The following is a 288,358-nucleotide window of genomic DNA, read 5'->3' as shown; positions in this document are numbered from 1 at the left end:
TTCAAATGTCCTGCAGTGTACTTTTTATAATCAATGAAAGAATTCTAGAAATCTCTCTGCATGATCAGAATATAATTTCCAATTCTCTATTTTGAATAGGATTTCTGTGCACATAATTTTAACTTCCTTTTCATGAAGATTTTGAGATCCCTTTAATTCTGACTACTCATTTTACTATTACCTCTATAGAGGAGTCACAAGTACAGAGATTTTTCTCAGATCACCAACGTCACTCCTCTTTTCTACACCCATAGATAGTGGACCCGGTGCCTCCTGATGCAGTCAGGTGCAGCCCCTAAATTCCAAGAATTCAATCTGGGAATCTCCTGGTCAATCTCCCGGACGATGTTTTATTTTATGAGGCCACCCCTTACCAACACCAAAGCAAATAAAGTCTATTCTCTGAGCAACTTGTAGTTCTCAGGTATGTTAATAAAAGGAAACCATGAGACATTACCTGTCCTAATGACTAAAAATAGATTCTCATAGATGGAACCTATTTCCTACCTTTGCTCCTTTCATTTGTATCTCTGACCTAAGAAGAAAAACATTATCTAATAGCTGATGCTACTTTTTATAACAGTAACTTATTTATTTTCAATAATTCAAGGTTTTACTAATATAAAGCTATTTTTTACAATGCTATTAATGAAAAAACATGTTTTTCAAATCTCAGCTAGTCAATTTCTACTCAAAACTTTATCATTATCAGTAAAGTATCCTTATGGTCTTCAGTTTTGTAATTATCAGAAGCCCCAGAAACCATGCCCATTTATGTCTCAAAATAGAGGCAAGTTGGGGCCTGGAGAGATAGCACAGCGGCATTTGCCTTGCAAGCAGCCGACCCAGGACCTAAGGTGGTTGGTTCGAATCCCGGTGTCCCATATGGTCCCCCGTGCCTGCCAGGAGCTATTTCTGAGCAGACAGCCAGGAGTAACCCCTGAGCACTGCCGGGTGTGGCCCAAAAACCAAAAAAAAAAAAAAAAAAAAAAAAAATAGAGGCAAGTCAAGCTGAGAAAACTCATGGATCTACGGGTCTCCCAGATGACTGCACTGAGGCACCTTAGGGGGTGCAAGGTAAAACACTCCTCACCCCAAGGCCTCAGCAGCTACACAACCCATAACTGCTCCACGTCAATGACCCAACCTCACCACTTGTCAACTGATTTCTGCTGATACCTAACCACCAAAAATTCCAGTATGCCGGTTTGAAAGCTGAAATCACTGAGAAGACCATCATTGGGAAGATGGAGCAGGCTGCCTTCTTCATATTTCCAGAATCTCTGGCAACCGAACCCATGATCCACGGCCTCCATCATGCCAGCTCACTGGCCCAGCTCAAAGTCATGGAGTATGACGTGTGAGACACCTCCGTATTTTTCAATACTAACATCCCAGTAAGAATGTATCAAATCATCGTAAAAGCCACCAAAACTCAAAAAACAAAGACCATAATGCTCAACTAGCAGTAAACAGCTTAGCAAACCTTCAGCAATGACATAATGACCCCGTTGAGAAATATGACCATTTTCACATATTTTCTGATAATGAATTTTTTCTTCAATAATTTCATTACCATTTAGTTGTAACAAGCAATATTGAATTAGTCATACCTACCAAGGGGCAGGCTTGGGGGAGGGTGGGAAACTGGGACGATGGTGGAGAAAAAGTTATACTCGGTGGTGGCACTGGTATCAGAGCATTGGATGCCAGAGTAAACTGTGTTATGAGAAACTTTGTAAATCAGGGCTTAAATAGAACGTTTTTAATTATAAAAAACATGTCAGTGTGTTCACACACGTCTAGACCAACACAATAGTGCTTTCACTTATTACTCGATGTATTATCACTTAAAACACTTCGGTGTTTTCTTATTTTTTTCCTATTGAAAGAAAAGAAAATCATTTCTGGATGTCCACTCCAGTGCCTGGAAGTCATTGTATTGTATTCAGTTTGTGAAAAAGGAAACCATTGAAGATCATTCAGATCTTAAGTCTAAATAAATACTTACAGTGGGTAGACAGCTTCATGAGTGCAGTGTACTGTGGTGATGTAATCGGGACTTGGGTTGTAGAGCATCGTGTACCAATCAGAAAGCATCAGTACGCGACATGAGCGGATATAAAGAACACCAACTGGATCACTCACGAGCAAGGTGATGACAGCAGCCAAACTGCACTCAAAGAGAGCAGTGATGTGTTGGAAAAGTGCGCTGGAACTAGTGAAACAAAGAATTCCATTACCACAGTTTCAAGATTTAAACTATATTGAATCTGGATAGAATTTTTCACTGAAAAAAAACCCCTAAAACCAACCTAAGCAGGATATAAAAGCCAAATACATGGAAACAAATTGCAAGTAGTTCAACCTTTCATTAAAAAAGAAAATTACTGGGGCCGGAGAGATAGCATGGAGGTAAGGCGTTTGCCCTTCATGCAGGAGGTCATCGGTTCGAATCCCGGCACCCCATATGGTCCCCCGTGCCTGGCAGGAGCAATTTCTGAGCATGGAGCCAGGAATAACCCCTGAGCACTGCCAGGTGTGACCCAAAAACCACAAAAAAAAAAAAAAAAAAAAAAGAAAAGAAAAATACTAATCCCAGAAAACTGTCAGTATTACATAAAAAGTACAAATGAATAGAAATTTTATTTACTCAGCAGCTTAGTATCTTGCCAAATTATTATTTTAAATTTCCTATAGTTACCTATGTACCATTTAAAATAGGCAGTACATAAATGATGTCACATATTAGTTATAAAGCATAATAAATTGTAAGCTTTGATCTAACGAGGTAGCTAGAATATTGACAACTATTTACTTCTGGTCCTCTCCATTACACACTGGTCTCTTATCTAGGGGTAATAAACACTAGTAACTATGAAACAGTGAAAAGTTTTTAATCATCTTTTCAACATTTAATTCATTTATATTTCAAAATCAATTTTGTTTTAATTTTGAACACTTTAAAGTGACAATACAGTAATATAACTCGTTTTGGTTTGGGGCCGGCAGTGCTCGGCTCAATGCACAGGAATCACCCCTGGCAGATGTGGGGGACACTATGGGGTGCCAAGGATCAAACCAAGATGAGTCACATGCAATTTAAGAGCTTTAAGCACTGTGCCAGCATCTCTGGATGTAGTCCTAGAAACCTCTGCGACTGCCGGGGTGGCCCTGGTAATCTGGGCACTGCAGGACTCTCTCAACTCCGCATCCTTGAAGGACTGGCACCATGGAAAGAAAATAGCTAGGAGGGGCCTCCTTAAGCACCATCTGGGAGGTCCTCCATTGAAAAAAATTCTATTAAAGACAGAAGGGCAAAAAAAAAAAATGGAAAAAAAGGGGCCGGGAAGGTGGCGCTAGAGGTAAGGTGTCTGCCTTGCAAGCGCTAGCATAGGACGGACTGTGGTTCGATCCCCCGGTGTCCCATATGGTCCCCCCAAGCCAGGGGCGATTTCTGAGTGCATAGCCAGGAGTAACCCCTGAGCGTCAAACGGGTGTGGCCCAAAAACCAAAAAAAAAAAAAAAAAAAAAAAAGAAAAAGAAAAAAAAAAGACAGAGGGGCACAGATCTCTTACAACTGGATTAAGGAAAAGCCTACCTGAGTAGATCTAAGGTAAACACACCTACCTGAAGGGACAGAGACAACTAAGGAAAAAGTTTTAGTCTTAGGAAGAAGAGACTAAGACTGAAAGAGATTGCAAAAAGGGAAAGGACTTAAAGCAAGAAAGATCCCAAAATGTTCAATAAACTAAGAGTCAGTGATGTATTAAGGTAGCTCTGAATTCCTTCCTCCCAGCAGACAGATGTTAGCAGCTTCTCAGAAACCTTCATTTCTAAACTCATATGGGAGAGAAGAGACAATGGGACTAGGTAGAGGGTTATTGACTCCAGTGGTGGGGTCAAGTATAAAACAAATATATGGGAACTGTTATAAACCACATTTACTTCAATACAGATAGGGGAAAAAAGATTTCTTCTGCTAGAGTTTATATTTGAAAACTAAAAAGTTTTTGCTCTTTATTTCATGAGAACATACAGATGTTGCCCTTTATTTGGGGGGGGGGGTTGGGTCACACCCAGTGATGCTCAAGGGTTACTCCTGGCTATGCGCTCAGAAATCGGCCCTTGTTGGGGACCATATGGGATGCTGGGGGATCAAACCATGGTCCGTCCTAGGTTAGCACGTGTTAGGCAAATGCCCTACCGCCTGCACAACCACTCTGGCCCCCAGATGTTGTTTTATAAGTACATGAAACATATAATATTGAAATGCACCGTTAATGCAACTAAAATTTTTTAATTAAAAAAGAGCCTTCAGGTCCAGCTTCAGCATCCCTTTTCTATCATTCTTTATACTATCTTTATTTCATATGCAATCCCAACTCTGACTGTTCCTTACCTGCCCTAAATTATATTTCCATATCACTGTTCAGGTTTCCTCTACCAGAAACATTCTATATTTGAAGCATTTTAAAAAGATTACACCCAGAAATAATTGATTTTTTTCCCTTCTTTGTGATTAGAGAGCACCTTTGTTATAATATTTTTTTATACTTTTAAGACTGATTTCTACTAAATTATACATACATGTTTTTCTACAAAATGATTACTCAACACTATAAATGAGATTTTTTGCATCCCCTTCCTTGATCATCTAAACATAAAACACAACTCTCAACAATTGGTTTAATGTATTAGTATGCATTTTCATAATTAGGTTGCAATTATATAATTTTTAGTAGCTATTTTCTTTTAACTATACTAAATACTGGTACTTAATGTTCTTGTTCTAGAGCAACCATCATCTTGTAATCATAGCCAATTCTTTGTAGAAGACCCATAAAGATTATAGCAAATATTTAAAAAATGCTTAAGGTCATTTACAATAAAACAAAAAAATGATACATCTCTAAGTAATTACTGAGTTAAGCCCTTTCATTACAGCTGCTTTTACAGTCAAGGCAATAAAAGTAGTTTGCCACATTTAAACTAGCAAAGGTAGGGGCCAGAGAGAAAGTACAATGGGCAGGGTGCTTGCTTTGCATGTAGCCAATCTGGGCTCGACCTCTGATACCCTGATACTGTTTATTCCCTTGAGCTCCTCGAGGAATGTTCTCTGAGACCAGAGGCAGGTGTAAGCACTGAGCCAGCTGGGTGTGATCCCCCCAAAAATGAAATAAAATTAAATTATAAAATTGAAAGTAAATTATTTGATAAGGTCTTCTAAATATTATTCTAACATTAGTCCATCCAGATATATTTGAAAATCTAACCTCTTTTTCCCAGAGTACCATTCGATGAAGAACCAATGTAATATAAGAGGAAGCATAGCCATAAATCCCAGGTAGAGCCAATCATAAAGTTCTGGAGATTCTGTGCAAGGCTGACAATATTTCTGTGCATTTGTTCTCTGTCCTCTTGGGCATACCTAAAATATAGAAAAACAGTATTTTATAGACAATAATATACCTCGCAAAACTGTTCTACAAGAGTTTATTTCAACTGAAAAATCTATTGTATTTTTCGCTCTATAAGACACACATAGTTGTTAGATGCTGTTCTCCCCAGCTCCAGGAAAAAGTGTTTTGGGGAGGAAAAAGTGTGTCTTATGGTACAAAAAATACAGTATTTACAATTGCGTCTTTTAGAAATAAAAATGTTAAAAGAAAACCAAGAAACCTACATTGCATAGTCTCCAGTCGTCTTCTGCCTCCAGTCTGCTGGAGGGGCCACCAGTGCTTTACTTCAGCTCAGTCCACAAGTCATGGCCGAGCTGAAGAGGTAAGCGCTGAACTGAACTGGATGTCACTGAACTATTGAACCCACAATATTCTGCGCTCTGTATGAGACCAACAGCAGTGATGATGAGATCTGTGAACTCAGTGTTGATGACAATGTCTATGTTGATACCCTCACATCAGATACAGCTGAAGCTCTATTTGGACGTACAAATGAGAAGGAGGAGGAATCTAGTTTTGAAGGATTTTAACCTTTGTGATTTAGCTTGATTACCTGCTAAGCTAAGGTTTCTGCACTTTATATAAAGTTTTAAAGTTATTGCTGTTAGTTTACAGTTTTTCTTTAGGAATAAACATTGAAAAACATTTAACCTGATTCCTCAATTATTGTAATTGTTTTGGGTATATCTTTTTATTTTTGAAATTTACCAATGGCTGCTGTATTTCCCACCTTGGCTTATACTTGAGTCACTAAGTTTTCCAGTTTTTAGGGTAAAATTAGTGGGGGGTCGGCTTATATTCAAATTATACAGTACTTACTAAGTTGACTAACATCACATGGAAAACCCAGCTATTAACATTATATAAAAAACTGCAGAAATATTATAGTTGGTTAGCTTCTTGGATATCTAGTCATAGCATCATGTCACTAATAAAAAAATTAATTAAAATTACTATGAAATTATGGAGCTGAAATTATGGAGTCAAGGTGCATGCCCTTTCTTGCACGGTGCCTGTTCACATGGTCTCCAAGCACTGTCGAGTCAACCCTGGACTTTCCCAAAGACTGCCAGAGTGGCCTGGAATCCCCTGGCATCACAGTGCTAAAGCAGAACCACATCCTCAGACCTGGACATGGAATCCTTGACACAACTGGCTGAGAATAAGAAGGAGACCACCAACTGTGAGCCCCACACACAAAAGAACTATAAAATGCTTGGGAGCTAGACAGAAAGTAGAGGGGTAAGGTGCTTGCCTTGTACTCAGCTGAGCTGAATTCAAACCCTGGCACTACCTACGGTCCTCCTAGCAATGCTGCCAGTGATCCATGAGCATAGAGCCAAGAATAAGACCTGAACAAAGCTGAGTGTGACTCAAAACTCCACATGCCTCACTCCAACAAAGATACTTTTCAATGAACATATAAGACCAGTGGTTTTCAACTACCTGTTCACAGATATAAAAATTAAAAACCAATAAGGATCTTAGTTATGCATTTATACTGTTACAAATTAATGAATAAAAGGCATTTTATATGTGAAATTATTTCAATGATCTACTTCAACAACTGACTGATATGCACAGGAAACACAATTAAAAGTGTGCATATAAACATTCATAGGCAGGAGATCTGGGTTTGGTTGAATCTGTGGCTTCTATGGACCCTCTCCAAAAAAGAACCTTCCTTGAGCAGGGTATGGGGTTCCATGGTAAAGGGCATGCCTTGCATACAGGAAATCTGGTACCATTCCTGACATCATATGTACAAACACACACACACACACACACACACACACACACACTCACACACACACACTCACACAAACCCCACATTATTTCAAGAAGTGTGAGATTTTGGTGTGAGTACAGGAACTACAACACCAGGCAAGGTGAAGTCTGACACCCAATGAGTTCATGTGAGCACCCCAACGATCCCCTAAAAACACTCCAGCCAAATCATGCTAGGGCACCATCACTAAATGAGAGCAGCTCGCTGTGATGTATGCAAATCCCATAACCAAAATGTGATCCGTGATCCACTGTCATCCAGAGAACAACAGAAAAGGGGTGGGAAGGAGAAAACAGTCTACAAATAAGACAACACACAAAACAAACTTACCCCACAGTCTCCATAGACTTTTTCGGTGCCATTTGTAAATAGCAGAGTCTTCCCACAATAGAGTCCAAGGCACGCTGATTGAATATCAACATCTTTTGTGATAACGACAAAATAATAATGCAATTAACAACACTTGGTAGAAATATCTCAATATACTTCAATTAAAAGTGAGAGAGATGAATTAGATACAAGTCTTTGTTTGTTTGTTTGTTTTTTGTTTTTTGTTTTTTGTTTTTTGGGCCACACCCGGTGACGCTTAGGGGTTACTCCTGGCTATGCACTCAGAAGTCGCTCCTGGCTTGGGGGACCATATGGGACACCGGGGGATCGAACCGCGGTCCTTCCAAGGCTAGCACAGGCAAGGCAGGCACCTTACCTCTAGCGCCACCGCCCGGCCCCTACAAGTCTTTTTAAGTTCACTTTTAAATTTAAATTTCTTCTTTTATACTGTGGGACACTGAAGGTATACATTTGATGAGATGATACTGTTCTTTTAAGGTCCCCCACTAGCAGATGGATTTATCCCCAGAACTCAATGCCCATTCCAATATATCTCCAAAGGCTTGAACCAGCCACTGCCCCGCTGGATTAAGATGGTTTTTGTTTTATTTTGGAGCCACACCTGGTGGTGCTCAGGATTTATTTACTCCTGGTGGGCTCCAGGGACTGTAAGTGGTGCCAGAGATTAGAACCTGGTCAGCTGAGTACTTCATATTTAATAAATGAAAAATGAATTAGAAGATGGGAGTTTTTGTTTTTGAGGAGGCAGAATGTAGAGAACTGGAAGCTTCTTACCGTGTTGGCTTTGCATCTTATGAATGATGATGTCTCGAGATTCCGAAAACCTAAGAAAACTTGTAAACTGGAGTGACCAAGCGAACGCAGCATCAACTCATCATCGATCAAACAAAATCTTACTTCCCAAGGTCCGTTGACTCGCTTTTTCCCATTGCCTTTAATTCATGATGACTAAAAAACAAATAGATCACTTTTATTTTTCCTGTCATGTTCTTGCCTCTTTAGGTAAAGGAGGGCCCTATAAACTTTGTCTTTTTTCCTAACACTATCTTTCTTTAAGCACCACGGTCCCAAACATGTTTGTAGTTGTGTCTTCGAGTTCTATTTCTATATTTCACATTCCATTTTTATTTTCAGTGTTTCTTGTAGTAGCAGCACACACATGGCCTACCAGAAACTTCCAACGATGGGGCGGGGGGTGGGGGGGGACTGGAGAAACAGAGTCCAGTGGGTAAGACTGCTACTTTCCACCATGCTAATCCCAATTCAATCCCTGACACCACAAATAACAGTCCACCACTCCCTGAGCACTGGGGAATGATCCTGAGCACAGAAACAGGAGTCCTCTGTGAAGACCACCAGGGGTGGCCCCAAATCAAATAGTAATAAAAGAAGAATATGATATTAATAAATCAACCAAAACAGCGACAAATGCATAAAAAATATGAATGAATCCGTAAAATAGGAATCGACAAAATAGTAAGGAATTGATAAAGATATTGATAGATCAGTAAGATGTCAATGAATGGATAAAGATGCTGGTACATCCATAAAATAGCAATAAATTAATCAGAGTGCTGGTGCATGAATCGAAGCCATGAATACACTAATAGAAGTGTTAATCGATCAGTGAGAATGTTGATAGATTATTGACACCTAAAGCTGAACCTTCTGTGCCTTCCACTCACCAGGCGCGGCCCAAACAGCTTCCGGGAGAAGCGGCGGCGGATCAGCTGACCGGGACCCAGGCACCCGGATTTCCGGGCCCGAGCGCGTGACGGCTCCGCCCCCTGGTAACCAGGGAGACCGCTGGAGCCCCGCCCCTCGTGCTCTTCCGGGTCTGAGCCACGCAAGCGCGCCTCTCGCCTCGGCCCCAGGCAGCTCGCCCCCTTGCCTCTTTCGGGGCTGAGGCGCGGAGCCCCGCCCCTTCCCCTTTCCGGGTCGGCTCGCGTAGCTCCGCCCCTTCTTTCACTCGGAGCCTCCACGGAGCCCCGCCTTGCCCCGCCCGTACTTCCGGCCTAGGCCGCTTGGCCCCGCCCCTTCCGCTTTCTACTCCCAGCACGCAGCCCGCCCTGCCTCGTCTTTCGGGTCTGAGCCGCGTAGCTCCGCCCCGCGCCACCCCCTTTGCCACGTCTCCGTCACGTAGTCCCGCCCCTCCCGCCCCCTTTTCGGGTCAGAGCGACGTAGCTCCGCCCACCCGGTCCCTCTTCCGGGTCTGAACCGCGTAGCTCCGCCCCGCCGTGCCCCCTTTTCTGGGTCTTGCACCACGTAGCTCCGCCCACCCAGTCCGTCTTTTTCCGGGTCTGAACCGTGTAGCTCCGCCCCTTCACGCCCTTATTCCCAGTTTGAGCCACTTGGCCCCGCCCCTCCCCAGGTCTGTACCGCGTAGCTCCGCCCCGCCCCGCCCCTCTTCCGGGTTTGAACCGCGTAGCCCCGCCCCTCCGTGCCCTCTTTTCTGGGTCTTGCACCACGTAGCCCCGCCCACCCAGTCCGTTTTCCGGCTCTGAACCGCGTAGCCCCGCCCCTCGCGCCCTTATCCCGAGCTTGAGCCTCTTGGCCCCGCTCCTTTTCCGGGTCTAAACCGCGTAGCCCCGCCCCGCCCAGCCCCTCATCCGGGTCTAAACCGCGTAGCTCCGCCCCTTCGCGCCCCTATTCCGAGCTGGAGCCTCTTGGCCCCGCCCCTCCTCCGGTCCGAGCGCTCTGCCGGAAGCGCGCGCGGAGGCGTCGCTGCCCGGCGCGATGGCGCTCCCGCTGCCCGACGCCTCGTGGCGGCCCCCGCACGACCCCGCGACGCCCGCGCTGGCGGCGGTGGACATGCAGGCGGGCGGGGAGCCGCTGCGCGTCGTGCTGGCGGGCTGGCCCGAGCCGCCGGGCGCCACGCTGCTGGCCAAGCGGCGCTCGCTGCTGCGGCTGCACGACGGCCTGCGGCGCCGCCTGCTGCTGGAGCCGCGCGGCCACCGCGACATGTACGGCGCCCTGCCGCTGCCCAGCGAGCTGCCCGGCGCGCACCTGGCCGCGCTCTTCCTGCACAACCAGGGCAGCAGCGCCATGTGCGGCCACGCCGTGCTCGCGCTCGCCCGCTTCGCGCTCGACGCCGGCCTGGCGCCCCCGCCGCCCCCCGGCGCCCGCGAGGCCCCAGTGCGCATCCACTGCCCCTGCGGGCTCGTGGCCGCCTTCGTGGCCTGCCGCGGCGGCCGCAGCCTCGGGCCCGTGCGCTTCCACAGCGTGCCCGCCTTCGCGCTGGCCACAGGTAACGCGGGCGCCCGGCCCTGGACGGAAAGGGGCCGCGGCGGGTCCCTGCCAGGGGGCCTGCGTCTCACGGGGGACGGGCCCTCCAGGCCCTGGACGCCGCTAACCAGCTTCTGCTGCAAACCAGGCCATGCCACTAACCCAACCGCCCGCATGCTGTGCCCATTGATAAGAAAGAGTGGTCACTTGATGCCGCTGCCGCTGTGCCTGCATCCCAGGAAGGGACAGGCCCTTCTGGCTGTGGGCAGTCGCAGCCTGACCCCGTAGAGGCCTCTAGTGCCTTTAAACCATCTCTCCCGCCGGAACCCAGGCCAGGCCACTAATCTCACCCACCTGCATGCTTTGGCCATGAATGAAAAAGGGCCACTGGACGTCATTGCCTATGTGTATCTGCATCTCAGGAAGGGACAGGCCCTCCAGTCACAGCTCGACCCCCTGGATACCTCTAACCATCTCTCCCGCCGGAACCCAGGCCAGGCCACTAACCCAACCTACTAGACACATGCTTTGGCCACGAACAAAAAAAAGGGTCACTGAATGTCACTCCCAATATCATTGCCGATGTGCCTTCATCTCAGGAAGGGGCAGTTGCAGCCCAGCCCCCTGGACACCTCTAAGGCCTCTAGCCATCTCTCCTGCTGGAACCCAGGCCAGGTCACTAATCCAACCTACACGCATGCTTTGGCCATCAGTTAAAAAAAAGGGTCACTGGATGTCACTGCCTATGTATCTGCATCCCAGGAAGGGACAGGCCCACCCGGCCCTACGCAGTTGCAGCCTGACCCCCTGGATGCCTCTAACACCTCTAACTGTCTCCTGCTGGAACCCAGTCAATGCCACCAACCCAACCCACCCGCATGCTTTAGCTGTGAATGAAAAAGGGCCACTGGATGTCACTGCCTATGTATCTGCATCCCAGGAAGGACAGGCCCTCCAGGCCCTGGGCAGTCGCAGCCCGAACCCCTGGATGCCTCTAACACCTCTGACCGTCTCTCCCGCCAGAACCCAGGCCAGGCCACTAATCCAACCTACACGCGTGCTTTGGCCATGAACAAAAGAGTCACTGGATGCCACTGCTCATGTCACTGCCAATGTGCCTGCATCTCAGGAAGGGACAGGCCCTCTGGTCCTGGGCAGTCACAGCCCAGTCCTCTGGATGCCTCTAACCATCTTTCCCGCTGAAACCCCGACCATGCTACTAATCCAACCTACATGTATGCTTTGGCCATAAACAAAAAAAAAAGGTCACTGGAAGGGACCCCCAACCCCCTGGAGGCCTCCAAGGCCTCTGACCACCTCTTCTTCTGGAACCTAGGCCAGGCCACTAACCCAACCCACCCACCTGCTTTGGCCATGAATAGAAGAGCGGTCACTGGATGTCACTTCTTATGTGCCTGCATCTCAGGAAGGGACAGTCTCTCCTGGCTCTGGGAAGTCACAGCCCGACCCCTTGGATGCCTCTAGTCATCTTTCCCGCTGGAACCTAGGCCATGCCACTAACCCAATCCACCCACCATGCTTCGGCCATTAATAGAAAAGAAAGTCACTGGATGTCACTGCCTATGTGTGTCTGCATCTCAGGAAGGGATAGGTCCTGGGCAGTTGCAGTCGCAGCCTGACCCCCTGGATGCCTCTAACGCCTCTAACCACCTCCTGCTGGAAACCAGGCAATGCCACTAACCCAACCAACCTACACGCTTTGGCTATGAATAAAACAAGGGTCACTTGATGTCACTGCTGATGCCACTGCTGATGTGCCTCCCTCTCAGCATCCAGACAGTGCGTGCCATTCCATTGTAGAGCAGATCTCAACGATTCTAGAACTCTCAGGTACAGAACTTTAGCCTTTCCTTGACCCACGCCACCCACCCGATTCTGCAAACTGAGCAGTTTGCTAGGTGTTGCTCAAGATTTCACAGCCGGACAGAGCAAAGGTCCCATCCAGTCAAGGAAAGCACAGAAACAGTTTCCATTCCCAAGTTCCAGGCCAGCTCAAATATGCTTTCTAAATAGTTGTTTCCTGAAATGAAAGTCCCTAAACTTGACCTACAATTCTCCTTCATCTGTAGATGAGGGAGAATCCTTTCCCCTTTTTGAAGAAAAGGATCAGATAAGCTGCATTTATAAGTGGTGAATATAAAAGTATGTCTACTCTTTTAGGAAAGAGCAGGGGGCTGAAGAGAGGAGGTTTGCCTCCCGGAATCCCATATGGCTCCCTGAGCCTGCCAAGGGTGATTTCTGAGCACTGAGCCAGGAAGAATATAACATTGAGGAGTACATAAAGAAATATTTAATACTATACCCTGGGTGACAGTAACTTTAATCACGTTATTTTGATCACTGACATGCAAATATTGTTCTAGCAGATAGCAGAATTTTATTTGTGTCACTTCTTGGCCTTTTGGCTAGGACCAAGTGCAGAATGTTGCTTTATTATTTTCTGGACCATTGTCTTCTTCCTGCACGTTATATCATGGCTGAATTTTTGAGAGGATTGACTAATAGTATACACAGTAGCTAGATTGTTTGTTTTGGGACCACACCGAGCTGTGCTCAGGGTTTATTTCTGGCTCTGTGCTCATGAATCACTCCTAGGGATCCTATGGGGTACAAGGAACCAAACCAGATGGTCCGCATGAAAGGCAAGCAACCTACCTGCTATATACTCCAGCCCCAAGAATGTTTAAAATCAGAAGACTGCAGAATAGCCAGTGTTTCTAGCTGAAATACTTCCAGTGTTCAAAGGCTTTCAAAGGTTTTGGGGGGTGTTTCTTAGTTTCAAGTGTAAACCATATCAAACAGGTTGCTTTGATTTATGATCTTTACAAGATGAGCCCTTGTCTGATGTATTCCTGAGGAGGCTTTCCTAGATCTGGCAGGAAGTGAGCTGAAGTTAGTCTGCAGGTGGTTATCAGTTCTTCTCTTCATCTTCAAACCACGCACATCACTGCCCACTTGATCTTAATCCTCACTGAGGACTTGGACTCCAGATTTGACTTCTTATGAGCAATATATGATATGAATATATGATATATGAATAAGTAGGGAAACTACATGTAGATGAAACACCCTGAGAAACTGACTCTAGAATACCCCTTTTCTCCTACTGAAGAGTGAGGTCCCATCTGGATAGCAAGGACACTTGACAGAAACCAAATTTGTGTCTAGGACTGCAGCTGAAAAACTTTGCCTGGTTTAATGTTACAGCTCTTTTAGAATTTGACTAGCAGGCGTTACAAAAAGTGCCCCCCGACCAAAAAAAAAAAAAAAAAAACTCACTGGTTTAACAGGCATGGGCTGCTCAATTTTCTCATTTCCATGTAGAGTGGGGAAGCACTCTACATAGCTGGACCAGGACAGTTGGCAGCTGGATCATAACTCTGTTGTTGGGGGCTGGTTAAGGGAGGGGCTGCCAATGGTGCGAGCACAGTGGTCGCTTCCCAGAGCATCTTAGTGTGGCTGGCTGTACACTAATCAGGTGCATTAATGTCCCGAGTCAGTAAGAAAACAAGCATTCTTTACTTAGGAAAAGAGGCATGAAATATCGGCTTCACCCCGTCCCCATTGAAAGGGATACAAACACCCTTAGTATCAGCACCTGTCAAGTGAAGGTGACAACTCTACCCACTGCTAAGTATATACTGCTAAGTATATCTCAATTACGTCCTGCAAAAGCGAAAACTTGGTGGCAGCATTCAAGTCCTAGGACAGTAGGTGGTAGTCAGTGACTAACGAATGAAGTTGAGAAGCAATCATATTTGTGGCAGTAGTATTGGCAAATGTGAACATTTTATCCTCGTAAGAATTTATCTCACTAAAAAGGAAACACTTGGCTTTAATGTAAATAGTCATTGCAGTCCTCCAACATTATCAGATGGAAATCTTTTTTTGTTGTTGTTGTTGTTTTTTGTTTGTTTGTTTTTTTGGGTCACACCCGGCAGTGCTCAGGGGTTACTCCTGGCTGTCTGCTCAGAAATAGCTCCTGGCAGGCACGGGGGACCATATGGGACACCGGGATTCGAACCAACCACCTTTGGTCCTGGATCGGCTGCTTGCAAGGCAAACGCCACTGTGCTATCTCTCCGGGCCCATCAGATGGAAATCTTAAAAGAATCCTTTTTGAGGGCAGACAAGGGGCAATTCATTCAACTCCTGGAGATACTCGAGCCACACTACGCTTCCTACAATCCCACTCTCAGTTCCTCATTTTCCTTTTTCCACTATCATGTTACACCAGCAAGATACACTCAATTTCAATTTTCTTTTATCTCTAAGTTCCACAAGCATTTTCCTTTTGGGGAGGGAAAGAGGAATTCAGGGTGCATCAGCAGTGCTCTGGGCTTACCCGGGGCTTTATGCTCAGGGATCACTTCTTCTTCCTCAGGGGACGATATGGAGTGTAGGGATTACACCTGAATCAGCTCTGTGCAAGGCAAGCACCTTACCCCTTGGACTATCTCTTTGGCCCCAGTGGTTTTGCTACTATAAATGTTCTATTCTGACATATGGTGTAAAATCACCCCACACTCCATATCTCCATCCCCAGGTGAGCCACTCTGAATCAGGGTTGCACATGAAATAATCCAAACCAGACTGAGGGTGAAACATGTATAGTTTGGCAGTCTTCTACTTTGGTAGTCTTCTACCTCATATCTCTCGCAAGCTGCCTGCCAGAACTGTTTTTATTGAGTACAGAGGTCACCTCCTCCCCAGGTGGGGCAGTAAGGACATAGTAAGGATAGATAGCTCTTGCTATCCTGAGCCTGTCCTGCCCAGGTTTACACATAAGATGATCTTTGTTTTGGGTGAAACCAAGTTGTAAACAAACAGATACAAAGACATCAGGGATGATCTTTGTTTTTGGTAAAACAAGGTGTAATCTAACAAAATGGTATGTTAAAAAGCTTGTAGGATGCCTGTGTAGCTTTGCAAATCCATGTCAAGGCAGGAATACCCTTTATTTTTGCGCAATTTCTGAATTTGTAACTCTGTTGTGTGATGTAGTTCTTATTTTGGGAGCCAGACCTGGTCATACAGGGCTTACTCTGGCTCTGTGCTCAGTCAGGGATCACTCTTAGTGGTGCTTTGGGGCTTTGAGGGGACCAATCAGGAGCAGCTGCATACAGGCACCTTACCTTCTATATTATCTCTCCAATCCCCAGTTCTCTCTCTCATTTTTTTTGGTGGGGGAGGGTGAGTTTTTGGGCCACACCAGTAATGCTCAGGAGCTACTTCTGTCTCTATGAATAACTCTTGTGGTTCTTGGGGGGACCATATGGGACAACAGGGTTCAAACTCAGAGAGGCCACATGCAGAGCAAACACCTTGCTCATAGTACACTCTAGCACCCTGCCCCAGTTCTCTTGATGCATTTGTGGGAAAAGATTCGAAGTACCAGAGCTTGATGAAAGAGCCTCTGGCGCTCAGCTTGCACAAGTAACAGCATAACATCATCTATTCAGTCTGTAAGGCCCTGGATCTAGCCTCACTTTCTCATTATTGACTTTGTCACCATCAGAGCTATGGGGCTAAGTGTACATGACAGGGCCCACACAGTCATGAATTTCAGCCTCCTCTCTTAGTCCAGAAGAAATTTCTCTAATGAGGGGCCGGAGAGATAGCAAGGAGGTATGGCATTTGCCTTGCATGCAAAAGGACGGTGGTTTGAATCCCGGCATCCCATATTTACCCCCAAGCCTGCCAGGAGCAATTTCTGAGCGTAGAGCCAGGAGTAACCCCTGAGTGCTGCTGGATGTGACCCAAAAACAAAACAAAACAAAAAAGAAAAAAAGACATTTCTTTAATGAGTAGGAAAAACTCACAAACTTCAGGATACTCCTTTGTCAACAATTTTTTTTTCTTTGAAAGCTTAGATGTCTAGAAGACAAATGTTTCTGAGATGTCTCTCACAAATTTAAATTGGAGAAGAGAGTAAGACAAAAATATAATCAGACAGTGAAAATTATCACCCTCCCCACCATTGCTTTGTAAATCAAGATTTCAAACAACTGACCTGCAGGTGGAATATGGGGAATGTTGAGAACTGATATTTTTGTTTTTGTTTGTTTTTGGGTCACACCCGGCAGCACTCGGGGGTTACTCCTGGCTCTACGCTCAGAAATTGCTCCTGGCAGGCTTGGGGGACCATATGGGATGCCAGGATTCAAACCACCAACCTTCTGCATGCAAGGCAAACGCCTTACCTCCATACTATCTCTCCAGCCCCAAGAACTGATATTTTTTTTAAAGTTCTGGTGTTGAATAATCCTACAAAGGATGGTAATTTTTAAATTCAGAGTATTAACATGATACTTTTATTTAATGAAAATATATAATGAGCTTTGTATGTAATTTATATGCAAAGATATTTGAAGATTTTTCTATATCACAGTTAAAGAAATCTTCACAATTTTAAAGAGCATGTCAGAGAAACTACATTTTTACTTCGGTTTTCACACATTTTTCACTCAATATATTTGTTTCCTAAAAAACCCTGCAGATTAAAATATGTATTTGTGATTAAAGAAAAGATGGTATTAAGGTGTATAATTTATACAAATATCAATTAAAATTAGATATACACTTAAAAGTTTGTTACTTGCTTGACTTTTAATCATTTAAAAAAATAGACTGTTGCTTCACTCCTTTTCAGGACAGAAAAAAAGTCAATCAAACACTCAGCACCACCAAGACATGAAAATTCTGTGAATTGTATTGTTTACATGCAAAAAAAAATTTCTTTTCAAACATATCTCTTTTAGATCTCCTGGTGGATGTTCCTGGCCATGGGAAGGTGGAAGTGGACATTGCTTACGGGGGTACATTTTATGCATTTGTTAGTGCTGAGAAGTTAGGACTCAACGTTTGTTCTGCAAGAACAAGGGACCTTGTGGATGCAGCCAGCTTAGTGACAGAAGCAGTGAAAGCACAGGTTGGTATAGCAGCGGCTGTGCTGATGCAGTAGTGCCCTCCACTGTGGCCTGGAGGGAATGCAAGTTACAGGTCTTTACAGAACATGTAACACATATTATTTTGTTTTGTGGCCGTGCTAAGGGATCACTCTTGGCAGGGCTCAGGGGAACAGATAGGGTGCTGTGGTTCAAACCCAGGTTGACTATGTGTAAAACTATAGCCCTGCCTGCTGTATTATCTTTCTAGCCCCTACCTATACTACTTATGGGTCTTAATATGTCTTAAACTTTAGCATAATTTATTATTAAACAACAAAATTAAAATATGTATTCTTTTCTAAATTACACTCTCAGAGTTGTCAATATCAATATGAAAAAATAAATTATTGTAGTAACTTCTGAATAAATGAATTTACATACATTTTTCTCCATTTAGAAGACTAATAGCCTGAGTTACTGTACTATCATAAAATAATTTTACCATATGTATACATATATAAGTTTGGGGCTATACCTGGCAGTGCCCAGGGGTTACTCCTGGCTCTGCACTCAAGAAACACTCCTGAAGGCCTGAGATGCCAGGAATAGAGATGCTGGGAATCGAACTTGGATCATCCTTAATAAAGCAAGCACCCTACCTACTGTAATCTTTCCAGCTCCAATTTTACCTTATTTGAATGCTTGGGACTGGCCATGCTCTACATTGACCCAATTTATCAGGCCAGAATTTTCTTTCCTTTTTGTGTATTTGCTATTTTCAGGATACCAACCAACTTTATCCCCTATAATAACCCTTATTTATTATCTAATTGTTTCTTTTTTTTTGCCAAAGAACTTTTATTTGCATCCGAGTTTTTCAAAATCTACCATTATTAATCAAATTATCCCCCTGCCCCAATTACATCCAAGGTATCTAATTGTTTCTTATCCAATTGTTTTTACTTTTACAACTTATCATGGTCAACCCTCTTTTAAATTCCTATCTTTCAGTAACATAAAACCATAATCTCACAATGTGTTGCCTTCATTTCCACCTAATACTTCTGAAGCTCCTTAGTGCCTCTGTTTGAGCAATACAGCCAACTTGTGGATCTGCCATTCTGGTTACAGTGCTTCATAGAGAATGTGTTAGGGGTAGTTCTGCATGTAAAATGACTCTTTTTGTTTAGTTAAGGCCATGTGAAGGGAAACCTCAGAAAGAAAAAATGAGAGGTAAAGTGATAGTCCTGAGAATAGTGTATTTTCTTGCACGCAGCCGACCTTGGTTCAATTCCCAGCATCCAATATGGTCCCCCCAAGTTCCATTAGAATTAATTCCTTAGCACAAAGACCAGAGTACTCCTGAACAGTGCCCAGTGTGGCCAAAAAAAAAAAAAAAAAAAGGTAATAAGAATCATAATGTTCAATGAAACTGTTACTCATCTAGTCAAAGACATCAACTTTAGCATTTAGTGCCTTAACCAAAAGTATTGTGTGTGTGTGTTGTACTCTACAATATGTTTGAGCCAAATAGATTCTTATTTATTTATTTGGCCACACCCAATGGTGCTCAAGGGTTACTCCTGGCTCTGCATTCAGAAATCAGTCCTGGCGGGTTCAGGGGACCATATGGGGTGCTGGGATCAAACCCAGGCCAGTCCCATAGGCAGCATGTTAGACAACCTTCCTACCCACTGTGCTATTGCTCCAGCCCTGAACCAAGATTATTTTAACAATGAAAATGGCAGAAAAATTGTGACTAAAAGAACTTAATTTACCCCTCTCATGAGGATAAATTTGGGGGGTAGAATGATAGTACAGTGGGCAGAGCAATTGCCGTGCATATGGCCAACCTGCTGGTTCAATCCCTCTCAAATTATATGGCCAGGAGTAATTCTTGAGCGCAGAGCCAGGAGTAACCTCTGAGCACCACTCAGTGTGGCTCTGAAACATAACAAAAGAAAAAGGTAAATTTGAAGCAAAATACTTAACTTTACGTGTGATTTCTGTAATTTATAGTGTAAAATCCATCATCCTGATAGTGAAGATCTTGCTTTTTTATATGGAACAATACTGACAGATGGAAAAGATGCATACAGTGAGGAGCCAACCACCAATATCTGTGTGTTTGCTGACGAACAGGTATTACAACTAGAATTCTTAATGCATAGCTCTGGGTGTATGGAGCTAGATCTCTGACTCCTCTGAACTTCACTGGTCCTGAAACAGGTCGACAGAAGTCCCACCGGCTCCGGAGTAACAGCCAGAATTGCTTTGCAGTATCACAAAGGACTTATAGCCCTGAACCAGACTCGAAGCTTTAAAAGCAGCACAACTGGTTCTGAATTCACCGGGAAGGCCGTGAGGGTAAGTGAGTCAGTCCCTCCGTTTCTTATTTCTAAAGGTTACTTTTGATGTTCAAGTGGTTTAAGTTGTGTTTTAGGTAAGTTTCTTCACTTAACTCTCAACAGAGAGTGAAAAAAAAATTTTTAAACCAGGATCCTGGGTGTTAAAAGTCTGCTTTGAGACTTCTGGCATCTCCATCCAAGTTACATCTACAAAATCAAAAATAAATTTATGGGGCCGGGAAGGTGGCGCTAGAGGTAAGGTGTCTGCCTTACAAGCGCTAGCCAAGGAACGGACCGCGGTTCGATCCCCAGGCGTCCCATATGGTCCCCCCAAGCCAGGGGCGATTTCTGAGCACATAGCCAGGAGTAACCCCTGAGCGTCAAACGGGTGTGGCCCAAAAACCAAAAAAAAATAAAAAAATAAATTTATAATACTACTGGTATTCTTTGTTTCCACATAAAGGCTGCCGTGAGTGTATATGAAGCTTTCATATACGTGAATATGATTGCATTGTAGCCCCATTGATATGAGAATCTAGTTATCTTCCGTAAAGCCAGACTTTAAGAAATGTACAAAAATATTTAGTTGAAAACTGTATTTTTTATTTACCTCAATAATCTTGGTCTCTAGCCATGGCATATGAAGGCCTTCCTCCCTACCTCCCTTCTTCTCTTTTACCTTAATTTCTTCTCCCTTCCTCCCTCACTCCTTTCCTTTCTTCTAACTTCCCTTCTTTCCCTCACTCCTTTCTTTCCTTACTTTTTCTTTCTTTTTTGTTTCTTTTTGAGCCACGCCCAGTGACCTTCAGGGGTTACTCTTGGCTATGCACTCAGAAATTGCTCCTGGCTTAGGAGACCATATGGGATGCCAGGGAATCAAACCACACTTTGTCCTAGGCTAGTGAGGGCAAGGCAGACACTTTATCGCTTGCGCCACTGCTTCAGCCCCTTTCCTTACTTTTTCTATCCCTTCTTTCTTCTCTTAATTCCTTCTTTCCACCTTTTCTTTCCCCTTTTCTTCCTCCCTCTTCTTTCCTTCCTCCCTCACTTCTTTCGTTCCCTTTTTACCTACCTACCCCTCTTCCTCCCTCCCTCCCTCCTTCCTTCCCTCCCTCCATGTCTTCATTCCTTCTTTTATTCTTCCTTACTTTTTTGGGGGGTCACATTCAGCAATGCTCAGGAGTTACTCCTGGATCTGCACTCAGAAATCACTCCTGGCAGGCTTGAGGGACCATATGGGATGCTGGGAATCAAACCCATGTCATCTGGGGTTGGACGCATGCAAGGCAAACACCCTACTGCTGAGCTATCACTCTGTCCCTTCATTTCCCTTAATGTTAATTATAACTTCAGTTTTAATTCCAGGCAAAAAAACTATAGTCATGCCTAACATATTCCAATTTCTTGCCCTCCACATGAACAATCCAAAAGTTTACCTTTCTGTTCCAAATCATTCTGCTCTATAAAGATTCATCACCATTCTGACTAAAAGTCACCCTAATGACTTTAGATTCAGTTCATGAAAATGACTTCCTAGTGGGTTTCTGAGTTCTAGTCTCTTCTCTCCAAATGTATCCCTCACCTCACAATAACAGTTTTAAAACAGCTGTGTGGGTCCATGCTTCATTCCCTTGAGCCAGAGAGATAATACAGTGAGTAGAGTTCTTGCCTTGCACATGGCCAACCCAGGTTCAGTACCTAGCATCCCGTATCAGTAACCCAAGTACTCCCGGGGATAATTCCTGAGTTGCAGCGCCAGAAGTAACCCATTGAGCATTACCAAGTGTGACCCCCAAACAAGCAAACAAAAGGTTGTTTTTGTTTGTTTGTTTGTTTGTTTTGGTTTTCGGGTCACACCCGGCAGTGCTCAGGGTTTCTCCTGACTCCATGCTCAGAAATCGCTCCTGGCAGGCTTGGGGGACCATATGGGATGTCCGGATTTGAACCACCATCCTTCTGCGTCTAAGGCAAACACCTTACCGCTGTGCTATCTCTCAGGCCCCACAAACAAAAGTTTTAAAACACAAATGTGATTAAGTTGCTCACCTTAAAATTAACCTTTCAATGTTTTTTTTAGAACTAACTCAAGTTCTCTTAAATGATTAGAATGAAGAATATGACTTTTAGTCAGATACCATATGAATGCAGAGACTGATATTATATGTCTCCCCTTTTTTCCAGGAGGCCAAATGCGGTGATTTTAAAGCTGTTATAGTTGAAGTATCAGGACAAGCTTATTATACAGGCACAGCAACTTTTACAGTGGAAGCCGCGGACCCACTGAAGGATGGATTCCTTCTCAAGTGATTGACACAACTATCAAGAACTTTATTTTTAAAGCAATTAGTACCTTCTAAGTATGTGAAAGTATTTTTTCTAGAGCATGTAAAAATCATATGTACTTTAAAAATATTACCCACTGTGGGATGGATTCCTCCTCAAGTGAGTTACACATCGTTTTAGAACTTTCTTTTTAAAAATTATTACCAACAAAGTATGTGAAAATATTTTCTCTGGAGCATGTGAAGAATTATATATACTTAAAAAAAAAAACACTAAAGGGGCCAAAGTGATAGCATAGTGGTAGGGCATTTGCCTTGCAGGCGGCCAACCCAGGATAGACCCGGGTTCAATCCTCGGCATACCATAGGGTTCCTCGAGCCTGCCAGGAGTGATTTCTGGGCACAGAGCCAGGCGTAATCCCTGAACACTGCCAGTGTGGCCAAAAAAAACAAACAAAAAAAATCAACAAAATAAAAATAACACTAAAACTGTGCCTTGCACACTGCTGACCCAGGATGGACCACAGTTCGATCCCCTGGCATCCCATATAGTCCCCCAAACCAGAAGCAATTTCTGAGCACAGAGCCAGGAGTAACCTCTGACCGTCACTCAGTGTGCCCCCCAAGCCCTCCCCAAATTGAAGTAAGATTAAAATAAAGTCATCTCATATGTATTGGTATAACTATCACTTTGGCATACAGAATGCCAAATTTTCTGTTTATTAAACATCAGATTAGAGATTTGCTACACTACTCTCTACAAACTTCACAAATATTAATTTAGTAAATGCTGAAGTTAAAAAGTTAATTTTATAGTATTTGTAAAATTCCTCACTTTTCCCCTCTATTTCAATGAAGTATAATGTGAAATATATGAGTTTCCATGGCAATAAAGAGGGATGAGTGTTTCATCACTGGCATTGTTTAGAATTGTCAGCATAATAAAAGTGCAGTTGATTTCTTTATTATTTTTAAAATATTTTATGGATAATGTACCCCCTGACAACTGTAACTGGAAGGGCCACACCCTCTTCCCTACTGTGGCATTGTAGTGCAGTATCATCACTGTTTTATCCATATATATATACACACACATATATACATATATATTATCAAGAAAGTGCAATGTATTAAATAAAGCATTCCTAAAATTACATTGGAGCCTTCAAGTCTATGACATTTTACTCTCAAGTTCAGCATTCTCTTACTCTGTGTTCTCAATGTCTACAATAGGATAGCCCAAAACCTGTTTTAGAATATAGTACCTTAAAATTGTTAATTCCTCAAACTGCCTAAATCTTCCTAAATTATAATACAAAGCAGAGTATCCATTCATGCAGTGGTATTCATCCTTTCCATTCATCTTCTTGGGCATCAGAAATTTTATTGACATTAATTCCTGCTCCTCTTGCCTCCTTGCAGCTAATAGACACAGCTCTGTTGACTTTCCGTCCTAAAATTTACATCTTTTGTTTCCCATTCTTGCCAAAGTCATGCCTCATCAATGATCCATATTCAAGCAACCAACCTTTGCTCATTGGTAGTTAAATGTACTCATCTGCAACAAAATCAAACAAACACCTCTTGCTGTCTGCCTTCTTTCTTTAGCTTGCAATCACCCCTATTTTTCTTCCTTTAGGGCTACTCCTATCTCAGTGCTTGAGGGATTTTCCTGGTAGTGCTCAGGAGACTATGTGGTTTTGGGAAAGACCTAGGCCTTCTGCATGAATCAGCTCCTTGATTATCTCTTTGGGTTTTTGTTGGCTTTTTTGGTGCCAGGGATCGAACCCAGAGCCTAACATATAGAAGGCAAGTACTCTCCCACTGAGTAGCAAACCCTCTTGACCCACTTATTTAATTACCCAGGTGGGTCTGGGCTTTAAGGTCCCCTATCTGGAAGTTTCTCCTTCTAACTCTTAATTATATAAGGAACCACCCAGCTCCCCAACTAGCGATAAAGGATAGCAATGAGCTCAACATCAATGCAGCTTCCCCGGGAACTAGCTGGAGGAACGAGCTTCTTCTCTGTGAAGTACAACAAAAGAAGACCTTGAACACAGATAGCTGCTACCCTGGTTGGTCAATGTGCCTCATGGAAAAGACTCCTTTGCCCTGCTTTCCCCCATTACCTACTGAACATTTGACAAATCCCACTAGCCACCATGGTTCTTTTAATCTTTGCTCAAAACACTGTCTTCACACATACACTCATGGTTCTCTCACTTGTAGAGAGATTGACAAAACTCAACACTGGAAATTCTGAAATTCAGAGCCATGCAAGAGTCACTATTTAGAAGATGAACCAAACTTTCTTCTACTAGAATGTGCCCCTCCTTCTTTAACCCTAACTTGATTAGTGGTCACACCTTCCCTCAGCTACTAAAATGGATTTACTTAACTGTCACCTAGTTTCCAGATTCTCCAATGTCACTCAAAAGCACTTTGTGTATCTAGAGTGTATCCAGTCGTAAGAGCAAAGAGAAAATGTCTGTATTGAGTTTGAGGCATGTTCACAGCAAGGGAAATTGTCACATAGAAAGATGGGATGGGATCAGAACTATAACTTGGAGTTATGACTATAGAGTTCTTGAAGCCTACTTGTGAGCTACTTGAAGGCAAGTGGATTCCAGAACATGGTGTGTGTGTGTTGTGTGTGTATGTGTGAGTAGGGATGTATGCAAGTGGTCGAATACAACCCTTGTCTATGGGTAGCTCTGGGTTCTATCACCAGCATCATGTGGCTCCAGAGCACTCACACTATCACACCAATAACAAAATCAAAAATAAAGCCAGGTTGAAGAACTGGCAGAGGACAACAAGGCAAACAAGGAATAGAGGAGGAGGAAATCCAGGGGCGTATGAAGTTACTTTAGTCTGTGTGGGATATGCCAGAAACCCTCACAAACTAGCTTCTTCAACAGGGGGTAAAACTGGGTTTTGGGAAGATCATAAAAATGTGTTTTATGATAAATCTAGAATTTATTCAGTAAATGTTTGACTTCTATGTCTATTTTATATACCCCTGGTTGAATACAAAATTTTCAGATGGAATCACAAGTGAAAAAATTTTAGGCAGCCCCTCTCTAAGCTAAGTGTTGCAAATTCCGAGATCCTGGACCAACAACACTTGTTAGAAATGCATGCTCTCAGACCCCCCCAAATCTACTGATTATGAAACTTATATTCATGTGGCCAGCTCCATGTACTCCAGACAATTCTGAAGCACAGTCAAGCTTGAGAAATAGAGAATTTCTAGTGAATCTAAGACTATGACGTCATAAATGAATTCCTGATCAAACCTGATCATGGCATTCTTGGTTTAACCTCCATCCATTTACCCTGATGATTTCACCCTTCTTATCCCCCAACAAAGCTCATTTCACACAGAATGGCATTCCAGATTTTTTATAAAGCTCAAATCAATTGAATCATGTATTCTAAGAAACAGTTCTCAGCAGTACCCAAGTCAGAAACTTAAGCAGAACCTTCAGACTCTGCTCATGAGTCAAATGTCCCCCTTTCTTCCTTTCCTAGAGAATCCAGTGTCCTATTGAGTGTTTTCCACCTTCTACCCTAGGAACATCTACCCTATGCCACAGAATTTCACTCTGATATCAATAATATTGAATATCAACAATACAGATGCCATACTGATTGTTAGCTGGAATTGTCCTCCAACCCAAAGGCTGCCTGCTGGTGTCTGGTGAAGAGCTTCAGTACTGGTATCTGACCTGTGGCTAGAGGCTATGGCTCTCCAAATGGAGAATTCTCCAAATGGGAGAATTATCTGACACCAAATGTGAATAATTGTGAAGCTGAGAAATGAAGTTTATATTTATCACCAAAAGTGAACTTCTAGGTAAAGCTGTAAATTTCTACTCACTAAAATTAGCACCCGAACCACTAATTATTATTCGTTTATGACCTCTTCGTCTTAGATTCACTAGAATATTCTCTATTTCTCAACCTTGACTGTGGTTCATAATTGTCTGGAGTGCATGGAGCTGTCCCATGTGAATGAGTTTCATATTCAGTAGATTTGGGAAGAGGTCTGAGAGAATGCATTTCTAACAAGTGCCTTTGGCCCAAGATCCCAAATTTTGCAACACACAGCTTAGAGCAGGGCTGCCTAAACTTTTTTCAGTCATAATCCCTTCTTAAAATGTTTTATTTAACTTGGAGTATATGAAATAAATATAGAAACCAAAAATTTACTGAAAATAAATGATAGGTTTATTATAAAACACATTTTTTTTTTTTTTTGGTTTTTGGTGGTACTCAGGGGTTATCACTCCTAGCATGCTCAGGGGACCATATGGGATGCTAGGATTCGAACACTGTCTATCCTGGATTGGCTGTGTGCAAGACAAACACCCTACCACTGTGCTATCTCTCCAGCCCCATTATAAAACACATTTTTATGATCCCCCAACATCCAGCTTTACCCCCAGTTCAAGAATTAAGCATTCGAGAATGTGAGGGCTTCTGGCACATCCCACAGCCTCCCCTACCTTAAAGGTAATCCCAGAAATATAAATTGCAGCTTTCATGGGTTTCCAGAACTTTCCTCCTTCTGGTTGATAGCACGAAGACCCAAATACATACATTCTGAGAGTGGTGAGAAGTGCACTTCCCTTGCACTTGGGTGAACACCAGACAGTCCAAATCCACCTGGAATGAACGCTGAGCAGAGTCAAGAGTTAGACTGAGCACTGCTATGTACGATCCCCCAAACCAAACCAAATCAAACCCCCCAACACACACACACACACACACACACACACACACACACACACACACACATTCTGTACACCGGGATTGTGACCATCAGAACGAGAAGTCAGTCCTTCCCACAAATACACACGGGAACTTTTATGGCTCTGTCTTCTAGGCCTTTGAACAGAGGGTACCATAATTCCTCCACGGCCTGAACTCTGGCTTCACAGATCACTGCTTATAGACTTTTCATCCTAGAGACAGTTTGACCCTTCTACTAGCACCCCTGGCATCACCTGCAAACACATCAGGCTGTATTGCTCCTTCAGGCCTCCTACCCTCCAACTCTGGGGTCACTCTAGTCATGTGAGGTCTTAAAACCCCAAGATTCAGGGCCAGAGAGATAGCACAGCGGTAGGGCATTTTTGCCTTGCGCACAGCCGACCCAAGACAGAGTATGGTTCGAATCCCATATGGTCCCACTGCCTACCAGAGCAATTTCTGAGCACAGAGCCAGAAGTAACCTCTGAGCACCGCCGGGTGTGACCCAACCCGCCCCCCAAAAAACACCCTAAGATTCAAATTGTAAGCTCAATGATGGTTTCAATGCTGGTACCCGTGAATTTATGTTCTTGGCTTGCTTTTCACCTTTCTAAATCCCATTCCTACCCTCACACATCAGAACATCCCAAGGAAGCAATCTTTTCCCCCTTTCCTCCACTCCTACACCCCAAAACCCTCCCAGTATCCAACCCTAGAGATGGTAATGGACCCAGGATGAAAAGGCTCATCGCTAAGAGCCACTTGTGCTCATCATGGGTGCAGGGGATCCCATCTGGCACCGTGAGGTCCAGCTCCAGGGGGAGCGCAGGGCGGGGATAGCTGCCTTTTCGGGGGGGCCCCCAACCCTCCTCCCACCCTGCCCTGCCCTTTGCGTCAACACGCGTTTCCATGGGCAACGCCTGAACCCCCAAACGTCAAAGGCCACGCGGGGCTCCGGCCCCCTGGACAGCCGCGGTGGGCGGCCGGCGAGCCAGGTTCCAGCAGCGGGTGCGGGATGGACAGACCCGCAGCGGCCGTCGGGCCCCAGGGAGAAGCCGCCGCCGCCTCCGCCTCCGGGGCGCCCATCCGCGCACACAGCCTGACCCGGCGCCCCCTTCGCGGCCGCCCGTCCTGGCGGGGCTTCGTCCTTCTCCGAGGGGGCAGCGGCCGCGTGGTCCTTTCGCCCCGGGGCCAGCGCGAAGGGCGCGGGGCTGGGGAGCCCGAGCGCGCGCCCCGCCGGGGACGGCGACCCTGGCGCTTCTCCAGGCGGCAAGCCCGGGACCGCGGCGGCGGCGGGGGCGAGGCGGCCGCCCGGCTTCGGGGCCCCGGAGGCGGTGGCCGGGGCGGCCGCCCGGGCGCGGGGCCTCCTGCGCATCTCCCCACCGCGTAGCCTGGATGACGGACTCGGTGCCGGCGGTGAAGACGCTCCAGCGAGGCGGGTCCGCACCGTCGCCAACGCCTCCTGCGCCCGTCCCCGTCGCTGGCCCTGTCCCTGTCCCCGTTGGACCTGCTCCCGGCTCCGATCCACCTGCCCGCCGCCCTCCTGGACCTCTTGGCGCAGCCTCCGGAGAGGCCCCGGAGAGGCTCGCGCGCGCGCCTCCTGTCGCTCCTGCACCTCCAGCTTTGGCACCGGGTCCTCGCTGCGCCGTCGTGGGGCACCCGCGGCTGGACCGGTTCGGTCGCTGCTGCTGCTGCTGGAGGAGCTGCTGCTGCGCGCAAGCAAGCCCGTGCGCCCAACCCCGTGCACCCTGGAGAGGCGCACTCGACCCAAAGCGTTTGGGTGCAACCTGGGCGCTGCTGGTGGCCGGCTGCCTGAAGTCTTTCCTGTTCCTGGGCTTTTCTGCCAATGCCACCCCGCCAGGACCGTGCGCCAAGGTCTCGGGGCGAAGCGCGCGCCGCCACCACCGAGCTGCTCCTGAGTCTGTGCGTCATCGGCTGCTGGGGACCCTCCTGCATCCCAGTGATGCCATGCTGGCTGCGACACGCTGGTGGGCTCCTAGCTTCCCAACGCGGTGGGTGGCTGGTTGGCTGACCAAACTGGACCAACCTAGGCCATCGATCCCGTCCTCGAGGTCACCCCAATTCCTCATCTCTCTGCTGTGGCTACCAGACTCCAAATGAGGACGCTTTCCTGCTCACCCAGGGCACCAGGACACAGGCCAGAAGCCTTAGGAAAAACTATGCCCACTGGCTGTGGGGTTTGCAGCAGGGTGCCCACTTCCATCCAGGGTAGCAGGGCGGGATGGGGACGTGATCCAGTGGGCTAGCAAAAGCCCAGTGGTTCTTGCGACCTGTGACAGCCGCCGGTGACCGCGGTGGCCACCCTGCCTAACTCAGAAACCGGGGATAGCAGCCTCTAAGAAGGGTTTTGTGATGCACACCTTGTGGAAGGCAATCATCTCATGTGTGTTGTTTACTGAATGAGCCAGGAGTCTCACCACCACCCCCACCCCCAGGGAGACCCGTGCGCGCTTTTCATAAAGCCAAGGCTATTAAGAAAGGACGGATGGACGGACGGACAGAGGAGAAGACTGACCACTTCCCACAAAGAGCAGACATACAAGACAAAGATTCCCTTCTTCAGAAATGCCCAAAGGAATGTAAAAATGCAAAGATTAAAGCGATCTTAAACCACACGAGCGTTGTGAACTGCATGTATCCCCAAAATGACAAAAATGAAATTCATGATTACTGAAAATCTCCTATCACAAATTCACCTTCTAGACAACAAACAAAATCAGACATTGAATGCTGCCAATATTTGTTTAAGAGCATAGAGTTTTAGGAAAGAATTGTGGCTTTAGAATTGCTTAGGGACTCGGGGGGAAATCACCAATAGTCAACAAAACATAGCATAGCAGTTTTAGAATTTAGAATTTACCTTTCTGACACATGCTTTCCGTGTTCAGGTTGAGAGCAGAAAATTCTTACCCCTCTTCCCTCTAATAATACTACTTGGGAAAATTTAAAATTCACTTCTCATTTTAGTTTTTGACAGTTTGAAAGGAGAACTTATTACTAGGTGAAATTCAATTCTCTGAAGGACAGGCATAAATAATATAAACCTAAATAGATATGATTATATGTATGAATAATATAAATATAAAAGTGGTTTAAAAATGAATTCAAATCTCACTCATCTATAGTGAAAGACATTATTGAATGTATTCCCAGAGATAAGGACTGGAAGGACCGACTCACGATACAAAGATCACTCACTACAAAGAAGGGGTGAGTGCAGTTAGAGAAATAACCACCCTGAAAACTAACAGGAAAGTAGAAAACCTGTCTCTAATGCAGGGGTGGGTGGGGAAGGAAGGAGATGGGGGCATTGGTGATGGGAAGGTTGCACTGGTGAAGGGGGAGTGTTCTTCTTGTCTGAAATTTAACTACAATCATGGTTATGATCATGGTGTTTAAATAAAGATATTATTTAAAAAATAAAAAGGAATTCAAAAGCTGGAGAGATAGTATAGAGGGTAGGGACCTCGCCTTGTACATGTTGGACCCAGGCTCATTCCCAAGCTCCACCATGAGTAGACACTGAGCAATGCCTAGTGGAGACCCTCGCGGAGCCCCCAAACAAAACAAAAATAATAACAAATAAAATAAAAAAGAATTCCCAAAGTATTTGAAAAATTAATGCTACCCATCCTATTACTCAAATTCTGGAACTAAACTTTGCCCAGTGTCACCTGACTGTGGAAATTTGGAGACTTTATCCTTCAACATATTTACCACTTTTGTTTCTAATAATTTGAGGAGGATGCTTTCAAAATACATTCACATTAAAAATATTTTGATGGTAGAACTTTTTAAATTTTAGCTAAATCTGATTTTTTGATGCAGCCAAAATAGAATTTGAAGTTAAGTAGATTGAATCAGGTGTGTATTGTCACACACACACACACACACACACACACACACACACACGCACGCACGCACGCACACACGCACGCATGCACTTACATATGTAGATGTATACAATGAGAGTTCATTGGATAGCCTTTGTGACTTAAAGGAAAGTGATTCTAAAGAAGCATTCTTAGTTTGTTGTTTGTTTTGGGGCTACACCTGGTGGCACTCAGGAGTTACTTCTGGCTCTGTACTCAGAAATTTCTCCAGATAAGCCTGGGGACCATAGGAGATGCCGGAATGAGATGTCCTGGGTCAGCCGCATGCAAGGCAAACCTACCGCAGTGCTATCACTCTGGTCTCTAAGAAGCATTCTTAAAATAGCTTTGAGAAGTGACTGCATTCTTAGAATAGGAATAGAGCTTTCAAAGAAGATCATATTCTTTTATGATTAGAAGTTAGGTGCATTTGTTTTTAAAATGAGGAACGGGAGGGATGGGACAGGGGGTAAGGCACTTGTCTAGATATGTCTGTGGGGGGAGCAGCAGAGTGACCTGGTTTAGAGACATGACTTATTTAAAATGTCTTTATTAGAGAAATGGAATGCGTATGAATTATTCTCTAAAAAGATCTTAATTTAGGCATAAAATCAGAGGTACTTTATTCAGAAATTTCTTCAGATATGTGCAAAATAAAAATGCTTTTCAAACTTCAAAGCACAGCTTAGGATTTGTGTGTAAAATTTCTCAGTGTCTCACTTCACGAAATCATTAACTCGGAATTTTAAAAGAAAGTTTTGTATTTTTCTACTTTATCTTCCTTCCATCCTGTATGTCTTTTATTCAATATTTTATAGCCCCAACTGAATGTTTCTTTAAACTAGATATCAGCTCCATATTTAAATTTCAATGTGAAATTTTTTGTATTTTTGTAGGAATGAGTACATCATTATTTTGTAATCAAAGATGGAAATATATCGTTAATTGCAGAGCTAAAAATATTTTTTCCATTCTCAAGGTATCATCATAATCAAAGTTTATAAATTATTTATAATAATCAGTCTTACTCAATGTAGTAAAAATAGATGATATAATGTCTACTTTCCGCATTATAAAAAGCTACAGAATTGCAACTGAACTAATATTTTGTAGAATTTCTATAGTATTTGCTTGTCATCGGCAAGAGAATTATGTGTTTTAGGCATTATGAGAAATGGAACTCATGTCTGAATTGAGATCCAAGAAAGGGTTATTTGACTACAAAGTCAGCAGAATATGAACAAATGACAGAAAGAGTTCAAGATACTGGGGGGAGGAGACAACGTGTTGTGAAATAGGTTATTTCCTGGGAAAAAAAGATAAAAGAAAAATATTTTAAAAAAGCATATACTAATAAGCATGTAAGCATAATAAGCTCACACACATATACCAGGCAAATAAACATACCTGGTTAATGAAAGGAAAGTAAGAGGGACTGGAAGTATCTAGGAGACGGCATGAATGATTTTAGGTAGAAATGGAATTCTACCCCTGATTCCTCAGTGGGGGAAACTTTTAAGAAAAGATGGCTTAGAAAACAGACCATTCGGGCCCGGAGAGATAGCACAGCGGCGTTTGCCTTGCAAGCAGCCGATCCAGGACCAAAGGTGGTTGGTTCGAATCCCGGTGTCCCATATGGTCCCCCGTGCCTGCCAGGAGCTATTTCTGAGCAGACAGCCAGGAGTAACCCCTGAGCAGCGCCGGGTGTGGCCCAAAAACCAAAAAAAAAAAAAAAAAAAAAAAAGAAAAAGAAAAAGAAAGAAAACAGACCATTCATTTTGTTTTGGACTCAGGATTAGCAGGAGTGGAGGGAGAGGCAAGTGGCTAATAAGCACTGGAGACTGTGTAGCCTGGTGCCTGTTTGTTTTTAATTCAAAGTCATACAACTGGTCAGCAGAACTAATGTTTTAAATGTCTTCTAGCTGCAGAGACCCCCACCTTTCTCTTTCTGCCACTATATTATACCCTGTATATTATATATCACCTATGTGTTATAAAAATTAAATATAGTCAGGGCTCGAATTTATCTAGGAAGACAAGGTAAAAAATTTTCAAAAGTGGATATTAAAAGAGATGGTTTCAGGTAAAAATGCATGTAGATCTAGGACAGTAATCAAGCTGATTTATATGTAAATACTTAGAGACAAAACAGAAAGGCTTTAATTAAAAGATAAAGAGGGAAAAAAATCTCACAAGTTTAATATTTAGGCCTCGACTTAAATACACAATGATAGTGACTGTGGGGAAATGAAAACAAGTTGGAAATATTGGGGTGTATCTAAAATTGCATAAGAAAAGCCAGAATGTTATCCTTTGCATATCATTTTTTCTCACAACTTGAGTATTTAATCTGAATTAAAATAATAGTAATAAGCCATAATCAGCATAATACAGCTGTTTTCCTATACACACACAATACACAGTTCCTCTCATTTCTCCTCTTTCCCTTCTTGTCTCCTCCTCTTCCTCATTCTTCACGGACAGCACCTATAACCTATAGACTTTGAGGATCACCCTTCCCATACCCTTTCCTATTATTAGCAATGTGAGCTCATGGCAGTTCAAACCTGCCACTGCTAGATCTCTCCTCCTCTCTTTTCCATGTGAAGAGCTTGATTTATAGAAACGACCTTTCAGGAATAGACAACATTGGGAGAAGCAGCTGGCAAATTCCAGACTCTGGTTGTAGATCTAACCTCACTCATTCCAGACACTAGTGGCCCCTTAAAAGCAAGGGTTCAAGGTAGCCTGCAATAGCGCCCTTTGCACTTCCTGTCCTCCATTTCCACCCCACCTGGATAGAGACTTTCAATCTAAAGAAGCATGGAAATGTTGGTGCTGCAGAAAGGGAGAGCTGAGTGTGTCTTTACTGAAAGTGGTCCTGACTTCTAGCCAAAAAAATTGATTCTTTAAATGCTTTTTTGTTATTGTTTTTGCGCACAAAACGGTTATTAGGATTTACTCCTGGCTCTGTGCTCAGAGATCATTCCTGGCTGGTTCTGAAAACAATATATGGTGCCAGAGATTGAGCTGAGGTCAGTGATATGGAAGGATAGGATCTTATCAACTGCTACAGCCCTGCTATTTGTTGTCCATTGTGGACCATACCTGGCTGTACTCAGGGTTTATTTCTGGGTCTAAGCTCAAGGATTACTCTGGGAGTTTTCAGGGGAGAAGGACCAAACGCAATAAGCAGTATCAAACCTGCATTGTTTGCATTTAAGGCAAGCACCCTGCTCTCTGTACTACATCTCTGGATGGGAAATTAACTTCTGGATGTGAGATTTGAAGTTTTAAAGAAGCCAAAGTTGATTTAGAATAGATACAGGAAAGATCCTATTAACATTGTTTCTGTTGACCCATTGTGTTGGTTTCTATGTTCTCTCTATAAAAGTGCTAATTTGCTCTACCACACTATAGTTAATGATTCTGTTTTCCCCTAGATTCCCAATCTCAGCATAAGATAAGATTTTGAGAAATAAGTCTGACATTTCATTAGTGCACAGAGCAACTAAGAGCATTTTTGAGGAGGGTGCACACCTGGCTCTGCCTCCTGGAAGGCTTGGGAGACCATGTAGGATGCCAGGGATAAAACCAATTCAGCTGCATGCTAGGCAAATGCCCTACCATTCATTGTGCTATCACTCTGGCCCCAGGTGATGTTTTGTTTTAACTCCTACTTGAGCCATTTGGAAGCTGCAGGTTCTGCAAGTTGATCAGAGATTTGGGGGTTGTTGAGACATTGTTTGCCTACAAGGATCGTTTAAGTTTCTTGGCAGAGGAAGATTGTTGATTCTTTTCCTGCCTTGGCCTATGAAGAATTGTAAACAATATCAGTGACTCTGTTTAAAAAATGAATTTGCACAGGCTCTAGATTTTAAGATAGCACAATGATGGCGTTTTTAAAGGGGGCTAAAATGGAATGTCTTCTCTCTTTAAGACTGTGATGAAAGTCAAATCAAAATGCATTAAAGATTTTGATACCAGACATGAAACCATAAGTACATAGAGGAAAATGTAGTCAGAACTCTCCATGATGAGGCCGGAGTGATAGCACAGAGGTAAGGTGTTTGCCTTGCATGTGGCTAACACAGGTTGGACCCTGGTTCGAATTCTGACATCCCATGTGCTCCCCTGAGCTTACCAGGAGGGACTTCTGAGCACAGAACCAGGAGTAACCCCTGAGCACCGCTGGGTGTGACCCCAAAACAAACAAAACCAAACCAAAAAAAGAACTCTCCATGATGTGGAAGCCGATCCACAAGGAAGAAAACCCACTGACCAACCAAGTGAAAGCAAATATAAACAAATGAGAATACATAATTTTTTTTTTTTTGGCTTTTGGGCCACACCCGGCATTGCTCAGGGGTTACTCCTGGCTGTCTGCTCAGAAATAGCTCCTGGCAGGCACGGGGGACCATATGGGACACCGGGATTCGAACCAACCACCTTTGGTCCTGGATCAGCTGCTTGCAAGCCAAACGCCGCTGTGCTATCTCTCCGGGCCCATGAGAATACATAAAATTAAGAAGCTTTTTACACCTCAAAGGACTAGGATACAAATACAGTCATGAAATGGGAGAAACTATTCACCCAACATCAATCTGAGAAGGGATTAACATCTAAGATATATAAGGCATCAGTAGAGCTTAATAAGAAAAAAAAATCTAACCCCATCCAAAAATAGAAAGAAGAGATGAACAGAAACTTCCTCAAAGATAAAACACAGATGGCCAAAAGGCATATGAAAAAAAAATTCCACATCATTACTCATCAGGAAGAAGCAAATCAAAACAACAATGAGATACCATCTCACACCACAGAGACTAGCACACATCAAACAGAACAAGAATTACCAGTGTTGGCATGGATGCATGTTGAAAGGGACTCTGCTGGTGAGAATGTCAACTGGTTCAGCTTTTATGAAAAAACAATAGGGATATTCCTAAGAAAATTAGAGATTGTGCTCCCTTATAACCCAGCAAAAGCAATCCTAGATATATTCCTAGAGGCCAAAAATCACAGTGCAGAAAAGGAATCTGCCCTCTTATGTTCATTGCAGCACTATTCACAATAGCTAGAATCTGGAAATAACTCAAGTGCCCCAAAAATATGAGTGGATAAAGCAAATTTGGTACATCTACATAATGGAATATTATGTAACTGTTAGAAAAATAAATTTGGTACATCTACATAATGGAATATTATGTAACTGTTAGAAAAATAAAGTCATGAAATTTATTTAAACATGGATGGATATGGAGACTATTATGCTGAGTGAAATGAGTCAGAGACATAGAAAGATTGCACTCATTATGGAATATAAAAATATATATATAACCGTGCTTTGCTTTAGACATGAAAACTGCCATGACAGGCCTCAGATATGTGGCAAAAAGGACTAGGCCAGAATAGCCAGTTCCAGGAACTTTAAGGGCATGTACCGGGACAGTTAGATAAACTAGCAACACCTGGGTCCTGTGAGTGATAAGCCTCATGTAACTGTAATAAATGAATTTATTTCGGTTTATTTAAAAAAATAAGATGGATGTCCTAACAACTGACAAGAAAAATGGTTGTGTCCTCTTTCATTCGTATCTGAAGCAATAAACATCAAAGTATTGCAAAGGTATCCTATGCTTATTGCCTAGAGCTTATAATACACATATTATACCTATCCAGTCTAGGATTATTATTAAGCTTAAGACAGAATTTCAAATACTATATTAAACAGTGTGGAGACAGAAATTTACCATAAATTATGAAGCTAAAAGAAAACCTGGAGAAACTTTAACAGTTTAACTTTAACAGTGCCTGAAAAGTTTAAAGCAATTATTATAACAGAATAGAAAATATTTAAAAAACTAAATAAAAAGATAAACTTAAAAATTTAATAACCAAACTAAAGAACATACAGGGGTTTTAGTAGTAACAAGAAACAAAATAGAGTTGATGTTGAAAAATCTGATAGCAGAAAACATCCAAAACAAACTATCAAAAAGAGAAGAAAATTAGAAAATATGAAGACACTGCTGAGGTTGCTTCAGAAAAAGCAGCATTTATATTTACAGAAATTCTAGAAAAAGAAGAGTAAGAGTCGGGGATCAGTAGTGGTTGCGTGAGTGCATTGAAAGAGCTATTTGGAAGCATACATGCTAAATACTTCCTAATCTGAAAAAGGAAATAAACATTTAAATGAAAAGAGACTTAAAGGGGACCAGAGAGGTGCCTGCCTTGCAAGTGCTAGCCAAGGAAGGACAGCGGTTCAATCTCCCAGCGTCCCATATGGTCCCCCCAAGCCAGGGGCAATTTCTGAGCGCTTAGCCAGGAGTAATCCCTGAGCATCAAATGGGTGTGGCCCAAAAAAACAAAAAAAGAGAGAGACTCAAAATAAACCCAAACAGACTTATCCCAAGACATATTATAATTAAAAGTTTAAAATAATCAATATATATTATTTATATTATATTATATGTATAATATATATTATTATATAGAGAGAGGTTGAAGTGATAGCATAGTGTGTAAAATATCTGTTTTGCACACAGTGACCTAGATTTGACTCTCAGTACCTCATATGGTTCCTGAGCCTACCAGGAGTAATTCCTGAATGCAGAGCCAGAAGTAAATCCTGAGTCCACAGGGTGTGGCAAAAAAAAAAAAAAAAATAGAGGTCTAAGCAATAGAACAGCAGTTAGGGCATTTGCCTTGCACACAGTCAACCAGGGTTCTATCCTCAGCATCTCTTATGGTTCCCCAATCTTCCAGGAGTAATTTCTGAGTGAGCCACAGGGTGTGCTACACCCGCCCAAGGAATGGAATAATATATCCACATAAATAAAATTACTTATAAGAACTATGTCACTGATATATGGTATTTAGAATAACAGGATGAGGAAATGCAATGGTTTAAAGGGAGGATGCCTAGATCATCCTTGGCCCTAAGTATAAGGAGGACGAGGGATAGACATAGAATAATCTCACTCATCTGTGGGATATAAGAAAATAAGAGACTATATGGTTATAATATTCAGAGACAATAGAGATGAGCATCTGGATGACCAGTCCATGGTAGGAAGTTTGTCACAAAGCAAGGAGTGCAGTTAGAGTAGAGAAGAGTTCACTATGACAATAATTGGAGCTGATCACTCTGGACAAAAACTGGGTGCTGGAAGAGGATAAAGTGACATGCATGGCATCTCTTCATTAACAATAGTGCAAACCACAAGGTCAAAAAAGAAGACAGGTGGATATATAGATAGATGGATGGATGGATGGATGGATGGATGGATGGATGGATGGATGGATGAATGGATGGATGGATGGAAGGATGGATGGTGGATGGATGGATGGATGGATGGATGGATAAAGAGAGAAGTAAAATTCCTGCCTCTGAAGGGTGGTTGGGAGGGAAACTGAAGACATTGGGGGAAGGAAATGTGCATGACAGTGTAAATCAAAGTGTCTAAAAGGAAAAAAAAAAGAAGAGTAAAATAGAGATAGAGAAGAAAAATGTATGCCCCAGAAACAGGAAGGGGAGAGGGCATCAGGGAGGGTGAGAAGAAAATGAGGGACATAGATGGTGGGAAATGTGCACTAGTGAAGATTGTATGACTATAACTCAATCATGAACAACTTTATCTATGGAAAAAAATACATGAATAACCTTGTAACTATGGCGATTACATTTTAAAAATAATTAAAAAAAGAAATTGGTTGATGGGAAAAGAAGATAAATGGACAGGAAGAAACAAAGGGCAAGAGTCAAGGAGACTTAAATACATTAGTGGTGTTAAGGGATAATAAAGGTAAATGTCTAAACCATAGTCAACAACACTGAAATCTTGAGATAGGAGGGGTTAGGAAAAGAAACCTGAAAACACTGATGGTTGGATTTAGACCTGGAACATTGTATGTCTAAAGCCTAACTGTGATAACTTTGTCAATCATTGTATTTTAATAAAAAAAATTTGGTGGGGGGTCTTTGGGTCACACCTGGCAGCGCACAGGGGTTACTCCTGGCTTTACACTCAGAAATCGCTCCTGGCCGGCTCAGGGGACCTTAATAAAATATTTTTAACTTAAAAAAATAACTCCTGAGGACCAGAGTGATAGCACAATGGGTAGGATATTTGCCTTGCATTTAGCCAAACAGGGGTTAATCCCAGCATCCCATGTGGTCCCCGAGCTTGCCAGGAGTGATCCCTGTGTGTAGAGAGCCAGGAATAATCCCTGAGCACTGCCAGGGTGTGGCCCCCCCCCCCAAAAAAAAAAAACTCCTAAGGAGTGTTGCACTGATTTTTTTTAAGAGACACATTCAAAATAAAGGAGGAGGACACATGATATTTAAACTCCTACAAGAAAAGCATTTTCAACTGAGAATATTCTGCCTTACTAAATTATCTTTTAGAATGCAATGGCTTTACAGATAAACAGGAGCAATTCATCAACACCAAAGCAGTCTTGCAATAGATAGGAAAGGAACATATATAAAATGAAAAGTATTCTCACCTAGAAATAACTAGACACCAAAATTATACAAGTTAGGGGTTTGGAAGAAATGGAGAAGAGTGAACATGTAGTCCATTAAGATAAATGTAAGAGCAATCTCTCACTAGGCTATAATTACAGGGTTCTGTATCATTAATAATAATTACTATAATATTATTACATATAATAATGCAATTATAGGTTAACATAATTACATAATTACACCTTAGGATGATCTTAAACAACATCTATAAAAAATATAAGAAACTGGTGGTCGGAGCAATAGCACAGCTGTAGGGATGGACCTGGGTTCAATCCCGGCATCCCATATGGTCCCCCTAGCCAGGAGCGATTTCTGAGTCATAGACAGGAGGGACCCCAGACATCACTGGGAGTGGCCCAAAAAACAAACAAACAAATAACAACAACAAAAGAAACTGGTAAAGGAATTCAAACGTAACACAAGATGATAAAATAAGAATATATGAGAAAATGCCAATGATAAATAAAACCTGAAAAACGATGATGAAAATGCATACTCATATTTCATTAGTTACTCAAAATGTTAACGGTTTGATTTTACCAAGTAAAAGAAAGTGACTGAAAGGATCAAAGCAAAACACAATGTTTTGTGATCTATAGGAAACCTCTTTTAGCTTCTATGGCAAAGGCTCATTGTAAAAGAAAATGTAAAGCAATTCTGCAAGCAAATGGTAACTTAAAAGAAGGCAGTATAGCTATATTTATAGCAAATAACAAAGTTTCTAACTAAAATGGATAAAAAATATAGGAATGTAAATTACATAATGATTAAGGAAGGGGTTAATTAAAAGAGTACTTTTAAATACTATCAAATGATAGAGCACCAAAAATTAGGAGTGGTGATTGGCAGTAATAAAATAGTAGAAATTATAATGCTACACAAAATTATAGGCAAATAAATTAATGTTTAGATTATGAATAGAAACAATCTCATGAAACAATAAGTTAAAACAGAAGGTCTTTTGTTTGGGGGTCCTACTTGACAGTGTGGGACCTGGTTTTATTTCTTTCTCCTGGCCCTGCACTCAGGTATCGCTCCTGACAGGCTTGGGAACAGCATGCTGTTTTGAGGATCAAACTAACATATTGTTCTGGATATGCTGTATGACTTACCCACTGCATTACCTTTCTGGCTCTGAGCAGAAGGTCTTAATAGAGGTTTATTGAAGTATCACCCCCAAACTGCTGAATTTATGCTTTTTAAAAATTTCATATGAAACTTTTCAATAGACCATATGTGGGACATACAAGTATTAATGAACTTCTAAAGATTAAAATCCTACTGAGTAGTTTTTCCTAATAACAGTGCTATAAAGTTAAAAACTGCAAAAACAAAATCAGAAAATTTCAAATATAAATGTTGTTATGTATAGATGCAGACATGTACTATATATACATATGTGTGTATATACACAGAAAAATTAAAAGTCACACAGACAAATGAAGTTATCAGAACCCGCAGAATGTAGCAATGCAGTAGTAGGAGGCAAATGTTTTGTGATCGAGACCTTTATGAAGAACCAAGAGGCCCAGAGAATAGTATAATACACTCTGGTTTCGTCATGAGCAACGTTTAAGGAGCTGGAGGCCACCCTCTGCAACACTCCACTGGACACGTCAGTGGGAGGTTACCAGATCAGCTGGGCCACTCTGGTGATGATTGGGCCTCATGGATGTTAGGAAAAGATTTTACAATCATCCATCTCATTCAGCACAAGAGCTTAACTAGCTGCATGCTGACACGCAACCTATGTCTGGGCTTTGCAACCTTCAGGAAGCTCTTTGTCTCAGGATGTTTTCTGGTCTAACAAAGATAAATAGTTCTGCTATATTAATACAAAACATGCATCTGCTAGTTTAAAAGTAAATAATGGTCAATAAAGTTGCAAAGTATAACCAGTCTGGACAACTCGATGCTGGACTCCAGCAGTGTTCGGGTGCGACCAGAGTCACACCTTGCAGAGCTGGTGTCAATGGTATTGAATTTGAGCCCTATGCATATGCTCCAATCTTTTGAGCATCCCATAAGCCTAAATTTAAAACACTCTGATTTATTTAACTTTAGCTACCAGGACTCCAGACAAAGCAGAGATAACACAAAATTTACCAATTCTTGTCAATAATAACTGCCTGTTTATTCCTGATTATTAGGGGTCCACTGGCGAGCACTTATTTTCTTGGTAGCACTTCTATATATGCTTCCCTTGTTTTTTTTTAATAAATATAATTTTTATTTTAATCATAGTGGCTTACATATCATTGACAATAATATTTTAGCTACATATTAACATAAAATCAGGGGATTTCCCATCACCATATTGCCCTCCCTCCATCTCCGTTCCCGTCCTACCTCCCATATCCTCCTCCCTCACCCCCGGGGCTGCCAGAATAAGTGGTCCCCTCTCTGCCTAGCTTACTACTTAGTGGTCCTACACCAGTTTGGTCTTGGTACTTCCCTTATTTCCTGCTCTAGTTGGGAGGCGGGACTAGATAGTTCAAGTTATGTGGTTTTGTTTGAAGAAGAGAAAGTAATAAACTGGGGGAAAAATCAAATACGCCAAAAATGGGCGGAGTCCTTCTGGAGGCTCTCATCCTAGGTTGGAGAGACAAAAGGGAAAAAGAAGGTGAAAGACCCCAACAGTACAAAAAGAAGTGTCAAATAAAATGTCCAGTGAGCACTCCAACAGTAAAGATAAGCACCACATAAAAGCCATGGTCTTGAGATAAAAAAACATGGCAGAGCACAGCACATAAAGGAAGAAAAGAAAAGAAGAAAAAAAAATATAAATGGAGACAACAACTTCAATATCCACACGAAAACAAAGAAATCGACAAAGACTAGATAAATAAGAAAAATTGTTTTGTATATGCTCCCCTTGTAGAGGTGGATATTAAAATAGTATTTACTTGCCCTTTGAAACCAGAAATATCACTAATTTCCACAAGGGGGCTCTATTATCAAGCACAATAATTTTTAAAAGGGGAAAAGTACAAGTCTATAGAAGTGCACTGGGGTTCACAGAACTTTAATAATTTTTAAATGCTCTTGCATTTTTATTGATCACGATTTGATTCTTATTAAAATGTAACTGTATTTATATATAATATTTTACATATTATATATTCATAAATATTTATTATAAAATATAATGTGAATATAAGATATATTACTATATAATTTAAATATAAGTTTATAATATACGTAATAGATTTATATTTATGATTATATAAAATATTATAAAATATAATTATATTTATAATTAAAATAATTTATAAAGTAGCATATTGTCTTAATGTTTTGCAAACGGGTGATCTTTTTGTTGTGGGGAAAGAGGAAAAGAGGTGAAAAGTTGCAATAAAATTTTTTCCTATTTTTCAGACATTTCTTCATGCTCCAAGACTTGGAGCATAGGACTTAGGTTCAGCGTTGCTTTTCCAAGTCACATAAGATTAGCCTTGGGCTAAAATTCTTTACTTTTATAAGGCAAAATATTATTACCTGTTTAATAGTTCTTTGTATATAACACACATGACCTTGACGTTATATTCATCATTATTTTAAATTAATGCCTTAACTATTTTTATTGAATAATGCACTCTTTTTAAATTATTGATGATAATTTTTCTAAAGGTCCATAAATTAATTTAATATCCATAAAATAAATCTAGACTCAACACACACAAATCTTGCTAAATTATGATCTTTTTAAGACCTCAATGATACTAAAACAATATATGATGTAAAAATAACTTATTTTCCTTTTGCCTCATTATTAGTAAAATCATTTTCATTAATAGGGTTAATTCTATAAGTGTTCGGTTAACTTTGCCTTTAAATAACTTATTCCATAACATAATTTGTGTATAAAATGTGTTCAAGAAACTGAAAAATAAAAAAAAAGTTTTCCATAATGTGGTCTATAGACTTGGGCTTGTAATTTGGAGTTGTTATTCTTCTAAGATTATTCTTTAGAGAGTGGGACTTTGCAGTGTAGGGAAAGTTGACTTAATGCCTCTATTATTCAGGTCTTTTGTTTGTATTATTTTATAACTGTGGGCCAAATATTTCCTATTTCATAGATTTAAAAAAATGGAGACTGAGAAATGGCTCGTTCAGGAGCTAACAAGAACTAGTATTAGAAGATAAGTATGGAGCCCATGGCCACGGTGGTTAGAGGCCAAAGTAGGCAGATGCACAGGCCAGTGACTGTGGAGGTTTGAAACCTGAGAGTAAGGAGGTGACATGAATGTGAGGGAGTCTTATTGAGGAGCTCATAAAAGTGGATGATATCTGTGAATACACTTCATTGGTTTCTGTTAGCTCCTCTGCTGCTAGATGGAGCTTGATTTTTCCAGTAAGTTTGAATTTAAACATCAATAGTATCATGCTTGAAATGTCAGAGTGAAATGGTTTTCTCGTGCTAACTTTTTCAAATAATTACTAGGTACTCCGGCAACCAGTTCCTGACTATCTAATGACTTTGGATAAAGGCCTGGACTGGTGAGTCTGTTCATAGAGTAGTTCTGAGGACCATGCCTCAGGTCAAAGGAATCCAGCAATCAAGAACTCACTGAGATTCGTTCCCCAGCCCCAACCAGGGATACCCAGGTTGCTCCAATGGCTGTATTCCTTTTTCCAGACTGCATCCTGCCTATTGTTTATAGTGCTGGAAGCCTGAACGTTTCTCTATTCTTCTTCATGACTGGGAGCTGCTCCCAGTCATCTTTCCCCAAGTAAAGCAGGGAAAGTGAAGTAAGGCTTCTGTTGATCGCTCTTAACTTGTCCATAGACTCACTCTCTTAGAGGCTAGATTCTCTAGTTATTTCATTGGAAATAGGAAATGAGTCCACTATTCAAGCCAACAAGATGAACTCTGGACTTGCTACCACAAGATTGTCTCCAGGCACCAGGAATGGTGAGATTCTATTAGTAATTGTACACAAGAGAAGGGAAAGAACATTTTTATTTCCCGTTGTGGATTCCTTGGTTCAGTTATTTAAGATACCCACAGGACAACAACCCCTTTAAAGATTACATCCCCTTTAAAGTCATGCAAATGCAGGGTTTCAGAATTTAGTAAAAATGCAAGTCAGAGGATGAGAAATAGAAAACCTAATCTACATAAACTTATTGCACTTCCATCCTACTAAACATTCTTTAATGGTTATCTCTGAACTTCTTTCTGTGATCTACTTTGCAGGAGAAGGGAAGAGAGGGAGGGGAAGAAATCCCTTCCTATGAGAGACAAAGAGAGAAGAATGATGGTTTTAATGAGGGATAAAAGGCTATAAAGAAAAAAAAACTTCAAGAAGGAAAGAGATGGCTTCAGTTGTGAGGTATTCAATGAGCAAGAAAAATATTGTACATTTAATTGTTGGCATGTGTTTATTAAGCACCTAGTATGGCATTCAGGCTTTCATTAAGCCCTAGAGTAGGGGTCCTCAAACTGTTTCAACAGTTCACTGTCCGTCAGACCATTGGAGGACCGGACTATGGTTTATTAAAAAACAAACTAGGAACAAATTCTTTTGCACACTCTACACATCTTATTTTGAAATGAAAAACCAAAATGCGAACAAATACAATAATTAAAATGAAGAACAAGTAAAGTGAAATCCACAAACTTACCAGAATTCCAATGGAAATTCTGGGTTTGCTTTTGGAGGGCCGTAGTTGGAGGACCCCCGCCTGAGACTGAGAGGAGATGGCGAGAGACAGAGAGGAGGAGGGAGTCAGAGAGCGCAGCGCATATCCCACACATGAGCACTGAAGGCCAGGAAGAGTCTGCTGCTAAGCAGGACAGGCAAGGGTAGCAAAAACACCTGAGGGCCAGATAAGTGTCATGTGGCCCACAGGCCATAGTTTGGGGATCCCTGTCTTAGAGGAAAGCCGAGAGAGAGATTGAGAGCAGAAAATTCATTAAATAAAATATGTGAAGCTGCGGATACATTCTTAGATCATTCTATTTTTACATGATTCTTCTCGTCTGTAGGTTAGTCATAAACTCAGTAAAGAGAGATGAATTATTCTGAAATTTAAAAATATAACAAATCGAACAAGGAACTAACATAAAAATAAATGGATAATTCATGCAATTCAACAACAACAAAGCTACCAACAATCCAACCAAAAATGTGCATAAAATTTCTTGAAAGAAGGGCCCGGAGAGATAGCACAGCGGCGTTTGCCTCGCAAGCAGCCGATCCAGGGCCAAAGGTGGTTGGTTCGAATCCCTGTGTCCCATAGGGTCCCCCGTGCCTGCCAGGAGCTATTTCTGAGCAGACAGCCAGGAGGAACCCCTGAGCACTGCCGGGTGTGGCCCAAAAACCAAAAACCAAACAAACAAACAAACAAAATTTCTTGAATGAAGACTTATAGAGGCCAATAGGCATGTGGAAAAAAAATGTCCAACATGATTTGTTAATAGGGAATGTCAAATAAAAACCACAACGAGATACCAACTCGTATCTATGAGTAATGGTAAATATTAAAAGACAAGAAACAAGTGTTGTTGAGGGTGGGAAAGGAAATGAACCCTTCGAGCAACGCTAGGAATGTAATTAGTGAAGCCCCACTGGAAAATAGAATGAAGGTACCTAAAAAATTTAAAATATTGTTCCCCCATTTCCACTGTTAGGTAGCAGAAAAATATAAAAACACCAATTTGAAAATACGTATGCAGGGGCCGGGCGGTGGCGCTGGAGGTAAGGTGCCTGCCTTGCCTGCGCTAGCCTAGGACGGACCGCGGTTCGATCCCCCGGCGTCCCATATGGTCCCCCAAGAAGCCAGGAGCGACTTCTGAGCGCATAGCCAGGAGTAACCCCTGAGCGTCACAGGGTGTGGCCCAAAAACCAAAAAAAAAAAAAAAAAAAAGAAAATACGTATGCATCCCTATGTCTATTGCAGCTCTTTTATACATGCTACGACATAAAAACACCTTAAGCACACACGAACAGATATGAACAGGTAAGCCTCGTAGACTCACTGAAGTTCCAGGGTGAGGCACATTAAGACTGGGCAATAGAAGAGGGACATCCCAAATATTAGCTACAACCCTGAGAGCTACTAAAATCGTGGTAATCGTGAGGTAAATGGCTTACCTCAATTAATCGTGCATCACCCCAACACGTCTCTCCTGTAAGTTCTGAAAACAAAAGACCAACCAGAATCTCAAGGCAGCTGTACTTTTAATTCTTTTTTTTTTTTTTTTTTTTTTTTTTTTTTTTGGTTTTTGGGTCACACCTGGCAGTGCTCAGGGGTTATTCCTGGCTCCAGGCTCAGAAATTGCTCCTGGCAGGCACAGGGGACCATATGGGGCGCCGGGATTCGAACCGATGACCTCCTGCATGAAAGGCAAACGCCTTACCTCCATGCTATCTCTCCGGCCCCTGTACTTTTAATTCTTAAGGTATGTACCTACCTACCTTATGTGAGGTCACAAAAAATGGACAACTGTAAAATGTTTCAGAACAAATGACCAAGTGCAATGACCAAAAATCAATTTGAAATCAAGTGCTTAATGAGTCACAGCTGTTTTGGGTGGCACTTGCCCTTGTTGCCTTTCTTGGGCAAAACAAAGGGGTCATGAGTGGGAGGAGTTTTTTTATAACTGGATTTATAAAAAGTCAACAAATCCGGCTGATGCAAGCAATGTCATAGGTGGGTAGTGGGGGAATACTGTGACTTCCTGTTCAGATGCCCCTTCAGGACCAATCCAGGCACTCTTTCCTGCTGGGGGCTCAGAACTAATTCCTCGCCAGGAACCGGCCTCAGCTGAAAGGAGGCTATGTTGGCGATTCTGCCCACACCCCACACACTCCCGGCGAAGCTCCTCTCCAGTAGCTGAATGAACAATACAGAGACCAGAAATCCAGCTCCCTGGACTCCAGTTTGAAGGGTATTAACTATAATTTTAAACCAGTTAAGCCTCATTGGCCCTATTTCCCTCAATGCTTCCCAATTTTTATGCCACAGACCCCGCTACGCTTAACTTTCCATAGATAGATTTCTGATTTTGCTTCTCTTTCCTAGGAAATATGGTGTATGAGTTTCCTATTATTTTAATCATCTGTAGAAAAAAATATGTATTGGTGACATACTTTATTAAAAATGTGCTAGCAATGTGCTATGCTTGAGTTTATGTTGACTCATTTAATAAACCCCAGTAAAATAAATATATATATTTAGCATCAGAATAGTATGTGGTAATTGGTTCCAAATTACTGGACATTCTAAACATGCCATTTTTTGAGGCTGTGCTTTCTTTTTAATAAATTAATATATGGTCAGCACGAACTGCTTTCATTTTTTTCATGACATTTGAGATTAATAAAATAAATCACAGTGACACATGTTCTCACTTTTTCATGTTTTTAATTTATAAAAATTTTTTAAGTAGGATTAGTATGCATCAAACACATTTCCTAAGCCTAAGGTTTGTTATTTTTCAACTTCATGCTTTTGATAGTGTGGCTTAATTATTCTAATATGACAAGTTTTAGAATTCATTAATTTCTTTGTTCCTACTAAATTGGATACTCTACAGTGGCTGTCTTGAAAGATTTGTTTTATAGCTACATTGATGATAATGAAATCCAAGAGATACTGAATGTTAAAAAAAATTGTAAAAGCTGTTTAAACATCTTCATTTTCTCTAACAGTTTTATTGAAAAATTATTCACATCCCATCCTTTGTTGCATTATTTTGTTGCAACTGAGGCAATATGATTCAATGGCACTAATGTTTATGTTTTGTTCTACAAAGTTGCTTATTTTCATTTTTGCATTTAAACAAACAACTCAGCATTAGTGTACCACTCTTACCGAAATTTAGAGTTTTTCCATCATCCTAAAAAGAAACCCAGACCCACAAATAGCCTCTACCCACTTTCTCCTACCCCATTTCTCTGGCAAGTAATATCAACTTTATGCTCTATGGTGAACATTCTCTAGAAATGGAACTTAAGGTATGCGTTATTTTGTGATTGGCTTCTTTTACCTGCCATCTCACCTAACCAGTTATGGTCTATATCAATACTTTCTTATTTGTGTGGGGGGTTTGGGGGGAAAGATCTGGTGGTGCTCAGGATTCACTCCTGGCTCTGTACTCAGGAATCACTTTTGATGGGGCTCAGGAGAGCAAATATAGTTCTGGGGATCTAAGTGGGGTGAGCCACATGCAAGACAAATGCCCCACCCCTTAGACTATCTCATTGGGCCCAGTAGCCAGTACTTCATTCCTTTTATTGTTTTTCTCTTCCCCTTTCTGTGGCTTTGTAAGATCATACTGTAGCTATAGTGCATATTTTGTTTATTTTTTCAGCTGAGGATGAATAAGGTACTTCCACATTTTAGCTAATTATAAAGAGTACTGTGATAACATCCTGTATGAGCTCTGTGAAGATATAGAGTTTAATTTCACTTGTGTAGGTACAATGGAACAGAATATTTGGTCTTGGAGTAACTTAACATTTTGAGGAACTTCCAAATTTCCAAAATTGTTGCACTATCATATATTTTCACTAGAAATGCTAATGATAACTCCATATTTTCCACATCCTCATCTGCCCTTGTTATAAAAGATGAATTGGTTTGATTTTGAGGGTTGACAGCCCTAATAGTTTTGAGTTGGTATCACAATGGTATTGCTTTGCATTTCCCTAATAGCTAATAATTCTCTTGTAAGAATAGCGACTGGAGCAAAGATATGGAGAGGGAGGACACTTAATTTTATTGTTTTAAATAAGGGCGTGAGGTGGGGATTTTGGCAGGAGAGCCTGAGAGCTGACTTCAGGTGTTAGAAAGAGGATCAGCAGAGTATTCGTTATTTACAAATGAACAGAGTTGATGTTAAGAATGTTGGGGCCTGGAGAGATAGCACAGTGGCATTTGCCTTGCAAGCAGCTGATCCAGGACCAAAGGTGGTTGGTTCGAATCCCGGTGTCCCATAGGGTCCCCCGTGCCTGATAGGAGCTATTTCTGAGCAGACAGCCAGGAGTAACCCCTGAGCACCACTGGGTGTGGCCCAACCCCCCCCCCCCAAAGAATCAGAATGTTTTTCTGTGTAAATGAACTGTTCAACTGGGGGCGAAAGAGAGAGAGAGAGAGAGAGAGAGAGAGAGAGAGAGAGAGAGAGAGACAGAGACAGAGACAGAGACAGAGACAGAGAGACAGAGAGACAGAGAGACAGAGAGGGAAACAGAGACAGAGACAGAGAGAGAGTCCCCAGGGAGGCTCAAGTAGATCTATCTATGGAAAAACTCTACAGAGCCACTTAGATACAGTTTGTAAACCTGTGTGGCTTAGTAAAAACATAACAGTATTTCCATCCCTCACCCTCCATGTAGATTGTTACATATATATGATGTGTTTGTATATTTATGTATTCTTAAGTAGGTTTATCTAAAATACACATAGTTATGTTTTATGAATATATATACAAGTAAGCATGACACCAGACATGGTTGCCTCTAAAATATGAAATCAGGGCTAGAGTGATGGTACAAAATGTAAGAGGCTTGCTTTGCATATAGTGTTCTGGGTTCAGTCCTCGGCATCACATATGGTCCCCCCACTCCCTCTATGAGTGATAGAGCCAGGAGTAGACCCTGAGCACTGCTGAGTATGCCCCCCTCCAAAAAAACCCCCAAAACCAAACAAAAACACCAACCAAAAAAGAGAAATACACAAGTACCTTTAGGTAATTTATATGCCCATTTTCACCCAATGGTAATATTTTTTTTTAAACTAGAGTAGCTGGAGAGAAAACTTAAAAGAATGGAGCTCATGTTTTGCAAACTGCAGGTTTCGGTTCAATCTCTGGCATTACAGGGTCACCCAAATACTTCTGGGGGCAATTCCTAAATAGAATGTCAGGTGTAGGGCTTGAGTGCCCCTAGAAGTGGACCCCCCAATGCAATTAACCAAACAGATTACAGAACAATGTCAACCAGTTTATTGGTGCTGATAGGGAAAAGACAAGACATTTTATCACCATAATGTTATTTTGTTGTGATCACATCCATCCCCACCCATGTATTCCTCCAAGTCTAGAGTTTTGTCATTTTAATAATGTTATTTACATATAAGCATCCAGTATAAAAACTTGGAGTATTGTTCTTACATGCACAATATAATTCATAGGAGACTAATTTGCTTTGCTGTTTGTAACAATTTATTATTATGGTGCCAGTGAGGTGGCGCTAGAGGTAAGGTGCCTGCCTTGCAAGTGCTAGCCAAGGAAGGACCCATATGGTCCCCCCACGCCAGGGGTAATTTCTGAGCACTTAGCCAGGAGTAACCCCTGAGCATCAAACAGGTGTGGCCCGAAAAACCAAAAAAAATAAGATCTCACCATGGCTTTTTTTTTTGCTGGAGAAAAGTACTATCAACTTCATCTCACCAAAATCACTTTGCAAATCATTTTGTACCAAATGTCTTCATACAATCCTAGATAAAAGCTAAATTCTGAATTAGAACTAGATACAAATAAATGTATAGTTTCTCTAATTTATATATATAGCAAGAAAGAGATAGTTTGAATACATCTATAATCTAATTAAAATTTTTAATTCCTTAACACAAAGAACTTTTATGAATAAATGATAGAAAAGTGTATCTTTCACCAATTTAAAAATGGCTAAAACATCAATGGTCAGGAACCCATTTTCCTTTTGGACTCTGTTTGTCTATAATGTCAGGCTCTAGGATATTCATATGGAAGAATAAAGAGGAAGTCACAGAACTCAGAGTCTCAGAACTCAAGTTTCAGAACTTGGTTGTATTATCCAAGATATAACATAAAGTACTTGTCTTATCTCACAGTATTGATGGCGAATGCATGCAAAATGCTGTCTGTTTTGAGATTTGAAAGATGAGTAACTAGAAAACAATTCTCAGGGAGCAGGAGGCAAGTTAGAACCTTTTGTTCCTCTCTAGAGAAGTTCCCCTAGAGACGTTTGAACTTTAATCTTTTTGTCCCATGTGCTGGCCTTTTTGCCTTTCTATTAAGGACACATGATTTTGAGCAGAGTGCCTACACTTCTCTCTTTTAAAAAAAAAGGCCTATCTCTGCTCTTCTCTGTTACTCTCTCCCCACCCAACAGTGGTGGGGAAATCAGGGTCAATGCTTCTGGATGTTAAGCCGCCAACTGGGTCTAAACCTGCCAGAACCTCAGTGAGGCCATCTAAGGTGACAGACAGCCTGAGGCAGGATATGAGCCACTTTGAGCCACATCCTCCCAGAGGACCAAAAGACAGAGGTCAGTCCAACCCTTAGGGATCAGCCTGACCTCCTTGACGACTGTGTCATCCATCTAGGCTCCAGCTGCCTTTCCACGTACATACAAAGGCTCTGCAGCATCACAGGGGAACATTCTTTCCGTGTCATTATCAGTCCCAATAATTCTGCTGGGAAATCTGTGGAAAGCCAAAGATATGCTTCACGAAAAGAAGATGGAAACAAACATGTCCACATGTCTTCGTTATGTACAAGTATCTTTCCCAGGCATTCTCATCCCTGAGGTGGTATTTGAGAGTCAAAACATCATGGTCAAAGGACTTACTGAGAAGTTTCATGCTATTGACTTGTGTGTGGTTTTCTTTTTCTCTGTGTGTGGTAGAAAGAATTAGCCAGGGGTTCATCTCTTTTGGAATATTTTTTATGTTCTCACTGGACATTGGGTTGAAAGCACAAGTCACTGTTTAGGCAGATATTTGCATCAAGATAAAACAGAAGGCTGCTAGCAGCCTTCATGGTTCTTTGGCCCTCCTGCTTCAGGCCCAATCAGGATCCTGACTAAACCATAGGATAGACACAGAATTGTCAGCCAATTCCATCTTTCCCGTGAAAAAGTCAAATGCATTCCGAATGTATTGCCATCTACAGGGTCTGCAGCTGGCAAAGCATTTGTTTTTTTAATTTTCTCTAGGAAGTGCAAGGCCCTAGTGTTTGAGAAAATGAGATATTTGAGCCTATCCCCAAATAATTATGAGCTCAAGGCAATTGTGACATACATCAGGTTCTGGTTTCTGCCCAAACAAATGTGACTATAAATTTTATCAGAAGAACAGTGTAATCTTAAGTAGTATACTATCAAATTGTGGCCTGGTTTCAAAATAATCTACATTTTCCAATAATAAGAGAAGTAATTTAGACACTTTGAAAGTTGTGGGATTGGGTCTATTTTTGGTAATTATTATCTCATTTAATCTTTATAACCACCCTATGAGTAAGTTATTACTATTTTATTATGAGCCTTGTTTTACATGTATGGACCTGAAAGACAGTCCTGGTAAATGTTTTTTATAAATTCACACAGATAGCAAAATAAATTACTGGGAATGGATCAGAGTTTGACCTCAAAGTACTCAGACTTAACCACCCAGCCAACTCTCCAAGATGTCTTTTTACAAAGTATTGTCAGGGCTCATGAGAGTAATGCTAAGAGACTGTTGGGAATGGAGAGAGAAAGAATTCTTGATGGCATCAAAACTTATCAGGGAAGAGAAGGAGGTGGGAGATGGGAAGATCAGCCAAAAAAGGGAAACAGGGGGCCTGAACAATGACACAGTGGTGGGGCATGGCCAATCCGGGATGGACCAGGGTTTGATTCCTGGTATTTCATATGATCCCCCAAGCCTGCCAGGAGCCATTTCTGAGTGAAGAGCCAGGACTAACTCCTGAGCGCCACCGGATGTGGCCCCAAAGCTAAAAACCAAAAATAAATAAATAAAGGGGAAACAGGATGTGCAAACATAAGAGGTCAAAGAAGAAGACAAGATTAAAGAAGCTTCGTGAGACAATGGGTTCAAGAGAACTGAGTCGAATTAAGCAAGGCGGTGGGAAGTTCGGAATGGAGGTAAGAATTACGACTAAGAGCTGAGTCGTGCCAAAAAGAATTGATTTTTTTTTTTTTAATGTGAAGGGTAGTTAGTAAAAGATTTTAGAGTATAGATCAGTGTTTGCATTTCTGAAAGACTGCTGTTTGCTCAAGGAAGATCTGCTGGCAGGTAATTAGGGACCAGGATGTTGGCAGCAGAGTCAAATGCAAGTCTCCCAGACAAGGCTTTAAATCAATAACAAGTGAAGAGGGGATGGACTAGGAAAGGTGGAAATGGAGTCGGAGAGGATGCAGGTGACTTGAGATAGACAACAGGAAATATAATATGAGTTTCTTCAACTAAAATATTGATGTGTTTTTGTCTTTTGAATGGACCCTATGTGATGGGATGACTTTATGGGTTGTTGAAGGGTAATGACAAGAAGTGTGAGTTGAAAAGCTCTTTTTTGGGCCTGGAGAGATAGCACAGCGGTGTTTGCCTCGCAAGCAGCCGATCCAGGACCAAAGGTAGTTGGTTCGAATCCCGGTGTCCCATATGTTCCCCCGTGCCTGCCAGGAGCTATTTCTGAGCAGCCAGCCAGGAGTAACCCCTGAGCATTGCTGGGTGTGGCCAAAAACAAAAAAAAAACAAAAAAAAAAAAAAAAAAGAAAAGCTCTTTTTCAAGATAAGTCAAATTTGAATATCACTCAGCTCAAGTTCTAGACTGGGGAAGTTCTGGGGGATCCAGAAACATCTGTCTGCTAAGGAGAGAATCATCCAATAAGGAGAATGTTCAGACCAGAGACAATTCTTGATGAAGTAGGGTTTTCTAGAAGATGCAGGAAGAAGACTGGTTCTTGGATGAAAGTAAGGAAGGTTGGGGAGAAGAGAATAAATTTTCCAGAGCGAAATCAGCTTCTTGGAGGATGTGGGGAGATGAAGAGGGTCTGAGGGGTCTGAGGGGTCAGAAGTTTGTCCTTGGTCCTGAAGAGGAGAAGGCAGTTGAGGGGGACAGAGATGAGGGTAGTAGGGAAGGAGAGAATCACAATAGGAATTGAAACATGCCTGATTTTGCATGTGCATTTGTGTTGGGGATGGAGGCGGGAGAGCCAAGAATGGATCCTAGGGCCTCACAAGCTCTCAAGCCCCACAAACACTCCACCACTGAGCAGTAGCTTCAGTCCTTTTTTTTCCTTTTTTCATACAATCATAACTTAGCAGGCTTTTGTGGGTCAATGAAAAAGCAGACAAGGGGGCTGGCTAATAGAGGAAGGGCTTTGCCAAATATCCAGTAGAACTGTGAGTGTGGGCAAGAGAGGACTTAGCATGGAAGAAATTAGACTGCAGTTGGCCTGAATATCTCTTGGGAGATGATGTACAGAAACACAGTTTCGTGTGAGCTCATGAAGGCTGCGTGCGGGTGGGGTTGAAGTCTTCTCTTTAACAAATGCCTTAAAAGGAAAAAGTTTTCCATGTGCACTGGCCAAAGAGAAGAAACAGTGGCTTGATCCTCGTTTGAATCTTAATAAAACCACGTGGGCTCATCTTTCCCAACCCAATTTACAAGTCACTTTGTCAAATACCTTACAAATCTGGATATTTCAATGCTTTTTTTTTTTATTGTAGGCGAGAAACTGTTTTTGAGAGGCAATGTGATACATTCCTTAGCAAACTTTAGAACTTAAATATGAAGCATCAGGATACTACTGTAAAGAGGCTGGTCTGGACTGAACTGCTTTAGAGTTATAAATTTTTTTAGGGTCAAAAATCAAGTCTGGTAAGTACCTTAACCCAGGCCAATAATGATGGCCATAAAATCTTATGGTACTGCAAAATATACTAAGTGGCCAGGCTTCTGAACTTTTCCATTTATTTTCCTGTAAAGGCAGTTGTATGTAGTTTCCCTCAGGATAGATCATAATTTAAAAAACTTGTATCCACTATAGGCCTATAAATTGCTGTTTCTCCTTAATGTTGTCAACTTGTGATTTATTTCCAAAAAATAAAGCACTTCTCTAGAAGTGCTTTACTCTGAAATTCCCTAAGATGAGAAAGATGTTTTAGCTATTGTTTGGAAGAAGCATAAAGAACTATTCATTACATTGATGTATAATTTTCTGAATTTATGCTTATTTGCCATATATTCAGTATAAAACTACTATTCTCTTTTTGATATACACAAGCTTTTAAAGCATACACTTACTAGTAATTTTAGATTTGGGGGAATAATTTTTTTTATTTTTGTTGTTGTTTGGGGCCACTCCAGTTGTGCTCATGGCTTATTTCTGGATCTGCACTCAGGGATCACTCCTAGTAGGCTTAGGGGACTTTATGGAATGCCAGGGATTGAATTCAGGCCAGCTCTGTGCAAGGCAAGCACCCTGCCTGCTGTATTATTGCTCTGGCTCCATATTTTTTGTTGCCTTTTCTCAAATTTGTATTTTTTCTTTTAAAAGTATGAAATACAGGGCCCGGAGAGATAGCACAGCGGCGGTTGCCTTGCAAGCAGCCGATCCAGGACCAAAGGTGGTTGGTTCGAATCCCGGTGTCCCATATGGTCCCCCGTGCCTGCCAGGAGCTATTTCTGAGCAGACAGCCAGGAGTAACCCCTGAGCACCACCGGGTGTGGCTCCCCCCCCCAAAAAAAAAGTATGAAATACACTTAGATAAGACTTGCCATTTCATGGACATAGAAAGAAAAGCATAGGGGAAAAAGTTAAGATGAGTAGGTATAGTTTTCTTTAGTTCAATCATAAAGATGTTTAAAAATAAAACACAAAACATATCCAGAAAAATATGTAATGATAAGTGCCTCACAAAATGGTAAAATGCTAAATTCTTTAAGGGATGGAAGTGACTGATTCCATAAATTGAAACTTGTCTCTCACTTTCAGAGAAAGTAGGTCAGGGGCAGGCTAATAATGTGAATACTTCACACATCTGAAAAGAGATTGACGAGCAGCAAAAATACTTGAGCCAGACAAAGATGAGTTCTACTTCTAGTTCAACCATTTGCTTAGCTTTTGATTTCGGTCAACTTTAATTTTTTCTTAGCCACGTTTCCTTGTCTAAGAACTTGGGCATAAAATAATTATTTTTGATGTATTTTGAGAAACCATTTTGATTACAGGGGTTAAAACTGGCATTTAGGAAACGTGGGGGCCTTCTTCCTCTTTGGTCCTGACTTTTTCCAGATTCTGCTCTGATCTCCCAAGTGATCGCTGGGGATATGAGATTTGCTAGAACTTAAAGGGAAGTTGTGATCAACATAAAGGGAAGTTGTGTTCAACAGATCATTATCCTTTGGATGATTGCAATTTAAAAAATTTGAAAGACCTGATACAAAACTTGTGATGCAAAACAAAGATATTTGTTCCAGAAACTATCTCCATCCAAGAAGGGGAACTAAAGGCCCCATGATTCTCATTCCAATGTCTAACATCTTTTCTTAATCTGGAAATATAGTTGAAGGTGCAGACTCAAAAACTTTTGCAATAATTAAGAAAATTGGGGTGATAAAAACAAAATAATGGAATTCCTCCATAAAGAAAAGGAAAATCAATGTGATTGAGGCAGTTCTTTGAAGCATTTGGAGCAAATTCTCTTGTTAGAAAAGCTTATTAGCGCGACTCCCTTCTTACATCCTCTCAGAGGTATAGCAAAGCAATTTTTCTGTTTGACTGCTTGTCACCATGATCAAAAATGAAAACCATGGTTGTGCCATTGGTTCAGGACTTCCTATGTTCTGCCCTTCCTTGTGTCTCACCTAGTTGAATCTATGCAGTTCTTGGCAGTTTTTGAACAATTTTCCTGTTGGTGATCTTTTTAGGCACTCATGGCTATTTGGTGGCCCTCACCTCAGTTCCTATCTTTCTTTTTCTTTATGATAACCATGCCTCTGCTGGGAATCTGCTACTCTCAGCCATTCCCCCAGTATAGGTTTACTAGGAGCCTTGACTTTTCTCCATTCAGGGGTCCTCAAACTTTTTAAAGAGGGGGCCAGTTCACTGTCCTTCAGACTGTTGGAGGGCCAGATTATAGTAAAAACAAAAATTATGAACAAATTTCTATGCACACTGCATATATCTTATTTAGAAGTGAAGAAACAAAATGGGAATAAATACAATATGTGGCCTGCGGGCTGTAGTTTGAGGACCATTGCATCTAGATCCTTCCATTTGCCTACTAGGCCCTTTCACACTAATGCCTCATGGGTACCTCAGACTCCTCAAAACTAAAACTTAACTCATTGCCCGCTGTCTCTCTCTTTCTCTCCCCATCTCTCTCATATTTTTATTTCTGGGCCACAACCAGCAGTGGTCTGGGTATACTTCTGACTTTGAGCTCAGGGATCACTCCTGGCAGGCTTGAAGGACAATATGAGGTACCAGGGATCAAACCCAGGCTGTGGGGATAGAACCAAGGTCAGGCTTATTTAAAGCAAAAGCGTTAGCTCAATGCTACCTCCTTGGTGCCAAGAGTAGCCAACTTTTTTGTTTCTTTTTTCTCCTTTCCTTTCCTCTTCCTTCTTTGCTTTCTTTTCTTTCTTTCTTCCTTCCTTTCTTCTTTTTTCTTTCTTTCTCTCTTTTCTTTCTTTGTTTCTCTTTCTCCTCTTTATCCCCTTTTCCTTCCTTCCTTCGTTCCTCCCTCCTTCCCTCCCTCTTCCTTCGTTCCTCCCTCCTTCCCTCCCTCTCTTTCTTCCTTCCTTCCTTTTTCCTTCCTTTCTTCCTTCCTTCCTTCCTTCCTTCCTTCCTTCCTTCCTTCCTTCCTTCCTTCCTTCCTTCCTTCCTTCCTTCCTTCCTTGGCCACACCTGCAGTTACTCAGGAGCTACTCCTGGCTCTGTGGAGAAAGAAAGAAAGAAAGAAAGAAAGAAAGAAAGAAAGAAAGAAAGAAAGAAAGAAAGAAAGAAAGAAAGAAAGAAAGAAAGAAAGAAGGAAGGAAGGAAGGAAGGAAGGAAGGAAGGAAGGAAGGAAGGAAGGAAGGAAAGAAAGAAAGAAAGAAAGAAAGAAAGAAAGAAAGAAAGAAAGAAAGAAAGAAAGAAAGAAAGAAAGAAAGAAAGAAAAGGGAGGGAGGAAGGAAGGAAGGAAGAAAGAAAAGGGAGGGAGGAAGGAAGGAAGGAAGAAAAGAAGAAAGAGGGAGGTAAGGAAAAGAAAGAAAGAAAAGAAGAAGAAGAGAGGGAGGGAGGAAGGAAGGAAGAAAAGAAGAAAGAGGGAGATAAGGAAAAGAAAGAAAAAAGGAAGGAAGGAAGGGAGGAAGGAAGGAAGGAAGAGGGAGTTAAGGAAAAGAAACAAACAGAAACAAGAAACAAAGAAAAAGAGAAGAGAGAAAGAAAAAGGAAGGAAAGAAAGGAAGGAAGAAAAGAGAAGAAAGGAAGAAAGAAAAAGAAAAGAAAAAGGAAAAGAAAGAAAGGAAGAAGAATGATGACGTATCTTTGGGGACGACTTGAAATGAGGTGATGTACTAAATAAAATCAGTTTAAAGTAATGCGTAACCACTGGATGGTTTTACTCTATGTGGCATATGAGTAAGGCCAATGTGATGAAGAAGCAGTAATTAAAGAAATCATTGTTAAAAATTTCCCAGTTTTAAGGAATACAAACAGAGGCCTGAAGAGTCCCAGTGAAAATAAACTCAACTAGGAAAACATTAAGAAATACTGTAGTCAAAATGGTAAAATCCCAAATCCAAAGACTGAAAGCAGCAACATACATACAAAGGAAAGCCAACAAGACTTTCTGCAGACCTCGCAAACAAAACACTTCCAGTCAGAAGTGTGTGGAGGGAAATAGTAAAAGAGCTCAAAACAACACCTCACCAGGAATACTGTAGCCAGCTTGATTACCATTCCGATTTGAAGGGACATACAGAACTTCTCGCTTCTCTACTAGACTAAAAAAGGAATATTTACTCCTAGCTTGCTAAGGGATTTTATACACTTTCAATAATGAATTAATATCTCAATATTTACATTGTTTGTTCTATGTCCAATTAATTTTTATTCCCAGATTATTATCACAGTATTTTACTTATTAATGCAAACATTTAATCAGTATTTTAAGAATATACGATTTGTCCTATAAAATCTATATTTCTTTTCTTAATATAAAACACAAAATAAAATTTAATGCAATATATTTTAGATGGTCGGGTTGAAAATTTGTTTATATAAGTAAGAATAGGCTGGAGCAGTGGCGTAAGTGATAGGGCATTTGCCTTGCATGCACTAACCTAGGACGACCGTGGTTTGATCCCCCAGCGTACCATATGGTCCCCCAACCCAGGAGTGATTTCTGAGCTCATAGCCAGGAGTAACACCTGAGCATCATTGGGTGTGGCCCAAAAAGTAAGAATAAGCAGTCTATGTGATTTGAATTTCATTTGTTAGACAGTTTAAAATAGCAATAATCACAAATTGACTTTTATTGATTTGTTTTCTTGATCATTCCATTCGTTATTCTTTTTTAATTATATCAGGGCATGTCATATGAAATAGATTTGGGTAGGCTAGGGGGTGGGTGGGGGGATCTTGGGGACATTGGTGGTAGGATTGGTTGTTGGAACATTGTAGGCCTGAAACAACTGTATTATGAATGACTTTGAAAGTTATGTCATTATAAAAATAAAAATTTAAAAATTCACCTCCCCCCAAAATAAATGAACAGGTGCCTGCCAAACTTTTCCATATAAATTGATAAGGGGGAAAAGAGTTGAAAGAAAACAAGTGTTATTTAAAAAAATCACCTCCTCGTTGCATTATATTTCCATCCAAAATTATGCTTTTGTTTAGATCAATATTAAAAAATCTTTTCAAAAAATTTTTATTTGTTTTTGTTTAGGTGCCGCCCTTGGCAGATTTCAGGAGTTACTCCTGGCTCTTCACTCCTGGCAGTACTCTGGGGACCACATGGGATGCCTGAGATAGAACCTGGGTCGGCTACATGCAAGGCAAGCCTGTATCCAATTATTATATCTCTAGTCCCCCCAAAATTTTGTTAACTCTTCAGTATGTATTGAAAAGACAAAACAAATATACTGTTTGGACTATGGATACATTTATTTTTAACTTTGATATTACTTTCAAAAAGCACTCCCAGAAATTAGCATTTTAACCCAACTAGAGATAGGTGCTTTTAAGACAAATATTTTTCAACTTTGCTAAGGCCATTTAACGAGGCTAAACCTAAATACTACAAGAGTAAAAAGCAGTTTTAGTGTTAATGACTATTATGTACTTGCAGCCAGCTGGGACTTGACAGATTATTGGACCACAAAAGTCCTCGGAGGGAATAACTTGGGAAACAAACTATAAATAGGAGAAATATCAGTTACTCGCCAAAACACACAGATGCTGGAGTGACCACACAGAAAGGAGTAGGAACGCCATCAGGATTTCTCACAAGCTGAGTGAACCTTGGACAGACAAAGACCACAATAAAGATATTTTATTCTCCTGAGCCGACATCAGAGACTAGCTTAGATTTTTGTCTCCAACTTTGGTTTTCTTCCAGGCTCTCCAGAAAGACAAATGTGGCCTAGGGGATGTATTTATAGCGTGAGAGCTAGTGGGTGCTCCCATGTGGGCCCTGAAAAACCAAGGCCTAGGCCCAGGCTTGGAGCAAAGGCAATATGGTGGCTGGGATCAGTCACTTGCTTTTGAAAGGTCAGGGATCCAGAGAGCCCCAGGACTCCCCTGAACTATGTGCAGAAAGATTTTTGCCTTGAGATGCGCAGGCTTATGAGTTTCTCCCAATCCCCTTCTCCTCAAGTTCATTAGCAGACATATTTGGATCAGTACTTCGTATAGGGCACATACTACTCCTTTCAGTCAGAATTTCCTTCTTTCTCATGTGAAAATCTCCTGCTTCTCCCTTTAAACTCACATCTTTTGAGGTAGGAAAACAGATCCCTGAGGCAGAAATAGTCTCACTTCAGACCTACTAAAATGTCTCCTTCAGTTGCCTGAGGTGAACAGGGGTTTTCCCAGACTGGGAGGATCTTAGATACAAGTATCACAACTTCGATTTTAAATCTCTCACTCAGCAGATCTGGCAGTAAGTACTTAATATTTGTCAAACTAGAATGCATCAAGATTTTGTTATGTGATTTGAGCTCACAAAAAAAAGGAGTGAAACAGCTTCTTGGCCCAGAAAGATCAACACCAGGGTTTGTGCATGTGTGTGTGTGTGTGTGTGTGTGTGTGTGTGTGTGTGTGTGTGTGTGTGTGTGAGAGAGAGAGAGAGAGAGAGAGAAAGAGAGAGAGTGAGAGAGAGAGAGAGAAAGAGAGAGAGATTAATCAAGACCAGTCTGTCTCTAATGGAAGTATTAAGGCACCAGGAGGAGAGAGATTTCTTTAAACCATAGTTCAGTGAAGATCAGGTTTACTCAGGCTACCATAACAAAGTACTTAAGACTAAATGGATCAAATGACAGAAAGTCGTGATTGTCTTACGATTTGAGGAGGCAACTCTCTGAAACCCAGGTGTCAACAGGACTGTTTTCATTATCAAGACTTCTTTCTTGGCTCCTTTCAGGAACTCTCTCCTGCTGCTTTCTGTGTTCACACAGTATTTCCTCTGTGAGACTGTATCTCTCAGAGGGATAGATAGACTTTAGTAGTGAGGTCCCAGCTTAGTGACCATATTTAACCATAATTCTCTCTTTAGGGATCTCATTCCACAAATATCCTTATATTCGAAGGCACTGAGGTTTAAACTTCAACCCAGTTTTTTTGTTTTTTTTGTTTGTTTGTTTGTTTTTGTTCTTTTTGCTTTTGGACCATACCCAGTGATGCTCAGGTGTTACTCCTGGCTCTGAACTCAGAAATCGCTCCTGGCTTGGGAGACCATCTGGGACACCAGGTGAACAAATTGCTGTCCATTTTAGGTTAGTTACGTGCAAGGCAAATGCCCTACCACTGCGCCACCGGCCCAGCACCATCAGCCCAACAAGTCTTGAGGAGGTGCAATGCAGCATTTCACAGTGGATGACTGTACACTTTGCCTCAAGGTAAGAGTTGAATATCAGTTCTGAAAACTCCTTTTATCTTCCTTGAACTTGCTCTTCAGCTCTCAGAAATACTGACAAACCCCTTGAAGCAAACATTCAAAGATAATCAGATGTGGCAAAGGTGCAGTCAGGATGCTAACTCAGTTTCTCTTCTTCTCCTCTGCACCCCGCTCAGTGATGGGAAGGCCAAGCCCAGAGGCTCTTTCACAGACGTCAGAAGATGCATTGTCCCTGATATTGTGCGCTGCAGCCTGTATTCCTCGGGGTGTCCATACACCACCAATAATGTCATCAAATGCCTATGCCAGCTTTTGCTTTCACTACTTTCTTGTGGGTGACACCCAGCACCAACCCCAGGACAGAACTGAGCCTGAGGCCAGAGAGAGGAATGGGTCTCTATTGCTTCCTCACAAATGGGAATTGTGTACAGCTGCTGCAATCCAGTCCAGTTCTGGCCTGAAGTTTTGGCTTGTGGTAACAGTACATCATTCAAAGAGTCCTGCCTCCCAAAGAGATGTCCATTTCAAAATGGAACAGAGGAATCATTATTACATGTGTGAAACTGTTCCGAGTGGATTCCTCTTGGAAATAGCAATTGTGGAGCAATTTCCTGAGAAGTTTGAGTTTATGAGGTTGGCACACAGAGAAACTCTTTCCTTCCTTTCATTTAATATTTCTCCCATGTGAAGGCTGAGGCCACCTATGTAGGATTTGCATGGGGCTCTTAAACCGAGAAGGCCCCATGCCCTCATTCCCGCCAACGGCTTCTGGAACACTGGCTTGAACCATGAATTTGAGGTCTTGGATAATTCTTACTCAAAGCAACATGGGAGAAAATCCTGATTAAGTAACAGCTCCCACGAAGTAGGTGAGGTCCTGCCAGGTGTCTGGTTCTGCCTGGACTATGGCTTCATGGTCTGCTTGGCCTTCCTGTAAGTATAGTCACTTGAATCAACAAGGGAAATTCTACTGAAGTCCTGATTCACTCTCTTCAGGGCTCTGCCCATTACACTTCATGATCGGTTTTCTCTTGTCTTTTGTACTTTAAAGCCACACCTTGGAATATATGCCTTTGCTCTGAAGAGCCTGGAGGTGTTCTAATCTACATGTTAGTTATTTGGTGTTGATGAAGATGTAGTTAGTCAAAGAAAACTGTCACAACACTTGACCGGGAGTGTTAGTGGGTACCATCTTTTCCTGATGGCATTCTGGCAATGTGTAGTAGGAAACTGGGAATTTTGCTTCCAGAAATGAGCCTTTGGGGGAAATGAAAGATCCTGTCAAGCATCTAATATTCAAGAATATGCATCATTTAAAATAGTTCAAAAACTTGTCAAATTCATGAGATTTAATTATCAGGTAGTAAGGGGCTGGAGAATAGTATAGTGGATAAAATGCTTACCTTGCTCACATCCAACCAAGGCTCATTCCCCAGCACCCTGATATGTTCACCAAGTTCTACCAGAAGTGATTTCTGAGCACAGAGCAGGAGTAAGTCTTGAGCACAGCTGAGTGTGTCCCCAATACTAAATCAAATATATATATATATATATATATATATATATATCAGATAGTCATTTACATTCTTTGTTATAAAATATTCAAGTAAATTTATTTTAAATATATATATATTTTAAATATATACTGTGTTTTTTATGAGTAGTGAGAGATTGGGGGGATAGCTCAAGTAGTAGATTACATGCTAGACACCGCATCCCCTTCCCCCCAGGTGGCTACTGAACATCATTAGCCCAAGAATCATTGACCTGCTTACCAAGAGTGGCCCTTAGAAGGAAAAAGGCAGAAATACATGTAATAATTTCATGCCCCCTTCCACTTCTCTATCTCTATATGCAAGAAAATATACCTGCTTGCTAAAAATAATGATCTTTGGCTCAGAGATTCTCAGGGTACTTTAGGACACACCTCTGATTTTTGGTAAATCTATTATCTTCATCTTCAAAAGAACTAAACTTAGTTTATTTGTACAAATTGAAATTTAGTTTGGGGCTGAAGGTAGAAATAGACAATTAGAAGCCAGATTCTATTGCAAAGGTTTTCAATCCTTGCAGTAGACTCTGGTGAAAGCTGGTAAAAATGCAATATAGATTCCTTATCTCAACCCTAGATTTTTTCACGTTGATTTTTGTTCACGTATCAAAGTAGAGAAAAAGGTAAATCCATTTAAAAAGGAATAGGTAATCATTCTTGTAAATAAGATTACATTCATTCTCAAGTCTAACAGATTTGTGCACCTTCCTTTATTCTCCCTAAAGAACTTCAAATTTTTGCTTTTATGGAGATGAATGGGAAATAGGAAATGTAACTGAGAGGTTCTGATGAACTTCTTTAGATTAGTCCAGAGTTTGTCAATATCCTTCAAATGTTTGTAAATTTCAAAATCAATAATAATCCTAAAGAACAAATTATTGCACAAATCTCTCTGGAATGGCATGGAATTGGAAAGAATAAAAACAGGCAAATGTTCACTATGTATCCAAAAATGTATTGTTCTACAATTATAATTTGATTATAATAAAATGTGTTTAAAAGGAAGGTTGGATGTAATTGGATCTAGTCTGAAAAAGTTGTAAATAGGTAGTAGATAGATTTCCACGTCTAGAATGAAAACAAAGAAACTTGAGAATAAGGGGTCACACTTCCCTTGGGTTGCCATTCGTTTGCAAAGTAAATGACCATAAAAGCCAGAACTAAAAGTCCCAATGGTTGAGCTAGATGACCACAGTCTGAGCTATCAAGAACTTGAGGCTTGGATTTTTTTTTCCAACTTTAGTAACATCCCCTTGATTTAAGCAGAATTCTTTCGCAAAAGAGCTAACTTTCCCGGCTCCTTACTTTGAAGACCCAAAATTGGACATTTGCATCAATTGGGATTCCTCCGTTGTTTTCAAGCAATAAAATCTGACTGTGGCCAGTTTTCCAGAATTACTGTTGGAAAGCTGGGAAGAGGAAGGTTGGGGGGAACTTCCAAAAGGACTGAACCCAGGGGAGCTCTTGCTCTCAGGATAGCAAAACTTAATGGTAGTCTCTTCAAGGAACAGCATTAGAATCAGACATGAGGTTCCTCGGCTCTGATGCTTAGGTTGCAAGTTTATTCCTTGAGCTGAAGGGTGGGAGGTAGGAGGTTAGGAACAGTTTGATCTTTTGGTGGTAGAGGACAGTTAGCAGCAGAGGTTTAGAAGGAAAAAAGCATGTACTTAGTACAACACTGTGTGGTCTCTTCCATTCCCATGATCGGAATTCTACTGTTCCATTATTTGAAAATTCCGACTTGTAGAGAGCTGTAGGCTCTCTTCTAATTTCAAGGCTTAGTCCCCCAAAACTAGTAATTAGTCTGTCAGGGTACTTCTCCTTTCGTCCCTTTGCTATACAGTTCCCCACCTGGACGGACTGGGTGACCCGATTCTTTCCACAATCCAGATTGTCTAGGGGTGCTGGACAAGAGAGCATGGTGCTGCTTCCAAGATGTCACAGATGACCATGTCAGAAACTAAGTTTTTTCTGTTTAAATGTTTGCTTATTGTAAATGCAGAAATTGGCCAGTCTTGCTTGCTTCATCAGTTTATTAAAATAAATTTAGAGGTCACTTAAATCATATAACGAGTGTGGACTTTGGCTCAAAGATAGTGACTGTAGTGGCAAATATATAAAGTTGAAGATATGGGATAAAGCAGCCAAGAACAATTCAGTTCAATTTCTGCCTAGCCCTCGTACAGTGAGGTCTCCAGCCCACACATACAGAATTTCCTTTGAACATTTTGCTTTTTTGTTTTTGGATATAAGTGATGAACCAAGAATCATTAGACATTAAAAGTTCTTAATATTTAAAAAATACATAGAAATAGAAACTTTCAGGGAATAAGTAAAAAAAAACACTAAAATTATATAACATTCAGAAATAAAAGTAGTGGTCTTGTTCAGGCAAGAATAAGAATAAAGTTTGTTTTTTTTTTTCAAAGCACAAGTAGAAAGATATAGAGAGATATAACAAGTATGGCACTTTGGCACTTGCATTACACATGGTTGACCTAGGTTGATTCTCAGCATCCCTGTAGTCCTCTGAGCCCCACCAGAGGTGGTCAAGAGTAAGCCCTAAGCACAACTGGGTGTGATGGCCAAATAAAACAAAATGAAATGAAAAATTGTTAAATAATAATAGTTCAGAAAGTTAAACAAGAAACTTGAGGTGGAAGTGAGCATAGACATAATTACACAAAATTAATCCAGAGGCCTAACACCTGATTACTAGAAGTTCCAGAAGAGAGAGGAGCAAGAAAACAACCAAACTATCAAAGAAAATTTGCCACTGAAGGAATAAGATGCCTGATGATTTACCCTACCTTATATGAGATTCAAATGAATGGTGTTAGGGAGTTAACAGGCACCTAGTCATATTAATAGGGACAACTGGAAAAGAGGCAGTTTTGCTTGGAGTAGTATATAAAGGGGATTGGGTCATTTAATCATCTCAAGGGACAGCAAATAATAATCTTAATATCCTGCTCTTCCCAGCCCATGATTAACCACCCTGAACACGGACACACACAGGGGAGTTCAGGGCTTACTCCTAGCTCTGTGCTCAGGGGAACATATGTGGCATTCAAGGTCTTAATCCTTGTTCTATCTCTTTGACCCGCTTTCCCTTCCTAAAAGAGAAGGGCTTTAGCCCCTCAATAGAAGCCTGCTTGGGAGACCCCTCTTATGTTGCAGAAACTTTTCTTATCATTTCCCTCTTTCTATTCTCTTAAAAAATATTTTTTAATAACATCTTGATTTAAGTACTTTAATTACAGACATGATTGTAGTTGGAGCCACAATTGGGTTTCAGTCATAAAAAGAATACCCCCCTTCACCAGTGCAACATTCCCACCACCAATTTCCCTCCCCATTGCCTGTTTTCAAGACAGGCATTCTACTTCTCTCACTCATTGACATTGTCACCATAGTTGTCAGTGTAGTTATTTCTCTAACTGAACTCACTGTTCATTTTGGTGAGCTTTATATCATGAATCAGTCCTTCCAGCCCTCATCTCTATCGTCTCTGACATTATTACAATAAGGTATTTTTATTTTTCTTAAAACCTATAGATAAGTGAGACGATTCTGTGTCTATCTCTCACCCTCTGACTTATTTCACTCAGTATAATAGATTCCATGCACATCCATGTATAGGAAAATTTCATGACTTGATCTGTCCTGATGGCTGCATAATATTCCATTGTGTATATGTACCACAGTTTCTTTAGCCATTCATCTGTTGAAGGGCATCTTTGTTGTTTCCAGAGTCTGGCTTTTGTAAACAATGCTGCAATGAAGATAGGTGTGAGGTAGGGATTTTTGTATTGTATTTTTGGTTCCTAGGATATATCTCTAGGAGTGGTATAGCTGGATCACACGGGAGCTCAATTTCCAGTTTTTTGAGGAATCGCCATATTGTTTTCCATAAAGGCTGGACTATACAGCATTCCCACCAGCAGTGAATGAGAGTTCCTTTCTCTCCACATCTCTGCCAGCACTGCTTGCTTTCATTCTTTGTGATGTGTGCCAATCTCTGTGGTGTGAGATGGTACCTCATTGTTGTTTTGATTTGTCTCTCCCTGATGATTAGTGATGTGGAACATTTTTTCATGTGCCTTTTGGCCATTTTTTTCCTTCTTTGACAAAGTGTTCATTACTTCTCCCCATTTTTGATGGGATTAGATGAAAAAAAATCTTTCAAGTTTGACTGTTTTGTGTTGTCTCCGTATTAAGTCCTAGTTCTTTGGAGAAAAGAACCCGAGTACTCTATAACAATATCAAGGAACTTAGAACTCTGGGGACAAAGAAATATTCAAAGATGAAAAAAAAAATCAGAAAGGATCTCTCCTTCCTGGGAGCCGGGAGTCTAGCAGGAGGAGGTTTGGCAGGCCCCCGCCATGCCAGAGGCCTGCTTGGCCAGGCCTAGGGGGAGTGCGGGACTTGGGTAACCCCAGCACCCCTCTGCCGCCTTGCTCCAGATCTCCAGGGCTTCCCCGGGCCACACGCCTGGGCAAGCCGGTGGGTTGGGTCCCTTGGTGGAGCTTGAAGGTACCCTAGGCCTTCCCCCACTATCCATGCGGCTCCTTGGGGAGGGCCTGGGTGGGGCTCTGAGCTTCTGGTCTCCCAGCTTCTTGAAGGATCTCTCCTTCCTGGGAGCCGGGAGTCTAGCAGGAGGAGGTTTGGCAGGCCCCCGCCATGCCGGAGGCCTGCTTGGCCAGGCCTAGGGGGGGTGCGGGACTTGGGTAACCCCAGCACCCCTCTGCCGCCTTGCTCCAGATCTCCAGGGCTTCCCCAGGCCACACGCCTGGGCAAGCCGGTGGGTTGGGTCCCTTGGTGGAGCTTGAAGGTACCCTAGGCCTTCCCCCACTATCCATGCGGCTCCTTGGGGAGGGTCTGGGTGGGGCTCTGAACTTCTGGTCTCCCAGCTTCTTGAAGGATCTCTCCTTCCTGGAAGCTGGGAGTCTAGCAGGAGGAGGTTTGGCAGGCCCCCGCCATGCCGGAGGCCTGCTTGGCCAGGCCTAGGGGGAGTGCGGGACTTGGGTAACCCCAGCACCCCTCTGCCACCTTGCTCCAGATCTCCAGGGCTTCCCCAGGCCACACGCCTGGGCAAGCCGGTGAGTTGGGTCCCTTGGTGGAGCTTGAAGGCACCCTAGGCCTTCCCCCACTATCCATGCGGCTCCTTAGGGAGGGTCTGGGTGGGGCTCTGAGCTTCTGGTCTCCCAGCTTCTTGAAGGATCTCTCCTTCCTGGGAGCTGGGAGTCTAGCAGGAGGAGTTTTGGCTGGCACTGGTAATCTCTGTCCAGTCTACATTTTCAGAATCGCGCGGGGGCTATCGCCCCCGCACACACAAGAAACATTAATAGTACTCTCACAAGAAACATTAATAGTACTCTCACAAGAAACATTAATAGTACTCTCACAAGAAACTGTAATAGTACTCTCAGAAGAAAGTTTAATAGTACTCTCACAAGAAACTTTAATAGTACTCACTATCATTGAATTATGTTTTTATGTATGCAGAATGTCCATTTTGTACTCTGCCCTTTTGCATACCCCTTCATAAGTTCATATTTCTCTTTAACTTCTTTAACTCCAATCATCATTACTCCTTTTTTACCCTTTCTAACTTAAGTACTGTTGAGTCCTAAGTCACAGACCGAAGTGGTGCCCTGGAGTTAACACCCACCCAACTATTTTAAAAGGCATAAAAAGGACACATATCTTTTCAACATTTTATGGGTGTTTTCTTTGACGGCTATAACTTTTGCTAAATACTTTCTTATACAGTGATGATCCCCCCCCCATGTTTTTTATCTTCTCTTTGTGAACTGCTCAATATGGAATTTGGTGTGAAAGAATCCCTCAGTTTAATACTTATGTTTGAACCAAGTCATGGGTCTTGTTGGAAATGTTCTTATGCCCCCATATATCTGATAGCACCACGTGGCTTTATATCTTGTTTGCGTAGGCACACTAACATGGAAAAATACTATACATACCAATAAGTTCTTATCTAATAAAAACGGGAACACACAAATCTTGTAGTGCAATGAGACCTTACACCCTGAACATTGACATAAAGACCTGGCACAGGCCTCAGAAGAATGGGCATTCTCCCTTCACCCCTTGATCTAGAGAAGACATTTACAAAACATCCAAGGTTGTATATAACATCACCTGGTGGCATTCCTGTACCAGGAAAGACCCTACAGCTGCTCTGACATCTACTCAAAAGAAACACCCCTTAACACTGAGAAGACAACAAGAACAAAGACCTGCTTACTGGACAGGGCTTGCTGTATTGCCCCTTAATTGTGAGGTTTGTCTATAACATCACCTGGAAGCAATCCTCTACCACGGAAGACCCTACCACTGCTCAGACATCATCCTGCTCAAAAGAGACTTCCCTTAACACTGAGAAGACTTAACAACAACAACCTGCTTACAGGAAAGGGCTTCCTGCATTGCCCTTTCATGGTGAGGTGAAACGAGAAGGCACTCCACATCATGACTTCAATGTAGGACATGCAGATTCCAGAATCTTTAATACAGAAACATGAGACCAACAACAGAGACTGTGTGAAAAGTGTGTTGGCACTACAGACAATGTCTTGGATCGAACGATAACTTTCCTGAGGCCTAGAGCTGGTCTTATGCCAGGAAACTTCAGGGGTAGGATCTCTTTGTATTTAGGCCAAGGTTATTCCTTTCCATGCCTCTCATATTTTGGTGGGCCTATGCAAACAACAATTGCCACTCTAACACCGTTTTTACTGTGCTCCTTTGACTCTAATCCTTAAAACGCACCCACTTAAAATTTGAGGTTAACTTAAGCTAATATGCATGTACATGGAAATGTAAAAAATACTATGCCTCTAATGTTTAAGGAGTTACGTAAGTTTGATGGCTTTAGATTGCCTTGTGTGCTGTTAAGAAATATTATAATGTGCTACAATCTGGGGACTTGAGGGACAAAGTAATTGCACATGGATTCTGTTTTATTTATCTTAACTTTCTTTGGTGAAAGTTCAAAGTTAAGATATCAGCAAGGGGACTTCTTCTGATAATTATGTTATGGGTGATTGTCCTTCCACTGTAACTTTACCTTATCCTCTTTCTTTGCATCTTTTGTTCTCGTAATTCAAAATAAAAAAATTATAAAAAAAAAAAAGATATGAAGCTCACCATAAAGAGTCGTTAGTGTAATTAGAGAAATAACTAAGCTGAGAACTATCATAACAATGTCAGTGAGTGAGGGATAAAAAAAAGAAAAAAAATCAGTGACATATAAAGACAAATGAGATCAAACCTTTTAGCATGAGAAAATTTTCTTAACTTCTTTAATTTTTTAATTTAATTTTAATTTAATTAAATTTTAATTTAATTTTTTGACTTCTTTAATTCTGACCTTAGCCAGAATACCTACTAGGTGTGTTGAGAGTAAAACCTGAACAATTTAAGTTGTGCAAGAGGTGGGTGGTGGTAATGGCCACCTCTTACCTTAGGCTAAAATGACTGAGTTCCTTAGAACTTTCTGGAGGTTATACTTCCCCAAAAGGAGAGAATCCAAAAGGAAGTTATACTTCACCAAAAGGAGAGAATCTAGGAGTAGGAAGAAGTTGCTGGAAGAAATCCAGCCTGGAGAAAAGGGCAGTTAGTAGACAAAGGTGCTGCCTAACTGGGGTCAAGGTAGGGGCAGGAGCTGTCAGGTCTCTGTGCATGCCAGGCATATGCCCCTCGCCACCGAGTCATTTCCCTGGTAAGGGTTAGGCTAGAGGCGTTGTTAGTTTACTTTTAATCTTTAATAACATTTTACATTAAAAAATGGGTACATAAAAAAAAAAGAAAATAATAAAGCTATTAATAAACTGTGAAAAAAAAATGGGTACATAAATTTGGTTTAAATTACTTTGGGAACAAAGCCTGGATAACATCCCTAGATTCTTACACTTGTTATATTTGAATAATTTATGAAACATGCCATATATAAAATAAAGTATTAAAAATAAATCAACAGAGAAGTAAAAAATAAAGGAGATAATGGTAGTATCTTTTACAATTTTATTGTATAAAATAAATTGTATTTATTTATTAAGCTTTTATTATGTATATTTGTTAAGTGCAGACTGGTCAGATGTGGTGGAATTTTGTGTAACCTAGGGATAAAATTTTTTTGCTTTCAAACTTAACTCAGTTTGCACATCTGTAAAAAAAATGAGTCATTGAGATTTTATTGGATTATTTTTATAGAAAATGCTCATTATATTGCCTGACTTTTTTTTATAAGTGCTAGTTATTATTCTAGAAGGAAATTTCCTCTCCGATATTAATTATGGAAATTTATACGACCATAATTTAATGAGGTTCTTTTCATATATTCATCAAGAGCTGAATGACTTGGTAAATAGACTGTTATCCTTGGGTTCTCAACAGCCATGCCTAAAGGCCTATTCAAAGCAATAATGAGAAATCGCTAACCACAGATGTGTGTATATGTATACATGTTTACACATATCTCCTCCATAGGAGAATATGTACCAGGGTCTTGTGCAGGTATGTGGCTGACCTATATGTATTTTAGCAACTAGAACAACACTCTAGAAAGTATCTTACCAATGTTTTCTTTGAAGATTTATCCTGGCTTTTCCTGTGGAAGTTTCTTTCCAAAACGATTTCCACTTAATAGAGTGGACACTCTGGATAATTTTATTCTATATTAAAAAAGTCTGGACATCCTCAGTCCTTTGGCAGACTCTTTTGGTTGCTATGACTCTTTGGTACATCATCATTATGACAACAACACAAACGAGCTTTAGGCCAACATCATGTCCGGAGAATTACGAAATTACATGCTTTCAGAAGTAATTCACTGAAGCAGGATTCTAAAACAAAAGAGTCACTGATGTCTGGAGAGAGAGTTCCACTCACTTAGTTCATCACAGACACCTTATTAGGAGTCGGAAATGAGACTTAGAAATTATCCTGGTGTGAGGAGAATTATGTCTGAGAGAGAAACATCATCCTGCCTCTCTGTTGAGCAAACTTCCTTCCTCCGGGTGTTGTGAATTGGAAAGTTTACCCTTTCCTCTTCAAAACAAACACCAGCTTTCAACATTTCAGTGGCAACCTTTGAGAATTTTCCTCATCTTCCTCCTTAAAGTCCGTGAACCCCAAGAATTGTTGACCTCTAACCTACCACCTAGTCCTTCACCTTGCTCTCCAATTAAGCGCTGGAAGAAACTGTGATTTTCAATTGGATTCTGCTTGGGGAAACAGGTAAAAAAAAATATAAAGTACCAATACCAAGTGGAAATCAGTATGAAGTGAAAACTTACGTCTGAAGCTCTGGTCCACTGAGGCTGGACAAGCGTCGTGAGCTTTATTGCCCGTTTGAAAAAGTCCTGGCTCAGTTGGAGGAGGTTTCCATCAACAGGCCTACTGGCGCCTGACCAATGGTGTCCAGATTTGTCCCCAGGTCATGTCTAAAGGAACAGGCGATTTGTTGAAGTCATTTCGGATGTAGGAAATCCTGTGTTTACTACCTAGGAAACACTACATAAAGATTTGGATTTCCCCTCCAGTTCTCACCCCCCTTGTCATGCTCTTTGGGATTGAAATTTGGAGACAGAACCACTGTTGATAAGAAGACGGCTGCTCAGGAAATGACAGGACAGAGACAGCCCATGATGCACAATAGGCCTGGCTTTGTTTTCATCTGCTTCTCAGAGTGAGTTGCTAAACCCTGGGTGTGCCTGACATGTCCAGTGCGTAGGTCTGGGATGCTAATAATTTTAGTGAGGCGATGCTACCTGTTTGAGAATGTGTGAAAGGATGTATGAAGGCGACATCTTGAAAATACTAGGTTCATTTGTAAAGATGCTGGAAAAAGGACAGTGTGATGCTCTAAGTCTCAAATAATCAATTATATCAATTAAGTGGGCATAATGTTAGCCCTCTCTAACATTATTGACTTGAGGGGCTGGAGTGATAGCACAGTGGTAGGGCATTTTCCTTGCACATGGCAAGGTTCAATCCTCGGCATCCCATATGGTTCCCCAAGCCTGCCAGGAGCGATTTCTAAGCACAGAGCCAGGAGTAACCCCTGAGCACAGCTGGGTATGGCTCCAAAACCAAAAATTAAAAAAAAGTTATTGACTTGAACCGTTCTCTCTACTTACAAAGTACTTCTATTCCAACACTAAAACAAAAACAAAAACACCCAAACAACTACATATGTCTAGTCATCAATACAAGATATAGCTAGAACACATAGAAGGAAGAGCAGATATAGACAATAATAATATATAAACTGCTCAAGATCAAAGGCTTCCTGAAGCACCATATCAGATGGACTACTGTAGCACCATTGGCAAGATGATAGCTAACGTGGACCAGGCTCCCAATTTCAAGTGAATTTGACTATAAGACATTTCTTTAGATTACTTATTTTGCTTTCTTTTGTTGCTCCTCATTTTTTTAATTTAAATGATGTATTTAAAGAAAATGTATCACATTGTGGACATAGTTGATCATAATACATTTGTTTTGGGATGACAGAGAGCAAAGTTATTAAGAAATAAAAAGGAACAGAGAATTAAAAAATGGAAGAAAGGGAGAGAATTCATTAGCAGTTATATTTGTGAAATTTCTTGTATCAGCTAGAAAGTCATTAATGCATTAATGCATTGGTATGCTCCCATTTTTTTCTTCAGAGATGGGAAATACATTAAAAAAAGTGTGTGTGTGGCAGTTGTCATTTGCATAGGCACAGCAAAATTGTTGCTTCTCATTTTAAGTGAAAAATTTAGCTCATTTTTATTCACTCTACTTTTTAAAATAAATGTAAAGACTTAAAAATATTTTTGGTTGTTTATTTTGGGTCACACCTGACTGTGCATAAGTATCATTCTTATCCTGGGGTAATAGGCTTTGTGAAAGTCAAGTGCTTCACCTGCTGTACAATCTCTTTATCCCCAATTATGTTTTTTATTTTTTTTTGGAGAGAAAGGAACCCTTATCCACTGCTGGTGGGAATGCCGTCTAGTTCAACCTTTATGGAAAGCAATATGGAGATTCCTCCAAAAACTGGAAATCGAGCTCCCATACGATCCAGCTATACCACTCCTAGGAATATACCCTAAGAACACAAAAATACAATACAAAAATCCCTTCCTTACACCTATATTCATTGCAGCACTATTTACCATAGCAAGACTCTGGAAACAACCAAGATGCCCTTCAACAGATGAATGGCTAAAGAAACTGTGGTACATATACACAATGGAATATTATGCAGCTGTCAGGAGGGATGAAGTCATGAAATTTTCCTATACATGGATGTACACGGAATCTATTATGCTGAGTGAAATAAGTCAGAGAGAGAGAGAGAAAAACGCAGAATGGTCTCACTCATCTATGGGTTTTAAGAAAAATGAAAGACATTCTTGCAATAATAAATTTCAGACACAAAAGAGAAAAGAGCTGGAAGTTCCAGCTCACCTCAGGAAGCTCACCACAAAGAGTGATGAGTTTAGTTAGAGAAATAACTACATTTTGAACTGTCCTAATATCGAGAATGTATGAGGGAAATGTAGAGCCTGTTTAGGGTACAGGCGGGGGTTGGGTGGGGAGGAGGGAGATTTGGGACTTGGGTGATGGGAATGTTGCACTGGTGATGGGTGGTGTTCCTTTTATGACTGAAACCCAAACACAATCATGTATGTAATCAAGGTGTTTAAATAAAAAAAATATATAAAATAAAATAAAAAAAGAAATAAAAGACCAACAAATATACCATTGTATTTGAGTATAGTTTTGGTTATTTCCTGTGTGTGAGTAGTTCAATTTATATATTTTTTTATTTTTTTATTTTTTGGTTTTTGGGTCACACCAGCAATGCTCAGGGGTTACTCCTGGCTCTGTGCTCAGAAATAACTCCTGGCAGACTTAGGGGACCATATTGGATGCAGGAATTCGAACCACCGACCTTCTGCATGCAAGGCAAACGCCTTACCTCCATGCTATCTCTCTGGCCCTATTTTTATTATTTTTAAGTAGGAAATTTCAGATACATATAAAATATCTATCAGTTGAAAATTTAAACTGTCAAAAAATATAAAATTTTAGCATATGCCCAAATATTGCATAGGATCTATTATGCAAAAAATTCTAATTTGATTACTTTTTTTTGGTTTTGAGCCATACTTGGTAGTGTACAGAACTTATTTCTCACTCAGGGATCAACTTGAGCAGTACTGGAAGCAAACTGGAGTCTTCAGGGTACAAGGTAAAAAACCTCGTATTATCTCTCCAATTACATGTATATATTCACATATTATACATTTTATATATAATTCAATAATTTTTTTGTATTTTAGCTGAACCTCTCAATTTTGATTATGTTTTGATTCAATATTTCTTTCTCCATTTAATTATTGTGACTCTTTGGTTAATTTTCATTGTCTCTTCCTTTTTAGTATGTATAGTTCAACTTTAGGAATATAACTAGAGTTGAGCAACTCTCAACCATGGAATTTTATTTCTCAGGGAACATTGACAATATCTGAAGATATTTTTATCAGTCACACCTTAGGGAAGTGCTCTAAGAGGTAAACAACAAGATAGCTGCTCAGTCCTCAACAGTGTCCATTGTTAGCATCCAAACCACTCAACACAAGTGGAATAGAGACAGTGTCATAACATTTGAAAAGAGAGATTGCATTTTTTTTTTTTTTTTGGTTTTTGGGCCACACCCGGTGACGCTCAGGGGTTACTCCTGGCTATGCGCTCAGAAGTCGCTCCTGGCTTGGGGGACCATATGGGACGCCGGGGGATCGAACCGCGGTCCGTCTCCTAGGCTAGCGCAGGTAAGGCAGGCACCTTACCTCGAGTGCCACCGCCCGGCCCCGAGATTGCATTTTTTTTAAAAAAGTCTATCAATAAGCCAGAAAAAGAGGGACAAATATAAAATAATCTTTCTCATATGTGTGATATAAAGAAACAAAATAAAGGAATAACAAGTGGTCAAAGGCAACAGAGTCTGAGAACTAGTCTATAGAACTATGTTTACTATGGTGGGATGGGGGATTTAGTTAAGGAGGGGGCCCTCTGGCACAGGGTGTGGTATTAGAATATTGTATATATGAAACTGTCAGTAATAGTACTGTAAATCACAATGCCTAAAATTTAAAGCCTTCCTACTCGACTTTATCATTTGTATTATTCATATACCTCTTAGGCTTGCATATTTAATTAAAGAGGATGATTTCTTAGGATTATTTATTCAATATAGCAAACATCTATTAAGATTCTTCTAGTAAGGTGTTCTTGTTCCAAGTACTGGGAATCCTCAGAGGAGAAACATTTCCAACTTCATGGAGCTGTTAGTTTAATGGATGACATCAGGAAACATAATAAATAAATAAATAAATGCAAAATGTAATCAATGTTTTGAAGAAATACAGAGCAGAGAATAGTGAAACAAATTTGGGTAGTTGAGGTGTTTAATACGACATTATGTTTTCTTGTAAAAGAGTCAAGACGCAAGTTTAATCTCAGCCTCTAATACCATTTCCTACTAAGGAGGTATCATACAAGTGGAAAGGAAATCATTAACGAGAAACGTCCATTTTAGGAAAGACCTGGATGAGATGACAAGGAAAGTGGTGTGATGGGAAGAGAAAGAGTCTTTTAGGCAAAGGCAACAGGCCTGAAGGCTCTGATACAGCTCAGTGCTTGGACTATTTAAGAGAGGAAGCAGGCCTGACTGGAGCAAAGGGAGGGTGAGAGAAACTAATGGGATGAGGTCAGAGGGTTGTGGTGCTGGTTGGTGTCCAGATCCTTTGGGGCAGTGGAGGCCACTGAAAGGAAGTCAGATTTATCTCGAACAGACATATGAAGCCTTTGGAGAGCCTAAGAGGAGGGACTGGATTTTCCATATAGCTGAATACCATTATTTCAACTATTGTCTTCAGAATGGGGCAGGAAGGGGAAAGAAAGACTGCCATCGTCTAGAAAAGAGATCATGGGCTTTGTCAGGTACAGTGGCTAACTGTGAAAATGAACTGGCTGAAGTTATCAAGCACAATTACAAACTGTAGGTGGGAATGCTAACTGAGGGAGTTTAGCAATCTTTAACAAAATGACCTAAGTATCTATTTTTTTTGTTTGTTTTTCAGGCTACATTCGTTTGATGCTCAGGGGTTACTCCTGGCTTAGTGCTCAGAAATTGCCCCTGGCTTGGGGGGACCATATGGGACACAGGGGGATCGAACCGAGGTTATGATCTTTCCTTGGCTAGCGCTTGCAAGGCAGACACCTTACCTCTAGCGCCACCTCGCCGGCCCCATTATCTACTCTTTTGACCAACCACCTCTACTTTAGGAATTTCATAGTGGAAATGTTTGAATGGAGATGCTTTGGTTATTCATTGCAGTATTATATGCAATTGGAAGATATTGGTGGTTGGTTGAGAAAAACGTTAACTATATAAAAGGACTACTGTGTACTTATAAAAATATGGACTGGTGATCTGCATGAATTAACTGGAGGTGATTTCTAACTTTTAAAGGCTTTCTGAAGAGGTACGGACTGTAGCATTTTCCTTTGTGTAAATGAAAGAAAAAAATAAGTAAACATATTCATTTTATATATCTTTTTATCATTACTAAAGAAAGACAAGAAAACATACATGATAGGTTGGGGTTTGGGGATTAGGATGCATGACTGTGTTATTTCTCTGAATACACCATTATGTAGTTTTTTTTATATCTTACCAAGAAAATATGTTAGTAGCATACATATTCAAAAAATAAAACAAAATTAATAATGCAGTGGATCTGACATTTGCCTTGCATGTGGCCATTAGAGATTCGATGCTAAACACCCATATGGTCCTCCAGGGCCCAACTAGAGTAATTTCTGTGTGCATAGAGTATAGCCAGGAGTATCACTGAATGTGGCTGAAGTCCCCCACCCCCCAAATAATACAAATACCCTAAATCAATAAAAATTAGAAGGGACAAATTTAACTTAAATGGAAAGAAAATAGAAACAAATAGATCTAAGTGTAGTTCAAATATTACTATATTTCATATTAAAAGGAGGAGAAAAAGAAACAATCCAAGTGATTTTTATGAAAAATTTTAATTCATTTGAAGCAGATTGAGATTTAGTATAGAGAAGTTGGTGAAAAAAGAAATGCAAATTCTGCACTTCCAAGTATGTCAGCTTTCATAGAGTTATGGAAGAAGCAATTTTTAAAATCTTAGACTAAAATAGGATTGAGTAAGTGAATAAACGTGATGTGCTTGGAACTTAGGGTTCAAACTGGGGAAAGGGGACATGCACATATAAAAAGCAGAAGTAAAGCAGGACCCCGTGGCTTTGGCTGAGAACTTGAGGTATGACATGAAGTCATATTTCTAAATCATATATGTATAAAAGCATATTTCTATACATGTGTATTTTTGTATTTAGTATATGTATATGTGAACACATAAACATTTCTCATTTTGTGGAAACATTAAGAAGCAAAATGAAGCTTGGTCTCTAATACCATTAGAAAATATAACAGCTCTTATGAGAAATAACTAATTCCAAGACTGGCTAGCAGTTTTGGAGAGAAAAACCAACAAACAAACCAGAAACTTCTGTCACACCAGAAAGCTTAAAAAAAAATGGGGCACTTTACAAGAACACAGGAACAAACATAAATGGGGACTCCACCTGGTCAAATATGAAACAATATGAATATAAAAGTAATCGAAGTCTTGAATTATAAGCTACGGGAAAAAATAGGAATTTGCAGGTCCAACCGGTTCTAGATACACATATAATGAAAGAGGTGTTAGGCTTACTTACTTAGACTGGGAGGCCAATCAGTAAACATGGGGGGGGGGAGTACTAGGGACAGGCACTCCTCATTTTGTAATCTTTGAAGCATGAAAATTAGTCCAGCCACGCATCATCAAGGGCTGCTAAATCTATGGAAAAATTTTGATGAGCTTATCATTAACCACTTAGTTCTATGGAGAAGAAATTAGGTGACACTTGGCTGAGTGGTCAAGATGCAGATCTTGTAGGAGAGACATGGGCATCCAGCTGTGATACCTGAGTATAAACAACATCTCTCTAATATAAAGAAACATCAAATGAAGACAAAAAAGGAAATGCCATACTTTTTAAAATGGTGATTTGGGGAATGTGTATTCCATGACTCACATTCCTTTAATTTCATGTGAAATCCAGACCACACATCTCAATCTGACCTTTCTCCTTCTCCGAGATTCCACCAGTGCTTATCTGGATCCAGAATAATCTTCCTATCTCAAGGCCCTTGCCTTTATCACATTGCCAAAGGCCACTTTGTGATGTAAAGTCACATGGTTCTGGGGCCATGATTCACAGATTCTGAGGACTAGAACTGGGATATGAAAACTGGTACTAAGTTAAAATAATGGCAGTAATGAAAAACAAAGAATGGCTAAAAGATAAGACGCTAAAGAAATATGACACTTGATACAGTAATTGATCTTGGATGGAATCATTCTGGAGTAAGGAAATAAACAGGATTTTCCTTTTGATATAACTTGACAAAATTGGAACATGGAGGGTGATGAGATAAACATATTGGAACAATTATATGATGTTGCTAAATCATTAAACTGATATAAGTAAATATACAGTCTAAATGTTAGGAAATATATATTGGAATATTTAGGAATTTAAGGACTTATTTTCAGATCGCTTGAACAATAATTCTGTGGAGCCAGAGTGATAGCATTTGCCTTGCTCACAGCTGAGTCAGGTTCAATCCCCAGCATCCCATAAGGTCCTCTGAACCTGCCAGGAATAATTTCTGAGTACAGAGCCAGGAGTAACCCCTGAGTGCCACAGGGTGTGCCTTCCAAAAGGAAATAATTCTGTGTGCACAAATGGAGAAAGAGTGACTGTGTAAATGGGGGCAACATGTAAATAACAAGTGAATAGGGAAAAGAACATTCCAAGGACTTTGCGGTATTTTGAATTTTTCAACTTTTTTGTATGTTCAAAATTATTTCCAAATAAGGCTTTAACAATTTATCTATCCACCCTGTCACTTAGCCCAAAACTTCTGTCTCCAGGCCTGTTGTAATGCTCCATCGTCCAATCTCTGCACTTCGTGCTGGAGGTTCACCTACTTCTGAGGATGGACCTATGGAGTAGCTTCATGGGCAGCCTGTCTAGCCACTGCTCAGTTGAAGGAGAATTAAGATTCTCAGAAGAAAAATGCAGTTTGGAGCTAGAGCAATAATACGGCAGAGAGGGCATTTGCCTTGAACATGGCTAACCTGGGTTCAATTTCTGGCATCCCACATGGTCCCCTGAGCACTGCTAGGAGTAATTCCTCAGTTCTGAGCATGGCTGGGTATGGCCATACTCAAAAAAAGAGAAAACTTCTTTGTGACTTTTTGTTTTGGTTTTTGGGCCACAACCTGGTGATGCTTAGGGGTTACTCCTGGCTCTGCACTCAGAAATTGCTCCTGGCTTGAGGGACCATATGGGACGCTGGGGGATTGAACCATCATTTGTCCTAGGCTAGCACAGGCCTTACCGCTTGAGCCACCACTTTGGTCCCTCTTTGTGACTTTTAATCTTGGTTGTAGCGCTGTTTACAACACCATTCATTTAAATTCATTAAAATAATTTTGTTTTTAATCACTTACCTTAATTGATTAATGACTGATTAACACCTAATGGTGCTTAAAAACATTGTTCCTGATATGGATCAAGGTACCATATAGGGTGCCAGGGATCAAATTCAGGTTCAATGTACAATATATGAAAGACTAGCTGTACTGTCCCTCTGGCCCCAACATTTCCCCATTTAAAAGTGTAAGAGCAAGGGGCCGGCGAGGTGGCGCTACAGGTAAGGTGTCTGCCTTGTAAGCGCTAGCCAAGGAAAGGACCGCGGTTTGATCCCCTGGCGTCCCATATGGTCCCCCGAAGCCAAGGGCAATTTCTGAGCGCATAGCCAGGAGTAACCCCTGAGCATCTAATGGGTGTGGCCCGAAAAACCAAAAAAAAAAAAAAAAAAGTGTAAGAGCAGCTGTCATATCTCCTTCATCATCTGCTTTGCAGAATAAATGTATCTTATTAACAGATGCCTCTCAGTTCATTTTAAAATTTCACTAGGAAGTAATTTTTCCAGGGTGCTGTGAAATCGTAGTCTGGAACAAACCCGTTGTGACACATCCAGCAAAGATTTGTGGACTCAATCACTTAGTTCTACAAGCTTCTTGCTCCTCTTACAATTTCAGTTTAACCAGGCTGTCAGAATCTCTACAGAAAGATGTAGTGAGACAGACATTGATTTTATGACACAAACAGTGCACGTCATCTCTTGAGAATCCATGACCACCATTAATTTTGCAAAAGAAAACCTTGGAATGAGCCTCTTTATGGTTGAAATGGAACCTGTTCAAAACCTGTTCACTTTTCTTTCACTGTTCCTTTTTCCAAATAACCAGGGTGGAAGCTTGGATATCATGACTGGGCTGATCCTCAGTGCAGGCAGGAGACACGGCTTCGTTCTATTTGGTGGTAAGTGGGTTTAAGTGAATTCTCAGCTTTTAAGAACTGAAAGATTCAGAGTCAGGACTATCAAATCCTGCAATGGGAAGTTTTAGAGCTTTGATTAATCTCTAAAGTGAAGTGGAATCATCAGAAGCATTGTGGGTTATCTTTTGGGGGAGCACATCCCACAGTGCTCAGCACTTCACCCCTGCCTGTGCTAAGGGATCATTCCTGATAGGACTGAAGGGTATATATCAGTTGATGGTCCCTGGTCAACTACACAAAACCAGTGTCTGACCCACTGTCCTATTGCTTTGATTCCCGTGACTCAGAATATAATGACAACAATGGTCGAGAGTCCATTAAATGTTGCTTAGAAACGGGCACATGGAAGCTCAATTTCTAGGAAATTTTATAAGGAATATTCATATTGTTTTCCAAAACGAATGAATCAGACAACATTCCTGAAAACAGTGCAGAAAAGCCCTCTGCATTCCTATGTCCATTGCAGCACTATTTATAATAGCCAGATTTTGGAAACAACCCAAGTGCCCAAGAACAGAAGAGTGGATAAAAAACAGTGGTACAACTACACAATGAAATATTATGCAGATGTTAGGAAAAATGAAGTCATGAAATTTGCTTATTCCTGTATGAAGATGGGAGAGTATTATGCTGAGCGAAATGAGTTAGAGGCATAGGGATAAAAATTCATTTGTAGGGATATAAAGAAAGGTAGTATGATAATAATGATTATTATAATAATAATATCTAGAGACAATAGAGACAAAGCCGGGGCCGGAGAGATAGCATGGAGGGTAAGGCATTTGCCTTTCATGCAGAAGGTCATAGGTTCGAATCCCGGCGTCCCATATGGTCCCCCGAGCCTGCCAGGAGCGATTTCTGAGCATGAAGCCAGGAGTAACCCCTGGGCGCTGCCGGGTGTGACCCAAAAAACCAAAAAAAAAAAAAAAATAGAGACAAAGCCCAGGAAGACCAGTTCATGGTAGAAAGCTTGCCAGATATAGTGGTAGAATGCAATTAGGGCAGAGAAGGGATCGCCATGACAATGATAGTTGGGAAGAATTACTCTGGTCAAGAACTGAGTGTTACAAGGAGATAAAGTGATATGCATGATACCTCTTCAGTATCAATGTAAATGGCAGTGTCTAAAAGGAAGAGAAAGAGATAGAAACAGAACAAGAGAAAGAGAAAAGAAAATGTCTGAAATAGAGGTAAGCAAGGGAGAGGGCAAGAGCAAAATTGGGAACATCGGTGATGAGAACTATGGCTGTATTCCTTTCAGGAGCAATGCTTTCTATCAGACAAAGAAAGATGGCAAAATGCCTACTCCTTGAAAGCCATAAGGTATATCCTGCAGGGCCCAACTACAGGGCCAGTACCAGGAAGAGATGATGAAAACATTGGCACTAATGTCAATCATTCCTTTAAATTCTTTGTTTATAAACTTTATTATTTTTGGGCCACATCCAACGGTGCTCAGTGGTCACTCCTGGCTCATACTCAGAAATCACCCTAGCAAGCTGGGGACCATATGGTATGCCGGGTATCAAACAGGGTCCCTTTCTGGGTCAGTGGCATGCAAGGCAAATGCCCTACCACTGCACTATCTCCCCAGCTCCAATTCTTTTAACTTCTTTTCCATGTATCTCTAGAGTTATTATTGGGCACATGCTTTTTGTAAGATTATAGGTAAATACCAGTAGGGGACCTGTAGAGGCTGCTAGGGTGTTAGTGCTACCAACACCTCCAGTTCTTGGGTGACTGGAGTAGCCAGATATAACAAATGTAAACAAGAGTTGGGCAATGTACTTTTCATCTTTAAATATCCAAACTGTTGAAACTGTGATAACAATTCTCTCTCCCATGTAATCAGAATTGAGTATTCCCACATGCACATTGATTCCTTTAATAGTTAGACTGCTTCTTCCTAAGAGTAGGCCTACAGTGCCTGGCAGTATTGGTCTCTTTATCCAGATTTCAACTTGTAGGGGCATTGAGCTGGAGTTATTGTGATGATGTCTGGGAAGGATATATCTAAAGCAGCACTTCCTGTGGTGGAGGGCTGTAGAGAACTTATTGGCTTTAGGTCTGCATGAATTGGGACCCTTCATTTTATGGGGCCAAGTTGGCCCCCTGTTTAGTTTCCTGATACTTGTTTGATGTTGGGGCAATCTTTTGCCCAATGATTTCCTCCAATAAATTGTGACCAAGGTCCAGGTGGTGGTCTCCAGATGGCTGTGCCACTGAGGGTCTTGTAATCCCTGTAATAGTGGCCAAATTTTTCACAATTATAGTATCTACTCCCAATTTGTGAGGTCTGGGGTTGTCCTCTTCTCCATTTTTTCCAAACCCCGATGGAGAGTCAATCTCTTGCCCAGTGGATTTACCACATTTCAGACAAGATCCAGGTGGTGGCCTTGAAAATACACGGTTGGGTGGGGCTCTAGATTCTCTGTGCGGAGAGCCTGGTCCTTTAGCCTGTTTCTATACTGTATAGACCTCAAAGACATTTACATGTCCCTGATGTGAGATGAAACCTATGTTCAGTCATGATTTCAGGTAACCCATAATGTTTTTTCTAGCAACCAGGCATTGTCCATCCATTGGGTGCAGTTCAGCAGGTTTGGAGGCAGCAAAGACTCCTTGATCCCTCAGGACTTCAACAGGGGCTTTATATAGCCCCAGCCAACTGTCATCCTGCAGCAGTTACAAGGGATGGGGGGTCTTCTGACAACAGATTTTAACCCTAAAAGGAAGAGTAACACTCTTATGGTGACCAGGGGCCATAGTGTTTCTGTTTCCTTATATTCAGCAAAGTGTCTATTCATCTTTTTCTGTTTGTTTTTGGGCCACACCCAGTGATGCTCAGGCAGGGTTTACTCCTGGTTATGGGCTCAGAAATCGCTCCTGGCTTGGGGGGTGGATATGGAATGCTGGGTGATTGAACCACTATGTGTCCTAGGATAGCGTTTGCAAGGTAGATGCCTTACCTCTAGTGCTACTGCTCTGGCCCCATCTATTCATCTTTTACCATTTTTCTCAAGTTGTCTATCTGTCTATCTATCTGTCTATCTATCTATCATCTATCTATCTATCTATCTATCTATCTATCTATCTATCTATCTATCTATCTATCTATCTATCTATCTATCTATCTATCTCTGTCAATGGAGTCAATCACTGAAGACACTTATGACTTTCATATCCTGGAGAATTCGGCCTATGTCTTCTTTTTTTTTTTGTTTTGTTTTGTTTTTGGGCCACACCCGGCGTTGCTCAGGGGTTACTCCTGGCTGTCTGCTCAGAAATAGCTCCTGGCAGGCACAGGGGACCATATGGGACACCGGGATTCGAACCAACCACCTTTGGTCCTGGATCGGCCGCTTGCAAGGCAAATGCCGCTGTGCTATCTCTCCGGGCCCGGCCTATGTCTTCTATATGATCTAATGCTTTCACTTCTTGACACCTACCCACCAAACACTAAAACATTAATACTAAAAGATATATTCATACTTCTATATTCATTCAATGCAGCATTTAGTAGATATCCAGATATGGATATATCCCAAACATTCAATGAAATCTTGAGAAGATAGTTGTGGTATATGTACACAATTGAGTACTCTGCAGCTATAAAATAGAACCTTGCAGTTTTCCAGCACTTGGATGGAATGGAAGGGTATTATGTTAAGCAAAATGCATTCACAGGGAGGACAAAGACCAGATGATCTCAGTCATCTGTAATGCAGAAACTAATTATGGAAATAGTATGGAACAAAGGCAAAGACTTGGTTTTGGATTACAATACAAATGACCAAGTAGTAGGAAAAAGTGAGAAAATGATCAGAGGTGACATAAAGATGGTGGTGGAGGGCTGAAGTGGTGGCGCAGCAGTAGGGCATTAGCCTTGCATGTGGCTGACCTAGAACGGACCTAGTTTCTATCCCCCCAGCATCCCATGTGGTCCTGCAAGCCAGGAACAATTTCTGAGCGCATGGCCAGGAGTAACCCTGAGTGTAACTGGGTGTGGCTCAAACAAACAAAACCAAAACAACAACAAAAGAAAGTGGTGGAGTATCCGATGCTCTTTGGTGGTAGTGATGTGTTGTAACTTTGGATATCAAAACCATGTTAATACTATTATTTTTTAGTGTTAGACCCCATGTGGCAGTGTTCAGAGGATCGTATGAGGGTGCCAGATACGGGACCAGAGTCAGCATCAAGCAAGGCAAGCAACTTCACCCCTGTACTAGCTTTCTGTTCTGTGCTAATACTATTACAACCATGTCACCTAAACTATCATTACTTAGTTACAGAAAATCTAAAACATAAAATTTCTGTCATGTGGATGGGTCTCTAGATGAATGCCAGCTTTAAGAACAAAGGAGCCTTTAGATACACCACTCAGTATCGAGTGACTAGGCACTAGACAAAAGTCAAACTAGTTATAAGAACATCAGACATACACTCCAAAGATAAGAATAAAAGCAAAACGTTTGGGTATTGCATTGAACACCAAAAAAAAAAAAAAAAAAAAAAAAAAAAAAAAAAAAAAAAAAACACCAAAAAACTCCCAAGTTTTTTCTAGCTTGAATTCAAATTGAGTTGAAGGCAAGATTTCCAAGAGAAAGAAATCTTTAGAAAATATTTATAATATACCATTCCTGTTCAAGTACAAGTGATACTTTCCAAATTTACAGTATTAAAACTTAATGGCTCCAAAATTTAAGGGTTTGATCCTGAAAACTAGAGATTATTTTCAAGTTACAAATAATTGAACAGTTTATAGTTTGAAGTTGAATAATTTTACCTATAGTTCCAGAGTGAACCTATACACTGCACATAGAATTATACAAGGAGGTTACAGAAAGAAGTAGAACATGGTAAGCCCTGCAGATACTGAATGCTGTCAGAACAAATAATGATACCTTTCTTAGTCCTGTATGTATGTTTGTATATATGTATGACGTATGTATTTATGTATATGTATCTAGCTAATAAACAACTTGCAACATTTCAACTTAACAGCAGAAAGAACAAATAATTAAAAATGCTGTTTTAATAACTTGGGAAAGCATATACAACCAATGAATTCACCTCTTTATTGCATATTGCTATTAAAAAATGTACAGTCTTATAACACAACATTTTTTACTTTGTATTCTAACAACAGTCTTGCACCTAAAGACTAAGTGGTTCCAACTACTAAGCTAATAAAATACAAGACATAAAATTAAGTTTACAAATTATATTGTTTTTTCTTTTTGGCATTAATTTAAAAACAAAACCAAATAAAACCTCGAAAATACACATCCAAGAGAGATAAGTGGCTACTTACACCAGCACCAATCTAAAAAAAGTATATATTTTTTTCTTCAACAATGGCACATGGAATTACCTGCACACAGTTTTTGGAGAAAGAAATCAAGAATGGAAATGGGAAGGGAGGTCTACCAGGATGACCAAATGAAAAATGAGGAAGTTTCCCAAAGTCACAGGGACATGCTACCTGCCTGCTTCTTTGAGGGACCCTCTGTTTATTCCTTACACTGTAAATAGCCATGTTCTAAATAGTTTCAAAATTGAGCCAGACCGAAAGTTCTCCTGCCATAAATAGAAAAGAATATACATAGAGGCACTTTAGTTAAGTAAGGACTAGCCCAACCATCAGCATCTCCCACTCCTCCTCTCCATGTGACATGCTACCCATGGATATTTGCAGACCTTGGTACCTAGGGGTGGGGGAAGTACAGTCTCTGCAGCATGTTTGTGACTGTTCTTGGCTTCTGTCATTTTCTTTCGTACACCTTGCAGAGAGTCACTAAGTTTGCAATGAAGGGGGGGGGGGAAGGAAAACCATAGCTCTTGACAACTCTTAGAGAACTATTTCACAGCTTTCACATAGCACAGAGACGGCGCCATCTGTGCTAAGCATTAGAATCTATACGGATGAGTTTTAAGTAGCACAGTTCCTGTGCAGTACACACACACTGGTATTCTGTTCCCCATATGGTTCCCCTTAGGACTTAAGCTCCTTTGGGGCAGGGACTGTCTTGCTTACTTACCACTGTAAGCCTACTATGCCTGGTACACAGTAGGTAGTTAATAAATATTTTTTAATTGACTGAAAAATTCGATTTTGTGAGTAAATCATGGTCTAGTGCAACAGGACAAACTACTGTCTCCACAGGAAACCCAACCACAACAGGATGATGGAAAGAAAAAAAGTGAACCTTAGTCTTCCTACCCAAGGACAAATAAATAAAAAAACATAAACAAATAACTCCCTACATACAAAGAAAAGAGAAAGTAATAGTCAACAGTCCTTTTTATATACCATATAATTTAAGGATATTGAGTTGGTAAGTTAATGGTAAGCATCTATATTTTATTTTCTAATGTTCATTGTTTTTATTCATTTCTCCCTGAGAGCTTTATCTTTTGGACTGAAATTTTACAGGTAGCTTTATTGACATACAATTTAAAATGACAACATATAAACAGCAAATTGCTTCAAACAGACTTAAGAGATAAATAGATCTTGGCATTTCTGTGATGTTGTCAACATTTTGTGCAGCCACTAAATGTCTTTTAATTCAAACCTATATTTACAGAAGATGCAGCTTGTCCTACAAAACAAAAATACAAAAAAAGGCACCCCATTAAAAAATGTTTTAAAAATGTTTATCTCTTCAGAGAATTCCTTCCTTTAGGTCTCGGGTGGAAATTTAAAATTTTACATGTTTCTACAGCTATTTTGTGAGAACAACAAACACATTCTGACAATCTCTGTTCTTTGGTAAGAAGAGGGATTGCGTTTAGATAAAGTGTTCTTCCCAAAAGTAATGTAAAGAAATCAAGAGCGCTTGGCAGAAAAACTCAAAAAAAGAGGAAAAAAGTGTATGTCCAAGTTTTAAATACATCAAAGAATTCGGATTGACATTCTACGTAATTCAGATTGTGTGCAAGAGTTCTCAATACACATTTACACACTACAGCCCCACACCAATGTCAGACTTTCTCAGCTGGTCCTCTCAACCAACGACAAGGTGCCAGAGTCCCACACTGTCAGCTCTCCAGACTCATTTCTCTCCTGTACGTTTTCACACCAGCTCCACCAAAGAAAAGAATTTAGAAGCATACCGAGCTTGGAAACCAGGAACTATTTCTCAGAATTTTTTTCTTTTTCTTTTACTCTAGGGAATGTCTGTCATCTCTTTCAGGAGATAGTTTTGTGCTTCTGAACAGACATGGTGTTCAGGGACAGAATACGAACCACACTCAATATGAATGCATACATGAAAGGCTTTTGAGCACATACATTAACATAGACTCTAGACTTTTTTTTTAAACCATACATATAGGTCTCCAGACAAAAATTCAGACTTCTATGTACATTTTAATATATATACATATACACATTTACATTTACATACATTCACGCATTCACTCACAAATAGAAGAAATTTGCCACTGTGCGAAATTACAAGGCAGTGTAAATGAAACGTTCTAGTCACGTCAGAGGGGCTGCTAATGAGTTTTCTATAAAAGGTTGGAGGAAAAATTAGAAATTCAGCTTGGTGACTGGTCTCTCTCGGCTGCTGTCTGTCATCTGGTTGGTGATCCGTTTGCGGTTCCGTTTCAGTTTAGAGAGATCTTTGTCGAACACCTCTCCCGAGCGTAAAGCTGAGACTAGATCGTCGAACTCGCCACTTTCTTCACTGTTCTCTTTTGCTTTCCTCAGTTTGCGTTCCCTTTCACGCTGCTCTTTGAGCTGAAAATAGAAAGGCGCCTCTTAGAGAAGGGTCCAAGGCCGAGTTTGCTTTTCTAGGGGAGAATGTGAAGGTGGAGGGCTCTGCTCCCATTCTAGGAGCGACATCATACCTCCACTGCTCCTCCCTGCCTTCAATATCAGGAGAGGGATAATTGGGACCTGAGGTCTCACTGGAGAATAAATGGAAATAGAGGAAAGACCATGGTTTGCAACTGGAAGCCATACTAACTCACCCCATTTAGAGAGTCTAGGTAAACTTCTAGTTGAAAAAAAAGGGGGCGCTATGAGGGAACCCACATTTTCATTATGGAAATAAGAAAGCTGTCAGGATTAAATGGACCTCCAGTGGCGGTTTCTTTTACAGAGCAGAGAAACTAAATCATCAGAACATATGCCTTTCATCAAAGGCTGAGCCTTAGCTTAGCTACTGGAGATCTAGTTCCTGGCACAAGAGTTTTATATCAGGGATGTGGCTCAGTGGTTGAGCACCTGCCCTGAACGCACAAATACCTGAGTTCAATCCCCAACACTGCAAAAAGGAGTTTTGTTATAAAAGCAAGTTAATACACACTATGCAAAATTTAGATAATATGAAGATAAGGTGTTTTAGCTTATTTTTACTATGAGATGATGTGAGAACCTTTCGAGGGTGTATCTACCATTAATATTTTCTGTTAATGGCACAAAAACAAAGGATTATTTTTAGAAAATAACTTTAGCATTTTATAAAATAAAAAAAATCATTGGTAAGATTTCTCGAATTCTTAAATCTTTTGGAAGGCACAACTTTGGGTCAGACTTAGTACAGTGGGTCGGTCACTTGCCTTGCATACATTCAACACAGGTTTAGTCCCTAAAACTACATATTATCCTGAATCTACTAGGAATCATCTCTGAGTTCAGAGCTAGAAGCCCTGAACACTACCAGGTGTGGCCCAAAATAAAATAAAACAAAAACAAACCACCACCACCATCAAACAACAACAACAAACAGAAAGAAGAAACTCAACTTTCAACTTTTTAGGACTACAAAAAATATTCCACTACGTAGCTATGACATCATTTAGAACAACTTCCACTTGGTCAACATTTAGGTTGTTCCAAGTTAGGGCTTTTATAAAGATCTCTCTCTGCTTTCTTTGTACCAATTTCTGATTGTTTCTCTAGAATAATTTCTAAGAAACAAAATATCAGATCAAAGAGTGTGGGTTTCTTTTTAAGGCTTTGGATATACACTGCCAAATTGTCCAAGGGAAACTTTATACCCGTTGAAGTGCCCAGCAGCATCCTAGAGTCCTTTGATGTCCTTGCTTGCCTGCAAACTGGACAGAATATGGTCAAAAGACTAAGCTCAGCAATAGGCAATACTCTGTGCATCTAAGAGTTTGACGTGGCTGACAAATTGTCTTCCCCTTACCTGAGCTTCCATGCGGGCTCTGCGTTCTTCCTCTTCCTTCTTCTTTCTCATGTTTTCATTCTCTTGTTTGGCTTCTGACACAGCTTGAAGAAACTGATCAAAAATGCCGAAGAACTCATCGGGCTGGATTTTGTTAGCCTCTTCCCCGAAGTGTTTTACAGCTTTAGTAAACTGGAAAAAGGAAAACGTTGAGTTTAGTTAAAACCTATAAGATAGAAATCTCTCAAGAAGGATGAAGGCTCACATTAAATCAAATACAACTTGCTGGATTTTGGTGAGCACCTATTTGTCTTTGCTACTGAGTATGTCTATTAATCCTTTTCAAAGCAAAATGTTTGACTTTTGACAACATTCTTATAAACTTCATTTAAAATTCTTATAGACTTGACTTAAAAGTCATGATTAGCTTCCATGATTTGTATTAACTAAAGAGGACTTAACAAGAAAGTAAAAAAATATTGTAGGGCAGAGCATTCAAGACTTAAAAACTAACAGCAAACCCAGCAGGGAGAATGATGTTTGTACTTTGAACTTTTCTCTGACGTAGCGTAGCTTATTGTTATTTATTGGTGACATCTGGTCAATATCAAAAGCAAATGGGATTCAGTGCTTCTGAGTTGTTTTTTTCCTCATCATAAATAATGCTGGCACATTGTTATAAATTAGGAAACAATAGCTGATAATGGACTAGCCAATGAAATGCAAAAGCTTTATTTTAAAATTAAAACATTTGGGGGGGGGGGCCACAGCCAGTGGTGGTCAGGCATTACTCCTGGCTGCACTCAGGAATTACTCCTCGAAGTGCTTGTGGGACTACATGGAGTGCTAGGGATGGAACCTGGGTTGGTTGCATGCAAGGCAAGTGCCCCATCTTCTGTACTATATCACTCTAGCTCCTAAAAAACTTTTCAAAAACAAAATGCAAGATGCAATTTAAATAAAATATTTCTATACAAATACCGTATTTGCCGGCATATAAGATGACCCTTCAACCCATGAAAAACTTCCTAAAAGTCAGGAGTCATATTATATGCTGGTATATGGCATGCTGAAACTTGTTCCAGCTTCAGGGATGAGTGATCCGCACCCCTCTTACTTTTAAGAAGTAACTTACTTTTAAGACTTTTAGGAAGTTTTTCACGGGTTGAAGGGTCATCTTATATGCCGGCAAATACGGTATTTTATTTATAATGCATTTTATTGAAACTTTTAAAAACAGCTAAATACAAAGCATAAAGATAATTTTAAATGTTTAAAATAAAGTACTATACTTAATAGTCTTAGTATTATACATCTGCTTTATATATAATGTTTTATATATAGATATATAAAATAGTATCTCCAGATTTTCTCATTTTATTCATTCCTATATTCTGTTTTGCTGGTGGTTATCTTCATAACTCAAGAAAGTACAATTTCAGGATTCTCAAAATTATTATAATATCCAAATAAAGGTTTAATGCTAGGCAAACTATTAGAATGCTTCCTTCTTTAAGGATCTAAATCCATAGTCATGGATTATGAAGGATGGTGGTTTCTAGGTTCAAAGCCAAATGATTTTTCATTCCCTATGCCCAATTATTTAACATTTTCTCTCTTTAACTTTCTTCATATTTAACTATAGTGTTTGTGTACAGTTTCTACTCCCATGTTTCTAACTACTTTCATTTTCCTTGCATTTTTGTCTCTACTACATTGTTTTTATGGTATTTTGATAGTATTTAGGTAGATATTCTTTGATATTTAGGTAAATATTTATTGTTCAATAATTTTGAGTTCCATGCATCTTATAACATCTCCTAATTATTTCGTATTCTTAAATTTGTAACAAAAATGTTCCTCCCCTACCTTTCCCTTCCCCTCCTTCCCTTTCCTGTTAATGGGCCACAGTGGTGCTCAGTGGCTAGTCCTGGTTCTGTGCTCAGGAGACACCTCTGGTGATGTTCAGAGGATGATCATGTGGTAGAAGGGATTTGATCTGAGACCATGCAAAACAAGCAAATAAAGCATGCAAAGCAGTGCCTTATCCCTGAACTATCTCTCTCTCCAGCCCTGTTCTTTTATATATTTATTTATTTTTATCTTGACTGCAAAGCAGCTAATGTTTTACTTATTTGGAAATATTCTGTTAGAAACCAGAGCTCTTTGGGGGGGGGGGGGAACCCAGCATTCTTTGCATGCTACCCAGCGTTCCCACTTGCTAAATGGTTTTATAAGCTAATTTCTAAAGTTCTGGCATGAACAGAACAGCGATAGATAGTTCTTAACGGAGTTTCTCAAACATCCAAGTTCATGCACTTCAAGCTATTCTCAATGATCTTTTTATCTAGGAATTCTAGTGAGGATGAAGTCATGTATATTTTAGTCTTAGAAATATGAAGTAAACTAGTCCCAGACTAAAGTTCCCACACGAAGGGGGAAAAAAGAGGGAGAAGAAAAAAAATGTAGGTTTGGTGTGAGTGTGCATTCAACCCCAAATTACCAATTGAACCGACTTTTATACCCTGTTCCAGGCTGCGATGAGTAGACGATCATGATGCCTGGCTTGGGATTTAGGTAAGGTTGTTTCTTTTACAAAATGTAGACTGCAAACCACAGTGAGAGCTAATACACTGACACCAATGGGTCTCTCGCTGCTGAGGCTGCTAAGTCACTTGGCTGATGGCAATTACAGGCTCAAAGAGGGCAGCTCTTTCCCAGCAGTCAACTGAGCACGTCCTGGCTTCCAACCTCCTTCATGAAGCTGGAGATGGGCCTGATGCTGAGATTAGCCAATGTACCTCTATCTATTCCCTCTTTTCTTTTTGCTAATGTCATACCTGCCTCACTGAAGTGTTTGCACACTTGGCTATGGGGCTCGTGTGAGTTATAGACTGTGTTTCTGAGAGTTCCTGACAGCTGAGCTGTCATAACTATACTCAGGGCATGTGAGCAGCACTGGGTCAAACTCAGACTCAAGCTGGCCAGGCAGGTGCTAGTCATGGATTAGTAGCTTAAAACATTAGTGCTCGACAAATCTTACTGCTGTATGTATTTGCTTACACAAGCAATCATTCATATCTCTAATAAACAGATGACAAGAGGAAAACGACAGCCCCTACTCAAGTGTTTAGGGCAAGAGGGCATTGTGGTAGCTGAGAGATGGACAGTATGGAAGACTGTAATTGGGTGTGCAGGTAGTTACTATTTGTAAATGAGAAAAAAAAATGGGAAAAAATTCATACATGCACATGGTTACGTCCATACTTGAGAAAAGGAAAAAATAAAAAAGAGGGAAAGAGAAAAAAAATCTTTTCCTCTACAGGGGAAAAAAAAAGTTGAAACAGCAAAAAATCATAAAAGGAAATACCTTATTAGAAAATAAATCTCTTGCAGTGAGTCTATGGATTCTAATTAATCTCATTTGATAAACTCTCCTGGACACTTCGAGAGGGAATATCCTCTCACCCTAAGGCCCTATCCCAAGTGAGTAGGCTATTTACAGACATGTGGCTTTGGTCATCCCTGAGTTTGCCTTTTAAATTCTGCCTCTGGGTTTCATAATATTCTCTTCTCGGTTCCCAGAGAAGACTTTGATTTAATATCAACCAGGAAAAACCGATCAAAGCATTTATGGCTTTGCACTTTGCACTACTCAGATACTTCAAGGTATTGGTTACTTAAAAGTCAAAAGGGGGCAATCCCAATTCTATAAACAAAAACGCTCTTAGAATCTGCTATCTGAAAGTAGCAGTCCTGTGAACAATAACCAAAGCACAGGGTAGACATTTACCAGGTCTTTAGCTTCTGCTAGAAGATCTTCAACCTCAGAGAAGCTGAAGCTGGCCACTGTGATGAACTGGCTGACAACAGACACAAACTTATCTCCGGGCTGTGGAGTTTGAGACTTCTGATATTCCAGCTCCTTAAATACAAGGAATGAATAATGTCAACATGAATGTCACATAGACATACCTCATAGTCTCATTTTCCTATGAATAAGTCAGCACGCAAACACATCAAAACCGGCCCTAAAACATTTTGTGACAGTCTAGCTGTCTTGCCCTTTCACCCAAGATGCCTGATTCATGCCCATATCTGCAAGACTGGCAATTGAACCAACCACCAGAGAAATTTTTCTTGTACTATCTTTATAAAGTAAGCAGGTTAGAATTTTGATAAAATAGAATGGAAATGAAAATGGGAGGCAAATTGATTTCAAAGGATGTGTGGCTGAAAGCATGAAAATTTGACATGATTCTGTGCTGAGAATTCCGGTGTCTCAATTTTTCCTTCTTTTCCTTTATGCCAAGACTAATTACTTCCTCTACAATGATATCTGGGTCAGCAGAATTCCAGCTATAGCTTCTGGCACCATTAACAGCTACATTTTTTTCTTTTTCTCTATTCTCTTTTGTTTTTGCGAGGAGGTAAGTAGGAGTATTTGTCTCTATTAGATGAAGAACACACAGATGACTCAAGTGTAATTCCATTAATTAATCTCAGCCTTTGCCAGATATAAGTTCTTATTTAATCCCATGAGACCTTCATGAATGAGGTACTATTAGCATCACTGTACAGACAAATAAATTGCTATGCAGAGGGTGTTAATTCTTTGCTCAAAGTAGCTGGTGATAGAGCCAGAATCTGAGCTGAGGTTTGTCCAATTCCAGAGTCTTAGCACCAGCCATGTGATGTACCACTGACCTAATCAAGATCTGTTTTCCCTCTCTCCCTCACTCTGTTACTCTGTTCCTCCTTCATTCTTCTCTCTCTCTCTCTCTCTCTCTCTCTCTCTCTCTCTCTCTCCCCCTCCCTCCCTCCCTCCTTCCCTCCCTCCCTCCCTCTACCCCGACCCCTCTTGTTTCTTGGACCACATCTGGCAGTACTCAGAGCTTATTCTTAGCTCTGTAACTAGGGATCTCTGCTGCTGAATTTTGAGGAACTACGTGTGGCACCAGGGATTCAAATTGGAGTTTGGTTGCACACAAGGCAAGCGCCTGACCTGCTACACTGTCACCTTATCGATCGGGTACTATGGATGCTTTCTTTTGCACCTTCTTTGTAAGAGTACTTACGGGAGGAAACGAAGAGGTCAAAGACTAAGGGCTCTGATTCAGACTCAACTTTACTAGAGGTTTGATTCTCTTTTTCTTTTGTTAGTTGCTATTGTCACAGCAACACCCAGCAAGCAGTGCAGGAAGGTTTTGTGGAGAAAGCACATGGTGCTATGATTAAAAGCAGGTTCTTGAGTAGACCAGGCATGAGCCTCATCCTCAGACCCAGGGTTTAATTTCTGTGTGTCAAGTTTCTTCACTGATTGGAGAAGACAATTATCTATATCATGATGAAAATCAATTGAACTAAAGGAAGTTGACACATATATTGTGGGGCTTACTCTGATTGGAATAAGTCAACAGCATTCAGTTCTGGTCTCAAAATGAACATGTGAGGGTCTAGGGCACGAGTAGCTGGGGTAGGTTGGGGAAGTACAGCAGGTAGGGTGTTTACCTTGCACTATGGTTGACTCGGGTTCGATCCCCAGCACCCTATATGGGTATGATCCCACCCTCCAAAAAATTATGAAAGCAACTTTACAGTGTTTCATTGATATAGAAATCCAAGAGAATTTCATCTCTGATACTTTCAAACAATGAAAGTAATAACTGCAAAGCACTGAAGATGCTTAAATATTTGAGTCAGGCTAAGGTCTTTCCTTTACTATTTCCTTTTAGTCCTACATCTTGTCATGTGAACTGTCAAAGGAGGAGGGAAGGCACTTCTGTAACCCCTTTCTGGGGAACCTGTCCTGCTTTTCTGAACCCACCTTGCCTCTTTTCCTGAAGTCACCTCTTTCCTTTGTACTCAAGTTCACACCAGCTTCTTTCTTATTCACAGCTCAAGGTTTATTTCTCCTCGGAGAGAAATTTCCTCCAAAATAACCAATCGTTACTTCATGTTCTGGACAATCTAGCCTAAACTCACTGTCCTCCTAAAGGCCCATTTGCTCTCACTGTGCTCCTTTGGGCATGGTCAGGCTAAGATGGGTGCTTGCTGGTCAGATTCTTTTCAGTCACTACAACCCAGGAGGACAACATTTCTGAGTCACCTTGACCTCCTCACTTGAGAAGAGAATCCACACAAATATCTGCTCCGTAAATGCTTCTGAAAGGCCCAACGCAGAGCAAAAGAAAGCCTGCTGAGTGGCTAAAAAGTAAACAGCATTTATTATAAACGAACTAAACAGTGCATCCTTGAGCCCAGTTAATATTAAGGAGTCCTGCCTCCTCATAAGTGGAAAACAGGGCCGAAGTCTGGTCCTGTTTCCCAGCTCCTCCATCAGCAACCGCTCCAGGACATCCTGCTGCTTATAATCCAGCTGCCAGGCCAAACACAGCTGCCTTTGTGCCTTCCTTGTTGTTGTTGTTTTTTTGATCGACGTTTATTCCACATGCCAAGGCCACCAGCAAATTGTCTGCTGGAATTTACCAGCACTTTGGATAGTAAAAAGATGAAGAGTAAAAAAACAAACACTCACCGTTTCAACTGCTTTCAGGCCACTTCGCAAGGTGCCTATTTCCTTGTCCAGCTCGGTCATACTGTGAGAATAGCAACAATTCAGTAAACAACATGGGATTTACACATAGTAAATTATAAGACAGGTTTAAAGATGCTGTGCTTGGAAGTCAAGTACATTTATCTATCATTTTACAGTTTAAATTTTTCTTCAGAAAGGACAATATCAAAATTACTATGGAACAATAAATGTTGGAGAGGATGTGAAGAAAGAGAAACTGGTGGGTAAGAGAAAAAGTATAGTCTCCAGGAAAATGTTATGGAAATCCTTAAAAATTGAAAACAGAAATACTGTATGATTCAACAATGCTCCTCCTATGTAGTACTCAAGGAATATAGAACATGGATTTGAAATGTATCTATACCCCTATGTTCACAGCAGCATTATTTACAGTAGACAAACTATGGAAGTCACTTAGATACTATATATCTATCAACATATGACCATTAAAGAGGCTATGTATGTATAAGCATAATGGAACATTACTCAGCTATTAAAAAAGGAAGATGAAATCTTGCCTTTTGTGCCAAGATAAATGGAATCTGAGGTGATAATGCTAGTCAAAGTAAGTCAGGAAATGAAGGATAATTGCTGAATATTTTTATCCACAGGTAGAATACATATAAAAAAGGAACTAATAAAACACAAACACAGCAAGAGGCATTAGGATACTCTAAAAAGACACTTTTTTTTTTTGATTTTGGGTCACACCTGGCAGCGCTCAGGGATTACTCCTACTCTATGTTAAGAAATCGCTCCTGTCAGGCTCAGGGGACCATATGGGATGCCGGGATTCGAACCACCGACCTTCTGCATGAAAGGCAAACACCTTACCTCCCTGCTATCTCTCTGGCCCCAAGACAAACACACTTTAAGCTTATGGAATGTAGGTATGAAATGATGTTTTTGTTTTTCCAGCTAGCAAATATATCCTATAGGTTTAAAGCAGCAAACTAGAAAGATCTCACACTTATACAAAAATTATTTTTATTGATTTTGCCAAAAACACACTCAAGCAAATTACTACATGTGGAAATGAGTTTCTTGACACTTTGGCTTGAACAAATAAAAGGAACTGGCTTATTCATAACCACATTCATAAGCTGCTCTCCAAAGCTTTTCACTAAATAGAATGAACATTACGAGGCGATGGCTTAAATTCAACGAACAATAATTTTTCTTATGGTTATGCTAACAGGTTCTCATTTCCATTGCCCCTTTATTTTTAATAGAGAAAGTTTTGTGTTTCTCTCATGATTTTTATCTGATGGCTTTTATTTTATTAGAAATTTATAATTTCATCTAAATGTATAATTTATAATCCTAGCTAAATATTGTGAAATTGTTTAAATTAATCAATATGGTATTTACTTTAACTTTAAAAACTCATAACCTAGGTATATTTATACTAACTTATATGGAGTGGAAAAATTAGACTGCTCATCATATATTTTTAATTCGCTGCAAAAATATGCAGTTTAAATGTTTAAAAATGGTGGAAAGGAGGCAGGTGGGTGAAGAGAAGAACAGAGAAACTGCCTACTCCTCATCTCTGAGACGTGGTGTGAAGTTTGTGGTGAAAGTTTGGCCACTTGCCACTTTATTTTTAGTTTCTTTATTTGCATAAAGGCTGTTTCCTATTAATAGGCTGGAGCCGTTTTCTGGGCACATACAGATGGGAAAAAGACTAGCAAACACTTCTACCTTGAGGTATTCTATTTGGTTAACAATACACCGTATTTTTCGTACTATAAGACACACTTTCCCCCCCCAAAAATGATGTCTTATGGAGCAAATGCTGCCTGGGGCTGAAGCCTGAGTGCAGAGGAGGAGAACATCTAAAAACTATGTGCATAAGTCTTATAGTCAGGTATGTCTGACAGAACAAAAAAATCTGGTACCTTCATATAATCATGCATTTCAGAACTGCCTTTTAAGAATAATAGTAAAATCAACTTTTCCTATACCCATAGCAACTAAAAAAATTTTTTGGTTTTTGACAAAGGCTAAAAATTAAATTCCTCAGGGTCAGAACGATAGCACAATGGGTAGGACTTTTGCCTTGCATGCAACAGATCTGGGCGCAATCTCATATGGTCCCCAAAGCATGCCAAGAGTAATTTCTGAATGCAGAGAGAGCTAAGAGTAATCCTTGAGCACAGCTGGATGTGGTCCCTAAACCACCACCCCACATCCATCTATCCCCCCTGCATTCCAAGGGAACTTAATATGTCAACACTAGTGCTACAATTTGTGTCCACTAAGCCACCTGCAAGTGTGAGCCACTGATGGTTCATGCCAGAGCCAACTTATTACATACAGATTACAAACTGTGGAATCATTCAAATAGTTTGGTTCTGGCTTAAACTTGATTTTATGCACTATGTAGTAGAAAACAGAGACCTTCTAATGCAGAGGTAGCCGTGGGAGGCAGTGCCTAAAACACAGTCTAAGTGATTTCAAAAGAAGTCAGTCGGGAATACTTACTTCACTTTTGCTGCTTGAGGAATGTCCCGCAATTCTTCACTGAGCTTGAGGACCTTGGGATACTTATTTTCCACTATAGTTATAAGATAGTGCAAAAGCGTGATGTTCCTATGATCGAAGGAGAGTATTCAACATGGTTATATTGATGGATATTTCCTGGTTATATTCAACATGGAAACATATATGGTCTATATATTCTCGTGTTTGAACTCAGATCATCAGAACCTGACTGCACTCATTTCAAACTCTTGAGGTTTCAATTAGGCTTCTTAAGAGAAGGCAACATCTATGCAAGTTTAATGTAAGTACAGGCCAGAAGGAAGCAGCACACATTCCGCAAAAAGGAATGTGGGTCATGTGATGGGTGATGGTGCTGAAGGTGAATCACTGCCAAGGAGACAAACTTTTTGGAGCATCCGCCCAGGAGGGAGTTGCCCCATCAGTTTAGGGCAAGCAGGGTGGGGAAGGTGTTGGATCCACTCAAGAGGACAGCTCCGGCCTCAAATCGTCAAAGTTCAGGCAGCAGCTCACTGCTGGTAATTAATGGGAATTCCCACCTAAGGTTTCTTCTAGCATTTACACCTTTCATCTGACTCATTTGTTTTGTGGCTACCATGCAGAGTGATCAGAAAACTCCGATTTTATGGCTGGTCCTAGAACTGGGCCAGAACTAAGCTATCCTGGGTTCAATATCCTTGCAGCCAAGAACCCACGTTCTAATTTTAGCCACACTTGAGGTCCAAACCGCATACCCCAGTTCTCCTTCTGGTGCTGACGGGCTACCTGACTGACCTGGATTGAAAAAAAATGGGCATCTGATAACACTGTCTTGTTTGGGCAAACTGTGGGACTCTAGTCCCTTGTCCTACAGCTAGAGTGAGGCAGTTATAGACATTTTATTTCCTACTATAGTGAAAACTATTTTTGGTTATCTCAAAGAGGCTCCTGTAACTCATTCCTCTGAGTTAACTAGTCCACATTTTAAAACCATTTTCCCTTCTCTTACGCTCAACAATTAAGAAAGCTCAGCAGAGTAAAGCAGTGCCAGTAATTTCTGCCACTATATTGCAGATGTTCCACTGCATCATGCATTTGAATTCTGTTTTTCAAGGAACTAACACATCTGTCCAATGCCCATTGCCCCAGGAAATGCCAGCTTCCATCACAGGAAAGAGTATTGCCATTTTCTGAAATGCTTTGTGGTTTAAAGAGGACAGTTAAATTTTTTTATACATATAAGCTTTTCTTAGAATTGGACAACTTATAACCAGGTGAAAGCATTCCCGTTTGTTTGCTATCCAAATTATCATCTCATTTGACTAAATATAAATTTTTGAATAAAATAACAAAATAATCACACATTTAATTATTTCCTGATCATTAAAAGAAACCAGGCTTTTCAGGGAGTGAATGGATTCCTCCTGCTCCTGCTTCGCCCATATGCTACCAGATTAGATTGAACAAAATGAGTCCAGTGAATTAGGCATCTGCTGGGCAATCTGGATTTGTAAGATGCAGGTGCTGCATCAGGGGGTGGGGAAAGGAGGTTTGCCACACCCGGTAGGACTGAGACTGCCCATGCAAAGCATGTACTTCAGTCCTTCAAACTGTCACCCGATCCCAGGTGCTGCTTCTGGAGATCAAATATTCACAGGCAAAAGAGAAGGAAAAGAGGACCAAAGATCCTTTTAAAGTTTCCTTTTGGAAGGACTTACATATTAGGTATAATTCAGTAGCACACAATCACAAAGCAAGTGATAGGTTATTAGTAAATCTAATAAGGGCATACAGAAGGGGGGTTTTCTGACTGAAGGGAGGTTTTATTTCTCACCAGTCTGTAAGGTCAATTGAAAACGGCTTTCTAGAAACAGCTGTGACTCTATGTGCAAATAAGACTCTGCAGCTAACCCACTCCAATCTCCACATATGACTGATTTAATGCACTCTGATTTTGCATAGGAAAATTTAGGTTAGTCTAGGTTTCCCTAATATGAAAAAAATCAAAGTAAAAAGCCTTACAGATAGGAATGATAAGTGGAACAGACCTGTATTTCTAAAACAATTAGGGCACAGAAAAGCTTACCTTACGCAGTTATGAAAGTTCTTTTGAAGCCAGTGAGAACTTTAGAGGAACAGCTTCCACGACACTAGAATCGGGAAGCCACTGATCTACCTGTTAAGAGCACTAGTGCATTTTCACACCTTGGTAGCTCGAACAAGACTCAGTTTGCTGAACACACAGGGGTGTGAGCTTTCTAGGAAGCATTTTAATGAGTCTTGAAATGAACTGCTGAATGCCAACAACCCAAATACATTTATACATCTTAATTTTTCTGTACAGCTGGAAGGGACACAATCTATAAACATTAACAAGCTATACATTTTATCATCTGCTGTCAGTTTTGTTCTTAGCTAGAATAAAATTCTAGAACAAAATTCCTATATTTTGGCAATGTGTTTTTGATTCTTCTGTTATAGAGCCACACCCTGTGGCGCCGAAGGGACCATAGGCAATGACAGGATCGAACTGCAGCCAGCTGCATGAGAGGCAAATGATTTACCCACTGTACTACCCCTGGTCTACTGGCCATCTTTTTTGAGCTAAACACTGGTTATCCAAGCATGTTAAATTTGTGAACATTCATCAAAATGTACATCTACAATGAGTGAACTTCAGTGTATTCTACTGTAACAGTCTTACTAGAAGAATCCTGTAACACAAAACTTGCACTTGGTTCTACTCCTATGAATTAGAGATAGATGACACAACAAGATAAATGATATCCCCAAGACACTTAGGGATACTTGTGGTGATAAGATTGGAGAGGAGATGTTGGAGAAACTAAGAAAATGGTCAGAAGGAGAGAAGAAACCTGAACCTGCAATAACATAAAATAAAAGTTCAGGAGCACAACTCAAGCTCTAAGTCTACCACCTGCATCCTCCACGTTTTGGACGATTCCATACTTACTTGTCAATACTAGACTTCGTGTCAGCGATCTTGTTGAGGCTGGCTATCTTGAATCCATACGCATTGCCTCTCTGGCCTTTATTCATGTAATTTCCAAAAGCCAAAACCACTTCCAGCAACTGCTTCAGGGCACTGCTCCTAAACACCTCTTCAGAGCCAGAACGAATCGCTTCGCAACAAAACACAGAAAAACACAATGATGACATCCAAGACTTCAATAATACCTAGCCTAAACTGCCACACCTGAAAATACTTGCTCCAAAGACTCAAGAGACAGCTGCACAATCCAATTTCCGGTCTTTCTTAGCTGACTCATGAATCTTAAGCAGTTAGGAATACAAAGAACAGCAATTCATTCCCTGTATTTGGGGGGAGGGGCAAATACTTTTTTTGGCCAGATCAACAGGATTGCTGATCATTTCCATTGATAGAAAAATGGGTCAGAGGAGTTACTTGCTACTGCTTGCTGTTATCATCAGGGAGCAGGCTTTGAGAGGTATTCAAGGTCTAGCTTTCTTGGTGTATTTTCTCTACAGCTGCCTTGCCCGCATTCCACACATTCAAAGAACTTTAAAATCAAGTCATAGACAGCCTTAAATCATGCCTTAGAAAAATCTGGTACGGTTAAATTAAGGAAGATTTCAGGTACAATTAGATTGCATTAATTAATTACAGATCAATTAATTAATAATTACAGATACAATGCTAAACAGTGGTTCTATAGATTCTTCACCAACAACGTCCAGGTCGTCACAAACCCCATTGTTAAGAGAAGATCTGAAAGTTTCCTCTGGATTGTGAGCTCTGCAGCCAAAGGAAGCCAGGCCAGCCAGTCAAACAGACTTGAACAAATGTCATCAGAATGACAAAATGACTTGGCATGAAAAAATTATCTCCAAGGTCTTTCACTTAGCATGTGCACTTGGACTGCACCTGTAGATGGGCATTTCAGACAAACGTCAATTCCAATCTGGGAGGTGGAATTACCTTCTACTTTAGGTTTCACTTCTGCCACACGCTCTGCAAACTTCTTTTTGAAGTATAGTGACTGCAGTCTTTGCTGGTAATGATTGATTCTGTAACAAAAAGCAAGAGCCAGTGAGCAATCCCTTAATACAGCTACTATGTTCACTCAATGGAGCACCTTTCTGCTCCAAATATGTGCAGTCAACTTACTCCCTTCCACAGTTTCTCCCTCCTAGACACTCACTCATTCACTTGCACTAATTCTTCATCTGAAGAGAAGCACAGAGCATGATGCCACTTTGCCTGTGGAATGAATTTCCCTCTGACCTACATGAAATATTTGTTAGGGTGCTTTGCTTCAAAAATAGGACACAACTGCTAAAGGAGAGAGCTGAGTACTGTTGACTGTAACCTGCTTCCCTTCCTCAGGGGCCAAGTACCTCTTATGAACATAGAAAGAGAAACAAGACTAACAGTGTAAGAATCCCAAATGGCTATTTTTCTGTCTCTCTCTCTCTCTCTCTCTCCCTCTTCCTCCCTCCCTGCCTCACATCCAGTTGTGTTCAGGGATTACTCATGGCTCTGTATTCAGGGGTTACTCCATATTGGAGACTGAACCCAAGTGGATTGTATGCAGGGCGAGTGCTCTAATTGTAGTACTTTCACTGTGGCCCTCCAAAGGGCCGTTTCTTTTTCTTTTCTTTTAGATTTTATTTTATTGAAACAATTGTGATCAACAGAATCCTTCGTAGTTGAATTTGAGATCTACAATGAGTTGGGGCCTTTCCCACCACCTGTGTCAACCCCCCTCTAACAATGACTCCAGAGTGCATCCTATCCCACCACCCTTTGCCCCCTGGCCTGTCAGTATAACAGGCTGTTTCTTATATGCCTCCCCAATTTCTCCAAATCCAGTCTTTCTTGTCAATAGATATCACCAGCCTTCCCCTAACTGGACTGATAGGACTAAGTGGGCTGCCATGCACAAAGATTCAGACAATTACTAGGTGGTAACTACTGCAGATGGCCATAATTTATCTAAATGTGAATTGCTGAGCATACCTGTTAATATTTCAAAAGTATTCCATGTCCTATAATACCACAGTGAAGACAAACAGCCAGGAGCAAAAGTCTGAACATGTCAGAAATGCAGGGTGAGATGCATGTTTACCTGAGTTCTGTCATTGTAAGTCTCTCGGGAAGAACTCTTCCCCGAGACTGAGAAAATTTCAGGACCACTGGTCCTTTGCTAATGCAGAATCAGTTCACAAGGCGTAGGATAGAGAACAGACTCTGCTCACATGTCAAATCTAATTATGAAGCAGTGCCTGCTTCCGGACTCTTTGGAATAGGACTAAGAAAGTTTGTCAAGCTTGGTGGGGAAGAGTGCCGCAGTCGATTAGTGATGTCTGCATGTGACATGATTTGTCATCTAGACTCTGGCTGATGCGTTATGTGGGCTTTAGGCTGACACAGTCGAATGTGTCCAAATCCTCTCAATGCCTCCAGTTGCTCTCCCTCCTCCACCTCCTATACAATCCTTGAGATACAGAGCTACTCAGAGGGGAGCAATACAGTGATAAGAAATCAAAGTGGTGAGGAGAATGACACTGACTGAAACCAAAAATGTTATAAATTGATTAAGTCAAGACACATAAGCCAAAGAGGCCTCAAAAGAGATAATTGTGAGAAACCCTGACCCTGGCTATTATCTAGGAGCAAGAATGCAAATGAAACAAACACTTTGCACACTTTGTCACTGAGACTCAAGAAGATTTTGGAATTCAAGAAGGCTTCAAGTGTAGCCAGCTTAATTGGCTCAAACAATTCAAAATAAAAGTTGAACTTCCTTAGGGGAATCTTTACTTTTAAAGTATTTATTTATTCATGCAGCAGTCTGTGTTTCTATGCAATTAAAATGTGCTTTAAACAACTCATTTTAATCTCTTTGCACTTCAGTTGCCTCAATCTTTTAACTGTACAGATAGATATCTTACAGCAGAAGGCAGTGAGTTCAGAGAAGGGCGGTCTCAGGCCCTTTTGTTCATCTCTTTTTAAAAAAATTTTTTACATCTTTATTTAAACACCTTGGTTACAAACATGCCTGTGGTTGGGTTTAAGTCATGTAAAGAATACCTCCCTTCACCAGAGCAACATTCCCATCACCAATGCCCCAAATCTCCCTACCCCCGCCTGTGAAATAGGCTTTCTACTTCCTTCCTTCATTCACATTGTTGATAGTGGTCAGTGTAGTTATTTCTCTAACTGTACTCACCACTCTTTGTGATGAGCTTCATATCGTGAGCTGGACCTTCCAGCCCTCATCTCTATTGTTTCTAAGAATTAGTACAAAAATGTCTTAAAGCATTTCCTTTTAATGTATTATTTTAAGGCATCATGATTTATAGTTATATGACTATATGACTATTATATGACTGAGTTTCAGTCATATAATGTTCCAACACCAAACCTATTACACTTTCCTCCACCAATGTCCCAAGTTTTCACCTCATTCCTGTCCTATATCTATGAAAGAATTTTTTAAAGAAAGGCATTATGAGGGCCAGAGTGATAGCACAGCGGGGAGGGGAGTGATAGCACAGCTTCCATGCAGCCTAACTGGGTTCGATCCCCGGCATTCCATAGGGTCCCCCTAGTCTTCCAAGAGTGATTCCTGAGCTATCAGGAGTAACCCCTGGCACTATGATTTATAATACCATTATTAATATTCATACTGATGCATTCATTACTGATGGTTTCATTCCATCTCAGGTTGACCCCAGAGGGACCTCAAAGTGACCACTTCCATCCACAGCTGTCTCAATATCTCCCTATCCTTTCATGCCTTCCCTCCCCATGGTCTGCAGCCACTGTTCAGTTTCTGTTGCCTTTGGGAATTTTTATTCCTCTGCTATACTTTTTTGTTATATTCCACCTGTGAGAGATTATTCCGTGTCAGTCCCTCTCCTCTGACTTACTAGAATTTTATCGGTATTTTAAAACTCACCGGCTCATCTCAAAAAGGAACCTATCAGCTTTTGCCATCCGGTCAAGTTCGTGTTTATGTTCCTCCAGGAGGTCAATATCACTTTTTTCAGGAACAAATTTTAGGAGCTGAAAAAGATGTGCAATATTAAAATGAGTATATGATAAATTATTATAGTATTTTTTTCACATTTTCAATTTAATCTGTGCCAAGATGAAATTTTAACATGCTTAACTGATTTGCCAACTTTGGTCATGGGTAGGTGACATACGACACAAATTAGTATTAGTAAATCCTTTCACTTTTATTAGGAAGTAGTTGAATTCTTAAAACATTTTGCATTTGGCATCTTTCTCTTCTATACTGCTTATCAAATCAGAAATGTGGAAGTTCTTTACTATAATCTACTGTGCACAGACCATTATAGGGGTCTTAGGGATTTAATTTGCTCTTTTATTTATTTATTTATTTGGTTTTGTGACCACACCCGGTCACGCTCAGGGGTTACTCCTGGGTTAGGGGATCATAAGGAATTGAACCATGGTCTGTCCTGGGTCAGCTAAGTGCAAATCAAACACCCTACCGCTGTGCTATCGCTCCGGCCCCTTAATTTGCTCTTTTAGAACATGACACATGTGAGGTCCAGAGAGATTAGGCAATTCACCCGGGATTACAAAGCAAGTTTGTGCACTGGTTTAGAAATAGAATTTAGGTCTCTTGACTCCCAGCTCTAAGCACCTTTTTTCCTATTACATCATGCTAGAATGATTAGTTTACTTGTACTTTCCATTTAATTTGCTAATTGCATTCCACTTTAGGTTTAGGTAGAGTTGGATGAGAAGAATAAGAATCATAGGTATTGGGCCAGAGTGATAGAACAGCAGATAGGGCATTTGCCTTGCATGTGGCTGACCCAGGTTCGATTCCCAGGTAATCTGAACCTGCCAGGAGTGATTTCTGAGGGCAGAGTCAGAAGTAATGCCTGAGTGCCTCTGAGTATGGTGGCCCCCAGAAAATAATGAGAAGTTTTTGATTATTTTATTTTGGAGAGGAAAATCAGCATGGAGTGTGGAAAAATTATATTTAAAGCAGAAAAATATTTTTATAAGTCCTGATTTTTTAAAAGGCATAAACAGTTATAACTGTACAGGTCTGTGTACTTTGTCATTCTCTAGAACAAAATCCTTTGAACATATTTTAATGATACTGTGCCTCTGGACCAACATTTTCTGCTCCATTTAGCAGGTTTTCAACTGCCTGCTAAAGAACGGAAGAACCTTAGAAAAGGCAGCAAGTCTTGGTGTCACATGGGGGGGTGGGAGAGAAGGAGGGAGTGGGAAGAAGTGAGAGGAGTAGGAGGAGGAGAGAGAAGGAGGGGGAGAAAGAAATAGGGAGGAATGGAGGGAGGGAGGGAGGGAGGGAGACAGAGAAAGAGAGAGGAGAGAGAAAGGGAAGGAGGGAGAGGAAGCGGAAGGAGGGAGAGGAGGAGTAGGAGAGAGGAGAAGGAGGGGAGAAAGAAATAGGGAGGGTAGGAGGAATGAAGGGAGGGAGGAATGGAGGGAGGGAGGGAGAGAGGGAGAGAGGGAAGGAGAGAGGGAAGGAGGGAGGGAGGGGGAGAGATGCAAATAATCTGAGGTTGGAAATAAATGCCAAGGAGTGTCTTGGGTCTGGAATGGGCAGTATAGATTTTATGGAACTGGAAAGCTGCTGTAAAGGCAGTGGGGGAAGAAGCTGGGGACCAGGCCAGAGAAGCAAGAGACTTACAAGGAGTAAAAAGGTTTAATAAAACTGTCCTATCTTGTTGCTGGATGAGTCATGGTAGGTGAGTCAAAAGGATGAGGCTGGGGCCTCTGACTTAGGCAGTAATATATACAGAAATTCCTTTTCTTTTTCGTTTCCTTTCCTTTCCTCCCCCTTTCCTTTTCCTTTACTTTCTTTTGCTGCACCTGACATGCTCAGGGCTTAGTCCTGGCTTTGTGCTCAAGAATTACTCCTGGCAGGCTCAGGGAACCATATGGGATGGTGGGGATCAAACTTGGATTGGCTGCAGGTAAAACAAGTACCCTACATGCTGTGCTATTACTCAGTCACCACTGCATACAGGCTTTAACAGGTAACTTGGGAAGAGGATTGTGAGGACTGTAAGAGCAGAGGAAATGCATTTAGTGTTTAAAATCCTGGTAAAGAGGCAAACCAGCAAGAGCATAAAGCAGGTTCAAGAGACAGTAAAGGGGGAAAGGTGCTTGCCTTGCACCTGGCCAAATGCTGTTTGATTCCAAGTACCATATATGGTCTCCCAAACACCATCAAGAATAATCCCTGAGCAGTCAGGAGTAAGCCAGAGTACAGTCAGGTGTGGTCCAAATACCTGTTCCTTGCCCCACCTTCTGACACAAAAATAACAACAACACATAGGCATTTAAAGAATGAGAACAAAATGTGGAACCTTCAGAGAGAGAAAGGGAGGAAATAAGAGGTGACAGTAAGGCCCAAAGGAAGGTGTTTCATTAATGTGATGATACAGACATCAAAGATAAGGGTTTGAAGTGCCCTGGCTTGGCAAAAAGGCAGAGATGGGCATTCTGAGTGAGGACAGCTTGAGAAAGACCAGCAACACTGAGTTAAGAAAGAGGGAACATGAGGAGTGTGGGGAAGTTTTCAAGAACTTTGGTAGTATCAGTGAAAGAACAGCAGCCTCTCAGGGATGAGAGGATCCTACAGGTAGAGCTAAGAATAACCCCTGAGCACTATGGTTGTGGTCCCCAAGGAAAACAATGAGAGTAAAATGGAAGATTTAGCGAGATGGGTAAGTCCTCCAATCTAGCTGGCTCACTGAACAGAAGGCAGAGATGGGCCAGAACAGAGATTAGGGCACATCTATTTTCTACTGGGACACACAGAATTAATCAGAAAAGATTAGGTCAAAAGTATCCCACCTGGCCAGCTTTTGCCTCAGTAGAATGGTTATCTTACTTCTATTTATTTGAAGTACAACCTACTATTTGCACTCCAAACCCTTTTGGCAAGATTTGAAAACCCTTTCTCCCAAGGAGGAATTTCGCTGGATGCAATTTCACAGTAAACAGATCTTGTGGAATTTTAAACATATGACCTTGTTGATAGGGGCTGTAGGCCTCAGGCCTAGGGCAGCCCTATTCAATTCTGAACTCTGGGTAAGCAACTTTTGACACAGGCAACTAGAATGCAGGGCCACCCAGGGGTCAGAGTGGGCAGAGGGCAGTTGGGCCCTGCTCTCTGGGGTAGAGAGAGCTTTGGATAGTATACTGTGAGAAAGGACAGAGAGTGGAGTAAAATGATTGGGAAAAAAAATGAATTTTAGATTTAGGAATTACTTTCAACCTGGACATAAAGCCACTAACTGTTGGAATAGTTACATCAAGGGCAAAAATGAGAAGTTCTCCTACTAAGTATCAGGGTTTTCAGCTGTGGGGGTCAGCAGGTCTGTTGACATGCACTGAACACTCTCCCTGCTTTCATGTCAGGTCTTTTAGGACCTGGGTAAAAGCCTTGCAATTGCACATGCAGACAGACAATCCCTCTGGAGCAACCTCCCCATGCAGGATCACTTTGAGGTGTGCTATGTAGCCTTTTCTCAGCTCTTGAGAATGATGTGTGTTGGAGAGCAACACGCAACTTATTTATTATTTACTTTTTGGTTTCTGAGTCACACCCAGCAGAGCTCAGGGGTTACTCTTGGCTCTATGCTCAGAAATCTCTCCTGGCAGGCAGGGGGAAAAATACGGGATGCCATGATTCGAACCACTGTCCGTCCTGGATCGGCTGCGTGCAAGGCAAACGCCCTGCTTCTGTGCTATCTCTCCAGCCCTGACACACAATTTAAAGACAAAATTTAGTCTCAAGAAATGTGCATTCCGCCAGCTGACACATCCGAGCAGCGAGTGCTTAGGGTTTAAGAGTGGCTTTTGTGGCCAAGGGAGCCAAGACTCACATACAATCACCGCTGAGAATTTGGCCATGAATGAGGTGAGGCCGTAAAATCTCACAGCTCTAATGAAATATTCCTGGGAGGCCAATTTTTTTTCTCACTCGAGCTAGTGTGTTTATATAACCTACAAAGGCAAACAAACTTAGTGACAGCAGGATCTGGCACAGTAGTGCTGCGGGTCCCAAGTATGTGACAAGCTCGTGACCGTCCTCTTTACCGTCTCATGAGAAATCAAAGAACTAAGTCACGAAGGCTTCTATGAGAGCCCCATGGAAGTCTGGCTCGGCCTTCTCCGCTCTGAGATGAACTAGGCATTGTCTCTGGACAGGAATCAGGGTTTCTCAAGCCCCTGCTTCCCAACTGACAGTCAGCTGTCACCGGTGATGTGGGATGTGTCTGGCAGCTCACCTGTTCCAACATGTCTTTGGGCAGATCTTCCTGCTCATCCATTGTCAGAATCGCTCGTTTGATTTCATCGTTGGATAATTTCAACCTGGAGAAAGAAGGTTTTATTTTTGTTAACGATTTTGTCTTGCGCAGTAAAATTTAATGCAAGGTAATTCATTTTGCTACCCCAGCTGCTTATTTTCAAGAACTGTTTTTCTCAAAGCCCGTTAGCGCAAGCTTTATTTCCTGATAATATTGCTCCTAAAAATAGCATTTTGAACTGTTTTCACATTCTTTGGGGGCTCGGTAATGCTCTGCTGACACAAAGAACAAAGCTGTTATGTTCTATAGCTGAGCCTCCTTGAGCAAGGGAATGGGAGAAGAAAATAGGGAGCATATCCATACACTGCCATGTGCTTTATTTAACATTTACTGAGAAATGCGGTGAAAGAACAGAACTGAATTCTTAACTTGACCGGTCCCAAGTATTTAAAGTTTATTGTCATCTTAAAAAATAAAGTTCAAAGGGCTGGAGAGATAGTACAATGGGTAAGGTTCAATCCTTGGCATCCCAGATGGAACCCGCCAGGAATAATTCCTAGAGCAGAGTCAGAAGTAACTCCTGAGCACTGCTGGGTGTGGCCCAGGACCCTTGTTCCACAAACCCCAAAAGTTCAGGAAGGTTGGAATTGGTTTTATTGTTAAAGACTGATCAGTAGTTAACATACAAAATTAAATATATAGGGGGCCGGAGCGATAGCACAGTGGTAGGGCATTTGCCTTACATGCAGCCAACCCCGGACAGACTCTGGTTCCATCCCCAGCATCCCGTATGGTCCCCCGAGCCTGCCAGGAGCGATTTCTGAGTGCAGAGCCAGGAGTAACCACTGAGCGCCGCTGGGTGTGACCCCCCCCCCAAACAAAACAAGACAAAAGGTAAATATATAAACACTTCAAGGTTGAGAAGTTTTCACACACAGGTTTCAAAATAGCTGTGATGGTCTTTTTTCTTTTTTAACAGGTAGAGAAACTGAGGCTTAGATGGAGATTTGCCTCTTTGGAGAATGTTAATATCCAGAATCTTGTGATAAAAGCAGGCTCGAGGCTCTTAATTACTAATACAAAATCCTTTTTACAAACATAGCTCATCTAGGTAGAATCTAATAGAGAAATTTTAAATTAAAAACACTAACTTGAGGCCAGAGAGATAGTATAGTGGGTAGGGTGCTTGCCTTAAATATTGCTGATCCACATTTGATCCCAAACGCCCCTATAAGTCCCCAGAGCTTGCCAGGAGTGATCCCTGAGTGCAGAGCTGGGAATAAGCCCTGAGTACTTTGGGTGTGGCCTGAAACAAAAACCAAACCAAAACAACCCCCAAATTTGTTTTCTATTTTGTCTGCTGAAATTCATATGATTTATTAACCTAAAGACTCATATCTTGATGGTGTTCAGAATAATAATGTGCTGAATGGCAAGTCATGAAGCTAAAATGTCCTTATAAAAATATATTTTTTCTTAAACACAACCAACAGTCTTTAATCGTGGCAAGAACTCTTAATTGGATTATTAGCTCTAATACTTATTTTGTTATCTATTTGTAAAAGGCATTATTAGATCCAGATTTATTTGAAAAATCTTACTTTTTTTTTTTTTTGGTTTTTGGGCCACACCCGGTAATGCTCAGGGGTTACTCCTGGCTATGTGCTCAGAAGTTGCTCCTGGCTTGGGGGACCATATGGGACACCGGGGGATCGAACCGCGGTCCGTCCAAGGCTAGTGCAGGCAAGGCAGGTACCTTACCTTTAGCGCCACCGCCTGGCCCTATTTTCTTATAAGTTACTACTAGTGGGGAAAATTAACATTATTTTACTTGTTCTTCAAGAGGAATCACATTTAGGACTGAAGGGAAAGACAGAAATACACACATGTGGAGTAAGACGTCATGTCTATATCATGTTGGTTATGGCACCCGATGGAGCAGGTCACTGATACCTCCTGGTCAGTGTGACCTGGGAAAACTTTCCTTGACCCAGAGAAATAACAGAAATAACAGAGTTTAAGGTAATAGGCCCTGCATGGTCCCTGAGCATTACCAGAATGGACCCCAGACAGAACACAAAGCCAGGAGTAGCTCCCAGAACCACTGGGTGTGGCTCAAGTGCCCCCCTCCATTTTTTGCTTAAGCACAGATTTCTTTATATAAAACAGGAATAATGGTACTTATATTTAAAAAAAAAGGAATTATAGATGTGTAATTAAGTTGAACAAGGCATTATAAAGTTTTCAACATGAGTTTTCAACTCAATAAATTATATGTACATTCTACAAGACATACTTTTCTTTATCAGAAAAAATGTAGCTATGATATAATTCAATATTCACATACTGATCATTAAAGAGTGCTTGGTAGGGTATTATGGATATTTTTCCAAAGTACTGCATATGCATTGCTTTCCATTTCTTTTTTTTTTTTTTTGTATACAACTGTATCCTCTTAGGCTTGGAAGTATTAAAGAATGAGAAGACACAGTTCTCACTTGAAAGGTGATTTTAACACTTGGAAGAATCAAGTGACAAGTGGAGGGACTCAAGACACAAGGATCTGTGAAATGCATGGTATTTCACGCACAAATGAGGAGGTGTGTGTGGATACAAAAACTCCAGAGGAGGACTAACTCGTGGTGGAATTAAAGATCTACCCCATTCTGGACACCTCTGGTTATTGTTAAAAACATTTTTTCCTCTTACTTAAACACTCTTATCAAAGGCTGATAGGAAAGGGAAAAAACAAGTTGAAAAATTCTACTACACTAATATTGTTACCTATTTCATGTTTTAATTCCATGTATAATATCTGACCAACCTGTCAAATTGGTCACATTGCCATGACTTTCGAAATAAAACCCATCCTATCCCTTCGAATGGCACTGATATTACAAGTCCAGGATTGGGAGTTGCAGCTTTGGACTTGGGGCAAACCTCTCTAGGTTGTTTTAGTCATTCAATATCAACTGAGGAGAACCACTGCACTGTGAACATAATAGTAGAAAACCCTCAAGCTTTGAGTCCCAACTGGGTACCAAAAAAAGAGGGCATGGGTATAGCTCAGTGGTAGAGCGTTTGAGTGCAGAAAACCTTCAAGCTGAAATAGAACTTATTTCCAAGTTGGTACAGAACTAGAGGACAGGGGCAAATGCTACAGGCGCAAGTAGCTCTTTGATCCAGGCCCTAGGATGGGATGACAGGGGTCTCAAACCCGCAGGCCACAAGCGGCCCTCCGTACAACATTTTGTGACCCTGCCCTACAGGAATCTTTTTTTTGTTTTGTTTTGTTTTAGTTGTTTGGGTCACACCCCCCAATGTTCAAGGCTTACTACTGACTTTGCACTCAAGGATCACCCCGACTTTGCCTCCTGTAGCCCCCAGGTAAATTGAGTTTGAGACCCCTGTGACTAAAAGGTTTTGAGTCAGGTGTGAACAACAGGTACAGCCACCAGGGGACCTGTAAAAACACTCCACATGCGCTGTATCAGACCCCTGCTTTTATTGTCAAGAATCAGGCCATACCCTAGGGTGGGAGAGGAATGCCAAGTAGGGAATAATTCAACATCCCATCACCAGATCATACCCTAGAGTGGAATAAGAATATTGATTAGGGTAGGACCAGTAAACCAACAGGGACAACCAAAGGAGCAGTGTAAGAAGCCAAGCTGCCACTAATGACATCTAACTGGACAGAGGAGCATCCAGAGTCATGCCAAGGAAAGCTCAGCTCCAAAGAACAAAAGTGTGCTTTTGTTTTATTCACACCGAGCTGAAAAAAAAAAAAAAAAAACAAAAAAACAACCATTTCAGGGTGTAGTTCTGCTGAGGCCTCCTGTTTTGGATTTAAAAGAAAAGGAGTTGAAAATCTGAGTGAGAACAATACTTGAAGTATCAAATTTGCATTTCATTAGCTCTCCATATGGAGTACAGAACTTTGTACTTTGAAATTGTATATATTTATGCTCCTCAAGCCCCAGAGGCTGTCTGGACTAAACACTAGCTTTAATTCATGACAATTTGGGTTTCTCCTAATGTGCTCACAAAGAGACGGGAGACTTTAAGGCCCAGTACTTGAGAAAATCTACCTGTCAACATGCCGCCTAGCACGTGGCCTCTGGGAGCAGACAAAGAAACCGGACCCTGGGGGAAAGGGGAGAAGGGAAGGCGGCCCTCAGGGATGGTTCTTTAGGTTGCCGAGTTCTTAGTATCGTCTGTCATCCAGTGAGTGGCTAATCTCTGTAATTTAAGGACCCTACCAATTCTAAACTTTTAATTGCTTTTAAAGCTTGGCAGTGCTCTGCTGTGCTGGCGGGTGGTAGGGAGCTCCGGAGACCTCACCATCCACTCTCTTTACAAGCAGGAAACAAACTGGCCATTTACAACAGTTATTTCGGTCTACCTTGTGCCCCTCAGGTATTTCAAAAATTTGCCAAGAAAATTGGAACATCCAGGAGTCATTAAAGTAAGTTGGGAGAGAAGGCGAGATCAAGTCTTAGCTCTGCTCCGGTGGATCGAAGCCAAATCCCCCAAATTGAAAGTAGCTTTTGTGGTTTGCTAAACTCCAGCTGCCATGTTAAGTGAGCAAGGGGGTGCGGGAGGGCGGAGAAGAAGGGCAGAGCACTTCCTAAGGTGTATTTTTAGGGGCTTATTTTCTAATAGAAACCAACTTCTAAGTTTTTTTAATTTTGGGAGGTAAGAGGAATGGATGGGAGAGAGATGTTTCGGGGAAGAAAGCAGAGTGAGTTTTATTTGCCACCTGCTGCCAATGTTTATGCAGTTAGGAAAAAAGTTTCTGTGTGAAGGGCCTAAAGGATGGGCTCTCACTGTTGAGCACACTGCAGTCTATCCCATCTGGTTCAGACTTTTCCTAAGTCTGGAGAAAGCAAGGCTCGGAGCTTCACCCTGAAGGCAGTCTCTTCTCAAGAACTTTCAAAGACCCTGCAGTCACGGGTGAGTGTAAGCAAAAGTGCCTCCATCTTCCCTCCTCTTCCCACTCCCCTACCTCTTGGTCACTGGGGGAATTTCTTCCATGGCCTGCTTGGCTCGAGGTGGGACAATGCAGCTGGCCCTAACTGAAGAGCCTATTAACTAGCAGATCACAGCGAAGGAAGGGTTGTAAGGACAACAGAATATTCCAAACAGGGGTGCTCACTAAAATAGCCCCCTTTGTCCCACGAACCACACCACAGACTTTTACTATAATGAGATCTATGTATGATAGCAATGCTGGGAATTCCATTCCTAGATGGCAAACCCAGCAACAAAGAGTCACTAGCCTGTGGGAATGAAATAGGAAAGAAGATAGTTAAGTGGAAATAGTAAGTGGAATGAAATAGGAAAGAAGATAGTTAAGTGGAACAGTAAGACATTGGCTTGGGGACATTTCTATTTATTGCCATATATTTAGTGCCATATATAAAAATCAGCCCCTAATTTTTCCTTTCCCACAAAAATCTTTGCCCTCTCAAGTAATGTACATCTGAGAAACAATAATACTTCCCGAGCCTCAAGTAACTGCTCTTCGTGTTCAAAGAAACTTAGTCTTTCTACCAAGAAAGCAGGGCTCAGGTGGTCCAGGGGTCTGTGTCACTTCACTGTTAATAGGAGTGTGGGCTCAGTGCAGGGGTCACAGGATGCAATGCTTTTCTGGCACAGCAGTGCTGGTGACATCTGGGACATTCCAACAGTGTCAGGGATTTCCTGGGCCAGACTTCAATGGTGGTCTTCAATACTCAGGGGACTGTAAGGTAATTCTAGGTAAAAGCCTAAAACAAAGGTGTTCCCTCAACTTCCTTTTTCCCAAACCTCTTCTTTTGGTATGTAAAAGTCCACTGGATAGTTGCTTTTGGATCTGACTGGACCTTCCCCTTCTGAAATTGGGAGTTGGTTTGAATAAAGAAAGGAGTCTGGCTTGGGAGAGAGGGAGAGAGGGAGACAGAGAGAGAAAGGGAAGGAGGGAGAAAGGGAGGGATGGAGGGAGGGAAGGAGGGAAAGAGAGGGAAGGATGGAGGGAGGGAGAGAGAGAGAACATGGTAGAGAGAGGTCATGAAGCAAAAAGCAGGCTGACTCTGGTTAATCTTTTGACTGGCTTGGTATTATTTTTCCACCACTACTCTGCTTGATCAGACCCGTCCACCTAAGGGTTTAGAAACACGGTGCCAGGGCAGTCTTACCAACTTGTGGATTTATATTTTTATTTTACAGGGGACCATGTGGAACCAGAAAGAAATTAAACTCAGGTCAGTTGCAGGCTAACCATTGTACTATGTTCTAGATCCTAGAAATTTTCTTTTTAAAGCATTCCTCTAGCTCAGCATTTCTCAACACAGGGTCATATGATTTTGCTGTGGAACTCCCAGGATATTCTCGGGGGCCTACAGGTAAAAGTCACGTAGGTAGGTGAGAAACAGCATGAGACAAGGAGGATAACTGGTAGAAATCTAGATGAAAAAGGGTCAAGAGGTTGGAAAAAGGTTGAGAAACACTGCTCTAGGTTTCATGGACACAAAATATAGGCAAATATCTAAGATAAAATACAAAAAAAGACCCACCCAAATTGTCACTAGTTTTTGCTGTTAAAAATGCCATTGGTAGAAAGTAAATGTTAACAAATTATGTATAAATTTCAGATTCAGACATATTAAGAAAATATTAAGAAATTATAAGTTGAAAGGTTAAAAGAAACATCAGTAAACCTTCAAATTACTTCCAGTGCCGTCCTCTTGAACATGTATTTGAGGAACAAATGTGGAAATAAATAAAGGGTCACTGTCAAAGCTTTTAGGCTGAGGCAGAATCAAGGGCAAACAGTAGTTCATATTACCCTACCAGTAGAATTACACTTCACTAACCTTCAATTTCTCTTTCACCACAAAAATCTTTGCCCCTAAAGTAATATATGTATCTGAAAACAATCATGAACTTGAAGCAGCAGCTCTTTGTGCTCAAAGAAACTTGCCTTTAAAAACTCTTTAAAAGTAAGAATGGGGGGGGGGGGGGTAAGAATTGCATCTTCCTTCTTTATGTTCCTTGAAAGAAAAATCATCTCATATCCACATCAGTGCACACAGATATTCATTCAAGAACACAGCCAACTTATCTTTAAACACCCCAGTTTGGGATTTTTAAGCCTCTTCTAATCAGGCAAAACTTCTAAATAGTTTTGCCTAAAGAGAAAGCTTCTTATTAAGAACAGGAGAAACAAGATAGGGAAAAGCTGATTGAAATGCCCATGACCTGACACATGGCCTGAAACCACCATCAGATTCCAGGCTCCCAAATTTTCTTTCTTTTTTTTTTTCATGTCCCAAGGTTATGAGAGTTCACTAATTATGAGAAAGATTTCTACACAGAGTTGAATTGGATAAACTAGCATGTCACTGAGTTTTGAGATTAACATCCCTTCTAATCATTTTGAAATCCCCACAACAAACAATATTCAAAAAGTGCATGAAATTACTATATATAACCTTAAAAAGTAGAAAGGTGGGGCTGGAGAGATAACATGGGGTAGGGCATTTGCCTTGCATGCAGGAGGACAGTGGTTCAAATCCCGACATCCCATATGGTTCCCTGAGCCTGTCAGGAGTGATTTCTGAGCGTAGAGCCAGGAGGAACCCCTGAGCATGGCAGGGTGTGACCCAAAAACAAAACAAATCAAAACAAACAAACAAAAAAAAAGGTGACTGTCAAAAGCAGAATAAAACAAAAATCTAGCAACATTGATCCTGCATCTGAAGCCAAGAAAAAATAGAAGTGCATTCTACAGGCTGCCTGGGGTGTACAAAACCAACACTGTTTGAGTTGTTCTGCTTTTCGAATTTAGGAGCTGTGGTTCTTAACAAAGTCGGCATCCATTTCCTACTTTGTGATACAAAGAGAGCAAGCGCCATGAATTCTCACTGGAAATGGAAGAGAATCTGACCTGAACCTCAGCAGAGGACCATTAAAAGATCAAGTTCAAACAAGGCTTAGAATCAGATGACACACAACTCAATTCTGTCAGAAATATGTATTCGACATCAACTATACCTCGATAGAAGGATGTTGCAATTCTGGGCTCTCCGACCATCAATCACAGAAAGCTCTTTGACTTTTAGTTTGGAACTCAGCGTGTCATCGACGGCATCGGTTTCTTTCTATAAAGTACAAGAAAGAAATCCATCAATTCAAACAGGGACATTCTAACTTCAGACACACACTTTTCCTTTATCTTTCTGTTTGAATACACACACCACACACACATACACACACACATACACACACACACACACACACACACACACACACACACACACACACACACACACACACACACACACACACAAAGAAGGCACAGCTGGGATGGTGGGGAGGGAGTAGGGAGGCGATGGAATTAAAACAAAGATTCGAATCGAGTTGACAAAGGGAAATATAAGAAAAGCTGACCACCCACGTTTGAAAAAGCATTATTTGGAAGAACAACGGGCTTCTAAGTTGAAGATGCTAAGTGTGTGCATAAATTATCAGTGAGTGTGTCCTGCCTTTGTCCCTCGAATCCCTATTCTGGTGGACGGAATGTCACTATGAATCAAACTCAGCTGAGATGTGCCATTGCTGAGGCAGATATTTGCAGGGCCCATTCATCCCAGAACCATTTGCATCTTGAGCACTGAGAAAGCCGAGCAATAAAACTTCCCAAATGTCTTCATGTGTAATAGGAATCCCAAGGCCCAGACAGTACCTTTCATTACCCTGGAGTCTGGCAAGACAGCAGGGAGGTGGTAGTTCATGGCATTCGTTCAATTACTTGAATTAACTATAAGATACTTGTAAACTCTGCTGCTAGAGGAAAGTTGTAAGTAATGACAGCCAGTCATAATTTATGGTGAAAGAGGACTAAAGCAATTATATATTTTGAAATACTATTTGAGTAAATTGATCATCGATGTAAAAACATGGGCTAACTTGCATTTTTTTTTTTTTTTTGGTTTTTGGGCCACACCCAGCAATGCTCAGGGGTTCCTCCTGGCTGTCTGCTCAGAAATAGCTCCTATGGGACACCAGGATTCGAACCAACCACCTTTGGTCCTGGATCGGCTGCTTGCAAGGCAAATGCTGCTGTGCTATCTCTCCGGGCCCTAACTTGCATTTTTTTTTATTTAAATAGAAATTAAGATCGATTTTTTTAAAATGGATCACAGCACTTTAAAGATATCAAGAAACCAAAGAGCTCTGAAACTAACAGTTTAGAAAACAAAAGGCAATCTAGAATTTATTAAAAGCACCATGAAATAAAATTTCCTCTGTCTCATCATGCTGTGATTTGGGGTGCAGCTTTACACGTTCAATGAAGAGTTAACACTAAGTATGGAATTATAGACATATTGGTTTCCCCTGTTTGAGGTAGATGAGGAGGAGAAGGAGAACCAGGAAGTTTCAAGCTACAGGACTATAATGAACATGGTTTACGTAGTAACTCACTTACCTGCTTGGAGTTACTGTTCACAAAGAAATCCTACAGCCATGGCAAGAGGCATGGAAAAGGCAAATCAGACACATGCAGTTCAGAAATTACATCAACAAATGGGGGAGAATCCAAGTATTCAAGGAGATCAGAAACACCGGAGAAGAGATGATTTATGTCCCTGGGTCAGCAGAGTTAAGGAGGGTGAGAGAGGCTGGCTTGAGATACTATGCTAAGCTCAGTACTAAGCACTCAAGGGTTTCTGGAGAAGATGGGATGAGTTGCACAGAATTTTCAACTGAGGAAAATCAAATTCAGAAGAGAGAGAACTTCAACACTCCAGAAAATGTTGGGAAAGAAACAAAAGTTCTTCGAAAGGGCCAGAGGGCTCCATGTATTCAACTTGATTGCTTTTACTGAAATCAGGAAATAGTGATCCATTCCATCAACCTGAGGATACTACTCCCATTGCCACATTCAATCAGCAAAATATGCTTATTCAGGGTGGAAATAATCTCCTGTCTTTTTCTGTTATAAGGCAAGATTAAGAAAAGACAAAAGACATGTTCCATAAACAGGTTGGTAATACTTAAGTCTCAGGATGCCTCAGGAGCCCTGTGGTGCTTACAGGGTAGGTCTGAGAAAATATTGTGCAATGAAGAGACAGTAATGGATTCATCTGATGTGCAACCACCATTGGCCCTATTCCAACTGCTTCTGGGCTATTCGAATGTATAAGGTCAGACGGCTTCTTTTAAAAAAAGAGCTCTCAGAAAAGTCTTGAAGAAGGGAAAGAGAAAGAACCATCTGACACATTGTGAGAAAGTCAGTTTTCTTGGCATGTTTTTGCAGTGCTGGAATGAATAAAAGCTTTGGTGTGCAAAAAATGCACGTTGGTTTTTGGGCCAACCACTTGCACAACCAGCTTTTGCTCAGCAGATTCCTTCATGTCTTGGTCCGAACAGAGCTGCCAAAGCCAATTTTACACAGAGAAGCTGCTCCCATCATTCTTGTAGTGGGAAAACAAAAGTGCCCTCCTCTTGCACCATCCAAGCAATGAGGAAGCACTTTTCCAGAATTTCACTAAAAAAAAAAATCAGTTAACTAAAAGAAACCTTTCTTCTCTTTGCCCACTGTCAAGTTGTGGACAGTGTCTCTTTTCAAGGACAGAAGTGAATTCTGTGATGTGATGGTGAATTCATCTTACCCTAACATTCTGCCATAAAGACACAGTTACTACTTCAATCTAGATTTGCTACTCACTACCTGGGACTTTGAAAATAATGTCTAAGAAATTCTCAGACAACTCATTCTCATGAATTCTCATGGTTGGAAAATTCAGATTTCTAACCACTTCTATAATGGTGATAAAATCAGGCAACTATCATTTAATAGATGTGTGGATTGGTGCCCAGTTTTACTATCTGCAAATTAGGGTCAAAAGAAGGATTACTGTGAAGATTAAATTTGATAAGGCACAGGAAGCATGTTGCATAGTACCCTCTAGGTAGGTTCAATACTTAGAAGTTCAGTTATCTGACGTTATTTGTCTTTTAGGAGGATGATAAAGTTCTTTTTCACCCTGTGTTCATTTTTCAGCTGAGTTGAACAGCTGGCCAAGATCTCCCAGCAGTAATAACAAGCAACAGCAATGAGTGTTAACAGTTAATAGTTAAGTAAAGAATCTTATCTCTCTAGAGGAGGATGAGGAACAACAAGAGAGTTTGGTAAATTATTAACCTTTAAGATTTTTGTTCTTGGGGCCCAAGCGATAGCATAGCGGATAGGGTGGTTGACTTGCACACAGCTGACCTGGTTCGATCCCCAGCATCCTATATGGTTCCCTGAGACTGCCAGGGATTATTTCGGAGTGCAGAGCTAGGGGTAACCCTGAAATGCTGCTGGGTGTGGCTCAAAAACACAAAATAAAAAGATTCTCCTTGTTTAAAAGTCTCTTTAAGGTTTAAAAAAAAAACTCAAAGCTAGTAAATAGGGTATGTTAAAAATATTTTTATGCCTAGTACAAAGAAGTAAACTTTCTTTCTGAAACTGTATTTGCTAATTGTTTTGGCCCTAATAGTATAGAATTATTTGCATTTGTCTATATTGGACTATCCTTAAAAGGATGGCTAATTTTTGCAGAGGATATTTTGGAGTAGCGCTTAAGACTTGGAGTACAAATAAGATGTTGGGACCTGTATTTGCAGGAACTGGCAACAATAGGTTTCTCTAAATTGGTTTCCACAGTGAAATAATGACTCAACACTTCCGAGGCGATGCGAACCCTTACATGAATGGCTCTTGATCCTTTTGGGCTGAGATCCCTTTCTACATCTGATAAAAGCTGGGTATCTCTCTCCAGATCAAATGATATTTATACAAAGTATTGCACTGGATTACAAAAAAGTACTTTATAGAAATACACCCTCTTCTTTGGCCTTAAGAAAAATAGTTTAGCAATAGACAGCTTGCCTGACTGCCTCCTGACATAAGTTCAATTTCAAAACGAGAAGAGTGAAAAGGAGAAAAGAGAGAGGGAAGGGGAAAGAGACAGAGAGAGATATAAAAGTGAGTCACTATAATGATAGTGACTTACCCCCTTTGCCTTCACAGGCCATATACCATGGCTAAGGATCACAATTATTGAAATAAATATACTGTCATACAGTTTTTCTTTTTCTTTTCTTTTTTTAATTTTGTTTTGGGGCCACACCCGGTGATACTCAGGGGTTACTCCTGGCTATGCACTCAGAAATTGCTCCTGGCTTGGGGGACCATATGGGATGGCGGGTATCGAACCGTGGTCCGTCCTAAGTCAGCACGTGCAAGGCAAACGCCCTACCACTTGCGCCATTGCTCCAACCCAGTAATACAGTTTTTCTATAAAATATCTTAATGACTAGATATATATGCAATAAAAACTGAGAAAAATATTGATCATTTATTTTAAAAAATCAGAAGATACTATATGTTCCAAATGAGACTTTGAGATGACAGATACATTAGCGAGTAAAATCATATTATGGAGTCTGAAATAGTAGTTATTCTTTGTCCTCTAATCAGAACACAAAGGCTTTGGACTTTATATTCTTTGTTGACAAAATCTATAGCTCTTACAATAAGATAATAGGTCTTACTATCTTCTGACAATTCAGAAAGAAAGAAAGAAAGAAAGAAAGAGAGAGAGAGAGAGAGAGAGAGAGAGAGAGAGAGAGAAAGAAAGGAGGGAGGGAGGGAGGGAGGGAGGGAGGGAGGGAGGGAGGGAGGAAGGAAGGAAGGAAGGAAGGAAGGAAGGAAGGAAGGAAGGAAAGGTATATCCTCGGGCAAAAAGAAGGGAGGGCAGGTAGAGATAGCTGTGAATATGATGCTACAGCTTTGACTCCCTCTAGCACTTTTATTTCATTTTCTCCTTGTCCAAGTGCATGAATATGGAGAATAAATCCATATCATTAAGAATAAAAATTTCAGAGCATTTAACTATATCTGAATTAGTACCACAACTACTACTACTGAGTCTAAATAGTCTGACTATGCGATACACTCTTATTGCAATGCGCTATGTTAAAAATAGATCTTTTATGCTGTCTTGGAAAGCATATTTAATATAGCTTCAGTAAAAGAGGCCCGAGTTTCAAGATATTAAACTTTAAATGAACCTGGAATGTGAACAGGTGTAATTGCCTCTATTCCATTTCATTACTTACAAACACATAGGTTTACACAATCAGCTCCATACATCTTCAATTTTCACAGTGGGAAAACAAATACATTTCTAAACAGAAATGGGTTTTATCTAAAAACTGGAGCTAAAGAAAATCTTTTACAGAATCCAACAATTTAAACTTAATACAACTATGGCATAAGAAGAAACTGATATCAGAATTCTGTCACCTGTAGTTCTAATCTGACTGTGCCATCTGTCAAACACTAACTATACACCACCATATTTCTATCATCTGTGAAACAGAAATGTTCGCCTCTAATGATTGTTCAGAAGTATGAGTTCCCTGAGTATTTGAAATTTTAGGGCTGATGAGTTGGGAAATGTGAAAAACATGTTCAGCATAAAGAAGGAACACATAATATTATTATCTCTATATATGTTATGATTATAGATTTTCCTCATCTGTTTTATTCCATAAGCTAATCTGTAGAACTAAGCAATAGTTTTGACATTTGCAGCCTTTGAAGAATTTCCATTAAGAGGAAGACAATACAAATATCTGTTTTGATTGTAATGATAAAATATTTCTCAAATCAATGGGGTATATTACTTTTGCCTATACATATATTTATATGAACTCTGTTGAATGTCATTAGTCAGTTCACTTGAATTAGTCTGATTTGAGTTATTTTTCAGAATCTTATTGTGTGTAGTGGTCTACACACAATCCATGCAGATCATGGTTTTCAGGCATTTCTTTACCTACCCTGAGAACTTTAAAAGTGAAAAACAAACCATCTTCAATCACCAGTGCCACTCTTTTGTAGGCTGGGCTGCCTGTGGGTGGTACTGCAGAGAAGTTGGGGTTCTGAAAGAGTGACTCAGGACCCCTGAAGTAAGTGGTCAAAGACTGAGAGGGAACATTGCAAAGCTTCTTTACTACCTTGCCTCAAAAGCTCATCTCACTGTGGGAGAAGTTGCTGAGGGTGAAATGGGTTTCATGACATCGAGCCATCTAAGAAGCAGAAAGAACCAAACCAGAAAGGAATTGATTCTAAAAGTCAATTTGGGAACCAAATCAATTTTGTAATTACCAGTCACAGATAACTACTTTGCACTTGAGGAGAAAAAGTGAAATGAACATGAGAAAAAAGTGAAATGAAATGAAAAAAAAGTGAAAAAAAAACATACATTGTTCTTTGTGTGTGGCGGTTGCTTTTTCTGAGTTGTTCTTGCAGCGGCTCCAGAACAGCATAGAGCCTTTAAGTGTGAAGGACTGCTGAGGGCGAATTTGCTACTGATGGAAGCAGGAGACCCCGGAGGAGAAAACATTGGGGTCAAATAATCACAGTAATGTTATAGACTAGAGCTTTGACCCCTTCTCAACTGAGAATTTTTATTTTTACGGGACCCTGAGTGTATAGGTATATAAAATGGGCAGGCCAATCAAATCTTTACTAATAATAAGAATTCAACTAAAGTCCAGAGAGATGATAGAACTCTGATAATTCGGAGGAAAAATAAAGGTGACATAATGATAATAAAAATAGTGTCCCAGTAGTAGTCACTGAGAGTGAATAAAAGAGCAATTCCAGTGTGAGATAAGGCACGTTCATTGCCAAGACTAAAAGGAATATATACATGCAAAGGTCTTTGATGTAGCAATTAATTCTGAGACTAGGGAACAGTCAATGACTGACTGCTTCTTTTCTCTCTGACCTACATATGCCTATGACATTTTGGCAGATTTCTATTTTGCCTTTCAACATTGAATGGCTTCAAAAAATTGGTTTAAATTACTTTAATTGGGGAAATGTACTTAAGGCTCGAAAGTGCTCATTTCAAATTCTTGCATCAAGAAGGGAAGTACACTTAAATCATGCCGAGCAGGTGTGTTGAAATTTTCTCCAGGAAGTGTTATGGAAAGTGTCACAAATGATTCTACTTAACCAGCCTACTTAGTGTCAAGCACAACTGAAATATTCTGCTCTATCCCGACTGGAATGACTCCTGAGTCCTTCCACAGTAGCTGGTTGCTAGGAGACAGTTACCCAATTGCTAGGCTATCTGCGACGCTGTTTCTCAGAGCTCTAAAGAAATGTCCTCATATTTGTCCCAGAGAACTTTGGCAGCATCCTTCTGTACCTTCTGCTGAAAGCCAGTTAATTATGAATCTTGTCAACTTGGGTCTTTCAACCACCTGCCTTCATTAAAAAGAAAAAAAAAAAGGAACCAGCATGTTCAGACTTGAACAGCATCACTGGGAATAACTGCTGTTTTAAGCCCTTCCTTTTTGATGACTTCTTGGCTTCCAAATCATAATCATGGGCAGCCAGAAAGGACCAGCAGTAAGTCGGAGAACTTGAATGTGTTAAAATGTTACAAGACTTCATGTTAAAGGGAGAGAAAAGATAGTGGAGGGGAGATGGAGAGAGGGAGAGAGAAGACAGATTGTGGCCAATCATGAAAGAATTTGGTTGGAGTACCTAGAGTATGAGCACTCGAAATATTCTTTCACTTGTTTTTTTTCAAAGATAAGAGCTTTGCTTTCTACTGCACAATGTGTTTGCTTCTTTTTCTTTGCTTTCCTTTATTTGGTGCGTACAATGTTGCACAAATATGCCTTCCAACTTTTTTGGGGGGGGGCCAATGGTAAAAGGCTCCCATTCTGGGACATGCTGTCAAACCACCTATGTTTTTGTACTTTCCTAATCCAACATAAAATTCACTGCTGAGAAGTTTCCCCTTTCTTAACTCTAAATATTTTATCTTAATGCCAACGGTACCATTCATTCCAATTTCATATATATCAAAGGCCACTTGGCAAATAAAAGCCAAGTGGAAGGGTTGAGGGTGGTGGTGGGTGGTTGGGCCAACCCCGTAATGCTCAGTGTCTGGCGCTGTGCTCAGGGATTACTCCTGGCAGTGCTCAAGTTACCGTATGTGGTGCTGGGGATCAAAACAGGGTCAGCACAAACACGTCAACAAGTGCTTTAACCCTCGCACTATTTCTCCAGCTCCAAACCCTCACTTTATCCTTCTCTCCCAGCTTGAGACCATCTTTTCTTTCCATGCTTACTTAGGTCTGTTCTGACACTTTCTTGAGGAACAGGCTGAGTGAGCCAAGACAGACTAGGAAATCTGCTGCTTGTCTGAGGCTGCTCCACCCTGGACGTGAATCATGTAGGAGTTAAAGTCCTCCTGGCCAAGCCCAGGGAAAGTCCCTGTGTGCATGCCCATCATCATCATGTGTGTGTTCCTGTTTAAGACTCACTCGGCTCTCTGCCCATTCCTTCTTATTCATCGTTTAAGAACCTTCAAGAACCCTTAGGAACTTATCTCCCCATACTCAGAAATGTCTAGTTGGTTTCTTATTTCAGGTCTCTGGCCCTATAGACCTTCTCCTTGTCGTCTGAAATGACCTGCGCTGAGCAACCGAGCTAGCACCTTTTGGAGCCTGTCCAGAAGATGCCCTTGAGAGGTGGAGGTGCTACTTATACATGCCCTGGGCTCATTGTGGGACGGACAACTGACATTTGACTGTATCAGTGTAGACAGACAGTAATTACCAAATTGCATGTTCTCGCTATTATCACAAAAGCTTTGCTCAGATTTTGAAAGCTTCTTTGGTATTATTTGTATTTCCTGCCATTCTAATACTTGCTCCACTTTCTCAACCCCATTTCTGAACCTATAATGTTCATGCTATATATTAAAAATTTGGCTCCTGGAACTAGTTACTCCATGTACCAATGTCCATACTGCTAACAGTCAATGTCTTTCAGAAAAGCAGTCTACTTCTGAAAAAACAACAACAACAAAAACAACACAACAACCAACACCCAAATCAGCAGATGTGACTTCTAAAAGTCTGAGAAACTAATATGGCTTTGGAAACACACAATGAGTTAACAAAATCAGGTAATTCTTTTACTTGTATGATCTCGTGACCCAGTTTGACTAACACAGATGCTAGCAATACACAGAAGACTGTCTGCCAAGACAGGGTCTTGGGCACACTGTCAAAGTAGAAAGCTCCCTAACAAGGAAGCTTGTATACCATCAACTTCTGAACACACTCCCGCATACATACATACACTCATATAAGTCCTGGGACACACATGCACAAATACAACATGCTGTTGTTCAAGCACAGGAGATCGGTCAACCAGCCTCGGAATGAGATGCTCGTCACATTGAGACTATGGCAGGTGACCCAGGGATCACGCACAAGGATCTGGTTTCTAATGTTTTGCCTTTTCCCTGGGAGGGCAAATGCTGTTACCTGCTGTCTTTGGTAGGCAGAGAAAGTTCTTTCCAAGTCTTCAAGATCTAGAATTTTGAACACTTTTGTGTCATCAATTTCGGTCCAAACTGTTCCTTCAAGTTTGTTCTGCAAATATCAAGTTACCAAATGTTGTGATTTACATAGTTTTACACAAAAATTTTACACTTTTTTTTCAAGTGGTGCTGCCACAAATTTCTCCTTTTACCAGATGCTCCAAAAACTAGTTTATTTCAGCTAACATGTCATTTATTTCAGAAACTATATCACTCAAATCATGAAGAAATTTTGAATCCATGCTTAAAAGTGAAGCATTCTACTGGCTCAGTGATAGACCAGGAGTTGCTAATGCATTGATGAGAGAGAATTGGGAACAAGCAGCTTACCTCAGGCAACTTAGACCAGTTGAAGGATTTCAGGGCGTTTGTGGGCTGAGGAATGTTCTTCTTCTTGAGGGCCAGGCCCAGTGGAGCGCCAGGGGGTGGCCCTCCTAAGGGAGGAGGTCCTGGGGGAGGAGGAGGCCCCCCTGGTGGGGGTGGTGGGGGAGGAAGAGGCATTCCATCTGCAAGAGGTGGAGGCGGTGGAGGTGAAAGGATAGACCCCGACACAGATGAAGGAAAGGGTCCTCCTGGGGCTCCCAGGGAGTGTCCACCTGAGATTGAAGCACCAACTGTCCTCTGAAAAGAGAAAACAGGAAATGAGAAGATTCTAAAAAGTCATCACTACATGAATTTGAGAGTAGAAAGCTTTGCCTAAAATGCATAATATATAGAAATTCAGTCTTTGTTGTTGCTGATGTGTTTTTTTTTTGGGGGGGGTCACACCCGGCGGTGCTCAGGGTTTACTCCTGGCTGTCTGCTCAGAAATAGCTCCTGGCAGGCACGTGGGACCATATGGGACACCGGGATTCGAACCAACCACCACTGTGCTATCTCTTCGGGCCCCTGATGTGGTTTTTTTTGTTATTTGTTTTGTTTTGTCACTACTATTATTTCTCAGTGATTGCTCCTGGCTTAGCACTCAGGAATCACTCCTACAGGGCTCAGGGGCTCATTTGGGATGCCAGCTATGGGAGTTGGGTTGGCCACATGCAAGGCAAATGCCCTACCCACTCACTACATCTCTGGCCAAGAAAGTCACTCTCGGAGGAAGACTGGTTTCAAGGGGGCAGTGAGCCAAAGAACTTGTTAGGGCTAAGGAGGGCTCCGCTGAGTCACTCTGTGTATTCATACTCCAGAGGCTGCTGCAAAGGCTCACGTGTCTCAGTTCCAAACCATCCCATAGTTGGGTTCTCCCTAAAGCAGTTCATTTCGAGAAAAGGATGTGACTTCTCTTATTTTTATTAGAGGAGGCGTTTCAACATGCACAGCCCCCAATGCCTCTGCTGCCTAGCCTCCCTCCGACCATGCTACACAGAGAAAGTGGGTCTTGTCACCGGTGATAAGTCAAGAGGCAGCTTGGCGTCTTTTTTGCTCACAACTCTTTGTTGGCCCAGACATGGTTGTCTGCCGAAGGATGGTGGAAGGGCCCATGGGAAGGAGCCTGGGCAGCTGCGTGTAAGAACCAGGTTTCTCGTTCCTTACCCTGTTGAGTTCCTGGAGCTGGGCGGTGAGGTCGACCACCTGCCGCTTGACTTGTTTGTGCTCACTGGTCTCCTTCTCGAGTTTCTCCTTCATTTTATTTAAGGTTCGCATCATCTCCTCTTTCTCTTGGGTCTTCGCATCGCATTCCCGCTCTTTCTTTTCCAATTTCTGTTGTAGCTCGTTGTGCTCTGCACAAGAAGACAATTGGGTGTGAAAACAGCGGGACTCTTCTATGTTAAAGCACTTTCTCTAGAATGAAAATCCACTCGGGGGTGGGGGTGGGGGTGGTGGTGAGGTGGGTGAACAGGAGGTTCCTGTCTTCCATCAGAGGGAGGGACTCGCAGTCTCTAAGGCATGCTAGTTCTGAGGAGTTTTCTTAAGAACAACTGACGAACCCCTAACTCTGCATAAGACTAAGGAGGATGCCCTACGGTAACTGGTTTAAAACTGGAGCACAACAGGTTGTGGTAAAAATGCCTGCTGACTATTACATTCAAAAACTTGTCAAAGAAATGGGCCTTTAGCCAGAGCAGGAAAAGTAAATATGAAAAGGGGCTCTTTTTACACATCTAAAATGAATACAGGACTTTTTTTTTTTTAAATTTAGATTTCTTGGCTCATGTCTGAGAAGTAGAAAGACTGAATGGAAGAATTTTGCATTGTAAGGAAATGTGGCTGCCAGACCTAGTGTTTGTCCCCAAATGGAATTATTTCCCCTCATCTCTCCCTCTAACCTACCCCCCACACCCCACAAAAGGCTTCTTGGACCTAAATTATTTTAAGCTTCTGACTAACAATGATTGAACTTGGGAAAGCAAATGTTATATCAGCATTAAATATACTAAGGGCAGTATTCCTGGCTGAACATGAGAGTCACCAAAACATGGGGGAAAAATATTAGCTCTTAGCTATAGTTTTACTGACTTCCTTCACCTGGCTAGCATGAAACAAGGCAGCCAATTTAGCATAATGCTTATTTAATTTGCCAAATAAGCCCGTTGACTCTAGCACTGACTGGGGTGATGAGCACTGGAAAAGAAAACTAATGAAGTTTAGGTTGTAGGTTTCCATTTCAAATATTTGGCAACAACCCTCTTCATTTTATATCAATAACCCACTAGAGACATAACCCAGTCTTTATTTTTGAATCTGATAAACATGGTTAACTTTTTATTCTTTCTTTCTGACTTTCTTCTGAGCCCTCCAAAGTTGAAATTGGCAGAGAAGGGTGTAAGCGATTAAAACTTTTGGATTTTTACCAGCCTTCCAGTTAAGAGAATCGTCAACCCACTCTACTCTTAACACTCTAAGGAAGCCTCTCTGACTTTGGGGAAATAACCTCACTATAACCCATTTTCCTTCTCTAGTTTTCATTCTTCTTTGAGGAATAGAACTGTAAGACTTGACCATTCTACTATAGATCACTGATCAATCTGGTCAATGCTTCTGAACCATTTGCAAGCTTTACTATTCTAGGACTTCAGATCTCATTCCATGGATCAAGGTCAGAGGCAAGACTTTGGATTCTTTAAATTTAAATTCTCCTTCAAAAAATCTCTGATCCTACTGTAATGACAGGGTTGAGAAGCTCTAGCTTAGAGGAGTCTCATCACAAATCATGACCTTCATTTACAATATACTTATTGGGCTTTTAATGAACACTTATTAGTGTGCTGCACTAAAGGAAACTCCCTGAATAGTCTTAATTTTTCAGTTTCATGGAACTTCCTATTCCCTCAATGCCTCCACCCTCTGATGAGTCAAAATATGCCTTCTTAATTTTTACTTTGCTATCCGTATTTCACTGCATAATAGTCACACTCTTTCTTCAGTCCAAAAATTGGTTTACAAACTTTCATGGCATCGAGGTCAGAGTGATAGCACAGCAAGTGTATAGAGCATTTGCCTTGTATGCAGCTGAACTGGGTTTGATCCTGGGTATCCCCTATGGACTCCAGAGTCTGCCAGAAGTGATTTCTGAACACTAGAGCTGGGAGTAAACTCCTGATGCCGGATGTGTCCCCCAACCCACCTTCATAACATTATTATAGTTTAATAAAAAAATCATTTTACGTAACAGCATAATTTAAATTTTAGCAAAATAATTTGGCATGAAATCTGTGATATTATGCGTTACGTATTTGAGGCATTTGGAAAATAATTCACCATTTTATAGCTCTTCTCTTTCTCTCAACTTTATACTCTCATTTTAAATCAGTCTTTTGTCATTTCTCTTTAGTTGCCTAAATTTGCCAACAGTTGCCATCATTTTATGCAATCAGTATGCTTTTCTACTCAATGGAAAAGGGACAAATGTGATGAGAGGAAAGGAAGTGGGTGGGCATTCCTTAGAACTCCATTTTAGCACACTAAATATTAAGCTGAATGCTATTATATTTCACCAGTGTTGACTGAAGAATATGGACAAGAACGAGGAAGTCAGTTGGCCAGCAGAGTGAAAGAAGAGTTGTGGGGAAAAGCCAGGTTGCTTTCTCAAAAGGACCCATTTAGTTTGCTAATAATATGTTGGAGGGAAGGGGCGAGTGTTGACATTTTGTGAGTGAATGACACAGTGCCAGGCACAAAGATCCTTCTGTTACTTGATCCTCAGTGTTAATATTAAAAATATATTCAGATACTCACGGTTAACCTATTTCATAATACAACAATCTAAAATGGTCTGTGTGAATGAGTTCTCTTTTTAGCCCTGTGCCCAATTAAAATTATGTAGGGAACAGGGCTGCTAAAATCAAGTGGAAGTGTTTCTCACTTAAAATACTGGTGTAATGCCTCACCTGATTAAAAAAAAAAAAGAAGAATCTATTGAAAATTTAGTGTCAATAAATAAAAATGTCTGATGTCTAAATTGTACAAAAAATAAATTTTAGCTTAGATTAAATTGGGGGTCAGATCAATAGAACAGTGAATTGGGTGTTTGTCTTGGCTGGCCCAGGTTCTTCCCCTGGCATCCCATATGGACCCCTGAGCACTGTCAGGAATAATTCTTGAATGAAGATCAAGGAGTAACCCCTGAACATCATCAAGTATAGTTCCAAAACAGAAATAAACAAAATGCTGGGTAGTCAAAGAGATAGTCCAAAGTATCAAGAATCAAAGTAAGGTGCTTGCCTTTCATGCAGTTGATTCAAGTTTGATCACTGGCACCACATGGGTCCCCAGAACACCCAGGAGAGACCTCTGATCAGGCTAGGTATGGTTCAAACACCCAAATATTTTGGGTAACTTCTAGTATCCCTTCTTGTATTAAAAGTCAGTATGCCTCACAGATCACTAATGAAGAGGGAGAAGGATTGTAATAAGAGTTAAGAAGATGTGAATTAATAAAATACTACGCAGCAGTTGTTAGAAGCTTTTCAAAACAACATACAAATTAAAGCAAAAGGAGAAAGTATTTGGGAATCAACATGGCAATCAAAGCAGCTCGGTTCAGGGAAAAGCAATGCACACTGTCCTAAGCCAGAGAAGACAACTCTGATGCTTTAAAATTGATGAAAGGAACCAATGTAAATTTTGAAAACTGAGTTGCCCATAACTAACAAAATGACCTCTTCTCTAGTCAGGACTTCATCATTTACCTTTTCTCATTTTTTCTGCTTGTTCTTTCCACTGCTTAACTTCATTTTCATTAACCAACCTGTATAATAGTTAAAGGAATACCCATTACAAAAAATATAAAAGGTCCAATGCTAAAGGTATGTTCCCTGAGTACAATAATAGTCTAGTGCAGAGAAAATTCTCACCATGTTTAAAACCCACTTAAACTTGGAAACAACTTTAATTTATCACAAATGAATAAATGGGAACCTACATTGGGCCACCCAAACATTTCAGTTTTTTAAAGCTATTTTGAAGCAGGGTAAATTAGTCTTACATTGTCATTATTTCCTCATGGGCAGCAAGATTAGAAACTTACATTCGTACAACATTCTTAATATTAAAATTTTCCAAAGGTGTGGAGTCGGGATCCTGTCCTTTGTCATTCTGGATAACGATTTGCTGTATAATTCTATCTAGTAGTAGCCAGTACTGAACAGTGTTACCACTTCTCTTGTCTAAAAAAGAAAAAAAGGAGGGGAGTTCCAAGTAGTTTCTAAAACAGGACAAATACTTTTCAATATTGGTTACCCACAAGAGCCACTGAACCAGAGATGTTTACATCTGTACCAATGTGTGCCAAAATTTCTGAAATTCTGACATATGATGGTCATTTATTTGCTTGAGAGGTACTTTCAAGTTCTTTCTAAGTGTGCTTGTAAGGCCTATCTTTTTTAATATATATATATTTATATAAATATATTAAAAATAAATATATATTATATTAAAATATATTTAAAATCTAATATAAATATATTAAGTATCTATTAAAATATATTATGTATAATAAAATATATTAAAATAAATATATAAAATATATTTTAGATTATTAAAATATATGAAACTTTTTTATTTACATAATTATGTGTTTATATAGTAATATATTAAAATATATAAATTTATTTATTTATTTTAGGTTTCTGGGCCATACCAGCTCAGGGGTTACTCCAGCCTCTTTGCTCAGAAATCACTTCTGGCAGGCTCGGGGAACCATGCAAGATGCCAGGGATAGAACACAAGTTGGCAGCATGCAAGGCAGAAGCCCAACCCACTTGTGCTATCATTCCCACCCCATATCTTTATTTTTTATATAAAAATAATTTAAAATTAATTTTTCAACACCCTGAAAACTGTAAAGATATATTAGGCTGTCACAGAAACCAAATCTGGACTCCCTGGTGTTCACCTAATTTCATTAGCATTAATTTCATTAGGTGGAGCCTTCTGGATATTGTCTAAACATTAAAAACCAGGGAAGTGAATGGGACACTCACAAGGCATTTGGAGGCAGTGGTGCAGGATGGACATGAAGTGTGGATATGCTTCACTATGCGTCAGCCGCTTCCTGGTCAGCTCAAACATTTGGGTGGCACTTTTTGTGTCTATGTGGACCTATTTCACATGAAAAAGACATTAGGTCAAAAGCCTATTTCTCAATTCATGCAATGCAAGGAAAGCAAATTAGAGGCAAGCAAAGGCTAATCTTGTCACATAGGCAGCAGCACAGAATTGATTTTTGCTTCTCATGGTGTCAACTCTGAAACACACATTGGAATGGGCAAATTTCATGAACTGAAGAGTCAAGTCAGAAACATTGTACACATACGTACCAGTTCAAATCTTTTGGCAAATTCTAGTTCGTCTTCATTGCGAAGCATTTCAAAAAAATCTAAATGCCTGAAAGACAATAAAGAGGAAGAAATCAATACTTCAATTCTAAGGGGTTTTCTAAGTTTTCAAAGATTTTTCTCTAAAGAACTAACACAATTTGAATGCCTTCACTTAATTACATTCTCAGGAAAAAAAACAAAGACTGAAAATTACCATAAAAGACCAGTTTATGGGTTTAGGTATCCTAGTTTTAGTTTATAGTTGGTGAATTGGTAAATACTTAACAAATGTCTCAACAATAAAGCTATGAATTTCAACCACCTTCTGTATAGTCGCCAAGTGTAAAAAGCCCCCAAGTCACTGGCCAACTGCAGAAAACGCCAGGTTCTACAAAAACAACACACTATGGAAAAGAAACTAGAGGATGAAGAGATGGGATGAGGAAAGTGTGCAGAATGGCTAAAATTTTCTTTCTGCAGGGAACAAATAATTCTGTTATCTCAAAGTCTTTTAATGCTAAGAAACCATTTTGTGCAAAGGCCCTGCCTGAGGTCTGAACACTCTAACATGTTCCTGGACCATCAAGAGCAGGCTAGAGAAGAGGTAAGGAAGATGAGTTCTAGAAGGAACAGTGGAATCCTATTTTTTGAGGGTTAATGTCAGATGTTAGAAATAACACAATGACTACAGACAAGAACAAATGAACAGGAATTTCACGTGAAAATGAACATTTACAACGACCTAATCATTCTCTATTTCATGGTCAGTTTTCTTAATAGTCTAAAGTTGCCTCTATCATCACCATGGCTATTTCCTATAGGTATAAAACATGAAGGTTGGGAACAATTGGCCAGAATTCATGAACAAGTATGAGGCAGGACTACAGACGAATGCTCAAGAGCTCAAGTTCTCACAAACCAAACACAATGTACAGCTTCCTTTCTCCATAAGTAGATTATGCAGTCTTACTCTAAAAGTCAAGCAAAATCTTACTCTAGAAGATGAACTGAGGTAACACCGAAGCAAAAATCCAGGCCAAAGAAGAGGTCATGGGGAGGTGCGACTACACAGGTGGGGAAAGCAGAAACTGACTTACCTATCTAAAGTTGAATTTTCATGTTCTCTTAATTTGTCAATTACAGGTTGAATTCCTAACATCAGAAACTCATAGCGAAGATGAAGTCTGAAGTCCAAACTTTCCTGAAAGCAAAAGGATGATAAGATGCATATTTTACTTTGGCTTGATGTGTGTCATACTTGAAAAGAAATATCCCTGATTAACGTTTGAAGTTGTGACACTGAAAATTCTTACCACTCCTGCGCCTTGGCTCAGCACCGCATTGATGAAGGACATGATAGCAGTCTTGAGACTCACTTCGTCGCGATAGCGTCCTGTGCTTTTGTCTAAATCATTGATTAATGTCTGTCAAGGAGACACATAAAAGAACAAAGGACTGATCATTACTAATGTTATACTCTGTATATTTATTCTCGGAATTTTAAAGATCTTATCGCTCATCAGAGTTATATGGATCCAATAAGCTCTTTCTTCCATAAGACAAATCTATACATCTACTTGGAAAATTCTTACATCATATACGTTCACAAATACATGTGTACACAGTAGAAAACACCGTGCCTTTTGAAATTCTAGCTCTGCTGGCTTTTTCCATTGTTGTATCAATATGGTGATATCATTTCATTGTTTATTAGGTCCTAACACAAGAACTAATATTTTTAGGGAATTCCCACTTTGGGTTTTAAAACATGTGCTACACACAGTTCTCTAGGCTCAGTCAATAATTGACCTTTTTTTCTTAGTCCTTTGTCTTACTATCAAAGTAGCAAAACTATTTCACTTATCTAATTTTAATAAGTATTCATTTGCATTTTTTTTTTTTTTTTGGTTTTTGGGCCACACCCAGCGATGCTCAGGGGTTCCTCCTGGCTGTCTGCTCAGAAACAGCTCCTGGCAGGCACGGGAGACCATATGGGACACCGGGATTCGAACCAACCACCTTTGGTCCTGGATTGGCTGCTTGCAAGGCAAACGCCGCTGTGCTATCTCTCCGGGCCCTCATTTGCATTTTTGACAAGAAGATTTTAAGTTCATCCACTTTCAAATTTTTAACTAATATAAATGATGAGTCACAATAAATCGTTGTTTGAATCAATGCACAATGTTTTGGTCATACAAACACACAAACCTAGAGAGTCAGACCTATGATTGTGCCTAACTTAATAATAAACTCAGATGGTCTGAATGGACCATATATGTGTGCTTTATAATATATATCAAGTAGGGCCACATTTCAAATTTAGTAAATCTCCAATGGGAAGTCGATCAGCTACAAATGTTTACTTTTATACTATGATATCAAGACCTAAATAAGAAGGAATGCTTGAAGTTGTAGCATGAGTCATTACCAGCAAGGAGAAATCTAGGGTTCTGTACCTCTTTCTAAGCAAATAAAGTTCCTGTATGGCAGGAGGAGCACTCACCTGAAAGCGGGTTCTTTCACTAGCATACTTCTGGTAATGGAGCATGGCTTGCAGAACCTTCTTGTGGCCCCCAGGAACCAGGCACACGGCGCCCAAGATTTCCAGCACAGCCACTTTTGTTTTAATGTTCTCTGTGCTCAAACTCTGAGCAATGACATTAATACTCTCAGAATGAGCCAGAACATGGGCCCGGCCTTGAGAGTTATTCATTAGTGCTTTTATGCAGCCAATGAGCGAGGTATGTATACGAGACTCGGAGATCTCATAGTCCATGGTCTTCAGAAAGTTGAGAATACAAGTCAGGCCATCCAGGTCGATGAATCTGGTCACAAACCTGCCACAAGTGTAAGGGGAAAATAGATTAGATGAAAGTGGGACTAATTTTCCATTTGTATTTGAAAAATTTAATTGGTCTTAATGTAAAAGTGTTGGGGAGAAGAGTAGAAAGAAAGAAATGTGTCGGTTCTAGAACATCAAAAAGTTTATATGGAGTCTATCTTTCTTTTGAGTTATAGTTGAAGCTAGGGCTTCATATTTGGAAAGATATTCACTAATTCATTCATTTCTAGTCTCTTCCAATGGTTAGATATAAATAAAGGTATTTAAAAAAAATCTCTATTTGAGGAAGATACATCTCAATGGATACAAAGAGTTAATTGACATATAATTGTAGAAAACTAGAAGCAAGGAGACTTTCAAATAAATATTCCATCTTAGGTTGGTCATCAGCTTATCCTGATCCTGTGTGAACAAAAACATTCAGTCCTATGCACCTTTTTATAGACCATTGACTTGGTCTACACCAATAAAAGTAAAAGAGAATACTTAAATCCTAAATTAATTGTGCATCAAGTTCATGCTTACCTAACCTCCAAGGTTTTCTATAAAAATCTTGTTTATCAGGATGTGATACATGGGATTTCAATTTTAAAAAGTCAGATTAAAAATAAAACAGTTCATTAATCTATATTACTCTTACCAATATTCAAAGAACTTGTTTACTGTAAAGCCTGTTAATGAGAATAATCCATAATGCTCTTGAAGCCTCTAAAAAGTTAACAGGTAATATAACTTTTGGTTATTCCAGCAGTTTCCAAATTTACAATATATCATCTCAAATTTCTGTCTTTTTCTCTCCCGTCACCCTTCCTGTTTCTTATCTCTTTCACTTATCTTCTTCAAATAACAATAATTTAGTTGAGATATGCTAAAACACTTATAATAGAACTGACCAAGATTTTTGATCAGTTTATTTTTTTAAGTAGCATTTTAATTATTTTTTATTTTGGGGTCATATCTGGCTGTGCTCAGGGGAACACCTGTGGTGATATGGCTTAAACCCAGTTCAGTCACGTGCAAGGCAAAGCACCTTACTGACTATACTATTTTTCTGGCCCCTGTACATAGCATTTGATATTCAAATAAAGGAAAATACTGATTTTTTCCATGTATTTTAATCAACCTACCATACGACCCAGGTTTATCTAGAGTAAATAAATTAGCTAGTCTCATTCATATTACCTATTGCATGTATGTAGTAAAGCACCAAAAGCAACTCAGTAAACTTTGATGATATTAATGGAAAATGAAATTGCAAGAGGCACATAATGAAAGCTGGTTTCCAGAAGGAAATGAGTCACTGTCATAGGAGAGTCGGACCATCCTCCCTTCAGTCGGATTGATAGACCTCACATGTCATAAAATGTAAACTTACAAAATAAAAATTCAGTAGCCTTTAAATATATTCAAACAAAATATATGCACAGCCTCATTTCAAAACAACTTAATTACTCCAAAAGACTACTCACCAGTCCTAGGTGACCTGCTAATCTTCCTGTTGCCAGGCCTAACTAGCTTTTTCTGGATATTTTACCTATATAAGATATATAATGAGTAGCCTTTTGTATCTGTTTTATTTTTTTTTAACTCTGCACAAATATTTTCAAGCCTCATCCATGTAGCAGCACTTCATCCATTTTTATGGCTGGGTAATAATCCATTGTATGGATTTTTACATTTTACAAAAGTCTTTTATCACATGTAGAATTAGGTTAGTTTCTACTTTTTTGAAGACATGCTTTTACTTCCCTTAGCCATTTATTTAATAGAATTACTGGTTCATATGACAACATTGTTTAGCAATCTGAGGAACTTTTCAAATGTTTTCAAAATAATTACAATTTGAAGATGAATGCGGGTGTCAAATTTTCTACCTCTTCATCAACATTAGTTTCTTAAAAAAATTTTTTCTTTTTCCATTCTAGTTTGTTGCCTGAATAGCAAAAAATTGAAGAAATTTGAAGAAAATTAAAGAAATGAAGGGCTGGTAAGATAGTTCATAGTGGTTAAGGCACTTGTCTTGCATATGGCTGACCTGGGTTCCATCCCTGCATCTCATATGGTCCTCTGAGAACCAGAAAGATTGACCCCTGAGTGCAGAGTTAGGAGAAAGCCCTGAGCATCGTTAAGTATGGCTCCCCCAAAATAAAACAAACAAAATCAATGTAATGAATGAAGTAGTTCTCCCAGGATTCAACTGTATGCTTTTAACTTAAAAATTCCTTGGAAATTTGGCTATTTTAGAAAAGAGAAGAGAAGAAGGAATGAAGAAAGGGAGGAAGAACAGAAAATAATCAGGGACAAAGGAAGAAAGGAAGAGAAACAAGTAGTACATGCTATTTAGAAAAAAAAATCACCTCATTGGTTTTGTCCTTAGTGCTGTTTTCAAACTCTCTATGGTTTTACTTCTCTCTTCTTCCTCTTCTTTTTCTAAAGCCAGGAGAGATTTTCTCTATGTAGAGATAAAACAAATGAAGCAAGTTATTTCTTCACATTCTGTTTTAATTTTAGCACAACCAAGACAATGCTATCATTACAATTAATATAGTTAATCAACATAACTGATTTACAAGCCAAACTGTACAGCAAAGTTTCTCACATACATTATCATTATACAAGTTAGTTATTTCAAATGTTAGATAAATATTTAAGGAAATGTTTAGAAATTTAAATGGATTGTCCCAATGTTTGTGTGACCATTTTATAACTACACTCCGATTAAAATGATCTATTAATATTATCTATTATCTATTCTATTAATAGATTAGACATGTAGTAAAAACATTCTGGCAATTAAAAGCAATAAAATTAAAAAATTAGTACACTCTCAAACAGAAATGGGCTACAATAGTCTCATTCTCTCTTTCCTATGTTTTTTGGTTTGTGGGCCACACCCAGAGCACTCAGGGGTTACTCCTGGCTCTAAGCTCAGAAATCGCTCCTGGCAAGCAACAGGAATCATATGGGATGCAGAGATTTGAATCACGATCCGCCCTGGATGGACTGCGTGCAAAGCAAATGCCCTACTGCTGTGCTACCTCTGTGGCCCCTTTATGAAGACTTTTTAATGAGATTTGCATTTAAAATATGTAAAGAGGGACAAAGGGAAAGGTGTGTGTTCAAGAAAAGTCTCAGGTTTCCCCAGGGTGGAACAGAAGCAGCAAATGAGCTATGTGCTCAAGGGAGAAGATGGGCTTGAAGAGCAAGCCTGAAAAAAGTATGATCACTTATACAGTTAGCTGTTTGTCAGTTTTTAAAAGGAGTGGATTGGATGTTCTATTGTGATAGACAATAGTCTTCAAAGTAAATGGTTAACCTGTTTAGTGGATTGGAGAGAGATACAGTGCATGACTGGGAAAAAGATGGGGATACTGAAAAGAAAAGTTTTGATTGTTATCAAAGGTCTGAATGATCTAGTCTCTCATTTTCTTTTAGGACTATTCTATAAGTCACCAAGGAATGAATTAACTTTTTGGGGTCAACAATATAAACATTAAATTACCAAATAATAAATAAATCCTATATTTGACTCTGTGATCAGAGCGAAAGAGAATATCAGTCTCTTTTATGACACTGGAAATAAAAAGTACTTTAAGTTATTCATTTTTTATGAAGCTCTTTCCTCTTGCTGATAATATATTTGGATAGCTGTCATTAGAAGATACACAAGAAAATAACTGTTGGTCCCGGAGAGATAGCACAGCTGCGTTTGCCTTGCAAGCAGCCAATCCAGGACCAAAGGTGGTTGGTTCGAATCCCGGTGTCCCACATGGTCCCCCATGCCTGCCAGGAGCTATTTCTGAGCAGACAGCCAGGAGTAACCCCTGAGCATTGCCGGGTGTGCCCCCCCCCCAAAAAAAAAAAGCCAATGACTCCATGAGATACAACCACGGAAATTTTAGTAAAGCTGAACTCATTTTGACTCCTAAGGAATAACTTTGAATCTACTGCTCAGAATCAAGTCCTTTATCAATATCACACCAAATTAGTGATTAAAAAAAGTTTTAGTAAAGCGGCCTGGTAGAAAGCTATTTATAGCTGAGCTTTTTTTGTTGTTGTTAGTATAACACTTCACAATGCAAGTGATTACTTCTGGCAGGCTCTGGTGACTATACGGAGTGCTGGAGATAGAACATGGGTTGGCAGTGTGCAAAGCAAGCTCTCTACCTGCCCTATTAGTTGAGCTCTAAACAACTTATTTGTCATTTTAATCATGCAAAGCAACTTCAAAATTAAAGAACAGAATAAAGATGAATGCAAAAAAGTAATGATCAATTCTAAATTAAGAGGCAAATAAGGGGCTGGAGAGATAGCATGGAGGTAAGGCATTTGCCTTGCGTGCAGGTTGGTGGTTCAAATCCCGGCATCCCATATGGTCCCTGAGCTTGCCAGGAGCGATTTCTGAGCATAGAGAGCCAGGAGAAACCCCTGAGCGCTGCCAGGTGTGACCCAAAAAACAAACAAACAAACAAACAAAAGGAGGCAAATAAAATTCAACTTCAAAATTAAAAATCTGCTATATTGATTTACCAGTACTAATGAAAGAGACAAGCACTTAACCTAATTATCTTTTTTTGTTTGTTTTGTTTTTGGGCCACACCCAGCAGTGCTCAGGGGTTACTCCTGGCTGTCTGCTCAGAAATAGCTCCTGGCAGGCACGGGGGACCATATGAGACGCTGGGATTCGAACCAACACCATAGGTCCTGGATCGGCTGCTTGCAAGACAAACACTGCTGTGCTATCTCTCTGGCCCCTAACCTAATTATCATGGAGAGGGTGAGACATCTGAATACAGACTATCTTCTTTCATTCCTACTAAAGATGGGAGCTTTATGAAATTTCTAAGAAAAATTAAGGAAAGTTTTTTTTCCCACTCTAAAAATATTATCTTGCACTCGAAAGAAAAGACAATATGCTCCTTTGTATACATGATATAACTGGATCTGAATCTAAGATCCTACTTATTCTACTGCAGAAAGAGACCATGTAGATGAAAGTGATATATATTAAATGTCGCTTCAAATTAAAGCAATTTCTACAAAGTCTCGTGTTTTCACATGCCATGGCTAGAAAGAAGGCCTAATTTGAAAGGCCCTGAATTATGGAGAAAGGTCAGTCTGTTAAACATGCCAGGTGCACACTTGAGCCCAAAGTAGACTTCTAGGGAGCTCTGCATTTCCTCCACACTTGAGAAGGGAACTGAGCACAAAGCACATCTTGATAGAAAATCCTGGAACCTGGAGGTCTGAGCTGTCCATTGAGGCACAGAAACTATCCTGGGCTCAAAGTCTAGAACTAAGTCCCTGTCTGAAACATTCCCTCTGTATGAAGGTGAACCAGCCCCACGAAACACACTGAACCTCACTTCATCATCTTCCTTAGAAAGCCAACAGAGAAGCCACCGACAAAGCCAGCCTGGGCTCTCCAACCTGTCTGGCTGTACTTTTATTACAGTGTTTTTCACTCCAGAAAAGCTAACAGATCACTCCGAGGGTCCTTTAGAGAACAAAGCATTTTTGTTAGGGGGCAAGTAACTGAACTTGTTCTACAAACTGCTTCACAGACCAATGAGTGCTGCAGTTCTCAGCGTGGCTGTTTACCAGGCATTAAGGGGGGCAGAGGGCCATCGACTCTAGTAAAGAGGTGTGTGTGTGTGTGTGTGTGTGTGTGTATGTCTGTATGTGTGTGTGTGTGTGTGTGTGTGTCTGTGTCTGTGTGTGTCTGTGTCTGTGTATATCTGTGTGTGTGTTGGGGGGATCCGCAGATTTTTTTTCCTTTTTGGGGGGGTCATACCCAGCAGCGCTCTGGGTTACTCCTGGCTCTACGCTCAGAAATCGCTCCTGGCAAGCTCAGGGGACCCTATGAGATGCCAGGGTTCAAACCACCGACCTTCTGCATGAAAGGCAAATGCCTTACCTCCATGCTATCTCTCAGGCCTCAGAATTTTTTTTTTTAAACCGAGTTAGTAAGCAGAACATTGGAAGGTTCCTTTGAACTCAGACTTACGAATTTAAATTCCAGCTCTACCACTTAGTTTCGAATGAGCTGACCTTGGGCAAGGTCACTTTTCTCTGTGCTTCAGACTCTTAGACTATTAATAGCACTTAGAGCACTGGGTGCTTGTAAGGATTTAAAATATGTAAAGTGCTTGTTACACTGCCAGTCACAAGACAAACACTCAATAGCAGCAGTTGCTATTGATGCTGAAGACAATAGCTAATGGCAATGTGGATAAATGCCTCAACAATTTCTAAGCAGAGGACCAAAGAGTTGAGCTACTAGGCCATAAAAGGGTCTAGAGGAATTGTGTGCCTTTCCAGTCCTCCCCCTACTCCGGGGGCAACATCTCAAAATTTCTGTTGTGTGCTGTCAGAAAGTTTTCAATACAGAAACACAGAGATTAGCCAGAACTTATGGTGGGGACAAATACAGTGAGGAAAACAGAAAACTCAGCACAAGGTTACTGTTCTCATCAGGTCTTTGTTCCTTTGCATCTGCAGGAGTTTTAGAGCCAAAACTGTTAATGCTTTACCTAACCCCCAGAAAGATGCTGGATCAGACCTTAAAGAAGCACTAGAAAGCTTTCTTAGATGTTATACAGGCAAATAGTTAAGAGATTGACAATTTAATAGCCTCGAGCCACTCCTGGAAAGGATTTTGGATTAAGAGGCAAATAAAGTTAAAATGAAGAGCATCCATGAACAGAGCAAAGGGTTGTCCAAGGAGCCAGTCCAAAGAGAAAGGAGGCTCTTGAAAAAATGCCTCGTACTGGCACATCACAGACTTTTGAGCACATGAAGTGAGCCAGGATGACTCAGACAAAGGTGGATTAAGTCACTGAAGGACAAATTAATTTGATTGATCTAAACTTTAAAGAAAAGAAAATCCATATTTAGTTCTCTATTTATAGAACTGAATTTGTTAACAAAGAAGCAACTTCCCTGCTTCTATGTCATACGATGCTCTCTTAATTGAAAAGAGACAGTTTGCCAGAAAGTTCTTTTTGCCCCTCCAATTAGGTGAAAATCCAGAAGAGGCTTTACAGGCAGCAAATGTTAGTGGTTCTAAATTATTATTGCTTAGATAAATGCAAACAAAGTAATGGTCATCACAAACTTCATAATATGCTCACATATACATACAAATGCTGGCCTGCTCTTATCGTAGTTTAGGTTACCTATATTTGGGGTTTGGAAGTTATTTTCAAATTGAATATCTGAAAAATCTACTCTTTTCAAATAGTAATCTTTTTTACTATTCCAATGACTGAAACTTTAGAGGCAAAAGCTTAAGCAGTTCTTCTATAACTTAAATAAGCCCTGTAACATTTGTCTACCTATTCTGTTATTTACTGTGTGACATCTAAGAAACATCTATTTTAAAACAAAAAAGACAGAAAAGAGAAAATGACTGTAAATCACAACTTAAAAAAACTTTAGCAAAAGTATGAATGATTCACATAATTTAGTTGGTTTCTAACTTTTAAAACAGCAGCAAAACATTAAGCAATTTAAATGTTTGCTGTAAGTGATAAGAAATAAATTTTCCATACAGGGGAGGGAGTAAAAGAAAAAGAGAAATATATGGGAATGAGTTTGGATATTAGGGATATAATAAGCTGAAATGGGTCCAACAGATTCTTAAAATTATGAGCCTATCCGTTGAAGCAAAAACTTCCACTGTGGGTAACCACTAAATTTTATCAACATTAGCAGAATAAATTTAACCATTAAGGTTCAAAAGTTGATGACTTGCTTTCTATAGCTATTTCTCTAGCTTGGATCAATAGATGAACCTCAAATTAAGTGGAACACTGGCATCATAAGACATTCAAGTGACCAGAATCCATGTCAGTAAATGCATTTTAAGCAATTACTGAATTTAAAAAATCCATCTATGAAAGATTTTCCAAGGACGTCTCAGTGTTATACTTTTTCCATTAAAGTATTTTATCCCACAGTCCCCTTCTGTTATTTATATTAGTGAAAGAGCACCCTTCCCAGTCCAGTCCTGCTGCCCTATAAAATCAAGAACTCAAGAACTAAACAAGTTTTTAGTGAAGGAACAGTTTCATCAAACTATTTGAAAATGATGGTAACTTTTAGATTGGTGCTACTATAACTAAGACTTAAATGACTAGCAATAGTAATCAGTTTGAAGTTAAACATAGCCAGATTTATTGTTTCCTTAGAACATTAAAATCTTATTTTATTGTGTGCTGATTTTATTTAAAACATACTGGAAAAAGATAAAAATCCCTTGGCCACATACCACTCCTACTCATGTAGTTTTCCAACTTTGAGTATTGAAAATGAATTTGTAAATCAATGATACTTGAAAATTATTACTCAAGTCAATTTATATTGTGCAGCTCTTGTCTTTGAACTTGACCTGCATTTGAAATTGGATTGTAGAACACAGAGTATACTTACAGCAGCCATGGAGTTGAGCTGATCAATGTAGAATTCAGGCCAACTTGTTGCTCCCTTGTTTTCTTCCTGGTCCTGGAGAGAAAAACAAAACACCAAAGTGATTCATATAATTGGATGAATACACACAATGGCCATAAGCATGTCTGGCTTCCAGAGTATATAGGCAAAAGCCCAAATAGAACATCAGAAGACTCTGAAATAGTAGATATTTGTATTAAAACATCAGATTGTTCACTTCACTGGGAGAGTATCCCATTGACTCTGCCTACAAATTCTATGACAAAAGAGAAGTTTTCTGAACTACAGACCCAGGGCAATTTAGATAGGAACTTAGCTATGTCTTGGTATAAAGTTGTTTTCCTCTCAGGATATGAAATTATTGGGAAAGGCTGTGTTTGTTGTACCTCTGGGCTCAATATCACACTAAAGACAATACTGAATGATCTGTGTGGATGGTGTCAAGCAAAAGAAAGTTTATTTTTAAAATGACCACAAGATTCAGCCAGTTGTTACCCAGACTCTTTCACTAAGGTTCATTTGGACTTCAGCAGACAGTTGAAAATTTTGATGAAGAGTCTTATTTGCTGTGACCAAAAGGTACCACTTCTGACGAGGAGCCAGAACAAAGCCTGATAGTGAAGGATGGTGAAAGTAGTTCCCAGTCCAGAAGACCTGGCTTGATGATCTGTGAAATCTGTCATGCCTTTGAGTTCCAGAGCACTGAAATCCAAGGAAACTAGGTCCCTACAAAGCCAAGTTTGTATCATACAAAGTCAGGTGACTTGAAGCAGGATCAGATCCCTTCTACTGGATTTAGGCCAAAAATTGGCACAGAGATTCTCTCTGATCCAAGGAAATATCAGATCCATTAAAACATATGTTGTTGTTGTGGGTTTCTGTGCATGCTTGCAAACCTCAGTAAGGCATTTGTACACCCAAACAAACAGAAAGAAGACATTTTCGACCTATTCTCCATTTTCATATATTGAATGCATGTCAGTACAACAAATGTCCCCTCCACACAGCACCTCTACCATTCCTGTCCCTTTGAGGAAGATGCTGATTCAGGTACATGTAGCTGCTACCTGACAAATGGAATTAGCTACCTGCTTCTCTTCAATATCTCATTGAAGAAAACTGAATTATCTGTATTAGAGTCTCAGTCTGCAGATAGTGATTTCACTGTGAGGTTTTTAATTCCAGTCCTGTATTTTACCTCAAAGTACTACTCGAAGCAAACATTTCCTTCCTTCCTTCCTTCCTTCCTTCCTTCCTTCCTTCCTTCCTTCCTTCCTTCCTTCCTTCCTTCCTTCCTTCCTTCCTTCCTTCCTTCCTTCCTTCCTTCCTTCCTTCCTTCCTTCCTCCCTCCCTCCCTCCCTCCCTTCCTTCTTCTCTTTCTCTCTCTTTCCCTTCCTTCCTTCCTTCCTTCCTTCCTTCCTTCCTTCCACCCTTCCTTCCTTCCTTCCTTCCTTCCTTCCTTCCTTTTCTTTCTTTTTCTTTCATTTCACTTCACTGTGAGGTTTTTTATTCCAGTCCTGTATTTTACCTAAAAGCACTACTCTAAGCAAACATTTCTTTCCTTCCTCCCTCCCTCCCTCCCTCCCTCCCTCCCTCCCTCCCTCCCTCCCTCCCTCCCTCCCTCCCTCCCTCCCTCCTTCCCTCCTTCCTTCCTTCCTTCCTTCCTTCCTTCCTTCCTCCCTTCCTTCCTCCCCTCCCTCCCTCCCTCCCTCCTTCTTCCTTCCTTCCTTCCTTCCTTCCTTCCTTCCTTCCTTCCTTCCTTCCTTCCTTCCTTCCTTCCTTCCTTCCTTCCTCCCTTCCTTCCTTCCTTCCTTCCACATTTTTTGCCACACCCAGTGGCGCTCAGAGATTACTCCTGGTTCTGTGTTCAGAAATCACTCCTAGCAGGCTTGAGGACCAATTGGGTATTGGGAATCAAACCTGGGTCCTTCCTGGAACAGCCACATGCAAGGCAAATGCCCTTCCTCTGTGCTATTTATCTGGCTCCTAAGGAAACATTTTTAAGAGGTCTACTCTGGCAAGATAAAAGAAACCTGCTTTTCTGAATGAATGTTTTTATGCCCTGGGAGGAGTTACCCAGAATTTCTGGGTCAAATAGTAGTTGGCATTGGTGGTGGGACTGGTGCTGGAATACCTAAAACTCAACTACAAAGAAACACTGTGAATGACAATATCTTAATAGAAAAAGATAAAAGAAGCATAGTCTCAAATTATTCTTCAAATAGTATCAAATTTGATGCAACGTAATGCATGATTATAGCGCCTTGTAAACTACAGTAATCATTACTGGAACTCTCACAATGATGTGAATTTCATCTAGAGATTGAACAAACTAGATGGTGACAATAAGGAAACAGTGGGTAGCTTGGAAGTTGGACAGGATTATACTTCCAGGGTTTAAAGAGTTTAGGGTATTTGATGAATTTTAGAATAATCTTTAGCTATTACTTAACATGCAAAAATTGGCAGTAGAATGCTGAACCTTGATCTCTTAAAATAGGAAATCAAACCCCACTGTTCCCAATGTATTCTACAAGCCAAAACTCACAGTGATATTCAGTGGTATTTGAACCTATAAAATGAAAAGAAGGGCCAGACCATTTTATTCCCTGAAATGAAGGCTGATTTCCAAACTACAACAAAATCACATTTCCTGTTTGGGATCCCAAGAGAGCTTGTTTATTATAAGCTCAACAGCCATGGCTATAGAACAGAAATAATTTTAGAAACTGGAGGCTAGCATATATAGAAGTATTTATACTTTGGAAATGTTTTACTAACAGACTAATTAAGAGTAGACCTAGATAATAAAGTCTTATTTTTATTTGACATGCTTCAATGCTAAGAGAATCAACTGAGCTAGTATATTTGAAAACGTCTTGCAAATTTACTTTTTTGTTTTGTTTTTGGCCACAGCCAGCAATGCTCAGAGCTTACTCCTGGCTCTGTACTAGGAATCACTCCTGGTGGGCCTGGGAGACCCTGTGAGATAGCTGGGATCAATCCTGGGTCAGCTAGCTAGGCAAGCACCCTACAAATGTACTTTTATCACTATACTCATGGGGGCAATCTTCAGAGTTCCCCACTTCGGCAAAGTAACTTCAGTTTGTTCCATGCAATATTAGTCTTTCTAATACAGATGTACGCAGCTCTAGCCAAGTGAAACACATCTGTGAATCAATTCTCTCCTCCTACTTCCTCTGACTGTTGGAGCTGTGTTCTTCAGAGGCACAGACCATAAGTACATGATGCTATTGTTCTCTTGGCATCCCCTGAAGAGCGCTGGACAGTAAGACATGCCAAGGGGGTGACCTTCTCCTAGGAAGTCCACAAAAGACATTGCTGACAGAAGTGCAGTGTGTAAGATATTCCTGGAAAGCAACTGGGTCCTATGTATTACCAACCCCTACCGCATAGTATTCTTTGAGGCCTGTTTCAGTTCTATGTATTTGTTCTGAACAAGTGAGAAAGTAGACACGACTATATACATCATGTCTGTTGTAACGGAAGCCACAGCAATACCCAATGGAGAGCACACTCTGTGTAAAATAGTTCTAAGTACTGTTCTCTATTTGACTTACTCTGTAAGGTAGGCATTGTTCTTAAACTTGTTTTACTAAAAATGCAGAGAGGAAGGCTAAGTCGACAATGGCCATCCTGGTGCAGATCCATCACAATCAGACATTAAGTGTAAGACTTAGTCTCTCACACTTAACCACTGAGACATTGCTAGTAACCCCCAATGCATTCACTTCCCCCATAGCCCTTATTTTTGCAACATTCAATATTTCTGAATATTAAAATATAAGGGCTAGTATCCAATCCAGGTTACCTTTAATTCATGTCTTTAGGTATGTGCGTATGAGAGAGAGGGAGAGAAATAGAGAGCCAGAGAAATCCTGTGCCTTACTATCAATGTGTGGGTTTTTTTTCCATTTGTGCATACAGACAACAATCTCAAATTTTTCTTAATCTGTTCTCTTCTGTTGCACATTTTAGAACAAAGTACATCTTCATGATGATTTCTTAATAGCTCTTGTACCTGAGCTTATACTGTTGAGTATTTGCTGTTACCGAAATTATAAATAAATGTATCCCCATACCATATACATCTAAACCTAATTTTGATTATTTCCTTTAGCAATTACATCAGAAAATTTTCACTAATAAGAATATTGATTTCATTCTATTCTTGTTTTTACCTCACCTCTTCATTCTATTCTTAAACGCTGCCCCCCCCTTCATTCTATTCTTAAACGCTGTTCCCCACCTCTCTAAAATTCACTGCAGGTTAACTTAATGTAGGTAACACTAGAGAAAGTTATCCTACTCGTATATGACTTTTAGCATTAAATACTCTTTTTACTCTACCTCCAGAATGAAGAATTCATAGTGCAATCTAGTTTAACTTCCTCTTGGATATCTGAGCATTTAGTCCATATGCCTAGTCACTGGTTTTCCACTGCCAGTCTTCAGATCAGTGCCGGTCCACAGAAATTTCTGGCTATCCTTAAAATAGGGGTATACTTAGATCACATAGCAGCTACAAAAACCACTGTATTAGATACTTAGAATTGAATTGATAGAGCATGTTATTAAATTCCACACTGATTATTGGTTTTTGAGAATCTTTGCAAGCAGCACTTATTCTTAGAGGGTGGTATGGCAGAAAGATGACCAGACAGACCATCTGAAGATGAGAGGCCAGAACTCACTATGTAGTTTACTCAAACAACATTCCTGGGCTAAGTATAAATATTTCTATGTCTCATTTTATTTTTCCTCTTCAATAAGAGAGGGTGAAAGGAGAAACTTCCAAAGTCTCTACAAACCCCAAGATTCCACACAACTATTAGTGAGGTATCAATAAAAACGTCTTGGACATTACACTTGGTTTTAGGTCCTAATGGAGAAACTTCCAAAGTCTCTCCAAACCCCAAGATTCCATAACTGTAATAGTGAGGCATCAAGAAAAATGTCTTGGAAATTACACTTGATTTTAGGTCCTAATTTTTTGGGGGGTGGTGAGCCACATCTGGCAGTGCTCTGGGGTTATTTCTGGCTCTGTGCTTAGGAATCATTCCTTTTGTGGGGCACACCTGGCAATGTTCAGAGGTTAATCTTGGCTTTGCAACTCCGGAATTACTCCTGGTGGGGCTCAAGGACCATATGGGATGCTGGGGATCAAATCCAGATTCTCTATGTGCAAAGCAAACACTCTACTCATTGTAAAATTACTCTAGCCACTAAGGTCCTAATTTTATTTAATCAATACATTTGTTAATTGAATCACCATGAGATGCACAAAGTTATTTATGGTTGAGTTTCAATTATACAATGTTCCAAAACCCATCCCTTTACCAATGTACATTTCTTGCCACCAATATCCCCAAGTTCCCTCCTGTCCTCCCTTCTGCTTGCCTCTACATCAGACAATTTTTCTTCTCTCTTCTCACTCTCCTCCTTCTCTCTCTCTTTCTCTCTCTCTCACCCCTCATCTCCCTCCCCCATTTAGACAGTGTAGTTTGCAATATTGTTATTAAAGGGATATCATGCATATTACTTTATGAGATCCTGATTTCTAACATTAAGAGTTTTTAACATTATGTTGTTCAGGACTCAGCTACAAAATCCTTAGTTTCAACACATACTTCCTTGATAAGGTTACTGAAGTTGGAAAATCTCAACATTAATTATGTTATTTCTATAATCCAACTCACCCTGTTTCCTTAATGGCTGGCAGTTATTAATAAGAGAGGATTTATGGGCAGAATTTCCTACAGGAAAGAATTTACCTTTCATATTTTGCTTTTGTGTTCAACCTCTAGGCTATAGTTTTAACTTCTATTCTTGGTGATCTACTTTGCTTGCACTACCTAAAATTCTTAAAAGACAAAATAAATAAAAAATACATAAATAATTAAAAAATTGTAATTGATGTACATATTCATACTAAAGTAGCTTCAGGCTATAATCCTACCACCAATGTGATATTCCCTCTTCCTGACCCTTTTTAGCTTTAAAGCAGTCTTTTGGGACTGGACAGAACTCTCAACAGGATGAGCATAGATAGGCATGTATCTCTATAAAAGCCTTAAATGATTATACAAATATAAGTGTACATTTATCAATCTTTAATCAATGAATTTAATTAGATATAGAAATAATATTCCCTTTGAGTTTGCATATTTTCATGTTAACTATCTGGTCTAAGAAATATTCCCCAACTCCCTATAAATACTAATTGAACATTCTTCTCTCTATCCCCCGCCCCCAATTCTTCTCTTTTTTGTGTTCAGGAATCACTCCTGGTGGTGCTCTGAGGACTAAATGGGGTGATGGGGATGGAACCCATGTTGGCCACATGCAAGACAAGCTCTATTGCTTTGGTCCACATCTTTCTCTTCTGTTTTCCTCCCTATATCCAGCTCTACAGGGTTTGCTCTTGGTTTTGAGCTCAAGGGTCACTCCTGGTGGGATTACCTGTAATACTGGAGATTGAATCTCGTTCAGCTGCATGTTAAGACTTACCGACATCTCTAATTACAAGAAGCAAAATTGGCCAACAGGAAAAGAATCAGATGGCCTTGTTGACCACTTCTGCCCTGTTGACCAGTTTTTCTTTTGTTTTGTTTTTGTGCCACATCCAGTTGTGCTCAGGGATCAAATGGTGCATGCGATGAAATCTAGGCCAGCTACATGCAAGAGAAGTACCTTAGCCTTCATACTATCTGCTTTTAAATGAATGAAAGAATCAAGTACTTCACTGCTCGTAATTTTTTTCTTTGAAACAGTTGAAAAAGGCTATATCCATTTGGCACTTGGGGGTGCTTCTAACTTAGTGCTTGGCAATTTGGAGGGGATCACTCCCAGTGGTATCTGGGAGGCACCATATACTACAGAGGGCTGAATTTAGGCCTCCTACATGTAGACCATATGCTTCAATCTCCTGAACTGTCCCTCTCACCTACAAATTTAAAAGTTGTCCAGTATCTTAAAAAATCATGAGAAGGGGATATAACCGAAAAAGGCTACTCTAAAGAATAACTTTGTTTCAGTACTTTGTTTCCTATTTCAATATAGTGACAGTTTAGAACAAATAAAGACATGTATGAGTAGCTTCCCAGTTGAAGAGGACAAAATCTCTAAAGACACTGCAAGCCACACTTTCAGTCTTGTACTACACTTCAGGCTCTTGAGCACTCAGTCTTACTAAAATACTTACTCAAGAACATCTATTCCATTCTCAACCATCAATTCCACTTATTTTAAATTTGCCAGTGATTGTTACCTTAAGTAGAATCTGTGGCAATGTTTCTATCTGTGCACCACTGAAACTGTGAGTGGAAATATTTCACTCTATTTCCCTTATACTCACAGCCAAACCAGATCCTTTATCCTCCTTAGAAATTTGTTGAGCAAATAAATAGTGGAGGGACTTCCAAGATTTCATGCATCAAAACAAAAAGACAACAAAAGAGAAAAAACAGCTATGACCTCAGCAAGCTTAGTTAGACCCACTCCCAACCCTTCTTACTAAGCCTTAGAGATAAGTTACACTTGACAACTTACTGTTCCCTAACAGCTTGGACTGACGCCTTAAACCACAAAAGAGTAATATAAAGCCTAGCTGGGGAGCAGTATTAAAACTACACCGCAGAAGGCAAGGATTCTGAAAGAGCAGGGTCGGAACAGAATGCTGCCACATATGTTCCAATTCCCAGTTCTGAACTCAACCTTAAAGACTATTATTTGCTGTTCTTGTCATTCATTTACACATTCAACAAATACTCATTGAGCTTTAATAGCCTGGGTACTATAATTATGCATTAGATTTTGTAATTACATATTATAATAACTAAAATATTAAGACAGCTTAAGTGTAAGAATATAACGAATGAGAGGTCACTGCTATGCTCTTTCCTTGCTAGTGATCCATGTAAAGAAAATAAGAATACAAGAACATGCTTCTTTCTTTTAGAATTGTTTAAAAGATGACAAACTTTTGACAATAGGGTTTGCAACTACAGATCTAGTCATAAAAATTGCAACCATTTATAGACAAACTTATTCTTACAATAAAATAAGTTGTCTCATTATTACTTCTGTATTATTACTAAGTTTTAATCTTTATCAATGCATCTTTTTAGCTAAAAATGGTAAAAATATGTAAGCATTCCTGTGCTCCATTATTCTTGAGAGCAAAATTCATTACGTTTCTGTGTATGTTCAAAGTTTGTGCTTAAAAAGGAAAAACTAAATGACCTAAATCAAAATACAAACACATAAAAAATTAAGCTTGTGCTTACTCTCATCCAGCTATTATTTGTATTCTCCCACTAGTCACATACCCCAGAGAAGAAAACAGTGCTGCTTTGAAGAGATTTAGTTTTCTTGTGGGAAATAGCAGTAAAGAAGAGAAGAGGAAACCAAAAGTGTGACTCCAAGAGTACAGAAGTCAGCTGTATTTTTGAATCAGTTCAGGAGCCCTGTCTGGTCCAAAACACTCCCTTTCCTTAAAACAACAACAACAACAACAACAATAACAACAGAAAAACAACAAAACCAGAGTACACTTACTCACTTTATAAAACTGAAATCTTAGAAATCATTGAATAGGTTTCTAGTGAGATGTTTCATGCACTGATCTGAGAAAATAGTTTTACCTGGAACAAAATGCGGGGGCTTTATGGTCTGCCTCCCAAACTAAGAGACATTATTTATTTTAGCAAGTCATTTCTTTGGCATAGCACTTCATAGCATGGAATATGTATGACAGGGGCCCAAAAATCTCAATCAGTTTAACTCCAACAGCTGAAGCCAATTTTAGATGACTACTACCCCCCATTTTTGTGGCAAAAGAAACATTTTCCAATTATTATTCTCAAAAATTATACCATTCCACTTTCCCCTAAAGAAAGTCACTTATTGGACAAAGATGCACAAAGACGTTAAACAGAACTACTTGTATGTAGTAATTTTGAGCTGAGTCAAAGCTTAGGTTCACAAATCACCAAGGAGGGTTACAAACCCAGGTACAATTTGGTCCAGCTGGTTGGTAAATTAACATGTTTGGATATACATCACTAAACTCTCATGTAGTATGGAAATCCAATCAGTGGCGTCAATGGCCTTTGTTGCTTCACATCTTGCTACCAGATTTGTGGCTACCAGACCAACTTTCAGGACGTCCCAAACAAAGCTAGTCTGGATGCTCTGTAACCTGCTCTTAGGAAAATAATCAAAACGTGTTTATGACCAACAGCATAATGCTTAACATAAGGCTATAAAGAAAGGGCTGTGGAAAACAGTACTTAAGCTAGGAAGAGAGAATCTGGGAAAAATAATAAGTCTAAAGGCACACTGCATTCAGGGAAGCAATCAAAGAATGACTGTGAAAAAAGCTAAGATGGTATTACCCTGTACATAGAAGCAGAATCCTAACTATATTTCTGAAATAAAACATTGATAAATGCTATCTCAGAAATACCTGGATGTGAAGACATAAGAACATCTTATAAACTAAGAAAAAATATCTTTCTTTACATATGGGGTCAAATGAAAAGGATACCATTTTTTTAGACTGCTGGAATCAATGTTACTCTGCTGCACTGAATAACAGAATTGAAGAAATGCTGTATTTAATTAAGGTTGGTATTCTTTGGTAGACTTTCTCCTAGAACCTTTTTTTCCTTAGCTCCACAAATTACTCAATTCTTGGGGAGTGTAAGGAATTCAGAGAAACCCAAACTAGAAATATTAGCAGCATGTTTTAACTTACACTGCAAACTCAAAACTTCTTTCTACATCCCAAAGAGGAGAAGCCATAATATGTACCATGCATAACATATACTTAAAAGCATTAGGCACATTAGAGCTACTAATGAATAAAATAAATACATGTAGGAAAAAATTGGGAATGGTGGGTTTTTATTTCCTTTGCTTTCTCTTTCAAAGTAGATCCTTTCTTCCATTGATAATTTTCATAACCCTATCTCTGGGCAATGATGAAGCCAAGAAGTCTTGTAACTATCTTTCTATGAAAACAGATGTCTGTAGAAAACTGAGGAGGAGACCCAAAGGAAAAACAGTCAGGAATGTGATACATAGGTCCAACTATGAGCTAAGAATCCAGAGAAGCCCTCAAGGGCAAAGATGACAAGTATTCACAACATGGGCCCATATTCCCCCCATCAAGTGTCATGGCAGACACTACTAATCGAGTACCACTCTATTCGTATTGAGACCATTCACAACCTCTGAATGCTCCAACTTCCACTCCCCATTGTTCAGTTAGACAATTTGTTAAAGACAAATCTCCTTGACAGCTTCATTTGAGGTAATTCACAGCACACTCAACTAATCTGGGAAGGAAGTCACAGTGTTAAGAAATCTGAAACAGAAGATATATTCTTCTCTGGAGCATCTCTCCTACTGCAAGCCCCTCAGAAGTCTATTGGTCTGGTGTAAAATAAAAATAAAATCCACAATTTGGGTGAGGCCTACCCAGGCACCTCCCCACCCACCCGTTAGGTGGATGGGTTTGATGAAGCAGGATAGCAGTGAAGAAATAATACACCAAACAATGAGGAAAAATTAATCTGAGTCAGCCTGCTTTTTTTTTTCATGGCCTCTCTCTGTCATGTGCTGCCTATGTGCACACCAAAGCTATGACTGCTCCTCTTTATTCTCCAGAACCAAATCCACCAGGGTGGGGGAAGGTCCTGCAAAGGAAGAGGTTAGAGAAAAAGGAAGCGGGGGAAAATACTTTTGTTTAGGCTTTACTAGATTCACCTGCAGTCTGGTGATAACCATAATGAACAACTTGTATTGAATTCCTTGTGTGTGAGATGGGATAATGCCCCTTTGCTATCAGAGATAGGGTGACCACTCAAGGTGCAATACTGTATCTGCAGATTGAAGAATTCTGAAAAATTATAAGGAGCTGCTTCTTGTTACTCCAACACACATCAGCTAGGGCTCGAAGGACCTGCACGGTAGTATTTAGACTCTCGATTCCATAATAGCATTGTTGACAAGTACTCTGTGACAAAGATAAAAAGCTCCAAGAGATTCATGTTCTCCTAACCTCGTAATCAACACATGATGAGCTGTCTTGTAACAGAGCAGTCAAAAGGGAACTGTTAAAAGGAACCTGCTTATTAATTAAGAGGTGGATGCCAAAGATAGCTGCTCTGGCAGCTGGGAATTACTGCTCTTCTAGGGATTCCATTCAAAGCCATAGCTCCATGTCTCCTCCAGGGACTAGAATTGTGGCAGTTCTCCACAGGATAGAACACCAAATCAGGCCAGGGTGACAATGCTGGGTGTAGCTACTCTGATCCGTCATCCTAGTGAAGAAAACACAGCTTCCACATTCTGTCTGACCTCCACATTCCTTGACTTCACATTCCATTAGTTTGTCTAACAGAGATTCCACACTTATCTCAGCACACCTTATTTGTACTGTTTGAATGATTACAAGTGAAGCAAACACAGCATCATTCTCTCCAACCCTCTTCTGGCCACATATGGGAGATAAGATCCAGAAAATGGGGTGCTACTCACTGAAGAAATGAAATAAGGAACACCAGTGAAAGATGGTTTATACAATGAGGCCAATTCATACTGTTTCTACCAAGAAAAAAGCAGGGTCAAATATTCAAACTGAAGAATCAACATTCCCAATCCCACTTCTAGACAAAACTGAGCTCAGAATTTGGCCCTGGAGAGACAGCATGTAGGCAAGGCATGGAGGCATGGCCTTGCATGCAGAAGGGTGATGGTTCGAATCCCAGCATCCCATGTTTCCCTGGAACTGTCAGGAGCGAATTCTGAGCATAGAGCCAGGAGTAAGCCCTGAGTGGTGACGGGTGTAATCCAAAAACCAGGAAAAAAAATAAATGGCCCTAAGAATTGGACAGCAAGTTACATATTCCAATTTTTTCTCTAGTATGTGAAGGAATAGAACCAAGAGGTGAGGATTTCACAATGTTTACAGAGATGCTAACAATAGGGGTGCTGTGTAGGGTAGGGTAGGGTAGGGTAGGGTGGGTTGGTTAGGGTAGGGTAGGGTAGGGCAGGGAAGTACTCTCTAAAGGTATTCAGTCAGCACTTTCCGCAGTGATGAGGCTCTGCCACCTGCATGTTTGTCATCAGCCAGGGAAGTGGTGAATACCTTGGAGGAAATTCCGGAGTTTGGAGATGACACACATCAGTCAAGAGCTCGCTAAAGATAGAAACAAACTTGCCTGGTCCTCAATCTGGAGCGGAGAGTACAGAGAGGTCTAGAGAAAAGGATGAGTGAACCACACAGAGCAGTTTTCTTTGTAGTCAATCCAAATAGACAATGCTGTGTGACTTGTCCATTTTTATGTGTCCCTAACACTTTATTTTTCACAGCTTTATGGGTATTTGAATAAAGTGCTTTTCATTTTCTAAACCTTGAGGCTTTTAAAAAAAAATTTATGTGCTCTTTTTATTCCAGTAAGCTTTGATTTGATTTATTAAGATATACAAAAAGACTAGGGATGTGGTCAGGATAGATTACCTGCTTTGCACGTGGACCTGAACAATACCGGGTATGGGGTTCTCTGTTCCACCTACCCCCAAGAAATAGGGAAACAAAATAAATTAATGAAACCACATCAAAGTAAAAGGTTCTAAATCAATAAGAGAAACAAAAACAAGCAGGCAATCTACTGATTAGTAGAAGGTATATTTGCACATCTAACATGGGCTAATACCGAAATGTATAAAGAACTCACACAACTCATAACAATGTCAGTATCCTAATTGAAACCAAAAAATGAGACTAAGACATGGACAGTTTGTTCTGCAAAAAATGATGACTCAAAGATACTCAAAGGTAGATGCTCAAATCTACTTCTGTGGCCAGCATAAACATCATGAAAATATTGTTCAAAGGCAATATCGCCTCACATTTATGAGAATAATTTATATAAAAATATAAGAAATAGGAGCTGGAGCGATGGCGCAGCAGTAGGGTTTTTGCTTTGCATGAGGCTGACCCAGGACGGACCTTGATTCAATTCTCCCTACCGCCCCCTAATCCCCCACCAAGTCCTATATGGGCCTTCGAGCCTGCCAGGAGCAATTTCTGAGCGCAGAGCCAGGAGTAACCCTTAAATGTCTCCGAGTGTGGCCCAAAATAAAATTTAAAAAAAAAAAAAAAAAAAAAAAGGAAAAAGCGTTGGTAAGATGTTGAGGGAAAGAAATTCTGGTATTCAGCTGGTGAAAAGGGAACTAGTGCAGTCCCTTTGGAGAACAGTAGAGGCTTCTTAAAATAACAATGAAAAGCTCAAATGTTTCACCAAAAGCACCCAAAGAACTTATCTGAAGTACATGAAAAATTATAAAAGATATTTGCAAACTTATGATTTTAGACCCAGGTTTATATTGGTTGTTTATAATAGCCAAGCTACAGAATCAATCTATAAGCCCATCAACATAAGACTAGATAGAAAAGCTGTGACATACTCAATAGTCTATTGACATGAATAAAAGCTGAAGTGCGCCTGGTTAATCGGGCCCTGGGGGGAGGCGGGGGAGAAATCCCGCCCTTTGCATCCCAAAACTGCAGAGGCACGGCTGGGCTCAGACCACTCCACATGCCAGGATTTCTGGGTGTTTGACTGGTATGTGGGGGGCTCTGGGCAGGACAGCTAGCCACAGGTCCCCTGGGCTGAACTCCTAGTCCAGGGGGCCAAGATCCCCCCAAACCTGGTGGGTCTTCAGGGCCACGCCTGGTTAATCGGGCCCTGGGGGGAGGCGGGGGAGAAATCCCGCCCTTTGCATCCCAAAACTGCAGAACCGCGTGGGGGTGCTATTAAGTGTATTCCTACTGTTATGTTACTTTTTACGTATCCAGAATCTTTATTATGTATCGTGCCCTTTCCCACATCCCTACAAAGCTCTTTTTTATTCCTTTACTCTCTATCCCCCCCAAACATCTCTAATCTACATTACTCTTTTTAATCAGTAGTGTACAAGCGTTATCACAGACCAAAGCCGTGCATTGTGTGTAACAACCCCAAACTGTTTCAAGATACATAAAATGGACACGTATTTCTTTAGAATATTTTGGTTTTTTTTCTCTGACAGCTATAATTCTTACTAAATGTTGTCTTATATAGTGACGATTCTAACCGCTTTTCTTCTTCTCTTTTTGAGCTGTTTAACAAGGAATCTTAGAGAAAGAGTCCCCCAGATTAATGCTTATGATTGAACCATAATTGTTCTTATCACCCCCTTATGGGCCAAGAACACCACGTGGCATTGCTCCTTTTTTGCATAGGCACATTAAAATGGGAAAATACTATACATATAAATAAGATCCTATCTAATAGAGATTGGTACAGACTAATCTTATAGTGCAAAGGGACCTTACACCCTGAACATTGACATAACGACCTGGCACAGACCTCAGAAGAAAGGGCATTCCCCTGAACCAGGGAAGCCATCCACAAAACATCCAGGCTGGTCTATAGCATCACCTGGAAGCAATCCTCTACCAAGGAAGACTCTACACTGCTCAGACATTGTCCTGCTCAAAAGAGACTTCCATTAACACTGAGAAGACTTAACAACAACAACGATTTGCTTACAGGACAGGGCTCCCTGCATTGCCCTTTGATTGTAAGGTGAAACCAGAGGACGCTCCACATCCTGACTTCATTGTTGGATATACAGATTCCAGGATCTTAAATACAGAAGCTTGATACCAACAACAGAGACTGTGTGAAAAATATAAGTGTGTTGGCACTACAGACAATGTCTTGGATTGGACGATCTAGCTTGCCTGGAGCCTAGAGTTGGTCTTGTGCCAGGAACCTTCAGGGGTCGGGTCTTTTTGTATTTAGGCCAAGGTTATTTCTTTCCATGTCCCTCATATTTTGGTGGGCCTATGCAAACAACAATTGCCACTCTAACACCATTTTTGCTGTGCTCCTTTGACTCTAATCCTTAAAAAGAACCCAGTTAAGATTTGAGGTTAACTTAAGCCTTCCTGGTCTTGTGCCAGGAACCTTCAGGGGTCGGGTCTTTTTGTATTTAGGCCAAGGTTATTTCTTTCCATGTCCCTCATATTTTGGTGGGCCTATGCAAACAACAATTGCCACTCTAACACCATTTTTGCTGTGCTCCTTTGACTCTAATCCTTAAAAAGAACCCAGTTAAGATTTGAGGTTAACTTAAGCTAATATGCATGAATATGGAAATGTAAAAAAAAATGCTATGCCTGTAATGTTTAAGGAGTTATGTAAGTTTTATGGCTTTAGATTGCCTTGTGTGCTGTTAAGAAATATTATAGTGTGTTACAATCTTAATGTTCTTTGGATGAAATTTCAAAGTTGGGATATCAGCAAGGGGACTTCTGAGAATTATGTTATGTATTGTCCTTCCACTGTAACTTTACCTTGTCCTCTTTCTTTGCATCCTTGTTCTCATAATTACAAATAAAAAATTAAAAAAAAAAAAAAAAAAAAAAAGCTGAAGTGGGTGCCCTTTGGAACACACTGATTTTGAAGTAATGATGTTAAGTAAAATCAAGCAGCAAAAGGTCATTATTGAAGTTTCATTTAATAAGGGATATGAATACCTAAAGCAAACAAAATGGCAGAAACCACAAATGAAATTCTCGATTCAGTGAAAACCTTAGTTGTTACAGAGGCAAAGAGGTTAGGAGTCTTCAAAGGTTCAAGAAGGGTCTTTCTGGGCAGGAGTGATAGCATGGTGGGAGGGAATTTGCCTTGCACACAGCTGACCCGGAAGAGACCTGGCTTTTATCCCAGCATCCCATATGGTTCCCTGAGCCTGCCAGGAGTGATTTTTGAATGCAGAGTCAGGAGTAACCCCTGAATGCCACTGGGTGTGGCCCAAAAACAAAATGAAGGGTCTTTCTGATGTCAAAAGGATAAACAATAATATATATGCATCCATTGTTGTGACATTAAACTCTCTGAAACACTGCAAATCAATTAAAATCCAATGAAAAATAAAAATAATAAAATGAAATGTCAAAATCCAGAAAGGTTACTCTTGTAAGTTAGGTTTGAGATTTTCTTTTTTTTTCTTTTTTTCCCTTCATTTAAACATCTTGATTACATATATGATTGTGATTAGGTTCCAGTCATGTAAAGAACACCCCCTTCACCAGTGCAACATTCCCATCACCAACGTCCCAAATCTCCCTCCATCCCACCCCACCCCCACCTGTACTCCAGTCAGGTTTTCCAGTTCCTTCATTCATTCACATGATTATGGTAGTTCTCTGTGTAGTTATTTCTATAACTGCACTCACCCCTCTTTGTGGTGAGCTTCATGAAGTGAGCTGGAAGTTCCAGCCGTCCTCTCATAGTCTCCGAGGATTGTTGCGAAAATGACTTTTTTATTTTTCTTAAAACCCATAGATGAGTGAGACTATTCTGTGTGCCTCTCTCTCCCTCTGACTTATTTCACTCAGCATAATAGACAACATATTCATCCATGTATAGGAAAATTTCATGACTTCATCTCTCCTGACAGCTGCATAATACTCCATTGTGTATATGTACCACAGTTTCTTTAGCCACTTGTCTGTTGAAGGGCATCTTGGTTGTTTCCAGAGCCTGGCTATTGTGAATAGTGCTGCAATAAATATAGGTTTGAGGAAGGAATTTTTGTATTGTATTCTTGTGTTCTTACGGTATATCCCTAGGAGTGGAATAGCTGGGTTGAATGGGAGCTCAATTTCCAGATTTTGGAGGAATCTCCATATTGCTTTCCATAGAGGGTGGACTAGACGGCATTCCCACCAGCAGTGGATAAGAGTTCCTTTCTCTCCACATCCCCACCAGCACTGATTGTTCTCATTCTTTGTGATGTATGCCAATCTCTGTGGTGTGAGATGGTATCTCATCATTGTTTGATTTGCATCTCCCTGATGATTAGTGATGAGGAGCATTTTTTCATGTGCCTTTTGGCCATTTGTATTTCTTTCTTATCAAAGCATCTGTTCATTTCTTCTCCCCATTTTTTGATGAGATTAGATTTTTTTTTCTTATAAAGTTCTGTCAGTACCCTGTATATTTTGGATATTAGCCCCTTATCTGATGGGCGTTGGGTGAATACTTTCTCCCACTCGGTGGGTGGCTCTTGTATCCTGGGCACTATTTCTTTTGAGGTGCAGAAGCTTCTCAGCTTAATGTATTCCCATCTGTTGATCTCTGCTTCCACTTGTTTGGAAAGTGCAGTTTCCTCCTTGAAGATGCCTTTAGTCTCAATGTCATGGAGTGTTTTACCGACGTGTTGTTCTATATACCTTATGGTATCAGGTCTGATATCAAGGTCTTTAATCCATTTGGATTTGACCTTCGTACATGATGTTAACTGGGGGTCTATGTTTGCTTTTTTGCAAGTGGCTACCCAGTTCTGCCAGTACCACTTGTTGAAGAGGTTTTCCCTGCTCCACTTAGGATTTCTTGCTCCTTTGTCAAAAATTAGGTAATTGTATGTCTGGGGAACATTGTCTGAGAACTCAAGCCTATTCCACTGATCTGTGGGTCTGTCTTTTTTTTTTTTTTTTTTGGTTTTTGGGTCACACTCGGCGGCGTTCAGGGATTACTCCTGGCTGTCTGCTCAGAAGTACCTCCTGGCAGGCACGGGGGACCATATGGGACACCGGGATTCGAACCAACCACCTTTGGTCCTGATCGGCTGCTTGCAAGGCAAACGCCGCTGTGCTATCTCTCCGGGCCCTGTGGGTCTGTCTTTATTCCAATACCATGCTGTTTTGATAACTATTGTTTTGTAGTACAGTTTAAAGTTGGGAAAAGTAATGCCTCCCCCATTTTCCTTTTCCCTAGGAGTGCTTTAGCTATTCGAGGGTGTTTATTGTTCCTGATGAACTTCATAAGTGTTTGATCCACTTCTTTGAAGAATGTCATGAGTATTTTTAAGGGGATCGCATTAAATCTGTATAATGCTTTGGGGAATATTCCCCAAAGGTTTGAGATTTCTAATAGTAGTGTCACAACTATGCAGAAACATGCTGTTATCCCTTCAATGCTGAATTGTCCTTTGTCAGTGAACTTCCAAAAACCATACATGAATTAGAATGTTCAAACCATGAACAAATTTTGTTGCAGAACAGGAAATGCTTGTAAATCTGGCTCATCCCAATCTAATAGAAAACCTATTTTGTAAAATGGGATTTTGTTAGTAGGAAACAGGATTTGTTAATTCTTGGTGCTGTATTTTATCAAGGAATTTCAAAGCATTACAACAATCATGAGACCTTAGCCTTTTTTTTTTTGTGTCTGGTTTTGGGATCATACCTGGTAATATTCAAGACTTATTTTTGGGATTGTGCTTAGGGATCACTACTGAAGTGCCTTGTGGGACCGTATGTCATGCTTGGGATCAAATGGAGGTCAGTGGCATGCACAACAAGTCCCTACCCTGCTGTCATCTCTCTCCAGCCCCTTCAAAAGAAAAACTGGCTCAAGCTCTACACTTGCCAACTTAAACTGGAGCCTGGAACTGCTTGTCAGACAGTCAAATAAAATGTGTATTCCCTAGACTTCACATGATCAACAGAGCATCAGAACTGTCGTAGGTGGTGTGGCTGAGAGCCAATGGAGGGGGCAACTATGTGGACGAGAAAAGGAGCGGAATTTTCTTTCTCTGGGCCTCAGTCTTCCGGAATAGAATTAAGCCCTGAAGTAAGATTCAATGAGGGCTCCGCTTAGAAGCTGCAGTATGTGGATAGTAACTGCCCTGACACCTTTGCTATAAACAGCCATCCTTCCACCAATTTCTTCTGCTGGCAGTAGATAAGTTCTTGGTCTATTATCAACACTATCCCTAAACTCACTAACTCCAACTCTGAAAGGTGCTACTTCAACTCAGGGGTGCTTATTAATTTCTTGCCATTGTTTTGGAAAAATGGAGAGGTACCTTACTTAGCAGGTGTGAGAACAACAGAAACAAGCCATGCTCCAGTAATTTCCCCCTCATGATTGATTGTAACAATGGCTCAAGTGAGCAGGTCCCAGCTGATCTGGTAATGACAGTATTTTTCACTCTGTGTGACACACCTGACCATAAGACAACACACCACCTCCCCTGAGGGAGGAAGCTCTCCTTCCCTGAACTCAGACTTCAGCTCCAGGTGGCAATCGCTCCATAAGACACACTTTTGGCAGGAAAATGCATCTTATGGTACAAAAAAATATGGTACATCAAATCATCCACGGTAACAGCACAGTCTATGACACTAATCTCATTGTACAGAGAGGAAAAATTAGAAGTTGTACCAGGTTGTACAATTAGTTAAAAAAAATCCTGCCTTCAGTTACTCTCTAGATGCTCCTCAAATATTTTCCGTACTATTTCTTGACCTTTATCTTAGAGAAAACAGAACCACACAAATATTAGACTACAGTTTACAACAATTATGTGGGACTGCCATGATTTACAAATAACCCATCCCAATGGAGGGTCTTAAGCTGGCAGTACTTTAAGTCTGAAAAACAGTGGACAATTGCATAATACTACTTCAAAAGACAGCACCAGAAGTTGTTCAAAGAATTTTAATTTTGTTATTGCTTTTATAATAAGTGAATCTGGACTTTTATGAAGTTTATGAACGCTCAAACTGTGTACTGAGGATCATCCTAGATTCTCTAAAACTAAGGTGGGAGTAGACATGCTGGTGACATGATAGTGCTGGATGATAGTCTGGGAGGAAAAAAATACTTCAAACTGGATTCACTGAACAAATGATTACAAGAGGAAGAGGCAAATGACCATAAGCCATCATCCTTCGCCCGAATCTAACTTTGACTTGCTACTAAAGACAGAGAAGTCTTGAACATTTTCTCCAAATTTAAAATTCACTGCTCATTTTGATAATTACAAAAAAGGAAGAAAATGGGTCACTGGTTTTGAGAGCACTCATTAGGGGATAAAGGGCAGTGACAAAGATGCCTTCAGAGGGTTTCTAAGCAGAAAACTGAAGGAATCTCATCAGGGTCAAGGTCACTGTGTTTTCAATCTGGAAAACTCTTGAGTGTTTTACAGATTCCTCTTTGTTGTATTCTCCAGGGAAGGGTATAAAAAAAAAAAATAAAAAGGGGAAGAGAGAAAATGGCTCTCTGCAGTAGACCACAAAAAAAGTTAGGTTGTCTTGACAACACTAAACACTGATTGCAGTTTAAATAATATTTATTTATTCCTTCGCATTTCACCAGAGAGATGAGGTGCTTTTAATGTTCAAGCAGCTAATGCTGAAAAACACTCTTTCTGTTAGCTTCCAGCTAGGGTCCACCATGGGAGGGGTATGGAGTGGTGGGAAGTGGTGGCTGTTTATTGGTTTATACGCATGTCCATGATAAGGGACCATCTCTTTGCCTGGTCTCCCTCTCTGTACATGAGTGTACGGCTGATAACCTGCTGCTTTAACTGCAGCACATCAACACAAGATACACTGTATGGCTTTATTTGAAAGAGCAATTTTATTTTTACATTTAGGAAAAGAATATGCCATGTGGGAAGGGAGAAAATGCACTATGGAAATTTTGTATGACTAAAAACAATACAAACTCTCTACAATCCCCACCTAACAACTCTTTCTGTCTATTCAACCACCTCTCTGTATAAACTGCTGCAAAATAGTTTCATGGCACTAATTATACAAGTGTTATGACTTGGAAAAATTGGGGGTGGGGGTATCACATATGGCAAACTTTCAGGAATCATGCAAAGCCAGGAATGGGATCTGAGCTCCCAAGGCCAATGGTTGAGGCTCTAAGCACCTAATATCAACTAGATTTGATTCATCATTGTCAGGTCAATCAGCATCTCACATTTAGACCAATGTTCAAAATACTAAGGAACCAGAATATTACCAGGCAAGAGTGAACAGTAACCAATGCAGCAATACAGTGCAAAAGTCCCTGATGAGTCATCTAAAAGTTCCTGAGTCATTGGGGAAGACTGGTAAGGCTTTGGGGGAAGGTCCTATTGGCAGGTGGATTTCATTGGGGTGGGTGTGAGACAACTGCTTTTACTAATCAGCAGCTAGTAATATATTGACAATAATGTCATAAAACCGGCATAACTAGAAGAGGGAATACAGGTGTTAAACAGAGGGTTAACTTGATCACACTTGACCCTAGAATATAGGAAGAAGGACAGAGAGGAAGAGACAACAGAAGGGGTAGCAGGAAGAAGGGTCAGAAAGCAATGGGGAGTGGGGGGGGGGTATAAGTACATAGGTGATTTAGAGGAGTGAGTGGCATGGCTAGCTCTATCTATATCCCAGCTGCCGACTCAATAACATTGAAAGCAGCACAACAACAACCCAAATTTAAAATGTGTCTTTCAAGGAGGTAGGCTTTGGGGATACGAGTGGGGGGTTAGAGGGAACCTGAGGACAATGGTGGAAGAAAGCCGATACTGGTGGTGGGGCTAGTGCTAGAACACAGTGTGCCTAAATCTCAACTATGAATAACTCTATAAATCACAAAATCTTAATAGAAAAAAAAATTTTTAAAACCCTTAACCATACACTTGAGCATCAACCTGATCGGACTTTCCCTACTTCACTATCTCATTCAAGGATGAATGAGTCTTAGTTGTTTTGGCCTTCCCCTATTATCCTCATCTTTCAAAGGTTAAAGCCTCTTCATAGATTTATTTCCAACAAGCGCTGCCAATTGTGTTTGGTAAAGATCAGATTAGGTCAACAGTCTAAAAGAGACCTTTTAAGTGTTGGCAGGAGGGACAAAGACCAAAGCACAAAGTGTGTGTGTGTGTGTGTGTGTGTGTGTGTGTACACAGATTAAGCATTGGTAAAGGAGCTGGTTTCTAGGTGACAGCACGGAGGTATGATGGCATCAGTTCTCACTGGCACGACTGCTGTGTGTATATAAGTGGAGGGTAGACAGTGCCGTAAGTCCTCACCCCTATCAGAGAGAGCATCACACTAGAGCTTGGCTGTTCCTTCCTCGGTGCCCAACCAAGCCTGCCTGTTGAGGCTATCATGGAGCTTATGACAAATGTTGGCAATTAGCTGATTTTATCTTCTACTATTGATTGGTTTGATCATTGGAGCATTCTAACCACAAATCCACCTCAGAGAAAGTAAAATCCACACCAAGTTAGTTCTTCTTGTTCAGTTCTTATAGTTTCAGTCTGATATTTATCTTCGACGGAGAAATTTCCATCTCTCAAAACTAGGAACTAGTTAGGGGCTCTCAGAGTCTCCAGGGCCTAGCTATGCTTTTTGTCCTTCTTGATGAGTGTTTAGGGACAGAGAAGGGCGAGAGGGCTCAGTCATTAGCTTAATGCTAATGATGACTACTTCTGTCGTTTTCTTGAACTTTGTAGCATGTAAAAAGCACAATGCCCACTGGAATACATTATCAGGGTGAAAATGCAACTCAAATACAAAACCAAATTAGGCACAGAAAGTTCTCAAATATGTTCTGTTCAACATAATTTCATTATAATGCTGATGAGAAAAGCATTAATTACTGGAGACAGTCACTGTGTGTCTCTGGGTACTTTGATTTTTTCCCATACCCCAAAGGTGTGCATGTGGGCCCGGAGAGATAGCACAGCGGCGTTTGCCTTGCAAGCAGCCGATCCAGGACCAAAGGTGGTTGGTTGGAATCCCGGTGTCCCATATGGTCCCCCGTGCCTGCCAGGAGCTATTTCTGAGCAGACAGCCAGGAGTGACCCCTGAGCAACGCTGGGTGTGGCCCAAAAACCAAAGGTGTGCATGTTGGATTTACTGGCAGTTCTAAGTCCCCATCTGAGTGGGTTGGAGATTTGTGTCATATGCCATGTAGTGGAACAGCATCCCACCCATAATTGATTTCCACCTTAAATCCTGCAGCTAATTCAGTGGGACCTTAAACTGGAATAAGTAGGTGAGAATACGATGAATGCACAAGTACACACATATTGTTTAATATTAGATGTTTTATTGTATTTTTAGAGGGTTGGTGATTGTACCATGGGGACATCAATATGCCATAGAAACTAATCTCTTACTCATGGTAATTAGCACATAGTAACTATGGCTTTATTACCTGTTACTTTGTTAAAGTCTGTTTCCAAGAAACTTAATGATGACAATGAATTCTTACTTCTAAACTTTAAAACAGGGGTCCTCAAACTATGACCTGTGGGACACACCTGGTCTGCCAAGGACATTTATCCAGCCTGCCAGGTACTTTTGCCACCACTGCCTGTCCTGCTTAGCAGCTGACTCGTCCCACACTGCAGTGCGCATGTGTGGGATGTTCACTGAACTCTCTGACTTCCTCTGTCTCTGTCTCATAACTCCTCCTTTCAGTCTTGGCTGGAGTCCTCAAAGTACAGCCCACCAAAAGCAGGCCCATAGTCCCCATATTTCCCATATACTGGTAAGTTTGTAGATTTAACTTGACTTGTTCTTCAAATAATTTTAATTCTCCTAATTTAATTTAAATTCTAATAATTTTAATTCTCCTAAATTAAATTCTCCAAATAATTTTTAAATATTGTATTCCCCCCCCCCTTTTTTACTTCAAAATAAGATATGTGCAGTGTGCATTGAAATTTGTTCAGTTTTTTTTCAGACTATAGTCTGGCCCTCCAATAGTCTGAGAGACAGTGAACTGGCCCCCTGTTTAAAAAGTTTGAGGACCCCTGGAGAAACTTAGCTTCCCTTTTTACTGGCTTGTATTTACACCCTTCAAATTCTAAACTTCTAGCAAACAGGACACCCAAAGGTTCAAAACCCCTCTACTAAGAGAGCGAAGGAGAATAACTTCTCTAATCTAAAAATCTTCTAGGTCCTATCTGGCCACTGTTTCACAGCCTACCCTCTATAAGGATATAGTGAACAACTCAAGGATTAATGTTATCATCTCGACTTCATAGTTTGTGAATCTGTTTGACAGTTGTGTGATGAAATATCATGATTAATTTTGTTTTCAATGCCATTGTTTTCTCATATGTTCCTTGAAATCCAAGTTTTGCTGCATCCTCTCCCTCCTTCCACTCCACACAGAAGCAGCTCAGTTCTCAAAGGAATGGAAAGCTCTGCATCTTAATAACCGTAAGCAACCCAAGTTGTGTATGAGTGTGTGTGTGGCAAATAGAGAATTTCTTTTCAGGGAGAGGAATGGCAAAGAGATACCATTAAGATAAGCAAACCAATGAAGAGGAGTGATGGAAAAGTAGCAGCTGAATTTAGAGTCACTTTTCCTAGATGTCTTCAAAACGTGCCCAACACCACCTCAGAGCCTTGAACAAATCACAGCAGCTGAACTGCAGCCAAAAGAGGTGTATGTGTGTGTGTGTGGGGGGGGGGGATTCTTGAATGGTTTAACCGAACTAGAGACAAACTCAGAAGTAGCAGAGTAAAAAAATTACCTTCTCCAAAGACACAGAAAGAAAACAGAAAGAATTCAGAGCCATTACTACCTGACACTATGGCTAACCATGTCTGTCTTTTCCCCCATCACTTGTCAAATCTGAGGTTCAAAAAGGTACATTCCTGGTACTTACAAGATTTGGTTAAATACTACAATTAGTATAGTTATTGCTTCTGTGAAGAATTTCAAGTAAAGACAATGTTCTTTTGCCAGTGGGACTGCTGTGAGCACAATACAGTGTACACACCATTTTATTTTATTCTATTTTATCGTCTCTGAAAACTTACTCCTTACTTTTCCCAGGGTTTAAAAATCATGTGAACAATCAGCAAATATAGCACGGCCAGATGCCTTTCGTGGTCAGATGGCTCATTGTTTAAAAAAACTTCAGTTTAAAATCCAAAAGATTGTTAGCAGATGCAGTTTCTGGCTGGAGAATGGGAAAAACCTCACTTAAACAAAAGAGCATGTTGTGATTGGAACTAAAAAGGGAATTACCTTTAAAGATAAGAACCACACGCATTTCCTATTTGAAAATACCCCTGGCCTTACCAATAGGACCCTATTCTGGAGTTTAATGAAAGTTAAGCACAAGAAAAATAGTAAAAGGACAGTGTGTTGCTGCACACGACACCAAACCAGTTCCGTCATTTTTACTGATTTGTTTGGACTTTCAACAAGGCCACAGCATTCATCTCCTGCGCTCCCCCAGATTACTCAATTAGGCAACATTCCAATTAATTTCTTTCCAATTCTCTTAGCTCCAGAAATACTTTTGCTATTTGGCTCTGGAAATCGGTTTAAACCAGAGACTTAGAGAAGTTTCAGAAATGAACATAGAGCTTGATAGGCAGGTAGCCACTGCTGGGACTCAAGTCTCTACTGGAGGGAAAAGAGCCAGTTGGCTGAGAAAGGGCGGGCCCCATCTTCATTTCCCAATATTTTTTGACTCTCTGACCGAGGTTGACTTTTACAGAGAAAGCCTGCCTTTCACTGACTCATGTTTCTGTTGGCTGTAGAAGGTTCTTACTCCGTGGCTTCACTATGTGCGAGAATGTATGTAATGCCCTGGGTTCTAATCTTGAGTGATGGAAAATCTGAAGAGACCCTGGGCATGAGACTTTCTCTCAGCCTGAGAAATGGATGTGGTTTGGCTGGCCAGTGATAAGCTTGATTTTTGAAAAGGCTACACAAGAGATGCTCCAAGGAAAACAATCTGCTTTTCGTATTAAGGACAGTCATCATAGACTCCCACTTGGAGAATGTGCAATCTGTCCCTTAGGAGGTGATCTGCCCTCTGGAGACATGATCAGAGCTTTGAATTGAAGGTCCTGTTATTCCTGATCTGAGTTCCTAAGAAGTCAGTCAGATGCCCCCAAATGTCCCAAAAGGTCAGTTTCAAACTGAAGGAACCATTTATGTTAGCAGTCTGAGAGGCTCAAATCAAGAAAATTCTTGGTCAAGCAAGGCAACGCCAAAGCACCCCAGTGTATAAAGTGAGGCCAATCTTCATAAGCTCATGGAACTTCGCAAGGGGTTCAGACGGCTTTCCCATTCAATCATACCACTGTGGAGTCACATGAGGAATCTGAGCTGAAGGAATGAAGCCAGCAGAATGATCTCCCCAGATCTATGCAGCCTGGCCAGGCAGAACTTGCTGCAAGGAAGGCCTTCCTAGTAAGGAAGGCCTTGTTGTTATCAGGAAATGGAATTCTGGGGCCTGTGGCCACATATTTCTACAGACTCATACAAAAAGTCAGCCCCACCACACCCCCACATTATACATGGTTTGCTAGGGGATTTGATAGGGCTAAAAATTGAAAAATGAGCAGCAGCTGTGAGCCTGAGGTCATTACTATCCTCCAGGGCTTTTCTCTTCTAATCGAAGGGGCAGTAGTTCCCATGATTAACTTCCAATTGCTGTCAAGGGTGTAATAAAATCTGGGAAAGAAGAAAACTTTCCCCTCGGTGCACTGCTTCCATTTGCCTGCCCTTTCCTTTCCTCACGTGCATATTTTCGATCCTCACTTCACATTGCTCCCGAATTTTGAGAAAGAAATCTAAACTTGGCTGAACCAAAACATACAACATCCTTTCATGGATGCTGTGAGCATTCTCCAAATGCTCATAGGAACTTGAGCTTGACGCTTTCTTCGAACTCTAAGAATTAACTGTTGGTTCCAAGAGTTGATATTTTTTGGTGGGAAAAGGTGTTTGGGCCACGCCCGATGGTGCTCAGGAATTACTCCTCGCTTTGTGCTCAGGGGACCCTGCAGGATTAGACTTGAGTGGAAGTACAAGGCCATCCCTGAACTCGCTCTCCATTCTTGGGTCAGGTCTTTAAGGTGGCTATGTGACAAGTTTCCTGTTTCCAAAGACCTGGCAGTACTCCAATTTCCCAAGGGAAAAAAAATAATTGCTCTATTATTCTGGAGGGAGTGATCCCTGGTTTTGCTCAGGAGTTAGTTCCAGCTCAGTGCTTGGGGAACCATAATGTGTCAAAGATAGAACTGGGTCTCCTGCCCACAGAGCATGCACTCCAGCCCACTGAATTATTTCTCTGGCCCCAAACTTTATTTTCACTCTAAAATTGTTTCCTAGTATCTTGCATATATTTCCTGAATAACAATTAGTTCAACACCTAGCTGCTAAGGTACAAAAAGAGAGGGGAAAAAAAATCCATTCACAAACATATCTTTCTGATCACTATGAACTAGGTTTACTTAAGAGTCTAACTTGTTCGGATTTGATAGTGGTTCAGATATCAGACAGGTGAGGCCAGAGTTATAGCACAATGGTATGGCATTTGCCTTGCATGCAATCAACCTGGGACAGACCTGGGTTCAATCCCCAGCATCCTATGTGGTCCCCTGAGTCTGCCATGAGTGATTTCTGAGCCCAGAGTCAGGAGTAACCCCCAAGTACCACTGGAAGTGGCCCATAAACCAAAACCACAAAAAAAAAAAAAAAAAAAAAATCAGCCAGAGAGGTTACTCAACACATCTCTCAGCAAATGAGAACTAAACCCAATACACAGTTCTCTCAATTACGACTACTTAGGTAGAAAATTAAACATGCTTAAGATTTTGTGAAACTATTCAGTGACAGCTTGATGGTTCACCAATTATCCACTCATTTCAAAATATTAGATATTGGACTTAAAAAGATGAGTGACACATACAACCAGATGCATAAAGTCTGGTGTGCAAGAGGCAAAGGTTCTCTCCTGGAGAAAAGAATGAGACACATCAATGGAACACAACAGCAAATAGGATGGGGGTGTGTGATGTGGGTGAATAGAGGTCCTAGGATATATTAGTCACCCATTAAAAAGGTGATGCTTGAAAAGATATTAGATTCTTCTAGTTTCTTTCTGTCCCCCCAAGAAACAGAAAGTGAAAGAGAATACTTCTTTTAAGTGCTAGCTCTGACTTTCCCATTTACCCCATCTTGATTCAAGTTTCTATTGCATAAAAAAGCAAATAATGATCACAAACAAGAATGATTGCCAAAATAGGGATGGATATAGTCTAATAACTTGCCAGAAGGTTTAAAGGTTTCAGAGTAACCATGACTGCATAAGATATAATGTATGGCATGATGCCTAGGTTTTTGATGCTAACTAAGGAAGAGAGCCTTGGTATTTTGCCATTCCCAAGAACTGGCTTCCTTTTTTTTCCATAAAAGAAATTTTGTGTAAAGAGCAACGGAAGAAGGGTAAGGTGTTTTGATCTTTGTGAACAAAATATGATTTCAGATCTCAGTTGCACTGCATAAGTGATTGCCAGAAGTATGGATGGGGAAAAAAGAGGAGTCCAAAAAATGTGGGTTGTGCAGAAAGACAGGGTGTGCCTAATGCAGTGATGGAAAAAAACAAAACAAAAAAAAAAAAACAAAGAGCAAGCACTTTGCTCCAGGTAGCAACCAAGCTACAATAATGCACACTCAACATGGTTCTTACATGATAGAAAGCTGGAATTTTAATGGTGGAAAGGTAAATCAAAGGGAACAGAACATAATAATTTTCTGCTAAACATAAAAAGAATATCTTACCTTTTTCTTGCTACAATATATTTGCCATTTTTTCTCAGCTGGAAGTGCAAACATAGCTTCTCTGTGTTTGTCTGTGAGATCAAGTTCATCCTGAAAAGAAAAATAACAATTAGTATTTTGTAAATTAAATGCTATTTCTAGAGTGAAAGTTCTTAGCATCATTAGGGTGATATGAAACAAACAGCAAGATAACTAGCAAAGTTTTAAAGAGGTCAAGACACTAAGTTATGTGTTAGCAATAGGAAAGCACATCCCTAGGGGCCAGAGAGATAGCAGAGCAGTAGGGCATTTGTGTTGCATGTGACTGACCCAGAATGGGAGGGACCTGGTTCAATTCCCAGCATCACATATGGGCTCCCAGCCTGCCAAGGACGATTTTTGAGTGCAGAGCCAGGAGTAACCCCTGAGCGCTGCTGAGTGTGGTCCAAAAATCAAGCAAGCAAGCAATAAATAAAGTTTAGAAAAATAAAAGAAGGAACGCACATCCCAACAGAGGACTAGATGTTGAGTAGATCAATGGCAAGAGTCTGCACCACACACCAAAGAGAGGAAAGTGAGTTCGGCAATGAGAGGTTTATCAATACATTTAACTCTTGGATGGGGGCACTGAGCATTCAAGGCCATCAAAGCTTGAGTTTTGGCAGATTAGTCCCATTCTGGATGAAGGCTTGCTCTGGATGGTTTCCCAAATATTGATTAGCCTGTACCTTGAACTTGTTAGGGAGGAGGGTGGCATCATGGCTGGGAGTGGTGAGAAGAATGATCCATTTAGCTAAAGCCTCGAGTTTCTTTATACAAAGAATCATCAAATAAAAAAATATGAGAAGTTGAGGGACTAGAGAGATGGTACAATTGGTAGAGCACTTGCCCTGGATGTGGATGACCTGGTTCGATCTCTGGGACCCAGTATCGTCTCCCAGGCCTGCCCAGGAGTGGTACCTGAGTTCAGAGCCAGAAATAAACCCTGGACACCACTGGGCATGGCCCTACAAACAAACATGAAAAAATTAGGAAATAGGGTTTGATTGGATTATACTAAGTCTCAAAGAGTTTATTCCCTTGATCAAGGAGAATCAAAGACAGTCTGAGCATGGAAGTGACATCTGCTGTATCCCCATTGGCTCCACATTCATTTTATCATGGTGTGCAGCTTAAACTGTCTTCTACAGAAAGGTAATTTACAAACATACAAACCAAATGAAGGGCTAGAGAGAGAGTACAGCTGGTAAAGCACTTGCCAAGAATGCAGCAGACCTGGCACTCCATATGGTCCTGCTAGGAGTTCTTCTTGAGCACTGACCCATGAGTAATCCCTAAGCACAGCTCTGTGGGGTCCAATCAATACCCTCACTCCCCAATGAACAGGAATAAAATGATTAACATAATAGGTTTTTAAGAAAAATTCTTGGCATTTAATAACTCAACCCATGATCAATGTTACTACTGATATTTAATATCTGGCACATTTGTTTCTCAATGGAATATTAGCTGGTTGAGGGTGATAGACATATTGGAAAAGAAAGTTACAACTTAAGGTACAATAAGATTTAGAGTCCCAGAGAACTAGAAACAAAGGCTTGGTCTAAATGTTTTTATTGTGCATCTGTCGTTTTCCTTCATTTCTCTTCACATCGTATATTTCTACCTCCTCTTGGTCAACAAGACTTTTTTATTTTCACCTTGAAAAGTCTCATGATTTCTCCTTTGTCTCTCTATCTGATGTATCTGAACAACAAATGCTCACATAACCTTGCCCTTGATTTCTGGTATGGCCTCCCTGCTGTTCTTTTCGACTTTCTTAGGCCTCCAGTTTGCTGCCCAAATGCCAGCATCAGAAGTAACTGACGGTCTCCTAAATCGTGAATGGCTCCACATTTAGAAATAAGTGGCTGAGAAAGAGCAAGAATTCACAGTTCTAATAGATTTTCAAGTGCTGCTTATGTGGGTGGTCTTAGGATCACTTTTAAATCACTGCCGTGTGTGTGTGTGTGTGTGTGTGTGTGTGTGTGTGTGTGTGTGTGAGAGAGAGAGAGAGAGAGAGAGAGAGAGAGAGAGAGAGAGAGACAGACAGACAGACAGAGAGGGAGGGAGGGAGGGAGGGAGGGAGGGAGGGAGGGAGGGAGGGAAGGAGCGAGAAAGAGAGAGCACCTTCATCATTTTAAGCTCCCATTTCAAAAGACTGCATTCATTCCACATTGCTTATAAATTAATTACACAGCCCTGAGTCTATCTTTCGAAGCCTTCCATTTATAACCCCAACTTATTAATACCTACACCTTCAGGGTCTATTCACAGACAGCTTAATATACATGCTGACTTCTCAGAGTATTCCTGATCTTAAGCCTTTGCTTCCTTATCTCTGAAATGGGCACATCATTTCTCTTGCAGGGTTGTTACAAAGATCTTAGGTACCAACTGAGGATGCAGCAATACCTGTATGAGGTCCAGGTAACTATTACTGCTTTCATTATTTACATGCAAATCGGGCGCTATTTTCTTAGAAGGGCAAGCTCCAACTTAACCACAAGGAACTAGTTTTAAGGAATTTCACAATGGGCAATCATGAAAAGATCAAAAGGTAGTTGCAAAAAATGCACTGTGAGGAAGTATATTAAACTTTCATCATGCCACTGATATACATGTGTATAGATTTATACATACAGATATGTATATATGCTAATTTCTTTTATTTTGAGGGGGCTGGTTGAGCCATACCCCATGGTGCTCAGGGGTTAGTGACTCCTGGTAGGTTTGGGGGACGATATGGGATGCTGGAAATAGAATTTGGGTTGGCCACATTGCTCTGGTCTGATGTACTAATGCTTTTATTTATTTTCTTCCTTTTCTAATTTTCTAAAAGTCATACTTATTTCACCTACTTAGGAAAGAGAAAAATAGTAGTGACATAATTACTTTACAATAAGTAGGGTTTTTTAAGGATGAGTTATTCAAATTGTCTGATAATACATTTCCTTAATTGAAGAAAGAGTTTGCAATTTCTCTACGAGTCAAGTGTTGTTATTAGTACACCCTTTAATACACTAAGGATCTGTTAATGCCAAATCAGTAGAGTTGTGAAGAAATGTGTAAATCCTAAAACCTAGAAATTCACAGCTAAGGACTTAATATACCCACATTTTGCTATTAGAGACAGAACATTTCTGTCAGGACTCAGAAATAGGCAGCTCTCGTGGTGAGAAAACACCTGAAATAAGACTAACAAGACTGTTTTGTGAGAAAGGGGAATTTCCAAAAAATAACCAACTCCAAACATTGCTACGGGATCTGATTATAATTTTGATTACTGATGATAGTAACAACTAGCAATTATTCAGCATTCTGTGTGCTTGAAATTAGTGTTTTCTATGTGTTAATTTAGCCTATTGTCACCACAGTCCTACAGCATAATTAATATCACCAAGTTTCCAGGAAACTGAACCAGAGATACTAAGATGGTGTGTTTTAAGGTAACAATGCTTGTAAAAGATGGAGAGGGAACTGGACTGGCCACAAGCCTAATCACTCAACTATTCAAACTGATTCCTACCAACTCATCTATTAAGGAAAGAAAGGCCCAGCATTGGGCAGTATGTATCCACTTAGTTTTCTGAGTGTATTAGGAGAAATAGGATTTTGTCAAAAACCTCTTAGAGATATTTGGGTCATTGGTGATGGGAATGTTGCACTGGTGATGGGGGGTGTCATCTGATATGACTGAAACCAAACCACATTCATGTTTGTAACCAAAGTGTTTAAATAAAAAAAAAAAAGTGGGTCTTCTGAATCATATATCCTTAAGTGGTTTAATCTCTGAGCTTCAATTTTTTTCACCTGAAAAAAAAAAAAAAAGCATATAGAGAGGACAGTGATAAGACTGGCAGAATGGTTGCCTTAAAGGCAAAGGCTGCCAGTTCAATCCCTAGTACACACACAGAGTGCAGCCCTGGTAGTACTGTCATTTGTCATTCCTGGTGCCACAACAAGTGTGCAATTGCTGACACACCACAACCATGTTTGTCACAGCAACGAATATGTGATCACCCCCGTCATTGCAACAACAATGAAGAGAGGAAGTAAGGAACGAAAGAAAAAGAATATACTGTATTTTTCGCTCTGTAAGATGCACCTGACCATAGATGCACAAAGATTTGAGATGCTCTCCTCCCTGGCACTCATGCTTCAGCTACAGGTGACATTCACTCCATAAGACACAATTTGGGGTATGTGTGAAAGTGTGTCTTATGGTATAAAAAACACGATGCATATCGAAGAGTTTTAGAGCAAGGATGCATTCATGAAACCCAAAACTTTTTTTTTTTTTTGGTCTTTGGGTCACACCTGGCAGGGAACAGGGCTTCCTCCTGGCTCTACGCTCAGAAATTGCTCCTGGCAGGCTCGGGGGACCCTATGGGATGTTGGGATTTGAACCACCAACCTTCTGCGTCTAAGGCAAACGTATATCTCTCCGGGCCCCCCAAAACCCAAAACTTTTTTGAGTATCTACAAAATGCCAGGCACTGTGCTGAAGAGGTAGTACAGCAGGTAGGGTTGGCTCTCCCAGGTTTGATCCCCAGCATAAAATATAATGGCCCCAGCACTGCCAGAAGTGATCCCTGAGTGCAGAGCCAGAAATAAGCCCTGACTACCAGCAGGCATCTTTCCAAAACAAAACAAAACAAGTCGAGTATTATGCAAGATGCAGGGGACCAAAAAGTACAACAGAGCCTATTCTTGATCAGGCAGAGATAAAATCAAATAATCACATGAAAGAAGGTATGCATGGGGCTGGAGAGGTAGCACAGTAGGAAGAAAATTTGCCTTGCAAGTGAACAACTAGAGTTTGAATACAGGTACCCCATGTTATCCCCCCAGCTCCACTCAGAGTGATCCCTGAAAGCAGAGCCAGAAGTCAACCCCGAGTACAGTAGAATGCATGTGCTCCCCCTCCATCACTCCCAATTCAGAAAGAAAGAATCCACAGGAAGCTAAGTTTTGAGAACTCGTTTCTGGGCTGGTCATGGGAAGGGAAACCAGAGCTCAGAGAGGATTAAGAACTGAAGATAACACAGTGGATAGAGCTTTTGTCATTGCAGGGGCCAACCCATAGGCCAATCCCATAGGGTCCCCTGAGCACTGCCAGGAGTAATTCCCGAACGCAGAACCAGGACTAACCCCTGAGCACTGCTGCTGGTTGTGGCCCCAAAACCTACCAAACCATCAAAAACCAATAGAAAGACATGTTAAAAATAAAAAAAAAAAAAGAATTGGATAGAAAGCTCTATATAAGCACACTATTCACTCTGGTTCTCATCCTAAGATCAATCAGAGGACACTGATTCCAAGCAAGGAAACTGTCAAGATGAAATACATGAGAATTAGGAGTAGAGAGATATAAGTTCAAAGTGTAAGAGTACTGAAAACCACAGTGTCTAAAAGGAAAAAGGAAGGTGCGAGGGAGGGAAGAAAAGTGTCTGCTACAGAGATCATCTGGGTTACGGATCAGGAGGGAAAGCGATGGGCATTGGTGGCAGGAAATGTACATTGGTGAAGGGATGGCTGTTGCAATTCTGTATGATTGAAACTCAATCATGAACAACTTTGTAGCTGTGTATCTTAGTTATTCAACTTAAAAATAATAATAAAATACGCTAAGACTTCCATTTCAAAATATATCTCTATTCTGACTCAAGCCACTTAGTAAATCATATAGCTGAATCAAAGACCTGATTTTATACTCTAGTTAGAAAGATAAGGTGAAGAAAGCCCTAGGTCCCCTAACCTTTCAGGATAAAGTTCAAATTCCATAGCTGGCAGATTAGGCCCTCCTTGGCATAGCCTTTGCAGACAGACCTACTTACTCCCCTCCTTTCCTTTATCTCCTCCTCCTCCTCTTCCTCCTCCTATTCATCCTCTTCCTCCTCCTCCTCCTCTTCCAGCAGCAGCTACCTTTTACCTCTTCAGATCTCAATCTGCCCATAGTTGAACCTCCTAAAAATGCTGTACAACCTTCACAAGATCAGTCCCATGCTTCTTAGCTTTGACAAGTTTGTTTTAATGATATCTTTATAAGCACCATGGTTACAAACATGCTTGTAGTTGAGTTTCAGTCATAAAAAGAACACCACCACCCCTTTACCAGTGCAACCTGCCCACCACTAACTCTCTCCTCCCCAAACCCTTCCTGTATTCGAGACAGGCTTTCTACTTCTCTCACTCGTTACCATTGTCATGATAGTTGTTAGTGTAGTTCTCTCTCTAACTGCACTCTCTGTGGTAAGCAGAGGGAGAGAGACACAGAAAAGTCTCACTCATCTGTGGAATTCAAGAAAAATAAAAGAGAGTATGTTAATTATACCCAGAGACAATTGAGATGAGGGTTGGAAGGACTGGCCCATAATATGACAAGTTTTTTGTTTTTTAATTATTCCCTCCAGACAGTTTTTCCTGATTTTTCTCAGTCCTCATGGAACCTTCAGCATTTATGGTATATTTGACTCTCCTTCCAACCTCACTCTCAGAGCATTAGGCACTGAATTTGTTTTGTTCATTTTTGCTTTACTGGGAATAGTGACAGACAGAATGGCACGTAGGGAACTTGCCTTGCATGCAGCTGACCCAGGTTCAATGTCTTGCACCCCATATTGTACTGAACCCCACCACTACGAGTGTGACCCCAAAACATAAACATCTTTGCATTACCTAGCAATTCCCAAAATAGCATCAATATCTGTTATAATAAAATGCGAGGGAGGAGGGGAGGGAAGAAAGAAGATTCTTATTGTAGGACATAGTGGTTATTAATGCACTTAAGAGCAAATCCCATTTTCCATGTGCAATGCTATCTATGTACGCTGTATAATTAAGCAATATATGAAAATTCAAATTACTCCACCTTTTCATCAAAGTTTTTGCTCTTTTTTTTCCTTTCTTTTTATTGTGGTAATGCTGTGTTTTGGTTTTTATTTCACCAATTCAATTTATGTGAAGTAACCAGAGATATGGTTCTGTGATGTTTGTCTGGGCGTTTGTCCTGGACCCTAGAAGATTCCCGTGGGTTCAACCAGCACAGAAAAAAAAAATCCATGTAAATCCTTTATGTGATGAAGTGTCTCACAGTTTTAATTTGCGTTTCCTTAATGACCACTAACATTAGCTAGGCCCTTTCAATGCTTATGAGCCCTGGGTAAGGGTTCTTTTGTGAAGCATCTATTCTTTAGCACCTACTTATTAAGCTCCCTGTCTTAGCATTAATATGTTAATGAAGGTCTTTATATACTCTAAAAAATATGTCCTTTGTCAGAGGTGTACATTAAAACTATTTCTCTTAGTCACTGGCTTGTAACTTCCATTTTACTTATTTTTGTCCATTTTGAAGCAACACCCAGTGGTGAGGTGGTACTCTGGGGCTAGCCTGGCTTTTTGCTGATGGGGTGCCAGGCATTGAAACTGGACCTCCATCATGCAAAGCACATGAACAACATATTGAATATGCTGGTCCGTGTGGTTTTTTTTTATTAACTGTGCTGTGTTTGTATTGTATCATAGTTGTATTTTCATTTTATAAACAATCTGTTGTGATCTAGATACTCTTGATAAAATCCAATTTGTTGGGCCAGAGAGAGAGCATGGAGGTAGAGTTTGCCATGCATGCAGAAGGATGGTGGTTCAAATCCCGGCATCTTATATGGTCCCCCAAGCCTACTAGGAGTGATTTCTGAGTGTAGAGCCAGGAGGAACCCCTGAGCGCTGCCAGGTGTAACCCCCCCCCCCCAAATCCAATTTGTTATAATAGTTGTTATCATTAAAATCAGTTGGCTTTTGGTCTTCTTGAGTTTTGCACCTTGTATATCCAAAAATATCCAATGGTTCCTTATGGAGGTTTTAGTTTAAATTTTAGTTTCTGTATTTGAATTTGCCCCCTTTTTGTTTGACACACAAGGTGGTGCTCAGAACTTACAAATGGCTGTGCTCAGGGGTCACTCCTGGCATGCTTGGAGAACAAATGGGATATCAGGGATTAAACCCAGGTCTATCACATGCAAAGCAAGCAAGCTCCCTAGGTACTGGACTATCACCGGGACCACTGAATTTTCCCTTTATCTTCCATCGAATATACCACACCTGGAGGGCTTTCTTCAGTTACAAAATTACTGGGTTTATTCTGCCTTCTCTTTTCCAGCTACTTAGCACTTATTTAGATTTTACTACTGGTCAAGAGGGAGGCTAAAAGCTCAATTGAAGGAGGGGAAAAATAGAATACAAATTTATTTGAAATTCATCTTGATCCACTGGTTCCATAAACTCTAAAGTAGGTAAGACATTTTGCCTTGTAGGTAACTAGTTTGATCCCTGACACCCCACAAGGTCCCTGAGCATCAGCAAGAATGCTGTCGGAGCAGAGTCAAGAGTAAACTGTAGGGCCCGGAGAGATAGCACAGCGGCGTTTGCCTTGCAAGCATCCGATTCAGGACCAAAGGTGGTTGGTTCGAATTCCGGTGTCCCATAGGGTCCCCGTGCCTGCCAGGAGCTATTTCTGAGCAGACAGCCAGGAGTGACCGCTGAGCACTGCGAAGTGTGGCCCACCCCCCCCCTCAAAAAAAAGAGTAAACTGTAAATTCCTGCTCCATCTGCCCCCCCAAGGCATAAGCTCAAATGTTAGTTCACTAATATTATAGGAGATATTTCCTTTTGATACTTGATCAAATACTGAAAAAAATAAAGGAGGAACTGTGGGAAATAAAAGTAATTAGTATCATTGTGAAGCCCTGGGTTTGATTCCTGGCATTGAAAAAAAAAAAGAAAACAGAAACAAATCTAAAATCTATACACTTACAGAGATAGAAAGGCAGAGGCTAACTGCAAATGGATACAGGAGGACACGAATCGGTAGAAATATGTTAAAAAAAATTTTTTTTTCCGGTTTTTGGGCCACACCCAGTGGTGCTCAGGGGTCACTCCTGGCCGTCTGCTCAGAAATAGCTCCTGGCAGGCACGGGGGACCATATGGGACACCGGGATTCGAACCAACCACCTTTGGTCCTGGATCAGCTGCTTGCAAGGCAAACGCACTGCGGTGCTATCTCTCCGGGCCCAAAATATTTTAAAACTGGATTGAGGTAACCATGATTGCATAACTAGATAAATGTGCTAAAATGCACTGGATTGTATACATTCGGGGGTGAATTCTATGGAATGTAAATTATATCTCAATAATAAAAAAAAAAAAAGCCTGGTTGCTAAACTTTAGGAAAACAAAAATTCAGAATACAGAAAAGAAAACCACATGGTAGATTAGTTTCTTGGTAAATCTTAAGGGGGCGTCTGTCCAGGAGTCCTGCTGATGAGCGTGAGGGATTCTGCCTCGGCTGGACTGACACCTCCATGTGGATTTCAGGTGCAGCCTGTAGTCTGGGAAAGGCGTCAGTCCAACCGCATCTGTGGGCAAACTCAGGATCCTTTAAGTCTGGGCTGGAAGAAGGTCCTGCCCCTCCAGGACTCCATCCAGGGATGCAGAGGTCCCTGTGGATGATGGGTATGAGAGAGGGACTGGGGACGGTGGTGACATGCAAATGTCAAATCAGTGCCAACTTCCAAACCTCTTGCACTTTATGGTCCATTTCTGATTTTGCTCTGTGGGCTCAAGAGTTCTGGGTAGAAGTTGTTCATTCTCTTTTTTGTGGGGTGAGTCCCCCGGGCTCCCACCCAGAAATGCTCAGGACTTACTCCTAGCTCTGCACTCAGGAACATTTGCAGTGCCTGGGATCAAACCAGAATTTGACCTTCTACCATATCTCGTTGCATTTTTTTATGCCTTTTGTAAAGCGGTTCTCATTGTTTTTGTAACAGAAGACACTAAACAAGGGGCTTAGAAGAGAAACATAGACATAAAAACATGCATAGCTTTGGTACAGTAGGGAAAAATATTGACTGTACATTAGATAAACCAAGGAGTTGGTTTAAAAGAGAAACTGACTGGAAAAAAAATGAAGTGGAAGGAAAATTTCTGGAAAATATAATTTCAAACACAACTTTTATTTGAAACCAAAATCACGCCTGTGAAATATTCCTTGCATCCACTTTCCCCAAGAGATATGTTCATGTCCCTTAATATTAAATTAGATACCAATATAAATTATATACTGCTAATAGATTCAAGTGAAGTCCTTGAGCTTTGTGTTTGAATTTTTCTTGTGATGACAGACACTACAGCAGGAACTGGATCAAGTTTTCCACAAAATGATCAATAAACATAGTGAGATCAACCCCAGGACCAAGTTAGTTGGTCTGAAAAAAACCTCTGGTGCATTTTTTTTAGAACTTACTTATAATTTTGCTTTCACCTTAAATTTCTCTTTTCTTAAATCTGACTGTGTTGGAACCTACTTTTTTTAAGGACTGACCAAGGTGAGCAGAACACATCCTGTTCTTGCTACTAAACTGTAGACTTGAATGACCTAAAAAATAAGTCCTTTCAATGATTAGAGAATTTTTTTCTTGAATCAAATTTCAAAATGATTGAAAATGAAATCATTTCACAAGTAATAAAAGGAAAAAACTGGCACCAAACATCATTCTTCTTAGCAAGTTCAAGTTTCCCATAACCTAAAAATCACCAAATAAAACTTCTTATGCCATTATAAAATACACATGAACTTGAAGGAAACCTGATTATAAATAACCTGACTATATAAATAAACAAAGTTTTAGGTATATTGTTGTTTTAATATATAAATTAAAGAGTCCTAGTGATGGCAGGGGATGGTGAGGCCTTTCTCAGTTAGGCCAGCTCCTGTAGCCCCTATACCCTGGCAGGTCTGAAGTTTGCAGGGTGAGGGCAGGGAGATTCACAAAGCAGTCAGATGAAGTTCCAGGAGTCAGCCAGCTTACTTCACTGTCCTAACTTTACATATACATTTTCTCACTTGGCTTTTATGCTAAGCCCTTTCCTAGCAGCTACTTCTCTGCTCCTTCTGTCTCCCTAGGCCTCTGTCTCCCTTTCAGTTGCTTCCAGGCTTCCTTGCTGACAAACTCCCTATGCTGATGCTACAGTTTCTGCTGCTTTGCTGATGCTGAATCTCTCTGTACAGAGAAATCTCACCAGTTCTGGGCTGGAGAGATAGTACAGAGGTAAAGCACCCGCCTTGCACACAGTCGCTTGGTACTGCTTATGGTCCTCCAAGCCTGCCAGGTGTAATCCTTGAGGACAGAGGCAGGACTAAGCCCTGGCACAGCCAGATGTGGCTCAACACCCCTCTCCCCAAATCTTGCCAGTCCTTATCCTAAGGAGGTAGATGAATTGAGAAAATCTATATAAATCAGAACACCTTACAGAAGAAATAAAGATAAGGAAACATTCACCAGATAAAGAGAAGGAATTCTAAAATAATATACAATAAGGATCTTAGATAAACTGAAAAAGTTCTTTAGGGGGATGCAAGTGAAACTGAAGTAGAGTTACTTATTAAATATCCAAAGCAATATTTAAAGCATTTATTCTTTGAAAATCTACTAAATCAAACAGTTTTCATGAGTCAACAAGTTAATCCTTAGTAAGAAAAAATATTGTATAAAGAATTCAGGATTTCTATTTCTAATGAGTAACTTAACCACATATATACTAACTTACAAGAGATGGAAAACTTGTCATTTAATTGTTTGGAGAACGGAGAATTTTTAAGATGAAGAAGAGGTCTCTATCGTAAGATTGAACTTTGGGAATTTTTGTTTACCTGGTTACTGTTTGGCTCTTTAGTGGTCTTTGCCAGGGTAATGGTTCATTCTGGATCAACGTATGAACGCACAGAATTCCTTCCCACAATATTGCTTAGACAAGGCTCACTTTTCTGCTTTCAATTACATACTTCAGATATTTGCCCCTAGCAAACAGGCCCTATTATTCATCCATACTAATCCCACCCAAGAAGGGGTTACCACATGCCCAGCAAGCAGAGCCCTCAGCTTCACCTCAGGGGCACACCCAACATTAGCAATGCCTCTGCTGGACAGAATCTTCTCCCTCTTTAATCCTCTCCTCCCACCAGACAGTCCTGGGGCCAGGGACCCAGACTCAAGTCACATGACACAGTGATGAGTGCGTAATTGGAGGGATTGGTCCATCAAGGCAGATGAAGGACAGAGGAGTCAGGCTATGGCAGAAAAGCAAAATTCACATTTTAAAAATGTGGGAGTCCTGTTTTCTGTTAACACCTGCACTACCCAATTCAGACTGCATTACTGTTTGACTTGATATAACTCTTCTCTCTCGTATTACTTAGAATCTAAAACAATTTCACTTTTATTATATACACACATATGTACACGTGGGGAAAATGTGCTATGGGGTGGTAATAATTCAGTACATTTATGAACATCCATCCTCACTGCAGCAAACAACCATAATGTCCAGGAGTGACGGTTTACCAACACAGCTCTTCAAAACATAACCACAGTGACCCTGAGAACAGTCTTATTTTCATAGTGTGGTTTTAAAACTGAAAGGTAATATTGTTGATTTAAATAGAGATGCATTCAATGTCGTATTACCTGCTTCTAACCCAGTCAGTAGACAAAACTGGAAAACAACAGAGTGCTTTAAGTCCCCAAAGGGATGTGTACACACGTAACAGTCTGAGAGTTTAGTAAGAGTTCTGCCAACATTCTCAGCCATTCCACGAAAGACCACAATCTGACTCACTACCCCTACACAGCAGTTTTCCGTGTTTGATAGACATGCTTGCATCTATTATATAAAACTAAGAGGTGAGAAATTCTACAAGCAAAAGCTTACTAATGTAAATAATTCTATGTGCCTTACTATCAATAAAGTGTTTTATACACTATCCTTTCCTCCCTCTAATAGTAGGCGGTGCAAAGGATTTCTTTCCAGTTTGCAAGAAGTTGGTAAACCTGAAGACTTCTTTTTTTTTTTTTTTTTTTTTTGGCTTTTGGTTCATACCCGGCAGCACTCAGGGGGTCACTCCTGGTTCTATGCTCAGAAATCAATCCAGGCAGGCTCAGGGGGACCATATGGGATGCCAGGATTCGAATCACCATCGTCCTGCATGCAAGGCAAATGCCTTATCTCCATGCTATCTCTCCAGCTCCCACCTGAAGGCTTCTTATTTAGCCTCTTTGGTTTGAATTCAGCTAGAAACTCATTGGGACAACTTTAAATTTTAAGTAGTATACATCAACACTTTTCAACTTAGATCTCCCGGACATTGGAAAAAAGATACAGGTAAAAATTGCACAAATTGGGGACCATAGCATAAAATAGGTAGGATGGGGTGACAGGAAGGAGACAAAATCAGGAAGGAATCACGGTTAACAGACTGGTTTCCAAATAACCCATAATAAGTCCATAATAAATCATTGTTCTAAATATACGCTAAAATTATAACCAACAGTCATCTAGAAACCAAAATTATCAGTTATTTTCATCAACAACTCAGTAAAACTTCTAGTGTACAGGCATCATAGAATTAAAATTTTTTAATGTACTGAATCATCACTAATTAGAAAGTCACAAAGCTACTCATAATTGAGGTTCGGGCATACCATGTTCAAGCACCAGTCCCTTCACCAGTGTCCACTGTCCTCCATCAATTGTCCCCAGTTTCCCTCCCACCCTCCAGCATGCCTTTATGCAGGAATCTTTTCCTTTTTTCCTTTTAGGCATTGTAGCTTGAAAAACTGTCCCTGAGGAATATCATGCATACCACTTTACCTCCTTTCAGTACTGCATTCTCATCCAGAATGACCACTTTCCCTAGTATTATGTAATGGTTCATCCCTTCCCTATCCTAATGCCCCTCATTACACTATACCAATCTTCCTACCAAAGACTACCTCTTCTGGATTTTTGTTTTCCCTCTGTCTTCAAGAATTATTCTATTACATTTATTTATATGAATGTGGTCATTCTGTGTCTGTCTCTCTCCCTTTGACTCATTTCACTCAGCATGATACTCTGCACATCCAACAAAGCATCGGCAACTTTCATGACTTCATCTTTTCTAATGGCTCCAGAGTATTCCATTGTGTTTATGCACCATAGCTTTTTTTTTATTCAGTCTTCTGTTCTTGGGCAGTTGGGCTTTTTCCAGACTTTGGCTATTGTGAGTAGTGCTGCAATGAACACAGGAATGCAAATGTCTTTTCTGAATTGTGTTCTCAGGTCCTTGGGGGATATACTCCCACCAGTTTTCAGAGTAAGTTCATATTGGTTCCAAAAAGGTTGCACCAGTAGACATTCCTGCCAGCAGCAAATGTGGGTCCCTTGCTGCCTGCCTCCATGCCAACACTGGTTGTTATTCTCTTTGGAGTGTCAGACTCTTTGCCTAACAGAATTTTTGTTTCATTTTGTGGCTACACCTGGTGATGCTCAAAGGTTACTCCGAGCTCTGCAGTCAGTCAGGAATTTCTCTTGGAGGTGCTTGAGAGAGCTACGAGATGCTGAGGATCAAACCAGGTCATCTGTGTGCAAGTCCAATGCCCCACCTGATGCACTATTGCTCTGGCCCCTGCATAATAGAATTTTTAAGCAGTTTTTCAAAGTGACTAGAGGGACTTTGTCTACAGAACTACCTATAAAGTAACATGGAGAAAGAAATTAAGACTGTGAAGTATGATGCTAAATTCCACATATGCCCTGTTCCTTGCTAGCCCAGTTGCCTTCCAATTTGTTCAGCAAACCCTTTAGAGGCTATTTTTAAATGAGTGAGAATCTATTTAAATGAGCGAAAAATGTATTTAGTATAAAAAGTCTCTTTCCACACTGCAACTATTTATTTTGGCAAGTAATATATAGTAGAGACTGCTAAGGACAGATGTATTTCTTAACTATTATTATGCTTAGATTTAACCTACTACCTTTTCCTGCTTAGGTACTTATGTACTTGGCAAGCAAAGCAAAACAGTTGAATAGAATGCAGAAAAAGAACGGGAACCAGCCCAACTCTGTCACTATCACTTTCAGATAAATACAAACCTCACAACTCAAGGACTCGCAAACATTGTCTCAAAAACTTTTGAGCATCTCATGTGTTGTCTGTCACTAAGTATTCATTCAGATGCTAAACATTTACTATACTTCTACTCTGGACCAGGCTCTGGAAAGATACTAAGGATATAAAACACACACACACACACACACACACACACACACACACACACCAATAAAACAGATGCTGAAGCCATAGAGATAGTACAGCACGTAGGGTACATGTTTTGCATTCACTCAATCTCAATTTAATCCTTGGTATCTTATAAGGTCCCCCAAGCCTGTCAAGAGTAATCCCTGAGTGCAGAGCCAGGAGTAAACCTTGAGCACCACTGAGTATGGTCCAAAACAAACAAACAAACATAGTAACCAAGTGTGGGTCTAAGCTACTTGACTTTTAAAAGTTCAAAGTGCATATTCATAGTGGATTCAACATAATGAGTGTCCCTTTGGGAAAAAACTAGTCTCCCAAATAGAGCACAGGACATGCTGCTAATTCCTTCTATTTCCAAAACTATACCCATCTTCCCTGAAAACTGCACATAGAAGTTTGCTTTAGGTCATTTGGCTTAGTTTAGCTTTTAAATATTACTTGTGTAACGAAATAAACAACTGTAGGATGTTCTTAGCATATTCTCTTAAAGCTGGACAGAAGGGGAAAAAACTGCAATTTTTACAAACCTGGGGAATGTTTAATTTGGGGGGTGAAGGGTGTCATTATGTATATCTTCATTCAAGAGGCAAAAAATCATAACTAAAAGATGTCTCTGCTACTGAACTCACTTGAGATGAATCAAAGCAATAGTTTGAAATTCTAGAATTCTGGAAATTAAAAGTGAGGACAGTAAACAGTCCAAGCATGATAGTAAAAATATTCAAAGACAGTTTAAAATAGAAACATACACCACCCACTTCTTGGGTTTTACCTCCCACAGGCTAATTCTTTTTAAAGAGCAAACATCATTTAAATGATTCCTAGTATGGAAAGATATTGTCTCATGTGCTGCTCTACTTATACAAATTATCAAACTGTCCTATAAATCATGGAAATCCATTTTCTAAATTACTCTTGAAAGCTTAACTGAATCACACTACTTATGGAGGTAAAATTATTCTTTCAGACTTCAAAAACCTACATTGATTTCTGTAAAAACATGTAGCAAGTTGGCAAGTGAATAGAGTGTGTTCTACTTTGCATATTTTGTCCATCAGAGTCTGAAGGTTAAGTTAGCTGATCAGATATTTTCAAAAACATAGTAATTTATAAATTTATAAAAATCAGTTTTGTATTGTCACGATATAAAAGCTGCTAAATATATATTTGGGCCATGGCACAAATACAGTGAGCTTTTATGCTGGGGGAAACAGGCAATACAAGTGATTAAACCAGGGTTGGCGTCAGGGCTGGCAGGTACAGTAATATATATGTCTCTGTAGCCAAGTGGTCTCTACTCTCTAGTGTGTTTTAGGTTTCTGTTTCCTCGCTTCCATTTCAGTTCCCTTTAACTAAGGAACATCAAAATATTCATGGATTGATCACAAAGTATCTTACATGAAATCAAAATCTAAATATCATAGGAAAGAACATCAGAAACTTGGTGAGATAAACTATTCAGATCTAGAAGGAATAAAACAGTTTTGTGGTTGTACCTAAAGTTTAACTAGATTTTACTTGTTTATTTTTTGTGTTATGCAGAGTGGTGCTCAGGGACTGGTGAGTAGGTGGTGGGGAAAGAACCTGGTACTCCTGTGAGCAAGACATATATTCCAATTCTTTCAGTAATTTATCCAACACTGACTTTTTTTTTTTTCATTCAATCAGAAGAAAGAAGCTTTAGAAGTTATGTTGACTTCTAAAGTCTTCTAACGTTGACTTCTAGAGTTGTTCCATCTCTAAGAATTGGTCCTGAGCCAATACAAAGAAATGTATATTTGAAATAAAAATCCATTTTCACTCCTACTTTGATTCTTAGAAGTAATTCAATTCTTGGAAATTTCACAAAAATCCAATGGTCGAGGTTCAGAAAGGTAGACTAGTGATGAAGGTGTTTCCCCAGCACCACACAAGCACTAACACCACCCAAGCACTAACAGGAGTGACCCTTGAGCACAGAGCTAAAACTAAGCCCTGAGCACTGTTAAGTGTGACCCAAAAATCAAATAAGTGAAAATTCAACAGTACAACAGATATAGGTACATAAAGTCACCTATACTAACATCACCCTGTATTATAAACCTCCAAATGCTCCCAAATTAAAAATAATGGTTTGTGGTACAATAAAGAACAGGCTTCAAAAATCAACGCACAAAACTTAGCTGCATTTCTATATTTAAATAATGAACCAGAAGAACAATAAAAAAAATCCCATTTATAATTGAGTCCATGAATGCTAAATACTTAGCAATCAACAAAGAATGAAAGACATAGGTACTGAAAACTATAACTCACTATTAAAAGAAACAGAAAAAGACACAAGAAAATGTAAAAGTACCCATGACTTAATTCTTCATGAATGGGAAGAATTAACATAGCTAAAGTGACCATCCTCAGCAAAGATTAGTTCAAGCCAATTCAATCCCTATCAAAATTCCAACAGCATTCTTCCATGACACAGAATACTTCTAAAATTTGTATGCAATCATAAAGCTCCCTGAATAGCCAAAGCAATTCTGAGAAAAAAAAGATGGAGGCACTGCACTTTCTAACTTTACACTAAAATGTTATAATAATGAAACTGTGGTACTGGAATGACAGCAGATTCTTGTATCAATGGAATGGAACTTAGTGCCAAAACAAATTCTGAGAAGTATAGGTAAATTATGTAAAGGATTTAAGTGAATTAAAGGAAGCTAGGATTAAATGAGGATTACTTAAATGAGCAAATTAATAATTAATTAAATGAGGATTAATTAAATGAGCAAATTGTGCTGAGGAAACTGGATAGCTACAAGAAATGCAAACAAGCAAAATATTCAAACCACAACATACACAAAGTTTATTAACAAGGGGATGAAGACTTGATAAATCCAAATGCACTGAGGAACACATACATAAAGAGAACTCTCCATGACCTTGACTACAGAGGTGTTTTCAATGGTTTGATGTCTTTTGCAAAGAAATAGGCAAAAATAAATATTTCAAGAGAAAGTTTGTGGGGAGGGGCTGGTGAGATAGTACAGCCCGGTTGTGCAGTCTTGCATATGTCCAACCTGGGTTTGATCCCCAGCATCCCATATGGTTTCCGGAGCCCCATAGAGTGATCTCTGAATGCAGAACCAGGAACAAGCCCTGAGCACCTACAGGTATGGACTCCCCTCCCCAAAAATCAAAAGCAAAAATATATTTCTATAATGCAAAAGAAACTATGACTAAAATAAAAAGACAACCTATTGGATGAAAGAAAATATTCATACCTGACAAAGAGAGGTAAATATATCCAAAGATATTTCAAGTACTCACAGAACTCCGATATAAACAACCCATTAGAACATGAACAGAGAAGAGACCACAAGGATAAAGAATGAAATCACAAGCCTTGTATTCCCAGGGCTCAGAGTCTGATCCTCAGTATTGCCCTTAGCTTCCCATGTGGCCCTGGCTGAGCCCCAGAAACACCATTAGGTCAGCAATGAACCTTCTGGTTCAGGTGGCTGAGTACTTTTGGAAGTGGCCACTAGGGCCCCTGAGCATTACTAGGGAGGCACGTCCAGCATTCAAAAATGGGGAAAGAAACTGAGCAAACATTTCCTTAAAGAAGACATATAGATGGCTAAGAGACTTATGAAACAACATTCAAGAAAATGCAAATCCCAAAAGTGATATATATCACCTCCACCAATGAGAATGAGGCATATAAAAAAAAAAAAGGCCAGAAATAGCCAGTACTGATATGAATGCAGTGAAAAGAGAAGTTCCATTCCACTGAGTGTTGGTGGGGCTATCATGTGATTCAGCTTCAAAGGAAAATAGTCTAAAAAAAAAAAAAAAATATATATATATATATATATAACTTCTATTTACTTCAGTATTTCTGCTCCTTGGCATCTATGCCAGGAACATAAAAATATTAATTCGGGGCCCGGGAAGGTGGCGCTAGAGGTAAGGTGTCTGCCTTGCAAGCACTAGCATAGGACAGACCGCGGTTCGATCCCCCGGCATCCCATATGGTCCCCCCAAGCCAGGGGCGATTTCTGAGTGCATAGCCAGGAGTAACTCCTGAGCATCAAACGGGTGTGGCCCAAAAACAAACAAAAAAAATTAATTCAAAAAATATATGAATACCTATTTTCATTGGCGTGCATTTCACAGAGTCAAAACTCTGCAAACTCAAAGATGAAGCTGTGTTGTATATGTGTGTGTATGTGTTACACACACAGAGGATTACTACTCAGCTATAAAAAATGAAACTTTGCTTTGATTTAGATGAAATAAGATGTCATGTTCTATGAAACAAGTCAGAAAGAGAAGAACAGAAGCCACATAATTTCACTCCAACGTGGTATCTGAAGAAATAAAGCAAGGAAATAAACAGTAACTCATGGAAAACTAACCCCCAAACTCTGATATTAAAGCTAAGTTTTTTTTTTCCCAAGGGGGAGAGGGCAATGGGCCTCGAAGGGACCTAAGGACAATGGTAGAGAGTTCAGGGTCACTTTGGTGGTTGTGGCACTCTGACTTTATACACAAAGTCATAAACATTAACATTATTATTAACATTAGGCATGCTCCCTCAAACATAAAATAGTACTTTAAATAATCATAATGTTCTGGAGCTGGGATTGTTTTGTGTCATTTTATTGGCAGCAGTTTACATCTACGACTACACAGGAATTTTAGCACTGCACACATTCATGCTCCGTATCACTCTCCCATTTCCCTTTTGATAAACTGCATAATTTCACACTGTTCTGAAGCATTTCTGTATGAACTCAGAGTTGCCTTATCCCCAAAATGCCAGATGCAAGGGAAAATCTACTCGATATTTTTGTTCATTTTTTTAAATCAATTAGTCACATCCTTTAGCTACACAGAATATTCTCTTTTGTCCTTTCGAGGTTTGTCAAAAGAACGTTACTGTTGTTTTATTTTGCTTTGTTTTGGGGCCACTCCCAGTTGTATTCAAAGCTTACCCCTGGCAGGTGCACAGGGATCAACTGTGGTTACTGGGGAACTGAAAACAAGTCAGCTGCAAACAAAGTCTTAACTCCTATTCCATCCCTCAAGCCCTTAGGAGTTTTAACTGTATGGAAATAGGACATCTTTTTTAAGGGAGGGGATGTTGGGCCACAGCTGGTGGTACTCAGGGCTTACAGTTGGCTCTCTGTCCAGTGACACTCCTGGGAAAGCTCAGGGGACCATGCAGGATGACAGGGATCAGCCCTGTGCAAGGTGAGCACTATACCTCTGTACTATATCTCCAACCTTAGGTACCGTATTTTCCGGCGTATAAGACGACCCTTCAACCCATGAAAAACTTCCTAAAAGTCAGGAGTCATTTTATAAGCCGGTATATGGCATGCTGAAACTTATTCCAGCTTCAAGGACGAGTGATCCTCCCCCCCTCTTACTTTTATTATTTTTTTTTGTTTGTTTTTTGGGCCACACTCGGCGGTGCTCAGGGGTTACTCCTGGCTGTCTGCTCAGAAATAGCTCCTGGCAGGCATGGGGGACCCTATGGGACACCGGGATTCAAACCAACCACCTTTGGTCCTGGATTGGCTGCTTGCAAGGCAAATGCCGCTGTGCTATCTCTCTGCCCCCCCCCCCCCCGTTACTTTTAAGAAGTAACTTACTTTTAAGACTTTTAGGAAGTTTTTCATGGATTGAACTATTTTAGTATCACTTTCTTCATTAGATTATGATTTCTGGTTTCCAAACAACTTAATGCTTTAAAGACTCTTCTAGAAATAGATTTCTATCAAGTCTTAATATAGTTGAAGTCCTCTAATCACTCAGTAATTTTAAACTCTAAAAAATGACAAATTAAAACTATATTTTTCCTTTAATTAGGTAGCAAGACAATCTAATTGTATTCCATCTTTTTTCCATTTTTATTGGAGACAGGAAATTGAATAGATCCCATTAAAATGTTTTCTAAAGATTTCTATAATCAGGAATAGTCTTAGCATAGAAGTTTTTAATTAAAAGATGAAATTATTGAGGGATGAAATGATAGCATAGCGGGTAGGATATCTGCTTTCTACCTTGCACGTGGCTGACCTGGGTTCGATCCCCAGCATCCCATATGTTGCCCTGAGCCTGTCAGGGGTTATTTCTGAGTGCCGAGTCAGGAGTAAACCCTGAGAGCCACCAGGTGTGGCTTCAAAACAAAAACAAAAAGGAATAAAGCAGCTCTAGAAATGTTCTCATTTTACTGTTTTATTAGTATTTGGAGGGGGGTGTGGTCACACCCAACAGTGCTCAGGGGTTGCTCCTGGCAGGCTCAGGGGACCATATGGGACATGGGGAATGGAACCGGGGTCTGTACAGGATTGGTGCATGAAAGACAAGCACCCTACCGCTGTGCTATCAATCCAGTCCCTGTTTTATTACTATTTTAAAAATAGGCACTACTCTCGGGGCCGGAGAGATAGCATGGAGGTAAGGCATTTGCCTTTCATACAGGAGGTCATCGGTTTGAATCCCGGCGTCCCATATGGTCCCCCGTGCCTGCCAGGAGCACTTTCTGAGCCCGAAGCGAAGAATAACCCCTGAGCACTGCCGGGTGTGACCCAAAAACCACCAAAAAAAAAAAAAAAAAAGGCACTACTCTCAATGCTGCTTGGCTGGTGGTAGAGGCCTAACCTACACCTAGATGGCCAGACTGGAACCTGGAGGTACTCATTGGCCAATAGAGTAATACCATTATTTTGTCCAGGTGGTACCAGGAACTGAATTCTGGGTCTCAAAAAAAAAAAAGGTAGAAATGTGTTCCACCACTTGAGTCATCTTCCCTGTCTTTCTCCTTTTTGCTTTAAAATCTAAGGAGCAGAAAAGGTGCCCATTGTAAGAGGAATGCCAACAATCAGAGTCAGAGGAAAGCAATCAGAAGCTACCCTGGGAAACAGGACACCATTTGTTAAACTCACCCAGCCCCTCACAAAGAACTGTAAAGAACAATGTTATTTTTAAATGTAACCAGATAGCAAACCAATTTAACACACTTTGGTATAGTTGGCTCACTGAGAAAACCTATAAGAAAGCTGAGGTACTTTCCCCTGGTTCAAATAAGCATCTAAAGTATATAATTTAATCAAAATAAATATTTCCATCCCTTTTCTAGGCTCACTTTTCAGAAACCCCAGCCTTAAATTTCATGCCCAGTCTATACTAAACTCTCAATTCCATAAACATTTCACACTTTCTTTCTCAACCCCTTGCCTTTTGCTGTTACTGGATAATTCCTGCCTTTTTTTTTTTTTTTTTTTTTGGTCTTACTTATATTAAATGTAATTTTATCCAGGAAACTTCCAAGATCCTTCCACATGCTACTTAACTTCCTAAGTTAGGTACCTGGGCCTACATATCATATCATTCTCCTTCAGCTTGTTTGAAATTAACTGAGGAATCAAACAAAGGTGAATCAAACTACTTCCCTTTTTCAATCACAAATGATAAATTGAAGAAAAAAAAACTCAACTTTCAACTATCAACAAATGGGCTTCTGAGATTCAATGATGAATTGATCATGTATGTATCAATAACCAGGATAGCTTGGCAAAGGCAGAATCCCCCAGGGAATTGTAGTCCTGGTAATTGTATACCATTAAGGGCCACAGAATGTATTTCATGAAAGCAGGTTGATTTGCAGAGAAAGAGAAATGGGAAGAGGGCTTTGAGCTTTTGTTATTCCAAAGAGCTGGCTCCTAGAACTGAAATGTCACTTGCAGATACAGGAGCTGAGATTGATAGAAAAAAAAACAACAAAACAAAACAAAACAAAATAAAACCTGTGACTGTAAAGTGCTTTTAAAAATGGGGAGTAAAAGTTCTTCCCTATCTAAATGGACTGCTTCCACAGTCCCACTCATAGCCCTTACCCACATGGGTTGAACAGGTTAAGACTGTTTGATTGCATGTTTCTTCAATTCACCCTGAAATCCCACAAAGACATGCAGGGTTTGATCACCTCTAGCAAGGTCCTAGCACAGAGTAGATACAAGTATAGATATAGACAGACAGACAGACACATACACACAGATTACAAAATAATTGATGAGTAGGTTAATGACACATTCTTCTATTTATTCTATAGAAAATCTCCCCTATTCCTAACATTGAGATGGACAAAGTTTTCTTTGAAAAAAATTCTTTAAATTACTTGGTCCTAGATTACAGGTCCTCAGGACTCTGAGTCCTTTAAAATCCCTGTAAAAAAAGTTCTTTAAATAAACAACAAACGGGGCCCGGAGAGATAGCACAGCGGCGTTTGCCTTGCAAGCAGCCGATCCAGGACCAAAGGTGGTTGGTTCGAATCCCGGTGTCCCATATAGTCCCCTGTGCCTGCCAGGAGCTATTTCTGAGCAGACAGCCAGGAGTGACCCCTGAGCACCGCCGGGTGTGGCCCAAAAACCAAAAAACAAAAACAAACGTTAACTAAATCTTACTTCAAGGGAGCTACATTAGAGCTCAGATGTTCTTGACTTGTGAAGGAGGCAGAGAACACAGCAAAAGAAAACTGGGGTGGGGAGGAGGGGCAATAAATCTGCAAAAGAAAAAAGACTGATGCCTGAAAGTCATAAAATACTGTTAACAGATATTGTACTAATTGAAAGTGTTCATTTATGGGGGCAGAAAAATAGCAGAGGGTAGGAAATTTGCTTGACTCAGGTTCAATTCTCGGCCTCCCATATGGTCCCCCAAGCCAGTCAGGAGTAATTTCTGAGCGTAGAGCCAGGAGTAACCCCAAGTGTAGATGGTGTACACTCCCCCAAAAAAGTAATTTATTTTTAATTTGGAGGTAACATCCAGCGGTGTTCAGGACTTACTCCTAACTCTTTGCACAAAGATTACACACAACAGTATTTAGGGAACCATGTGGAATGAATTCAAAAGGCCTACATGCAAAATATGTGCTGCACCCCATTTGAGCTATTTTCCTGACCCCTGAATTGTATATTTTACATGGGTGAGCTAAATATATTACATATAAGAATTACCCTCATTCCAAATTGGGGCATATAATTTATTTTTTATTTTATGATTTTCCTTCTTCTCTCTCCTTTCATTTTACTAAATAAAGCTATTTACATTTTTTAAATGGGTATTGCATGTAATATGAATTCTATTTCAATTTAGCAGTCATAAAAAATACAAGCTAGGGTATGGGGTCAGGGAACTCCCCAAATCCACTACAACCAGAAGCTGGATAAATACTAATAACCTTCTTTTTTATTTGTGGGGGGAGGGGGGGCTTGGGTCACACCCAGTGACACTCAGGAGTTACTCCTGGCTCTGTGCTCAGAAACGGTTTCTGGCTTAGGGAACCATATGGGACACAGAGGGATTGAACCATGGTCAGCTGCATGCAAGGCAAATGCCCTACCATTGAGCCACCGCTCCAGCCCCATTACTAATAACCTTCTTGACAGATGCCAAGGGATGCCCTCCCATGCAGGTTTGCTTTCTTTTTGAGAATAAGCAACCTATTGGGTATCACTTTTAGTCCATTAAACAAGTGACTCATCAGATGACACAGAAAGGAGTAGCTCACAAAGGCTCAAAAGGCCTGCTTTCCAACAGGTCTAGAGGCAAGATGGCAGCAAGCTGGGTTGAACATCTGCTTAGGAACAGCAGGCAGGTTAGCTTTCAAGAAAAGGAAAACCCTGGGGTCTCTAGTGATTCACTAGGATTGTAGGGATGAAAAAACCTATACTAGGAGCCAACCTTGGGGGTGTGAGGGTGGGGGAGTCCTCTTCTATGATCTTCAGGGCAATCCCATCAGAAATGGGATTATCTTTTTTTTAATAGACAAGAAATTGAACTAAAATTTCAACAGATACCACCTTAAAGGAACTTATACCAGGACTACGACTACAGAACCCACATACCCTCTACCTTCCACACATAGTTTTTTCCTCCTGAGCATGGGCAGAGAGATTCACAGCAACAACTACTCTCAAGGATCTAGGGCAGAGGGTTCCAGTGGCTCAGGGCTCATCTCCCTTGCCCTAAGACATCCTTGGCAGTTGGATGGATTTGTGGTCAATGTCCCTTAAGTCAGGAGTAGACATAAATCCATCCATCACTCACCAGGACACATACAAACCTCAGGATAATTTGTTTTCCAATGGTTTTGGCTTAAGACTCTGGTTTGGCATTAGCTTTTTAACAACTAACAGCTGTAGGCAATTTTCACACAGAATAAAGACATCAGTGAGGCAGAGTGGAATTTTCTCCCTGATGAATACAGAACAATAAACTGTCTTCAAGATGTACATGGAGCAGCCACCACACAGGATTTGGCTTTGGCCTCATTTTAGGAGACTGGCAGACGACCACTGAAAGGCCACTGGATAGAAAAGCTTTGAGGTTACCAGCCCTGCTACCAGTTTTACTACCACTGTGAAAAGCTTCTTTTATCAGCAATATTATGTCTCCTCCTCGCTTGGGTTTTAAAATTCTTGAAGTGAGATAGAAAACCAAACCCATCAAAGCATCACTACTGTCCTTGATTGCCATCATGACAGATGATTCACCACCCCTCCCTAGGAGAGAATTAGGCATCCTCCACCCACTCCGGTGACCTCAAGTTTAGCCACTGACATACGGTGCCAGTTCAAAACTCAAGAGTAGCTGTGTGATCTGCACAGGCCTAAGAAATGTGGGCAGAGTGACTGGTGTCATTTCTAAACATAAGTTTGGAGCTTGCTAGCAGGTTTTCTCCTGCAACCAAATCTAAGTCTTAGTCTTGAAGATAGCAAGACAGCAACAACAGCTGACCTACAGTGGAAATGCAGCATCGGTAAGGGATAAGACACTGCTATAACTACCGTATTTTCCGGCATATAAGACGACTTTTGAAACAAAAAAAGTCAACCAAAAATCGGGGTCGTCTTATATGCCGAGTATATCCCGAAAAATGTTTAATATGCTGCTAAATGAAAATTGTCTGAATATTGCCACAAAACGAATTTTCCAACTCGATCCTGCACCAATCACTGCAAGGCTGCTCGGACCGCCTCTCTAACTCAGCCAATCCAAGTAGGCTTTTTATGCATGCAAACTAAACAATGTTTTAGACCCGAATCTACACTGTTAAAAGCCTGCTCAGATTAGCCAGAGTCAGAGAGGAAGTCTATTACAGTAGAACCTTTGAAACTTTGCTTGTTGTGATTGGCTCACTGTGGTACATACAGTTGCAGTACAATATTTGCTGATACAGCAAATAGAGGCCTAAACCTACGTTTTAACTGCAAAATTAGGGGGTCGTCTTATACGCCCAGTCGTCTTATATGCCGGAAAATACGGTACTTAAAATTTGCGGTCATGTGATACACTAGCCTAGAATGACTGAGAAAGACATTAAAGCTGACCCTCTCCTCCATCAGTTCCTTCTTCTCACCCACTTGATTCAACATGTTATGTCATCTTTGCTCCCCACCTCCTCAAGTCATCGATTCCATATCACCTTTATGTATGATCTATAGAATGGTGAGTGCTGCCTCTTCTTTTCATGGAATGGTCCCTTCAGTATCTGTCCCCTTTTGCTACTGAGACAGTAAGCTCTTTGAGAGCAGTTTTCAGTTTTGATTTGAAGCCTTCTCATCAATATCTAGAGTATAGTTCTGTGTGCTAATATGAAGAGGCAGATTCCTCAAACACTAAAATTATTCAACCTTATAAAGTTGTTGACAATTTTTCTAATTCAATTTCTATTGGTAACAGGAGTGTGTTAAGCCACGCAGGAGACCAGAACTCAAATGCTGGCTTCAGACTAACTTACTTTAAAAGATAAGCTTCTGGGGCCCGAGAGGTGGCACAGGGCATATGTGTGATAGCCTAGGATAGACCTAGGTTCGATCCCCAGGTGTCCCATATGGTCCCCCAAGCCAGGGGCGATTTCTGAGCGCATAGCCAGGAGTAACCCTTGAGCGTCACCAGGTGTGGCCAAAACACAACACAACAAAACAAAACAAAAAAAAAATAAGCTTCTGATAAACTTTGGTATGGACAAATTGGAGTGACTCCCTGAGTTCAGAGTCTGTTGTGTGTGTGGGATTAGTAGGGGTAGTGTCAGCAGCACAGTGACATGACCTACCTAACAGAACTTTCTTGGTCTTAAGCATTATTCAAAATAATAGCAAATTCTAGTATCTGTTGAATGATGAAAGCAATCAAATTAGAACTAATATGAATACAAAATGGCCCTGGGTGATCAAGGGAGGATAGGATACTAATGCAATATCTGCTGTATAGCTAACATGGCCCCAGCATTGAGCCATTCCTACTATGTATATTCTTAATGAAACAGCATATAGGGGGCCGAAGTGATAGCACAGTGGTAGGGGTGCTTGCCTTGCACGTGACTGACCTGGGACAGAGCCCGGGTTTGATCCCTGGCATCCATATGGTCCCCTGAGCCTGTTGGGGAGATTTCTGAGCACAGAGCCAGGAGTAACCCCTGAGTACCGCTGGGTGTGGCCCAAAAGCCAAAAACTAAATAAACAGCATATAAAATCAAGAATATTAAAAAAACTGAATATATACCATTTTTGCTCTGTTGTTATTCTTCAGAAAACAGGTTCAGTTAAGTCCTATCATACTTATTCAGATAATTAAGTCAAGCAATGAGTTTGACCCAAGGGCCCCAGTGAGCATCCTTTAAATCATGCCATGCTCTATGGAACATATATAGGCAACATACATCCATACACTGTAAAGAAATCCTACTCCAAGACCACTTACATCTCTTGATGAGTCGGTCCTGTTCTCAAGATCCTTCTCATTTCAGTATAGTGGGGCCTAAAGCATGATAGTGTCTATAAAACATTTCCCACAACAGTTATTATTCCAATCCTGTCATTAGGCAAAACAATTATCCTATACTTAAGTAATGATGTCTTTCATCAAAGGACCAAGGACAGGAGGGGCAGCATGAGTAAGTTTTAAAAGACATTCATACTAAGCACTTGAAATGGGGACAGGCAGTCATGGAAGCAGAGAAAAATCCCAGGAGGTGCAAAGCAAAATGAGGAAATTATTGACTGCATACAGGTAGCAAATGAGGTTCAAACGGGAAAGAAAGGACAAATTAAGGACCAGGACAATTACAGAGCCAAAGGCCTAATGTAAAGCACCAAAGCATCAATGTAAAGCTCCAGTGAAACACTTTGATTTACTACCCCCTTTCTTTTCCTCCTTTTCCACAGGCTCAGTGCTTATGGTGAGGGTGCACAGGAGAGTCATGGCACTGAAGAAAGGCAAGTCCATAGCTAATCGAACCCATTAGCCTGCACCAGCCTTTCCCCACTGTCTCGAAGCTCTCCAGCACGTCAAAATGAAAGTCGGAGACTCACCACAAGTTCACTAAACATGACATCCAGTTCCTCCACAGGGGGCATGGGCAATGCTGGTTCCATGGTCTGCAGAGCAAAACTGCTATCGTTCCGTAGCCGGTAAGTAATTTCTGGGTGATCATTATTTCGGAAACAGCAAAAGATGAATGAAATCCCCCGTCCGCCTCTCTTCCTTGGGGCCATGGCTGACTGTGTCTCTATTCCTTGGAGTGACTAAAGTCTGAAAGAAAAAAAAAGGAAGATATGAAATGATTAAACATGTAAGAACGGATCAAGGAGTTTTTTGCGGGGCTTGAGGATATTACTTTGTGACGGAGTTTCTGCCTTCCATGAGCGTTGTACCCAAGTACACAAAATTTTCATTTAAAACAATTTTAAAGACCAATTCAAGAAAGAGCTCCCTAACCCCATATTGAGGGCAAAGTCAACAACCTATAGGTAACAGAAAGAACAAATGTAAGATGGTATGGAGTTAAATGAAGCAATGGACGCATTCACTTCACTTCACGTGTTAAATGTTTCCTAGACCAACTACTGAGGAAACAGTACTCAATCGTGTCGCTCGATACAAAAGACTCCAATATTAGGGACTACTGATCACATGCTCTGTTTTTCCTTTTACCTCCAATGCTATCTCTCCGGCCCCAAGAAATACATTTTAAAACAAAACTTTTTCTATTCTGGGTTTTTGGGCCACAAAAAAAAAGTGAATGGCACTTTAGAGTTACTCCTGGCTCTGTGTTCAAAAGTGACTCCTGGCAGAGCATATGGGATACTGGGGATTAAACCCAGGCATGCAAAGCAAATGCCCTACCACTATACTATCACTGCACCCCCTAAAACAAATGATTTTTAAGTTACAAATCTGACCCATAGTTGACGACAGCAGAGATAAATGAAAGACCACAGAACAGTCCTTTGCACTTAGTGGCATACATATACCGATGTATAAAGATATACAATGTCTCATTTCGTATAAAAGCAGGTAAAAAAGAACAATACGCCAAATGTAAGCAACAATTGAATTCACATATGGAATACTTTATAAACAAAAACAAACCTTATTCTTTTCATGCTGCTTTTACATTGAAGGCATATACTGTCACAATAAAACAGTGATTAAAAAGAAAAAAAAGTACAGAGGGGAGAATGTGTATGTGAAAATGTTCCTACGAAACATACCCAAATTACATCCTAACTTCTCAAAAATCTGTGGTGTTTTTTTTCCAACCTGTTCTTGTAAAATATCTCAGCAGAGTCACATTCCAGTGAGCATTTTTCTCTGCTTAATCTCAATCTTTGTTGACTTTTTAACATATAGTTTATTCCAGTAAAATATAACTATATATTTATTATATGTGACAGGAACCACAGACCACTGGGTCACCTTTTGTTACGTGATTAAATGAAAACAGACTGGGAATCAATCCCTGTTGTGTCAATGGAACTACCATATTTTTTTGCTCTATAAAAAGCACCTGACCATAGGGCGCACCTAGTTTTTAGATGCTCTCCTCCCCTTGCACTCAAGCTTTAGCTCCGTAAGATGCATGCATTGGAGGGAGGGGGGTGTCTTACGGTATGAAAAATATGGTGAGCACCTGTGCATTTGAGAGAAGGAAAGCGGTGTTGAGTCTACCGAAAGACCTGGGTACAAACACAAAGAACTGCTCCTGGAGGGCCTTATGAAATATTCAGCCGCCAAGTTCACATCCATTCATTCCTGGTCGACTGTAAAATCACCACACATGTTGTATCTCCAACCCCAGATGAACTAGTCTAAAGCAGGGTCGTGGCAGGAAATAATCCAAACCAGGCTGAGGGTGAAACACATGTAGTCTGGCAGTTTTCTACCTCGGATCTCCACCAACTGCCTGCCAGCACTGCCATTTTTGTTTTTGTTTTTGTTTGGTTTTCAGGCCACACCGGTGATACTCAGGGGGTTACTCCTGGCTATGCACTCAAAAATCACTCCTGGCTCAGGGGGCCGTATGGGGTGCCGGGGATCAAACTGAGGTCCATCCTAGGTCAGCCACGTGCAAGGCAAAAGCCCTACAGCGGTGCCACCGCTCTGGCCCCAGAACTGTCATTTTTATTCAATACACAGTCCACCCCTGGGTGAAACAGTAAGGACAGTGTAAGAACAGATATCACAGGCTATCCTAAGCCAGTCCCACCCAGATTTACAAGTAAGACCATTTCTGTTTGGAGGTAAATCCAAATTGTAAACAAACATACAAAGGAACCAGGGATGACCTTTGTTTTAGGTAAAATAAGGTATAACCTAACAGATGACTACATTACCTGCAGAATGTGGTCTGGGATCCCTTTGGGTTTTGTGACCATGACCCACCCACTCCAACAATGCAGCCAACAATTAAGAGTAATTTCTGGTCTGGATCTTTCTTTCCCCACTGAAAAACCATCCCTATAGCTTGTGTCTCAAAGCACCTTGCCCATGCCAAGTACTAAGAAACAACTAGAACAACTGTTTGACTTTGCGTTCTAGGAGTTGTTGAACTTAACCCCAACTTATACTGCATTCTGGTCTTACTGAAGAGGGTTGCAAAGGAATCAACCGTAGCTGAAAATCAGCCCAAAGCATTTTTTAAATCATAAGAAATGCCAACATTTCCATAAACAGAAGAATAAGAATATGATGTTCTTGGCTAGTTTTTGAGATGGGGAATGAAAATAGAACCTATTACACTGAAGAACATCTTTGAAATCATCTTATTAAAGACCAAAACGTTGTCTTTGATGGGTGATTTGTGTTTAAAAGCCTCAGCAAAGGCAAAGATAACATTTTTTTATGTTGGCTTCTCTATGGTTCTCCATTAAACAAACCCAGCTCTTAAAATCAGATGATGGCAAGATTTTAATATGTCCAGCTAAGTTTATATATCCAAATTAGGAGCTTTATTATTCAAGGCTTACATAAAGACGAAAACAGGAAACAAAAGTCAGGGTAGAGACTGCCAGCTGCAGTAGGTACTGGGTTCGAGGCAGATCCCAGTACTAATCTAGTACTTCCCTAAGATGTGACTCCTCTATTTGCTCTGGATATGATTTCAGTATGCACTTTCATCCCCACCACTCTATCCATTCATCCCCATAGGGCAAGTGAGACGTATGAGATTTGGGAGAGAGTGGGGGGGTGGCAATTTGGAAGAAAGCAATTGAGAGAGATTTGATTTGGTGGTGAAGTAGAGGCTGTTTTGAAGAAAGCCAATTTGGTTGGGAGGACAGCAGGGACTCTGAGCAAAGGTCACACCTGCCTGTATAATCTGACTGATAGATATCCAGCCTGCAACCTTTCCAACCTCAAGGCCATGACCTTAGTTCAGTCTCCCCTCTTCTTCCATTCCAATGACGGAAATAGTTTCATAACTCTTCCTCCCTGCCACTTGGTTCCTTAGTCAAGGGGTTGGCAAATCTTTTCTGTGAAGGGTTAGACTGTAAATCTTTCGGGCCTGTCTACATTAAGCCTCCACCATGATAACTCAAACAAAGAAACCGTATCACAGGATCTTGGGAGGTAGCAGAGAAATTGCAAACCCTGCAGGAACTTAGGTCAGAAGTGTCCCGCTCTGATGACTTTAGACAAGAGAGCAGGAGTGTTCAGGCTGTGGGGGATGAAGGTAGAAATTAAAGCAGACAAGAGCCAGGCCATGGATGGTCTGGTGGTCCATGAAGAAAGTTGGACTGTATCCAGGAGACACTGCAGAAGTGAGTGACAGGATCAGATTTATGATGTGGTGAGAATAAACTCCAGACTTCTCACTCTGGAGGATGAGACCCCGGGGTTTGAGCCCCTGCCCACTCTAGCCTGTTGTTTCTTAACACTTCCATTATTCACTGTGCTGTAGTCATTCTGGACTTCTCTCCATGACTCAAAAGTGCCACCGTTCTGGGCTTCTGCACATAGTCCTGTCTGGAATCTTTTGTTCCTGAGACTTTGAATGTAGGGTCCCATTTACCTTTCAGGTCTCAGCCTAAATGCCCCTCCCTGATCATGCCCTCTAAGATAGCATTCACTCCCACCACTACCGAGACCACTGTTTTCCTTTCCTCCCATCTTGCCTTCCTCTCACACCAGCCAGAATCAGTCATTTTTTTAGTTTGGGTTTTTTTCCCCCTGCCTCTGACAAAACACACTCCCTGAGGGCATATCCTTTCACTTTTTTCATCCCTCTTTCTAAAGAATCTAGCACAGGCATATGCCATATAATCATTACCCAATAAGCATTTGTCTAAAACAAGATGAATATGGTGAACTAGGTAAACTTCAAGCCACATAATAGAGTCCTTTTGTTGATATTCTTTTTAAATCATGTCTATTTTTGCCTACTAGACTCTAAGATATTGAAAACAGGGACCACGTTTCATTCAGTCCCCAGCGACAGTATATTCTCAATAAATGTGTGCAGAATGCAAAAAGATAAATGCTTAAATGAACAGATGGTCTCGATTCGGCACCTCGAGATGTGTGTCTGGGTGTTCTTCCACAGTTGCCTGTCGCTCTGTGTTTCACAAGTGCCGAAACATTCGAAGGCCATGTCTGGCTGTGTACCCCTTAGCCACTTGTTAAGGTTTTCTAAAACTGACAGTAGACTCACAACTGGACTTTGTCTCTGTGGAATTTGCAATTTCCCAAAAGTGAGGAGTTGCTGGCCCCACCAGTGGTGACTTGGTTTTTCTACTCGCCTTCGAGCAAGCTCCATTGGAAATAGATGTGCTGTTAGAATTTTTTACATTCCTTACATTCTGGGAACACTTTGCCAAAGATGTGTTCACTTACTCTGCTATCATATCTGAACCCCCTCGATAGGCCCAATGGTGGGATAAGTGCTAGAGATACAGATGCAGAAAACCAACAGATTTCCCTAATCACAGCCCAGGGAAGACTTGATGTGAAGCTAAAGTAGATCCTTCTGCCCAGTAAAGAGGGAGGGAGAGAGCAGTTACTGAAAACAGAGGCCTCTGTTTCCACTTCTTAGCCCCATTTTAATCAGATCTGCCTGAGGAAAAGTACTAATCCCACCATGACAGCTGGGCCCTCAACCAAAACACATCTAATCTCAGCTTCTGGCATGGTTGCAGAAGGGAGAGAGTCAGTTCTGGGACATCCAAAATGCAATCCATCTATAACTTTACAGATGACTATTGCTAGGCCATGCACAAGGAAGCAATTAAAAAGCTACTTAAGATTCTGGAGCAGGTGCATTTTGCTTAGCAAAGAGTAAGAAATTCAATCCATCTGTGGCCAAGCTCCAAGTCAGAGTCATTTGTACTGCTCTTTAATAAAACAAACACGACTCTGGATGTGGGAATGGCCAAAGCATGAAGACTAAGTTTGAGGAAGCATAGATGATGATGATGATGATGATGATGATGATGCTAATGATGATAAAAAAAATTTGTGGAGAACTTACAGAACACAAGAAAACCTTCCTTAACACTATTCTTTTGATAATGCCATGCACAATACATATGATACTGCAAGCTGTGTTTCCACAAAAAACACTCTTAGTACCTATGACCTGGGGCAGTGGTCAGCAAACCTTTTTTTTCAACTGAGCCAAAGCTCGCCAAAACCGCGATTGAAATTTATTTTGAGAGCCACACAGGGCGCGCACTGACAGAGGCTAGGAGCAGAGTCCTGACTCCTGGAGCGGCCGCCGGCTCTCACACAGAAGAGCCAAATGAAAAGTGGAAAGAGCCGCATGTGGCTCGAGACTTGGGGGAAACAGGGAGACCATGATCCATGATGCCAAACTAGGTTTGCGTCAAATGTACACGATTTTAATAGGCTCATCAGGGACTTCTGCCACAATCTTATAAAATGATCATTCCAGTTACTCAGCTCAGTGGGGAAGGTATCAAGATTTTCCCAAACCAACGTGGCGATAGGAGACAACAGTTTAGATGTTTGCGGAAGGACGTGAAAGAAAGACAAGGAGTTCCTGCCAGTCACCAACTCAGTCAAAAGCTTGAAAGTTTTTACATGTCTTTACTTTCCAAGTGTGGTGTAGACCATGTATTTTGTTCCCCCATTTTTCTATTATTTTAATCAAGATACACAGTATGTCACAGTTAGTGTTCCAATTATCATTTCAACTAGAAAATGCTGTTCTTGCTTGCTGTTCTTGTTTGTAAATTTGGCCTCTGGAGTTCCTGAATTAAATGTCACAAACATAGATAAAAAGAGGGAGGAGAAAAAGCACTTATACTTTAAGAGCAACTTACAAGACAAATGTTGGGGGAATGCTCAATTTTAATGGCTTTGTTACTGTTTTCGAAATGGTAGTTTAGCTCAGATTTTGCAATTTTCCAAAGGGCCAAGACAAGCAATTTGGGTTTCAACAACTTGATGATGTGAACCCAAATTCTCTTATCAAGAAGAATGTGAAAGGAAAAAAATGGCTTTGCTTCTTTCTCTGGCCATCTCTCTTTCCTCTCGCATTCCTCATGTCTGGTTTCATTTCCCAAGCACAACAGATGCCAAATACTATTTGAAGCTTAAACAAAAACCACGGGATAGAGTCTAAAGGTTGTAAGAGAAACGTTGGAGGCAACAGTGTTTTCCCCACAAGTTTCAACATCCTCTCCATCAGGAAAAGGAAAGGGCGTTTCTCGGCAAGTATGTCCAGTGGAAGGACAGCCCTTCCCACACTTGGTCCCCAAAGGATGTTCTAATAGGGCACTTCTTGGAGTGGGTCCTAGGAATCCACCCAGCAGGCAGCTCTCTCGAGCCACTGGCTTCTCTGATGCAAATGGAAAATCATGTACACCAACATCAGTGAGCAAACCAAAATCCCAATAACTAAGAAAGCCCTTGTCAGCCAATCAACACTTTCTGGAAGCAGAGCACACACACTTTTTCTCTCCTGTGTTCGCTCTGCCTCTGAGCAGGCAGTGGTGGGCAAAGTCTGAGCCAGAATCAAACACCCCTTTCTTCCCCACTTCATCCTAAAATAAGGGACAAAATAAATAAATAAATAAATAAATAAATAAATAAATAAAAAATAACCCAGAGTGAAGTCCATGAAGTCTTCCAAGCCAAATCAAACCACCACCAGCACATAATTATCTTCCTCCAAGACACGTCCAGGCACCTCCCAGAAAACTATCCCCTCCTCACATAAAGAACAAAAGATGTGACCTCCAGGTCTTTTCCCTGGCAGCATTTTTTTCTGTCGTGACTCAATACTTTGACCCTAAGTTGAAGGCATAAATCCCTTAAGCTGCCATAACACAGTCCTTGAGTCAGAAGTCTGGGCTGGTCATGTGACAGAAACCAGTCTAGAAACCAGGACATCTCGTCTCGATCATCTGGGAGAAGAGCCAAACCAAAAATGTCATTGGAGCTCCCACCAAAGAAAGCATCGCCTTTCCAGACGGACGGCCTGTGCCCTTGGGCCAACTGACCTGTTGCTCGTCTATGAGTTATATCAATAAACAAGTTTGGGATGAAGCTGAAAAAAATGCAGATCATTCCCTCAGCCAGCCCCACCCCCCGTTTCTAATCTTCACTGTCTCGGAGGAATCCACTCAGATTGTACAATGACAAATTAAAGGTGGAGGGGGAGGTTATCCAAACATAGGAAGCTGCGATTCAATGGCCGGCTTTGTCACATCAAAGCTCTTGCTCTTCCAAGAGACCAAGTTTTGTTCTTGAAAAACAAAACAGCTTTCCAGAATCACCTCACTGATCTTTCAGAAAGGATGTGTGATTCAAGCATATCATAGTCCCCAGAAAACAATGCTTGTAGACTCAAGACACCGCCAGTCACCTGTACTCTGCATGCTCTGGTCCCTTGTCTACCTTCAGCTGAAGAAGCCCTGAATGAGTCTTCACAACTCCAAGTAAATGTGGGTCTCTCAAAATGTTTCCTCGCTTCAGTGATCACGCATGAGTTTCGCAAATCAGGAACCAGCCCTTGATGCCCTCCATTTGGAAAATGAAAATGATATCAGAAGATATTGCTGACGAAGAAATAGATTCTTGGACACTTTTTGAACTCCATCACAACGAAGATAATTCTGGCAAATTTGAGAAGATGGATATATATAGAACTGAATCTATATACATAATTTGACCAACTATGTTTTCCAGATGTTCAAGCAAAGCTGAATATGAGTTAGAGAAGATAAATTGGAGATATTCTGGAGCATGGTCTCATGACAACACCCTCACAGTAATATTAAGTCTCCCCAGAGAGATCCTAAGACAGGATCCCAAGATGAATATTATCACTGATCCTCACCAGCCCCCAAACTAAATGCTTTTCGATATTATTCCTTATCAAATACAACAACTACAACTAATCATCATCAAGGCATCTTATGGCCGTGTAGATGTACTTATTTTGCACAGCCTCAGCTGAGATTGCTGTCTATTGGTCTCTAGAGAAAATTCCAGAATATAAAGGGCAGCGGGGAGGGGGAAGCACTTGTTTAGAGAGCTTTCTGTGTTTAATTTTACAGAAACAAAGTTTGAAAACTCAATAATTAATTTCCTCTTTTCATGCTCTTCGGGGTACTTTTATGCCAAGATTACTTAATACAATTGCAACAGGAAAAAATGAAACACCATACAGAACAATAGTTCCTAGTTAAAATTAGCCTCACTCTGCTAATGAGAACATCCAATTTTACGGACACCTCATCCGTCTCTTGGTAAATGCCTGGGTTTTTGAGCAGGGAAATAAAACTACTGACTAGATCAAATGTAACATGGGTAGCACTAGATCAACAGCACATGTCCCGCTCAGCCATTCACAGAAGCCTTGCACAGAACTGGAGGAAAGAGGCAGGGATTCCTGAATACTCAATTTCACTGTCTTTTTTATTTAAGTTGTATCTATGTTATTTTGTAAGATAATGAGTTGCAATGGTTTATAGTTATAACTAGGAGGAAAAAACCTTCCAAAACAAAATTAATAAAAGCAAGACCAGGTGGAAGAAATCCATAATAGAATATGTGACAAAAGTTCAGCATAGTTGGGCCGGAGAGATAGCATGAAGGTAAGGCATTTGCCTTTCATGCAAAAGGACGGTGGTTCAAATCCTGACATCCCATATGGTCCCCTGTGCCTGCCAAGGGTGATTTCTGAGCATGGAGCCAGGAGTAACCCCTGAGCGCTGCCGGGTGTGACCCAAAAACCAAAAAAAAAAAAAGTTCAGCATAGGAGCTCCAAACTGAGTGTGAGTTTCTAAAAAGTCCAGGCAAATTAAAAAAGGCAGCTCTGGTGACTTCATAACAGAGGCACACCAACTTTTCTGTGTGGAAAAGTCCTTAGTCCAGCGAGAAACAGTTTATAGTCAGCTGAGGTGATGTCTTTTTGCATCCTTTAGCGCAGTTGCTTAACCATTTTTCACTAATGACCCATAGCTTTTTGTTTTTTGTTTTTGTTTTTTTGGTTTTTGGGCCACACCCGGTGGTGCTCAGAGGTTACTCCTGGCTGTCTGCTCAGAAATAGCTCCTGGCAGGCAGGGGACCATATGGGACACCAGGATTCGAACCAACCACCTTTGGTTCTGGATAGGCTGCTTGCAAGGCAAACGCCGCTGTGCTAGCTCTCCGGGCCCTATTTCATTATTTTTAAGACCCATTTTAGCCTAAGAAAATTTTATATGCACTTGGATACATAAAAAGGTATGCAAATAAAGCATTTTACTGATAATCAAATTAAAGATTTAGTTTAAGATGACTTTTTTTCAGGGGCCAGAGTGATAGCACAACAGGTGGGGAAGGACAATGGCCTGACACGCAGTTGACCCAGGTTTGATTCCTGACATTCCATATTGTCCCCAAACCTGCCAGGAGTAATTCTGAATGCAAAGCTAGGAGTAACCCCTGAGCACTGCCATGTGTGGTACATAGAAGCAAAAAAAAAAATAATTAAAAAAAGACGATCCCCCCCCCCGCCCCCAAAACTATGCAACCCCTCAAGAGATTTATGAAACTAGAGTCTAACATCCTAAAGTCCTCCATGGAAATCTTCAACCACTCGCCTTTGGATTGGTCTAGTATGCTGGTAAAAAAAAAAAAAAAAAAAAGGCCGAAAACCTCTAGTTTACAACCTTGGCTAAAACTACCATTCTGGAACCAGAGAGATAGTATAGTGGTAGGGCATTTGCCTTGTCCATGGTCAACCCAGGACAAACCTGGATTCAATTCCCGGCATCCCATATGGTCCCCCGAGCCTGCCAGGAGTAATCTCTGAGTTCAGAGCCAGGAGTAACTCCTGAGCGCCACCAGATATGACCCCAAACCCAACAAATAAACAAACAAACAAACAAAAACCCTACCATTCTGTGGACAGAAAGGAAGACAAGTGCAGGTCGATTAGGGTAAAAAGGTTGAAGAGCCCTGCTCTAAAATTTTCGGTGGTTTTTAAGTGGCCATTACAAAAGGAAACGAGAACTACATGGAAAAATTTGAGAGAAGGCTTATTTACCTACTGCTCTGTAGAAATATGAAGCAGATTCCTTTCACCGACATTCTTGTGTGTATCAGCAGAGCAAATTCCTGGCATTGGTTTGGCTTAATCTCTACAGGGCCATTATCATCACCGTATCAACGGCTCTACACATGAGCAGCTCCTCTGAAAAGTGTAGGAAATTCTGGTGATTTCCGGCCGCAAATAAAAGGGATTTTTTTTTTTTTTAAAAAGTTTGCTTGAATGTTTTGAAGGAGTCAACATAGTTAGTCAACAGTCCAACTGCTTGTGAAAGACTACCACATCATATACCCAGCTTGGTTTACGCAAAGGCTCTGACATTCCCACACTGAACTGAATTCTCTTCATGGCTCCCTTGGCCATATACCTATTATTCTATGATCTCATGTGCCTATTATTTTATATTCTGTCTGAAGGCAGCTTGGCTGCCCCACGATAGTAATTGGTTAACAAGAGAGAAAACCTTGTTGGAACCCAAGCTGAAGCCACTAGGCTCTATACTTTTCCTCAGGAAGATCACTCTGGATATGGACAGGCATAGCTACCACTTGGCATAACAAATGCTAAAAAAAAGATGTTATAGAAGGTTCTGGACAGGTGATTCCAGGGTTTAAAATTACAATGTGGTGAGTCGTTTACTGACTCGGGAGTCCCTCCAATGCCTGATGCTCAGCAGGGTTCACACAGGGCGAGGCCAGTACCACACCTAAGCTCAGGCTGTTCCTAATGACTCTTGTTCATGATGAGGCAGAGAAGCCACCCAGAAACAAGGAGGGCAGAGAATGGAGTCACATCGTGAAGAATGCAGCTTCCATTGAAAGCAGCACCCTGCCCTTAATAAAAATTTTACGTACAGATTTAATAAAGGGAAACTCCAAGAGGGGCCTAGAGAAGGATGGCTGTCAGAACTGCAGGCTGGTGCAAGTAGAGGGGTAGCAGACAAGCAGAAAAGGGGTATAAAAATGCCTCCACGTGGTGTGGGTGTTGTGTATCTCAGGTGGGTCCTGTTCTTCCATCCGACTTTTGTAGCCATTCATGAGAGATGTACCTACCTACCCTCTAAAGACTAGAGGTGAAGGTTTTACTGTGTCTTGTCAGGCTATAAAACTAATTTCCAAAGTGAGATTCATTAACAGGACTGTGAACTTTCCCCACAGTCCCTTCATGTGGAGAATCCCACAAAGACCGTGAGGATAGTATAGTAGTTGGGGAGAAATTCTGAAAGCTGTTACCTGACACACACTGCCAAGAACACACCCATTTTTGTGTTTTTGTTTTTTTTTTTCAGTCACATCCAGTGATGCTCAGGGGTTACTCCTGGTTATGTGCTCAGAAATCATTCATGGCTTGGGGGACCATATGAGACACAAGGGGATCTAACCAAGGTCCATCCTAGGCTAAAGCGTTTGCACCACCACTCCGGCTCCAGGAACACACAGGTTTTTCATGAATTTGGTAAATGTGTACCATCTCTTATCATGAAACAAAACTAATAACCAAAATACCAATTATTAGAAACTAATAAGGGTGCGTTTTCTCTTTACTGATATCTCTCCATGAGAGCCTTGAGATGTTATTCGAAGAACTTAGCAAACAATTCTGAAAATGCAGAAAGCAAACACATATGAAGAAAGGTCTTTACTTATTTTAATTACTAGATATGTATTATCAGACTCTTGATCTAAGATAGAAAGAAAAAGTAATCCCAAAGTTATAAAAGGGAAGTACAAAGGAAACTGAGACTATCCAATGTGCCCACTCTATCATTTTCGATAGCATTAGTAATTGCTTTATTGAGTAATTCGAGACTAGACACCAGAGATGAGAATGCCTCACTTGCAAATGTAAATGAGATATCAAGAAAAGTTATTTGAAGCTATACCCAGTGGCGCCCAGGGGTTACTCCTGGATCTGCATTCAGATATCACTTCTTGACAGTCTCTGGGGACCATATGGGATGCCAAGGATTAAACACAGGTCAGCCTCGTACAAGGCAAACACCCTTCCTGCTGTGCTATCACTTTGGCCCCTGAAATTATTATTTTTGCCTACTTTAGAGTAGCTGGACTGAGGCTAGTATTGGAACACTATATACTCTGAGAAACATTCTTAAATAGCTAAAAGTCATCAAGTGGCTAAGTATAGAGAGCTATCAAAATGGGACTCATTGATGATTTATGGTCAGTTTTTATAACAAAAAACTATATAACCACTAAAAGGAATAAATGGTACCACCTAGAAAATAAAACATATATGACCATATATCTTTCTCCTAGAGAAGAAAGGAAATATACTTGCATTTTGGTCTCTCCTGTCCTGGTATTTTGTTTTTAATGAGTTTTAACAGCATTTTCTCTGAAAAAATGTGCTACAATTTGTAAATTAGCCTTTCTACAAATTAAATAATTCACTCATTAATCTTCCACATACCAGGCAGTTTTAATATCTTTTGTATCCATGTGTTATCTTAATTTGAAAACAATTTAAAAAAAAAAAAAGATCAGCAATGAGTCCCTAAATGTCTCCTATCCTTTGGGAACACAGCCTATTGTCAAAAGTCTGTACTCAGACTTAGCTTTACAGATGCTGTCATTTCTACACTTTTCCATTTCACCACACCCAACCCTACAATTGTTAGTTCTCAAAATGAAAACAATCTGTTTAACTGTAAAGCATCAATATGAACACTGACTTTTTCCTTTAGGAGCATAATTAGTATAGACGAGGGGGAAAAGGTGGACAGAAAGCTACCAAAGTATTACTAAAAATAGACTATCCATGCTATCCCATCTCATCACTGTTACAAAAATATAAAGTTGTTCACGTTCGCCAAAATACTACATTTCAGAATCCCATAGAGTCCAACACACACACACAAACACACACACACACACACACACACACACACACACACACACCTACAAAAGTATTTCTGTTTATCTTCAAAATACCCCCTCTCTAGGTGATGACCCTGGAAACACTATTAGAAGACTAGAAGCCACAACAGAGCTGTAAAAAAATTAAGACATTTTCTTAAGTATTTGTTGGGAAATTTGGCCCAACAGGGATGAATTTTCTTTGTACTCTCCAATTCTTGCTTTCTAAGCCCTATTCTATAGTCATTGAAATAATAATACAGTGTATCCTGTTACACTAGCTTCTGACCTAACCTTAAACAAGCAAACAAATACAGTAATGGAAAGTATAAATTACAAGAGGGCACCAAATGAAAGCCTAACAGCTGACTGCCAAAGATTAAGGCAAATGTTGGTCATTATCTTCCAAAGAAGCTTAAGAAAATCAATGCCAAAATAAAAAGTGGTATTACATGGAAAAAGACCTCAGAATAACAAAGCAAAGAAAGCTAGGATTCACATTTCAAGGCATCTATTTTACTTGCAAACATGATAAAAAAAAAATGCTTTGCTCTGGCTTATTCAATTTCAACATCTCCTTTCCCTTGTACTGGCCCCCTATAGCCCCTCTCCTAAAATCATTATTTACCTGCTAGGCATCAGTCTCCATTCCACAGAAATACTCAACCAAGCTGATCAGCTTTCATCTGTTCTCTTTCCAATTCACAGGCAACAGAGCAAATGTTCTTCTAACCTGCCAACCAGCTCCTTCAGAGCTTCTCCTCTTAGAAACACTGCCCCACCTTACCCAGTGGTGAGATGTAATTGAGAAAAGCCAGTCCCTTTGTGGAAAAGCATGCAGGCTAACAGCCGGACCTGCTCATACTGGAAAAGCAGCTAAGAGAGAGATGCCCATAGATAATCAAACACACACACACACACACACACACACACACACACACACACACACGTCAAACTGGTTTTTCCTTATGCGTATGATTCAGCAGCAGTCAAGAATCACCTCTCCATACTCATACCACAAGTTCACGATTTTGTGGGCTGATCATTTTTACATTTTTAATTCCTTTACCCAAAGACCTAGTGTGTGTGCCCTATTCATTTCTGCAGCACAAGTATAAACTAAATCTGCGCCCTCAGAAAGCTAGCTAGTTCGTGTATGAGGTCCTGACTTCTCAAACCACTCTCTGGCTCTGTGAGAAAATGGGTAAAGGATGAGAAAGGTACTTGATTTGTCACCTCATTTATTGAGAGGCATGAGTAATTATTCTTCTTCCTTCAAATTCAATTCCTTTTGATAGTAAGTTTCCTGTTTCCTTAAAGGAAAGGAAGAAAGTGATGTCTGTGTGCATGAGAAATAAGGGAACATTTGTGTTCCCCTGGGGTGCTAATAACTGCAACTTCATACAAAATACCAGACTCTTACTTCAGTGTATAAAGTGAACTGCTTCTGACTGTCAAAAATATGAACATGGCATAAAACAAAGGCAGTGCATCTTTGGAGAAAGCCTGTGTCATAAATAAGCTAAGGGAGGTGAATTTTAGAATTGCCCCAACTTAATCCAGGCAGTAGTGCAAGAAGAGAAAACCAAAGCTATATCCAGAGATCTTACTGAGTTGGGGACAGACATAAAAGTTCTGGGGAGCTGAGGCAGCTAGCTTGTTAGAAATCTGCAGGGGAGGAGGTCTCTAAAAGAGTGACTAAATGACTGCTCTGAAACTGGACTTCTACTGAGCAATGACAATGAATAATTCGCATTCCCACCAGTCTGTGTAGAAATAACTCACTACACATAATATCAAGAACTGTCCAAAAATGCCTTCAACTGAGGTAGCTTTGAAAAATCTAAATGACAAAACTATAGGTCAGAACAAAGGCCATTTTCTTCTTTAAAGGCAGCCTTTCAGAATGAAAAAAAAAAAAGTTGATACCTATAAAAAAATAATGAAGAATGCTGGAAATGGCCCACCAACAGGTAAACATAAATACCAAACACTGCCTCAGTTTCCCTAGCCATTGACCTTGAGGATATGCTTTGGCAGAAATCTACTGATGATACCAACAGTCAGAAGGTCAATCTTTAAGTAGTTCCCAATGGTCCTACTAACCCTTCAACAGTTCCCTTGAGCTCTCTCAGCTGTCTCCTCAAAACAGTACCCTCCCTTGAATTGTCATCAAATTCCGTAATGAATACAAATATTGAGTGCATTTCATGAGTATTTCCAGGCACAATAATCTGTATCCTTAGTGAAAAGAAAGAAAGAAGAAAGAAAGAAAGAAAGAAAGAAAGAAAGAAAGAAAGAAAGAAAGAAAGAAAGAAAGAAAGAAAGAAAGAAAGAAAGAAGAAAAGAAAGAAAGAAAGAAGAAAGAGAAGAAAGAAAGAAAGAGAAGAGAAAGAAAGAAAGAAAGAAGAAAGAAAGAAAGAAGAAAGAAAGAAAGAAGAAAGAAAGAAGAAAAGAAAAGAGAAAGAAAGAAAGAGAAAGAAAGAAAGAAAGAAAGAAAGAAAGAAAGAAAGAAAGAAAGAAAGAAAGAAAGAAAGAAAGAAAGAGAGAGAGAAGAGAGAAAGAAAGAAGAAAGAAAGAAAAGAAGAAGAAGAAAGAAGAAAGAAAGAAAGAAAGAAAGAAAGAAAGAAAGAAAGAAAAGAAAGAAAGAAAGAAAGAAAGAAAGAAGAAAGAAAGAAAGAAAGAGAAGAAAGAAAGAAAGAAAGAAAAGAAAGAAAGAAAAAAGAAAGAGAAAGAGAAGAAAAGAAAGAAAGAAAGAAAGAAAGAAAGAAAGAAAGAAAGAAAGAAAGAAAGAAAGAAAGAAAAGAAAGAAGAAAGAAAGAAAGAAAGAGGGAGAAAGAAAGAGGGAGGGAGGGAGGGGGAGGGGAGGGAGGGAGGGAGGGAAGGAAGGAAGGAAGGAAGGAAGGAAGGAAGGAAGGAAGGACGGAAGGAAGGAAGGAAGGAAGGAAGGAAGGAAGGAAGGAAGGAAGGAAGGAAGGAAGGAAGGAAGGAAGGAAGGAAAAATAATAACATAAAAATTTCTGTTCAGGTATATGAATATGTGTAAAATATCAAAAATAATATCTGACTAGAGTAAACTCTGAGAGGTGTTTTGTTGTTAACATTATCATCTCCTATTATTGCTACTGATTAAAACAATTATGTATTATGATGTTGGACAATTTGCTTCTGTCCTCACGAGTTTGCATTTGACCTATATAGTAAGGAGAACAATGGTTTGAGAAAATATTGTTCAAAGATTTCCGGAGAAAAATGTGGGATAGCTGTGAGTGGGGGTAGGGGGTTGCTAATAAGACTTTAATCCCAAATCTCTGCTCTTGAAGTAGCTCTGTGAGTGAATATGGTTAAGGTTAATTAGTCTGTTTATAGATAAAAAGGTAGAATGAGAATTGTTCATGATTTCTTCTAGAACTAACATTTAATGAAGTGAACCAAAAAATTCATTGCAGAGGCACAAATGTCCAGCCTTTACTAGAGCAATTTTCATCTTATAGCATCAAAGCATTATACAGAAACAGCTAATTTTGAGGAAAGCAAAAAGGACAATCTACGATGTAGGAACAGTAGAGGAAATAATCTCTAGAGAGATTTACTAGTATAAAATTCTGCACACCACTCCCAAACCTAAAACCAAAGCTACCTAATTTATTCCTCAAAAAATGGGAAAAGGAAATGGGAAGGAAAAATAGGAAGAAAACAGCTGTTTCTTTGTTCTTTTTTGTTTCTACCTTTTCCTAGTATAGAAAGTTGATCTTTGAAAAGTTAAATATCTTTAGCGGGATCAGGTAGCTTTTCTATCTATTCGTTTAATTGACAACATCAAAACATAACTCTTTTCTGTGTACAATTCTCTAACGGAAAGGAAGGTGGTAGTCTATTGCTACACACAGTTCCTTATGCCTAAGGAAAAGAATATATAGTTAACTTCGTCTACTCATAGTTTATCAATTGTGATGCATGCTAATATCAACAACTCCAAATACAGAAGTTCTCATAAAATTAATTGATACAAATATAACAAAATACAAATGACTTTAGCCAAGTCTCTTTTTTTTTTGTTTTGTTTTGGTTTGGTTTTTGGGCCACACCCATTTGATGCTCAGGGGTTACTCCTGGCTATGTGTTCAGAAATCACTACTGGCTTGGGGGGGACCATATGGGACACCGGGGGATCGAACCGCAGTCCGTCCAACACTACATTTGCAAGGCAGACACCTTACCTCTAGCGCCACCTTCCTGGCCCCTTTAGCCAAGTCTCTAAACTTTTTCTATGTTGGTAAATATTCAACAAAAAGGTCTAAAAGACGAACTAAAGTTCTAGGAGATTCTATGGCTGATCTTCCAGAAATAATTATGAAACATATCCTAAAGTTCTCCCATCATTTTTCAGAGAACAAGCCATAGATATTTACATAATTTTATAAGCTAAGAAACTTGATTAACTAATTGGAGAGAGCATGTTGCATAGCATTAGCCTTAAAAAAATCTTTTTCTGGGGCCGGAGAGATAGCATGGAGGTAGGGCGTTTGCCTTGCATGCAGAAGGACAGTGGTTTGAATCCCGGCATCCCATATGGTCCCTCCAGCCTGCCAGGAGTGATTTCTGAGTGTAGAGCCAGGAGTGACCCCTGAGTGCTGCTGGGTGTGACCCAAAACAAAACAAAAAATCTTTTTCTGCATCTATACTCAAAATACTTTAATTTCAGGCAGTTCCAAAACAACCTGAATCTCTTTTTTTTTTTTTTTTTTTTTTTTGGTTTTTGGGCCACAGCCGTTTGACGCTCAGGGGTTACTCCTAGCTATGCGCTCAGAAATCGCCCCTGGCTTGGGGGGACCATATGGGACACCGGGGGATCGAACCGTGGTCCATCCTACGCTAGCGCTTGCAAGGCAGACACCTTACCTCTAGCGCCACCTTCCCGGCCCCAACAACCTGAATTTCAACAAGAACCTCAACTTGAAGGCTGAAGTGAGTACAGAGGGGAGGGCATTTGCCTTGCATGTGGCCAACCTGGCTTTGATTCCCCCAGCATCCTATATGGTTCCCTGAGGACCTCCAGGAATAATTCCTGAGTGCAGAGGCAGAAATAACCCCTGAGCGCGACTAGCTGTGGCCCAAAAACAAACCATCAAGAAAAGAACCTCAACAAAAGAACTCTGGCTTGAAGGTAAATACACTGAAGGTATCCTTGAATCATGCATATGTAAACATGTTCATATGACATACATATGGTAGCTGTGATCATGCCCTCTAACAGAACTCTTTTACCTATTTGTCCGCTATTCACAACTTTGGGAGTTACTTCAACAGACCCTTCATGTGACTGTAATGACATGTAATGCTTCATGTCAATCAAGTGGCCCTGCCCCTCCATTCAAGAGACGGTGCATAGCATTGGCTTGGTCAATGTACTCTGTGACCTGTGCGGTATCTAATCTAGAGATAAACACAAGTCACAGAGAAGACCCAGGATTGAAAGGATTGCTGGCTCTCTGCTGGAATCCAAGATATAAGGGCATATCTACCTGAAGTTTACAATGGTTGCCTGAGAATACAGATGGTACAAAAGGGAGGGGAAGATGAAGTTTTTGTGATAACATTACATTTCTAGATCTAACTATGCTTCAAGTTAAAATATTATTTAATGTTGGGGGCCAAAGAGATAGCACAGCAGATGGGATGATTGCCTTGCACACGACCGACTTGGGTTCGATACCCTGGCATCCTATATGGTCCCTGAGCCAGCCAGGAGTAATTCCTTAGTAGAGCCAGGAGTAACCCCTGAGCACTGCAAGGTGTGGCCCAAAACAAAACAAAAATTATTTAATGTTCTCATTGCATGATTCAATAAACTTTAAGCCCTTCAGGCCAATTTTAGTGTGTTTGCTATTCCCTAAAGAATCTGATTTATGCTTCACTTGATTAATTTTAATGGAAAACTAACATTTACTAGTTGATCCTATGTCAGAAACCATATGGAGCATACTATTTATCATCTAAACGGATTTTTATATTCATGGTTGGAAGCAGATATCATAGTCTTATAATAAAATGATACCAAAAGATTAAGTAAAATTGAGTTCCAAGCAGTTGTCCTAGGAGAACTAGGAGAAATAAACAGGTTTTAAACCCTACCTGTCCTATCCCAGAGCCCATTCTCTTTCTATATATTTTATATCCTCAAATCATAAACTAGCATTTTCAAGATAGTGCATTATTTTCATAAAAATACACCCAAATTATGAAGCCATAAATCCAAATCCAAACATTTGCTATAAACACCAGCCTCATTTTTTAAGAAGGATCAAGATTTTGCTATTCAGAAATTATTAAGAATAATAGTACATATTTTCACTAAGGAATTGATATTTATTTGGGCAAAATATTTTACCAAATTGACTTTCCAGAAATATTAAATAAGCCTGTGGGTTGGAGAGAGACAGTGACTTATTCCATAAAGCTCAAAATAACTTAAGTTTTGGAATCAATAGGACAAAATGGCCATATTTTCTAGGAATGAGAAAGTCATCAATGCTAAGAAGAGAATGTTCAGAAAACACTACCCACCTAGCACTACTGTTTAAAAAAAAAGCTCCACAGTCCATAATTCTAGCCTTTTATAACTTCTATCCCAACCAACTGTGACAGGGAAGGAATATTAACAAGTGGGTGGGGGAATTGCCTAAAACAAAGCAAACATTTGAGAAAAGCATCAAGAATCTGAAAATTTGACCACAGAACGTGTATAAGGGTCACCGGTAAAGGTATCAAATGAGTAAAAGGAGATGAGGAAACTAGAATAGGAAGAGTACACAGTGTGTCTAGGATGTAGAGTTCTTTCATTTCATTTCATTCACTCATTCATTTCATTTACTACATTGCTGTTTTTCCACGTAAGAAAACAACTAGGGATGGTAATAAGGAAATTTAGTTTAATTGGTACATACTATCTTATTTTGCACTTTGAGTGGAACAGGTAGCTTATGAAGGCCCTATTTGAGCAAGAGTCAACTGCCTTCCTGATCACAAATTAGATTACTTGTGTTATTTAACCACAAACACAAAAATCTAAGAGCTCAAACTATAGAGTGTCATTCTCCTTCGTAACATGTAATAGTATATTCCCTTTGTAGAGTCATGTATAGTTTCTAAATACTAATGCGTGTAACATATCATATGATTTTCCCCAGTGATCCAGAAAAGAGAGAAAGCACAGCAGTCAGATATTGGTTTCATTTTTACTTTGCTGAGTAGAAACTATCTTTGAGCACTGAGTGACTTCCACAAGGTCAAACCATTCCTATGCAGCAAAGTAGGGACTGAATTAAAGCCACTCCTTTGCCAATATTCTACATGGTCAACCTGCTGATCCTACCATCATCTAACAGAGTAGCCCAAGGCTCTTTCATTGAAGGCTTTAACACAAAGAAACATCATTTAAATTATGTGTGAAAAAGTTAATTATTATGTAGCATCAACACATTAATATTAGAAAGCAGATGATTCTGCCAGGAGATGTCTACTGCAGGAATAAAAGAGATACACAAATCTAAACAACTTTTTCACTCTTTCATTAATATAAATAGCAAATAAGCAATTTCTTAAAGATGAAGAATTTGTCACATGTCAAAGATTCAATAACTATATAATTCAATAACTATGTATCAGATAAATCTGTGTGATAAGGTTGGAAAAAATAAGAGAAGCCATAATTAGTTCTCTTGTTAAGAGAAGAGACACAGAGGGGCCCGGAGAGATAGCACAGCGGTGTTTGCCTTGCAAGCAGGTGATCCAGGACCAAAGGTGGTTGGTTTGAATCCCGGTGTCCCATATGGTCCCCCGTGCCTGCCAGGAGCTATTTCTGAGCAGACAGCCAGGAGTAACCCCTGAGCACCGCCAGGTGTGGCCCAAAAACGAAAAAAAAAAAAAAAAAGGTAGCGACACAGTAGAAATTCATAAGCCTAACAAAATACAAAACATTCAATACAATTTAATCAAATGATGTTACACGCATAAGTATTTAGAAACTATAAATGCTCTACAAAGGGAATATACTATTACATGTTATGAAGAAGGATGACACTCTATAAGAAATTAAGCTTTGTAAGTGTTCAGGTTACATGCAATTATAATAACTTTAGATTTAAAAAAAAGATAAAATAAGAATGGGGTACAAAGTTATCCCTGTGGAGAAAGATCCTTGGAAACTCTACATTTGGACTATGACAGTATCGAGGTAAGGACAGGGTCGCTGGACTCCCTAGAAAATTCTCTCTCATTCACAGATCAAAAAGACATCTCATAAACAACTGATGATAAGCATCCAAGACACTCATATTACCAGGTTAAGAAGACTGTTTCTCTCTAGTCTTATATCCATTTGTGGAAAGATCTCAATGTGAAGAATAAAGACCCCAGGAGCCTGAGAGATGGTGCAGTGGATAAGGTGCTAACTTTGGATGTGTACACGGCTCCCACCATGAATGAGCTCTGAGCACAGGCCAGAAGTGGGCCTTGAGCACAAGTGGATGGGCTCCCAATGAGAATATACCACTCATCAAAATGATTATTACATTCTCACAAGTTATTCTAAACAAACTGTTCAGTGTTCAAGTTAGTACTATATCACTTATAAAAATATTGCAACTTGGATGAGATATCTGGGAATCACCCAAGTTTTTACTTCAAACAACACTGGATTTTCTAAATATATTAAATTAAAAGTAATCTCATGATCAGAGTGATAGGGCACTTGCTTTTCAGATGGCTGACCCAGGTTCGATCCCCAGCATCCTCTATGGTCCCTTGAGCCCACCAGGTTTGATACCTAAGCACAGAGTGAGGAGTAACCCCTGAGCACCACCAGGTATATGGCCCAAAAAACAAACAAAAATAGCAATCATAAATTATGAAAGAGTTGAGTGATATTTCTTTTACAGATACAGAAGGAATATTGAATAACTTACTCAAGGTGGTATACTAATCGAAATATCTAAGAAGTAAATACAACTTAATGACTTTTTCTAAACCACTAAATATGGTAACTGAGAAATCTTAATATCAAAACATTACATAAGGGTATTTAACCACAATTTAAAAAAAACAATATGAATATTTTTTATGATGTCACTTCAAATACTGCTTGAAATGTTATCAAAAATTTTCCCATCTAATTCTACTTGCTCAAGAAAATGAATCCATTTTTGCATTTTTCCTTAACTCTTCATTAAATTAAAAGAAGGGGGGGGACAACTCCTGAGGCAAACTGAGCACCATCCTATTTATGCATCTGTGATACGGTAAAGAACAGAAAGTGCTAGTTCTGAGGTGTAGGACACTTGCTTTGTCTGAAGTTTGATCTTCTACACCTTATCTGGTCTCTGAGCACCATCAGTGCACAAGAGCCAAGAGTGAGCCTTGAGCACCAGGGGAGGTGTGATCCAACCAGAATAGATAGATTGTAAGAGTTGGTTCCGAGACTTCCAACAGACCAGTTGGTTCCTACATCTGAGAACAATATGGTAAGAACAAAGTCCAAGAACTAACAGTTTTCTTGGATTCATATAAATTGGGACATGTGGCAATGTCTTACTAGAAGCATCTCATTACAAACAATAGGACCTGCATCAGTTCAGGCAAAACATTTTATCAAGTCAAGTCTTTAAGAATTATCGACTGCGGGCCCGGAGAGATAGCACAGCGGCGTTTGCCTTGCAAGCAGCCGATCCAGGACCTAAGGTGGTTGGTTCGAATCCCGGTGTCCCATATGGTCCCCGTGCCTGCCAGGAGCTATTTCTGAGCAGACAGCCAGGAGTAACCCCTGAACAATGCCGGGTGTGGCCCAAAAACCAAAAAAAAAAAAAAAAAGAGGTAACCTCAGTTGTTCTTCCTTCAGAAATGCATAAAGTATTCTATTATTTCAAAGGACAAATGTAGCATTGCTTTCCTTAAAAAAAAAATCTTCCTGGGCCCGGAGAGATAGCACAGCGGCGTTTGCCTTGCAAGCAGCCCGATTCAGGACCTAAGGTGGTTGGTTCGAATCCCGGTGTCCCATATGGTCCCCCGTGCCTGCCAGAAGCTATTTCTGAGCAGACAGCCAGGAGTAACCCCTGAGCAACGCTGGGTGTGACCCAAAAACAAAACAAAACAAAAAAAGCAAAAAAACATCCTAAACAATTTGTTTAGGGGCTACACCTGGCTGTGGTGCTAGAAATGGAACCAGTGCAAAGCAAATGCCTTAATTTCTTTACTATCTCTCTGGTCCCTCTACATAGACACCCAGCAGCGCTCAGGGGTACTCCTGGCTCTATGCTCAGAAATCACTCCTGGCAGGATCACATCCACTGTCATTTTCACAGTTAAGAGGGGTCGACTGTTTTCTGAGTAACTGCCATGGAGATATTTTTGGCCCCTAAATCTATATTTACTATGTAGTCCCTCACCAAAGAAGTTTGCCAACCCTATTCTACATTAAGTACATGAAACGAGAGAACAGAAAGATATTATAGTGGGTACGGTGTCTGTTTTACACATTGGTTACCTGGGTTTGGTCTTTGGAATCTCATATGGACCCTTGAGCATTGTGAGGAGTGATTCCTGATGCAGAATCAGGAAAATGCCCTAAGCATCATCAAGTGTGGCCCCCACCCCCCAAAAAGTACATAAACTGAGAAAGTTGGGAGATGTTTTTACAACTACATACATGAGAAATAAATCAATCTTTAATAAGCATATATTGATTACCTTTAGGGACTGAAGAAATCTTAACTAACCATTAAGAAGCCAGAAAGACAAGGTCCCATCTTCACGGAAGTTATTATCTAGCCTGAGGAGACAAACATAGCTTCTCTAATTTCAGAGGTAAAACAGGATATTTAGAGAGAGTCATTAAGGATTCTAGAGGGGTAATGATTTTCTAAGATGCAGACTCATGAATATGACAGCTGGGAAGATGCCATTTAAATTAATATTTAAACGATGAGAAGAAGCCAGTTATGTAAAAGTCTACAGAAAGAAGAAAGCACAGTTAAGGTTTGGGTGGGGGGAAATGCTAGGTCTGCTCCAGAGATAAAAAGGCAACTCTGAACCAAAAACATAGTCAACAAGAGGAAGAGGCTCAAGGCAAAGTCAAGGGATCAAGAAAGGACCACAGTGTCTGAGCAGAATCATAATACTAGCAATTTTCCACTTTTGATGGAAAATACCCAATGCTTTGTATACATATCAGCTCAAGAAACTATTAAAACTATTAATTACGGGGCTGGAGCGATAGAACAGCGGGTAGGGCGCTTGCCTTGCACGCGCTCGACCTGAGTTCGGTCACCGGCATCCCACATGGCCCCCCGTGCATGCCAGGAAGGCGTCCTGAGCAAAGCTAGGAAGAGCCCCTGAGCATAGCCAGGTGTGGTTAAAAAAAGACAAAAAAAAAAAACAAAAACTATTAATTACACCACCAACACCAACCCCTCCCCCACACACAAAAAAGAATTTGACCAACAATTACCGTTGGCAAGGATGTGCGAAAAATTGAACCCTCACTCACTGTTGTTGAGAATATCAATGAATTCAGCCTTTTTTGGAAGTCAGTATGTTCATTACTCAATGGCCTTGCAATTGAGCTTCCATGGGACCCATCAATCCTACTTTTTGGAATTTACCCCAGGGGTCCAAAAGCACTATCCAGAAAAGACATTTACACTCTCTTATAGCACTTACTCACTAATAGCCAAAATTTGAAAAAACAACCCAAAGGCCCAAGAACAGATGACTGGGTAAAGAAACCCTGGTACGTAGACATAATAGACTATTACTTGGCAGTACAAAAGATAAAAGTCAAGTAATCTGCTGTTATCTGGATGGATCTTGGGGAGGGCCACGTGAATGAAGTTAGTCAGAGGAAAACAGACACTAAATGATCTCTCTCATTTGTGCTATATAAAAAAACTTTGTAAGGGAATAACAAAGTCCAAAAGGCAGGACACACAGAGCAGAACAGTTCCTTAGTAGGAAGCCTGCCACTAGATTGGAGTGGGTGGTGGTGGTTGTAAATTAGGGAGAGGGTAGGGGAAAGACTAGAACAATGGTGGAGAAAACTGCTGCTTTCTAAAGGCAGGCTGGGAGACTGAAGGACATCTAGGGGCTTTGGTGTAGGAAAGGAGACAATGGTAAGGAATTAATGTTGGTATATCAAAGCTTGAAATATTTTTGGGGGGGGAGCCTCTCTCAGCAGTGCTCAGGAGTTACTCCTAGCTCTGTGCTCAGAATCACCTCAGGCAGACTTGGGGATCAAACCCGGGTTTGTTCTGTGTCAGCTGCATGCAAGGCAAATACCCTACCACTGTGCTATCATTCTGGCATAAGCTTGAAACTTAATACCAAATTACTTTGTACCTCTGTAACTCCCACTGATTAAAAAAAAAAAAAATCCCAGAAAAGAAGGTCTCGCTAATAAGGGTAGTGAAACATTTTCTTAAGCACCTAGAATACCTATTCAGTGAAATGAGCCATCTCCTTACCAGCTGTATTATGCTCTACTTGAAGTTTTCAAAGCAGTTGGCTAGTTGAACGAAAAGCAGTGGACTTCAAATGCCTAGGAAGAAGAGCATAACGACTTTTTGGCATTTAACATCCCCAAGTTAAATGGAGGATATGTTCAGAGCATAGAAATTACAATACACCAGTGAACAGTCACCAAGTTAGTCTCCTTCATTAATGCCTTTTCGCCTCTACTTTTTTTACCAGACAATTCATGAGTCTTAAAAGGCAAATTCCCATTTTAAGATCCCAGAAGAGGAGGAAGTAAAGGCATTGAGAAGAAAGGTCACGTTCTGCTGGTATAGGAAAATGCAATACTTCAAAGATATTCAAAAGTATGAGTTGTTTTACTAAGACTTGACAATGCACAGATCTACATAAAACCTTCCTTGCAGTGAACACTATGAGAATGGGTGTGGGAATTTATTACCGGGCTGATAAAATATAAAAGAACAATGATGAGAAAATATGAAGTATAGCTCTCCAAACACTAGCAATACAGTGCACAAACTGCTAAAATAAATTGACTTGTATTCGGTTTCCTCCCTTGAGGAGTAGGGATAATATAATGCTGACCCTTAGAACTGATGGACAGTAAATGCTCAATTTAGCACCAAATGTACTAATCATTCAGCCTGCTTTCCCTCACTAAAACATCTTTAAACCCTGAGGCATGTACTATTGTGCCTATAGGTTTGCCGTTAGCTAGAAACACAAGTTTCAGGGCATTCAATAATTTGACTTACATAAGAGGCAGGACCCAGTCTCAAAGTTCACTGACTTCAAAGTCTATGCTCCTATATGCATGTTGCATATTGCTGGTTCCACAGCATGTTTCTTGGACCTATTTAATGTTGGCAGTAGCTAATGATGTTTACAAAACACTTGCCACATCCAATCCTAGTGGATTGTCTCATCAAATTCCAGCCACTAGTCTAGATGTGACTTTTACTCTTGGCATTGATCTATAGAAAAAAATCGGAGGCTCAAAGGTTAGGTTACTGCCCAAGGCTACACTGCCAATAAATGGTACAGTTGAGATTTGAATCCTGTCATCTGGCTCTGGATCCAAACTTAATCTTTAAACAGTCATCTAAAAAGATAATGTATTAGGGCTGGAGAGACTGTATAGGGAGGAGGGAGTTCGCCTCGCATGGAGCCAACTCAGGTTCAATCCCTGACATCCCATACAGTACCCCAAGTCCTCAAAGAGAGATTCCTGAGTGCAGAGCCAGGAGTGACCCTTGAGCACCATGTATGTGCTCCTCAACACCCCCAAAATATTCTGAAGTGTAATTGTATTGATTACAAGGAGCTGAATATTCTAGCCAATGAAGAATTCTCTTTTTTGTTTGGTTTTAGTTTTGGGGCCACACCTGGTGATGCTCTGGAGTGCTCAGAAATCGCTCCTGGCTTGGGGGACCATACGGGACAACAGGGAATGAACCATGGTCCATTCTAGTTCAGCATGTGCAAGGCAATTGCCCTACCGCTTGCATGACTGCTCCAGCCCCCAATGAAGAATTTTCTATCTCAAGATAGAGATTGTAATGTTCCTCCCTTATCCTTTTTCCAACACCAACTTAGGAGTCAATGGTTATTTTTCATCATAATTATTTATGCACTTATTTCCTAATAGAAGTAGGAAGAAACTAAATTATTGGGCTCACACACACACACACACACACACATATATATATATATATATATATATATATATATATATATATATATATATATATATATATATATATCCTAAGTAGGAAAGAAACAAGACAGTGTGCCACATCTCCACTGGCCCCCAAGTGGAAACAAGAAGAATGTATATTCTTGTACATAATACACAAAATGAGTGATGATTTATGATCAAATTTAACTCTAAAATGTCTTAATGTCTCTGCACTGAAAGCATCAAAATATGTAGATAAGAGTATTGTTAATTCTGATAATAGGATGGCAGGAGTTCCATGTGTGACAGAAAAATGGCACCAAAGTCACATGCTTTGGAAGTCTTGATTAGTTTTACCTTGCAATAAAAAGAAATATAAGCACAGAGGAAGCGTGTTGCCATTCAGGACACTAATTGCACCCTACATGGGAGAATCAGTTTGTAAAAAGGAATTCTAACCCCCCATGGCCCATACTCCATCTCCATCTCCACCACCACCAACAACAACCATTGTGCTTAGCTGCAGTGCTTACTTCTAATTACACTACATTATACCAATAAGATTTCTAGTTCTTATTGCAATCTGACAAACTAGAAATCTGCCAGTCACCTTTTAGAACTCATTTGTAAGGGAGTCATAAGAGGTCCAGATACCTGCCTGCTTCACAGAGAAATTGTGAAGTTTTCACATGATTTGTCCCATTTCCATCACAGCTGAACTTCCATTTGCAAAGCAGTTTAAACCAATAAACTGACAATGCCGATTTTGGAAAACTGTATGGTTGTTTTCATTAACTCAAACATACTACTATTAAAATTGGGTGGGAAGTTTGCTTGCTTGGCATTCAACCCAACACACTATTTATAGGAAAAACAGCCATGGCCACCCATCAGGATGGAAAATACCATGCAGAGCTATGGGCTTCATGAAGAGCTCGGAGCTTGCTGAAAACAGGCACTGGCCCACACTGTAAGGCTGGATTTCAACCAATAAATTTATCAAGTAAATTTTATACTATTTTATATGTTCTTATTAGAACTAAAAAAGCCCCACCGTTAACCACAAGTGGAGGAATCTTTTTACTACATTTATTTTAAAATTAAGAGCAAAATGAAGTGACAAAAATGTCAATGTGAATCTTCTTTTTAGTTTTATTTACATGTTTTCTTACCTTCGATTTTTAATTTCCTCTAAGAGCCATGTGAAGTTTCTAAATCTAACTCAAAAACAAAAAAACAAACCAAAAAACCCCCCAAGAACAATAAAAAATAATGGCTGACACACTGGCATCAGGAAAATTGCAATGAAAGCCAGGAGTGTTTTTGGTAAACATACTAAACAAATAGCCTTCAAAATTGGTATGTCAGATCTGGCAAGATGGCAGGCATATCAAGTAAATTTCAAGTGATGTGTTCCAGATCAGCCCACTAAGTCCTTCTTAGTTTCAGTACTTATTGGCTAACCATAGCTACAAATATTCACAGTCAAACCTCTTTTTGAAAAAATATATCAGACTTCTCTAACATTTCCTAAATGCAAGATAATTTTTAAAACCAATGCAATACTAATAGAACTTGGATATAGACGAGGGGGAAATGAGAGAGCATATATTCTAGCAATGAGCTGCCACTGTTAAGTAGGAAAAATGAATTACTTGAAACAAAAGGGATGCCTAAAACAAATAACTTTTGGATCTACATTCTGGGGTGATGGAAGTGCAGAGAAGACAGGAAGACAAGGAAGACAGGATTTACTCAGAGTAGAGAAGGACTTGTACTGTGCACTGAATGTGCTGTGTCCAGGTGGCTCTGGATCAGAAGAATAAGGAAAAGCCATCAAGCACAACACATATAAACATGACCCTGGCCTTAGGGGAAAGATTCTGAGTAATGAAGCCCAAATATAGGAATGCATTCTAAAAATAACCCTTCTGCTTCTACAGAGGTATTTTCCTTTTAGTTTTTGTTGGAAAAGTATGTATGAGAGAAGACAAAAAAGTTTTAGTCAAGTGAATTTCCAGATATCATCAAAGTTAAGTGATGGTCTGAACCATTTTTAACCAACAGTAAGAATGTAATTTCCCCTTTATTTAACTCACTCTTATAAGTGGATGGTAGGTAGGGGAAGTAAGGGGGGAATTCTGTTTCTAAGTTCCAGGAAAAGCTGATATTATCTCTGGGTAAAATATCTTACTATCTATCTTATATCATGGGAAACCATTAGATCCTTGAAACTATGGCAGTGAGAACCACTGAAATCGTTACTTTTTCTTTCCATACAAATATTAACAAATTTGGTTATATTTTCATGCCACATATTTAAAAGATTTCATTATTGCCTAGTAGGGTATCTTTTTCCTCCACACAAGATTAAATATCTTTTTAAAGTGTTCAGAAAATCACAACTTGTGGAACAAAATGCCATAATTCGGGCCAGAGCAATAGTACAGTGGTAGGGCATTTGCCTTGTATGTGGCCGAATTCAATCCCTGGCATCCCATATAGTCCCCCAAACCTGCCAGGAGTGATTTCAGAGAGCCACGGGGCATGGCCCAAAAACAAACACAACCAAAAAAAAAAAAAAAAAAAAAGCCGTAATTCTAGCATTTCTTAAAATTATATGTAAGATATTTATAATCTTTGTAGTCCCTCCAACTGAGAAACGGTTCTACAATGGCAAATTAAAAAAATAAAGCAGTCTTTTTCCTACCATTATGCATAAGTATATATCTAATCTAGGGGTTGAAGTAAGATTACAGTGGGTAGAGCACTTCATATTATATCCAGCCAACCTAGATTTGATCCTAGGCATCCAATATGGTTATCTGAGCCCACTAGAAGTGATTCCTTAGCACAGAGCCAGGAAAAAACCTCGAGCACTGCCAGATGTAGCCCCAAAACAAAACAAAATTAAAAATTATATATCTACCATGTTAATCCAAAAGAGAAATAATGAAAGAGAACATGGCATAAAGAAACAGTCTTGCCCCCACCCCATTCTCTCAGTACAAGACAGATACAGTTTGATAATGGTGAGGCTTGGAGATAGCCTACCTTCCAACCATCCAGACTTTGGAGAAAGGAGCACCACACCCACTGATTAGTCTTGGGTATGCATATGGGTGCCCAGAAGGGATAATGTTCCAAGTAAACAGGATCTCAATCTGTTCTCAACTAGAGTCAAGAATAAATTCTCCCACTAAAATGTCAACAGTTCCTCCTAGTAATACTTACTGGCTGCAGGTCATATCTGGCACACTAAAAAGTGGACAAGTATGAGTTACTTTCAGAATCAACAGAATCCTTTTATCTGCTTACTTTATGTAGCATAGAAGATGAGTACAGAAATGCTAGGTATTGGGGCAAATTAAAGTTACAAATCACAATTCTAATATCTGGATATCCCAAACAAGTCTTTTAGGACCTTCAATAAACACAGATCCTGCAATATCACAGTCAACTGCCTGGATTCAGAGAGCAAGAAGGGGATGGACACAAGAGCCTTTCCCTCCTCTCTCTTGCAAGTTCACTTTCAGGAGTGAGGTACAGAAGGAAGGAAATCAAAGGCATACCACACCTTTCCTGCTTACATGAAACCCAGTTCTACACAGTGGTTCACTTTCTGAAAGCGCCAACAGTTTGCACGGGAGAGAATCAAGAGCTAATATTAGAACAGAAGAGAAATACTTTACAGATATCATCTATAATCATTACTTTGACTTTCCTTTCATGGAAAAACAATATTTCTTTTTAAAATGGTGGTTAGTTGTTCCACTGTAAGGTAAAGAGAGCTCGTCTGGACTTCAATTAAAATCCTATGTGCCACATAGCCCCACCACCATCAACACCACCAAGTAAAAATATAAAAATGAAGACAAACAGAAAGGAATTTTCTTGTGACTGACTGCTTCTATTCCCATGCTGAGTAACATGGGAAGCAGGAAGAAAATCTGGCAGAGGAAGCAAAGTCAGAAATGTAGAAAGGCAGAAACCATGACTTTGTGACCCACACTGAGCCTGTGTTAGCTTATATTCTCACATTGTGCCCTTTACATATCACAGAAGTGCTATTGAATATAAGTGCTTATTTCCAGTTCTGAGGAAAGAATACTTGCATTATGTTTTGAGGACAGATGCCTCCCAACCCAGAGGTAATTCTTCTTTATTTGATCTTCCATAACTTTGTTTTTCTTCTTCATAAAAGAGAAAGTGAGATTCTAACCTATTCTGGAAGATAACTGCACAGAAGCAGGTCACCCTACCTCTCTAATTTAAGAGATCTGAGAATCAAGCAAATAAAATATTGACATTGTTTTCGTCTACCAAGAAAACTGATTTTTACATTCTCAATCCCTGCACTCTTAGTGCAATAACCTATCTTCCCAATCCTGCCCCAAAATGTGGTAATGCGGGGCCGGGCGGTGGCGCTGGAGGTAAGGTGCCTGCCTTGCCTGCGCTAGCCCAGGATGGACCGCGGTTCGATCCCCCGGCGTCCCATATGGTCCCCCAAGAAGCCAGGAGCAACTTCTGAGCGCATAGCCAGGAGTAACCCCTGAGCGTCACAGGGTGTGGCCCAAAAACCAAAAAAAAAAAAAAAAAAAAATGTGGTAATGCAGTAGAACAATCCACATGGCCTTTCTCCCTGGAATCCTAAATCTGCAGGTCACTTGTGCTTTCCCTCCAAGTAAAATGGCTAACCTACATTCCCCTGGTAATTGGTGGGGATTGGAGGATAGGAGAAGGATGATGGCTTCAACTATTAGAAAAATTCTCTCGGGCCGAGCGGTGGCGCTAGAGGTAAGGTGCCTGCCTTGCCTGCGCTAGCCTTGGATGGACCTCGGTTCGATCCCCCGGTTTCCCATATGGTCCCCCAAGCCAGGAGCAACTTCTGAGCGAATAGCCAGGAGTAACCCCTGAGTGTCACCGGGTGTGGCCCAAAAACCAAAAAAAAAAAAAAAAAAAAAAAACAGAAAGAAAAATTCTCTCATCTAGTATATGTGTCAACTAAAAGAAAAATGAAAAAACAGCCCCTTTGTGGCTTCTAGGGCCTTTCTCTGCTATCATCAGTCCAGAGAAAGCACACCAAAGTGGACACCAAAAGACTTTGTATAGCTAAGAATTGGAATCAACCAAGATGTCCAACAATAGACAAGTGGATCGTGAAGATGTGGTACATATATGCATATACACATAGCTGAAGGAATGATGCAGTCATGCAATTGGCTGTAACATGGATAGAACTGGAATGTTATGTTAAATAAAGTAAGCCAGAGGAAGGATAAACACAGAACAGTAACACTTACAACAGGGGTCTCAAACTCAATTTACTTGGGGGCTGCAGGAGGCAAAGTTGGGGTGAGGTAGGGCCGCATAAGGGATTTCGCTTACCGAATATTCTCAATAAAAAAATCGCATTAGTAAGAAAAAAATTGCAAAAAAATTCGTATTAAACATTTGCATACCCCGAATGTTTAATGCGATTTTTTTCTTACTAATGCGATTTTTATTGCGATTATTCGGTAAGCAAATAATCGTGAATACTGCGATATTTGAAGGCCAGCCACGGGCCAAAAAATGTCCGGAGGGCCGCAAACGGCCCGCGGGCCGTGAGTTTGAGACCCCTGACTTACAATGTGGTATTTAGAATAACTGCATGAAGAAATGCAATGGTTTAAATGAAAATTGTCTAGAACTCTCCAGGTCCCACAGTATAGTGAGGAGAAGGAAAGAAATTAAGTGGAGGAGAAACACAAACATAAAAGCATAGGGGTCAGGGGCCAAGAGGTCTCAGGTGTACTGGTGGTGCTAAGAAACAGCAGAACTAAATACCTAAGCCAGAATAAATAATAATGAAATCATGAGACATGAATTTTAACCATCAAAACTTAAAATGGGCCTGTGACACCAGCAGACAAGGGGACAAAGGGTGGTAATATAGGATGCACTCTGAGAACATTGGTGGAGGGATTGGTCCTGAAAGACTGTATGTCTGAAACCCAACTATGAAGAACTTTGTAAATCACAATAGTTCCAATGAAAAATGTTTTAAAAAGAGGTGGAAAATGGGGCCAGAGAGATAGCACAGTGGTAGGATGTTTGCCTTGCATGCAGTAGACCCAGGACGAACCCAAGTTCGATGCCCATATTGTCCCCAGTGCCTGCTAGAAGCAACTTCTGAGTGCACAACCAGGGGTAACCCCTGAACATTGCTGGGTGTGGCCCAAAAATTTTTTTAAAAAAAGGTGGAAAATATAAACTTAGTATTTTATAATCTAAAAAATAAAGGACTTTGTATACAAATCAGCTCACATCCCCACTACAAAGTTAAATGTTCCAGGGATCATCCAATGGGCCCACAGTAATGAAAATGTCCACAATGCCGTTCTCAAGCTATTTGAAAATAAAAAGACATCAAGTTAACCACTAAATATTTAAAGAAATTATCAGAGATCTAAAATACAGTGTGAACATGCTTTCCATTGAATTCAATGCCATAATGCCCGAGTTTCTTGACACCCGAGTAAGAGTTTGTCTGTGATCAAATGCTTAAAAGACAGACAATACTTTCCATTGTATTTCAGATTTCAGTGATGAACAATAGATGCCATTCTGGAAAATCTGTGTTTTCAATACAAGTAGTTATGACCACAGTTGGCAGTTTGGCCAAAAAACAATAAATGGCTATTATCCAGACAAGATAAATGTATGCATTCAGAGTGAGATGTTGGAACACAACTAAGAACAAATAAAGACATGGCTAGATACAAAATCACATTCCTCTGAGTGGGCACCCAAAGAATACTAGAAAGACAGGATCCTGGGAGCAAGAATCCTGAGTAAATAGAGGCTGAATGACTTGGAGCACATGACTGCCAAGTTCTTATTCAAACCAAATACTACGTGTTATGTGCTTGAGAAGATGAAATACTGGCACTGTGTAAGTCTTGAATAGATGTAAAGATCCAAATCTGGAGAACAGAAATTCCAATTTTCTAGACTTTAACCTTCGTTTTACTCCTGGGAGAGAGTATTTACAGTTGTCTACATAAAAATTTACTGTGAGCTAAAAAAAAAAGTGTCAAGATTATCAGCAGGTGTGAACTGTAGCAAAATAATGAAAGATGCAAATGGTCTTTCATGAAAAAGAAAATGCAAAAGCTACTTCTTAAATTGCCAAGATTTAAGGACAAGATTCAGGACACTCCCCATAGCATGCTCAGGGACTCTTGAAGGGGTTATGTCAACTCGTAAACTGCTAGAGTACGTTTTTCCGTCCTAAGGTAAAATTATTATTATTAATAATAATAATATTAATATTATTTTGGGTTTTGAGCCATGCCCCTTGATGCTCAGGAGTTACTCCTGGCTCTATGCTCAGAAATCCCTCCTGGCTTGGGGAACCATATGGGGCACCAGGGATCAAACCAGGTTCGTCCTGGATCAGCCGCATGCAAGGCAAGCGCCCTACCACTGTGCTATCACTCTGGCCCTAGTTAAAATTTAAAAAACATCACCTAAAAGGTTTCTGAAGATAGGCTGGTGGTGGTAGTATTAAATTCATCTTAACAGGGGCCAGAGAGATAGCATGGAGGTAAGGCGTTTGTCTTGCATACAGAAGGTCGGTAGTTCAAATCTCGGCAACCCATATGGTCCCCCGAGCCTGCCAGAAGAGATTTCTGAGCAGAGAGCCAGGAGAAACCCCTGAGTGCTGCCGGGTATGACCCCCCCCAAAAAAAAATTTCATCTTAACATCACATGCATGATCTAAATTTGGATAGGAAATTTTATGCAGACATCATCACTGCCAAATGCCAAAATCAGAAAGAAATCAGTTATATGTATATTCCCAAACCATTAAAAATTACTTGTTGGGCCAGGGAGGTGGCACTAGAGGTAAGGTGTCTGCCTTGCCAGCGCTAGCCAAGGAAGGTCCGCGGTTCGATTCCCCGGTGTCCCATATGGTCCCCGCAAGCCAGGGGCAATTTCTGAGCGCTTAGCCAGGAGTAACCCCTGAGCATCAAATGGGTGTGGCCCGAAAAAACAAACAAACAAAATTACTTGTTAATAGAAATGATAGAATGCTCATATTGATTAATTAAGGCCTTTCAGCTCATTGCCACGCCTTGGTCCATTTACAGGAAAATTCCTACAACACTAACCAAGTCCCACAAAAGCATTACTTAGTAAGCTGGAAATTATATTGGAGGGATGGAAAAGGGCGAAAATTATAAATACTTCTGTTGATAAATGAGTAACTGTGAATTCACATTCCAATAGTGGTAAGGATAATTAACATGTATGCAATATTTTTAAAATCTCAAAAAATAACTCAAAAAGCATACGTTTACCAAAATGAAACCCAGTACCCCAAAAGACAAGACCTGAATAAGGTAAAATTTTACAGATTAAAAAACAGGCCAGAGATTTTCATTGAATCATGGTTTAAAAATATATATATGGGGCCGGCGAGGTGGCGCTAGAGGTAAGGTGTCTGCCTTGCCAGCGCTAGCCAAGGAAGGACCGCGGTTTGATCCCCCGGCGTCCCATATGGTCCCCCCAAGCCAGGGGCAAATTCTGAGCACTTAGCCAGCAGTAACCCCTGAGCATCAAACAGGTATGGCCCCAAAAACTAAAAAAAAAAAAAAAAAAAAAAAAAAATCACGAAAAAAAAAAGTGTGTGTGTGTGTGTGTGTGTGTGTGTGTGTGTGTGTTTCTCTGTCTGTCTGTGACTAATTTTAAATTGATTTTTACCATTTTGTTGCAATTTTGCCCTTTTTGGACCTTCTAGATCAGGAAAAAGTCTACATTCAAAGTTTCTATAACTATGGCTATAATATATCTTGCCCCCTCCAGGACAGCATCCTAAAACAAACAACACGTTGCTAAGGAGCACCTCAAATGTGACTATGTAACTGAGGAACTGAATTTTTGGGGTTTTTTTTTTTTTTGTTTTTGGGCCACACCCAGCAATGCTCAGGGGTTACTCCTGGCTGTCTGCTCAGAAATAGCTCCTGGCAGGCACGGGGGACCCTATGGGACACTGGGATTCGAACCAACCACCTTTGGTCCTGGATTGGCTGCTTGCAAGGCAAACACCGCTGTGCTATCTCTCTGGGCCCGGAACTGAATTTTTTTGTTGTTTTATTGTTGGGGCCACACCCAACAGTGCTCAGGGGTTCCTCCTGGCTCTGCCCTCAGAAATTGCTCGGGTAGACTCAGGGAACCATATGGGATATTAGAGATCTAACTCAGGTCTGTCCCGAGTCAGTCACTTGCAAGGCAAATGCCCTACCGCTGTACTATCACTCGGACTCATGAATTTTTACTTAATTTTAATTACTTACATTTTTAGTAGCTACAAGTGACTAGTTACTTCCCTATTGGAAAGAACATGTTTAATTTAAAAGAATCAAATCATAGGCTTTTACTTTGAATTCTAATTACACATCACATTAGTACAATCAGAAGTCCACTAAAAGCAAAAGTCACCAAAGAAAGAGTTATGGCAGACAAGTTGTAATGCAAAAAAATCCATTCACAGTATTTAGGTTGCATGAAGGTATATGGCTGATTACAGTCATACATGCTTAAATAAACTTTACCACCTTGAAATCAGGCACAAGAAATGGTCTTAAAGTTTAGGGGCCGGAGAGACAGCACAGTGGCGTTTGCCTTGCAAGCAGCCGATCCCAGGACCTAAAGTGGTCAGTTCAAATCCCGGTGTCCCATGTATCCCCCGTGTCTGCCAGGAGTGATTTCTGAGCAAATAGCCAGGAGTAACCCCTGTGTGCCACCAGGTATGCCCCCCCCCCAAAAAAAAAAAAGTCTAGTAGGCTACAATTTGGCTTTCTGAGATCACTATCAGGGGTCCTCAAACTTTTTAAACAGGGGGCCAGTTCACTGTCCCTCAGACCATTGGAGGGTCTGACTATAGTAAAAACAAAACTTATGAACGAATTCTTATGCATACTGCATATATCTTATTTTGCAATGAAGAAACAAAACAGATACAAATACAGTATGTGGCCCACGGGCCATAGTTTGAGGACCACTGCATAGATAGTAATAAATAGGCCCAAATACTGGGACCAAGTGATGTAACCCAGAGATAAAGGACAGCATTTGTGAGACCCTGGTGGATTTTTTTTATTTGTTTGTTTCTTTGGGTCACACATGGCACCACTCAGGGGTTACTCCTGGCTCTGCGTTCAGTAATCTTGGCAGGGAAGGGGGATCATATGGAATGCTGGGATTTGAAATACCACCCGTTCTGGATCTGCTGCATGCAAGGCAAATGCCTTACCACTGTGGTATCTCTTCGGCCCCTGACCCTGGTTTTAATCCCTGGCATTCTCTCTCTCTCTCTCTCTCTCTCTCTCTCTCTCTCTCTCTCTCTCTCTCTCTCTCTCACTCTCTCTCTCTCTCACTCTCACTCTCTTCTCTCTCTCTCTCCTCTCTCTCCTCTCTCTCCTCTCTCTCTTCTCTCTCTCTTCTCTCTCTCCTCTCTTCTCTCTCTCTCTCTCTCTCTCTCTCTCTCTCTCTCTCTCTCTCTCTCCTCCCCCCTTCATTTTAATGCTTGATGGAAAGAACACAAGACAATGAATACAGACTATGGCCTGACATCAGTAATTTTCATTTCTTTGGATTTTTATATTGTGTGCTCAAGGAATCACACTTGGCTGTACTCAGGGATCATTCCTGGGACTGCTCGGGAGCTTGTATGGGACTCTGGGGATTGAACCCAAGTCTACTGAAAGCAAGACAAGAATCTTTTCTGCTGTACCATCTTTCCAGGCCCAAGATTAGCAAATCTAAAAGGAGCAAAGGATAGAAATATGGGGTCCACTCCTACCTAATTAAAGCATTTCAGGGAGACTTCAAGAAGTCAGTGGTAGTCTGACTAGGAAGCACTGAAAGAGTTCTTTCAAACAGGGCAAAGGAGATCCTAAGGAGAAACTCACTTCTTGACCCTACATATGAGTAAGGAGTCCCACTACAGGGACAAGTGAGAAGCTTACTCTGGGTTTTGAAGATGTTTGGGAAGTCTGAGGGAATCTACCCTTGCAAGTTGTGCTATGCAAAAAGAGCATCAAGTTGCAGACTGGAGTGATAGTACAATGGGTAGGGTATTTGCTTTGCACATGAATGATCTGGGTAATATCCCCAGAATCACATATGGCCCCCTGAGCACTGCCAGGAGTTATCCTTAAGTATAGAGCCAAGAGTAAGCCCAAGCACTAATGGGTATGCCCCTTCCCCCAATTTTTTTTAAAGTTCTTTGCAAGAAAACAATTGTGAAAAAAGGCAGTTACAGAGGCTGGCAGTCTATGCCACATAGTGTGGTTTTAGTCAGGTAATTACCTGACTAAGTAAAACCCAAAAGTATGCACTGATGGTCAGGACTTACAGGAGGAGGAGGATCCTAGTAGTGGGATTTATCATCTCTGTGCAGCAGAAACTTAACGTTTCTTGGTGTTCCGTCTCTGCCTATTTCCCAGCTCTCATGTGAGCAGACTCCATAAGCCCTGCTGCACAGGGCAAAGGAGCAGGGAGATTGCCTTCGGCAAGAATACTGGAGAATTTCCAGGACCTCAGGCCTTGCTTGTTTACTGGCCGGGCAGGCTATGAAAGGCCTTTTTTCTCCTCAGCACAGATAGAGCAAAGACAGCACTGCTGCCTAGTGCAGGTTTTTCACAAACCTGGAATGTTTCAACCTGCAGTCAACAGCCTGCCAGTCGCCGCAAGCCAGCTGACCAGCATCCGGTCACCATTTCTTCCCAAACACAGACCAAGCAAATCTTGATTTAGCTCTTAGGCTACTCTCCGGTGGCGAAGAGCGCATTATTAGAAGCACAGAATGATTTTAGGGAAACCATTCTGGGCATAAACCAAGAAGAATACATTCCCCTGAAACTACTCAGAACTCAGGGGTCTTTTATGTTTATTTGAACCTTCCATGTCTAGCTGAGGAAAAAAACATGCTTCTTTTTTTTTTTTTCTCCTTGGGGAAAATAAAAGCAGAAAACTAAAATTCCTGGTAAAAATCATATCCAGTCAAACAAAGTTTGTAAGCTCACAGCTCACAGAGCTTCTCGGAGCCTATCTGAAAACAACTTCTTTGCTTTTCACTTATTTCATTTCCTCAGATTCAACAGCTAGCCCCTACAGCCACCAGACAAGAGAAAACATTTTTGTAAACATACGGTGTTCGAAATGCACTGGGACTTCAGTTGAAAGGTAGAGAAACTGGAATGCTTAATCATCCATTTATTATGGGTGGGAATTAAAAATGATGCAGCCACTTTGGGAAACAGTTTGGCAGCATTCCAAAATGCTAACTAAACCTATGATTCTCCTTATGACCCAGCAACTCCATACTTATTTATCTCAGAATTGAAAATATATGTCCACGTAAAAACTTTTACATAAATGTTGATAGCATTATTCACAATAACAAAAAATGGAAACTACCTAGGTGTCTATGACAAAATATGGCATAATTCATAAAATAGCATTCGATAGCAAAAAAATAAGTACTGATCTCTGCTGTGACATGAATAAACCTTTGTTGTTTTTGTTTAGTGGAACAAAAGCGTTTTACTGAAAGAAATTTAGGGAAATGCAAGGGGAGAGAAAGAGAGATACATATTCAAGAAAGAACAGACTGTTTTTGCCTGAAGTTCTCTGCATACATAAAAGCTAATCTGGATGTTGTGAAATGCAGATGAAAACATACTGGAAAGGGGTATTAAATGACATTTTTTATATTACATGTCCAGAATAGGGCAATTTATGCAGATAGAAAGCAGCTGCATGGGATGGAGATATGAGGTGGGGGGCGGGTGAGGTGGAATCACAGATGATTACCAATGAATATGGGGTATCTTTCTGGAAAGTTCAAAGTGTCCTAAAATTAGATAGTAGTGATGGGTGCACTACTCTGTGAATAAACCAGTGGCCTAATCTGAAAACCAGTCTCAGGAACTGAACTTACCATGATGCAGGATTTAGACAACTAGGTTCGGTGGAGGGGAGTAAACACCAGTGATGGGTGTTTTGGAAAATTGTATGCATGAAACCCTATTACTAACAGTATTGCACATCATGGTGCCTAGAACTTAAAACAACATAATCAATGAGCTGTACTCTAAAATGAGTGATATTTATTTCAAAGCTGAGTAAAGAAAATAAAAATGAAAGAAGATGGAAAAAAAAACAGGAGGAAAAAAATTAAAAGTGAAATGTCTAAGCAGAGTGAAAATTGTTAAGATATTTTTTAACTTGTCATAACCATAGAATCCTAAGAAATTCAAAATACAGTACACACTGGTCCTCTGCTTCCAGCATTGGTAATATCTTATATAAGTATGGCATATTATCAGCACCAGGAAACTGATGTTGCTGCAGTGCAGTTAACTCAAGAACAGATCTTACTCAGATTTCTGGGGATACCATTTTTAAGCAGCTCTGAGTAATCAGGGTACTTATCTTTAAAGTTAAACGCTTACTCTCATTACCTAAAACACCAGTCATTTGGTTGAGATTACAGTAGGCTAATTAATAGCTCCAGCAACATAGATGGGGGGCATTTAACACTTCCTAATTTCTAATTTACTGTGGGGAAAAAATAAAACTAAAATTACAACAAATGTAGCATATCCACCAAAATCTATTAAGGGTGCTGGAAGAATAGCTCAAAGGCTGGTGTGCAAGCTGGAGGCCAGGGTTCAATTCCTGGCACCATATTGTCCCCCATTAGGGCTGATCCCCAATCACTGAGCTGGAGAAACTCCTGTGTATGCCATAGGAACAAAAAAACACATTAAGTTCCTAGATAATTCAAGGGTCTTTCCAACTCACTGTTTTTTTTTATCAAATCAACCACCCTAAAATTCATTCTGAAAGAAAATGAGAACCCTTGGAGGGTTAATAGATAAGAGAATATCTCCTCTTAAAAACTGTAGAGGCGAAAAAAATGGTCAGATCTAAATACCCAAGCTACAAAGTCAATGACAACAAAATCAAGAGACCCAAACTATAACAAGCTAAACACAAAATGGACCTGTTCCACTGACAGATCAGGGGACGAAGGGTGGAGGTCTGGGATGCATGCTGGGAAGAGTGGCGGAGAGAAGTCAACACTGGAGGTGGCCCTAATTTACTGTCACTATATGCCTGAAATACAACTGTGAAAGACTTGTAATTCACAATGATCTCAATTAAAAAAAAAGGGCTAAAAAATAAAATTGTAGAGGAGAAAGAGGAGACGGCTCAGTGGAAAGGGTGAGAAGAAAGAGAAGCTCCTGCCCTGTAAATTGAGGTAATGAGTTTGATTTCTGATACTGCTTGCATTGGTCCAGCACCTTTCTTTTGCTCACACACACACACACACACACACACACACACACACACACACACACACACACGGCTGTAAGATCTCTGTAGCATTACACATGTGTGTTGAGGCTTTAGCCATCACAATAGCAGCAGGAAGCAGAGAAGAAAAGGGACTGGGAAAGAAAACAACAGATCACGTGAGAGATATGAAGAAATTCCTGCTCAAGTGAAGGTTTTTACTAGGTTTTCCCCACCATTTTATCTCATGTTTGACTTAGAAGCAAAAGTTACTTACTTCAGGGTCAAGAGACAGTACAACAGGTAGGGTGGATGCCTTGCATGTAACTGACCTGGGTTCAATCATCAAAATCCCACAACTTTCCTTCCCGAGCACCACCAGGAGAGACCCCTGAGGGCCATGAGCTGGGTGTGGCCATTAGGTGGGTCCCCAAACAATAGTTACTGCTCAGTGGTTTGATGGTCAGTTTTCTGGTTTATGATTCTCCCTCGGTTTGCTGCTATTGTTGTTTTACTTCTTCCTTTCATTTCTAGCTTTCCCTTTTTCTATGTTACTCAAACAAGGGTGGGCTGGAGAACATCCTTATAATTTATAATTTTCCATGATCAGAGCTCTTAACGTATATAGAAAGGAAGAAAGGGGCAAAACTATAGAAAACAGTAGTTTGGGGGTTTGCCACAGCTAACAGAAAGGTGTCTTTAGACCTTTCTAAAAGAAAGGTGTCTTTAGAGGCCCGAACAAGACCTAACTAAATAGGGCAAGGAAGCAAACAGAAGCCTGCCAGGGTACTGCCAGCCGTAAAGAAAAAGAATAAAAAGCATTGAACCCACCCCACCCAGGTATGGAGTTTTAGAGCACCCTCAACACACTATCACTAGCCATGTGTTCCAGTTATCCTGGACTGCCCAGAGCTCTCACCTTCCAGGAGAAACTGAGCCCAGCAAATTACACTTGGTTTTGTACTCACATCCCCAACCAAGATGGACAGGCCAGACTTGGTATGCTGGATAACATATTTGGCTGATACCTTCATGACACTGATTACCATATCAGCAGCAGATAAACACAAAAGATGCAAGTTATCCGCTGGTATGTGGCAGAAGCCAGGAGAGAGAACAGAGGCAAATGCTAAAAATTAGGCCCAGGCAAAAAGCATACCATCGCCAAAGTGGGGAAGGGGTTGCTCCACTGGCAGCAGAGGAAAAAAAGAAACTTTTCTGCCAAGGGCACTGCTCTGTACTTTTAGTAAAAAATGGTTTTGTTTTATTTAAAACAAAAAAGCCACCATTCCCATCCCTCCATCCACTCCCAACAGTGAGGAACACCCACAAACAAGACCAAAACAAATATGTGGGCCACATAATCTCTTATTCCAGGCTAAGAAGAACTTTGGGTCTCCCCTGACTAACAATGTAAACGATTTTTCTTTCCTTCTAAGTATGTGCCGCACTCCCAGCTGGCGAGGGTGTCGGTTTACATCCTCCATTGTCCTTTGAATCGCAGCCTGGGTAGGGATGACAAAGGCCTGCTGCAAGCCAGACACTTGGCTTTCTCGCCTTGCCTCTAGCCTTAACTCAGAGGGCAACTCCAAACTAAGACGTTGGGGTCAACGGAGGTTTTCAAGTTTTTAAGCTGCAAAGTGCTTTGTCTAACAACTTTCCTAGAGGACCCCAAGCAGCATATCAGTTGAAGTAGAGGGGCTGCTGAATGCTGAAAGACTAAGGGGTAAAGGTAACATAGAGGAGGCTCTCCAGAACTGCGGGACTCCACTGCAGACTAAAACCATTGATGAGATTGACCCCTTAGAACAAAAACTAATTTCAACTGAAACCAAGTACAAAGTAATGGAGAGCAAGTGGGTGGGAATGAGGGTGTGTGTATGTGAAGAGAGACATTAAAGGGGTGCTTCGATCATAAGTTTGTAAATATCTCACCTAGAAATCAATGTTTCTTCAAATTCATTTGTGGTGTGTTTATTAATAAAATGGGGATTTATTTAAAGTGGGCTCACAGAGCAATCAATCTATACTTTTCTTTAAAGAGGAATCATTACATGGGCAAGCAACAATATTCCTCTTAAATTGAACATACAATAAATCTCCTTTATAAAGAAGAATAATGGTCCCTCTGAACCTCCTGGCAATGCCATCCTAGGGTGATTCCTGTCTGTTCACTACAGTCATCCAATTGCTGCTTTGATTATGAGGCCATGTCTAAGCATATAGGAAAGAAATGCTGTCTTAGATAAGTTTTAGATAAACAATGTCCATCGTGGCTGTAGAAAAAGGATCAGAAAGTATGGAAACATGGGGATCGGAGAGATAGCACAGTGGTAGGGTGTTTGACTTGCATGCAGCTGACCCAGACAAATGGTGGTTCAAATCCCAGCATCCTATATGGTCCCTGAGTCAGCCAGGAGGAATTTCTGAACACAGAGCCAAGAGTAACCCTTGAGTGCCATTGGGTGTGGCCAAAAAAAAAACGAAAGGAAGGAAGGAAGGAAGGGAGGGAGGGAGGGAGGGAGGGAGGGAGGGAGGGAGGGAGGGAGGGAGGGAGGGAGGGAGGAAGGAAGGAAAGGAAGGAAAGGAAGGAAAGGAAGGAAGGAAGGAAGGAAGGAAGGAAGGAAGGAAGGAAGGAAGGAAGGAAGGAAGGAAGGAAGGAAGGAAGGAAGGAAGGAAGGAAGGAAGGAAGGAAGGAAGGAAGGAAAGGAGGGAGGGAGGGAGAGAGCAAGTGAACCTGATATCCCAAGCTGTCAGATGATCATGAAAAGTGTGAAGGTTAATGATGGCCTACTGAAGTTCTGAATCTAATTCTATTATTACACTAATCTTATTACTTCTTAAATCACCCATTTAAAGTTCCAATTTTACCGATCTAGGAAAGGAATTATCCTGATTTCTAGTAAAGAACACTCAAGGCCAACTCAGGCAATGAATTTGCACTTTCTTACAAGATGCTAGAGACAAGGAATGTGTTGAACAGATGAGCTAATCCACACCACACCATGTGAGCAGAGGAAATTGAAGCCCCAGAGATTGTCAGCCATTGCTCTGACACATGCCAGGAGGTGTGCCTCTGGCTGGCATCACTGGGCCATCCCTGGCTGAGCCCCAACTGCCTGGCTGGGTCCCAGCAGCCTCCACGCCTAACCTCAAAAATATTGAGGACCCACAACACAGCTTCTTCCTGACCTCCTGCTTGGTGCTCCACCACTCCAGTTATACTTCCTGACATTTGGCAAAGATGAACAGAGAAGAAAGAAAGCAACCTCAGGCCTAAATCACTCAGTATTTTCTGGGGAGTCTAATTACAACGACTCGCCCCAACACAGCAGGAATACCCCAAAAAAATTAATGACAAAAACATATAGGAACCCACCAACTTCAATGAGTAAAAATGGTATCACCGACAGCCAGCTTAGTAAATCTTCTTGCAATGACTTGAACGATACCATATGAGGATGCTGAATGACTGTTCATTTTGTTCAGAGAACTCAAAGAAACAATGGCAATGGGAGTCAGCAGAGCACAAGAAAGTAAGAGTCGACCTGTGAAAACTGCTAGAATCAGAAATGATAAACATGGTAGGCGCTATTGGAAAAAAATCAAAACAGGGCTGGAATGATAGTACAGTGGGTAGAGTGTTTGCTTTGCATGTGGCTGATCTATGTTCGATCCCTGCCATACCATCTGTCTCCCCAAGACTTCCAAAAGTAATTCCTCTGAGCAAAGAGCCGGGAGTAGCCCCTGAGCACAAGGAGTAACCTCTGAGCAGTCAGGTACACTACAAAAGAAACAAAACAAAAAACCTTAATAGATATTCTGAATGGCAGAATATGAGAAGAAAAAAAAAACACTAGGAAACAGCAGAAGGTGGAAAAAAGCTGAAAAAAAATGAACAGCATACCAGAGAACTATGAGATGAGTTTTAGATTGTAAACTAGTTTTGCAAGAAGTGTTAAAAGAAGCTCATTTAATGGATCATTAAAAGCCACTGAGCATGGCCACTAATGGTGGTTATGCTTGCTCTCTACTAGATTGAGAACGGTATAAAACATAGCAATTATCATAAATTGATTTTCATTGATTTATTTCCTGATAATTCCTTTCACCACTCCTTTAAGTTTTGTTGGGACAAGTAATATGAAATAAATTCGTTATTTGCCTGCAAAGTAGGCAAGCTTGGAGGTGCGAGGGAACCTGGAGCACTCGTGGTGGGAAGAGGACATTGGCAGTGGGATTGGTACTGGAATTTTGCATTCCTGAAACAGTGTTATATGAACAACTTTATAAATTCCAGTAAATTAATGTCTTAAAAATTAAAAGTAAATTAAAATAAAAGCAAACAATATCTAACAAATTTATACACTCCAAATGAAGAATTTCTACTATTTGAGCCATAATATGTCGCTTGAAACTTTGAATTAATTACTTATATTCATTATTCTGGGGACTGTTGAGAATGTGTGTGTGTGTGTATTACTACTATAACATGGAGCTAAACTTTATTACTTTTAAATCTAGATATAAAAAATATTTCTTTGGTAAAGCAAAAAATTATGCATTATAGAATCTCAGTGAAAATTATTAAAAAATTAATGATGTGATAGCTTGCAAATGACTGATCAAAGCTTGACTCATTCAGGACTAGACTTTCTTTTCTAAAAAAAATAAAGACTTTCTTTTAAAAAAAAAAAAAGAGCTATAAAATACAAATAGGGGCCGGAGAGATAGTATGGAGGTAAGGCGTTTGCCTTGCATGCAGAAGGCCAGTAGTTCGAATCCCAACATCCAAGGTCAGTAGTTCGAATCCCAGCATCCCATACAGTCCCTTGAGCCTGCCAGGAGTGATTTCTGAGCATAAAGCCAGGAGTAACCCCTGAGTGCTGCCAGGAGTGACCCCCCCAAAAAATATATATACATACATATATATATACATATACATATATATATATAAATCCATCAGTCATATATTCCACCTAAAACTATTGTCAAAAACTGATGTAAAACAGTGTCCTTCACGCTTCACATGAGATCCTAAGTTTGATCCCTGTCATGGGAAAAAAGGGGGGAGGGGAAGAAATTGCTGAATCTGGGGCTGGAGAGAGAGCACAGCAGCGTTAGCCTTGCAAGCATCCAATCCAGGACCTAAGGTTATTGGTTCAAATCCCGGCATCCCATATGGTCCCCTGTGCCTGCCAGGAGCTATTTCTGAGCAGATAGCCAGGAGTAACCCCTGAGCGCTGCCAGGTGTGGCCCAAAAATCAAAAAAAAAAAAAAAAAAAAAAAAGGAAGAAAAGAAATGGCTGAATCAGAATGATTCAGGGATGTTTCATTTTCTTAAACTATATGTAGTTTAGTCATCAGATAACATGGAACTCCTTACCATGCATGAACAAGTACGTTTGAATATTTTTAGTCTAGAAGGTCACCAGTCATAAAGCAAGAGACTTTAAATATCTCTATTTCCTTTGAAAGATATTTTAATAGCTCCTATTAAGAAATCACTGCAAGTTAAGGAAACATTTTAGGATTAAAACATCGCTTGGCCTGTTTCCATTGTAGGTGTCACTACTTATCTACAGTAAAAGCCTATTTCTCAGAAATTGTGCTTCGTCAGTTTTTGAGACAAACCACATGGATTTTTGTTTGTTTGTTTCTGGGCCACACCCAGCTGTGCTCAGGGGTTACTCCTGGCTCTGTGCTGAAAAATCACTTCCAGGCAAGGAGGATGAATTTAGAGGGAGTACAAAAGTGATCATCCCAAAACCTGTCTTATTCCAAAGAACTCTTCCTTCCCAACCTTTATATTACTGAGTCAAACCATGTCTCCCAAAGAGTGGACAAGAACTATGTTCCAACACCTGCCTTACCAAGTGGTTTAGGTGTGTAATATGTTCTCTTACTTCTTAAATGAAGACAGACAGCGAAACACCTCAAAATACACACCCAGGACAAAAATGAACAGGGCTATTGGACAGAGGGTAAGGAGATTGCCTGGCATGTGGCTGATGCAGGTCTGATCCCTGGTATCCTAGATAGTTCCTTCAGCACCCCCTAGGAGTGATTCCTGAGTACAGAACTAAGAGTCACTCCTGAGCACCACTGAGTGGCCCAAAAACGGAAGGAAGGAAGGGAGGGAGGGAGGGAGGGAGGGAGGGAGGAAGGGAGGAAGGAAGGAAGGATGGAAGGAAGGAAGGAAGGAAGGAAGGAAGGAAGGAAGGAAGGAAGGGAGGGAGGGAGGGAGGGAGGGAGGGAGGGAGGAGGAAGGAAGGAAGGAAGGAAGGAAGGAAGGAAGGAAGGAAGGAAGGAAGGAAGGAAGGAAGGAAGGAAGGAAGGAAGGAAGGAAGGAAGGAAGGAAGGAAAGAAGGAAAGAAGGAAAGAAGGAAAGAAGGAAAGAAGGAAAGAAAGGAAAGAAAGAAAGAAAGAAAGAAAGAAAGAAAGAAAGAAAGAAAGAAAGAAAGAAAGAAAGAAAGAAAGAAAGAAAGAAAGAAAGAAAGAAGAAAGAAAGAAAGGAGGGAGGGAGGGAGGGAGGGAGGGGAGGGAGGGGAGGGAGGGAGGGAGGGAGGGAGGGAGGGAGGGAGGGAGGGAGGGAGGGAGGGAGGGAGGAAGGAAGGAAGGAAGGAAGGAAGGAAGGAAGGAAGGAAGGAAGGAAGGAAGGAAGGAAGGAAGGAAGGAAGGAAAGAAGGAAAGAAGGAAAGAAGGAAAGAAAGAAAGAAAGAAAGAAAGAAAGAAAGAAAGAAAGAAAGAAAGAAAGAAAGAAAGAAAGAAAGAAAGAAAGAAAGAAGAAAGAAAGAAAGAAAGAAAGAAAGAAAGAAAGAAAGAAAGAAAGAAAGAAAGAAAGAAAGAAAGAAAGAAAGAAAGAAAGAAAGAAAGAAAGAAAGAAAGAAAGAAGAAAAAGAAAGAAAGAAAGAAAGAAAGAAAGAAAGAAAGAAAGAAAGAAAGAAAGAAAGAAAGAAAGAAAGAAAGAAAGAAAGAAAGAAAGAAAGAGGGCCCGGAGAGATAGCACAGCGGTGTTTGCCTTGCAAGCAGCCGATCCAGAACCTAAGGTGGTTGGTTCGAATCCCGGTGTCCCATATGGTCCCCTGTGCCTGCCAGGAGCTATTTCTGAGCAGATAGCTAGGAATAACCCCTGAGCACCGCCGGGTGTGGCCCAAAAACCAAAAAAAAAAAAAAAAAAAAAAAAAAGAAAGAAAGAAATAAAGAAAGAAAGAAAGAAAGAAAGAAAAAAAGAAATTAAATAAAAGAAAGAAAATAAATAAAATAAAGAAAGAAAGAAAGAAAGAAAGAAAGAAAGAAAGAAAGAAAGAAAGAAAGAAAGAAAGAAAGAAAGAAAGAAAGAAAGAAAGAAAGAAAGAAAGAAAGAAAGAAAGAAAGAAAGAAAAAGAAAGAAAGAAAGTATTGTGATGATAGCATGATTTTCATGGTCTTCTCAATAATGTGCTGGGAAACACTACAGTTATATTCTATTTCTGGGTTGCAACTAAGTTGAAAATTTGTTTCAAAACATGAACCTCTCGGGCTGGAGAGATAGCACAGCGGCGTTTGCCTTGCAAGCAGCTGATCTAGGACCAAAGGTGGTTGGTTCGAATCCTGGTGTCCCATAGGGTCCCCCGTGCCTGCGCCTGCCAGGAGCTATTTCTAAGCAGACAGCCAGGAGTAACCCCTGAGCATCGCCGGGTGTGGCCCAAAAACCAAAACCAAAACCAAAAACAAAAACAAAAACCATGAACCTCTCAAGGCTTCTGTTTAAATTAGAACAAATCTAAAACATTTAGTAAGAGAAATCCCATTTTCTCCACAAAACAGCAACATAGAGACAGACTGAAGAGTAGAACATTTTTTCTAATATTAGGTACCACACAAGCACTATTTGTTTTCTGTTTTTGTTTGGTTTTGGGGCCACACCCGGTGACGCTCAGGGGTTACTCCTGGCTATGCGCTCAGAAATCGCTCCTGGCTTGGGGGACAATAGCCGGGGGATCAAACCACGGTCAGTCCTAGGCTAGCGACGGCAAGGCAGACAGACACCTTACTGCTTGCGCCACGGTTCCAGCTCCACCCTGTTTGTTTTTAAGTATTTTAGTCAAACACCTGAGTATCTACTTGGATTCTGTTTGGGGGTCACAACACATCAGTGCTCTGGGAAACCACAATGGGGTACCGGGGATCAAACCCAGGTCAGCTGCATGCAAGGCAAGCACCTTATTCACTGTACTATCACTCAAATTCCCTGAGTATTTTATGACAGTTTATAAACAAAAAGTACTGAGTATAACATTTCTTTTATCATACAAACCATTCTAATATAAACTTCTGCCTACCTCCTCCTAATATTTGGATTACGGCATTGTTCTACCTCCTATCCTTCCAAATATACTCAGTCCAACAGAAAACTACATATCATATCACAGTTCTGAGTTCTAAAACGCCTTCTCTGCAGCAGCATCTCTATCAGTAGAAAAATGACGAGCAGTAAGAAATCAGGGGCAAACTCCAGGAAATGCAAAGCAGCTATAAAATGACAGAAGCTGACCTAAGTTTTTCCCCCTGATGAGAGAGAAAGGACTTGTTAACATGATTAATTACGCAAATGAGAGTCAATCACAGAGAAATATGTCAGGCCATTTTAAAGTGCCTAGAGAATAACAAAGTTCCTTGCTAAGGAGTTTCATGATTATTTTCTGTTCTTATGAAAAGTTCTGATAGCTTCATATCTGCATTGCTAATTAATCTTATGTTATGTTTTGGCCAAACACTGAGATATAAAGAGACGAAAGAGAAAGCAGGACAATTGAGGAAGAAAAAAATGCAAATGGCCTGGAAAAATAGAACCTAGTCAACAGATTTCAAAACTATAACGTGGGACTGAAGAGAGTACGTGAGTTAAGGTGCTCGTGAGCATGGCCAATTTGTGTTTGATACCCAACACTAATTATGGTTCCCCACTACCCCAGTCAGACAATGGGGAATTGTGTAACTGGTATAGACTTTCAGTTCAGCAAGATGAAAAGTCTGAGAAATCTGTTGCACAACATTGTAAATATACTTGGCACTAATGAACTATATACTTAAAAACGGTTAAGATGGTAAAATTTAAGATATGTGGTTTTACCATTTTAAAAATCATTGTAATATGAAAAATGCTTGCGACATTTGGTTTGGGCTAGGATAGAACAGAGGGCAAATAACATGTAATCAAAACATTCTCTAAAACTTCATAAAGATCTTTCGATGATATTGATATTATTTGCCTCTTTTTATGGGATTGTTCCTGATTGTTTATTATAGCTCCCCAACTTCTTTGCATAGTAATGTGTATTAATTTTAGAATTAAAAAAAATTTCTTATTGTCTGAGAATACCTTGAAAATTCCCCAGGCTAGACAGTGTACCATATATTTCAGAGAAGTGACACAGTAAAAAAAAAAGAAAAGAAAAGAAAAAGAAAAACAATACCAAGGGTCAAAGAAACAGTACAAAGGTTAAAGTATCACATCTGGTCCCCAAACATTGCTAGGAATGACCCCTGAACACAGGCGCAGATGTGGCCCCCAATTCTTTCCTACCCCATTTAGAAAAGAAAACCACCCAAGATTAAGACACTGGTAGAGATTTCTGATTATCTTTCCACTTTGAGTGCTCCTTGTATTCTAAAGGGTGCTCCACAGATCCAGGGAGTCTCTTTAACTCTTTAAAAAAAAAAAAAATTGGGCGGGAGAGAAAGCATGGAGGTAAAGTGTCTGCCTTGCATGCAAAAGGTTGGTGGTTCAAATCCCGGCATCACCTATGATCCCCTGAGCCTGCCAGGAGCAACTTCTGAGCAGATAGCCAGGAGTAACCCCTGAGTGCTGACAGGTGTGACTCAAAAATGAAAAAAAAAAAAATTAAACTCGGCCCATGATTATCAAAGTATCTTCTTGAAGCCAGACCTTGCAAGAGTGTTTATAAAGAGCTATTTCAAAAACTAACATTAGGGCCCGGAGAGATAGCACAGCGGCGTTTGCCTTGCAAGCAGCCGATCCAGGACCAAAGGTGGTTGGTTCGAATCCCGGCATCCCATAGGGTCCCCCGTGCCTGCCAGGAGCTATTTCTGAGCAGACAGCCAGGAGGAACCCCTGAGCACCGCCGGGTGTGGCCCAAAAACAAAACAAACAAACAAAAAACTAACATTAAATATATTACTTTGAACTTTTCTCATTCTCTCAAAAAATGGAGTTTTCCAAAAGTGTAGTAGCAATGATAAACTCATCACTCGGTAAAATAAAATAGGTTTCATTTTTTTTTTTTTTGGTTTTTCGGGCCACACCCATTTGATGCTCAGGGGTTACTCCTGGCTAAGCGCTCAGAAATTGCCCCTGGCTTGGGGGGGACCATATGGGACGCCAGGGGATCAAATCGCGGTCCTTCCTTGGCTAGCGCTTGCAAGGCAGGCACCTTACCTCTACCACCACCTCGCCGGCCCCAGGTTTCATTTTTTAAAGAATTACTGCAAAGCCTCTTAAATTTAATTTATACGGGGGCCGGGTAGGTGGCGCTGGAGGTAAGGTGTAAGAGATACTAATGTGTCACATTTCTAGCTTTTAAAACATATAAACCAGTTTTTTTATAGCTATGTAGATAAATGGATGGATGTGTAAACACACTCACAAAAGTGTATGTTTATTTCTTTATGATATTCTTTGAACTGATCTTAATAGCAAATGGTTCTCTCACTGGTCAAAGAATTCAGTAAAATTGATTTATTTGTCATTTTAAAAACCTTACTTTTAAATTCTTTGAAAATTAGATCAGTTTCTGCTTAAAAGCCTTAGCATATAAACAGCATATAAATCTATATAGCATATATATAATACAAACAGGAGATTAAAATAGCTAATAAACTTCTAAAATAGAAAGACTTGGGTCCAAATAAACTTACTGGTGAGGTTTCCCAAACATTTAAGGAAAAAAAAAAAGAACCACTTCTCTACAATCCCTTTTAGAAATATAGAGGGAATATTTCCTAACTCATTCTGAGGCCAGCATTGCACTAACAATTAAAGCCAAACAGTTGTGTTAAAACAAGTATAGAATAATAAGAATAATATCTCTCATGAGCATAGAAGCAAAAAATTCAGACATTAACAAACTAATTACTAAGTCCAGAAATAATCTTCAAAACCAATAGATATGTACCAACTCTCCCTCATCAAAATTAAAAAATTGAATCTAGTAATATGCATACAAACACACACACATTATACAACTAAGTGGATTTATTCCTGTTAAATATATCACGAATCAGTAGGTGCAAAACATTTTTTTAGTAAATTAACCTCCTTTTATAATAAAACTAACTTAGTAAACAAGAAATAGAGGAAATCTCCCCTACCTTGATAAAGGTTATAAAGATAGGGATGTAATATTAGTATTAAAAAGTCCATTTTTTGGGCCCGGAGAGATAGCACAGCGGCGTTTGCCTTGCAAGCAGCCGATCCAGGACCAAAGGTGGTTGGTTCAAATCCTGGTGTCCCATAGGGTCCCCCGTGCCTGCCAGGAGCTATTTCTGAGCAGACAGCCAGGAGTGACCCCTGAGCACCGCTGGGTGTGGCCCAAAAACAAAAACAAAAAGAAAAAAAAAGTCCATTTTTCCTGGGCCAGTGAGGTGGCGCTAGAGGTAAGGTGTCAGCCTTGCAAGCGCTAACCAAGGAAGAATCGGGGTTCGATCCACGCGTCCCATATGGTCCCCTCAACCAGGGATCCTCAAACTTTATAAACAGGGGGCCAGTTCACTGTCCCTCAGACCATTGGAGGGTCTGACTATAGTAAAAACAAAACTTACAAACGAATTCTTATGCACACTGCATATATCTTATTTTGCAGTGAAGAAACAAAACAGATACAAATACAATATGTGGCCCGCGGGCCATAGTTTGAGGAACACTGCATCAAGCCAAGGGCAATTTCTGAGTGCTTAGCCAGGAGTAACCCCTGAGCATAAAACAGGTGTGGCCCAAAAAAATAAACAACAACAAAAAGACCAAAAAAAAAAATCTCAAAAAGTCCATTTTTCCAGGCCCGGATCCAGGACCAAAGGTGGTTGGTTCGAATCCGGGTGTCCCATATGGTCCCCCGAGCCTGCCTAGGAGCTATTTCTGAGCAGACAGTCAGGAGTAACCCCTGAGCATTGCTGGGTGTGGCCCAAAAACCAAAAAAAAAAAAAAAAAAAAGTCCATTTTTCCTATATAATAGCAAAACCAGTAAATTTGAAAATTAAAGCACAATACATTTACCATTAGCACTCCCCAAATTAGATACTAAATCTAATGAAACATATACCAAATCTGTATGAGGAAAGTTACAAACTTGTGTTTTGTTTTTTAATTAAAGAACAGCTCAATAATGAAAACAGTTTATGTTCATGAACTGGAAGGTACAATATTGTCAAGATGTCGGGGGCCAGAGTGGTGGCGTGGCTCGGTAAGGCATCTGCCTTGCCTGTGCTAACCTAGAATGGACCGCGATTAGATCGGTGTCCCATATGGTTCTGCCAAGCTAGGAGCAATTTCTGATCGCATAGCCAGGAGTAACCCCTGAGCGTCACTGGGTGTGGCCCAAACAAACAAAAAAATATGTCAACTCTTCCCTACTTTCTCACCCATTTGTTTACATATGCTCTGTGGCAAATAAAAAGCAATGAAATAGATGGCAGAGACAACATTATTTTTAGAGAAAGTTCTAGTTCTTTTTCTGTTATAAAATCTTCTGCTTTTAAGATTTTATCTCAATACATTATTTTTATTCTAAAACTAACTTAAAATGAAACAACCTCTTCTACTTTTAGAGGCAGTCATATTAAAATAGGTCTCAAAATATTAAATGCTGCAGTTTTAAAAATAGAATATTCTAGTGATGAGTACTTAAAATATATGCCTGGTCTATAAGGACAAAGAACATGTCTTTGGAGAATCTAAGGATATGAAATAGTTAACAAAGTTCTATTATAAAAGGCAATTATTTCATGATCTTTGCAATGTAAAAATTCTGGTTATTTTCCAAAACTCAAAACAGAAATATCTTCCACTTAAGAATTTTTTTCCCTTTTATGGAAGACTAAACTTGATTTGATTAAAAACACTTAAGTCAAAGAACTAAACAAACCAAAAAAATTGCTTAATGGACCTATATGTTATATATTTCCTGTAAGAATTTAAACTGACCCAAGTTATGAACTCTAAAATAAATAGCACTTACACTACTCTCCATTATAGGTATCTAAAAATCTTAGTATACTTGCTTAGTATACTCCCAAATATTTTTCTAAGTTTATGTATAGGTGGAGTTGTAAATTATAGCTACATATTCTGTTTCACAGTAAGGTTTCCTATCTAGTAACCAAATAAATGTATGGCATTGATTCTTTTCTTATTAACTAATTTATAGGAAGTAAAATAAATATTGGTGTACCAAGAATTTCAGTTTGTGGAAAAATCTACAGGACAAATAGCTCGTTTATTTTTACAAGTAAGCTGTAAGAAAAATATTACACGGGGATTTAAAAAAGTTTACAAAACATAAAAAAGCTAAAATTTATGAACAATATTTGAATACTGAGCTGATCAAAAATATACTTCATCAAAAACAATGGGAAAATGTAAAAGCTCACTAGATAGATATGTGATTATCTTAAATATAAATTTAGAAATATATAAGTGTTATTTTAGGTTTAAAATGACATTATAGTAATACTAAGGAGAATACTGATTTCTTTTACATAAGAGTAAAATTTTGGGGACAGAGAGATAGCATGGAGTTAGTGTTTTTGCCTCGCATGCAGAAGGACAGTGGTTCAAATCCTGGGATCCCATATGGTCCCCCAAGCCTGCCAGGAGCGATTTCTGAGCATAGAGCCAGGAGTAACCCCTGAGTGCTGCCGGGTGTGACCCAAAAACAACCAAACAAACAAAAAAGAGTAAAATATTTACAGTTCTTAAAAAGTACACCCATATTTTAGAAAGTAGTTGGGACTAAGAAAGATAAATTATGAACTGCTGACTAATGAGGCTTTAACAATGAAGAGCATTTTCATACTTGGTAGGTTAATCTATCAATGTGTAAGACATTATAAATAATAATTTTTTATTTTTATTTTTTTTTGGTTTTTGGTTTTTGGGCCACACCCGGCAGTGCTCAGGGGTTACTCCTGGCTATCTGCTCAGAAATAGCTCCTGGCAGGCACGGGGGACCATATGGTACGCCAGGATTCGAACCAACCACCTTTGGTCCTGGATCGGCTGCTTGCAAGGCAAACACCGCTGTGCTATCTCTCCAGCCCCATAAATAATAAATTTTAATTTTCACTCCACATGAAACAAAAATATAACTGAAAAATAATAAAGCTAACAGAGACATTTCAGGAAGACAAATGAAGAGGTTATCTTGAGGTGCCATACATTTTGTTTTGAAATTCCATGTTAATCATCAGTAGTTCCATGGCATAATTCATAACTTGATATGTTAGTGGAAATTACATGACTTCCATTACCTGGCCCTCATAATTGCCCCACTTTGAATACGAGTAGAATCTATGAATATAGAATCTATAAATATTATACTGTATAGCCAAGAGAGATCATTGGATGGGCTGACCCAATCAGGTTAGCCTTTAAAAGTAGTCTTTTCAGACTCCTTTTTCAGAGAACAGACAAAGGTGTTTATGCAAGCCCAAGAAGTAAAATATCATTGGTGAACTACTAATATGGGTATGGAAGATGGGTAGCCACTCCTTAGATAATAAACAGCATCCTTGGCCAATAGCTGGAAGCCCTTGATCCTACATAACAAGAAAATTAATTCTACCCCAAAATCAATGAGCTTGGCAGAAACCCGAAACCGCAGGTGTCAGGTGCAGCCTTGGCTAGTGTGAGTTTTCTCTTACTGAGCTCCTGAGGAGAAAATCTAACCACAACATGCCCAGATTCTGGTAGCATTTTAAGCCCCTAAATTGGTGGTAATTCCGTGCAGAGCAATAAAACTAATATACCTGGGTAAGCACCTTCGAAGTGAACAGTAGCTCCATATTACAAAACCCACTCCTGCACGCAAGTTTACGAGCCACTGGCATTCAGCGAGTACCTACATATTCTGCCATTTGGCTTTCAATGTGCTTCTCAGAGAATTGTGAATCCAAATCTGAGAAATCTTGAGCTACATAATCCCTAATAAATGAAATATTCCTTTATCCAACACACACAGTTAGCTTTACGGGCGAGATTATATACTTGAGCGCTTTTTATAGCATAATGGCTTCTACAGTGGAAAAGTCCTACAAAATCATCGAATGGAACAAGTTTAAGGCAAACTGAGACAAAGCCAAAGGCACCACCAAAACCCTAGCTTATCATCACAGCAGGTATAAAACAGTGCAAAGCTTTCTATCCTTTAATGCCCCAGCTTATTCTTGGGAGGTAGGAGAAAAATAGAGACCAGATTCCTTACAACAAAACTTTCCTTAGAACAAAGTTTCTCAGGCCTCTGGTGGTCCACAACTCATAAGGAAATTGCCACAACTATTTTCTGTCTATGTTGCAATTAGACATCTAATTGGTTCAAGAAAAAAATGGAGATGTTTATGAAGAACAGAAAAGTATGGCTGGAGAAACAGTACAGCAAATAAGGTTTTTGTCTTGCACACAGCCGACCTGGGTTTGATCCCTAGCATCCCATATGGTCCCCCAAGCATGGCAAGAGTGATTTCTAAGTGTTGAATCAGGAGTAACCCCTAAGCGCTTGCTGGGTGTGACCCAAAAACAAACAAAAAAAAGTAATAGGTACCAGTTCTAAGGTTTAAAACCTTCTAAGACTTGACTTAATCTAATTCTGTTCAGTCTTTAAAAAAACTGCCATTCTCTCTGTAGTACTTTGCATACTAACTTTCCTTTAGAAAATACTGGCCATTAAGAGACCCAAACTCAGCACTGGAAAAAAGATAATTGAGGGTAGAAGCTTTGATCTATAGGCATAACAATTATTGGGGAAACTGATTTGGAAGAATAGCATATTGCTTATAAGTGATACTATGAACATCCCTTTAAAAAAAGGAACATGGACATGAACCAAATAAGCAAAACATGTAAACACTTGTCTGTGAGAGCAGCATATCTTTCACTGGGAAGACTGTTCACCTATTGCACAATGTACGCTTTATTTCAGAGCTGAAAACAGACGGGAATCTGAACTTCTTTTAAAACAAGAATTCTTTGGGGAGATAGCTCCAAGGTTTGATCTCTGGTACTGCAATGTCCCCAAACACTACCAGGAAGTGGGGAAGAAAAAGGAGAGGAGGAAGGAAGGAAGGAAGGAAGGAAGGAAGGAAGGAAGGAAGGAAGGAAGGAAGGAAGGAAGGAAGGAAGGAAGGAAGGAAGGAAGGAAGGAAGGAAGGAAGGAAGGAAGGAAGGAAGGAAGGAAGGAAGGAAGGAAGGAAGGAAGGAAGGAAGGTTGGTTTTCTCAACAGAAATCCTAACTAAAATCCAAGTGGATCGTCATTCTACTTCACTCTTTTGGTTGTTGCAACTCTGGGACTTTGAAGCCCCCATGGTGGCACATGGGATAAGCTAAGGAAGGAAACTTGTAACAAGCAAACCTATTTTATATTTATGAAGCCAGAGTCTCATTAAAAATTCAGAGCTAAAATTATGTGTGAACACATTTAGATCCTTCCTATGATGAATATTTTTCCAGAATTAAAAACGAGTAAGAGCATTCAGTGTTCATTTCCCATCCACTTTATTGCAAGGAAACTTGGGGTGTGGATCATTTGTGGTTAGGTGGTTTCTGCTTTTTTTTTTTCCTTTTAAACACTAGGTTGATGTGTGAATTGAATTACCCGAGGCAAGAACTTGAAAAGGAGAATTATACATAGAAATATATATACATATGATATAGTCACATCAAAATGAACACAATATTTAAAAACCCACGCTAGGTATTTAAAGCAATCCAGACCCAGCTCACAGCTGCCAACGATAACCACATTTCCCAATAGCAAGATCTTGTTTTTCCCACTTGTTTTTGGTCCTAGTTAAATGTCACAATAATGTGAGGCGCTGTAAGAGCCTTGGAAATGGGACCCAAACCCTGAGCTACTGAATCAGAATCCATTGGCATCTAGTTCCTAAGTCTAACTTGGAGAACTCAGATGCCCACTCAGGGGTGCAGAGCTGCCACCAGACTTTGGAGAGAAGCGGGAATCTCAACAGAAATCCTATCTCTCCCTGAGAAGAAATGTGGGTTGACACTCTGACACAAACTCTGTTCTTCCCTGAGCATTATTATTTGGCACCGGTTCAAGAAAAAAAAACTTAGGTTCGTTTAAGACTACAGCATTTTATCTTGCACATCAAAAATCTTAAAATCTTATCAATGATTTTCTGAGAGTCCACACAGGTTGCATGTCGCCCAAGTCCAAGCTGTAGAGTCAAATTTTAGAGGTGGGTGAGGGAAATATTTTGCTAATCCTGTTCAAATCTTTTCAAACTGCTGGTTTGAGATAAGCTGTCAATTTTAAATAGGGAACATCCCTTTCTTAAAGCATTTTGTCCTATGACAATAAAGGGAGGGCTGATCTTTTCTTTTCAGAAAGCCTCATCTTCCTTTGCCACAGATAACATGAGGGACTGACCTACCAACACTGGCCAGGAGTTTCAAAGCTGTTTACTCCCTAGCTCTGCTGGGCCTGCTCTGACCCAGAATCAGTGTCTCACAGTCCCCCTGTTGTGACCAAGGACATGTCGTGTAAATGTGGCTAGCCTCCCAGGCTGTGGTCATGGAAGAATGGAGAAAAGACCCCAAAGGGTCTAATGGACTGACCTTTACTTTGCTCTAACCAACTGCCCAAATAAATAAAAACAGCAGGGTGGCTCCGTTTCCCAGATGAATTCCAATTTATCCCTAAACAGGGAACTCGGATCTGATGTCGACAGTTCTCAGGCCATCCAAATTCAGGCTCTTTCGCCATGTGGCCATGTCTAGAGGTATTTTGCTTATTAAAGCGGGAGAAAGATTGCTCCTGGCATCCAGGGCATAGAGGTCAAGGAAGTTTCTAAACACACAACAGTGTACAGCATAATTCCCACTACAAAGAAGAACCCGCTGAAAATGTCAATAGTACTGAGCTTTGAAAGTCCTGGAAAAGATCTGAGACTGTCCCAGCTTTAAATTGGGGCATTCGATCATACCCCAATTTGATTGAGCTTTAAAAAAGAATCAAATACTTTTTTGAAATGTCAAGCAGATTAAGAAATATGTAAGCAAAGGGACACTAAGTTGTAGGGAGACCTGTCATAAAACAGTGTAAGTGCTGATTCAATCATTCTATTTCAATCATTTATTTTTGATTTGGGGGACACACCTGGCAGTGCTCAGGATTTACTCCTGCTCTGTGATCAGGAACCACTCCTAGAGTATTGAGGAATCGTTTGTAGTGCCAGAGATCTAACTCTTGCCCTAAGTACTTTATCTTCATTACTACTATTCTGGTCAAGTAAAAGAAGGGCTGATGAAATAATTTAAGAGGATAGAGAATATGTTTTGCACTCAAAAGATGAAGGTTTGGTCCATGATACCATATTCCCCCTCATCCATTTCCCCCCACAACAGTCAACAAAAAACAGGAAAAAAAGACACACAAACCTACCAGCAGGTTATGCCTATCTTATATACTGCTTACTGGTAGTCAACCTCTGGTTATTAATTTAAACAGAACTGGGTATCATCAAGAGACACTGCTTAGCCTCACCCTAAGGAAGTTTCTGAGGCAAGAATCAGGAAATGACTAAAAGCTCTTCCAATAAAGAGAATCCAGAATGGGTCATCAGATTGAGATGGCAGGGCCTGCCACTGATGGGATCGGTTTGTTGTTCCACACCTACTGGTATTTGGGGCTTATTCCTGGCTCGAGTCATTCCTGGTGATGCCGGAGATAAGACTCCAACTCAGCTATATGCAAGGTAAATGCTTACCCCCTGTCCTATCTCTCTGGCTTTGGATTAAGAGATTTTTGAGGGTTTAGCTTCAGTCCAGAATGGCATGTCAGGTACACTGTGTTAGGGGCAGGGGTCAAGAGTGGGAACTCTGAAGGTTTAAAAAAAGAAAACGAAACACTAGGTCCCAGAAGAATAGCAAAACAGCCTACAGCATCTGCCTTTCAAGTAAAGCGCCATGTGCTTAAATCCCTGGTGTCCTACAAGCAGTGAGCGCCATCCCAGCAGCAATGCTGTTTGAGCCCGCCAGCTCTACTATCTATCACTGCCAGCTGCATTATAGCCAGGTGTGTGCAGGCACCACATGAAAAGGAAAGGCGGGAGGGTACAATCCCTGATGAGAACCACAAAGAAAAAGATGTTCAAATTCCAGAGCCAAGAAATGCAACCCCTCACCAACTTGTATGAAGATATAGCAGAAAAGCCTAGCAAGTATCACAAACAGAACTTAAGTAATTTAGGTGAGATTGTGACCGGTGAGCAGGTGTGCAAGGACCCAAGAGTGCAAACCTCAGTGAGCACAAAGGCCAAGTATCCAATCTGACATGAAAATCCTGGTGAACAGCACAACTAATGTGTGATACCCCCAACAGGTACGTGGGCAAAGTCTGGTCATCACAGCCACAACAAAGAATCCTCCCTTCTAGGAAAGCCGGGGGATATCATACCAATTTTAAGCGACACCGTATTCATGGTGGTCATTATGTTGTAAGATGATAGCTCCCATCAACTTTTAGCATTTTCACACTGTTTACAGATGTCAAAACAAAGGTTTAGGAAATGGAAAGGAATTGCCAAGATTATCCAAATCTGAACCTAAACCGGCATTTCTTGCCTATCCAAAGGTGTTCAATTTTAATCTACTCAGCAACATGTTCTTTTCATCAGAAAAATAACATTCACCTATCTGTCCTGAGATAGTTTTTCATACCTTTTCCGGAGGGAAAGAGTGGGGATCAGGTTCAATACACCAAGCCCTGCTTTCAAGTCAGGCTGGAAAGAGAAGAGGAACAGGCTGCAAATGGAACACCAGTAAAAGGAAGCTTCCAGAATACTACCCACATGTGTATGAACATTTTTTCTGCGGGAGGAATTCCTGACCTAAAAGACAGTATAAACAAGAGCAATCTAGAAGGAAACAAATGATAAGATAAGAGAAGCCCTTCCCTCTACTTACTCCTCACCCACCCCCAATTTGTTTCATCTGGAAAACAACCTGAATTTGGGACAATTAAAACACAAATAAGATTCCCGTCTCTGCGGACACACAATGATTTTAAAGTGGGTGGAAAGGTGCGCTTCTTTATAAATTCTGTGACTGTGACGCTCCTTGAGTGGAAAGGAGCCAACTGGGAAGTCATCTCCTGCCCAGAGAGAGGCCACTGGAGGACTGTCAAGAAAGCAGTTTCACTGGTTCTTCAGCCTCAAGTTACACTCCAAGAGTGGAGTATGAAAAGTAGAGTGTGAAAGAAAGGTAGTTTCAGTCATAGCCTGAAGAGAAATTGGGTTAAAGTAAAAATAATATATTCTTTCATTTTCAACTCCATCCTTGAGTAGAAAATGTTCCCGGACAAGGAGAATTTCTCTTGTCACAGTTCTTGGAACTTAGGTCATTGAAGTTATCACCAACTCATCAAACCCCTAAAAGGGCTGTGGAGATCTTTTAGTCCCAGCCTATCTCTATTCGTGGCTTTCTAAGTGCAAAAATAAAAGAACAAGTCACTCCTCTAACCTTCTGAGAATATCATGCATTTATCTTTAGCCACCAGCTTTGAACCCAACATAGTCCATTCCAGATCCTGAGTTGAGTTTGAATTGAATGCTAAACAATGGACTCTCTAGAAAGAGGGGAAGGAAATACCTCTAATACAAACACAAAGAATGGGAAACAAACAAACATTATTGTTGCTTTGTCACCATCATCCTAAATCAATTAGCAACGAAATGAGGTAACCGTAAATACATTTTAAAACAATATTTCATCATTTACCTTGAGCACAGCCATACAAAGGACATTTGTGCATTCACAATTTCACTGACTTTAAAAGAGCACAGAAAGCAGCAAGTGTCAAGTGGTTTAATTTATCCAGTTCATTTTCTTTGATCTTTGAAGTAAATATTCCATGTGCCCCTCACCTAACTTACTCTAACATAACTCTGGACTTGACATTTCACTGTTTGGTCTCACTCACCAAACCAAAAACAAATATGAACTTAAGCCTAGTCACCTATGAGCTATCTCAATCGCCATATGAAAAATACGAGTCTCCACTCCTAAGGTACAAATCTACAGAGGCCCACATGGCAACACAAAAAACATTAGTGACTTCCCTCATAACCCCAAGAAAGGTCCAAGGTTATGGGAGTTTGGCAAGTTTAGGAAACAGCCTTAATCCAGAAGGACACCTGTCAGAAGAGCTCCTTGGCAAAGTCTTGCTTTTAATTTAAGAGTCTGAAAAATAAAAAAAGTAATACCTTTTATGGTATGGCATAGTCAATGCACTGGTCTATGCACCGACATATTCATAATGTACTACCTAGTAGCCTTTGTGACCAAGAGCATGAGGGTAAAAACAACAGCAAAGTTAACTAGGATTATAGGTGGAGTTTATGGCTTCCATACAAGCCAAGGCATAACCCATATCACTGATCTGGTATAGATGTTAACAAGCAACTGAGTTAACAGCAAGCCAGATACAAAAAAGCTCAAAAAAAAGACTGGCATTTGTACTGCTGAAATAATCCCTAAACCTGACATCTGGGCTGCATATTTGTAGAAGCCTAAGTTCAAAAAGTTAATCAGACAAGCTATGTTTACCAATCACACAGCAGATGCCTAACGTTTTTTTTTCCAGAAACAAAAAGGACAAAGACCAAGTTAAATGGGTGACCTTAATTGGGTGCCTGGCAGGAATACAAAGTGACTTCAACTAAGTCCTGGTGTAATTTATAGAACAAAATGAGCTCAGGTTATTGCTAAAGGTGAATGACATACTTAGGAAGTATGACAAGATGAATGGGGACAGAAGATGGGTCGGAAGCTCCTGAAATCAAGGTCTGCTGATGGAATATTATTTTTGAGTACCCGAATGGCTACAAACCTTCTGTTTTCATTTTCCCTTGCTGGCAATATGCTATCAGGGCATTACTTTCCTATTACTTCCCTGCATGACATAGTGTTTTGGTCAAGTGTGCTTGCCAAATATTGTTCTAGTGGCACAATATCCAGTTTTAAACCAAAAGGAAGAGATCTATTATGAGCCAGGAAATCAGCCAACTCTACTGAAAAGTTAACTTGCTAGCCTGGTTTAATACATTTAATTTACAACAGAGGCTATGGTTTAAAAGAATTACAATTATATATTTGGCCCCATATTTGCTCCACTGTAAAAATAAATGAAAAATCTCTCTTCTGAGGCTGTGGATAGGGGAAAGCTTATTTTAATATCCAAAGATACCAAATATTCTATTACACATTTGACAGCTTCTCAAGTGTTCATTATTTATTTGCCTTTTCAAAGGAGCTTTCACAACTTATGTTAAAAGATAACAGGAAAGGTCAGAGTGATAATAGAGGGTTGGGGCAGTGATCTAGCATGTGGCCAACCCCTGTTCGACCCCTGGCATCCCCTATGGTCCTGGAGTCCACCAAGAGTGATCCCTGAATGCAGAGCCAAGTATAAACCTCGAGTACCATTGGGTGTTGTCCACAAACTAAAAAAAAAAGAAGGAAAGAGGGCAGCTCTTAACTCTCAAGACAGGCCCTGTTCTGGGTGAGAAAGGCTTTTCTTTAGATAAGAAGTCAAGCTACTGAAAGTTATCTTAATTAGCAAATAGAGTCTAATGTTGGATCATTTCCAAATAGATTTAGGGAAAGATTATGAGATCATTATTGATGCAAATAATGCCCCTATCATTCACAGAACAAAAAGGGTGGAGTTTTTACAAATATGCAGCTGCAATATTTTTATCTTAGGTAACATTTTTCTATTCCGGAGAGCTGAACCAGAAGAAACCACTCAGAAGCAACTTTACTCTTCATCAATTTAGCATGAAAGACCCAGCACTATTTCTGAATTGAGGCTCAAAGTAAGCTGTGATTCCCAACACAGCAGAGTGAAAAGACCAAGTGTGAGGTGGAAAGAACGAAATCGCTTGGGTCCTCCTGTTCCAACTCTGCCTTTACCACCTCAGCTACATAAGTTCCTTAACCTCTTCCTGCCTCACTATTCTCATCTATAACTGTGACTACAGCACCTACTTGGTGCAGTTGTGAGGAATTAATTGCATGTACATGTAGCCAATGAGAAATAATAGTAAGGTAGTGAGGATCTCCATAGCAGACGATGAATTTTGCTGACATTGCTATGTTGTGTCCTCTTGGCTAAGGGTGTTATGGAAAAGAATGAAGATGGTAAATAAACGGTAAGGAGAGGATTGTGCAGGGAAGGTTTTCTGGAAACCTGGTAGCACTCAAATCGGATTTGAGAGAGCCAGAATTTAAACATTGGAAGAGGGATTGAGCACATTCCAGCTGAGGGGTCGCTGTTGCAGAGCTGAAAACAGGCACACTTAAACCTCACTAAGAAAAATAAGCTCACCAAAGCTAAGGATGTGTCTAGGAAACCTTAGATTAATTTAGGGGTGGGGGGAGCCTCAATACACTTTCTGAAGTGCTCCTGTCTGTGCTCCTAGGATTAAACATTTAACTCCTTGGGGCCCGAACACTATGAAGAAAACCCTGAGCTCTCTGCTCCTGGAGTAGAGAAAAGGGTAATCAAAAGCAAAAAGGCAAGCACTTTTATTTTTTTTTTTCCTCTGCAGATATAAGACTGCTGCAGTGAAATATAGGTCACACAAATCAACCTGAGTCTCATCTTCATCTGTCTGTCAGTGCGAAAACTAAATAGTAGCTCAGAGGAAGGGAAGGGGAGGCACAATTATGACCCATCACTCAATTCCTATCATTAAAATGCATCAGGGGCTGGAGAGATGGTAGGGCGTTTGCCTTGCATACAGCTGTCCCAGGACAGACGGTAGTTCGAATCCCGCCATCCCATACGGTCACACACACACACACACACACACACCCCAAAAAATAATAAAATGCAATAAAATACATCATTCAAATGCTATCAGCCACTCTAAACACAGCCTACATAAAAGAGCACCCTTGCTAAATGACTGGAATGCCAAGGCAGATATCCTCTAATCCTGCCTGCTCACCACCCAGCTGGTAAAGAACAGGCCCTCTTGGTCCTGTACTATCAGTTGCCACTCATGGAGGTTCTCCAAGAAACCACCAAGATTGTATCCTGTGAGTGTTTAAGATAACAAGACTCACTTAAATTCTCTCCATTACACTTCTTAAATTTAAATACTTTACTTTTAAATAAGTATTTATATACAAATTTAAATGCTTCAATACAACTCACTGAAATTTCCTCCATTACTAATTTAGAAACTGCAATGCCAAAATAAAGGAGCAAAATAAGTTGCCCACATTCCTTATACAAAAAAAATAAAAACCACAAAACCAAACAGAAAAATTAGAGGGTTCGTTCCACAAGTTAGACAAAGTTACTTTATTTTCTACGACCTTAAGGACAAACTTGACACTTGGAAATATGAGCGGAGGAACAACAAAGAGAGGGTCCCCCAGAGTTCTGTAAAGGTTTCCTACACCAAACACCTGAGGTTCCCTCGCAGTAGGACCAGGCTTTATTAGAAAGCTTGCTTCCCTGAGCAAACAGCTGGAACTTTTTAAGTGATTTCACAAGAGGCCTCAAGATTCACAAGTCACAGCCACTCTTTGATACCACCCCCCAAAATATTTACAAAATGAAAACTTTCCATCTTAACTAGGTTTTGTTTGAAAATGCCTTATTGGTTCCGATGACCAGTTTCAACACCAAAAGCAAGCAGTCTTTTCGCAAAGTAACTCGCACAAATAAAAACCACAGCCACGCTTGCATTCTTAACACCCAGAGCAAGTCCACAAAGCAAGAAAACCAGAATTCAAATTCCTTGGCACTGAGCAGGAGCGCACCCAAGGAAGAGTCCCACCACACCCTCTTGACTATCACACCTCCTCTGTGATCCATTCTTCTGAAAACCCACAGAATCCAACTACAAGATGATAACATAATGTTACAAATATTAGTCAGACATCTCCTACCTCAGCCAGCCCAGAACAACAGATCTTGTTTAAGGCAACAGAGAGGAGCACAATTAGCCACCACTTCTACCCAAGGAGTCTCTGGGGAGCCATTGGTGGCCTACAGATGCCTCAAGGTATCTCTGTCTTGGTTTCTCTGGCTAGTTTCTCGCCACACACACCACACACACACACACACACACACACACACACACACACACACACACACACACACACAATGGTGGCCTACAAATGCCTCAAGGTATCTCTGTCTTGGTTTCTCTGGCTAGTTTCTCGCCACATACCACACACACACACACACACACACACACACACACACACACACACACACACAATGGTGGCCTACAAATGCCTCAAGGTATCTCTGTCTTGGTTTCACACACACACACACACACACACACACCCTCAGGGGAAAGTTATCTGGGCCACACACACACACTCACACACACCTCATGGGAAAGTTATCTGGGCCAAAGCTACAGAGAGAAACAGCAAATTCCCTTGTTTGGGGGCAATAAGAACTGTAGGGGCACATAAATCTAGGATGATGAATATATTCCAAAAGCAAGAAAAAAATCATTAAATACATCTACATCAAGCATAGGTAGCCTTTTATTCTTCACTTCACAAGCTTCCCAATTCCTGCTGAGATGAAACTGCTTGAAAGAAAATGGATATTATTATAACTGATGACAGAATTACCCATGGGAGGGCTACAGATCCTAGGTCTCCAGCCCTGGCTCTAGGCTGGAATACTGACTCAATGAGTGTTTTTGCACACTTACCAATGGCCAAAAATGCTTTAAAATGCTGAGGAGACTGGGATGGACCAAAGACCCTGGCTTCAAAGACTTTCAGGCAGTGAGAAAACCCACACAGTGACGTGGGTGTGAAAAATTAGGAAGTTTAGCAGGCATATAGGAAAAGTTCAGGTCATTAAGTTTTGAGACAAAAATAAAGAGCCTGTAACAATTTCTATTCCTGTGTCCTCATAGAAATGTAACCATCTACTTAAAATGAATAATGTCCAAACATTCACCTGTATTCAAATAGTTATGTGTTGATATGTTACGCATTATATGTTCAAATAGCTATACATAGATCGTCCTTTATGATCAACCTTTAGGCCCTAACTTGCTATCTGCCACAATCTCCACTGGCAGAAAGTGAAAGCAGAAGGAGCACAATTTTGACATTTGTATATAATTTAATAATGCTTCAAACGACTATGTTACAAATGACCGACTATGTTACAAATGACTGCATGCACCAAAAATCTATAAAATGATGAAACAATTCTAAATGGAGAAATAGAACCCCAAATGCTAGGATGATCGTAATACCAGAATCCAGTAAGTACTAGGGCAAATGTTACAACCTGGATTATAATCCAGTTAACTACTGTAATTAATCATGTGGCTATTACCCACTTTAAAGGGTTGCGGTGGGGCCGGAAAGATAGCATGGAGGTAAGGCGGTTGCCTTTCATACAGAAGGTCATCGGTTCGAATCCCGGCATCCCATATGGTCTCCCAAGACTGCCAGGAGCGATTTCTGAGTGTGAAACCAGGAGTAACCCCTGAGCACTGCCGGGTGTGACCCCAAAACAAAAACAAAACAAAAAAATAATAAAGGGTTGCTGTGAAGGACCAGAGATAGGTTTTGTCAAAGCTCAGAGATAGGTCAGAAGCTGGATTTAAATTCTCTAGATTTGCAGGCCAGAGAAACAGCACAGCTAGCTGGGTGCTTGCCCTGCATGCCTAGTCAATCTGCGTTAAATCCCTGGTATCCCATAGGGTCTTCAGAGCACTGCCAGAAGTGATCCCTGAGGGTAGGTCCAGGAGTAAGTTCTAGTATAGCTTCAAAACCAAATAAACTAAAAAATATTTTTTCTATATTCTTTTGAGAAAGCGATGGTGACCACATCCTCCTTAGAGTCACAATCACGAGATGTTACACTTAGAACCAACTTTCGGAAACTCTATCCTTGGCTGTCCACTCTGCCCAAAGGTAAAGGATTAAACAGAGAAATACACAGGCAAGACATGTCCAGAGCAGGGTTCTCCCACTGAACCCCAGCACAGTGGGCCTCGGCTTAGCTCTCAGAACCAGCAACCTTCAAGCAGGCTCCCATGAGAAAGAAGCACAGGGCCAGGCACTGACGCACGGTTCAACTTCGGTTAGTAATGTCCCTAATAAGAATTGTCAGGGGGTCTGCACCTGAGCTACAGGCGGGGACCTTCACAGGTGGCCGGGGGTGGGGATGGGGGGGGCGGTGTCCTCAAGAAAGCTGCCTCCCCTTTACTAGAACAAAGCCTAAATTAGTCTGCAAGGAGAAAGAGAGCTTTCCCCATTGTGCACTCCCAGCTTGCAGTTAGTTGGCCCTGGGTATAAGGTTCCAATTATTTCTAGAGAGGGAAGTGGAGGGGCAGGGGAAAGGAGAAATTGTGCAAAAAGAGTGTGAGTGAGTGTGAGTGTGTGAGTGTGAGTGCGTGTGTGTAAGAGAAATCGTGCAAAGTGTGTGTGTGTGTGTGTGTGTGTGTGTGTGAAAACCGAGCCCCCCAGCGATCAGTGACCACCCCAGCCACGCACCCCAGCGGCCACGCCCTCCCAGCTGCCCGCACAGCCTCATCGAACCGAAACAGCAGCGGGAGCAGTTCAGATTCCGACGGCAGGAGTCGCCATGGCAACGGGATCCGTCCTGCAGCCCAACTCGGTTCAGTCCCTTCCTCGGCTCCAGCCAACGCCTGGCTGCCGGCGAGCAGAGCCGTGGCCGCGGCCTCTGCTCCGCTGCAGGGGTGGCCCCGAGTGCCAGGGCGGGCAGGCGAGGCGGGCTGGAGAGAAAGGAGCTAGGGACCCCCCTGGGTCCAGCGAAATAGCCTATCTGGATGCGAGACAGAAGACCCCACCCAGGGCTGACAGCGACGTGAGACCCAGGCCCTGAGCGGGGCGGATGATGAGAGGGAGGCCAGTGCGATGGCCAAGGCGCAAGGACTCGGTCGGAGGGGAAGGGGGTGTCCGCGCCCTGAGGCGTGGGGCACCTCAGGTGGCCCCCAGCCCGTCCCCGACCTCGACAGCCTTCCCTCCCGCCGCCCCCCAAGTGCGAACCCGACGCCCCCAAAAGCCCTGCCGCCTCCCAGAGCTCAGCAAGGCTGGGCAGGCGGCTGCTTCGCCCAGCTCAGGTGGGTCTTTGTTGGGGAGGATGCAGCTCAGCTCGCCCTCTCGAACCCGGTGTGCACAGCCCCGGGGTCCCCATGGCCTCCTCGGCCCCCCAAAACCCACTTTCCCTCCTCGCTCCGTGGAGGCGACGTTTCAGCCTGCAACTCGGCCCGGAGGAACCGTCAGCCAGTCGGTCAGCCAGCCAGTCATTCAGTCACCCACCCAGCCATTCTGGTGGCCCTTCTGGAACGAGGCTTTTTTGAAAAGCGAGGTGCCGGGGCGCAGCCGGGCACGACGAGCTCAGAACCTCAGCACCGGGCTGGCGGGGTCTGACTCCCCCAAACCAAGTCAAGCCGAGCCTTTCTTTGAAACCCCGAAAGGCAGCTCGGGACCTCCACCCAGAAGCAGCAGCAGCAGCACCCCTGGGTGCCCACTCACCCACTCACCCACCCACCCATGTCCACCCAGCCGGGGGCAGCCCCAAGACCCTCCCAGCACCGGGGCTCCCCCATTTCGAGCCAGGGCTTTCTCTGAAGCCCCGAATGCAAGCTCGGGTCCCCCATCCAGAAGCAGCCGGAAAGCAGCAGCAGCCCTGGGTGCCCACACCCACCAGCCAGCAGGGGGGACCCCCAAGGCCCTCCGAGCCCCGCGTGCCTGGACACCACACGGGGGGCATGCCTGGGAGAGGCCCGGGGTCCCCTGCCAGGGCGCCCAGCTTGCCCGCCCGCCGGCCCCGGAGCCGCTGCCACTTGCGCCATGTTCCCGAGCGCTGCGCCGCGCTGCGGGTTCGCGTCCGCCCCGCCGCCACCTGAAGGGCGGTTGCCATGTTCACCTCCCGGCCGGGAAGGAGCCGGGCTGCTGCGGGGAGCAGCAGCAGCAGCAGCAGCAGCAGCAGCAGCAGCAGCAGCGGCGGGGCCCCGAGCCAGGAACCAGCCCGCGGCCAGGCCCGCGTCGACAAGCCCCGCCGGCCTCACCTGAGCGAGCCCCGCATGCTGGCCGCGGCGGTCCGCACTCCGCCTACAATGGGAGCCCGAGCGCTCGGCCGAGCCGCTGGCGCCTTCCCCGACTCCTCGTCGGGTCCCCCACTCGCAGGTGACATCACCCTCGCCTCGCCTGATAGGACGCCAGGCGGCGCGCGCGGGCTTCTGGGAGTCGTCGTCCGCATTCCTTGAAGCGGCGCTTACAAACACAGAGATGTGCGCCGCTTAGGAACTACTTTTCCCGGCGTGCGCCGCGCCCGCTTGGACTCCGCCTCCTCGCGTTGGCCACGCCCCTCTGGAGGACACGCCCCCTCGCTGCCCCGCCCTCCTGCCTCAAGGTGAGGGTCTGGCTGGTGCAGAAACGCAGATGCGGGAGGCTCAGGGCGAGGGAGGCCGGAGCGGCGCCTCTGCGGGCTTTGCCCTCTTGCCTCGGCTTGCCTTTGCAAGTTCCAGGGCTCTGAGAGCCTGGAGGAGGCTGTGGCTAAGCGTTGCGCGGCCTGGAGCTTGGAGGCAGCCGGCTCTGTGGAGCCTGCCTGCAGGGAAAGAATGAAGCTTGCTTTCTCTCTGGGCAGCAAGGCGTGTGCAGAATGCACAGGTTTCTGGAACGCCCCCCTTGACCCCCCAAGTTCCAAAAGTGACATCCAGTCTCTAGGCAGAGGGATCCCCGCATGCATCACGCCCCATTTGGTACTGTTCACTCCCCTGTCTTCTCTTCAGAATGTTTCTCCCCATCCTCCTTTGCACTCGCACCCCAGGACCCAGACAGAACTCGGGGCACACGTTTTCTTGATCGAACTGACCAAATAACGGAGGTTGTCACTGATCAAATGAGGTGCAATAGGCCGCCACCGTCCCTCCACCAGGCACCGACTGCTGTTGCTGCTGCAGAGAGAGAGCACCACGGTGCTTGCAGCCATGCTTTTGTTCTGCAGCAAACTTCCCGCCCCCGTGGGGATCAATTCCCACTAAGGCAACGTCCTTGGCTCTGGTGTTAATAAATGACATGCATGTGCGTGCCTAGGCTCTGCAGGCAATCCACACATTCTACCCCTGGCTACTCAGGCCTGGCTCTTTCAAATAGCTTTTCAGTATCTAAGTCCTCTATACCATCATACCCTAATTCTAGTAGACCTCATGTTTATTCAAAGGTAAGCAAAAGGTAGAATTCTGACCCTTAAGGAATAATATTTTTTATTAATATCTTTATTTAAGCACCACACTTATGTATCAACTTTTCCATGGTATTTGCCACTAATCAATAAAAACCAACTACGTAAAGTTATTCTTAAAATGAAATCTCCGGATGTCTTTTTAAATTAAAAATAAGTAGTTACTCCACCCACCACCACCACCACCAATCAAACCACCACCCACCCCACTCCCACACCCACCCTCAAAAGAAAAAAAAAGTAGTTACTTATTCCAGTTGTAAAAATAAAGAATGTTATAATGATATTTGATGTATTTCAATCACATTTAAGGATTAGTTCACACCCCTAATTCTGCTGGTGAAATCTTTAGAGACTGTGCATCTAAATTAAAGTCCCTAGAGACTGTGTTAAGAAAGAACATAATTAAAATTTCAAACAACTTCTCTAATCAGTTGATTGAAGCTTTATTTCTTCCCCCACCCAATTTCATTGTGGGTTCAAATGAAAAATTTTTGTGGTACAAGTTGGAGACCTCAGGGGAGAGCAAAATGCTTTGTTCAGCTGAGAGGAATATTTTAATGCTGAATTCAGACTTTCTTTTAACAAGCCTATTCCTTCTAGACCAAGCATATTTTTCTATAGCGAAGGTAAATAGCTTTGTTGCTCTCTTATTCTGAGTAATTCTGTCCATTTCAAATATTATCTTAAATGGAACTCAGACAACACAAATGTTCCCTTGGCCATCAGATCAAGAGTGCAATCAGTGATAGTCTCGCTAATGGGTAGACTTAATGTATTGCGATTCTTTGTGGAAAATATTCAGAAAGAAACTTGACCTGGGTTGATTCTGAAGACTCTTCCAATTTTATAACTTCGAAAAGCTTTTAGGTGGAAACATAATAAGTGACTCTGAAATTTATTGAACCAATAAATTGAACACAAATACTCTACATAAGGCAGAGTTTATCCTTACAGATAAAAGTAGGGCTGGAAAAAGATAGCTCAAAGGGCTGAGCACATGCTTTTCGGGCTGAAAACCCAGATTTACAGGCACTGCATGATCTCCTAAGCATAGCCTGGAGAAACCCTTGAGCACAGATTCAGGAGTCTTCTCTGAGCATTGCCAGGTATGATTGATTCATTAATCACCTCCCCAACTCAAAGACACCAAAAATAATTTTTAAAAAGTTACTGTTTATATTGAAGTAACATATACTGTGATAAGTAATACCCTTGTACACAAATAGTAAAATCTTTGTACAACTCTCGCCCTTTTACTTCTCATCAGAACCTACACAGAATTTAGCTCAGGGATAACACAAAGTATAAATGAGGTCCTGGGGGTGATTCAATTCTCTTGGATTAAGGGAACAAAAGAAAAATATACTGGCAAGAGGTTTATACTTTGGATAATGTGCCTCTCTCTAGGAGACATTCCTCTGGCTTTGATGGAATTGAGTATTACCAGTGCATTATGCACTGGAGCCCTCCTCACTACCCATACTAACCTACTCGTGATGACTTTTCTCTGCCATTTCCACACAGGCCGTGGATTATTATGTATTCTAAGTTCTTCCATTTGTGCATCCCTGCACAAATATACATATTGTTCCTGGAAAGCTCCTAAGTAAGTATAGACCTGTATCCCTCCAACTTCAGTTGGAATAAAACCTTCTCCTAATTTCTATTTCTAAAGCTTGATCTGCAGTCTAGGCTAGCCAGACTAGCTTGCCTTAAATTAACTTAATTTAAATAGTTTCCTTACGAACAAGTCTTTTTATTCACTTTGTCCTATAATTTGGGTGGGTTTCTTTGTAGTTTGTTTTTGTTGTTTGGTTGGTTGGTTTTGTTATTTTTGGGTAACAAGTATAAGAATTCCACAGTACAGATTACTTTACAGCAGTTCTCTCAGTCAAAATCTAAAAGAAAAAAATTCATTCTCTAGTACAATATTTAGGAATGTACTATGTTATATAGCTTATTTGCATATATTAAGAACAATACACAATAAACTACAAACATGGAAATCATTAAATGTGCACATGTGAGCTGTTTTTCCTACTAAATATATTAAAATAGTTAATTCGTATGGAAAGAGAGCATTGTGTCCGAAAACACTTTTTTTCTATAAGTGATCATGAATTGTTAAATTGTTCTATGAACACTGTTTCGTCGGGTTTCATGAAACACTTTAATGGCTCTTTAGCATCAGAAATGTAGTCTGTGGACCACAAGTTCCTGATAGAAATTTTTCTAGGGGACAAAGTAGTGTCATAAATTGTCAAATACATCTACTCTCCCTAGATTCATATAGATTCTTAAAGAGTTCCTTGAATGGTTTTTCTTTTAAAGTACCTGCTGCTGTTCTCAATCTTATAGAAAGTACTATGTCACCCCATAATCATTACTTATTAGTTGCAAGCTTGTGATATTTTTATGGATCACAAAATACAGATTTTATTGACCATCTCCAAATGGAGGAAGTAAAATACCATGAAGTATTATGGCCATCTTTCAAAAAATACCTCTCTGAGTTCTGGGCTTTATTCTAGAATATGGGCCTTGGATAAAGGAGAAAAAGAGATATCAAGAGAAAGAATTTAAGCTCTGTAGACTTGCATGTGTTTTTAGACAATAATGAGATGTTTTGCAACAATTGAGGCTATTAACTTCAGGTCTGGGATCTTGCCACTTTCCCTCTTTTGAGAAATGTGAAGGATTATTCTGCATTCTTTATTCGCATGCTCTCTCTCTCTCTCGCTCTCTCTCTCTCTCTCTCTCTCTCTTTCTCTCTAACTTTGTTTCCTTATTTGCAAATTTGGTTTAAGGAAATCAATAGAGCAAGACATTAAGGATTACATTAGATGAGACATACGGTTATATTTTCAAATTGAAATCATACAAGTACTAGGTCTTGTTATCTCAGAGGTGTCAGCCCGAATTATGGAATGTGTTAATCAAAACCTATTAAGTAATAAGATTCCTATTCTTAACAAAAATGATCAGAAATCATACAGCATGCACATATTAACTCACTAATTTGTTAAGTAGACATATGGAAGAAAAACTGAGAGCTATAAGTTGCATCCTGCTGAACCTTGGTTTCTTTTCACCTTCAGAACTTGTCCTGTTCCCCAAACTGTTCTATCAAAGCAAGACTTTGCCAAGCTTCAGGGAAAGGCGTTGCTATGAGGAAGGGAGTGTCAGGTCACTCTCCTCCATAAACTTGCTTCAGGTGATGTTTCAACAGTGGCAGTAGTACTTGTCCTGTTTTACTGGTCTATCATGTTCTTCCTTCCAGGTCGCCTTCTAACCTTTTGTCCCTCTGTTCCAAAGATGGAAGTAGCTTCCCATTCTCAATGATCTCTGGTTGCTTGTTTGGTTTCTCAGAACATCATCACTTGTATCATCATTCCCTGTTCTCTATTAGACCTGTTGGAAACACTTGGAGTGTATTCTGGTTTTTTGTGGCGAAGCACTTCACTGAATTACTAGTCTCTGTTCAAATGCTTCAGGAGCAAACAATAAAATTTCTTTATGGCCAGTTTATGCAAAACAGAGGAATAGTATTTATTGAAAAAGATTTGACCACCATCCCTGAGTGCACCTAATAATCTGACTCAGAATTATTATTAATAATTATAATACATAATAAAATAAAAGTTAATAATAATATGACTCTGAAAATTAAATGGTACTGATTTTTCGACTTTATTTCCTGACACTCTTCTGATACCTCTCAGTCTCTCTGTTTTTGTTGCAAATGTCAAATTCCTGAGAGGAGATAATCACCCCATCTCCTGGTTGCTGTTCTTGACTTAATTATCTGTTAACAGTGATTCCTAAGGTGTGGATCCAAGCAGCACTGTCATCTGGAAGTTGTTAGACATGCAAATACGTGGGCCCCACCTTAAGATCTTGTGGAATAAATAACTTTAAGAATGGGGAGCCGACGAGGTGGCGCTAGAGGTAAGGTGTCTGCCTTGCAAGCGCTAGCCAAGGAAAGATCTCGACTGTGGTTCGATCCCTCGGCGTCCCATATGGTCCCCCCAATCCAGGGGCAATTTCTGAGCGCTTAGCCAGAAGTAACCCCTGAGCATCAAACGGGTATGGCCTGAAAAACCAAAAAAAAAAAAAAAAAAGAAAGAAAGAAAAAAAAATGGGGCAATTAGTATGTGTCTTAACAAATCCTCCTGTTGTTTCTGATAGCCATGAACTTTTTAGAGTACTTTTGAATAACTGCTTGTCTAGAGCTAAAATGACAAAATTGTGTGACTCCAATAGGGGTTCTTGTATGGTAGAGAATCCTCCTAGAGACAAAGAAGTGCTGTGAACTTGGCAGCCACCCCAAAAGGTGTCAGGTAAAGCCAATAAATCTGTCAGGATCTTAAAGGCAAGATGTGGTTCTTCCTGAGAGAGAGGACTTTGTTGGTTTGTGAACTGGTAAATCAATTTAGTCACCGCAAAAGGCACTTGAAAAGATCCATTGCATTGTGTTTAATTGAAAACTCAGGAAAGCTGAAAATCATCAATGGAGCAGGATAAGGGTTTCTATTAGATAGAATCTTACAGAAATCTAAGAACAGAAACAATAATAAGGTCGGGCCACAGCCAGAGGGTACAGGAAAATAGCTTTAACCATACAAGACCTTTTGACTAGTCTTTTCTGGACAGTTTCTGGGAATTCAGAATGAGAAATTCTCCTTTCACTATCTTAGCTATGTTTCCTAATCAGCTGACTCATAACTGGCTCATACAGCTCCCCTGAGCATTGATGAGGGAGGGAAGTCTTAGGGATTCCCCCTAGTACCACAGGGATTGCCCAAGTTTCCCTAATTGCATAGGGCCGATAGAGCACCAGATTCTTGTATTGAACCAGCAGTCAGGTTGCTCAAGAATCAATGGCAGGGTCTTGGGCCACCTGAGCACTGCTCAGGTCTATTTGTATCCCCCAAATAAATAATAACAAAATAATAAACAAAAGTAGACCATATACCATAAACAGTACCATAAAAGATCATTTCACAGGACGGGAAATGTGTTCTAGTGGTCGAGTGCCTACTTCACTTGTGTGAGGCCGAAAGCTTGATACCCTGTACTGCAATGAAAAAAAAAGAAAAGAAAAATCGCAATTATTTTATATATTCCAGAGTTATGACTTTATTTTTGTTTTTGTTCCCAATTGGCTTACTTTATTTCAGTTATAACTTGGAAATTTTTGGCAACATTAATTTATATATGATATATTAAATGCTACATGCTTTTTAAATATGTTAGAAATAATTTTATGGTTTTCTTTTCTCTTTTATTTATTTTTATTTTACTATCATTATTATTATTATTATTATTATTTTTGGTTTTTGGGGCCACACCCGTTTGATGCTCAGGGATTACTCCTGGCTAAGCGCTCAGAAATTGCCCCTGGCTTGGGGGGACCATATGGGACACTGGGGGATCGAACCTTCCTTGGCTAGCGCTTGCAAGGCAGACACCTTACCTCTAGCGCCACCTCGCCGGCCCCTCTTTTATTTTTTATTTTATTTTATTTTATTTGGATTTTGGGCCACACCCGGCGGTGTTCAGGGGTTACTCCTGGCTGTCTGCTCAGAAATAGCTCCTGGCAGGCACAGGGAACCCTATGGGACACCGGGATTCGAACCAACCACCTTTGGTCCTGGATCGGCTGCTTGCAAGGCAAACACCTCTGTGCTATCTCTCTGGGCCCTCTTTTATTTTTTTATTAAGACTGTGATTTAATGATGAAATTGTTTCAGGCACTCAGTGTTTCAATACCGGTGTTTCCCTCTGTCCATAAATGTCCCCAGATGCCCTCCTACACCTCAGCCTACCTTCTTGGTATGCATATAGCAATTATATTTTATATTAATAGGAAATTAAGTTTTGGAATTTTCAGAAAATAAATCAATATAAGGCAATCTGTGATAATTGATTGCTAAGTGATTTTAACCAATATAAATAAGACATTATTTCATTATCAAAAATACATAAAATCGCTTATAAAGTTAGGAGTAAGCATACTTTTCTTAATCTAGTAAACAACAACTATATGCTCCATTCATGAATGTCATAGTGCCATATGTTGAGAAATGTTTCCTGTTCTTTTGAGAAGCTCTTTTCAGACTTCTTGCAAAACTGGTTTCAAGGCTATGAATTTCTTAAGCTGCTGCCTATCCATGAAGCTCTGTATTATCTCTTCAAATTTGAGTGATAATGTAGTATGCTTGGTGAGGCATTTGTTTTGTTGAGTTGTTTTTTTTTTATTTGTTTGTTTGGTTTTGGTTTTAGGGCCACACCCGGTGACGCTCAGGGATTACTCTTAGCTATGCGCTCAGAAATTGCTCCTGGCTTGGGGAACCTTATGGGATGCTGGGGATTGAACCTAGGTCTGTCCTGGCTCAGCTGTGTGCAAAGCAAACACACTACCGCTCCAGCCCCTGTTTTGTTGCGTTTTTATACTATATTTCTCCATACTCTCTGGCTTGTAGCTTTGATCTCTGATGTATGTAACTTTCTTTTTTGATTATGCTTCTTTCAGTATTCTGTCTCTATCTTTGACTTTTGTCATTTTGATTTGTAGTTTTCATCGTTGAGACTATTTTTGCTGGGACCGTTCAGGGCTATTTGATCTCAGTGCCTATAATCCTCAACTCTGGGAAATTCTTTTTTTTTTTTTTTTTTTTTTAGTTTTTGGGTCACACCTGACAGTGCTCAGGGGTTACTCCTGGCTGTCTGCTCAGAAATAGCTCCTGGCAGGCACGGGGGACCCTATGGGACACCAGGATTCGAACCAACCACCTTAGGTCCTGGATCGGCTGCTTGCAAGGCAAACGCCACTGTGCTATCTCTCTGGGCCCATCTGGGAAATTCTTATCAATGATCTCTTTATTGTTTCTTCATCAAATTTGCCTTCTTGTTCATGGACTCCAATGATACTCATATTGTTCCTCTCGAATTCTTTCCATAGTTCTCTGGTATAGTTTTTATAGTATTCTTGCTGTGCTGGGGGTTAATCTTTGTAGTTAACCCCCCTGGAATTTCTGAGAAAATAAACTGAGGTTGCTTTTCTCTCTTCCCTACCCATCTTCATTAAATGACTAGAAGAATGTCAGCATCTGTTGTGGAGGCCCCTTTACATGATACGAATCAGGTGTGGAGGCTGTTGGGCGCTTATCAGAAGGGAGAGGCTCTGTCTCCCATTCCAAATAAGCCCAGTGACATGGTTTTATTTATTATTTAGTGTACTTTCCCCCATTCTGCTATTATCAATAATTCAGTGGTTGAGTTCCTCCCAGTTCAATGATTATGTACCTCCTTCTACATATACAAGAATGTGTCTTTAAAAATTAAAGTATTAGGGGCCGGGAAGGTGGCGCTAGAGATAAGGTGTCTGCCTTGTAAGCGCTACCAAGGAACGGACCGCGGTTCGATTCCCCTGGCGTCCCATATGGTCCCCCCAAGCCAGGGGCGATTTCTGAGCACATAGCCAGGAGTAACCCCTGAGCGTCAAACGGGTGTGGCCCAAAAACCAAAAAAAAAAAAAAAATTAAAGTATTAGCATTTGGGGGATATGAATAATTTTAATGCTTTTAGCACCTTTTGCCAAATTGTCCAGTTTTTTCGTCTTGTTTTTATTATTTGTGGTTTTGTGGTTGATGTTTTATATTAGACTACACAGGTCTAATATCTTTTCTGAGAAAACTGAATCATGTCCTAGAGGCAAGTTAAAGTGCTAGAAACAAATCCTGGACAGTAAATAGGGTAACGGAGCAGACTGTCATGCAGAAATTAAAAAAAAAATCAAGAGAAGGAGGCACCTTGTCTTGTTAATTACTGACTATCTGGGATATGCTAGAGTATTTGGTTGCTAGAGATGGAGACCAAAGTACTTTATACTAATAACAAACAACAAAAATGTGTTAAGTCAGAATTCTGGATGTGCTAGAAGTCCAGAACAGGGGGTTGGCAGGGTGAACTTCTTCTAAAGGTCTGATGAAAAATACTGTTTTCAGCTGATGGAGGGTTGCTTCTTGAGTTTCATTACACCAGGGGCCCTCTTACTGACTCACTGATCCACTGGACATAATGCCCTTTCTTGAGCTTCATTATCTTTATTAAGACCCAATTTCTTTCTTTCTTTCTTTCTTTTTTTTTTTTTTTTTTTGGGTTTTTGGGTCACACCCCGTGGTGCTCAGGAGTTACTCCTGGCTGTCTGCTCAGAAATAGCTCCTGGCAGGCACGGGGGGGGGGGGGGGGGGGGGGAGGGGGGGGATAGGGGGTGGGCATATGGGACACCGGGATTCGAACCAACCACCTTTGGTCCTGGATCGGCTGCTTGCAAGGCAAACACAGCTGTGGTATCTCTCTGGGCCCTTAAGACCCAATTTCTATATAAGTCAACAGTTAGGACTTCACTCCCTTCCTCCTTCCCTCCTTCCCTCCTTCTCTCCCTCCTTCCCTCCCTCCTTCCCTCCCTCCCTCCCTTCCTCCCTTCCTTCCTTCCTTCCTTCCTTCCTTCCTTCCTTCCTTCCTTCCTTCCTTCCTTCCTTCCTTCCTTCCTTCCTTCCTTCCTTCCTTCCTTCCTTTTCCTTCCTTCCTTCCTTCCTTCCTTCCTTCCTTCCTTCCTTCCTTCCTTCCTTCCTTCCTTCCTTCCTTCCTTCCTTCCTTCCTTCCTTCCTTCCTTCCTTCCTTCCTTCCTTCCTTCCTTCCTTCCTTCCTTCCTTCCTTCCTTCCTTCCTTCCAGAAAAAGAAAAAAGCAAAAAAATAAGAGAAAGAAACAGGACTTCAATAGACTTTTATTTGAAGTGGGGGGAAATTAAAACTAGAAAACTGGCTTTTCTTCTTTTTTGGGGGGTGGCAATGGTCCCCTTGCTGTGCCCAAAGGCCAGGAATAATACTTTGCCCAGTGATGCATAAGGCTTGCAGGGAAGAGGCATGGAGAGCAGGGGATTAAATTTGAGGCTTGTGATTCTAGGCTTGCACTCCAGCCCTTTGAGCTATCTCCTCTACCCTACAACTTGTTCTTTTAGTCTCCTATGGTCACAAAGATTTTAAAGTAGTTTAACATCTGATTAAGAAGTAATAGGATTGAAGAACTGAATACAGCACCTGGAATTTCTTAAGAATAAAGAAATATTAAATAGTCTTTCAAGTACTGTGGCGTGGCCCTTCTATTGTGTCTGAAGCCTGAATTCAAGTCTTACTTTTAGTTAGAATATTTGTCACACTTGATTGGGAATTTTCAGATGAAGACTCCACTGACCTACTCTTGCTTAAAAAAAAAAAAAAATTCCCCGGCCATACATTTTAGACAAACCACCCCAAGTTAGCTTTCAAAATATTCCCTACTGAGTGTGTCACACAACTTTCATTTTCTTTCTTCTCTTTAAACATCAAGTCACGGCATGAGCTCTTTAACCCTGAAATGGGCAGCCCACCCGTGTCAAAAACTTGTATCTAAGTCAAAGATGGGCCTTCACTGGAGAAAAAGAATGCTGTTTATTTGGGAGATTTTTATAACGATTTGTTGAGAATCATCCTGGCAGATGTCCTTCTCCTTTGTAGCTGAAATATTACAGCATGGAGGATTTATGTCAGAGCCTTGTTTCACAGCAGGTTGTAGGGGCTCTTAGAATCTACATTTGAAGATTAGGGACAACTTTAGTTCCATGTTGCATGAGAACCTTGTGATCTGGAGTTTCTCATGGAAGGCCACACTTCAATGCAATATGTCATGGCTTATTATCTTTGTGAGAGTATTTTCTCTTCACCAAACTGTGATTGTAACCTTTTCTCTTGGGTTGTTTCTGCCCTCTCCCTGTGTCTCAAACTCCTAAAATAATATTTTGGGTTGTTAGAAGGCTAGCCACCCAGCTAAAGGGGAAAGGAGCTGTTGGAATGTCTTATTCTGGCTTTGCTTTCCAACAAGTGATAAGTTTTCTTTGGGGGGAATTTATGTTATTATTTTAGAAAATTATATTTGTTTAAATCTAAACATAGTTAAAGCCAATAAAATGTAACCTATTAGTTCTCTCTCATGAGTAACTGTGATTCTGGAGAATAAGGTTCCCCTTCTTGCCTATGTGTAAGTTAACTGTGCTGGAAAAGCACAAGTTCTTGAAACAAGCCTGCAGAATTTCTCAAGTTGAGTAACTTTGAATAAGACCAGTGCTATGATGGAACCCTCCAAAAAAAACCCTCAAAACCCCCCAGATGTTTCAGAAGAGAACATAAGATTTTAAGCTTGGTCTTACTTCTACTATACTAGCTGCAGTTTCCTAGAGCCATAATTTCATGAAGCCTTTCCACTATTTTCAGTCTTGCCTTAAAAATGTAGTTTTGGGGCTGGAGAGATAAGTTCAGCAGTAGGGTGTTTGCCTTCCACACGGCCAACCCGGGAGGGACCCAATTTAATTCCCGGCATACCATATGGTCCCCCAACCTACTAGTCGCGATGTCTGAGTTAAGAGCCAGGAGTAACCTCTGAGAGCTGCTGGATGTGGCCCAAGAACCAACCAACCAATCAATCAATTAATCAATAAATATTTTTTTTAAATCTAAAAAATATATAGTCTTGTTTTTAAGATAACTCTATAGTCTTGATCTGCTGGAGCCCCTGATACCATCTCACAAAAAAACATTTGTAATTTTAGGAAATTTGTGAACTAGTCATCAAACATCATTACTGTTAAAAATGTTAACTTAAATATATTGAAAACAAAGGAATAAATAAAAACTCATTCCTGTTGCTACATTCAGCTATTATCTATGATAATGAGTTTCGCTCTGAATCTTATGAGCAGGGAAACCAGGTCATGGTTTACTACTGCCCATCTCCCAGTGTGACATTCAATAGCTCTGTTTTGGGAGCTTGAAATCAATTATGGTGGGAATAGAGTGATCATGGAAATCTTCATATGCAACCAATAAATGCTTCTTCCAAAGATCCAAAGGTTAAATACTCGGTGCAACCTCCTCTCCATATTGGAGATAGAACCCTCCTTTATATTATGCACTATTTTGTATTGATTTCCCCTTGATATTTCATTCTGTAGTTGGGGGTCTATAAATGAACAAAAAGTGCCCCTATGTTCAACTTGGGCAGAAGTATCGTCCTGCAAAAAAGAACCTTTATCCTTAATTATTTCAGAAAGCTGAGTACAAAAAAAAAAAAAAAAAAAGAAAGAAAGCTGAGTACTTTCCCTTAAACAGGAAAAAGAAATATGGTGATAGGTCTAGCAAGGGTGTAGTGGTTTTGAACCAGGAAGAGAAGGAAGTCAGCTTGGGCTGTGGTAGGCTATCAAATAGAATGCAGAGAAAATTCTGAAATAACCACACTAGCATGAGACTGTATCATTATATAGCAGCTTAGAACAGAGGCCCACATGATGTCC

At 40.6% G+C, this 288,358-nt stretch overlaps 3 protein-coding genes and 1 pseudogene across 4 annotated transcripts in view; 2 read left to right on the top strand and 2 right to left on the bottom strand.

Annotated features, from left to right (window-relative positions):
* JKAMP (JNK1/MAPK8 associated membrane protein) overlaps positions 1-28,798 on the bottom strand; it is a 34,210-nt gene extending 5,412 nt beyond the window's left edge. The window contains exons 1-5 of one of the 2 annotated variants that reach the window (XM_049770472.1): positions 28,742-28,798; positions 8,377-8,550; positions 7,582-7,673; positions 5,277-5,431; positions 2,012-2,218 (exon numbers count right to left, since the gene is read on the bottom strand). In XM_049770472.1, the coding sequence (XP_049626429.1) occupies positions 2,012-2,218; positions 5,277-5,431; positions 7,582-7,673; positions 8,377-8,392 (470 nt within the window). In that variant the 5' untranslated portion in view covers positions 8,393-8,550; positions 28,742-28,798. Of the gene's footprint in view, positions 1-2,011; positions 2,219-5,276; positions 5,432-7,581; positions 7,674-8,376; positions 8,551-9,283; positions 9,363-28,741 lie in introns of those variants that run through there. The other variant, XM_049770471.1, reaches the window with a different exon arrangement.
* L3HYPDH (trans-L-3-hydroxyproline dehydratase) lies at positions 10,339-22,472 on the top strand. Its single transcript, XM_049770248.1, has 5 exons — positions 10,339-10,849; positions 17,610-17,779; positions 19,758-19,880; positions 19,968-20,105; positions 22,268-22,472. Exons 1-5 carry the CDS (start codon positions 10,339-10,341, stop codon positions 22,391-22,393), a joined length of 1,068 nt encoding a protein of 355 aa, XP_049626205.1. The 3' UTR covers positions 22,394-22,472.
* LOC126004956 (uncharacterized) lies at positions 14,045-14,098 on the top strand (annotated as a pseudogene).
* Positions 28,799-87,577: 58,779 nt separating the features above from the next.
* On the bottom strand, positions 87,578-275,814 carry DAAM1 (dishevelled associated activator of morphogenesis 1). Its single transcript, XM_049770535.1, has 27 exons — positions 275,791-275,814; positions 230,387-230,489; positions 204,556-204,775; positions 176,037-176,126; positions 147,535-147,606; positions 141,459-141,553; positions 138,763-139,096; positions 137,573-137,683; positions 137,357-137,460; positions 136,260-136,326; positions 135,924-136,041; positions 134,969-135,107; positions 134,631-134,689; positions 131,035-131,222; positions 129,838-130,128; positions 129,452-129,559; positions 121,524-121,553; positions 120,089-120,195; positions 112,031-112,115; positions 107,677-107,783; positions 104,691-104,779; positions 103,704-103,872; positions 100,733-100,840; positions 98,207-98,267; positions 95,462-95,593; positions 91,690-91,860; positions 87,578-90,272 (listed from the first exon to the last, which is right to left on the bottom strand). Exons 3-27 carry the CDS (start codon positions 204,736-204,738, stop codon positions 90,063-90,065), a joined length of 3,228 nt encoding a protein of 1,075 aa, XP_049626492.1. The 5' UTR covers positions 204,739-204,775; positions 230,387-230,489; positions 275,791-275,814; the 3' UTR covers positions 87,578-90,062.
* Between the last annotated feature and the right edge of the window lie 12,544 nt (positions 275,815-288,358).

The sequence above is a fragment of the Suncus etruscus genome, chromosome 3 (genome assembly GCF_024139225.1).
Source record: "Suncus etruscus isolate mSunEtr1 chromosome 3, mSunEtr1.pri.cur, whole genome shotgun sequence".
Classification (NCBI taxonomy): domain Eukaryota; kingdom Metazoa; phylum Chordata; class Mammalia; order Eulipotyphla; family Soricidae; genus Suncus; species Suncus etruscus.
The sequence above is the reverse complement of the archived record's forward strand: the minus strand, read 5'-3'. Positions and strand labels throughout refer to the sequence as shown.

Bases quoted from the DNA above. Each gene is read 5' to 3' on its own strand.
- L3HYPDH (XM_049770248.1), top strand. From the start codon at position 10,339: ATGGCGCTCCCGCTGCCCGACGCCTCGTGGCGGCCCCCGCACGACCCC. The intron at 17,780-19,757 runs GTTGGTATAGCA...TGTAATTTATAG, and splicing joins CAGAAGCAGTGAAAGCACAG to TGTAAAATCCATCATCCTGA. The intron at 19,881-19,967 runs GTATTACAACTA...GTCCTGAAACAG, and splicing joins GTGTGTTTGCTGACGAACAG to GTCGACAGAAGTCCCACCGG.
- DAAM1 (XM_049770535.1), bottom strand. From the start codon at position 204,738: ATGGCCCCAAGGAAGAGAGGCGGACGGGGGATTTCATTCATCTTTTGC. The intron at 141,554-147,534 runs GTAAGTATACTC...ATCTCTACATAG, and splicing joins AGCTCAACTCCATGGCTGCT to AGAAAATCTCTCCTGGCTTT. The intron at 139,097-141,458 runs GTGATTTTTTTT...CACTTGTGGCAG, and splicing joins CTAAGGACAAAACCAATGAG to GTTTGTGACCAGATTCATCG.